This window comes from Chroicocephalus ridibundus, chromosome 9, assembly GCF_963924245.1.
Source record: "Chroicocephalus ridibundus chromosome 9, bChrRid1.1, whole genome shotgun sequence".
Taxonomy (NCBI): domain Eukaryota; kingdom Metazoa; phylum Chordata; class Aves; order Charadriiformes; family Laridae; genus Chroicocephalus; species Chroicocephalus ridibundus.
The window spans coordinates 33183941-33403895 of record NC_086292.1 but is presented as its reverse complement, the minus strand read 5'-3'; the positions used below and the strand labels follow the sequence as shown (position 1 = coordinate 33403895).

At 39.7% G+C, this 219955-nt stretch overlaps 2 protein-coding genes and 1 long non-coding RNA gene across 13 annotated transcripts; 1 reads left to right on the top strand and 2 right to left on the bottom strand.

The window, feature by feature from the left end:
- Positions 1 to 1691: 1691 nt before the first annotated feature.
- On the bottom strand, positions 1692 to 17059 carry LOC134520930 (threonine--tRNA ligase 1, cytoplasmic-like). The gene is made up of 19 exons (XM_063346824.1): positions 16718 to 17059; positions 16073 to 16165; positions 15090 to 15280; positions 14472 to 14595; positions 13217 to 13338; positions 12270 to 12387; positions 11581 to 11645; positions 10909 to 10987; positions 9532 to 9678; positions 8287 to 8385; positions 7787 to 7953; positions 7080 to 7242; positions 6054 to 6191; positions 5537 to 5614; positions 5350 to 5450; positions 4143 to 4247; positions 3269 to 3341; positions 2422 to 2536; positions 1692 to 2297 (listed from the first exon to the last, which is right to left on the bottom strand). The coding sequence occupies exons 1-19, from the start codon at positions 16961 to 16963 to the stop codon at positions 2149 to 2151; spliced, it is 2373 nt and encodes a 790-aa protein (XP_063202894.1). The 5' UTR covers positions 16964 to 17059; the 3' UTR covers positions 1692 to 2148.
- Positions 17060 to 17577: 518 nt separating this feature from the next.
- LOC134520931 (uncharacterized) lies at positions 17578 to 52228 on the bottom strand. The gene is made up of 6 exons (XR_010072583.1): positions 52158 to 52228; positions 49819 to 49924; positions 44139 to 44833; positions 33859 to 33974; positions 20365 to 20452; positions 17578 to 17820 (listed from the first exon to the last, which is right to left on the bottom strand). It is a non-coding gene; the product is annotated as an uncharacterized LOC134520931 (long non-coding RNA).
- Positions 52229 to 55109: 2881 nt separating this feature from the next.
- Positions 55110 to 219330, top strand: TJP1 (tight junction protein 1). 11 transcript variants are annotated; one of them, XM_063346816.1, is made up of 31 exons: positions 55110 to 55191; positions 55871 to 55932; positions 64918 to 65050; positions 172555 to 172611; positions 180482 to 180606; positions 180800 to 180902; positions 182350 to 182629; positions 183220 to 183323; positions 184092 to 184260; positions 184617 to 184761; positions 190956 to 191092; positions 193529 to 193634; positions 194497 to 194647; positions 195214 to 195322; positions 196369 to 196588; positions 197010 to 197194; positions 197329 to 197424; positions 197863 to 197945; positions 198997 to 199207; positions 199742 to 199842; positions 200865 to 201218; positions 201632 to 201883; positions 202677 to 203576; positions 203913 to 204007; positions 204526 to 204750; positions 209144 to 209194; positions 209966 to 210141; positions 210862 to 211297; positions 212834 to 213051; positions 214325 to 214468; positions 217720 to 219330. In XM_063346816.1, the coding sequence occupies exons 1-31, from the start codon at positions 55168 to 55170 to the stop codon at positions 217812 to 217814; spliced, it is 5547 nt and encodes a 1848-aa protein (XP_063202886.1). In that variant the 5' UTR covers positions 55110 to 55167; the 3' UTR covers positions 217815 to 219330. The 11 variants fall into 11 exon arrangements, with proteins under 11 accessions (XP_063202886.1, XP_063202885.1, XP_063202883.1 ...); XM_063346815.1 differs by lacking the exon at positions 55110 to 55191 and having other exon boundaries at positions 55610 to 55932; positions 214325 to 214408; XM_063346813.1 differs by lacking the exon at positions 55110 to 55191 and having other exon boundaries at positions 55611 to 55932; positions 214325 to 214429.
- The last annotated feature ends 625 nt before the right edge of the window (positions 219331 to 219955 follow it).

Below are 219955 nucleotides of genomic sequence, written 5' to 3'. Positions count from 1 at the left end.
GGCCAATGGGATGAGGTTTAATAAGGCCAAGTGCCGGGTCCTGCATTTTGGTCACAACAACCCCAAGCAACGCTTCAGGCTTGGGGCTGAGTGGCTGGAGAGCTGCCCGGCAGAAAAGGACCTGGGAATGTTAGTGGACAGCCGGCTTAACATGAGCCAGCAGTGTGCCCAGGTGGCCAAGAAGGCCAACGGCATCCTGGCTTGTATCAGGAATAGCGTGGCCAGCAGGAGTAGGGAAGTCATCGTGCCTCTGTACTCGGCACTGGTGAGGCCTCACCTCAAGTACTGTGTGCAGTTTTGGGCCCCTCACTACAGGAAAGACATTGAAGTGCTGGAGCGTGTCCAGAGGAGAGCCACCAAGCTGGTGAGGGGTCTGGAGAACAAGTCCTATGAGGTGAGGCTGAGGGAACTGGGCATGTTTAGTTTGGAGAAGAGGAGGCTGAGGGGAGACCTCATTGCCCTCTACAACTACCTGAAAGGAAACTGTAGAGAGGCAGGGGTTGGCCTCTTCTCCCAGGTGAATAATGACAGGACCAGAGGAAATGGTCTGAAGCTGCGGCAAGGGAGATTTAGATTAGATATTAGGAAGAATTACTTTACTGAAAGAGTGGTCAGGCACTGGAACAGCCTGCCCAGGGAGGTGGTGGAGTCACCATCCCTGGAGGTATTTAAGAAACGTGTAGACATGGCTCTTCAGGGCATGCTCTAGTGCCCAAGATTATTGGTTTGTGGTGGGGTGTTGGGTGTGGGGTTGTGGGTGTGGAGTTTAGTAGGTGGGTGCTTTTTTTTTTTTTTTTTGTTTTGGTGTGGTGTGTTGGGGTTTTTTTTTGTGTTTTTTTTTTGTTTGTTTGTTTTTGTTTGGTTTTTTTATGTGGTTGGACTCAATGATCTCAGAGGTCCCTTCCAACCACTAAGATTCTGTGATTCTCCCCCCCCTTCTTTTTTCCTTTTCTTTTAAAAGTGGGGGATATACACAAACCAAAACTAATACAAAACCAAAAACAGGGCTATTGAGCACAAGACTATGCAAGTCCCAGTCAGAAGTAAAACACTAGCTTTGAATTTTTATAACATTTATGCATGAAATCATACTTTCTGCTTCAGTGATATTTAAATCACAACAACTACAGCTGTATAGCTTAGATAATTGAGTAATATATTTAATGCTATTTAAGCCTTGTAACTAAAAAACTGCATATAAAAGTGAAAAAGTAGTTGTGATAAAAATTCATCTCTGCAAAAAAATCAGATTCAACTGCCTGCAACAGTAACTTTAAGATTATTTATAAGGCAAGTCAGATAAATATGGCCAGTTTAAATTCCAACATGCTGTGTTTTAAAATTAAAACTGTCATCCACACCTTTTCAGCATTCTCAGTATCCCAAGCAAATACAGCCATAAATTACACATGGGGAAGCCTCTTCAAAGGCTTGTTTGTTTTAGAAAAAAAGCCAAATCAACAGCAAACACAGGAAAAAAACCACAAACACTTTGCACACACAGGTACAGCGAGGAACTCAACTTCATTCTTGGCAATTAGCTTTACAGCAACCAATTATCACACCAGCTCAATCCGCGCCGCGTTTCACCCAGGTTTCCAACAAAGACACCAATGTATTTGTAGCCTGCCACAAATTCAGGCAGAATCAAGCTATTCTCCCTGACGCCCCTCCCCCCATCCCCCCCCCCCCCGCAAAAAAAATTAAAAAATTATATAATCTGGAGTTAGAACAAAACCTAACCCAAAACACTGCTGATGCACACACCCGCTGCCCAGCTCACGTCATCTGGGCAACTGTGACGTGACCGAGGCAGCCCAGCACACATCCCGGCCTCCTGATCCTTGGCTTCGGGCAGCCCTGATTTATTTCCACAGCAAAACCAACGTATTTTAGCAGAGGCATAAGACTCCTAAAATAAGCATTGTGTGACTGGCGCAGATTGGGATCCCATGGGATTGTCAAAGGAGTTGGCAGCTGCATCTGTCCTCTCATGCTATTCCTGGAGCACCAACGTTGCTACATTTGCTTATTTTGTATATCCATTAACTGAAAATCCTCTCAGATAAGCGTTACTGCTGTACACAAGGAAAGAAACACCATTTCACATGGGCAGCTAATATTATTATTTTTTTCCTAACAGCAGCATCAGAATTCTTCTTCTGCATTTGCAATATGTGAACTCTTAAATTTCTTGAGTTTTTCAATAGCAGAAGAGACTGAAATCTCCCCATGAACTTTGTTATCTCTTGTTCGCACGTTGACAGCATTATTTGCTTTCTCCTTTTCTCCAACCACTGCAAGATAGATCACAAACAATATTAAACTGACTACCTACATTACAAAATCAGAGTCTGGGCAAACTACATGCCCAACATTAAAACTTAGATGATATTCAGAAACGTAAGCTCGTGCAATTACCTAAGATGAAGTTATACTGGGCCAGCTGTGCATTTCTAATTTTCTTGTTTAATGTGCAACTTTGATCTAGATCCACATCTGACATAAATCCTGCTTCAAAAAATTCACTGCAAACCTACAAAAAACCCAAAACAAACCCACATAATATTACAGTATATATCCTACAACATAAATTTGTACATGCTGTAATCCCTGATTTCTTCCAATAATTAATTCACGTATGTGCATAATTTTGCTCTTGTGAATCGTTGTAAGGAAGTCAATGAAGCGATTTGAAGAAAACCACACACACACTTAAGGGTTCAGCAGGACTCCAGCTGGAAGACAACAGGAGGTAACCTCCGTATCAAATATTTGCTGCTCCCCTCAGACAGCTGCACTGCGGAGCGTCAAAAATGTTTCCTCAGTCTGAGAAAGGAGAAAGAGGAGAAGGAACGAACCCATTTAATGCATGCATTAAAAGAAAAGCAGGGGAGAGGGGTAAAAACAACCATGGTCAAATGAAATGTAGTCACGAGTATACATGTGCTGGGAAATGGGAAAAACCGTCTCTGCCCCTACTTTAGGCAGATAATCCTGTAACAAAGCATTAGCTAGCATGGCAAAACATTAGTCTGGCCTCCAGAATGTTTCTTCCTTTAATAATTACTGAAGTATGTACATAATACCAGAACCCAAAACACTTAAAAGTTACATATCCCTTTCTCAGGCTTATACAAATTTTAGACTAGATGGAAAAATTTACCTCTCCCCTCCAAATATGTCTCCAAAATTACTAAAGCATTCATTCTTTATTAGGAGCTATTAGAACTGCTTGCTACTCTAGAAAGGCAGGCCCTGCTCTCACCTGCCGGGCGTACTCTTCAGAAGCAGGTCCCACAGGCACAACCATGACCTGCCGTGGAGACAGCCAGAACGGCCTGGCAAGCAGGACAAGAAAAATAGGAGATAAGGTTCATTTTACATTTGCATTCATATCCACAGTCATGTTCCCCAATAATAATTTATTTAGTTTATAAAAAGTATTTACATTAGCTAAGGATGTTGGATAATATGTTATCTTCCTAAGTTCACATAAAAGAACAAATAGATTGATTCTAGTAAAATGCCATAAGCAGAACTTCGATCTTCTGTTCACTTCCTAGCTGATTTCACAATTTTAAACAGAGTTTTATTTTTTTGCATAATTTCCACTTTTATTTATAACTTGATAGTGAAACGTGGACAGTCAGACAGGTGACGGAAAGTAAGAATTAACTCTTCCTTAAATACATTAACGAAGAAATATCTTCAGAGCCTATTCAAGATGAAACAACACATCTTACAGGTTAAAAAAAAAATATTTCATGTATTAAGACTAATTCATGCCTGTATAAATAATTGCTTTATATGTCTAACATCTTCCCAGTACAACAGCATGATTTTTAAGAAGAGAGGAAAAGGAATAATGCAGCACATATACATTCAATTACAATTCTTATTTCTGCTTTATCGTGTAATTTTTCCGGCAATCTCATGAACTTGAATTTCTAATAATGAACTATTAACGTAAGCGTATCATACAACTCAGACCATAAAATCAGACTTTCTCTTCTTGTAATCTTACCTACTAATTCCGAGAAAATTCTAGGGATATTATTTTGCATTATAATACATGAGACATTAAGGAGGTATTTTCTACATTGTTACACATTTCTTAGAGCTGCATTTGTGTCACATACCATTTTCCTCCATAATTTTCTGCTAGAATAGCTATCATTCTCTCCACAGATCCCAAAATAGCTCTGTGAATAATCACTGGCCTTTTCTTATCATCGCCATCCTTACTGAAAAAGAATAAAGTTTAAAAAAAAATAATTCTCTTAGCTCACATACAGTTAATCCTACTAATACTTTTGATTCTACTTTTCATGAAAAGACAAAATGCAGTTATTTATAATTAGGCAAAATCTATCACTTTTAATAAACATGTACTTTCTTTAAGTCACCTGGGCTTTTAAAGGAATACTGACTAATCATAGTGACTTAAAATAATCATGCCTGTAGCTAGTGGCATAGGCACAAACTCCTAGAGTCTGAGAAGATACTGAACTGACTCAGCTCCATTTCTGTGTAGTTTAGTATTTGATGTTCTTCCTCATTCTTTCTTTTCCACGATGTCTTGCTTTTATTTTGCTGCACAGGATCTCACCTGCCCTTACTGTTCATTTCTTACCTTAAATTACAATCCTCTGTGTAAAAAACAAGCAAGTTGCTGTTCATAGTAGTATTATCACCTACCAAAGAGTTATGGTATCTACTGTAGAACATACAGCAGGACAAAAGAGAAAACCAGTAAGAAAAACCACCCAGAAAACATGTGTTCAAGTCAACAATATTAGTTCACTCAGTGGATCAATACCCCTCCCTCTTCCTAGCCTGAAGCCAAAGTGAGATTTTCATTAAAAACTGCTCGCATTTGGTTTATGTTCAAAGTTAACTAACTTTATCTGATAAAAAGAATGAGGTACTTATTACAAATATACTAGCTCCTTAAGAAATGTTTGAATTTGTATGCAATGTCTTCAAAGGAGACACAGTGACTGGGCTGGAAGTGAAAACTGACTTCGAGTTTTCTTTAGCATTATGTATGATCAGTTGTCTTCAGAACTGGCAGACAAGACAGATCATTACATTTTCCTGCAATCCGTATTATTTACAATTGAAGTGACCTCTCATTACAGTGAGGAAGTATCAAGTTCATGAGTCAGTTCTCTACTTACCAGGGACATCTTCCCTCCTAACGAGGCTGCTGATCGGGTAATCATTTGGTAAGCGAGCAACAGAGCATTAATACACCTCAGTTTAATGGGAGTTACAGATAATGAAAGTAATCTTTTTTTTAATTGTTTAAATTAAAAGAGGAAAATACTTATCTTAACCACTCACCCAACGTAAGTAAGATTAAACCGAATGGGTAGCTGGAAGTCAAGTTGAATAGTAGCACATTGATGGTACCTGCCAATAGCATCTTTGATTTTGATATCAATCTGTAAAGCAAAATAACAGTTATTAAATATAGTTTGCCTGTACTCTTGTCCATCCCAAAGCTGTATTAAAATCCCGATTCACTAACCTTAGGACCATAAAATGCTCCATCTCCTGGATTCAAATTCCATTGCACTCCGAAGTTATTCAAGCTGTTTTGAAGTTGCTAATCATAACAATGAGATAATAATTAAAAAAAAGGTATAGCAGGGCCTTTCATTACTCTTAAGTCAAAGCATTTGCCTTTGAAATACAAAGTAAGTCAACAGGCAGCATGACTCTTATTGTTCAAGCATTTAGTCATTTATGGTAAATAATCCTCAAATAAGAGTAGTTCCTTGTAAAAATGTTGTGATTAATCGGAAAGAGAGATTAATAAGAAAAATCAACTCAGTTCAAGATAAGGAGCTAAGTAAGAAACAGAAAGTTCTCATCTTATACAGAAAATTCACATTTAATGTGACATTTTTCAACAAGCATTTCCACTAAGGACCATGTTTAGCATCTGATTTAGGCAATTTCACTGTTAACATGGAAGAACTTAGTTAAATATCCACCTTTGCAAACACAAATATTAAAGGTTTGTTTGCTTTTAAATTAATTACCTTTTCTGCACGATCCCAGATCTCTAACTCTCCTAGATAATTTTCTGGTCTTGTAGAGAGATGTAGTTGAAAGGAAAAACCAAAGACGGCATACACTGACTTCAAGAAATCAAGACAGCCCTTAATTTCTTCTTCAATCTTAAACATAAACAAAAGATATTAATTAAAATTTACTTAGATAAAAATGTAATTGGATATACTGAATTCTTCATAATCAGAATATAAGAGTCTATTAGATTTTTAAAAAAATCAATCACATGAAAATGACATCCTACAAACCCAAGTCTAGGTAACGGGTGAAGAGAGAACTGCAGTGGTGAGGCTTCAAAGCATGGCAAGAAAAATAATATTCTTGTTAAGCCTGGGCTTCTGGAGCCAAATTGCATGAGTCAGACTCCACAAAATTACATGAATTTATTCACATGGCTCCACTAGAATCTATGGCATTACTGACAAAACAAAAGTATTTATTCAGCACTAATATGGAAAACAGAAGGTCGTCAACAGCTTTTTTTCGTTGCAGGGGGAGATGGGAGATACAAAAGATTTTACCTTTGGGGATTTGATGCCCAATGGATCTTTCTAAAGAGGAAAATCCTATACAGAAAATCTTATTACATAATTCACAATCAATAACATCCCTCAAATAACATTTTTTTCTTTTGATATAAGTATTTTTTAATTTCAAAGAAAAAAATAAATAACACAAATTATGTCACTGCTATTTGAGAAAATTGTAACAGAGAAGCTAAGTTCAATGGACTATTGACTTAAGCAATATTGCAGGAGGCTAAGAAATTGGGAATACCAGATGACTGAAAAGGAAGCACCTAAACCTATCCAAAGAACCCATCAAAAGCAGCATTATGCTACAAAGTAACACAACAGAAGAAGGTAAAGTTAAAATAGTTAGGGGATATTTTTCTTATTTAATGTTGGTTTGGACTGTGAGGGGAGGGGAAAGGGTTCTTTTTCTTTGGTTGACTGGTGGTGGGGTGGTTGTTGTTGTTTTTTTGTTTTTTTCACCTGTTCTATTGTGCAAAAGATGTGAGCATCATCTTGTTGAAAGCGCCTTACGCGAGTCAAGCCACTTAAAGTCCCAGAGAGTTCATTTCGGTGAAGAACTCCGAAATCTGCAAGTCTAAGAGGCATTTCCCTCCATGATCGTGGACGATGGGCAAACATCAAGCTAGAAGGAACAGGAAAGAACCCTCCTTTTACCCTTCTTATAGAAGATTTAAGACAACACAGAAACTAAAACAAGATCAGTAGAGACAGTAATCACATTTTTAAGTATTTATTCATTCAGATTGTCTGCATCCTAAAAGGTAGTCAAACAGAAGTGCAGCACTTGGGAACGTATTGCTAAATACCACCTAGAAAAAACACCATGAGACTAACGATCAAGACTGGTTCATCTGTACCTTCTTTTGGTACACCACATCTGATGTCTATCTCTACCCAACAGGATTTGTATTTACTAGTGATACAGGCTAGTTTAGCATGCACAAACCTTGTTTAGTGCAGACTTACTGAAAGATTCTCCTACAAGAACTGTATTTGGTCTGCTTTGGGACACTATCAGGGGAGCTCTCTAGACATGCTAGGTGCTTAGTAGTCTATTGTAAGCATACATGATAACGTGTAGTAATACTGCTTCCGCCCCTCCCCGCCCCAGCCCCACAAAGTATAAATATAGTAAAATAAGGAGGTTTTCATTTGAGAGTACAAACCAGTGTCCCGGACAATTCATCGGTTTAAGGGCAAAAGTTTCCTTCTCAATCTCAAAAGAGAACATATTTTCACTATAGTGCTGCCAGTGTCCTGAAGCCTCCCAGAGTTTACTGTTGAAGATGTTTGGGGATACAACTTCAGTAAAATTACGCCTGTGATATTCCTCCTACAAAAGAATTCAACATTTAAAAGGTAATAGAGCTTTTGACAAGCAAAAGCCTGATTCTTTTTAACGGTGTTCTTGTGATGGCAATTTAATGGCAGACCGAAGGACTACTGCACATGTAGGTTTTACAGGACAGGAACGGGCACATGTCAAAGCTTTACTCTGCCCTGGTTTCAAAAAGGTTAGATCTGTATAACCACAGTGAGAATCTGGTATATGTTTACATACATAGATGTTTCACTTTCTGAGGATAGCTCAGTGCTATGAATGGCCTATCACTGAAGATCAACAACCTATATTAAGTTGTTAGGAGCTACGTTAGTTTACACTCACTCGTATGAAATCCACAAGCGTGTTATAAAGAAAGGCACCTCTGGGGAGGAAAAAGCAGCTTCCAGGACTCAAGTCATGAAAGAAGAAGAGTTCTTGCTCCTAGGTAAATTAAAAAGAGAATGCTGTAACACCACTTCAGATATAACTGCAGAATGGCAGAAAAAGACTATTTCACATATGTTGAGACTTTGTTCACAAAAATGAATTATTATAGCAAGATGACTTCCAGAAGTCTACAAGTTGTCAACAACAGTAGCTAGTTTATCTATAATTCTTACTCTTAGAAGTTTGTAATAACGTTGTTTGATTGATACTAGATAATTTGTTTTTAAAAAAGCATAGGAGTAATCATCAAATACTCAACAAATATTCAAATCTTAATAAGTTAACAGAAATAAGCATGAACACTTCTGTAAAGATAATTTTTCTACTTCTTCCCTTTGTCTCCATTTTCTGTAAATTCCTCAGTGGTTCTTCCTCTTCTGAGTTACCCTCAGCTGTTCATCTTTGCTTATGAAGGCCCTTCACAGTTTCTTCTTTCACGTCTGCCAGTAAGTGAGAGGTTCGTGCCTCTTGGCTAACCAGCCATGACCTTCACTCACACATGAGTTTTTCAAATAAATGCCACCCTGCTTTCACCTGTACTGCCCATTATGCCTTTAAACATCCACAAAGCCACTTGTTATCCTCTCTCAAATACCCTCCCCGTAACTGCATCTTCTCTACAAAACTACAGCAAAGGTGACAACAATTGGGAGACTGCATGCCAACATGACCACCATCAGGTCACAGTCCTTGTCTGTGTCAATCTAATGTCTTCCAACTTACACTCAATTTAAGATTAAATCTGTTCATTTAAATCCAGTGGAGGAATGTATAACAATATTCAAAACAACAGCTGAAGTACTGCACGTAAATACACTTAACTATTACCTTATTTATCATAGAATGGTTTGGGGTTGGAAGGAACCTTAAAAGATCATCTAGTTCCAACCCCTTGCCATGGGGAGGGACACCTTCCACTAGAAAAGGTTGCTCCAAGCCTGTATTTATGCCTATAATAAAGAGTGATCAAATCATATTATTTATACAATTTTTGTAGAATTAAAATTTTAAAATGCAACTGACACCAAGAAATTCAGAGACCTGGGTCCCATTCAAACTGTCAAAAAATGGAAAAAAACAGCAAGACAGTGAATTTTATTACAGAAGCATAAAGGAGAAGTAGACTGTGAAACACTGTACCTTTCCAATTTTCCTATGGTCCCTGTTTCTGGCTTCTTCCTGGAATTTTTCCCATTCCTTCATCATTTTGTTATCAGGAAAGGATATTCCATATATTCTCTGCAGAGTTTCCATGTCAGATTTTCCTTCCCAATACGTAGAGGAATTCTGATGCAGAAAAACCCGTACTTTAAGATAATATTATATAATCTCAGGGAAAGGAGAAATAAATGCTAATGCATTCAAGTGTTATGATATTTTTTTCCTTGGGAAAAGAATTATATGCAGTCATCCAGCATTTGTTTGTAATACAAAGATACTTGCACTGCCTTTAATCAGCATATTAATACAGAACATGTAAGCGAAAGTGACTGGTCAAGCCATACTTTTATTCTACTTAGGTACGTTGTTTCAACTGTCATCATGGCACGTTTCATTATCTCGCATTGTATCTTCTAAAAAAGAAGATATACGTTCAAAATGATGCAGTAAGAAAACACGAAAGACAAAAACAAAACTAACTCGCTCTCACAGTTAAATCCCAGCTGTTTTGACAATCTAACACTTAATCCCTGAAGCTCAGAGTTCTATAAACTTCAGTTAGGAAGCCAGCAAAGGCAACTATGATGAATGTTCCACTGAGGTCAGACTAGTCAGGTTACCAAAATCAGCATCTGCGACTAACTTAAACTACATCATAACAAGAGGTATCTGCAAACTCCGTCTCTGGCTTTCCTGTAAGCAATGTCATTTTTAAACAGCAGCACTTGCAGATCTGCCAGTGTCCACTTTACCTCCTGTACCTGAAAGATACCTTCTTACAAGGACAAAATACTATTTTCTGACCCAATGAACATCTTGGACGTTCATTTACTGCGGAATAGAGCATGCACACACACCGCACACAGATGTGACAGCTAGTAGACAGATGTGACAGCTAGTACAGACTCACACTAATACTACAAAGTGCAATGCTCGTTGGAGATGCTAGCACAGGACTACCACATTAGCTCAGGCATCGCGCTTCTCTGCTTCTGTAATCGGTTCCACAGCTAATCTAGTCACTACTAGCTTATTTTTGCAGTACTCTTCATTATAGCCTAAGCATGCATGTTACTGCACTAACACTCTGATAAAAAAAGATGCTGTTTACTTTCACTGATGTACTATATTGGGATGGTCAAGAAGTGGTAAACCTTAGAAGCAAATGAATGATGAAAGGCTGTAGTTCTACTTGTACGATGGGAGCATGAAAGGAAATGATGGACTGTTTTCAGAGTAAGCAAAGAAACAATACAAAGGACACTAGCATAATCACTTCAGGAGAAATAAATACCTAAATAAATCAAGTGATCCATAGTTTAGTTAAGTTTTAATGTACAGCTAATTTAAATTTACCTTAAATATTTTAAGGGCTTTAATTTTTCCAGTGTGTCTCACATGTGGACCCCTGCACAGATCAATCAGTGGACCACATCTATACAGCAAAAGAAAAAAGTGTTTATTTCAAAACACTCCAACACTACCTGAAGCAGAATATTCACTCAGTAAATACTCAACACACTTGATCCATTATCAAGAGCATCATAATACACTCAGCAATTCATATAGTTCCATATATAATCTTTGTTAATGTTGTCCAGGAAATTTCAAACTATGCACATCAAACAGAAGAAAAATGTTTTTGCCATTTTTCAACTAACTAGTTTTATCCCTGGCAATTCAGTGAACAAGAACCTCACCCCAGTCAACTAAGAGTTAGCTTTACCCATTATCCAGCAATTCAGTGTCACGAGTGGGAACTTATATTAATCCGTTCACTGAAAGCAGGGGGAATGAGTGAAAAGTGGATTTGCCATTTGTCCACAAATTGAGACCTAATCTGTCCCAGCAGAGAAAGAAAAGATCTGATTTTACATAAATAGCAACATTAAATTGCAAACTTAAGTCCCAATCAGACAAGTATTCAGAAGTTAGAATAAAAAAAATTATTATTCTCCTCTCAATTTAAATGAAGTATACCTAATTATAGAAATACTTCATAATACTTTTTAGCTTGATTTTGTTTACCTGTATATTGTGGTAGTTGGTGTGTTCACCTTCTCGTTAAGGATTCGACACTTAAACTTGTTATACTATGTGGGGAAACATGAAAAGTCAGAACCATCAATAAAATGGCTAATAAAATTCTATTTTAAAAGTATATATCAATAGTGCAAACACATCAGTCACACAACTAAGAAGTCACATGAACACATATATCTACGCAGAAGTTCAACATCCTTTCAGACGAGTTATAAAACAAGAGGGGAAAGAGACAAAAATATCTTATTTTCCCTGAGGGTATGTTAAGCATAGTGATTACCACCTGAACACCTCAAAGTACTTTTGAAAGGCAATTAAAACACCGTACAGTGAGACTGTAATATTCACTGTATAAAACAGAGGACTAGAGGACAGAAGCTTTTTTTACTTGTCTCTGCAAGTGAGACGGATTGAACTTGTGCCTTTCGTATAATTTCTTTGTCATCTCATTGAGCTCGAGGTGGTTTTGTGTAATAAGAAATTGTTTTTATTATTGTCTGAAAACATCCTGAACGCTTGGAGAGGGTTATGGAAAGGGGGAAATAGGATGCTATTCTTTTTCTTTGTTTTCCTAGAAAGGTAGTGTTCTGATGAATGAGTCACGTGCATTATTTTATAAAAGTTACATTTTAAAAGACCATTGTACTAGAATCGCAGCTACTCCAACGATTTACCTTAAACATGTCTAACAGGATCTCCTTTTTGACTTCCAGCCTTTCAAAAGCCTGCTTCTCTTTTATGATATTTTTACAGCGGTTCTCTAGTAGTGGGAATTCCATACTAGATACACCTCTAAACAAACAGACACAGGCAAAGGAAATATAAATTAATTATTTTGATATTCACATTTAAGTGATCAGTTTCTAGTAGTCGAATCTGAAAAACATGGGATGTGTTCTCATGGTTTGTCACAGTATTTTCTTAGTTTCTCACAATTGGCTGTACTTTCAGACGCTAAACTCAGAAACACAAATGGTATCACCCTGGACAAACCCACTGCCATCACTCCTAGAACAGTCTTTGACATGTTTAAATGTCTGGAAGATCTGTAGCTTAAAGTATATACGATTTCAGAAAAAAGAAGAAAAAAAAGGCTCAACCCATCTAGCAAGAGCTAGTTTATCAGCTAACGCAGATTCGGTATTCTCCCTGACTGCAGAAAGATAAACAAGCCAAAAACCAGAATTGTAAAGCTGTGCACAAGGATTAGAAGAGCAAACACCTATATGAGTCACATGCATACGTGCCATTTCTACAAGTGACTATGGCACTTTGAAACCAAACTCCCATGATTCTTCAAGGAAACCATCTCCTTGTTATCTCCCAGGAATTTCAGAACTTCAGAAAGTTTTACCCAAACACTCCACATTTTTTCCACACTCAACAACTGCGAGTCTTAAGGAGCAGGTGTCTGAACACTGCTCTTGAATTTAAACATACACACACACTCAATGTGTATGTATACACAGACCTATACTATAAAGACAACTAACCCGTCAGTTTTAAACCATACTAGATACACGATTTTACTTTTAACATGCAGAAACTTGACTGAGCAAAAATAATTTTAGCACTGAGCTTCAATACAGAGTATCAAAGTTCTCAGACACTGAAATTTTACCTGTCTTCCATGTACATGTCATAATAAAATCCATTCTCAATTGGTGGTCCATAGCATAAGCAGCCCCCAAAATAACCTTCCATGGCCTCTCCAAGAATATGAGCACTTGAATGCCAATAAACCTGCAAATAAAGTCAGGTGAGCAAGTCATGGGGTCATTGGCATTGTGTAACTAAAAAGAAAAAACAAAACAGAGGTATATCTGCAGATGGGAAGTGCACTGAAGTCGATGTCGTTTAAAGTCTGTAAGAAGTATAACAATTTTATGTTCTCATTTTGAAATATGCCAAATGATTAATATTTGGCAGATGTAGCAACAAAGCCCCATCATATTTCAGTCTGAAAGATGATTATAATTCTGCACTACTCCATCACCTTAGTACTTATTGTACCTTGTTCATTTAGAACTTAGTTTCTGGTCAGTTAAGCATCTATGCAATACTAACCGTATCTAAAGCAACGTAGCCAATTAAGTTACCATTGATCACATATATTCCATTTATTAATAGGATTGTAAACCAAGTTACCCAAAATGCCAGAAGAGGGCAGTCAACAACCCGGTAGATCAATGCCAGTCTTATCTTCTACGTCCCTACTAATTCAGACCCCTTCATAGCCACTGCTACAAGGTAAAGCCTTTACAGGCTCCTGAAATGCCTCAAACAAGCTTAATCACGTAAATAATTTTTTGACAAAATGAAGTCTAATTCTAGTGCATAAACATAGGCTTAAGACTGAATCCCATAAAAAAAATATTGTGTGTGTCACTAAGTATATTCATAGTTTAATTAAGGAAGACACGCCTACTTAAGTTTCTCATAAACAATGCTGGTACAAGGAGGTGTAGATTTTATTTATGACTCAAATCTGATATTGGACAATTTTCAGAAAACTATAAGACAGCCTCACTGTTGCTTTCAGTGTCTGATCTTCAAACACAAGTCAAACCACAGAACACATGTCTTCGAAGACACCAAACTATTTAAAATTAGCATGCAAATCAAGACATTCTGTATGATCTTGTTTGATAAGTAACCTGTTTATGTAGAAAATAAGGGAAGAAGAGAACACTAAAATTTTATTCACCTATAGATTACAGGTACTTAGTATTTCTTTATCGAATTATGACAAGTACAGTACTCTAAAAATTTGGGGGATATTTTTTTTTCTCAATTCAAGATTTTAAAAGCATAATGCTGCAATTTAATGTCATTAGTTCCTTCAATCAATGAGAAACCAGTCAGTATTTACTCACAGCTTTTGCTTCTTCATTATCAAATGTAAGCAGCTCCAGAGTACAATCTCCCTCCAGTGGACGATCCAGGTCCCACAATTCACCATTCACTTTGGCTATAACTGCATTTGAAGCCAACACTTGACTAAAAAACACAAATGATGACAAGAGACCAAAATATTTAGGCTCAGATTTGCAGAAGTGCTTAGGTTTCTAAACCCTGTGAGACCCCACCCACATCTCATAGCACCTGAAGACCTTTAATTTTTGTTTCTCTGGTCTTCTTAAACACTATTCTACTTTTAAGGTCTTCAGTGGTTTTCAGTGCCTGGGATCTGGAGGAAAGACTGTTCCTAACAACACTTTCCACTGTTATCTGGTAGCTCACAAAACTTCAGATGTCTCTATTATTCCTAGCAGTCTCAGTGACTGTTATATTTTTTAATTGGAAGCAAGCATCGCTCAGAACACTAACTTCAGCCAGTTATTTCTTCTGCATCAAGCTGAAGTTTCGATGACGCTTTCCAAATACACCATCCACTGACCATGACATATACATTTTATGCAACAAGGTAAGAGACAAATGATAGTAACAGATCTACGACTGCAAAAGTACAGCTCCTTCAATCTGCAGGTTACCTAACTCCTACAGCTAATTGGTATGGAGTGGTTTTCCAAGATTCTCCTTCAGCCATCGTTCCATCTGTCAGGGTAATTTTGATAGGTTTGCTCTCGTTGGCCACCCTGTAAGCTAGCAAAGCATCATGTTCTTTTTTCAGTGCTTCATAAAGCTTCAGTCTGTCTTCTATGAAGCTTGGCTCACACTGAACCTGTAACAAATAAATTACATTATACACGTACATATTTGTGAAAGAAATAGAATAAAAGGATTTATAGTGTTTATGCACCCCTAGACGTTCCCACTGAGAACAGATTTCACTGTACTAGGATTCATACCGATATGCAGTAAAGCATTTGTAAATAATTATACACAGGATAATCCCATCCAACTTGCTGACTATTTCATAGTGGCTTTCCAATTTTCCAATGCACCTTCATCAATCCGGGCCTAAACAGCTTTGTGAGTTTGACCTCAGAAAGCAGCCTACATTCCTTCCCGAGCATTTGTATTTGGCTGACACCCCAGAGAAGTCTGGATCAGTCCAACAAGCCCTCACTCCTGCCAGTCCATTCAAAGCATCAGAGTCAAATAAGACAATTCGTGGGAAGTTTCCTTTAGTTCAGCATAAGGTGAATCATTAAGATATACTGAACTACAGCTACTGCTGACAACATCCTCTTCCAGTTATCAATGCATGCTATTTAACTATTTGTGAACTACCACTTTGTTTAGGAACCACAGTATTCTGACAAATATGTAACAAATCCTTTTGTTACATAAAAAGTAGACATCTAAGAATGCATAAGTAGCCCTACTAATTACATGCAAGATGCAGGTCTTAGATAATGCTTTTTTTCTATATGTATGCTATAGCAAGCCTTCTTCCCAAAATCTGGGATTGCAAGATACAGCAAAGTATTTCAGATTTCAGCGCCTTTTCTGAACGTATCCAAACAACACTCCTTCTTCTATTATTACGTGGCATAAAATAACCACTTACATCATTCCGATACTGGTTCACAGCCTCATTTCCTTTCTTCTTTTCCTCTTTATTTTGATTCACTGCGGCAGGTGGACTTACACTGAAGACTTTCTGAAAACAGTGATAATACGAAGTATATGCCTATGCCTTTAAGACTTTTCCCAGCAATCACTGAAACAAACCAAACCAGTGCAATGCTGGGCTTTAAAAGGCAATTACAATCAAGTAGGGTATGTCTTTAGTATAGAGGAAAGACTTCTCATGACACATCTAAATTGTGTCCTTCTGATGTTGAGCAGACACAGCGCAAACCTGCTCACCAAGCAAAACCTTCTCAACCCCATTTCCCCAATTTCAGTACTGCAGCCATCACCGGCAAGATCTCCACAGCGAGACCCTGGGAGACTGAAGCGGGCTAGCGAGCAATAGAAGCAACTTTCGGTGGCCTGACGAACAACTTATCCCACCCTCGGGACTACCGGGAGCGGCGCCGCCCGGTGCTCGGGCCACACGACGAGTGCGGAGAGACCGCGAGCGGCCCCCAACCCTGACAGCCCCGCCGGGGCCCGGCGCCTCGCCCCCGCCCGCCCCCGTCCCTACGGCCGAGAGAGGCCGGGCCCGCCCCACAGCCGGGATGGCGGCGGGGGTCTCCCCCGGCCCTACCTCCTCCTCCGCCGCCCCGGGGCCCGGCGGCCGCTGCTCCGCCCTGCCCAGCTCGGCCTCCAGGCTGCGGCGCAGGTGCAGCAGGCGGTAGCGCAGCTTCTCGTTCTCGGCCCTCAGCCGCTGCAGCTCGGGGCCGCAGGTGCCGGGGCAGCGCGGCTCCTTCAGCCGCCCCACCTCCGCCATCAGCCAGCGCAGCTCCTGCTCCTGCCGCCGCACCCGCGCCGCCGCCTCAGCGGCCGCCGCCATCTTCCCTCGCTGCCGCCCCGGCCCGCTCCGCCCGCCAGGACCGCCCCGCCGCGCCCCGGCCTGCCCTCCGCCGCCGAGGGACTCCCCCCCGGTGACGGCGGGGCGCCGGGGCACGGCCGGGTGGCCGGGGAGGCCCTTCCTCGGCCGGTAGCTGCGCGGAGCCCTCGCTGCCGCCGTGCTAATGCACGGTGAGCGGCGGGGGAGCGCCGGAACCCACAGCGCCTGTCTCGGGCTCACCTCAATTCACCTGAAAAACTTCTTTGAAAAGCTTTTTTTCTCAAATCCTCATAAACTGGGATTGCAGGGACGAATGCCATCACTAATTCTCGAAATCCCGATGAAGCCACTTTGTGGAGATCATGACAAGGACGAGTAAATTGTAATAGGGAGTGGAAAAACACATCAAGTTTGCTTTATGTTCCCAAGTATCCAATTTAGCATCTCTGGAGCTCCTTTGCTATTGAAAACACAGAAAAGCAACGCTTAAACAATACCATTAAAGTAAATACATGCTTTCAAAGACCTACATGTAATATCACCAGTGTCCTGGTCCTTCCAACGATTATCCAAATAGAAGGATAAAGACAGAGACCTTGTGAGAGCATGGAACGTATGGATGGCACCCACCTGAACGTCACCCCACGGCCCGTGGGTCAGCGCGGATGGCAGGTGGTCCACCCCACAGACCACCGAGCCCCAGCTCCAAGGTCTGGCCAGCCCCAACACTCAACCATGGCTGGTTTATCATCCTTTCTCTCTGATCACCATCCAATAAACACATCACCTGCCAGAGTTGCCTACAGCCACACTTTCTCCCAAAACCAGCCTGGATCCAGGTGTTCAATGGGAGTTGAGGTCTGCAGGTAAGAGAGCAACATGGGAAAGATGAATAAAAAATGGCAAAAGCAGTTGGGCAGAGGAACTGAACGCCAAAATACTGTCACATAAGCAATAGTTCACACAGCACTTGCCCTCCCACCCCTATAGCAGATCTCACCCCAGCCCAAGGCATCCTTCCCTGCCACTTCTGCAACTCCCGGTACAAGTCAGTCGCTTACCCCTCCACCTCTGCAGGCCCACGTAATCGGGGTCACCTGTTTTCATAGTTCCACACAGGGCAATAGGATTGCATGAACACTGTTTCAAAGAAGGCATTTTTGTTGCCCTTATCCAAGATCCATTGCACACACTGTAAAAGAAGTAGTTTTCACATCCTGGTGTCGCACCAAACAGTTGTGCATGTCGGGGAGCCAGAAGGGCCAGCTGCATCCTGCAGGACAGGGAGACCAACGCCATGGCAAGGCTGGCAGGACAGGGGCTGGCCAGCCAGGGCCCAGCCTCACAGCACAATCACAGAATAGTTTGGGTTGGAAGGGACCTTTAAAGGCCATTTAGTCCAACCCCCCCGCCATGAGCAGGGACATCTTCAACCACGTCACATCCCTCAGGCAAGCCTGGGGGTGTCAGTCAGGACCAAACAGGAGTCCAGATTGCCAGAAAAGTTCATGGTGATGAGGCAGGTCTGAGCTCAAGCCAGGAATGTAATCCACAGGTCAGGTCCCATGATAGGAACTGAGGCCAGACACAGTGGCTACCAGGCAGGTCCATGGTGATATGGCAAAGCCAAACCAGGAAGCCAGGTCACAGACCAGAGCAACAGGAGCCAGGGCCAAGCACAACTCTGATAAAGTTCAGGCAGAGACTGGCAGTGCTGAGCTGAATGGAACCCCTGGGCCCATTGTCAGGGGTGTGGGTGGAGGCCCCAGGTGAGGTCGGTCAGGGCCATTACGTAAGGCCAGTTAATCTGTGCTGTGTCCCCCTTCACTATTCTCATTATGAAACAATGTCACCGTCAAAAAGTGTGGGTCAGACTGTATCCTGATTTGACTACAAGGTGAAATAAACACTGCCAGAGCTTATTTCTAGCGGATGCTTCCCGTTTGACACCAATTCTTCTGAAACTGTCTGAACTAAAGAGCATCTTTGCACAAATTGCGGAACTTGGTATCAAGGTAAATAATTTGAAGAGGTTTGAGTTGCCAGGCAGTCAGGTCTCAGAGCTTGGAAAGACTGTACATCTATTGCACACTCAGAGAGTCTGCATTGTATCATTTACAGGTCATTGCAGTTAAATCCCTCAGTTCTCCATCACAAATCCTTTATTTCCACCAGGTGTTCCCATGTATCCTTTTGTCTCAAATACTTCTTTGCCATCTTCAGTTTCTCTAGTTTCCTCCCTTGCTTGTACATGACACCCACTTCTCTGTATTCAGTTTCTTAACACACACTTTCAAATTTTTGCCTTTACCCAATACTCAGATTTTGAAAGGTGTGGATTTTTATTAGAATTCTGGCAATTACCAAATCAGAATTTTAGCACTTTACTCTCCAGTTTACACAACTGTAAATAACTACAAGGTATGTGAGAAGGTAGAGAGTCAAGTTTTTTATTTGTCCACAGTTTGATAAATTTCCTATGATATCACCCATTTTTCTTTGTGGTTTTAAGATTTTATTACAACATACTTGAGATTAAAAGGATATAGTCTTTACCAATAAAAATAATGGGGACATTTCTGGCTCAAAACATTGTACTCTTTTAGGAAAAACCTGTAAATGATTCAGTGCATGGAGCCCAAAGACAGTCCTATACCATACAGTCACAAATGTCAAGCTGTCATTCCTGTCTGCCATTGCCCTGGATGACGGCTGTGTGTACAATTCACTGGCTGTGTTGACCTGGTCACGTTACACCAACCGTTCTTCGCATTTTCATTGCAGAGCACTGTTTTCTCCCCCATGAATGCCCAGAATTCTTTAACAGCTTTGTAGTTAATTCTTCTAGTCATTCTGCCCCAGCTAAACTTTTTAATGCCTTTTTTTTTTTCTTTTCAAAAAACTGGTTGTGTTATTTAAGGTATATTGAGAATATCCCTCAGCAAACGGATACCTATGTACATTTTTTATTTGCACCAATTCTTCCTTACTTTTCTGAAGAGATGCAACTTGCCAACACCTCTGTCTATCATTTATTAATAGCAAGGTCACTCTTCTTTGAAGATGGACCGTCATGGGCAGAACTGCCATGGACATGTGTAAAAATAGGACATACTCCATAGCTTCCTTTAAAAATTCATTTCATTATTAATCTGCCAGGTTACCTATTTTTTTTAAATTCTAAATTCACTACTGTGCAGAATTCATTGCTCCATTTAGGATACTGATGACAATCAGCATTATCAGCACAATAAAATAAGCACTGATTTAGTTTTGAGGTTAAACTCTGAGAAATGTATTCAGATTACGTCCTCTGTATCTCATCTTTGGGCACTGTCTTAAGAATCCAAAACCTGTAAGATTGGGCTTGCTCTAGCATTTACTGAAGTAATGGTAAAACTTACCATCAGAAGTTATAGTGGCGGAGAAGGCTGACTCATAAGATGCTGTCTAACACGTGGAGCGCCCAGCTTTATCAGGATCTTTTACCTGCTGAGATATTGCGGTATTAATATTGGAAAAACTTTTGAGAGAGAAACAACTTGGAGCAAAAAAAAGCATGAGGTTTCATTGACAATATGGAAAGAATGGGGGGATAGTATCCGTACTACCCCTATGGAGGTTCAAAAATCGAAGGGAATCTTAAGAATTTGGCTTATAAAGGAGCCCTTACTTTTAAAGGTTGCCTAGAAGATGTGCCAGGTCTTTCAGCAGGTTGGCTACTTTCTCTGCCTACTGCGCATTCCCTGTGTTTAGGTGGGCTACCTAATTGGAGAGCAGCAGATGCCCTTCACCACCCATCTTCCCCCGAGTGGGCCACCTTTCATGGGGTGCATGATGCAATGCACAGGTAGCTCTATCTGAGTAGATTCAAGACGATTACAGAAGCAGCATGGGAGTCTCACTGCTATGGTCAATAAGCCATAACATTCTAAACTGGGACCATTAATATGGCTTAAAATAACACATAATTCCACTCGTCCTTACTCCAGATAATGCATCACATAACGAGGCTTGTTATATCTACAACCAACCACAAGGTGACAGACAATGCTTCCAAACAATTCCGCGAAGCCTGGCTAGTTAATTGTTTGGCTAGTGATATACACAATAAAATTCCTAAATTATTATATGGTCAGTGGTCAACTTTAATGCTGACTGATGAATACTTGAAATTTCAGAAACAGAAACAGCCTGACAGGGGGATACGGTGGTTGCATCTCAAGATCATAAGGACTGAAAATATGATAAAACTTGTTTTCCTAAAAGCTTGTCAAAATATTTTTGTATGCACAATAGGTAAAGTACCCTTAAGAAAACTGCAGGTAAGGCCACCCAAGTGAGGCCATGGCTGCATTATCAGTCGGAAGTAATGGAAAGAGAAAAAATAGACTAAGAAACAGGAGGAGGAGGCAGGAACTACTCATAGCTTTTCTACACTGGGAATTTATGTTGACAGAAAGTACGAAAACAAGAGCCAAACGTCCACGTATTAAGCATCATTTGCGTAAGGGAGGTTATGTAACGTGTGATCCTCAATGAATGATTATCGGTGGCAGAACACCTCCACTGGGATTGCAGTAATCTCCTCTCTTAAACCTGGTTCAGCAAATGGACGCTTTATTAGGTTTTATTTTGCTTGGACGCAACTTAAAGATCTAAACATGCAGAAATGTCGTTCTTAACATTGACATATTTACCTTCACCAAAAAGATTTTATGCTGTAACCTCTTTTTTACCTTTTGCCTGCAGGATTACAAAATATTTACAGAAACATGCTTTCTAAATGTGTAATTCCATTGCACTGTAAAACTAATATTTTATAAAAGAATAAGAAGTGGAGGGCATTTATACTGTGGTTTGGGTCTGGCCTCTGAGGAATACAAAATTAAAGTGTACAGAAGACACTTTATTTTATGTCCTGTACCAGCTTGTACAGATTATTTCAGTTTGATCAGCTGTCTCCTTGAATGAATTATTTTTTGCAAAGGGATATCTTTGAAGATCAGTTACAGAATTAAAAAGTAACAGTAACTAAGCAATTCTCAGTCTCATCATTACGGTTCAGAAGCTGTTAACAGTTGTAAAGGGCTAATTAGTGTAATGTAATCCTCTTAGGAGGCTGCAGGCATTGAGCTAGATTTCTTTATAATTTGTATGTGGGCCTTCTTTATTCCATTAGAATTACAATAATTACAGACAGCAGTATGTATTTGCATTCTACCCATCCACATTATGTTTACTATGCATACTGACTACTGCACCATAAATGCAGAGGTAGAATTTTCTATTTTCTATTTAAATATCAAAATGTTTGGAAGAACAGCCAAATCTTGGTTTTACAACTGTGCAAAATCTACCAAAAGAGAAAATGAAAACGGGAATAAGTGGCTTTCTGAAATCCCAAGAAATCAGAGAGAGAAAATACTGGAAGAGCTGGATGTGAACAAAGTGCTGTCATATTTGGTTTACAAGAGAGTCTTTTCCTTGGAGGAATACAAAGACATTTGGTCCCAGGAGAGCTGCAAGAAGAGAACTGAATATTTTTTAGATAAACTCTCTTTAAAAGGCCCAAGTGCTTTCTCTGCTTTTTGTTCCATTTTGGAGGAGGTCTGTCCTAACTTGCTGACATGCTTTCTCCTTGGCAATGAAGGTAAGGTCACTGTCTGCTCTGAAATGCTTAAGTGTATATTGGTAATGTCTTGGAATCCTTTGACACTAATAGTTATTTGCTATAATTAGTGTTTACTTTCTCTCTTGCACTAAACAAGAGAGAGTATTTGCTGTCTTTATGGTTCTGTTATAAAAGAGAAAATAATGGGAAGGAAAATGTATTAAAAAAATATGTGTTATTGTTATACTTTGAACATTTAAAGTGGTAGCAAAATACTGTGTATTAAACATTGCTGCGACTAATGAAAACAAGTCAGGAATCGTAAAAATATTCCTAAGTACTGCTGATAATGCTTAGCTCAGAAATGTAACACTGATCTTTTACTTTCCTTCCCATTTCTAAAATATTTAAAATTAGATTGAGATGTTCTGTAGGCATAGTGCCCGAGTGATTGATCCCTTTCACATTTTTCTTGTAAGTCACATTATTTACTACACCCATCTGTAAACAACTGCATGGAAAAGGCTGCATTACTAAATATCAATGATAACGATTGCAATTAATCAAAATGTTATTTGGACATCAGGCACTATTCATACCTATTTAAGAAACAACGTTTTACTACATATTAGCAAAGATAATGGGAAAAATACGTGCAGAGTGTTTACAATTATATCCTAGTGACCTATTTTTATTTTTTGTGCCTGGTATATTCCAAATTCTAGTCTTTGAAGTCAGCTAGAGTTTTCTCAGCAATGACTGCAGGGTTGTGCTCAGAGGTTATATTCAGAATGTCCTTTTAGAATTTAATTAAAATAGTCATGTCGTTTACCAATCCGTTCAGTAACAGGTTTAAACACCTTAGTATTACAACTATTTATAAATACAAACCAGTAATTCTGAGTACTATCAGAATTGTAATAAATTAAATAAGAAAAATTGAAACCTAAAACCATTTTGACCTTTAAAATAGCTGTAGTCTGTGTGCTGTCTTGAAAACGTGATTACTTTTAAAATCGTCAGTTAGAGATCCAATTACTCGAGAAGGCAACAGATTTACTTATGAACAGATGCCCATTTAGTGTATCTTTTCAAGATCAATTTGCAGTACCGTTTTCTGGCAGTTACAAGAAAATCAAAGACAAATGTTGTTGTGGATTTTGATACACTCAGAATGTATTTAATGGACAACCACATTATGAAAAGGCTACTTAGGGCCTCTTTACACTATAATTTTTTTTAAAAAGCATACAAATATAAATACAATGGATTATAAATACATTCTAAAGCCAGGTCTTTCAGAACACACATTTTGAAATGAAGTTTTGGCTTCCTCTGAATTAACTGCGGAGACAGCACAGGGATATTTTTATACCACCTAAACATTTCATGTAGGGGCCTGTCACAGAACAGACTTAAATTTTCTGGTGGGTACAAGGTTTGGGGGGTAGTACTGGTATAAAGCGTGATGGCCTCGGCAGCTGGGTGTAAGTCAAGGACTCTGTCTCCCTGACAACATCATAGTAGATACTGAGAAAAAAGGAGAAAGCCAATGCTGCACATTTCCAGAAGAGTAAAGGATACTGTTGGAACAGTGTCCCCAATCCATTCTGTCTGTCTGTGCCTTGTGTAGGCAGAAAAATGCCTCGGGCTGCCTTAGCTCAGCCACTATTACACTCTTCCCTCCTTCCCCTCCCCCAGTAGCATACATCAAATGTGCAAAGCTAGTTTTAGAATTTCTTATTGCTAATAATAATCTACTGGATAGCAGGCAAAGAAAAACACATGCTATATATTCACATTAATTCATGCACATAATCTGTTTAAATTCATGCACGCATATGTTGCAGATTCAGTTAAATGGATTATGCATTATGGATTTTCATGCATAGTGAATTTTTATGATTGATTTTTGATAAACCCTGTTACAAGGTACACAGAAAGGTATGATGAAAAAGAGCATTGTTTATCATTTCCATTAAAATCATTTTCTCCTCCACCCTATAAAAGCTGATTGATAGGACAAAGGAATCAAAATGGAAGGAATACTGCCTAGATGAATGATGAGAAGTTGCTCTGCCTGTGCTATGAGGCTTCAACACCGCGGCTAACATAGCAGTTGTGTGCCATCCCCTCCACTGTACTTGGTAAAGAGACTCTTTATGGCAGACTGACTGAGCACACAGAATAGAATCAATCCCCATTATCGATCAACTGCATGTACAGTGGGGGCCAACTGCTGTTTTCTGGACCTGCCCATGTTGGCAGATATGGGTATTTGAATGTATTTCCATTGTCTTCATGCCCTACAGAAAGAACCATTTGACAGGTGCTGGAAATGTGGCATGGTTCCAAGAGGTCACTCCGCTTCCGGACTAATGTAGCTCACTGCAAAAACTGTAAACTCTGCTAGTGAAATGTGGCCAGTGAATGATGTACTGTCACTTGCACACAGTTGATTTAACAACACTTTAAACTCTTTCGTCCCATTATTTCAAAGAATTACACCCACAATAATTTAAGAGGTGTTATGGCAGTATTTATTCTTCAAGACTTCATTCTTCCACTCTTCTCCTATAAAATTCTCATTATAGTATAAAGCAAAGCTCCTGCTGACTCCACAGGAGAAACACTTGGTTGTTACTTGTCCATATGATACAGTAGGAAATCAATTCCTCATTGGCCAGTAAGGAGTTTGTATGGAATAAGAATTTCAGGTTTATTTCCAAAATTCCTATAAATTGTCTGACCTGTATCTCCCAAGACTATTGGAAATGTGAATAAGGAAACAACTTTATCTATAGAAGGTCAAAATATATTATGTTTACCTAAAATAGCCACTTACCCAAATGCAACATCACAGTTACATCAAACTGTAGGTGTTATTTTGAACTATGCATCAGCTATTAAAGAAATGTCTTTATTGTTATCCAGATCATATGCACAGACGTTTCCCAGGGTTATCAGAGCAAACAAAACTGAGGGCTGTATCAGGGATGGAGCTGCATGAAACCTGTCAGATGAGTGACCAAGAAGGAAGCCCTTCTGCTGAGGAGCAACTGAATCAATCATTCAACAAATACAGGTTAAAATTATCAGTGTCATGATGTCTTTAATGATCACAATATTTCCTGTGACTTAAGTTTCCACGTAAGTGAAGTACACCACTGATGCTTTCAAGAAATTTTTCATCTGCATCTGATTTTACTTGGCATTTGTAAACTATGATTGTATTTTGTATAATGAACATATTTTGATGCTGATGAAGGCTGGGGGTCCCCTCTGGTCTTGACTACACGTATTCAGTAGTGATGCAATGCACTGATGCTGCTGCTTATTTTCAGTGTTCAAGGACTAGGTACGTAAATAGAAGTACATTTTACTCATAAAATTTCTTGTATGTGAGAGACAACCTAAGTTAATATCACAGTTCCTGTTATTTTTATTTATTTTAAGAGGAATAGAAACCAAGGAAGACCGATGTAAGAACAGCATGTAACTTGATACATGCTGGGATACTGGGATTTAAGTCCTTGCTTCAGAGATTTGAACCTAAAAAGAGGACACAAACAAAACTTTGGAAAGTCCTAAAATGCTGCATTTTATGTAGATAGTATTCAGTTTAGGCATTTGCAGTTGTGTGTTTGGAATCATGTCCTTAATTCAATAGGGAATCCTGCTGAGAATGGACTAGAGCTCTCAATAGCTCATTAGCTGTTAAGAAACACTGAAGATAATTTACTTATGTCCAGCTAAGACAGAAACTTACATTCTGAGAAAAATGCTTGAAAAGTAGTTATAAGCTGTACTGCTGCTTTGATGTGTCAGTAGCATATAAACAGTAAATTACAAAGCCTTAATAGTTTTGTTATTTTTCTTAAGTTTCAGTTAGGGACTGGATTATACTAGCTTGTAGAAGTGTAGTAAAACTTAATGACTGTGAAGTCATTGAAAAAATTGTGGTCGTAAGAGGTTAAGTTCTTGAGTAGCAGTGAAACATGAAATGGCAGTAGAATATGAAAACACGTAACACAATAGAGTACAGGCCCAAATTGTAGAGTATGGGCTGATCTATACTCACAACTAATGAAATCCCAGTCAGATCTCCTTTCTCCATATACATTCACAAGAGTTCCAGGAGACTTGCGGTCATTCATAATCTGAATATGTGCTGTTTGGCTTTAAATACATTAATTCTGTAGCAATGGTCCTGTAACATCACAAGACAATTCACTTACAAAACCAAACCAACTAAGAAGTGCCTGCAGCTGAAGAACCACATTAGGGAGAAAAACATGAAAGCTTTCCTGAAGCCAGTCTGTGCTGGAAGTCCTTGATAGCTCTAAAAAAATCAACCAGGTATCATAAAACATGACAGTATCAATACTTGCAGAGTCAGGTACTTCCACTATAGGAACGCTAAATACATTCTACCTGATAAGAAGGCATATGGGGTATCAGTCCTGCATACACCCTGGAAGAAGAAAAAGAGGTGCTGGGGCAATACTCTCCCCTCAGTGTTATCAGTGTTCAGTGTGGAAGTGGATGTAGCCCCAGAAGTCACACAGCAAGAAGGGAATAGTCACCTCTATTGGAAAGAGAACCCCACGAGAAGACAAACTGGTGTGCAATAGCATGCAATTTATTTCACCACCAGTATCCTGGGAAAAAAATGTAGCTTGATACTAGGTTAAAAAAGCGCCAATCTTTCCACACCTTCTGTTGTATGCTGGCACTCATCTCTTCCACCCAAGAGAACAATATCATAGGTAACTGGCTTATGCTATTTTTTTCTTAAGTGCTACACTTGGTGTCAAACACCAGAAAGAAAATCTTACACAATCAACAGTGTTTCTGGAGAAGAGAGTCTCAAGTGCTTGTAACAACACATGAAAATGACAACCCCACTTTTGAAGAAAACAATATAGCTGGAAGCAAAGCAAATGTGCCACCCGCATGTATCTTGCATAAATTCACACATTACAAACCAGAGCTGCTGGGACCCTATCAACAAGAAAACCAATCAGAGACAGAAAGTACCATCCATAAATACACCTACAGAATGCATAAGGACAACTAGAAATACGTAGCAGTAGTTAGAAGAGATGACCATAAAGAGAAAATGGGAAATTGCTTCACTGCCCTTTCTCCAATATTTGTAAATATTCTCAATCATTTGTAGAGTATTTTTTCTATTGATAGAAAATTGTCAGACACAGACACTCTGAGGACAAGAATTTAATGTCTCTGAAGTAAATGACAAAATCCCAGATGATGTTAATGGGAGCATCATGGTGAGCTAGAGTACTTTGATAATACAGATAGATAAAAATAGACATTGCACAATTACATAGCAATTGTAAAGCTATGGTGGTTTTGCATTTATGTTTATACAAGTTATCAGAGTCTTATCACTGCAGAAAAGATGGTACATATTGTTACTTTACGTGTCTGGGAAGAGCAAAATCACCTCAGTTCTTAACACTAAGATGATCCTGTTAGTTAAGAGTCAACCAGCTGTAGTCATTACATAGTTCAGTTGGTAAAACACCGTGGGCAGAAAGAAAACAAAATTAAAGATGCGAAATGTGTGTGGATTCACACACAATTTTTCATTTAAGGGTGAAAGCCCTAATAAAGGATACTGTACTCTACTTTCACAATTTCCCCTCTTAAGACAGCTCCAGCATTTCTGAGGAATACAATAAAAATGTGATCTTTAACACAAGTGACACTGAGTAAGTTTGGGGGTTGCATATTGTGATTTGGTCTAGGACTTCCCAGGGCAAACAGCTTATCTGCAAACAAACTGCTAGCTACAAACGCCCTCGCAAAGATGCCAGACAGAGTACCATATCGCACGCCTTCTGCAAATCAGTGTTAAAGATATGTTCTTGGTCTGGTTTGGATCAGAAAATGTTGTGCCTGGTTCTGTTTATTGTCTTCTCCGTACCTCCTTCCCCAGAATACCCTCTCCAAATAGGACAATGTCTATTAGACAAGTGGATGGAGATATAGGTTGGGTCAGTAATTGCCTGAATATGACGCCAAATTAATTAGTACTTTATCTCTCAAGCATCACTGGACATTTGATGCTGGCCCTGTGAAAATCATGCAGATGACATAAAATAAAATAGTTAATTATTTCCCTCAGGCTTTCTGTTTTCTCCTCCAACAACAGTTTTTCTTCTCGAGAACTAAAATGCTGAAGCAGACAACTCTCAGTAGCATTACTAGTCCATGTATGTGTTACTTTCCCATGTGTTAAGAAAGATTGTGTCATGATGCCTATCAAATATATTATCAGAATAAGTAATATCCAAACTGTGAAAATCAGATACTGTTTTTGCAGTTGTTATAACACAAGCCATTTATTTTCACACTGCGAGCAACAAGACATTTTTGCACGCAGCTTTTCCATTTTCATGTAAATGGACTATGTTTGTGTGTATACACGCTTTATAGTGCATGTAATTAATTTGCATTTGAAGTCTGCTTTATGGATTTCCCACTTAGGTTTAAAATTTTGGATTTATATTGTAGCTCTATTGTAGAGTATATCTTGATAAATCTATTGGGTTTGTATTTTACAGCTCTTAAATAAATCAGTTTTCAACATTCAAAATTCAACATTTTGCACTGGGAAAAATAGCTTAAGTGTGGCAAAACTTCACTGCTAATTATAAGTCCTGTTGGAAAGGAGACAGTCACTGCTTTGCTTTAGATAATAAAAATATGCACAAATCGTCTAAACAGCATTTATTCAGAAAAAAGTGCAGAGCTAAGCCACAGCACCAGATTTTTACAATTTATTTGGACAGCCATATATTGGCATCTGACACCTCTAAATATCATTATTAATTTAGCAATTAGAACATGTATAGTATTTTGGCATGTGTTTTGTGTTCCTTCAGAAACTTGCTAAGAGCACAGGGAACACAATCCAAAAAAATTAAATTCATGTCTTAATCTCAGCACTGTTGAGGACAAAGACCCAATTATCTGATACGGCACTATAGTCTAGCAGTCACAAAAGAATTACGTGTATTTTTCTGTAAGATGGGAATCCGATGCTTATAAATATAAGTTTCTATTTAATTTCTTACTATTTCATCACATAAACATCAGATATACTGTATGTTAGGCTAAAAAGCTTATGGTCTGGCTAAGTAACTACAACATTTTGCTTTTGAATGATTAAAATAACTGATTTACAAAAAGTTAATTCATACTAAGACAGGATGATTGAAAAGGTGTTACATTATCAGGCTTATTGAATGAATATAATAAATCGTCCTTTTCTCATTTTCCATACCATTTGTAAAGTAATAGCTCAGAACCCCCTTAAACTTTTTGCTTTAGAGATAGAACTTACTTTTCTTTGCAATGACTATTCAGTGAAATAGTAATTGAAAAAAAAAATCTCAAACAAGCAATGCTGGATTTAAAACCACAAAGATGTATTTAGGCGTTATCTTCTGTCCTCCCCAGTCAAAATCACAGGATTCAACACGCGGTGTCTGAGAAGCTGGGTGTACAAGCCAGGATTGTAATAAGTAACTTTGTTATATTTAGATTTTCAAGGTTATCCAGTAAGTTACATATCTATTAAAAGCAGAAGGCTGCTTTCTGCACCATAATCATGATATACTCAAGCAGCAACTGTGCAGCAGTTGGCAGTTAATACTGAAAACTAAAGGTACCAGTTCAATTTGGCCACTAGATGGTACTATATCACACTCGTTAAAAAATTCCTTGGTTACCTATTTAAAATTATTGCTGTGAATAATTACAAAAATATCATGACATTTAGTAGTGATGATTTGTTTGCCCATTTTTCCTGGACATGATACACACACACACAAATATAGAGGATACATATAAGAGGTTTAGAAGCATTTATTTGTTTGATGTGCTAATATCACTTAATGAGTCAATGTTCCTCACCAACCAACGCAATCCTAACCATGATGTTTCAAAGGCATAGTGACAAATAGTGCATTTCCTTCATTGCATGTGGTAAATGAAATACTCTTTTGGAGTCTGTGCTTCCCAGATAGGAACAAAAGGCATCCAAACACAAGCCAGTGAAGAGGACAAGCCCAAATTCGGAGATAACGATAATTTTCACACTTCAGGGATTTGGAGATGATTCCTTGCTGACTTGGAAACATTCATACCCACTTTCCCATATGCAAACAACAAAATTAAGTGCACTGTAGTGGTAAATCAAGCTCATGAAGACCAAACCAAATAAAAACCAACAGCCATTTAAACATTCAGGTTTTATCTGGTTTACTACTGCTTCTGGTATACTCACTCACTTCCAACAGATTATACATGGTTCCTTTTTTTGCATGCGTATATGAGACCAAATCATATTTCCATAGACCTTCTACTCCTCTTTTACATAGTTTCCTCGCTAAACTCCTGTATTGGGTCCTATCTTATTGGGTCATGAGGTTGTATACTGATAAATTTGCTTTGCTCTAAAATACCTTTTCTATGCCCTCATGCATTCCTTTGGCAAAGACTATTAGCATCCTACCTCCTACTAGAAGTTAGACTTCTGAAGTTTATTTTTTCTTACATGTGAGACTTCATGTATCTGATCACGTGAAGGGGACATGTAACGTGGGCGTCAAATCACATGTCAGGCAAAGGCCATAGGGCTGGACCGCATATAGAAAAAATCCCTTTCAAGAGGACTTTAGTGAATGCAGAATCTTGGCAGAAAGTCCTCCACTGCTGGGAAATGCTAAATAATGCCCTCGCTTCCTGACCAGTGCGTCAGGCACAGATGAACCAGAAGTCATAGATGAGGCTGATGAGCTGTACCTGGTACGCAGGATCCCACTGCAAGAGGCAGAGCACAGTACACTACTGCAGGTCATTCTTACGCATGAAGCCTGAGCTAAGGGACCACACAGCTCTGTAACACGCCACAGACCCGTGCTGAATGCCACGTTCCCCAGCACCATAAGCATGCCCCCTGTCCCAAACTCTCAACCATGTGAGCCCAGTGATAATACAGAGAAGTCATCAGTGGAATGCTGCAGGGGGTCGATTCTTCTTAACAAATTCAAAAATTGTTTGGAAAAAGACCTTAGTCTTTTGTGAGATGGAAAAGTTTCCTGAGGATACACATGCACTCCATGTAGGAAGTGTGAGGGATGAATGCACAGAACTGTAGGTGGGCCTTAAGACTAAGTGACTGGGTAACAAAATGGCAGAGGAAATTTAGTGTAGATCAATGTGCAATGATGTACGTGGGCAAAACTGTTCTTGGCTTTATGAATAAAGTGACGAGCTCTGAGCTGTCTGTTAGCACTCAGAAGTGAAAGTTTGGGATTGTGACAGATAGATGGTTTCATAAAAATATCAACTCAGCGCATGGCAGCGGTCCAAAAATGCAAATGTTTGGAATTGTTAGAAAAGGAAAAAAACAAATCAGAAAATATAATTATGCCAGTCTATAATGCCACAGTTTGCTCACATACTGTGTACTGTTCTAGTGCTTGCATCTTGAAAATGTTTGGAAAAAGTTCAGAGAAAAGCAGTGATGATCAAACGCATGGGACGGAATGGTTTCCATAGGAAAAATAATTGAGCAGGCTGGAACTCTCTATTCTAGAAAATAAACAGCGTGTGAAAGGAGATAAAAAATGAAAAAAGAGAATTAAAGGATCAGATATGCAGTATGGGAAACCAGGCTGAAGCAGGGTACACTGAATATGACAGCACCCATTGCTTCTGAAAGGTGCCCAAGGAGCAGTTAGGTCCTGCCTAGTTGTGCTTTGTCCAGTGACACAACAGGGTAAGGAAACAGAAAATGGCTTCACAGTGAGTTGGATCCCCCTTGTCAAGCTTCTCCCTCTTCTTGGTGTGGCGAAAAGCACGGCCAGGCTGGCAACGGCAGTAGACATTGACAAGGAGGTCCCCAAAGTAGAGGGTCAGTTTTTGTTAGTAATTTAAGATGAATGAAATCAACCGACTACTGAGTAGGCAGTTCAGAGTAACCAAAGAATCCATCCAAAGACAGAAATGAGGGTCACTGTATCTTTAGAAGATATATCAGAATGCACCAGCTAGCACTTTACAGAAACCACACTTTTAAATCTTACTAAATACAATAAGTCCATGCTGTATCAGGCAGGATTGTCCTGTTGCTGGGATTCATTAACTTTTTAGTATTTAAACAAATGTGTAGGGCATCTGAAATATACACATTTCTAATAAGATGCACTGAACTATGAACAGGAAATACCATGACTGAAATCCAGACATGACAGTCTTCAAACATAATTGTAATTTCTTACCTGTAATCATCTTTACACTACTGATGTAGTAACTCTCCTGTAGAAATGTAAAGCAGCATTCCAGTCAACGCCCAGTGCTGCCAATGCCATGCAGTGTTTTTTAAAAGCAGGATTCATTGTACCCCATAGTTTGTACAGAACAATTCTGTATGTGCAAATTCATTCCCTTTATTCTGAAAGTAGGCTCACATGCTTAAATGATACTACTCTCCTTTCTTGCCCCTCCCAAACTCCTATGTTTTGCCTGGGGAAAGAAGTTGGGAGGATAGGTGTTCCTGTAAAATAGCAACTAGAAAGGAAAAAGCAGACCCTGGTGCCCTCGTTTATTCTACCTCACATTTCCCTACTTCCAAGCATTATTTAGAGAAATAGTCCTCAAAAGAGCTTCTAAGGAAGTGCTTGGTAACCACAGAGCTCCTTCATGAATGGCCATGTTTTTCTCCACATCTGAATGATTCGGAGTGGCATTGGAAATAGAAAACAAATCCTGCTCTCCTGATGAAATTTATGTGGGAAGAATTTATAAGAGGAAATTGTCATGGATTATGCACCTCCTCATAAAGGGTATTCTGCAAGAGAGAATGTATTGAGCCAATGCAATCAAGGTTCAAGAAAAGCAGAAACAGACATTTCTTGCCAGCAATTACTGAGACAAAACCTTGACTGGCTCCCTCCAAACATCTGCTACTTGGCATGCACAAGCCATTGCCAGTATTACTGCTGTGAGGGTGCCATCCCTAATTTTGCACGTATTTTTAGTGTAAACGTGTTTTGTAAATTGTGAGCTAATACAGCAGGTAACATGCATATGGAGAAGGTTTTATTCACATTATGTCTGATCCCAAATGTTTACTGAGGTTCAAGAGGATTAGATTTTGATGAACCAAGGGACTGCACTGCTGTGCTTCTTTACCACCTGATATTTTTATGACATGCATCAACAATAAAAATTAGCATTGACATACCTAACAATTGTTACCAGTTAGCTTGTGGCTTTTGGCATCACAGCAGTCATGTCAAGGTCAATTCATCCAGTAGCATTGGCTTATTTGACAGGAAGCTGCTCCTCTCAGTTTGGAACCTGGAACAGATAAGCCATGGCTATAGTTAGCAGTAGAAAGAAGTATAAAAGAGGAATGAAGGATGAGAAGAGGAAAGCAAATAAATATGTCAGAACAAGTGTCCTTCACAAGTCATTTTGGAGACTTCCGTTTTAGAAATACCATAAAAAGTACTTTCCAGTCTGTTACTGGACTTCCTTGCAACTGTTGGTACATTAGCAGTTATCAGATACTGTAGTTAATTGATTGTAAGTGTAGTACATCATAATAAAGACAAGACTGTTTCTTTAGCAGCCTGCTCAGCTCAGGGGAATAACCTGCCTTTTTATCTATATAAATTGTCACTTCTGTAAACTGCTACCTTTGCTACACAAAATGTAAAATATGTCAAGTTCTAAGATATTACAGATAACTACAAGGCACTTCTGACTAAAGTAGCAGTTGCTTATGTAAGCTAACTACACTTATACAGAATTTAATTTTTTTTTTCCATAAAAGATACCAACTGTGGTAACCATTACCATAGCAATGCATTATGCATGCTTCCTGTCACAGTATCTTCTGTCTCAAAATATCCAGAATCCAGTTATCTGTTCTTCCTGGATTCTGCTTGCAACAAAACCAGAAAAAGGATGAAGGTAGCTTTTGGCCTTGAAAAGATTTTTTCTGATCTTTGAATTTCCCTAATTTCTGGTTTCTACGGCTAGTGCAGCCTCAGACTAGTCTTATTTTTAGCTATTCTTGGCTAGGAATGCCTAAAAGGTTGTTCTTTGCATTAGAAAGAGTCAGAGTACAGCAGTAATCCCACTAAATACCATCCTCGAGGAGCTGTGATGGGGCTACCATATGCACATTAAGCCATCTCTTCGCTATCCAGAGAGCCTTTTTGCATTACACATGCTTCCCAGGTACACTTTGCATTGTTAGAGTAGCCCAAATACAGACAAGGGGATCAGCTCTTAGAGCTGCCTGTCCCTCCAGACAGACAGCCAATATTCTCCTCTTAAGCGGATTTTTTCCTTCTATAGTCTCCTCTTACAGAAGTGTGTGGTTTTTAGTAAAGATTAATAAAATGGAAGTGTCAGTTTTGAGAAGGGGTATGTGTGAGAGGAGATGGGCTTAGTATGCATACCCACTGTTGCTGAGCTGATCAGTTACTTGGAATATGCATATATTCTTGCCATAACTTAATTTACATTTAAACTAGTCCTTGAGCAAGAGAGCATAACAAAATGACAGCATCTTAGTAAAAACTTCTCACAGAAGCATTCTGTCTTAAGACCTGGCTGTACTTTGAAAGACTACCTCTCTGTAAATTTACATACTCTTTGCTACAGCTCCACCCCAACAGCACTGAATCATAAAACTGCCATAAAAATATTTCTTCTAAGAGTGCTGTTGGCATATGCTCTGCTTGCACACTGAGGAAAAAGATTATTAAGCTATACGTAATAACAGAATTTAGACCTTTCACTACTTCCATAAAGACATGCTTAGATTGTAACCACTTCTAGGTTGGAATACACATTTATTAGTCTCACCTGGGAACTCCATGCACTGATGACATTCAAATAACACGACTAACAATATTATAAAGAAATAGATAATTTATGGGGGAAAAAAAATTATTGCTGTTGCTTTTGTTATCATTCACAATGTATATCGTACAGTGTTTTGGCAACTTTTGTGTTGATATTGCATGACTAGTCATGTGAATCTCACGACAAAGGTTTTAGAGTTCTTGCAGTGAAAGTGTATGTATGTGTTTACTGTGCAAGCTAATGATTTCTCAAGAGGCATTGAAGCGGCATTTCAATCAATCAAATTACATTTTTTTTCACATCTTTTAAGACTGAGCAATAAATAAGAAATTATACTATCCACAAATCTGGGAATAAAGCAAAGCATTAAACTTAGCATACCTTTTATAACAATATATTGACCCTGATGCCCATTCTTCACTACACTTTTAAATCTAAGTGGAATGTTGAACACACATATACAAAATTACAGTACAGGCACTGCAATCTTCAGGACGTTTTACAAAGCCAGAAGAAAACCGACAAATGCAGACACAGGATTATGAATTGATTTTAGAAGGTATCAAATAATTTGTAACCACTGTCCAACCTCCAGATGCATTTAATGATTTTTGAGAAAGCTATACATTAGTCTACATTGGCAATGCAATACTTGTACAGAAATAGCCCAAATAAATTTTCATGAATAGATCAAAGAGATTATTATCTTCTACTTACACATTTTTCTTTATGATGCATATGTCACAGCCATATAAATAGTCTTGAATGCTTAGATTCAAGACAGTTTCTTTTCACAGTAAGTCTGCCTCATAGCTTAAGTTTCAATGGTAAATATGGATGAAGATTTTCACCTCCTGTTTAATGTCATTTATTGATACAAGTTAGGATTTGGGAAAAAAAGTCCTAGGGTAAGAACATTGAAGTTTTGGAGTTTTATTAAAAAGTTTAGCATCAAACATACTGCTTGTATTTTAAAAGTCTTACTTTACTCGAGTCATAACCATGGTGGTTTTATTCATTTGGTTTGTCTGTTCATTTATGGACACAGTTATAACTGAGATAAATGGAATTGCCTGCAAGTTTATCTTTATTTCTAAATTTATAGTTACCATGGGAGTGAAAAAAAAATAAAATAAGCACTTGCCAGTAATATAGAAAGCTCAGTAAGAACTGATGATTGGTGGTCTATAGCAGCCAAAAGAGCAAACAAAATATTAGGGTGCAGAAAGAATCAATTGGAAAATTCTCCTCTGTAATACCGTTCACTGTTCTTTTACTCTATCAAGGGACCATTTGATTTATACTAAAGAGTCGGAAAAGGCAAAAGGTAAGTAACGGAGGATATGAATTCAACTTTTAGAGAAGCTATATCAAGAATCCCTTTTTACTTTGTGTCCTGAGACAAGAAAAAATGGAGTTTGAAAGAATAGAGAAGAACAGAGCAACTAACTATTATTTTTAATTCTTTTATAAAAATAAGTAATCTGCAGAATTTATTGCCACCAGACATGATCAAAATCATTAATTTAATGGGATTCAGAACTGGATTTTATTTTTGCACGTATAACATACTTCTATAATCTCACTAACGGCAACTTTAATTTCCCTGCCATATTGTAAACCCACGCCTAACAGAAGAGTGTTTAGAAGAAACATCTCCTAGAAAGAGTTTACTTTTACTAAAAGCCAAAGATAAGTAAGTCGGCTGTGGCGACACAGGTTGTGCACCCTATAGTCGGTAGGGCTGGTGCAGGAAAATAAAATCTATCCTACTCTGCGTTGCTTTACAAGAAGACTAAAAACCCCCAAAAAAGTAGATAAAAAATGATAGCATATGAATGACTACAGCCTACACCATATTTGTCAAAATAACCCTAGAGCATCACCTGAAGAATTTCAGAATGCAGTGAATCCTCGTCTACTGGTTCTACCTTCTATCAAGATTGATGCTCCACTGTGCCAACTAGTCCCATGGCTTTAGTAAGACACAATCAATCAGCTATTTCAGGAACAGTTTGGTCCTTTGTGTGCACTGCTTCCTATCCCTTCTTTGCTTCTCAAGGCTACTTTCCCAACTCTAAATAAAAGGAGTAAAATAAAAATACTGATTGGAAGTTTCAGTATGCTTCTTAAATTCATAATGTCCCTAGAAACCATTAATGTGATTTTGCATAGAAAATAAAAATTTGACTTTTTACCACACTATATTTAAAAATAATATAGGTTTAAATTAGTTATTTAATGTTAAAAATTAAACAATTTTTGTCCTAGCGTTACTGAATAATATTTTTTTTGGTGTGATTTAAATACCACAGAATATCTTAAATATGTTTTCTGATAGATCTGGGGCAGCAAATCCCTTCTGGACATTTATCTCTGAAATTACATTGAGAGGAATAAACAGCTGTCGGGAATATAAATGCTAACTCATCAGAATGCTGACTCAGTGCTGTAGAAATCAAAATATGTTCGTATACTGCAGAGGTAACGTGTCATACACCAACTAGTCATATTTTATCTTGGACAACCATAAAACCAGTTGAACTAAAAAGCCAGAACAAAACTAGGGAGTAGGAATCAAATTATAAATAGGGAAAATTTTAAAGTCCTTGTAAAGACCTGCCCTATGACCGAAAAAATAGTAACCATCAAAGTCAGGATTTGTTAACCTGTCACCTTCCGTGGTAACAAACCTACTCTTTAACAAGGATTATCTCTTGAACCATCATGTGATTAAAGGCCCACTTCTGCTTTCCTTGCAATTAATAGAATTTATTAATTTTGTGGAAGCAGGATTTAGCAATGAATGAACTGGACAATCGTTCTGCAATGCCGTATTTACGCTAATTGTCCCATTAGAGACATTGGTCCAATTTTGTCTCTAAATATGAGTTGAATGCTAGTGACTTTTTGTACTAAGATTTCTTAAGGGTAGAAATTTGTGGCAGGAGAAAATAATTGTATTTTACTAAAGTATCTGATGTTCTGCCAAGAGATGTGAGATGTTTTTTTCAAGCAAGTTTTGTCCTGGTAATAAATTCTCTTAGGAAAATAACTGCTATCTAGGCATTATTTCAGGACTTTGTATCCAGACCAAATTTATCTTTGATACCTTGGGTCAACTATTTTGACTTCAGTTGAAGCTCTCTGTACTCTGTGGCGAAGATTTTGGCTCAGTCTGGAGTTTTGTCCAAGCAAGTAATGACCTGGACTAATAGCTTACTGTATGTCTTCTAGTGGAACAAATCACCTTACATTTAGTGCATTTCTTGATTAATATTCCAAAATTGTATATATGTGTGAATGTATGTGTATATATTCCTAAACCCATTTCTACAGTTGCTGATTTTCCCTTTCATATTTCTTTACTGATCTGCATCTAACTTTTTTGCCAGACACATCCCTTACAGAATGCAACCTATATCTTATAAAAGGACAAGCGCGTAGTCCTCTGGATGTATGCTCTGCCATACATCCTGCAGCAACGTTGCAAAGGAAGAATTTGCTTTTCGAAAGTATGACCCTGGGCATTACTCAGCAATGATGGCTGTCAAAGGGAAAAAGCAAAAGACAACAAGAAAATTTCTTTTGAAATATGACATTAAAGCTAAAGATTCTTTCCACTGAAAAAAAGCCCACCCCTCTGTCAAAAGAGAATCTAAAAGCAGAAAATCTTAAACACTTCATACAATGAAATCTTTCTAAAGATAAATGATTCTCAAAGAAATCAAAATATTCATAAAGGCACAGTAAAGCATAGAAGCATAGACTTCCATTTTTAATTTTGTCACCTCAAGCTTAATTTCTTTATTCATTTCAACTCTTCAAGCGATCAGGATTTCTCAAGCCCGAATCATTCCAGGCAGCAGAATTTCTCTGCTGGGCTCCCTGATCCCATGGCATCTTTGTCATGACTAAGTTATCACGCAGTTTCACAAGGGAGCCCCAGGTTCTGCAAAATCCAATCTAGAGGCACTGTTTTATTGCCTCAGGTAAAGTAGTCCTGTTTCGTAAACTGAGTGAAATTTGCCCCGTACTGGCATGTTAGGCCTTCTGGTTCCAAATCATCCAGCTGTTACTAATTTGTTATGTAGCTAGTATCTCTTTGTGCTGTATGGTCTATGAGCAGCCAACCTTTCTGCATATTTTTATACATCAACATGCTTAATAACCTATAACATTATAAAATACTGATGCAGATACTGTAGAACAAGGCTGCAACTTGAACCTACTTAAGGCTTACCATAGCTTATTGCTTTTGGTTTGAGAAATTATTTAGTTGAGCATATTTCTGTATTTAGTCCTTGGACATATTTTGTTAAAAATCTGTGAAGGAACTTCCAGTTACTTTAAAATAATTACCATAATTTAAACTTTTTGACTTGTGCTCAGTATCTTTTGCCTCTTAATTTAAAAAAAAAGCAACAAAGCTGTACCTCCCTCCACATTTTTTTTTCTTTTTCCTTGCAATAATCTTACATGAGAAGAATAAAAGGAACTTTTTCTTATTATACTCCTCAACACAATATCTGTGATCTTGCCTCCTAAACTTTCTGGCTTATGAAAGATTTGGTGGTTTGGAAAGATGGTTATCTATCTCACCCAGACTTTCACATCTGGCACCAAGATCAGCACAGAGAGAAAGAATCTGAAGCAATTTAACCTCTTGCTCTAATTCCAAATTCTGTTGAACAGCCTTTCTTCAGCTGTTCTGCCTCCCAATTAGCTTAGGATTTCTTATGTCATGGTAGTTCTAATCCTTCTAGTTAGGGACATGTTATCCAGTGGCAGCCACAGGACAAGATTTTCACCTTAGCCGCATACATTCTTTCTGCAGAATTCAGGGAAAATGATGGGGTTATATGTTTATTTTCTATTAGCAACTCCAGTTTCATCGATGTTGTAACTTTAGATGGGATAGAGGATTACTTCTGAAATGGGATTTTTACCTTGAGTAGTTCTGCCAAATAAAACTTCATTTATCCAGACTTGGCCCATAGCTTCCGATTCTGTGGTTTAGCTTTCTTGTTTGTGTTAACAGTAAGCTTTGGATTTGCTACCGATCTCAGTGGGACTTTGAAAGGCTCCTCTTCTCAGAGCTCTGACTGGATTATGCAATTCTCTTCCATCTTTCCTCCTGACTTTGTCCTGCTCCTTTAATTTACCTCTTGCAGTCATGAAACTATAGGGGGTTCATAAATTTTCCAGGTTTTCTAAACCTTCTGTTGTGAACATTCTGTCCTGAATTTCACATTCTCTATATCAAGTTTATTTTCTATCCCTTTGGCAATCTAGTCTCTCCTGGGACCATATACCTTGGGGAATTCTGCCCTGCACAAGAGCAGTTAATGCCGGTGTCCAGTCTCAGCTTCTGGCACTTCTGTTTGAGACTCTGGAGTGTGCAGTAATGAAGCCTGATTAAGTATGGTTGGAGCTATGTGATAATTCTGTATGATAAAAATAAAGATTAAGCATCATTATTTGGGATCAGCTGCTCAAACAAATCTGGCACCTTAGATCTTTCCTTCTTTAAAAGTGACTTGTCTTTAAATCTAGTGAGTCTCTTAAATAGAAAATGGGGTTGATTTTCACCTAAGGTCTGACACTAAATTTTTTGTGATAGCTCTCTTTATATTCATTTTAAATCAATGTAAACTCTCTGAGTAATAGGAATTTTAAGAGTGCCAGTGCCGCAGGATAATAAAAACCTGGCACAGAGACACTGCTGTCATGGAGAAATGTTAGGTTGTTGCATTAACTAATAACAATAGATGAATTCATCAGTTTGGTTGCTTTTCTTTGCTGCCAGCCTGGTAGACTGTGATTTAGTTCTCTATTGCTGGGCAAGTTGAGGGTTTTATTTTTGTCTTATTTGCTTATATGTCTATTTTTCTTTTGCCAATACAATACACATTCTATTCTTAGCTGTCCATAGACATCTCCCTGTAAGTGTTACACTTGTGATAAAGAACAGTGTCAGAACAGCCACAGTTTCCCCTGGGAGGCATTTGCTCATTCTTTTTATCTGGATCACTTAAAATCTTCAAAGACCAGCTGTACCTGGGTATTAATGCTCTTTCAGAACCATATGTTTCCCTTCTGCATAAAACCCATGTAAGGGGGACACTTACATAAAAATCTTGCTGCAAATTATTTCCACGTGCTCCTTCTGTAAGGGATAAAGAATAAGGAACAAGCAGGAACACATGATTTTAATCAACCCAAGCAAGACATAAGAAATCCTATAGGAAATTTAAATATGGGTAGATCTTTCCCTTGCCTTCCTCCAACCCTCCCCCAAAGTAATGGTAAATACTGCCTGAAAATAACCCATCTACTCAGCTAAGTAGAAATATAGGCAGCTCTTTTAGAACTAGGCGCATTTGGGTTTTGCTTGATGTGTTCCTCAGTTACAGAATATATATGTTATATATTATGCTATCTGTTGCTACACAAACCAGACAGACACATGATGGTTACATGATAAAGGAAGATTAGATTACATACACACTTATCCCACTCTGACGCATTTTGAAACTTATTCTACATACGAGTTTTGCCTATTGGCTTCCTCTACACAAGCAAACATGCCATTGTTATTAGTAGAGAAATAGAAAAATAAAGGCAATATGCAGCAGGCAGGCACAAGAGGATAATTTAAATTCAGTTTCGAAGTTGTCTGATTTCCTGGGTTTGTTCATCCCTTTAACGTTGTTCTCCTGTTCTTTATGTGAATTTCCTTTCAACTTTACCAACAGTTATTACTGAAACATAGTAAGAGGATGTATTCCTTCTACAAACAAATGTGAAAAAAGGAACAATATCTTTATAAACCACCTGTAAACCTTGTTCATATAAACAGAGCTCAATTTTGTGTGTTTCCATTAATTATTCATAAGATTACAGAAAACTGGCATGTGCAATTTCTCTGGGTTGACAAGGGTATATAAAACCACAGTAACTAGCAGTGTCTGTCAATACAATGAAGTTATAGAATGAAGGAATAATATCTGGGGAGGTGTGAGTTTGCTTCTTCCAGTGGTTGGCTATATGTCAAGTGCATGGCACAATTTATGAGTAACTTCAGCGCTGCTGCTAAACAAACGGAAGACAGCATTATCATTCTGTGTAGGTGATAGAAAATAAACTTCGTTTTTTCCAGAGCACTTCCAACAGACTGCAAAGAAAAATTTAGCTTATGATATTGGAGACGGAGGCATCAAAAAAGGAAGCACATCAAAAGCTAGCAACAAACTCTCTGAAAATGTCTCAGGGTGTTTCAGTGTTGAGCCTGCAGAATAAGCTAAGAGGAAATCTACAGGGCTTTTACATGGCTCGTTTCCTTACTAGCCTTTCTATTTAATGTTAGCCAGAAAGCATGTGAAGAACAAGAACGTATCTTCAAGGTGTCTTGATAAAAAATAGCAGAAAATACTCTCTTCTTGTTCCATCTGGTGAAGGCCAATTGAGTTCAAAGGGCAAATAGCTAGTTGCTAGAATAAAGCATGCTAATGAGACTCAGAGAAACACAAAACTGTGACAAAAGGTGCAAAGAGTACGTGCTGTAGGTTAGAAGAAGTGGAATAATTTTAAAATAATGTTATATACCAGAGCAGCAATGTTTGTCATTGGTACACATTAGGTGTGTTAACAGATAAATGTTATTTGTACAGTAGTATGACAATGCATTTGTAAGGAGAAAAGTAGTGTCTCTCAAACTAGCGTTCTTTGTACTGTAAAAGACCTATGGCAAAGAAAATGCAAATTAAATCTTAAGATTTTATGAAGGTTAAGATAACTCTTGTAGCCAACTCCCCCAGAAATTCATCAGTCTCAAGGCTGGTGTTATTCACCATTATACTCCTTCAGAGAGGCTCGTATAAATTTGAAGATGACAGAAATGGGAATGTGATTCTGTGCATTATATTTAATTTAATCATATTCACTCAGATTCTTAGCTATGTCCTTGAATTTGGTTGTATTTGTAATATAGTTCACCAGAGAGAAGCTGAGCTTCTGGAGCATCAGATTTGTCAGGAGATGTCAGATGCCTGCATCAAGTAGGACGAAGAGTAACTGAGAAATGACATTGGTACTATCCTGATTTTAAATCCACCAAAAGAATTAAATTCCTTGCAGCCTTGCAGCATCAGAATGCTTATATAGAACTTTTCTTCCTTGATACTGGAGAATTCTATCCTGCTGCTATGCTGGATGATTTTTCTTAGTGTGCTTTCCACCCATTAGCAATTGCTGGGACCTAAGCCGTGTAAGTCAGTTGAAAGTTTTATACTGGTAGACTAGCACTATGTTATCAAAATTTACAGAAGTCAGTGGGAACTGAAGGTATTTAGTACATTACATGATTGGATAAAAGGTGCAACACAATGCTAAGACACAGATGCTTTCAGAAGCTGCACTAAAAAATACCATTTAAAAGTAAGACAGATTACTTAGAGATACGTTCACAGGAAAATACAGGAAGCCAAGAGCAGAGACTATTTCTGTTCTGTTCGCAATGTAGATACCACAGTAATAACATTTCATAAATGCCCAAGACAGATGGTATGTATGTTCTTTGCATAATACGATAACCAGAAACTTATCTATTGAAAGGAGTGAATCCACTACAGTGTGACCCACCTTAATCTTTGGCTTTAGGTTCACAGGAAACCTTCCCTCGAAACAGCTGCAGAGCTTCTGATTTATTGCTGCTGTCACAATGATGTGCACAGATCACCAGTCTGAATATGTTTTGCAGTGACTACTTGTAAGTGTTGGTATTTTTCCTTTGCTCCTACAAACACTATGTCTTCTGTCTTCTACAGAGATCCAAGCATTTTCTTTTAGTGTCAGTGTACTCTGGTACACATTCAAACTGTCAGCACTGCAAAAGGGTATCTCCAGCAACCGTGAGGTCACTCCGAATGAGTGGAACATCATCACTTTTGTCTACATGAGCAGATACGAGGCTTGAGTTCATTATTCCATTTGAAAATTCACTGGTATTTATTTGTTCTGGTGTTTGGTCACTGCTTCATTCATTCTATTTGTTTGTCATTAGAGTCCAGGCAAGGTTTTAGAGGAGAAATATCACACTAGATTTGCGAGACATCAGCTGATTTTCTTCAGAGAAATGCTCTGAGTTTCTGTGGCATTTGTATCTGTCACTTGGGAGTGAGACTAACAAATATGTGCTCTAGCTGCTTGGACAGTTTGCTTGCCGTGGGTTTGAGAGTGCCCTTATTCATTATCCATTAAGCAATGGTCTTTTTTGTGTGTTCTGGTTTTCAAATCTCAGTAGTGGTGCAGATGGTTCTGAGGAAGAGTTTGCACTACTGCAATGAAATGAACAGATTTGCAGAGATGTTTAGGGTGCCAGGAGAGATCTCTATTTATGGCTCTTTTAGTTAATCTTCAAAATTTGTCCTTCGTACATTATTGGGGAATTTTCACAGAATCAAAAAGTAGGGTTCCTTAACTAAAACTAAAATAATAAAAGCCAGAGCTTTATTTTCATTTTTGTTGCATCCTCTCTTCCTGCTCCAAAGATTGGAGAGCCAATGAACAGCTCCCAAAAAAACACAGTGCTAAGAACCAGACAGTTTCGTAACTGCTTGGGTGCTCTTGACATGCAGATGGTAGGTAAATTGCTTGGTTGGCAAGAGAGCAAGTGAGCTCTCAAACCTGCTAGTGTGTAATAAGAAAAAAAGGTTGTAGGTTATACTGAGAAGAGTAATTACATGGTAACTGTTAAGGTGGTGTATGCTGGCATTGTAGCAGTGCAGATCACAGCATGACAGATCTCAGGACAGATACTATCCAGGTCAGTTCCAGGAAAACACTCATTAGAAATATTGCGTCCAACACTCACCAAAATGCATGGACTAAACTCCGCTACCAGCCCCTCACAAGGTATAAAATGATGACTTCAGTGGGGCCTTCTAATTTTATGCCAGCTGAGTAAACCTGGCCCTAACAGGGTCTTGCTTTTTCTTTGGATGCTACAAGCAAAAATGTTAAATAATAAGAGGCAAACAAAGGACAAAGACAGACAGTGCATTAAAATATAACTTAATTTCATATCTTTTGATAATTCATTTTTGGAACATGTTAGGAAGTAGAAATATTTCAGTATTAGAGAGTACTAATGTGATGAGCAATTTTAAGTTAGATGAATAAAATACATACATGCATACCTACTTGTTATTTTACATACTTCTGTTATTTTAATGTCTAAGAACAACCAAGAGAAGATGAACAGATCAGAAAAATGTAATATAAACTGCCATAACAGAAAAAGGTGATTTAAGCCTATTTACCTCACCAGATAAAACCTCAGTAGTGCATTATTTACTTTACCTTATTCTTTTGCTTAAAGACAACCAACCAACCAAAACACACCACACTCCACAACCCAAAACCAAAACGTTGTGCTCTGTGTTAAGGGAAGAATAGTAAGTTGTTTAATTCTTCCCTTTTTCCCTTTTGCTATTCATGTGTTTTCTCCAGGATGTAAGGCCTTATGCAATTTGATAGTGTAACATCAGGAATGCCATAATGGCAGTTTTATTTTTATACTGGGGCAATTAAAAAAAAATTGGTCTACTCGCAGCAAATGCGGAGCCAGATCATCTACGCCAAAAGTGGCAATAACTGCAGTGTATCAGAGAAGCTAGAATTGATTGTGTCTTCTCTGAAGTAGAGGACAGAAAATTGCTTATTTGTTATAAAAATCTGGTTTGTAGCAAGATCGTTGATCTGCACATGAATTTTTATTGTTTATAAATAACTTACTGGAGTCTGGAAAAGTCTTGACACCAGTTAGTAAAAAAACAGAGGACTGTAAATCGTTTATGTAGTCAATGAAGTAAAAAAATACAAGTTCGATATTAAAAAATACCTGTATCTGGACTTAACAGATCTGTTCTTTATTTTGTATTAGAAGCTCTTGAAGGAAACTAAAGAGAAAAAATGTTTTATATGCTTAATTCCCACATTCATGAAAGAATGTGATCCAGTTGTTTATTATGTTAATGACATATTTCAATTTTTTATCACATTGTTTTATTAAAAAAATTTTATATTCATTTTGACCAATATTTTCAAAGTAGAACAAGAATTTGGGATAGCCAGTCAGACATATAATATATTGCCTGAACTTAGTCTCTCAGAAATTTAAACATTTTTTGAACTTTGTCTCAAGAACTCCTTTAAGCTGATTTTATTTCTCTCTTTATTTTTATTTTTTAATATATATACACCCATTCCCCCCCACTCTCTTAATGGGCGGGCTTTATCTCCCTGGAATGTTACAAATGCTACCTCTGCTGTTTCCTTAAAATTAAAAGTTCAGTGACTAAAAGACTAGATCTTGCAGACTCTTAACAGCATGAATAGCTTTTGCTCTTGAAAATAGTCATATTGGATTTTTGAAAATTCTGTAGATGCAAACTGTAACCCACTACCGTATTTTGGATCTAACCAAACGTCTCCAGTAGGATAGGATACCATGTCACTAGGGTATGGCACGAGCTACTTACTAATGAAAACAAAAGCAACGTCGTAGGAACCAATCCTTCAACTTGATTCTCTCACCAGGTGTAGTCACAGATACTCATAAAAATAGTTCCTTACAGCATCAAAGCTTTTGTTATTAGGTTTAGCTATCGTTTTTGGTTAGCTTTTTGTTTTTTAATTCCTACCTGCTAGGCTCACTGCGTGCATCTTAAGTTTTATGATCTATCAAGATGTTACAACAGACGGGTCTATAATAACAGTATAAACACTCGGGAAACAGATCTGCAACCTGCACCAAAATTTCATGTAGGTTTCCCTACATTGGAATTACAGGAACATTTGGTATATATTAATATTGATAAATATTGAGCACTTACAGGGTTAAAACTATAAATTCAAATTTGATTCCTTCATCCACATTGTAGAAGTCTTGTTTATAATTATTTTATCATTTATACTCTTAGTTTTCATTTTATCTTTTATTCAGACAGGACAATGAAATGAGCAGCTCGTAGTCCTTTAGTGTTTTACTGTTTGTATTTAGTTCCACTTCTCTCTGTCCCAGACAAAGCGTAATACTTGACTATTACTAACCCTTTGGGTTGAATTGCTTGATTAAATTTTTGTCAAAAAAACCCAGAAAAAAACCTGATTAAAATCAGGCTTAGTGCTATTTTTAAAAAATTGAATAATTAGCATAAACAATATCCCTGTAATGAGCTCCACTAACGTTTTTGTGTTCTTTTCATAGTAGATTACTGTATACTTGCCTCTAATTATAGTAAATCCTATTACATTAATTTGCATTGTACTGGTAATCTGATTAAAACAGTATAGCGTTAAAAGTCATATACATTGTAATGAGAACAGCTTTCTTCCTGAAAGTGAAAAATGTGTTTCATATTTATAGTTAATGTGCAAATATACAACTAGAGATATGAAACAGATTTCAACTAGGATTCTGAACTATTTCAATACATTCATGAAACATCCAGCTAGCCTTCAGGCTTTATATCTCATGGATATGGAAACACTCCTATCAGGGTTTAATCAAAAATATTAATGAAGCTAAATACAGTTCTGAATTATTACTAATTTATAAAATGAGGCACGCATACAATTTTTGGCAGGATAAGCTCTTTAAAGTTTAGGAATACTCTCTCCCATTTCAGTCTATTTATCCTGATGTGTACAGCTACCATGCACAGAACTCACTGTTCAACTAAAAAAAAAATGTAAAGGAAATGTAAGGAAGTATTCTTTCTAGACAATTGAGTACAGTCTTACAAATCGGTCCTCATTCCCAATTTTTCACAGTGGTTCTGTAAAACATCTACCATAACAGTTCAGATATACATATTTTTTTCTCAGCCTCCAATACTCTAAATTTTTGTTTTTCAGAATTCCACACCCTCACTTCAGGGAACCATCATTATCCCTTGCTTTTCACGATCTTCCCTTCTCTTTTAAATATTGTGTGCTTGGAGGCTTCCCCATCAGACATAACATCTAAAAATGAAAGCTATTAGCAACTCTAGATCCAGAATGATAACAAGGTCTGGTCACACCTCACCTCAGAGTTACGTACTCTCACAGTTCTAACAATACGCAGTTAGCAAGACTAATTAATTACATCTTTGTGTGGTGAGATTGAGATGTGTTGCAGATGGCAATCTATTTCTTAGAATCTTTTCTGGGAAGTGATGTTACTTACGCTTCTTTTTCTTTTGCATCTCACACTGAAATTGTATGCTTGGTGATTTCTTCCCTCCAGTAGTTTTCTACATGAATAAGCTGTATCAGAGAGCACTAATGGCATTCATGCATATGCTTATTTTTTTCTACATTAAGCTTATTTTATCCTGTGAGAGGGTCACGCTTGTCAGGCATAATGTGATATTTGGATAATTTTGACTTAAGGTGCTTTTTCTTTTTTTTCTTTTTTTTTCTTAAGAGTAAAATCTTAGAATTACAAGTTTGCAAGAAATGGGTAAATGTAGAAGTACTGGATAGTGGCAATACAGGCCCACTTTGTTCTAGCCTGAATTCTTCACTTTAATAGTATTCTTGTTTTTGCAGTAACCTAAAATTTGACAGTAATAGTATAAAGCAGCTCCACATCAAACCTGGTAGAACAGCACTAACACTATTTGTACAAGAAGCCATTACTAAATAGCTCTAACTGTAGTGAAACAGGGATATTACCTTGCTTGCAAGTTTCTTGTAAGTAATTCAATTGCTTAATCAAGCAAACCCTTTCTTCTGGATAATCCATAGTCAAATAAAAGTTCTGTGAAGATCTTCTTTCGAGAAAACACGGTGAACATTCTTTCCTTCCAAAGCAAAATTATTTACTTCTTTGTATTTTGGCAGCTCAAATGAATGACTAGGATAAACTGTTTCAGAAAATGCAAGTTAGTTCTAAACGATTGTGTCAGTTAATTACCGTACCCACTTAGACCCATAGTTTTCTGCCACCAGTCAAGCTAGCCCGTCATGAAAACACTTCAAAGAAACACAAAAACTTTCCCTTTTGTAGATGGTCAATTGCACAGTAAAATGCGATGGGAAGATTCCTCCGAGTGTTTTTGGTTTTTTATGATGGTACTGTATGTATCTTTATAGATCTTCACATAACTTCGAATTTATGGAAGAAAGAGTAACAGACCAGAAAAGGGCTCTGCATTATACACAATAAATACATTATTATGGGTATAGAAAAGTCCTAGCAGATCAGAAAAAAATCACAGAATCCTGTAATGTCACTGCATAGATAGGAAACGCATGCACACTTTTTTCTTACTTTTGAGGAGGGAGAAAATAACCCCTGGAGTCACTGCATCTGACATACTTGCAGATTCTAAGGAACTCTTTTGCCTTTGACAGGTATGATCCCTTTCTTTTTCCTTCTGGAAAGAAAATGGGAGATGTATGAAGCTTACACATGACAGATTGAAACGGCGAGAAAGTCTGTTTCAGTAGCTTTCTTGCCTGAAGGATCTGCATTAACGCTCTTAGTTAACATAAATCTTTATTAATATAATTAATATAATAAAATAAATTATATTTTATGTTATATTAGGATACATAATATACAATTATATCATTATATCATTAATAATGATATAATTATATCATTAATAATTATATATACTTAAATAATAATTGACTAAATATACAAATTAATAGAATAAAATGTTACTAACAACTACTGCAGCAAAAGAACCCTCTTTAGTAAACAGGAAGATTTAGATTAAATTAGAGTAGAGATGGAGATCAGTCATCTAATGGCTAATTTTAATGTCAGTGCTGTATTGTATCAGTCTCTGGAATGTTGCCACTTTACCAGCTGAACTGTGTAACAAAAAGCTCTCAAATCATATTGAATACTGCAGAAGTATAGAATATGACATGTGTATCAAGAGTTTTTTTTTTTAATCGGTCATTGGAGTAAGTCAGCAAGGGGAACGGGTATATCCCAGGAATAAAAAAACGTTAATTCTTCAGCATACAAAGTAGCACAGTATTGAGAATTATATGGAATGGACAATGTAACGTTATGAAAAGTCTCTGTTAAATGCAGAGTAAAGCTAAAATTAAGACTACTCTAAAATGCAAATAAAATACGCTATTTAATATGCCACAAAAAAGCAACAAGTTTATTTAATAATTGCTTTAGTTCTAATACAATTTTGACAACCTGAAACTGAATGCAATCGAAGGCTTAAAATGTGTCATTAAGGCCTAATCTACCCTCAAAAGTTGTTGACGTGGCCATTACAGTACTAATAAAGATGCCATTTATTCTGGTAAGATTATTTTTTTTCTTTTTGCCAGATGCTGTAGCTTATACAAGTTTGCTTAACAAAATAAGCCACATCAGCAAAAAAGAGTATTTTTGCTTGTTCACCAACATAGCTATGCCAGTTAGAGGTGTGGTTTCTTTTTCCTCACATTATTGCAGAAAACCTACATTATGTGGAGTAACTTAAGCATAGTGAAGACTTTTAAAAGTGCATTTCTGTAACATCTCCAGAGTCTTTTGAGTCAGACCTAAATTTCCCCTCCTCCTGTGAGCTCAGTAAAGACTGAGTGACGCAGGTGAGAATTTGAAAAGGATGGCACCTAGTGACAACTGGCACTACAGGGACGTGTGACGGGTTAATGATAAAGGAAAGCAAGACAAGGTCTGGCAATCCCTGTTCTAGTGACAGGCTTACTGAAATCAAATCTAAAATCAGCAGAAGCAAACAACGCTGTAAAATCTTGCTTTGCACTACCTGGAATCTCATATATATTCCAACAATATGAAGACTGAAAAAATGAGAGGCATAACTTTAAAAAATAGCTTTATGCCACAATTAGACTCCCTTATTCTTAGCTGTTGATGGGAGCTCCCAGCGTCCAACTGCCTCAGTGGCACTAACTTGGAGGCAAGCAGTCTCCCGCTGCTGACAACAACCTGCTCTCCACCTAAAACCACCCAGGCACTGGCCAAGATTAGATCACACAGTGGCCTTAACCTTCACCTCCTCAGGGTCCATCCACCTTGTCATCTAGATACATCCCTGTCCTAGTAGAAACATGCTACCACGAGTGGAGTTTGTGCCAACCACACATCCATTCAAGTGCAGCAGTCACACATAATACCACAACTTTAACTGCCCGAAAGAGCAGTCTGTGTTCTTCTGAGCCAAGCAGCACATTGGAAAGTCATTGTGGGGACAGGCTTCAGAAGAGGTAGGGGCATACGGGACTGTAAGCAACAGATAGATTATAGAGCTTGTTCTGAGGTAAAGTCTGCAGTTAAGTTACCTAAACTGATAAAATTAAGAAATTAGTACGGTTCCGATTGGTTTTGTACTGAAAAAAATGAGGAAACAACTATACTAAGCTGCAGTAATCTAACAGAAATTAAATTGTTTTTAAAATGCACGCCAGGTTCAAAAGAATGTAAGCAGCTTTCAGCTTTCTGTAGTGAAGGAGTGTATCTTGTCAGACAGAATGAGTTCGCATTGAGAATAGCAAATACGATGAGACTGCCTCTCTTGCAGGGATATCTACTGTATAAATTTTGGACGTTGCTCAGCTAATGGGTCCACACAGGCCTCAGAGCTAACAGTGGGATGTCCGGATGCTTACCCTAATCTGGAAGCTGATGACTGACTCCTGTTAAAGATAGGCTGTTCATCTGAAAGGCAAGGCAGACAGGATCTTTTTACTCTTTCAGCTGTGTAAAACATAGGTGCTTAATGTAGGATGTTCTGAAAGGCAATATATAAAGGAGCAACATTAAGAAGGAACAGGTATGAGAGAAACAGAAATAATGCTAATTAAAAGTGGAGGATAAAATTTCTTCATTGACATCCATTTTTTGCCTCTGCACATCAAGAAGCATGAAGATGATATATAAAAACATACAAAACAAGTTAATTTGTTAGCACCAGATTGGTAGAGTATCGTCATTGATAACTATAGAGCTAAATCTGAAATAACTGTAAATATTTTGCAAATTTAAATAGGTTTAGGAATTCCTATTGAATTAAGAATAAGAATCAACTTACAGACTTTTAGAGAAGTTCAATAAAGATTTGAATATACAGCCAGGTTGCACTGTAAATGTTTATGCAAGGTATTGCTGGCACATTTCTTAACTCTTTTGTATATAGATACTTCAAATAAATTTATGTCTCAAGCCTGCTACTCTAAAAACGAAAAGCAGTATTTTGTGACTCTAATACAGAACCCTTTTACAAGGTAAAGAATTTTGAAATCTTACCTGCTTCTTCCAGGTTTGTCAGCTTTCAAATAAACTTTGCTTCCCTTGTATCCTTAGATTGTCTAATTCTACCACTACAACCAGGTTAAGACTAGATTTTTCTTTCAAGAATTTCTATATAATGTATTTTTCTGACAGGTGTACCATTCAAACTGAAATGTGACACTCATACAGTCTCATCATTCTTTTAGTCAGCTTTTCCTACCATTTCAAGGTGTAAATGGTTTTCTTAATAGCATTGCAGAAGCGTCAATGAATATTTCAATTACAACATAGCTAGCATTCTACTAATGATGGTGAGAACAAAATCCAGCCCACACTTACTCTCTTATAACTTGTGTGGGCAACAAGCATTTTTTCAGTCAGCTAATGATGACTAGATACACAGAAGGAGAAAGCAATGTATTTACAGTTTTTGTTTTTAAGGCAAAGTAAGATCTCTACCGATTTTCAAACTGATTTGATGTCCTGTCTATAGAAGATACAGACTTTCCAGTTAGTATGCTACTAGCATTGTTTAAGTCTAGAAATTAATTCCTCCTCCTTAACTTTCCTAATGATTTCAAGTTAACTTTCCCTCATTGCTTTTAATGCTTGATCTCTCCAAAGACAAAGAACCCATTAACAGTATCTTGAGAGCTGTAGATGTGCAGGCTCATACTGGGCGTTGAGTTGGCATTTGAATTTTTTAATCGTTTGTGACACAGACTTTCAGGACATTTGTATACATCTCAGATTTCTTGGCAGAAAATGCAAAGCCATCCATCTCATTAACTACAGTAATACAACTATTATGTTTCTAATTAGAATCTGTTGTGCTTATACGTAATATATTTATCTTCTCTCCTTCCTGCCTGATGAACAGGCCTAGGTAGAAGGTAGCCTACTACAGTCTTGACGTACACATTACACACAAAACAAGAAGAAAAATAATCACTGAAATGCTCATCTCTGAGCCATAAAGCGACAATGCTGTTCACAGTATTTTTCCTAGCTGACAGTGCCACCTTAGAACAACTCTGGGGAAGTATTACAGTTCATATTATTTATGTTATAGCATCTTAACGAAAAGTTGTCACTTCAGCATGGATTTGTTTGTATCTGCATTCTGCAAAATATCTACATACTTAAACAGGGTACCTCTAGCCAAAGTATTTCCCACCACTGTTGTCAGCTAAGCGCTTCCCTTCACACTTAAGGATGCTTGCACTGGCGAGGGTCTCTGGTCATTTTGTACCATGTGTTTTAGAATTAATTCCAAATGCACTTGTCAAACGCCACGGTCTTCTGCCCCTCTTAGTGCGGAGCTTGAGGAGGAAAGCACAAAACAGATTAAAGTTGTAAGGATAATCATGTCACACCTAAGGCCACTACACAGTTACATGTTCAGCTATTTTTGCTGAAGTATCCAGAAGGTGGACACCCCTCTAAAAACATTTAATCACCTTCTGATTTTTGGACACACTTTAGTTGCTTTCCTCATGTGGAAAAAAAAAAAAAAAGGGTGTTGGTGGTGTTGGTGTTTGTTTTCTCTTCCCTTTGGCCTCACCAGGCTTTTTGGAGGTGACACAGCCACTTTAGGACCCCCCCAGTCCCCAGGGAGGCTGGGCTGGAAGTGCTGCTCCTGTCAGCGCTGTCCTGCCGGCCCCGCACCTCACCTCACCTCACCCTCCTGCTCACCTTCACCTTCCTCCTCACCTCACCCTCCTGCTCACCTTCACCTTCCTCCTCACCTCACCCTCCTGCTCACCTTCACCTCCTCCCTCACCTCACCCTCCTGCTCACCTTCACCTTCCTCCTCACCCTCCTGCTCACCTTCACCTCCTCCCTCACCTCACCCTCCTGCTCACCTTCATCTTCACCTCACCCTCCTGCTCACCTTCACCTTCCTCCTCACCCTCCTGCTCACCTTCACCTTCTCCCTCACCTCACCCTCCTGCTCACCTTCACCCTCCTCACCTTCACCTCACCATTACTCTCACCTTCATCCTCCTCCTCACCTTCAGCTCACCCTCATCTTCACCTCACCCTCCTGCTCACCTTCATCCTCCCCTTGCCATTACTCTCACCTTCATTCCTCATCTTCATCCTCGCTGTTACTCTCACCTCACCCTCCTCCTCGCCTTTGCCCTCACCGCCTCGGCAGGGCCGCCCCGGCAGGTGGCGAGGCATTTGCCTCCGCGGCTCGGCTGCCACAACCCTCGTCGTTAGCCGAGGCGGGGGCAGGCGATTAAAATAACATGGGGCTATTCTAGGCGCTAATGGGATTAGACGCGAGGCCAGCGAGGCGGCGGGGAGCGGGCAGCGCTGCGCGGCCGGGCTGTGGCATGGCGCCCCTCTGATGGCGGGAGGGTAGAGCAGCAGCCACGCCGCATGGGCGGGGGCGGGATACCCCAGGTAAGCGGGGAAGGGAGCGCCCCGGGAGCGGGCAGCGATGGCGGGGAAGGCCGGCTTGCGTGGGGGGGCAGGGAGGGAGCGGCCCCGCCGGCGGCCCGCCCTGTGGGGCGAGGGGGAGACCGAGGCCCCACCGAGGGCCTAGCGAGGGGAGGCAGCGGCGGCCGGCCCAGGTGAGGAGGAGGAGGAGGCAAAATGGGGGGCGAGCGGCCTGGTCAGGGGCAGGTGCGGGGCGGAGGGTGAGCTCCGCAGCGGCGGCAGGTCGGGGGGCTGAGAGAAAGGGAGTGCGCCAACGGGAGGAGGAGGAGGAGGGAGAGGAGCGTGGGCCCGGGGGAGGGCAGAGCGCGGCGGGAGGCGGAGGAGAGCGTCAGCTGGAGCGGGGAGAGCGGGAGCGCGGCGGGAGGCGGAGGAGGCGAGCGTCAGCTGGGGGCAGAGATAGCGGGAGTGCGGCAGGAGGAGGAGGAGAGCGTGAGCCGGGGGGGCAGAGAGAGAGGGAGCGCGGCAGGAGGAGGAGGAGGAGGGGAAGAAGCGCGACGCAGGGACGGCAGATGCCTGGAAATAAAAATTTGATGATTGCATGCAGCGGCTGGAGAGACTCTGTCGGTGGCGGCGGCGGGGACGAGGCAGGGACAGGGGGGGCGACGGCAAAATGAAGTATCAGAAATACCTGACTGTCTTGCAGATGGCCATAGGGGTGACCGCCTCCAACAGGGGCAGTCTGATGCCCTTAAAGAGGAAGCTGTGGTGAGTAGGCACAAACCGGGCCGCCGGCACTGCGGGCCGGGCCGCGGCGGGACGGGCGGGGCGGCGGGGGGCTCCCCTCCGACATGACGGCCGGGCCGGAGCGGGGCGCGGAGCGGTCCGGCGAGCGGCTCCGGAGCGAAAAGTTCCCGGCGCATCCAGCGGCAGCCGCGCGGGGGGCGGCGGTGCGGCGGGGCCGGGGGAGCTGTCCGTCCGCGCCGGGCCCGCGGCGGCGGGGGGAGCGCGGCGGCGGCGGCAGCCCCGGCCCGGCGGCGCGGGAGCGGCTCGGCCAGGGGGCTGGCGGCGGCCCCAGGGTCGTCCCCGGCTGCGGCGCTGTGCCCTCCCGCCGCCGGCTGTGCGGGAGGCCGGGCCGGCATCGCCCGGCCGCGGGTCCGGCTGGCAGGTGGATTCCGAAAGGGGAAAAGGCAAATACAAGTCCAGCGGGTTAGCGAGCCACGCAGCACTGCTCGCAAACGGGCATTTTTATTTAAAGCCTGCTTTTCCCCCGACTTACTCCTACACTGGTTTGGGTTTTTTTGGGGGCTCGCCGATTGTGTGCTGAACTGATTTTTCTGGATGAATCAACACTACGTTATGAAAAATGTATTAAAGTATAATGGTGTAATGTGGGTGAGTAGGGCACCGCCAGGCATATGGCACTGCAATTCCCAGTCACTCCCGGACTTGTAGGAGCCCCCTGTTCGCTCAGTTGGAGCAGTGGGATGTGTGTCATCATCAGGACAAAATTATAAGGAGAAAATCTCTGAACATGTGAAGTCAGAGTTTACTGGGAGGAAACCAGCAAGAATGAATTTGGACATTGAGAGCGGCTTGTCTAGAAAAGATATTGAGGTGGTAACGGTCATAGGGTTTTCTTTCACTGTACTTACATGTTCCTAGCAAAGGAAAGTAAAGAGTCACAGGAGGCATGACAGGTCATTTTATTTAAAACTAGGTAGCTCACAAATAGAAATACTTTCATGTCAGCAGTTGTAACAAAAATGGGCCTTAAATGAATTGTAGAATGTGGTTTTTTTTACTTCCCCCCTCCTTGTCAGCTAGCACAGACAGTGTCAAGGAAATGCATCACTTGAAGAAACATAATGTGGAACTAGTAAGCTTTCTGTCATTAATTCCAAATCTTGCTATTCATTGCAGATAGGAACACAGTTTGGCAAATCTGTTTGTCCTAACTGTAATGTACAAAATCAAATGTAGTCTTAGACAAAAATATGTTGTCATACAGATAAGTTTTATTACATCTTTTGTTATAGTGTAGTCAGTGGTTTGGTTTTGATTATGTAAGTTACATAAAGTGTACCGTACCTTTGTTATTCTCCTCAAATGCCACTCCTGTCAGTGTGCAGCAGTGTATGTATTGGTGTGTTACTTCTTTTGAGAAGTTTAATTACGGGTAATATAATGATAACAATTGTTCTATTTCGTATTTCCTGTGTCTCCTTGGAAATGTTTTCTTTGCTGGCATGTTCAAGTGAAGCTATCTATATTTGCATACTTTAAAAGTAAGTCTGAAAGGACCCGATTCAACTCCTGCTTTATGTCTTCAGTTGGAGTTAAATCAGCTCTATATTGCCTAGTTTCATGGTGAAATTATGTCCTTTTTGAGGTATAGCAAAACAATATAGTGGATCCCCACTAGTACATGCTGTAAGCGTTGCATTTCATAACATTTGTAACTTGACATCATGTTGCTGCAATGCAATGCTGTGTGAAGATTTAGTTGACTGAAAATGTTAAGGAAAAATAAGGTAATTTTAATTTTAGGGAGATGTAAACATTGAGCATTTGAAAGCATGTCTCTGGGATATTCTTATTAATAGGCAACATGATATAATGTATTCACGTTTCCTTTGAGAACTTTAATAGCGTTAGGCATTATCTGTATGGATAGAATTTATGCTTATGAATAAAATACTATTTTCTGATGCATTGAGAGAAATGCTTAAGGATACTTTGTCATGTTATTTTTTTTCTTACTTGTGCATAGTCTGTATCAAATAATGCGTTAGGAAACTCTGAAGAGAAGAGTATGTTGCTGTTACTAAAATCAAAGCAATATTAGTGTATATTTCCAACACGTAAAACAAAAGTGTGTTCCAGTGCTACGTCACTTGAAATCTCCAAAATACCTAAAGAAAATGTATAAATCAAGTCAGTTGATAATCAGAGGATGCTTTTTCATCTCTTTTTATTTACTTATTTTTAAAAACTTAAAACATTCTGTTTAACCGGTCAGATTCATAAACTCTTTGATGTGTTAATACATATTGTAAGTGGAAGCAAAGACATAATTTAATAAAAAAGGGTTAAAATGCTCATCTTTTTGTTGATGGAGATAATCCACCTGAATCCTACTGAAAGAAAATGAAAAAGTAACAGCAATGTTTTATTTCTTTATAGAGCATCTGTCACTCCAGTTCTCTCCTGCTTCCTCCCCCCCGCTAAAATGTCAGTCCTATTCTGTGATGCACGAAAGCAGGGCTACAAATGAAAACAAAAAAAAGGTGGACAGCGATGTCTCATGATGGGTTAAGAATTGTTACAAACTAGCTGAGAATAAAATGGACAACTGGACAAACAGAAGGAAGCCGTGCCACAAGCTTGCAGTGGGAAGTAGTGGAGCCAGAAACTTGATGGTGTTTAATGTGGAGCTTGATCATTTTACGATGAGGTTTACTTGGGGCAGTAGAGTGGTGGACTCGGTGATGGAGGAAGTTGCTGGAGTCCCAAACTGCTGATTCAGAGCCTTTCCTGTGTTTGTGCAGCGTTGTAATCTAATACGTAGGAACCTAAATGAGATGAGTAGGATGTTTTTAATCATCTTGCTGGGGGGGACGGACAGTATTTGGATACTAAACCCATCATCCTAATGCTGCTAGTACAGGTAGAGTGCAGCAGGGACTAACGTTTGCTAAGGTGCTCAAGAAAAACTAACTACTGACCTGGGAGCACCTTAAAACAGTAAATTGACATAAATATTTACTGAAATCCCAGTATGTGCAACCAGGATGCTTTTACAATAGGGAAATGCCAAATCACATTTTTAAGGGGAAGTACACAAGCAGACCATAATTTTTTGTCATGCTGAATATTATGTTTGTCTGCTGCAAGGAGAAGGAGCAGGCAAACAAAACAAAGGAACTCCTGGCAACTCTAATAATTCTTCTCACTAATATTCCCTTCTGTTTCTTTCTTTCGTTTGTCTCTACTTTGCAAAGCTTCCTCTGCTTGGGCTTACTCCCCCTGTGCTCCCCTTGGTGCAAGGGAGTGCAGAGTCATGAAGTAAGACAAAGAGCTCGGTTAGTGATAGATTTTCATTGTGAAGAACGTTATGGAAATGGCTGGGGCTATTCCATATTTACATTTCCTGCATCTTTTAAGAATGGTTGGTAGTTGTCTGAGGCAATCTAGGTTACAGGAAAGAATGCAGTTGCAATGCGCTACAGAATTTGAGTTTTGACAGGATCCAATTCCCCTGTTCAGTGCTATTGTTGAAAGAATGTGTGGTACAGAAGCCTGGATGTTAAATGACAGCTGGTTCTTGTAAGGTATTGCACAGGCACATTTGTTTTCAAGCACAGGAGTGAATTTATTTGAAATCAGTGAGGAGTAACCAGCATGTCTGGAATTAAGCACCAATCTAAAAGCTTTGTTGACTTGGAGACTTTGTATTCAGGCTGGCGCTTGGATGTAGAAGTCCAGGCTTATAATGAAGGATGCCTGTTTTATCATTAGGACCATCCCTAGGGAGAAAAGTGCCAAAGTGCCATTGTTTGTTTATGCTCTAAGTAGAGTCATATTTAGAATAATCAAATAATGGGAAATGTCAGTTCAGTATAGGAGAAAGCAAGCATCACAGATGGAACCTCTTGGGTGTCTCTACAGAACTATGTGGAAAAATACAGATAACCAGAATGGATGTTTTCAATTTTTGATTACTGGTTCCTGTTAAAATTTGTTTGAAATGGGGATAATAATTTCAGTTTAGCCCATTGTAAAGATTTATTCATTTTGCAAATTTATTAATACTACTTTTTTTTTTTTTTTCTGATGAAAGCAGGGTACTGTGCTTGGAACTGAAGGTATTTGCAGAGGTGCACAAGAATTTACCATAGCAGCTGACTGCTCATTGTTTCAAATTTGCCTTTTTTTTTTCCAAACAAATATTAACATTGAGCAATTATAACTGCTAGGTCTCCCAGTCTGATCGGTGGAAGTATGTTCCAGCTCTTCCACCCTTGTGTTTGAGCCAGAAGGCAGACTAATCACATTCAGCTGAGTCCAGCTGATGTCCTTGCTTTCTCTACTGTTGAGGAAGTCTATCTTCTAGTGGGAGGACATGTAATTAGGGAAATTCTATACATCTCTCAACTGACATCTGTGTAACTACTAGGGGTAGAAGTTTCTCAGAAGTTTGGCTTGCATGGTGTGAAACCATTTATGATAATAATTTGCTAGAAGTGCCTAACTGCTTTTTTATCAGATAGGCAGACAACTTGCAGTGTATGGAAAGTGTAATAATTATGTCACCATTATAAGTCTTGTTGAGGCTCTATAGTTGTCAAAAATTTGTCCTTTCTGCATAAATTCTAGCATTAATACTACACTAAGAAAACAAAAATATGTGTCATCTCAAGAGTTGTTTTTTAAATATTCTGATGTTGTCTCTTATAAAACTGTTCAGAACTAATCACTAAACAAGAAGAGACTTTTTTAAGTTCTTTAAAGATATTCTGATCTGTCTAGAAAATAACATGACATTAATTTAGTCATTTCAGACTAAATTTAACTATGTGTTAGGTAGCAAAAAACATGCTAGGTACTACTGAAGGTTGTTATGAACAGTAATTGTGTGTAAGTAGAATATAAATACAGTTTTTATTAATAAAAACTGTTACATTTTATACATTCCATCTAATTATGCTATGATGTTTATTAAGTCATTAGCCCTTGATGTGATGCTGCACCTTGAAGTCACTGTTGCATAGTATTTTGTTAGGCTAGCACGTTTGTCAGTGGAATACAGATGCTGAAAGTTTAAGTTAGTTTTTGCTGATTTTTACAAACTAGAAAAATAATTTAGAGTCACGGTTATGTAATGTGATATATGATCAAGAACCACTCAAGGTCAATGAAACTGTTATAAGAATAGTGGATAATAAATAAGGGCCTCAGGCTCCAGGTAGGGTTTATGAAATGGTTCAATTTTCCTTCGCTAAAATTTCCAAAAGTTAATGAAGTGGGGTGCCTTAATTAAGGATTCCCATGATGAGCTCCATTAGAAAGGTGTTATGTTTTCGGAATATTGAACACATTCTTTGAAGGAAACAGCACATTTCAGACAAGGCATCTGGAATTGTTCGCTCCCTTCAAAGATCTTGATGCTGTATTCTACTTTTTAAAGCTCTAGACTGCCTTGAACATACCATACTTAGGCTTTGGTTCAGGAGTACTTGCCTTGAAGTAGTTGATGAGCTGCAGACATTTTAAAAAGGCTCTTACAAATCTTTCTGCTTTAACCTTTGTTAATTCCTCTGTACCCCTCATATGTGTACTACAGCCAATGACTTGGCAATCCACTTACTAATTTTCTGTAATTAAGCAGTACAAATAAAAGATGAAAGGAGATAATCAGAGGTAGCAAATTTAATGAATAATTAATTTTTTTAAACTTAAAGTTCAGATGCTATAGAAACATGGAATATTGCATTATAGTTTCAGTATTTGTTTAAAAAGAATAAACTCTTTTTCTCCGATTACAATGAACAGTTTGAGAGCACAAAGCAAGATTCAAAAGTGAGAAGGATTTTAAGAAGCTGTTTTTCAGACTTTTGAATAATTTAGTTTCAAGTCAAAGACAAACACTTTGGGCCTTGTCTCCTGAATTCGCACTCGGTGAAGCTGACACTCGTGTTTATCTTGTGACTTTATAGTCTTAACTTTTAAGCTGTATTCCTTGTGGAAATTTCTAGTACTTGAAAGAATTCCTGTTGCAGTACTGCACGAGTGTTACTGGCAGTGGATGCTCGAGAGTTTCATTGCTGCAGCCAGCATTCTGAGAAGATGGGGTGAAATAAATCCTGGTCTGTCTCAGGTCTGTGATTGCTTCTCTTTGCTAAAACAGTATCAGAGGCACTGAGGCAGCTGATATTTCATTTCATTGCACTTGTCCCAAAGTTTCCTTATCAACTGTAGAGTCAAACCCCCATAATTCTGTAAATACGGATATCTTGCCTCACATCCTTCTTTTGGTGCACAATAAAGTGCAAAGCTTCCAGGTTCCCAGTAATGATATTGACTGGATTTTTCTTTGGTTGGTTAAATAATACTTTACTTTCCTGTAAAGACACCTAGAAGTTAATGATTTTATAAAGCATTGAAGAGAATCTTTCATTGGTGATATTTCTTCCCATAAAATTATATTTTAAAAGTTAAATGTGATTTTAAAAACATTTTTCTGAATCTCGGAAGCTAACCAAGTAATAGCCTAAGTTATTCTGCAGCAGAATGAAATAATGGATGGATTCCAGAGGCAGCAAGTTCATTTTTTTCAAGTGTCTTTAAGGAGTGGAGCTCCCAAGTGCAAGGGCCTTCAAAACATATCATTAGTTTAGTTCTTTGTTAAAACTATGTAGCTTTGATTAGCTCTTTATTTTTACTTGGTTTTCTTTCACATAAGGTTTTTCTTATTTTATTTTTGATAAAGGCTTCTCAGTGTCAGAAAGCATTAAAAGACATGCAACTTAAAGAAATGCACGTTTATAGGTAAGACTGTAGAATAAGTGGTTTGAAATATAGTTCAAAATTAAGAAAAGCCCAGTGCAGCTTACAGCTGTTTTTAAAAAAAAAAAAAAAAAAAAAAATCTATTAAGTACCAACCACTTAATTTGCTGGAGTTTCACGTGAAGATTTGTTGACCCAAGTGATAAGTAGTGAAATAGGCAGCCCTCAAAGATTTTTCTGGAGGGAGAATAAATACAAACCTCTAACTGTACTGAGACAATGGACCTCTCTGTGGACTTGGAGTATGTACGGTTGCGTACATTTGGATTAACTTCATCAGAGCTGTTTGGAGAGCTTGATAACAGAAGATAAATTTGTACAATAGAAATGTACTATCACCCTAAATGTAGATGATCTTTAAGGTCCCTTCCAACCTGATCCATTCTGTGATTCTGATTCTGTGAGACTGAGGAATTGTCTGTCTTTGGAAATTTGTGATGGTGATCCTTTAAGACATTTTAGCAGGGAATCTGTGGCATTTTTGCGGTTTCAGTTCTCTGAACACGCATCTTACTGTAGTAGCCAGGCGTGTTTCTCAGAATTTAGTCCATGTACAATTATACCAAAAAACCTGGTGCAGTTTCAGCAGGAAGTTTGTAATGTAACTAAAATGTCTGAATATTATAGTTATGTTTTCAGTTAGAAATTTTTATTTATCGTTGCAGTTAAAAGTTGGGAGTGAATTAACCCAAAGGGAAAAAACCATCTGAAATGGATAACTGTATTATCAAACTGCTTACATGCGTAAAAACCAAAAAACTCGGGCACCTGAAAACAAAATATTGATTTTGTAATCACAGTAATTCAACCAAAAAAAATGAAGAGCTTTATCTTTGTAAATTGAATAAGAGATTTAAAAAGATCTATTCTCATTTTCAAGTTTGGTTATTGCAACTTTTTCTTCTCGCTAGCTTCCTTTGAACACGCATTTGCACCTTTTATCCTGGCCATGAAGCTGTGTAGACCCAGGAGTCTCACAAATCAAACACGTGTGCTCAGCCTGTGGTTATTGTATTTTGTACTTTGAATTTTGTATTTCAAGTGTTAACGTGGCCCACTCTATGCAATGTCCTTTTTTTGGTGATGCATATGTACAAGGCATCTCTACCTTCCTTTCTTTTTTGTAGAAACATTTATGTACATACCAAAGCTGTTTATTCTAAGTAAAAACATGTACTTAAATATTTTTTGTGAGAGGAATCTCAACAGTTACAAAGAAAAACATTGAATTGCTGTCTAAAGTCTCGGGAAATGCAAAAAAGATACATATTACTTCTCATTTAAGCTAGTTTTTGAAGTCTCTTATGGCTGCAGTTGAGAAATTATATGAAACAAGTATAAATCTGCACACTAAGAATTTTACAGTTTTAGGTGATTCTTGGTGAGCGTATTTGCTGGAGCGCGGTTTTCGTTTTTCCACTGTGGTGTCAGTCGGACTAGAGACTGTTTTGCATTTAGCATATTGACCTCACAAACCTTAATACATTTGGTTAATTGTTAACCCCAGTCATTTCTACTTGTTAGCAACTTCCAGCAGAAGTTGAAATATGGATTGCTTACTCAAAATGTTTTAGTTATAGACTCCCCTTAGGACTATGTGTAGACTGCAATGTGATGAAAGACCTTTTAAAGTGTAGTTCCTTAATATATTACCCCTATAACTTTTAACAGATCCTATTCACTTCATTATTTTTCATCATTTTTCATTGCTAGAATAGCTGAAGTACCATTAGCGCTCAAACTGGAAAAGGTCAAAAGCCAAATACTGCCAGGCTCCTACTGATTTAACTGACAGTCATCAACATGTATCACAGGACCCAGCTTTTCACTCAATTAATAGAGAAAAATACTCCTTTTAATTTTTTAGAAGTTAAATATATTTTTCTGTAATCTTTTTTTTTTTTTTTCCTGGTACTTCTCACTTTTATACAAAAATGATGACTACGATATGTTTTTGAATAAATCCGCAAGCAAGTGGTGGACTTGATGGGAGCTAGATTTCCGTGTACTTTTGTGGTCTTATTTTGGCACTTACTGATTCGAAACTAAAGCTTGGAATGGCATTCCTTCTTTGTGTGGCATGACAATGTTTTTTCCTTTGTAGTTTTTTTTTTTTACTTAAGCAAATGTATTCAATAAAAACATATATTCTTTGTCTAATATGTGGCTCTCTTTATTTGGCAGGGTAACTCCATCTTCTGAAAATCCCAATGGTGCTACCTGTAGTGTAAGTCAGGGAAAGCCCTCTTTAAGAAGAATAAAAGGGAGAATACACAGAAGCAAAAGTCTTGATAGCATTGATTTCTGTGAATTCACTGTAAGTACCATCTCTTTTACATTTATCCTATATGAAGTTACAAGAATCTTGCTAATAAAGCGGTTGTCCCTCTTGCATTGTCAGAATTACAAAAGGTATTGTACTTAATGATGTTGTAATTGCAGTTCTGCACTGCCAAATGTTAAGAACAGTGATATTGCTTGTATAATTAGTGATTCATAACTATGTTTTTGTTCTTCAGCAACCATTAGATATAAATTTTGATGTCAGATTTTAATGTTGTCGCCTGTGTAAGATGAAGACATTAACTGGAAACTGAGTAAATATGGAAAATTAAATATGTTTTCAAGTTTTCTGTTTTTTATATTCAGATTTTGGAAGTTGTGTTTAAACTAAAATAGATTGTTTTTTTACAAAATCCACAAAATTATTTTAGTTGTATATGGCTATAGTACAGTACTAGAAAGTGAAATAAATGTTCCTGAAAGATGTGTGTGCTTGTAGCACTTCAAGGGCTAGTATCACAGATGATATCTTACTCCGGTTAAGCAGTACTGGTATATACTTATGTTCTCCTCTTTGGTTAGGGTGTAGATATTTTTGTCTTACAGTTTTGGAAAATTCAATGTGATCACGTTTTCAAAGAATTTGTGTGAGTGATGCTTTTAGTTTTCTATGCAGCTTTTAATTCAGGAGGAATTGTTTACATTCAAATAACGGAAGAAAAGAAATTGTTAATATGAAAGAGTATGGGGCATGGAGGTAGATTTCCTGCTATTTATACTGTTTACAAAACATTAGCATTAATCCTAAACACAATATCTTTTCAAAAATTCTTTAATGAAAAACCATGAAAAGCTACACCTGTCAACTAACTGGGGGGAAACTGGCCAAAACAAATCATGTTTGATTTGTTAATAAATGAATACCATATAGTTTTGAAATACTAAAATAGTATGTTATTTTAGTAACATCAAAGAATATGTTAAATTATAAACCTGTTATTAAATATGAGGATGAAAGAGGTAGATAGGAAATATGTGCTGTCTTTAAAATGTACAAATGAATGGTGACGTGGAGATACTGCCTGGCACTACATGGTACTGTAAACAATATAACTAAAACGCTCAGATGCAATTTGGGGCAACATCTTTATGTAAAGCAAAACAATGGTTTGACTATGTTGCATCATTCGGTGTGATGTTTTTTGCAGATGATGGCAGTGGCATAATTGATATTTTTTTCTTCAGGACTGTTTTGTTTGTAGTTATGAAGTCTTGTGGTGCTGTCTTTAGGAGAAAGAGCTTGGTGTTTGGTGTTTAGGGAAGTAATGAAATTGGTAGCAAGGATTTGAGGTTCAGCGTGTAGTATGGTGTCCAGATGCCTGCAGCAGCCAGGTCCCATCATGGGGAACCACGCGAGCAGTCCGAGACGGTGCTCAGCTCTTCCATCAGTAACTCACACTGCCCAGTTCAAAGCTGGACTTGGAGTGTCCGTGCAAACTGGTGCCGCAGCAGTGATATCGGTGTCATCATTACCTTACTGAAGGTTAAAAATTCCCTTAGGGAACAAGATTACTGAAACAATAATTTTAGCTTGTGCTATATGGGTCTTCATCTGTGTGGTCCTATTAAGGAGTTTTATCTAAATCTATCTCTACTCTTGGGGCCTTCAAAGAAAAAGAGATTATAGCCAACGGTAAAAAGACTATCTTGCGTACTGTAGAACCTTTGCAAAGAGATTTGAGGCAGATAATAATGGGGCATGTCTGAATTTGTAGCATACAAATGTGTTAGAGTATGTACAGGCATAAATTCATACATTAATAGCTAAGTGTTGATAATTAGGATCAGGAAAGGAAGCTCACTTTTTATTCTGAGGTCTCATCTTAAAGGATGATACAAGTTTAAATAGCTAAGCGCAAAAATCTGTTATAATACAGACTTTCTTGCTTCTACATAATTTGTAATCACACTGAAATATTTCTTGCTATTGTATAATGGTATGTGTACTGTTTTAAAATTGTGATTAAAAATACATCTAAAGAAATAATTGAGGAAAGGAAATTAGCATACCTAAATCTTTCCAGAGTGCTCCCCGAATTGAATGTTTTTCAAGTTAAGCATCTTTTTTCTAGTAAGAAAGCTCAGGCGCTGGCAGGTAGAATAAAACTGAAAACAAAAGATTTAGCAGAAATGAGAAATTCTACACAATGAGGGGAAAGATCTTTTTAAAACTTTCTCTTTACAACGGTTTTATGCTGTGGTATATCCATTTTAGGCACAACAAAGATGAAAAGTTTCATATTTAAATACGTGGATAACTGATGTGCTGACAGACTCCAAGTAATTTGAGCATCCACTGGACTGTTGGTTTTCTTCATCATGTAATGAGATTGAGATCCATTAATAATTCTGAATGTTACTGATTTCACCTTAAACTAAGTAATGCTTATGTGCATTGCCAATGTAAACATTTTGTTCCCTGTCAGTAAGCAAATTCTTACTGAGGACAAATCTGACCAGCAGAAAGACGTAAAGAATAAGTTGTGCTTTCTTTTCTCCAAGTGTGAAGAAATGTGTCCCCAGTGGGAAAGTTCTGGATTTCCATGCCATTTGCACATACAAAAAAAAAATCAATACACAAAAATACTGTATTTACTACTGCACTGTGACTTCAGCTATGGCAGGGGATAAGTTGCGGGAACCAGGTTAAGCTGGGAAGCGTATTAAAACCCAGGCCTGTTCTTCGCGAGGGAGGGGATGAAGCGAGGAGCCTATTGCACGTGGAAAACTTCAGCAGAGGCCAAAGAGTGACCTGGAGGGATTACCACCGCTGCCTTCAGGGGGTTGTCTGAGACGAGGTGATGCTGCCAAATTTCTTGTGTACCACAGTTAATAAAATCTGAAGTTTGTGATATTAACGGCTTTTAGTTACGCCTGTGGCTCTTGATATGGATGATATACCTAAGAATGTTAGAGAGGTCTTTGTCTAAGAAACCCTCATTATTGGGTGGTTTGCTGCTGCAGTGGCTTAGTGCGAGGGCTGTCCAAGCGCAGAGCTCCTGGTTGATGCAGTGCATGGGCTGGTGTTACCACCCCGCAGCTGACTCACACTGTGGTATCTTTAGCATCCTTTTAGGAGGTTCAAACTCTCCGTGATTACAAGTGGTGGGAGGCTGCAGGATTCCTGACAAAATCTGGGTTTTATTTCTTACTAATACCTCCGCTGCTTAAGTGGGTGATACTGGGGCTTGTAATAGTGATGCCTCTCGTTACCATTCTGCTAAGACAGCAGGCGAGAAGATAAAGCAGTGAAAGAATGTTAAGCCGCAGGGTGATAGTACAGCAGCTGCCTTAAAACATGCATCCGTCTTCAACTTCTTGCATCCTTTTCCTTTTCTTTATCCTCTCCATGTATTAGTGCTACCACTTAGTCAGATTAGGACCTTTCCCACAAACTAAATAAAGCCTCCTTTATTGCCCTTTAGTTCTTTAAGGAGTATCATCATGCTATGCTTCCCCAGATATTAGCCCCAGCTTTAGTGGTATGTACTAAAAAAAAAAAAAAATTATATATTTTTTTGAATATTGGTAAATGGTTATCTGCAACCCAGAAATGTTGCCGAACTCCTACTCCACATTGCAAAAAAACTTGGGAGAAAAGAGAAAGAATATGATTATCAGCTGTTGGAGAAAGATGTGGAATACATACTACCTTGTAGAATTGAGTTTGTCATACTAATGTTCATTAAATCCATATTTTAATGTTTATTACACTGAAACGAACTCTGGCTTTGCACAAGCTACCCTGCATAGCAGTAGCACTTCTGAGTCCAATTCATCGACAGGGATTTTGTTGTACGAGGCATTGTGCAAACACAAAGTGTTTGCTCTCAAGGATCTTGCAATCTATTTATATCAATAGGTAAGATGTGACTAACCTTTGATTCTCTAGCTGCATATGGCTCTCAAGCTGTTCAAGCACTGCACCAGTGCTAGGGCTTCTGAAGGTCACGGTGGGATTCAGGTGCATTTGGGACTGTCCTACGTGATAGAGCACTGGGGCTGCTGGGGAGTCGTCGTCCTCATTGGTGTATAAACTGTCTTGGGAGTCTGTATGACAGCCCCAAGGAGTGTGAATGGATCTTGTGGTTGCTGACTGTATGACAGATTTTGTATGTGGCTCATGGCATTGCACTGACCACCCCTACAATGCGTAGATACAGAGAAATTCTTTCCCTAGAAGACCGTGCTGATGTTTTGTGCCTGTCTTATGAACTGTAATGGAGAAAAAATGCCTAAGAGATCTTCTTTTTCATTTTTAGTCTTGTAATTCTTTGGTTGGACTTGAGAAATTACTAAAATCAGCATCTTGAAAACATTACGTCTTCATTCTTTAAATGTATTGCTTTCCTGCTAAAATCAGCCCTTGTGGACGAAGGAGGTCTCCTTGGAAGTCGGAGCACTGCAGTTATTTACAGTGTGAACGAGTCCAGCTCTGCATATTTTGTGGAGGCAGGTGGTGCTAGCCTGCTCTCAGTAAAGATGCACACAGCAAGTTCTCCGTTAACCTACAGCCATAGTGAAACAGATAATCTCCAGCATTACTTCCACTTGCATCAGAGTGCGATGCCAAGGAATCATTTTGCACAATGTTATAAATGTTACAGAAATGCTGAGTCTCTTTTTTCCTTTTTTTTTTTTCCCCCTCACTTTTCCATTCTTTTCTAGTCTTAAGCTTTTTCAGATGCATTGTTTTTTCTCTTCTTTCGGCCGTGTACTGCCCATGAAGTGAATTTGGCCGGATCGCTGCTTTGGAGGGCAGTGGATGTCAGCGTGCAAAGTGGTAAGGTAACACAGTAGGGTCGGAGGCTACCCAAAAGAGGAGAAAAGGGAGACAACTAAGTACAAAGGGCTGTCTGAATAAAGCACTGTGGAATGTAGGGCAAAATGGAAGAGGCAACCAAAGAAGAGATCATCAGAAAGTGAGAATTAGCTAACGCGCGATTGCCTTGTTTTAGGTAGGGGATGCACGTGTTCGCCTATAACATTAATTTTTAGTTCACTGTTGTAAGTATCATGCCATCGAAGGGGTATGATAGCTCGTATGCTTTCTTGCAGAGGAGATGTAGAAACTGCGTTTCTCTCTGCGCCTGCCTGCTCTCATTAGCAGGACGGAGTGATTGACCTGGCGCGCTCTGTGTGGGGACGTGTGTGTGCCCGGCGTGACGCTTGGTGTGCGAGGAGCTGCACGGCACCAGCTGTGGGTTGGCCTCCCTACCTTATTTCGCTGTGGCTGTTGTTACTAGGAATTTCACCTGCTTTGTGATGTGTAATGAAGTTTCGAGGCTGTTCAGAGGCTTTAGTGATTAACTTTAGTGGATGTTTGTGGCCACATCCTTATCTCACTTCCCCAGTCTTGCTGGTAGAGTTTTAAACCTACCATACGGCAGGCTGAGGAATCTATTCGTTGTTTGAAATGTCTTTACCAGTAGGTTGGGTAGCTGTTGCTGTGATTAGCCCCACTCCCCCCAGTGAAAAAATCAAGTGATCAAAACAGGATACTGTACTATGCTGCTTAACTAGTTCCTAGAGCACATTGCTGAGCCAGGCAGTCTATAGTCTGTACTGAAGAGCATGGGTTAATTGCAGTTTCTATTTTATTTAATCTAACCCAAACTCGACTTCCCTTTGAATCATCTTATAAATGGCTTCTGAGGTGGTAGATGTTATTCTGTAGTTTGATTTTTTTTATTTTATTTTATTTTTAAGTAAAATTGTCCTAGTCTTATGCTTCCGTTTGTCTTGATTTTTCCTGCTGAGTAATTTAATTTGAATATGTATCTGTAAAACCAGTAAAATGATAAATGAATAATAACACAAATTATATGTATTGGAGTAATTTCTTAGGATGGAGAGATAAGAACAATGACATTCTTTAAAAAGTCCTGCAGGTATTTTGATCGTCTCTCTAGACGTGGAAGGAAGAATTCATTAGCACAGCTGGAGTCTTGTGGATGCCCTTAATTTGTTACTGTTCAGAGATGTGTGGTGGTTATGCAGCTGTTTCCGAGAATTAAATCTGCTGTAGTAGCTTAGACTTGCTTCACGATATTGTTGTTGTACAGTGACTCATTTATCATAACAATAATTTTATTTATTAATGGATATGTGAACACAGCACTGACCTTATACAGTAGAGCCAGTTTTGGCCAGTTTGTTTTACCTAAGAGAGTTTAAATGATAAAAAAAAAAAATAATTAGTTTTATTTAACCAATTAACACGTTTTACAGTTAATGAAATTAAAGTACTTTATTTATCTTTTGTATTCTATTTGTTGAGTACCTAGAAAACAATGCAGAAAAAATCCGTATTAATGGTTTTAATGAGTATATTTTCAGCATTGTTTATTATGTCATCTTGCTTTTTATTTAAAAACAAATCCAAAGTTTTATGTAAGAACTGTTCTAAATGTCGAGGCAAATTATTAAGTGTCAAGCATAATACTAGGTGAAGGTTATGCAGCCTTAAGAGTAACCTAAGGATGTTCACCATAAACGAACAAGTAATTTAATTTGCTAAATTCTGAATTGTGATTGACCTTGATTTGCGTTTCTGAATTGATTCAGACTGTGATTGACTTATGTTTCTGAATAAATTCAGCACTCCAGTTTAAATCTACCAAGGATCTTAACTCCGTAATAGTCATTATACTAGCGACTGGGTTTACATTTAATTAGAAATATATTTTTGAGTGAGTACGTTTTTTAGGTTATTTTTATTTCTTCTCAGAATGGCATTATGAATTGGGGCAGATGGAGCTGTACTGAAATACTCTTTGGCATTTAGTGGAGTAATACCTGGTTGATTACTTCAGTGCCATCGTACTTGGCGTGTGATTGTGACTTGTCAGGTCTCTCATTTCTTAAGAAAATGTTGAAAGATATGTAGGCCATTGTGTGGTTTGTCTTTAAATTATGTAATATCGTGTCCCTTTTGTGTGGTTGTATAGGATGCTAGGGTTATATACAGTCTCAATATTACAGTGCATGTGCAGTTGCCTTCCAGTCATCTGAAGCCCCAAGCTTCAGGGTGAAGGTCCAATTGTTTGTCCTTCAGCTGGCCCAGGGATCCAGCAGGGCAGAGGAGGAATTGAGAATGACCGCTGTCTCTCTTCTTGTGGTACCTCTGGGAGCTCCCTTGAGTGTCTAAATTTCTGAACCAGACTCTGTATGCATCCACATGATGATCAACATTGTATTAAAGTAATTTGATGGGATGACTCAGGGAAAAGAAAAACATTCATATAAGTATAAGCTTCTTTAGGTAAATACTAATCTATTTTTTAAATTTTTATTTTAAATCAAGATTTATCGTTATAGATTAGATACCTTAACATTTTGTTAGGCATTAAATATTTATGTAATAAATAATTGTTTCTGTCTGAAACATTTTTATGTAAGTGAATCTAAACTGGTTTTGAGTCTGAGTACATTTACCTTCCATGCCAGAAATTCTTGCCTGATTTATTTCTAGAGTAGAAGTTAAGATTATATTGCTCAATCTATTTTCCTGTTATTGATAGATCTTATTTGTTTGACCTTTCTCCACTGTTGTGCTCGAAGAGAGGCAGACTGGTTATATATGAGGAAGCAAAAACTGCAAGAATTTCTGTTGCAGGCTCTCAGCCTTGTGCTTAAAAATAGCAAATAACAGGAGCGTCAGCGTGAATGGCTTTTCAAATATAGCACTAGAATGTATATGGTGAGAATTCTAGTAGCATATCTGTTTTAATATTTCTATTAGGTGGTTGGTTTGGGGGGAGGGGGGGTTGGGTTTTTTTGTCTTTTGCAAAATTTTTAGCCTTTCCATAACTATTTCCCCTTGGAAACTAGAATTTGTGAATGATTAATTCTAAAGGTCTTTAAAATTTGTGTTTTATTATTAAACAAAATGTGCTGGTTTTGTTTGCAAAAGATGCGTGGGGTTTTCTGTCATGAAATACATGTGTAAACGTGGGCACCACCGGCAAGTCTGCGAAGATATAATAATTTCATGGAAATAATAATGATCCTATAATGCAAGCGCAGTCAGCCTCAGCCTGCAGTCTTTGGTTGGGCAGAAATTTTTCTTGCTACTTTTTCCATTGGAAAAATGGAAATGTTTCCTCTGACCTTCAGGCACTTACCTTCTGCTGCTGTCTCAGAAACAGGATGCCTTGTTCCGTGCCCAGCAATACTGCAGGAACCCTTCTGGTTGAGGATGACACTATTAGTATTCCCCACACACTTACTTGTTTGTGCACCGAAATGAACAGAAGAATGTTTTCTTTCTGAAATACGGGAATTGATCTACATGAAAAATCAGATTATCTTCATAACTTATGTGCGAAGACAATCACCACAGTTAAAATTAAGGTCTTCAGGCTTTCAAGAGTTTTTAAGCAATGAGCCTGTCACTAAGTGGGATTCTCTTAAGGTGCCCATCTGTTGGTATTCTCGCCAAGCAGCGTGCCGGTCAGACAGGCCAGCTTGCTATGGAGGTACTTTGGCATTTTCCAGAGGAACAGGTAGAGATTTATTTGTAAATGATGCGGACAGAATGTCTGCAAATGTTGCAGTCATACTCAGTTTTGTTTTGACGCACTTAGTCTTAGGAGAAGCTGAGGGGCAAGCTGGGCAAGATCTTGAAATACATTTGGCCTCATTAGAAGGTCTTCAAAATTATTTTTTTCTTAAATTACGATAGAAGAAATATTAATTAAAGTATTCCGTAATCATGACTTAGGTACTCCAATTGCCACCAGAACGCTCCCAAAGTGAGTGTTTCCCAGCACTGGGATGTATTTCTTTCTTTACAATTTGAAGAAGGTCTTTTTAGTTACACAGAGATGATAAGACAGTGTGAGTTCCCAAACAGCTGCAGAATACGTCTTTTTGAACTCAACCGTGCTCAAGGTTATCTGCCACTATCCAGATGCCGTTGCGCATATCTGTCTATATAAATTATATAAAAATATACATGTATTTTATCTATATATACACACACATGCATGCACATTGCATTTAATATACAAAATTTTACTAGTTAAGGTCACTTTTTGTCAGCATGTTCTCTACATAAATTTCAGAGTTTTGTTGACAAAAGTCTTCCTGTCAAATGCCAGTCTCTCTTCCCGTCTCTGCCAGTAGCAAGCATCTCCAAGAGCAGGGCCTGACCCTAAACAACCAGTCCTTCAACAACAGTTGTAAAATGTCATTGCCACCCTGCCAAGGTCTGCTTTAACCAACCTTTTTTCTTTGCTCTCTAGAAGTCCTGGTGGGTGTCTCAGCTTTGTGTTGTTTATCGCTCAAGTTAAATATTGCTTTTTTTTTTTTTTAAACATTCTTCACCATTCCGAATAATTCTCCATCTAGCCCTTTCCCCATCTTTGTTATCCGAACGGCTGAGGAGTGTGGCCAGGCAGGCAACAAGAGGAATTTGCCTTTAGCAGATGGTTTATTTTAGGAGGATGAACCAATACTAATGTAGAAGAATTGACAGGATACTCTCAGCAATCAAAAAAGGTTTTGAAATATGGGCTGTAGCATAAGGTTTTGCTGCAGTCACTGGAAAAATATTAAAAAGAAAGAAAATGTTGCTAAAATAATGGAAATAGAATTCTACGCATTGAAAGTTGAAAGTGAAGTGCATTCCACCCAACACCTAAGCCTTCAACCTAAATGCAGAATAAAATAAAAAAGATTGATTGTAAGCACCTTGGAATTCAGACAGCATGAATTTGCAAAAATGTGGTAGCAAACTTCTAGGAGAATGTTGGTGTTTTTTAGTCCATAGAAATTTTTTATTTTTGAAGTCTGGGGCTGTGAATGGAAAACAAATTGTTCATAAGCTGTGCTTAGACTGACAAAAGGGTTAGAATGCATTAATGGGAGAGGGCAGTTAGCGTGGGCTGGCTCGTAGTTCCTGCAGCAGCAAAGACACTTTTAGTTTGCAGAGATTCTGGTTTCTTTTGGCACAGATGTCCTCTTTGTCCTCTGGCACAGTTTTCCTTGATTTTTCAAAGAAATATTGGATGTTTGTTGCCCGTCTATATCTAAGAAGAGCAGCTTGCTTCTCCCACTGGTATAATATGCCGTTGCTTATTGCTCTGCAGTATTCCGTGAGGGAGCATGCAGGACTGGATAACCTCTAAAGAGCAGCTGCCTTTGGATATTTGGCACTGTTATTAGCAATATACTATTGGGATCACAGGCTCCTGTAATAAATTTAGCAATCTTGGCTGCTCTATCGTTATACTTATCTAGCACCCCTCAGAGCTAGAGAATTTGAAAAGTACATATCCTATTCTCACTGTGGTGAATGCCACTGCACGAATAGGAAGCAAATAATAAGTGTTTGTATTTTTATGAAGATTTGACATTTAACTTTCAATATCTACGGATTTCCTCCAGCTGTATACTGTGCTGTCTTTCATTGCCCTTGAGGACAGCCCAGGGGAAGGGGGCTGAAAGGTTGCTAATGACAAAGAAGGGGAAAAATCAGTGAGGAAAATATAAGTTCTTGGAGTTGCCCAAATGTTCAGAAACCAGAGTGTGCTTTCTGAACCTGCTCTGAAGGTAAGTTAGGAATAGGCAATACTCAAGTCTGAGCGATAACCTTCTCAGTGAGGTTTCCTGCTGTTCTTCAGGTAAAGGGAAAATAATAGTCATGTAGTCTAGTGTAACATGGAGATCACACAGCATAACCTAACTACAAATACAGTTAATTTTCTCCCCCTTTTAGGAAGCCAGTGTATCTTATTCTTTGACCTGACTGATGAAAGTACAAAAAGATGATTGTGAATTCACATACATCAACATTGGATGCTGCCTGAAGTGCCCAGGCAGCACTTCAGCTGCACTTTATTAGGCGTATTTTTTACATGTGGACAGTAAAAACTTTCACTACTTTGTGAAATTGTGATTCATTTATTCTAACGAGATAGATAGCTGTTCATTCCCAAATGAACAGCTGCATGAAAGCTTTTCACAATTTATAACTTGATATACAGTCTGTATTCTTAAACATGTGATGCCTGTGAAATTTGGCTGACCAAATTAACCAAGTTCAACTTGATTATCTGCCAGCGTTTGCATAACCAGAGAAATACACGGCTTTTCCTTTCTCTACGTAGAAGGTGTAGGGGTGGCCTAAATCAGACTCTTTCATATTGTACCACCTTACTAAAAGATGGATGCAGTGTTTCCTCTGCGCTCACTGGCAACGGTTTGGGGAGTATAACAATATAGCTTTGGATACCTTGATGTTTACTACCGAATCAAGAACTCTCAAAGCAGCAGCGATCCAGGAATGCAAGCACCCAGAGCTGACCTGCCTTCGTTTCTCCACTTCGTGGCAATTCTTCTCTATGTTCATAGGCAAACTAGAATGAGTTCAGACACGTGCCCAGAAATGTGATGCATTAATCCAAAAGTTTTGCAGCTGGCACTTTGTAATCTCATATTTGCATTATTAATCTCCTCTGAAGTGTCTGTTTCATGCGTTCAGATCTGCTGCAGTGCATTCTGTGAGGGAATCTTGGGGCTTTAAGATGGGTGCACAAAGAAACACAATTTTGGATGGAAAACAGACAATTTTTTAGAACGAGTGCAAAACCAGGAAGATAACAGATGAGTCAGGAGGATTTGTTGGACTTGATCCCAAACACCTAAAATTCCCTGACAGGAGCTTCATTTTTTTTCTTCTACCACTGCAAACTTTTCTATTTAAGATAGTGCTTAGAATGGTGCCTTCGCTCTGTGGAGTGCTTACAAAAGTGGTAACGCACAATGTGCAGTTATACATCTTCTACTGATGCATGCTGTCTTGTGGAGATATACCGGTATGCGCAGCAATTGCAAGCCTGAGTTACCAGTGAAGCATTACAGGTAGCTCCCTGCCAGCAGAAGTCTTATAAACTTTCTGATTCTGCTGATAATCTGTGATATTTCCATATGGAGATTGTGTTCTTTTCAGGCCATACCTTTAAAAAGGATCTTTGATAAGTTGATGGGACTAAGACACTACACAGGTTTGGGACGAGGCATTGGGTATCTTTGACTAGACCATACTTCATGACTTCCAAAAAGACCAGCTGAAGATCTGCAGTTATATTTTGTCCCTTAAGGATTTTCCTTACTCGGGGGTTGCAGTGGCTTTTACATTAGCGTTCACGCAGCTTGTCTTCTGTTTCCTGTTTTCATCTTCGGCTTTTGTGGTTCTTATTATTTATATTACAGTAGTCCTTAGACCAGCCTACTAGCATCAGAGTCCCGCTGTACCAGGTGTTCTACAAACAAAGATGATGATTCAGTTCTCTAAGCATCAAATATGTTAAAATGTGTTAAAAAACCACTAGTGCAGATATATAAATTAAAATTAATAAAGTACATTATTATTGCCATAGTGATAGTTTGGGTTCCCCTAATTTTATCTGAAGCAAAGCACTGCATGTAACTCTTTTATGTGTTTGCTCTTCTACCTCTTCACTTTCATGCAAACATCCTAAAATATTAAATATTCAGCAAATTGAGCTGGATTTGTCCTGAAATCGCTTTTTGGGAGTGCCTGTAGTTACTCTGGTATTAAAAGATGGGCACCCATACTGCCTCTTCTGTGTCTGCTCTAATTAAAAGTGGAAGTAGGTGCTCAGTATCCTGTCAGTGGGGAAAATCCCAAGTATAAGACCAGAATGAGGAGAATAAATGTGGGATTGAACAAAACAAACATGCTGTAGGGGAACACATGGGAGGAAACTCAGCCAGTGCATTTTCACCCAAAGGATGTAGTCTGGAATGTGTATTCAAAGGCTGTATGTTCCTAGAAATATCATCAAGGAAACACCTTGAGTGAAATGAAGTACGTTTGAGAGGAAGAGAGCAGAGAGTAATAGCTCTTTTAAAAAATATTTGCTTTTTGAAAAAAAAAAAAAGAAAAAAATCCTGAGAATATTAGTTGTCATCATTTTGTTTATGGTTCATAATATGACAGTTGTCCTCACTTTGTTTATGGCTTATAATTAGGGGAGAGAGCATTCTATTTTAAGATCATTGCGGGAATCCTGAGTCTCAGACAAGCACTGTGTTCGCTTGTAATGGTGCAGAGAAAGCAAACAAATTTCAGCAAAACATCTGAGAATAGAAGTGGCCGCCTCTTTAACGACAAGATGACCAAGAGAAGAATGAGACCCATTAATTGTTTTTATGCTCCCTAACTCATGAATGAGCCTGATCCCGGTGGTGCTTTAGGATGAGACCTAACTAAAGGTGGTAATTGCGTCTAAACGTTACCTGTGGAGATGCTCAAGCTTAATAAGAGTTGTCATTTTAGCAACTGTTGTTATTAGGTAGACTTTTGCACTGGGAGGGGGGGTGTCACGGGATTCATTCTTGTACCAGAAAGGTTTCTGGGGCCTTTTTGATTGAAGAGGTGCTAAGCAACACAGAGAAAAATCCCAGCTGGTGGGCAGTAATTACCTTGCTGCTTACCAGTAGAAGCCTGAAGTAGTACAGAAATTCCAGAGCCTACAGTCTAGTCAGGATTTCTCTGTGTGTGCCACCATTCCTGCAGATGTATTAGATTATTTCTAATTGTACTGAGAAGGAAGAACAATCTTTGCCTTATAGCATATGTGAAAATGATAAAAATGAATGCAGGGATGTATACCTAATTGAAGGGGCTTTTAACCAAACGGAATGGAATCTAAAAACTAACAAAACCTTCCCTTTTGTTCACACAATGCGTTTTCGTAGTCATTTTGGAAAAACACCAGTAGGGTGCATAGTTGGGCTGCACAGTGGTATGGTGTTGCCATTTACCGTAGTTTCAGTCCAACCGATTTGATGTATGTCGTGAGGGGTTTTTTAAGTTGTTCTTCCTGGGGAAGATTTTCATTGATCCCCTCCCCCGTAACTGTGGAAAAAGCTTTACAACTTGGTTACAGTATATACCAAAAACTCAGATGAGAAAGGACAAAAAAATTGTCAGACCTGAAAAAACGTGAAAGAAACCCAAGCCCCCAAACCCTATGCCTTTTTAAGTCACTTATGACTCACAGTTTTGACGGACTTAATTTGGCAGCACTTGTGGTATATTTTGGGTATATTTGTGGAAGCCCACAATAGTGGGGTTTGTCATCCTTTGTATTCAATAATTCAACACAGATTTTAGTCTTTTAAATCATTGGTGTTCTTTTGAGATCTTTTCAGGAGTGAGAGTTAGCTTTGAATTACTTGAAAAGTATTATTAAATAGATTATGTAAAGAACGTGTGATCGCCTTTGGAGGTTTTCTATCCTTTAATCAGGGGCAGAACGCCTGGGAGCGGGGCCAGAAGCAAGGAGTTGGCAGGGACTGTGCATCCTATAGAAGAGGGAAGGGAATTTGGAGTGGAAACCTGAGCACAGACAAGGGAATGGAGGAGAACAAGCCAAAAGCAGGGTGTGCAGCTCTGAGGAGAAGGGGCAGAAGCAGTGGGAAGTCGGGCGTGCTGACAGCAGCCACTTGACCAAACCAGGCTGTACCGTCTCTTCCACAGCTGGAGCCAACCTGCCTGCGGTCTCCAAGTTGCAGTCCCCTGCCCTTGTCCTGTCCTTGGGGACAGCACTCTGCGGAGCGCTCTCCCCACATCGTCATCTTCCTTCTGCCCCCTCGACGGCCCGTCCCTTGGGACAGGGTGGTGGGCACGCAGCCCTGCGCGGCTGTCGCCCTCGCAGAGCCTGTCACAAGCCCCTGACAGACCCTCCGGGCCCTTTGCCTGACCTAAGGGGGCTGGAAGAAATTGAGGGTTTCAGCCTTGTTTTTGAGTGGAGGAGTGGAGAAGGCCTAGGGGCCTTCCAGTACCTGAGGGGGGCCCACAGGAAAGCTGGGGAGGGGCTGTTTGCAAGGACATGTAGTGACAGGACGAGGGGCAGTGGTTTTAAACTAGAGCAGGGTGGGTTTAGATTAGACATTAGGAAGAAGTTCTTTACACTGAGGGTGGTGAGACACTGGCCCAGGTTGCCCAGGGAGGTGGTGGAGGCCCCATCCCTGGAGACATTCAAGGCCAGGCTGGATGAGGCTCTGAGCAGCCTGATCTAGTTGAAGGTGTCCCTGCTCACTGCAGGAGGGTTGGCCTAGATGGCCTTTACAGGTCTTTTACAACCCAACGCATTCTATGATTCTATCTAATCTAGCTGCTAGGACGAGTCAGCAGAAATAACTAAATATGTGCGAGATTTTAAGTGTTTGGTATGAGGGTGAATGAGCTGCAAAGCTTGTCAGGGTGCGAGCACCTGAACACTGGTAAAACGTGTTTTTATTAAATTAGAGTAAGTTACAGAAATTAAAGGTTTGACAAGGATTTTAGAGAAATTATTCTGACGCTCTGACTGATAGACAACCATCTAAGCCTACTTTCTACTCTTTGATTAAACTAATTAAAATGCATTTGAATATAAGGTAAATTAATCTTTAAAGAAGATATTAAAGTGTTATACACTAAAATTGTCTTGTGTCGAAGATGCTTTATGAAATCAGATTATGTCAAATAAAAAACTCCTAACAGTCATTTTTCAGAATATCAGAGCTCAGATAGTATAGATAGCTCAAGATCTAAAAAGTAGTGTTGAAAGGATATTAAAGAGAAGGTATTATTTAACTCCTGTAGAGCACTTCTAAGAGTTGTGTAGGTTTTCTCCAAAAATGCGGCACTGAAATTTTGTTTGGCTGTTGGCAGAGCAGTACCAGAAGTAATATAGCTGCAGTCATTTCAAGTGCAGAACATGATCTGTCCTGGGCCAGTCTCTTGATACGAAGGTAAAGACTTTAAATACAATGCACAATTTTCTTCTTTTTGAAACATTTTTTTAATTTACTCTGTAAATATGCTAGACTAATTTTCAGTAAGCAATTACTTCATGACCCATAGGAACAGTTTCTGCCACTTGCTCACTCACACTTTGCCTAGCTATGTTTTTCAGTTTATACAATTAATCAAATGAACTTACAAAGCAAGTAAATAATATTATGTTGAAATTAATCCTGCTTGACTTCGCTTTTTGACCTTTTTTGGGTGTCTGAGTATTTTTTCTTCAAAAGACACGTAAGAAAATCCTGTAACTGCTTTTGAAGAGCTATCGCAATCTTACTGTCCTGCTGAGAACCACCAATATCCCGGTCCGTGAGGGACCACATCAAGTAGGTTACAGAGCATCTCCCATCCGTTGTTGCTTTCACAACCGCCCACTGAAGGCAGTTGAGAGATACCTGGTGATACTAGAGTAGTGGTCCATAGTGATTTATACACTAGACTATCCTTTCTTGTGTCTTTTTCCTTCCTTTATTTTTTTTTAACCATTCCACATTTTCAGACCAATCTTGTTGCACTTCTAGTGACAAGAGAAACTTCAGAACGTTTGACAATTCCCTCACTGTGAGGCTTTGACAACTGGAATTAAGCATCTAAATTAAGCTAGCCATCTTTTTCACATTTGTGTATAGGCTAAATCTAATTGTGATGTAAATGATATTGCTGTGTCAGTTGGAATGCAAGGAAGAAATGAACTTCTAAGCAGGAAAAGCAGCTAGAAGAATTGATGAGGCAAACTGTACCTTATCTGATATCACTTTGCAGACTTATCTGCCTGTGTAAGACAGGTTAACATTAAATAAGGTATGCAGACCTCACAAATACAGCTTAATGCTGAATCCTATAAAAATTTTTTTTAAGAGAATGCTTTTACCACAAGTGAATGCCTATGTGTATGATAGGAAATATATTGTATCACAAATAATCTCCTCAGTAGGATCTGAGAAATGAATAGAATTTGTTAGCATATGGTCAAGCGTTTTGATAAAAAAGTAGGAATATTTCCATGGGGAAGCCTACTGGAATTTTCTTAGTAAGGAGCACTTTTCTTCTCTCATAGTGCTGCATTTTCTCCCATTCTCCAAATATTATCTTGTGCTAATTAGCCTCCTACCTGCTTTTTCCCAATGCCAATTCTCACTGTCTCACACCACGTTCAGTGCTTGAATCCCCTTCCTTCTGTCTTGTGCTGGCTGGAATCCATCTCTCTGCATGCTAAATATGTTAATTAATTTTCTCATACACTGGACTGATATATAAACTTGTTTTATCTAATCACACATATTGGTTGTAGTTTCTTACAGAATACATGTACCTTCATATATGTTCTGTAGTAACATGGGAAAATTAACTTGAGGCCGTATCTCCAAATATATACTTCTCCATCATCCCTAGAAACCGAAAGTATCAGTCAACTAGAGATGCATCATGAAGCAGGCCATCTCTGGTGGCATCTCTGCTTCCCCTGGCCATTTTCAATGCAGTCACGATTTTCTCTTTGAAAATGGAGGAATGTGCGGGGAAGGGAAAGCTATGAGGGTAGCGAGCAATGTGATGATATTGTCAGTTAGAACTGCTCTACTACAAAGTATGTTGCAGGACAGAAGAGAAGAAAGAATTTGTACAGAATATTACATTGCATTTGGGATTACAATGCCTACGTAAGGGATCATTAGCAAATGACCACTTTTGTCCCTAAGGAAAGATGCAATCTCTGCTAACTATAAAATACTCTAATTATATAGTCTGAATATCAGTGAGGGCAGAAAATGATAACATACTGCTTACATTAGCACAACTTCTTGTCTGTGGGAATGGCTAGAACCAGATGCTGGAGATGTTTCAGGTAAGCATAGGTATAAAAAGCTTTCCCCTAAATAACTCCACGTTGCTTTTATTTCAAAAGAAATTATCTTAGCCCTTAAGCCAAAGTTTTAATATCCTTTTCAAAATTGTTGACAATGTTTGTGTATTCTTGGGATGCAAATATCTCATCTCTGTTGTCTAAGAAGAGAAGAGAATTCATTTCTGCCCTGAAAACTTCCTCAGACAATGAGTTCCATAGTTTAACCAAATTTTTAAAATGTTGTTAAAATTTTGTTAAAACGTTGTTAAAAAAATGTTGTTCAATGTTAAAAATGATATCTTTAGTTGTTTTTCAGAAGTTCAGATATTAATTTATTAAACTTTTTTTCTGTTAATCTGAGACAAAAATCTAATCTTGGTACCCATCGTGAGAACGTACCAGTTTGTCCAGTTGCAGTCTTTTCTCCTTCGTAAAAGAGATTTTTGTATGCAATCTTGTGTCTTTTCTCTGGTTCTGCAGTTCCCTTTTTAGAGGGAATGACACATAAACACAGAATTCAGGTGAAGGCCCATTACTGATTCCTTGAGGAAATAGTTTATAGTGTTTTTGGTGTCATTCTCCATCCAGTTCCCTATGTATCTTAACGTTGTGTTACCTTATTTTGGCACAATGATCAGATGTTTCTGGTGAGCTTTCTACAGTTAAATCAGTGGTCGCAAAATGTATTTGGTTTGATACAATTAATTAGAACTCTCCTAATTTGTTTTTAATTTTTTGGGGTTGTTTGCATTATTTGGTATTTTTGAGCATTGTTTTATTTGTCTTTATGTTGCCTGTTCAGCTTGATCGTTTAGGATTTCTGAAACTCTTCGTGGCATTTTTGCTTCTGACTTGTTGGTTGTTTTATGTCATCTGCATATATTTTTTAATTTACTACTCATTACTGTTCCTAGGAGATTTAGTCAGAAGTATGGAGCAATTCATTGCCATAGTGAAAATCAACCATTTCTTTTTATTCTTCCCTTTATAGCCAGGTTTTGACCCAATATGATACTTTGGGCCATAATGTGCATTACACATTATGAGTAAGTATTTAGGAAGAAATCTAAAACATTCCTATGCTCCCTCAGCACAAGAAGATACTTCTGTGAAAAGCACAGATTTTACAAGTTTCCCTTATCTTGGCTAGCTTTGAGACTTTTTTTTTTATGTTTTAAAGGATTCCATTGTATATTCATTCCATATGCCAAGGAACAATATGGTGCAATAGTTTTTATTTTGTTAGCACCCAGCAAGCCTGTAACCTTGTGAAAGCACTTTACAAACATGGGAGCATCCAGAACCGAAGTGAGGCATCTTGCTCAGTAAGGACCTTTCACCATCTCATTGGCGAAGTCTCATTTCAGCTGCTCTACCACTTACCTCCTTGCTTCAACAGAAAGGAAACTGCAAATAATATAAATGCAGAGTGAAATTAAAAAAAAAAACCCAACATTAATTTAATGGAAATCCTTTAGTTCAATTTTGTCGATGCCTCCTCCTAATCTTGCTTTGCTATTTTTGTCTTTGTATTGCCATATAGCGTTCAGACCCCATTAGTGCTATCTTGCTTCACTTTTAATAGCTTTTCTTTAAATCCATTAATACTCTAAATGGGATTACTCTTTCTGATGTCCAAGAATCAGAAGGGAATCCTCGGAAGTGGAATTGTTACAATTTAAAAATCAGAGTATTGCTGCCACTAATACAAAATTTGGATCTTGGCGTCTCTGCTCTGTTCAAAGATCTGGCACAGGGGTTAGAGAGCAGAAAATTAAGCTGTTACACATCCTCCCTTTTTTGTCCTTGTCCTTTGGAACGTGCTTTTGTGGAGGTGTGTTCTCAGGCCTTTGCAGGAGAGAATGCAGTAGGGTAACTGTATGGGTCATTAGATTTCCACAGATTTCTGAGGGTGTACCCCATCTGCGGGCACAGCTCAGGACTTAAGGTGCAGAGCACAACCATTCGGTTTGGTGGGAGGAAAGTGGTATGGCCACAGTTAAGGTTCTCTTACCCTGAGTAGGTTCCCAGGGTTGCTGGTGCTTTCAAGTAGATCTAGCTGGAAACCTCTATTTATTCTGAATACAATCGTAGAAGTAATAAGACGATGGTCAGTTACTGTGTTAAATGGTTGGGTTACAGGGAATGCTTGAAACGCCCTACATTTTTAAAGATTTTAAGTTTTAATTGGGCCAGTTGGCTTTCCTTTCGCCAGGTTTTTGCAATGTGACAAGCAGCAGATAGTAGGACTGGGAAAGGCCAGTGAATTTAGACAGACAAAGCTGCTGACTTGCAGTTACTGTTTACCAGCAGGAAGGGGTTTATCTCATTACTTTTCCCTTGAGATCTAAGCCTGGCCCACGCACGTACCAGAATATTTAAATATGCATAGAAACTATTTTCAGACCCTTTCAAATCAAGTTTTCTTTCACCTCAGCTGGCTTCATGTCTGTGTCTTTGCCTCTGTCGGGTTCCTGTGTTGAACGTGTAATTCTTTCATTAGTGCTTCTTTAAGGCAAACTACAAAATCTGCTGACCCATAGAATTTTGTCCCTTGTATGAGTACATTTTCTTTAAATGTCAAATTATGTTCCAGGTACATCATTTTCAGTATCACTTCAAGGCTTAAATTCAGGTTGTATGCTGGAATGCATCAGAATGTTGTATAGCATGAGTCATGAAGAAAACTGCAGACTATCTTTGAAAAAATGATTTATGCTGTGCCTCTTATTCGGAACTGTAGGTCTGAGAATGTTTTAAACAATGTTGAATTGTCTAAAATGGTTAATGAAAGAAAACCAGGGGCCTAGAACTAGAAGATAAGAGTAATTTCTGTGACAAATAATTCGGAGGAACTTCTGAATATTCTCTGGAATTTTTTTAACCTTTGTCTTCTATCTCTGTACAATCTTAAGATTCCTGGAAACACTCAAATAGACGTGCTCGGCTTTTGAACCAAATCTGCTGCCTCTAGATTGAGAGTTGTGCAACTGACTGGTGAAATTCATTTGCCTAATTCTTTCTTATAAAGGGTGGAAGGTGCGATAATATTTCAGTTTGGAACAGAAGCGTGCTCTGGATTAAGCGCGTAGGTACCTCATTCTTCAATCACAGCTAAATACCTTCTTCTTTGGAATTTGCTGTTTCAGCAAAGTGTTTTCTTTCCTCACATTGAATTCTGTTTGATGTTGAGGAGCATAAAGATCTCTGTGATATTTTGCGGAGAAGACAGATTGTGTAACATCATGTGGTGACAGGAATATAATAGTCACATAACGAGCCTTTCTACACTGACACATATTACCAAAATTGTTAACATTAAAGTTTAAATATTTGGGTTTGTTATTCGTGTTTATACAATACTCCACTGCAGGGGTACCTTCCTGGTACATTTCGAGAACTGAAAGGAAGGGCAGCTTTAAAAATAGTAGGATGGGTGCGCAGCTGGGTTGGATGGTGACCAAGCATCTCAGAAGGCCTTCAGTGAGTCACAGTCACAGCTCTCTCAGCACTCCCATCCCCGAGCGGCCGCTCTCCAGCACAGCCACCCCGCCGACCCTGTGGTGTATCAGAGCTGACTTCAGCTGCCTCAGAACTATATGTAGCTCCAGAGCCACATGTTGGTCCCTCTGGCATAGATTGTTCAAGTTCGTTATGTCCTATGGTTGTTGGGTATGCTGTACGGTTTGTTATCCCACTACGTTATGGAGGTATTACAAGGCAAGAAGCATATCCCTGTGGTAGTCCCTGTGGAAGAATACATACATGAATGTATGTATGAAATGCAGATACTTCATATTTTTTCTGAAAACCTCTTCATGTGTCACTTCGATTCTACAACAAAATTTGTTTTCTGAAGTTCAACTTCAGTTCTTAATAGGCATTGAGCTTTTAGTGATGGATGCTGATTAACGTGACTGACTTTCTGTGCAATTTGTCTCCAAACCAATTTTTTAAAATTGGAATCTATTTTTTGTGCCTCTGCTATGTTTGAGGTATTAGACGTTTACTGCTTCTATTTTATATCCTGTCACACCTTTCTGTCACTGTAACAGAAAAATCAGTGTGAAAGCATGAATCTCATTCCTTGTTTCTCCATTTAGTTCTTTGATTACATCATAGATTTTAGCACATACAGGAGACACAAGCACTGATTACTTTTCTGACTGTGAATGTCTTTTTGCCTACTGCCATCACAATTGCCTCATTTGCACTTTTTTAGTTGACGCTGATTCTTACTGACCTTAATCCCTCTTCTGAAGAGAAATGCCTGTCGAACCTTGTAATACTGTCAAAAAGCATGAAGTTCAGAGAATCGTAGCCTAGTGATGGAAAAGTCCTGTTGGGTCATCCCGTCCATCTCTTGCCAGCACAAGATTCTCCACAGGGCTGTGCTCTCTAATGCCCTGCCTCCTCGAGAATGGCAGGTAGTTCTTCAGCTGGAAACCCAGAGATTGATCCATTGTACATATAGGTGTCCCGTTGCAACATTTCTCCTCTGTATTTGCTCAAACTTTGACCTGAAGACCATTCGGGTAATAACTGATTGTCGATCCAGGCCACCTACATGTGCATGCGAGTGTGGTGTATCATAGCCAAAAGGCAGGAGCGAAAACTGGCAAAATAACAACATATTACAGATGTCTGAAGGACACGTGACTGAGCAGACTAGTGTCCTGTTCCGCACTGGCAGGCAATTCTTGCCAAGAAGCTGAGTATCAGTGGCTGTGTTTATTAGTTTAACAGTGTGGCAGCTGTTTTCTCAAGTATCTCAACATTATATTGGGTAAAATTTTGAGCTTAGCAAAGCAGTGTATTTCTTTCAGGTTGCCTGACCTATAGAGTAGTATGTAAAAGCTGTACATCTTGCAGTAAAAAGTCATTTGTGATGCTGGAGGATCTTAAATAAGTCATTTTAGATGGATATGACTGAAAAGCTATCTTCCTGACAGTAGCACTCTATGTATACATCTCAGAGGCTGTTTTTTTAGAATAAATGTAATACATCATAGCTATTAAAAGTTGAGAGATTCTCAGGAGGAATCCTGTTTTTTTACATGGTCCTGGGGCGTAAGGCTTCTCATCTGCTACAGACCATATTGAGCAGAGGCTGGGTTTCAGAGCTTTTAATTTTGGAGGCTTTTATATGTATATTTGTAGTGGTCTTATTTGAACTAATAAAGTGTTTCTCAAGGAACAGCCCATAACTCTGATACAGGGTTTGGAGTTCGGTGTGTTCTTAGGGGCTGTAAGGAACAGTCCATCAGACCTCTCTGGCAGATTTCTGCTCTTAGAAATATCCTTAGTTATACGCTTAGTTTGTAAACTGTTATGATGTGACTGTATACTAGGCAGTCATGTTGCAAGCTGTAAGGACAGTGGCTGCCTTAAATTACCATGCATATAATTAATCCTTAAAATAACTGTCTCTTCCGAGGTAGGGGAGAGCTATAAAGAGGATCTCAGAAGCATCTTCTGAGAAGACAATGTCTCCCTCACATTGTATCATCAAACTAATCTTTTGATGAGAACTACCTCTTAGTTCCTTCAGGAGTGAAGTCTTTGAGTTGCTGAACACTGATGAGCATAGCTTGTAAAGAGATTCTAAAAAGGTGATTCACACTGAAGACAAATTTTTAACTCTTTGCAAGGAAATGCTGGAATAGATACAACTATTGAAAATAGCTCTTTTCGCACATAAGTGGTGAAATCTATGTATGCAGTCCTCTCGTGAATTCTTGGATGCATTGTGCTATCTGAAGTATCAGTTCTACGATTATATCAATATGACAGGTTCTACTCACAAAATCCTTAATGGAATTGATATTTGAAATCAAAATATAAAATTCCATATGGGGAAAAGCATCATGTCATGCAGACCTAAGAGCAGAATTGAGACTAAGAGGTGGTCTTGCAAATATAAACTGCGATATCATAAGAAGTATGGAAAAATATGTGCATGCAGAAATCTGGGTTTTCTTAAAATACTAACTGTATCTGTGTCATTCTCATCAGCAGAAAACAAAAGATCAAATGAAAAAATATGCTTTAGTTCGAGCCATCATCAAAAAGAAAAATTTTCTTTTTTCTCCCAGATAGGATTTGAATTTACTGTCCATGTGAAAAATGGTAAAAGTGGATAGGGTTTTGAAAACTCAAGTCCTTAGTTTATTATGTACTCTTAAAACTTGGAGAACAAAGTAGTTATTTGAAACTAAAATGTCATGTAATTTATGAAGTTAATGGAAGGTAAAACTTCTGACATTCCTTAAATTTTAATCCCTCTGTAGTGCATGTGATTTCATGTGATCTCTCACCCTCTGAGAAACTGCTTCATTATCTTGCATAACAGTTTGGCAGATCTCCATCTTTGCCCTGCTGAATAAAGGAATAGTGTTTCTACAGAAACAAGTTTGAGAATTTACAAGATGGAGAAGGAGCTCCAGGTTTAAAATCCACTTCTTAAATAACGAGTTGTTAGGAGCCAAGCTTTTTTACTGTTGTCATCTTGCTATTTAATGTTATAATAGAGTTACTTTTGTAGGAGCTGAATTTTACAAAAAAAAAATTTGCAAAATATTTAGAAGCTGTTTTCATTCCTAAAATAAGAAGCTGGTACTGTTTTCCTCTGTCTTTAGAATCAGCACTTTCATTGTTGGTTTAATTATATTTTGTAGCTTTCAATTGGTAATTTCATTCTGGTCTCTTTTCTAACTTGTGCCAGTATAAACAAGATCAGACGCAGATACCTGGTATCATGACAGTTTTACTCTGTTGTAGAGTTATTGGTTTCTTTTTTACCTGAAGAAAGATCCTGTTCATATTTTATTACCTAACCTCTGCTTCTACAGGGCTTTTATTTTCCTGCACGCAGTTAAATTTAGGACATTTTTTAGTGAAAAAAATTATATTTACGACATACAAAAAATCAGGACCTATGAATTTCAGTTCAAAATTTGTCTTTTGCTTACAAAGAATTCCCAGAGAGTGGCGAACTTCTGTAGTTTCCCTTTGTAGGGGAGAAGGGCTGCAAGAGCTGACTCTATGTGTCCCTGCTATGCGAGTGGTGTGAGCTCAAGTGTCCAGGATGACAAGGACCTGCACAGGCTCAGCGCCCACAGAGCACACGTAGAAGGTTGCACTGGGCTGGTCTGGGACTGAGAGGTCTGAAAACACGTTGGGAAAAAATTCTGTGCAAGGGCCCGAAGCTCCCAATGGCATTGGAAATTTAGAAAGACCCTGTGAAAAATTGCAAGGAAAGACACAATTTCTGTTGAGTTGCTATTGGGATATGCAGGTAGCGCTCTGTACTTTGTTTACTGCTCATTTTTTCTTCTACAGCGACAGATTTGGCGAAATACAGTTCAGAAGTTCAGTGAACGTCCCGTTATTGAGAATTGTAATTCTTAAATGCCAGATTTTAAAGGAAACCTGTCCAGTTTATGCAGCAACTGCAAACCTGTGCTGCGACTCCTGTTACTGTTGGGATTGAACCTGGTAAAAAGAAGCTGCATATTCTTTAGGTCTGAAAAAAACAAGGCACTTGGCTAAAGATTGCTGTGTAGGGGTGCATGCTCCTATTCATGTATGTGTGTGCGCATGCGTGGCAACTAGAGGTCACATGGATTGGCACAAAATGCCAATTTGAAAATATTTATTTTACTAGTAAACAAATCAATAGCAATCACTAAAAGTTTCATTAGATTAATAATTTACACTTATGTAATACCATTGATTTAGTTATTGTGGATGCACTTGAAATCGTTTCAGCTGCATTTACATACTTTAAATTTAATTTAATGAATTAATGGATTAATTTAATTCCTCAGAGTGTTATTCAAGTTGATTTAAATGTGTCTCCACTAAATTGGATATGAAAGTAGTTTAATTTAGAACACTACAGCCAAATAATTCACATGTAGAGCGGTAGCTGATGCTTCCCTATCCATTGTCTTTGAAGTGGTGTAGTATCAATTCCAGTTACAGTAGTTTTTCAAACTTAGTGCATGAGCAAAGGAGTGGACAGCTTCTTTCATTCCACAGACATCCTACCAAAACCATTATAAAGTAGGTTTAAAAAAATTAATCAGAGGCATTCCTACTCTGATTCCCTGTGTTCTGGTGTAGAAATTCTGGCCAGGATGTGAGTGCTGCTCTGATGGCAGCAATTGTTCACTAAGGAGTCAATCCATTCATCCGAAGTAACTGTATTCACTATTGATCCAGTAAGTTTAGCCACCTGCATAGGCTGCTTTTTTATTTGTGAAGTAGTCAACACACAGAACATTCTTCAGTTATTGCTGCATTAGCTGCTGAGTTGGAAATTTCATCTGTCTCTTGGGAATGGAAATTTAAATCTTGAGAGAAATTAGGAGATTTGTAACACTCGATTCCTTTGTTCTGCTAGACTGCCGCAGTGAGTGAGTAGTTCCTACTACGAAACAGAGTCAACGTAAAAGCCAGTGAACTTTAGCACAAGCAAGTAGGGAGGAGGTTTGTCTCTGTCATGGGAAATGGAGAAACAAGTATGAATGTAGTGTATTTTTTGCTCTAGAGAAGAGATGAGCACATACAGCACTGTTGATGAACTGGTGGTGTCCTTAGGATACCAAGGAAATTTCTGTTAAGTAACAGTATCTAAACCTGCCAACATCCAAGTGAAGTACTGGTAGTAAGACTGGTCTTTTAAAACCAAGATAATTTGCCATTGGCAAAAAGTAAAGTTTATAGATATGACAGAATGAGCCCCGGTGCAAAAACATGCCATTGGGACCCACAAAGGCTGTAAACCCTTCATGATACATGCCAGCTCCATTTAGATTTTCTTTTTAAAAAAAGAGGGGACGAGTGGATACAGCAGAGTGATGTAATATTTGATTTACGCTTTATGTAAAACAAGAGATTTTGTGATGGACTTGTTTAAGGGCGTATACTGCCCCCTTAAAACAAATAGTTCTGACTGCAGTCATTTAAAAGATAAGCCAAATTTGTCCTCCGAGAAAAGGTACACGGCTGTAAATAGTGAAACTAAAATTTGACTTATGCATGTGTTACGTGTTAGTACAACTATAGAACTACCAAATGGAAATTTAAAAAGTTTACAAAATTTTGTGTGTTTATTTTATTTTGTGTCTGTTGAGTCCAAGTGTATTTTTTTCCCAAGTAAAATCACTAGGGAACAAGGTGCAGATAGTTTAGATGAGTTTGGGGTGAGGTATAAAGTGTGTTAAGCTAGTCAGGGAAGTAAACATACTCTACTATTGTTTATTTTCAGCAGTGAAGTATACCCCTGGAAAAGATTCTTTTACATTCGTGAGAGCAGTTAGGCCAGTGCTTAGTGAGCTTTTCTACTTCTGTTTCTACTTTTGATCGCCCCAGTTCTTGTATTTATCACAAACTTACATGGATTGAAAAATTAAAATTCTTGCCAAAAGGCAAGATGCCAGCCTTAAAAGTAGCTTCTGTTGGATCTGTCAGTTGATAACTGAATAACGCGTGATTTTTTTCTAGGTCGTTTGAACACATGAGGCAAAGATCTTGCTGATCGTGCGGCTGATATCTTTTGTCCTATAACATTTTATCAACTTCCTTCTTAATTTGACTGAGGTTGGGTGAAACATTCAGGAAGTACAAGGCATGAGATGTGTATATGGCATACTGAGGGAGGTGGTTTTTAAAAAAACAACAAGATAATCAAAGGCTAAGAAAATGTTTTTTGAACTGGGGCAGTGTGGAGAAACAGCCTCTAAAATTAGATAGGTAATAAAATAATGCTCACAGCAATAACACTGCAGCATTGGTAAGTGATTAAATAGACTGAAAAACTGAAAGACCCACTTTTGAAAAAGCAGCGCTGATCATAACCGCATGGAGAAAAGACAAGGACTAACTTGGAAGAAAGCACAGGAGAAAAAAGTGATTTTCCTCTGTCGCACATCTGACTTTAGCAGAGCAGTGCGAAGTATCTCTTGAAAGCATGCTAGAAAGTACTTCCTTGCAGCAAGCCTTTATCCATCTTAAATATACAAAACCCGATAGAAATGCCATTTAAAAGCAATTATTTAGAAGGCCGTCCTTAAGTAGAACCATTATGCAAAGCAAGAAATACCACAGATTCCTGGCATTCCCATTCTGTTAGTTCTGCACTTGGTCTCTCCAAGCTCTGCTCAGGAGCCAGAGGACCTGGAGAGGGCTGTGTTTCAATCCGCCATGTACTTGCAAGACTTTCCATATCAAGAAAGCTGCATGTAAAAAAAAAAATTCCCCACCAGGAATGGCTCTCAGGATGGTGAAATTGTTATTGCCAGCCTGCCAAAACAAATCCTGATAAGGAAAAGTAAACAAATCCAGCGAAAGTAGAAAGGTGACTTTTTTGCTTTCCTTTTATTATTCCCAGAGGGAAGGGTGGAGTCACAGGGAATAATAGTACATGTTTCCTTTAACATTTAGAGACAAGGTGATTCCACTAGCAGAGTAAATAGCCTGTGTTCCATTAATGTCTTGCAGTTTGTATTTCAGAAGGGGAAACTTCATTGAATTTTAAATCAGTGAGCCTCTTTACGGTCTTTTTATAAGAGAATAAATAGCAGGGAGTTCGGTTACGGAAATTATTTTATAATCTTTAGATTCTGATTGAAATTTTTAATTTTGTTTGACATTTAAAGGCAAATTAGAAAAATGATGTGACTTAATAAATCACAGTGATGATCTCTGGACACCTTTGTAGAAATAAATGAGGCTTACCAGACATCTTTGTAATATAAAGGACCTGTCCATTTGTTTATACAGCTGACATCTAAAACCAGCTTCCAGGATTAGCAGTTTCACATAACAGTGCCAATTTTGTATTTTGGTTTTCATTATAATTGTCTGTAGATAGTTTAATACCACCATGCCTACGGGGTTATGCAAAATTCCCTCTGGATGTCAGTGAGATTCTGTGGATATTGCGGATCCAGGTATTTCAATCTTTAGTGTAAAAATCAATTTCAAAGATAATGAAAATGCAAAGGGCCATATTAAAGTTCCATAAATTTTGGTAGAACTCGAGGAGTCTTACGAGGGAGTTTGTTCAGTATCTGTAAGAATGACCTGGCAATATAGTCGCAATTCCACAGGAAGGGGGAAAAACCTGTTGTGCTAATAATGGTCATTCTCTTTCAGTCTGCTCAAAACACGTCTGTAAATTAGAGGAGGTCGAGCAAAATGTTTTAGTTATGTCTCTGCCTTTTTTTCTTTTTCTCATTATTTTAGTCTGTTGAGTTGAAGCCCTATCTCAGTTTGCAGGCGCCTCCCCACTGCTCTGTATTCTCACAAAAGAACAGAGGTTTTTAGAGATGTATTTGCTACTCCCACAATGATGGTCTAGCGTGAAGTATTCTGCTTTCCAGTCTTATATAGAAAGTATAATGTACATTGCTGTTATATAAATATATGGTTATTTCAGAGGAGATTTCAAAGCACCGTGTCAGAGCAGTCCTACCACGCACTGCAGCGACCTGAAAGAAAAATTAGCTAGTGTCTGCAGCGTTCTTTCAAAGCATTTTCCCCTGTGATTTATCTTTCAATCGATTGCTCCTCTTGTGGAATTATTCTCTAGTTTTAAATGACGAAGAATAAGAAATAATACCACTCTGTTCATATATAGTGGCTTATTTGCTGACTGTCACAACATTTGGAGCCTTGCCAGTTGTTTTGCCACTGGAGGAAAAAGTTATGATCTAGACGTTCTGAAGCGTACTTTCTGAAAGTGACTTCATTACCTACCAGTCAGTCATCTTTATCTTGAATAAAGATATCTACAGATGGTGAGTATCTAATCTTCTCCTTCAGCCCAACTATCAGTAGCTCAAGAAAAACTACATCAAAATAAAAAAAATACAGAAATTGAGAAAGCAGGCTCTCTTGCTGTTTGTATGAAACCAATTTGTTTTGTCTGCAGTAAAGTCTCTCTTCAGAGACTGAAAATTAGCTTCATAGTCGGGAAAACCACTGCTGAAACTGAGTGGTACGGTGCCATTAGCAATTTCCAACTTAGTGGTGTTTGTGTTGTTTGCAGCCGTGGCACTGAGACCTCAGCTGGTGATAGCGCCTAATTGTGCTAAGAGCTCTAATTGTATGTGTATAAAGTAAGAGGCAGTTCCTGCCCTGACGAGTTTACGCAGTTCAATATAGAAGATGGACAAAGCAACGGAAGGAACCATGCAAACAGTTGTCCTTCGGGGCGGGGGGGGGCGGGAAGAGAGAAAAAGCTGAAAGAGTAAACCAGCTCTTTTATTTTGAGAGGGTCAGTACACAAAAACAGATTTTCCTAGTTTTTTCTTTTAGGCAGTTTGAAGTAGAACGTCTCTGGCCTTCACACACACCTTAGATTTAATTCCTGGTGATTTATGTGTGTCCTACGGAATATTTATCAATATATATTAAAAAAAGCACTGTCCAGTGTGGACAGTGTCTGGATTGAGCTTTCCTGGAACGTTAGAAAAATCCTCCAGATGGCAGAATAACTGCTTCAGTGTACATACAGTAGATGGGGGTGTAGTTTTATCCCTCCCTACAAAACATTCCTGGTTTTGAATTGGTATCTGATAGAGTAACTGGGTTTTTTTGAAAGCAATTTTGATCAGAGCCTGTGGGAAATGACACAGTTAAGGAATATTTGCTTGTGCTGACTGAGTACCTTACCTTTGTTCTGTTCCTAAATAACTAAAAGTCAGAATCAAACTTATTTATATGTGGAGTGGCTTAAAAGATTTCATTAACAGTACAAAGAAGGTAGATACACTTGGAGGATGTGGGATGTTTCCAGGTCGTGTTTCACATTCCATTTATTGCTGCCCAGCGCAGCAATAGTGGTAGGAAAGCTTCAAAATTAAACAGAATGTGTAGCAAATTCTGTTTCGGTACTCATCTTTTACTTAGTGCACTGTAGTTGCCAAAGAAAATTAACTCTCCCCTCCCTTCAGGAATCTCCCTTGCTTAATGTTTCTTCAGTAAATTTGTGTGGAATCATAGATTTGATACCGAATTTGTCATGTATACCATCTTCATATGTTTTGACTCTTGTGCCGGGCGTCTGTCTCAGCTTCTTCAAGACACATCTCTGGAGAATTCATAATCTCTTTATATTTTCAGGATTTCTCATTCATTATCCAGTAATATAAACTTGAATTTCAATAGAGAAGGTCATATCATGCAATACTTAAATATATTTCAAATTCCTTCTGATTCGATTTTGCTGCTGGAGGCAGCAGGAAAAAAAAGATAATTCTGTAACTCTCCTTATGGTCCTTACAGATCATCAGAATATAAGATGCAGGTAAATGATAGTCCATCCCCCACAGAATGAGGGTATTGATGCCATTTTGGCATCCTCACTTCGGCGTCTTCATTTGTGGAGAGGCAGCAGATAGACGGATGCATCCCTCCACTATTGCTTCTGAGTCCTGCATGATGGTAAACAATTTCTAAAGCAGCGTTTCAATAAATAAAACATGAAATGCTCTTGAAAGATGCTTGTCCAGAGTTCTCCCTTGTTTAAAGTACAGGATTTGCTTTGAGAGATGTTTTGCCACGTGTGGATGCACAGCAGGTTGGCTGAAGGCGAGCAGACGTGGCAGTGATAAGGGACAGCTGGGTCCTGCTGGCTCAGCACACCGGAGGCTGCCACTGAAATGCTGATGCTGCATCGCGACCGCAGTTCCCAGGTGATCACTCCATCGCCTGTGACATTAGAAATCAGCAGAAAGTTGGCTGAGAAATCATTCATGCAAACGGGGAGAGAGAGAGAAAGCAAAAGAGAAACCACAGCTGACTCCCTGAGGAAGTGGCAAATCAGGAAGTTTCTCCAAAACAGAAGTTTTGGACAGTGCATTCCATTCCTCAGATAAAGTTAGAGGTAAGTTCAGATTCAGGTGTATACATTCTGTCAGTCGCTATGCCCTGACATCAAGAAATATGAAAAAATACACAATAAATTTTATTTAAATTCACATAACCTGTATAAATGTATAGGTCTTTTTTCATATGAGCTCTCATTTTCTCTATCCATGTTTATCTTTTTGCTGATTCCAGGGGGATCAGCAAAATGAGGGGAAGGAACACAAGCTTCCACGTGGTTTATAGGCATTATTTATCATCTCAGTATGCAAAATCCTTCCGTGGTTTTTTTCATTGGTAGAAAGAAAAATTTGGAACACCTGGGCAACTCAAGTCCTTATATAATTATTTCTTTTTTGCTTTACCATGGGTTTTATAGTTTGTCAAGTAAAAGTTGAAATAAGTGCAGAAAAGAAGAAATGTTCCTAAATATTTTTTCGGTTAATGGCATATTGCATTTAGTTAGAGCACCAAAGGAATTCCACAGGGCTTTTGTTTGTTCAGAATTCTAAGCATAGAGTTAGGCCCTCGGACCTCATGCTTGTAAATAGTTTGCAAACCAACAGTAAATATGATTGAAAAGCATTAATTCCTGCAGTAATTTCAAAAAGACATGTATGGTTGCTTAAAATATCAACAAAAATGTTGTTAAAATGAGAAATCACATTCTGAGACAAACACTTTTCTTTGTTATATATCTTAACCAAAATAGGCAAAGTGTGTATAAACTCAAGTTTGCCCTTAGCATTTTTTTTGTTTAATCTAAATTAGATGCCTTGCCTGCCGAAGCTCTGCTTTAACAATTCAAGATGAAAAGCTGTAAAGTGCAGTTCTCTTTTGAAAGAGTAAGAGTTTGCCAAAGGAAGGCTGTTAATGTGTGCTGCTTGCTACAGAGAGGTGCTACGACAGGGGGCGAAAATCACTATGTACACTGATTGGCAAAGTAGTTAAAAAGGTATTGTCTTTTATTACACTGTCTTAAATTTAAAATGTAAAAGGCAGCCATTTCAGTTATTATTATATGGTTTTTAACTTGGCTTTAGTCATCACCATGAGCACAGAAGACAGATGCGGAGATGGCTGCAGGATTTTAGCAAAGGATAAAAGTCAGGTCAGAATAGGAAGGGAGTGAGTTAAACTGTGTTTGGGTAAGTTGGATATATTCAAGTTGGCAGTTCCCGATGGAATTCATCCTAGACTACTTACAGAAGTAGCTGAAGCAATCTCTGAAGCATTAGCAATTATCTTTGAAAGCCCATGGGGGATGAGGAGGAGAGGTTCCAGCGGTCTGGAGAGGCACATAATACAGCATGTCTCTTTAAGCAGGAGATAAAGAAGAGCTAAGGAATCATAGACAAAGGAGCTTCACTAGTATCAGCAAGATAGTAGACCAAATTGTTTAACAGCCGGTTTATAGCATCTTGAGGATAGTAAGGTGGTAAAAACATTGACTGTACAAATTTGTCAAGGCAAGTGCCTTTTTTTTCAATAGTTAAGTAGTCTGGTAGAGGAGAGAAAGTCAAAGTGGTGTTATATATCTGACTTCAGCAAGGCTTTGAACACAACTCCATATAACATTCTGATTAGCAATCTAACGAGGTAAACATAGAAATCCACTGTAAAACTGTTCAAAACGACATGCTCAGTATACTGCTGTGAGAGGTTTGCTGTCAGAAAGGGCAGTGGGTTCAGCAGTCGTTCATCCTTCCATCCTTGTAAGGACAGTTTCCATGCATAGCTCCTTCGAGGGTGGGGAGACTGTGCTTATACAACATCTGGATAATAATGGCCCGAAACTGCTTCTTCATCCTTTGAGGGGCAGGTTGGAGTTTGGAATGATGTTGATTAATTGAAGAAATGATCGGAGATCAATAAGACATAACTCGGTGAATTCAAAAGCAGATGAATAAGGAATTAGATGCAAAACCTACTATGGGGAGTAACTGGTTGGCAGCAATAATGCCATGGATGAATGGGCAATTGTGGAGGGCTGCAAACGGAGTATGTCAACACTGTGATGCTGTTTCAAAAAAAAGCAAACATTGTTCTGAAATATATTCATAGGATTGGCAATTTCAGATGTATTAGTGAGACCTCCTCTGAGGTCAGGAGTAATTTCTTCACTTTTTGGCTCTGCCCTTAGGAAGAAAACAGAAGAGAGCGGCAAATATGGTATGTTTAGAAAAATTTGCCAAACGGGGTTTGCTAAACCTACAAAAGGGAAGAGTAGAATAAACATCAGTTTTCAAACAGGTAAAAAGCCGTTGGTACATAAACAGCAACCATTGTTCCCCAGGACCACTGGCTGTAGGATCAGAGATATAAAGTGCTTTGTTTGCAGCAAAAGTCACAGACGCAGGTCAGCTCAAAATCCGTCATTTTGTCTTAAATCCCATTCCTGTCACGTTTAAGTGAAGTCGTGAGCTATGTTTGTGTTGAGGTACGTGTACGCAGGCTGTGTTTTGGAGATTTTTGAAAACAAGTCTGCAAAACACCTGTAGGACGTCTAGTTATCTTGACTCACTGGGAGAGAAAGGACTAAATAATACAGAACATTTTAATGAGATAAGGGCTGGATTTTGCTCTCCAGCCTTACCTGGTTGTTGCTGTAGAGTCTTATCAGATCGTTTGCAGTGATCTGGTAAGGGTTGTGTGGGCCCAGCAAAGACGGTGATGGGGAACAGCACCTCCAGAACAATTCCTGTGACTCACAGCTCACTCCGAACGACTCCTGGGGAAAAAGGCATGGATCTTGGCCGGGGTGAATTGTCCTTCAGGCTGTCAGTCAAGCCCTACTGGGCTAGATGATCTCTTGACATCTCTTACAGCCTCTAATTCTGTGATTCTCTGATTATTTAAATGTCATTTTCTGTGGTCAGACTTACAGGCTAAACCAGCAAGTTCTATTTAGGCTTTTCGCTTTATGGTTCATTGACCAGAAGAACTGTTCTGGTCTGTTGGTTTACTGTGGGTGATAAACATGTAGCTAGTCAGTACTTGGTAGAGAAAAAGAATATTTCTTTAGCATGCGGGTTAATATAATTTTTCATCTCTGTGTTCATATGTTTCCCTAAAACAGAAAATATATTTTTAAACTTGGAGAAGTTTAGAATATAAATAAAATTATGTTTAAATATCAATACAGTTGATAAAAGTATGTGAAATATGAATCTGTATGGTAAGCTAATTAAATGCCTTACATATGTGTTTTCCGTATTATTAAAAAAACCCAAATGATGCATCTTAAGGCAAATTGTGACCGTATCCAATAATTTTTAATGGTTGCCTTGCAATAATATCTAAAATCAGTGTTTTACTGAAAACGCTTAGCAGGCTGGTGCATACAGAAAGGTGTCACTTATGAGCTGGACTCTATAATCATCCTGAATGTTCGCCTTCTCTCGTGCTAGTTGGGTACTAGAAGGACTAGTTACTCAGCTGGTGTATCCCTACATCAAACCAGATGATTTAGACTCTTAGAGAATCTTAATGTGACCTACAGTAGGTGCCTTGAGTCCCTGCAGTGAGCTTTTGGTAACAGCTAAACACGTTTTAATTCCTCAGGACTGATCTCCATGGGTTAGCTGCATTCCTGTATGCTCAGAACGTAAGCAGATGTATAGATAAGATGTATAGGGCAAACTGGTTGCTGGTTTTTTGAATATAATGGACTGAAATACGTGAGTTGAACTCCTTCATGTGAATGATGCGTGTATCATGAACTCCCTGCCAAGTTATATTATAGAAATAATTCCTTGCTACCGTAGCGGCAGTCAGGCATTTCAAGCAAGGAGTAGAAATCTTCTCCTAAAAGTGACATTAAAGCATTTTTTTTCACCTATTGTTTTACTTTTACATAAGTAAACAAGATGATAGGATGTTTGCGTTCAAACTTCCAGCCTAGAATACTTGGAGGAGAGGGAGAACTTCGCTGGAGGTCACAGGTTGAGAAGTTGGGTGATGCTTTTAGTGAATGACTGCATTAGAGTACATGGAAATACTGCGTCTCTCTGGGATAGTGTGCTTTCCTCAGTCATGTACTATTTAAAGTAAAAGGGCTTTTAGTTTAGTGTGGGCAGAGCAATTAGGATTCCCCCAGGGAGAGGGACATAATTATTTTGGAAAATAAGAAGCATCATCAAGAGGTTTCTTAATATGCTCATCTAGTTTTCTCAGTGTTGAGATAATTTTCCAGTTTTTGTTGTGTATTCTTTAATACCAAGTATTTCTGGTTCATATCTTAAGTTGTCTTCTAAGGGGCCAAAAATCCTACAGAAATGGAGACCATGTCTTACAAGATAATATTAAAAGCATTGATAATAGTAGCAAAGAAGCTATGTAGCTAGTAGAATATAATGATAGAAATATCTTAATTTACGTATGTTGGGGTGTGGGGAATCTCTTTCCTTTTCACTGACTTCTTAAGGTTTGGCTCAAAGATGAGTTCCAGCAGTGGGAGAAATTGGTTGTTAGTGAATTGTTAAGGTGTTTATTTTGTTTTTGATGAAAAAAAGATCGTGATAAGCAAAATCATTTCCTGGAAAAAGGTGGAATATAAAAAAAGTGGAAGTTCAGTGGACTTTCTCAAATGATGTACTTGAAGTGCTGGTGTAGAAGACAGTTGTGTGGTAGGTAGTTGTTTCTGGAGTATTACAATTTTCTCAGTTTAAATAGTAATGGTGAAATGGTGCCAGAGGATAGAGAGTCTTGGAAAGTGCGGTAGGCAGGATCCCCACACTCAGGCCAGCCTGAGGTTTGATGTATGTCCTCATGAGGGACGCCCAGCCCATTGGTGAGGGGAGCACCTGGACCTCCATGGCCTTGCCGTCTCCGCAGGCTGCTCCGCCGCTGGTTCCGCTGTGGTCGATACGAACCAGGGCGGATCCACAGTGTGGCACGTCAGTAGTCTGTCACGGGTGGTCCTGGCCTCTGTCCTCTTGCCCTGCAGTGGTTCCACCAGCTCCATGAGCCAGCCTTGCTGTGACTTCCATCGGCACTTTGAAATACAGGCTCTGTGGCATCTGTGCCAGAGAACAGAGCAATTTTGTGGAAATTCTTGAGCAAATCCTCTGCAGCTGACTCTAGTGAACGGTAACTGCATTGTGGATTGCTCTAGGAAGCAGCCGATCAGCCCGTGTCACTGTCTGTGGTTGCAGAGGGAGCTGCCACATCAGCTGAGGAACCAACTGTTTCCTGGGCTGGAGTCGGCTGGTCCTTGTGCTGGTGTAGTGACTGTGACCGTGCCACCCCCAGGCACTGTGCAGCTACTTCTGTGCTGTAAGCAAACGTGAACGGGAGTGTCCTGGAGGGAGAGAAGGGGGTACATTCAAGATTTCCTACTGCATTTGAGGTCCCAGAAGGGGGTTTGCAGTAATAAGACACAAGCTTCAGAAGAGACTAAAACGACATGTGTGTTGTTAATAAAATCTGCATAGCTACTGCTGTTGATTGCACTGAGAAACCTGAGAGAGAACTAATCCAAGTACCGGGACATCCCTGCGGTAGGGACTCACTTAAATAAATCTGCCTAATTCTAGTTCATTTCACCTGGGCAGATGTGTCTGATTACTCTGGCCCTGGCTGTGCTTTCCCTCCTGCCTTTGTATTTCTTTTCTGTCGTGAGACTGCAGCTCGGCCCGTCTTTGCCTATGGTAGCAGGAAATTTGGAATACATCCCTTTGCAAAAATCAATTAAGCCAGCTCCTGTTCTCTGCAGTGGCTGCGTAACTTGAGAGAATTGCCGTATCTACTAGCTGGGAATAGCTGGGAGGGGGCTCAGTGTGCTTAGGGGGGGTCCCCATAACCCAAAGGAAGGAGCTAGTGGCCAAGCCGGGAAAGAACGTGACTGTCTAGAAATGAAGAAGGAGGTTATATTCTGTAGAAGGAGCCTGGAAGATGACAGAGCCAAATGTCTGGAATGCTGAAGTGGAGAGAAAAATCAAGTAGGCACCTTTCTAGTGACCACAAGCCCCCAGCTGTCAGAAGCATGCTGCCAGCTCCCCCACGCCTTCCCCATGGTGACAGATGTCCTACTTTTGCAATTCAAAAATCTGGTCATGCTAACTTATGAATTATACAAGGAGAAAAAAAAAAAACAACACAAAAATCACTTCACCCATCACTGAAAAGAAGCTACCTCTAGGCTGCAACATTGTCACTGTTTAATGGTGCGGGACAACTCTATAGAGCACTTATGACTTCAGGAAAATGTTAAAGCATAAGATGGCTATTCATTTTTTAAAAATGACCAGGCTGCTAACGCTCTAACGTTGCATGCATGGAAGCACAGACACGTATGCGCTGCTTTTCCATGGTCACGCGTTTTCAAGGCATTTTATCCTTTATCTGATTGAAAACAGTACCTTAGTGCCCTATCCTATCTTGACTTGGGGGAAAAACTGCCTGACTAGATCATTACTGTGTGCATTTCTGATAACACTTGCATCTTCTTCCCTCTGACCTTTTATACAAACAGATAGCCAAGCTATTCCGGGGTAGTTTAAAGGAAACAGTGAACTTCTTTTCCAACAGCTCCGAATGCAAAAATATATCTGCTTTGATTTATGAAAATTTAAAATCTTTTGGGCATAGGGGATCAAACTTTGTGTTTACTTAGTAGCATTTTTTTGCATTATTTATGTCTTCAACTGCAAACAATAGCAGCAGCATTTATACTTGGGAAATAACTTGTGCAGTTAAACGTGGCCCGAGTTAGTTGTCTGCAGAATAAACTTTCTGCACTCTGAAGGAGGTAAAAATGCTGTAACAAAAGAAGTTCTGAAAAAATATTTGAACAGAGAAAAGTACACAGGAGTGGCAGACCAATCCTGGAAAATAGTGCAGTACTATTTTCTAGCAATATGCCAAAAAATTGGCAAACATTCACGTATTGTGGCTTGAACTTGGGTGGGAATGATATTTTAATATAACTGTCTTTTCCACTTACATACAAGTAGCAAATACTCAATGTTATGAAATGAGGAGATGAACCTAACCCTCCCAGTTCATTGAATGAAGTGAAAAGACCTCCTTTACTTGTTTTCGTTCTGGGTAACAAATATCAATTCACTTGCTTGGAAATAGTTAATCCATCCATCATTTTTGTCTGTCATGCACAAACATTTTTATAGTTAGTTCAAGTATCCCAGTGCAAAAGTAGCAGAAAATTTGGACGGGCTCCTCTCCTTCTCTCCTCCTCCTCGTCTCCATCATGGCATAATCCCGCAGTTACACCTCCATGTCCCACACAGTTCCACAGACGTGTGGCTTTCTGGACCGTAAAAATCTGAAGGCTTTGCTGTAAGCCTACATTTTCAGAAACGCTTGATTGCTACACTCGCTTTCCATTTTCCATGTAAGTACTACAAAATTCATACTTTGCCCCTTTCTCCAAATTCCGTGGAGGTTAAATGCCATATAAGGTTTCCTGCAACCCCAGTAGTAATTTCTTTGCACAGGGCCTGGTGGGAGAAGGAACAGTTTGCAGATGACATTTACAGGATGAGATGGTGGCACATGTTTAGGACTAAATGGACTTGTCAGACACTAATTGATTCACATGTCAGCCTCTTGCTACGCGTGTAAGGTGGATACGGAGCGTTACAGCTTGCAGCTTGTCTAGCACAAAGTTGGTTTCCAGGGTTTGGATATTCTCGAAAATCGTCTCTCTGCGTTTAATGTACTGTAATAGGCTAAGAGACCAGCAAAATACTTGGGTTTAGAGGTTTCAGTTTTGATACGCATTTAAAGATGAATAGCATTAGAAATCTTGGTCGTTGCTTCTCTCAAAGTAAAGGTGCTGGCGTAAAGCAATGGAATGTATAGCTGTAAGTGCTGTCGTTGCAAACTGTCTTTTGGAGTTTCTGGTAGAGGTTTGATTAGGACAGCCACGGTTGAGACTCTTTTCCGGGTAGATGCTGTACTTGAATGACCTTCGAGGAGAAAAAAACATCCTGTCTTGAAATGTTCTAAATGTATGAACAGAAAACGCATACTTTTCACTCTAATTCCTTCAATGAACTTAATATAAAAATAACCTGCCATTGCCGTAGGGTTAACGGTGCAGAGAATTTTCGCTGGAGTTGGGCTGACTTGGGCAATTCTCTTTCATCCTCTCTCTCCCAGGCCATGTGGTGTTTCTTGTAGCAGAGCGGGCTCAGGCTGTGTTTAGAAATGCAGAGCTGTGTGGATGCACGTGTGCATGTGAAAGCAGGAATGTTTACTTTCCAACTAATTGAAATGCATGAGAAAACAAATGTGCGTTTTTGTAGTATATGGTTGCATCTGCTATGGCAAGTTGGTCCTTAGTACCTAAATAACAAACATGCTGCTTGGGAAAATGAGAAGTATAACTCTACACGTCTTGAGCCCCTGTCGTTGTTCCAAACCATACCGACTATCCCTCAAAGCTCCCCCCAAAGCGCTCCCAGCTTCTTCGGTTATTGCTGCGGTGCCATACAGTAACTGAGAAGTCAGCCAGAAGCTGTTCAAACCACCTTCAAATCCAGCCTCTTGTATATATTACAGTTGGCAGATTTAAAAAAAAAAAAAATTAGGTTCTGCTATATTATCATTTACATATCTGCAAAATGCTTTCTCAGTGCTTTGGCATGTATGGCATGAAGAAAGATGAGCTGTTGCACTTTTTCTTTCCTGAACATTTCTTTATGCAGGGTTCTCCTGCTATAGGATTACAAGCTGGCAGAATAATGCCTGACAGGAATTGATAAAGAATTGCAACATGAATCCCTGCAGGGCACATTGGGGCAAGTTTGTTATAGGAACAGTCTTCCTCTGTTTACACGAACAAAAGCCGGGTTTGACAGTTCCACTGATCAGCAGCTTTGGAGTGTGTGAACTCACTGTTATTCTGCGCGGCTTTTTCTACACTTTTCTCTATGGTAGCGACAGTCTCGCTTTTTACGCTGTTCTCTTTCAGAGTGCTCTCACTGCTATGCAGTACTTTCCAGTGCAAAGCTCATAGAGTGTCATTGATCAAATTAAACATTGATCAAATTTGCCTTGTACATTTATTTATAAATGAGAGCAAGTGAAGAACATGAATATTGAGGGAGAAGGGTGTGGTGATTTTTAGCTTGTCCAAGTGAGATTTGTTTCCACAATTATTAGGTAACAATCCACTTGAAATGAAGTTGTGCTCTGACGGAAAGCAGGTTACACCCGCGTTGGTGCTGGTACAGATACCGTTCCGTTGGTAACTTCGGTTTGGGCTACATTTCAACCCTGCTGTCATCATCGTCCTTGTGTAGGAAAAGTGATCTGTTTCAGTCATATAGCTCCTTCAGGTGGATGAATCTGTACGTGCTATTATGTGTTGAAAGAATGCATTTTATTCTCCAGTGACTGTAGTCCAGGATTCTGCAGAGACCCAGGGTAGCACCTCTGTTTAAAAATGGCATTGCACTTAACTGTGCTCATCGTGTTCGAGAGAGTCAATGCGCAGATGAGAGGAGAGTCATTCATTTTTAGAAATTCTGCTGGGCCCACCAGCTCGGTCCTGTCCTGCACCCCAGCACACAGGAGCGCAGCATCTCCCCACCTCAGTCCGCGCTGCCAGATGCTGAATTCATACGACTCATTCCAGCCCAGGGTAGGTGGAAGTGTTTTCTCTCCGGGAGTTAAATGGTGAGCATACGAATTAATTTGTGATTATTGCTGTGCACTCTTGACGGTATGGTGACTCATGACACAAGAATATAGCAATGGAAGATTTCATAATGATTTTACACTGGTTTAATTTCGCTGACATCAGTGGAGTAATTTTTGATTTATGCCAACACGAACATACTTTGACTGAGGCCCGGTGAGAAGGTGGACCAAGGTGTGAATTTTACATTGCCAGTGGCATCATCAGAAAGATTCTGGTTCTTTACCCATTTTGCAGAATTACTCAAGTCTTCCTGACTTCCCTAAACTCAGAGTTAGAAATGCTTTTTGATACGTGATATCTCAAGTGACTGTGTAGATAAGAATGTAGAGAGGAGCAGGGGGGTTTCTTTGATACTTTGGTTTTAAAAACATCTGAAAGATTCTTTAAACGTGCAGGTACTGCTTCGTCGCATATTTCATGTTGGTCATTTTGCAGTTGTGCTGTAGTACTGGACCTACAGAAATACAGTAGCAATTGTAGGTGATTTTTCTTCCCTTTTCCTTTCTGTTCTTTTCTGTTCCTTTTCATTCCTTTCTCCTCAGTTTAGGGTGTGACTGTCCAGAAAATTATCCTCTCTGACAGATGGAAAACAGAATTCCATCACAAGAAAAAACTGCTGGGCTGCTGTAGCTCTCCCTGATTTCTGTTCTAAAAATAACAATTTTCCTAACTGTATGCTGGGAAAATTTGCATCAAAATTAATGGGAAGTGCAACAGCATTTTCTGTGGTAGCACGGTCAAACTTTAAGTCCAAATTAAAAAGGACTTTAATGTATCATTCAGCTTCTTGTTATTTTCTTTTCCTGCTACACCCACTTCCGCCACTTGGAATTATGATTAAACAAAGAAGTAGCAGAATCAGTTGTGGCCAGAGATTCTTGTGTGCCCCTTCTTTTGCCTTGACTTCCTCTAATTTGTTGCTGGCAGTCTCTGTGAGAACAATTGTAATAGAAGTGGCTTCAGGTTACCATTCCTTAGAAGAATTTCTCCTGCTTCTACTCTTTGTTGCAGGAGCAAAATAGTGAAGTAAGGCCAGCCTCTGTGCTCCAAGTGCTGTGATTTTGAGCAGCTCGACTGTGCTGGGAGGGAGAAAGAAGGGCAGCTGGGGAATTGCCAGTTTAGTTCACAAGATTCAAGTCCCAAGCTTCATTCTCCTGAAGATGGGTGACCAGTGGGTCCAAGTGAGTGCTTAGACTCCATTTCTGCACAACATTTCGTTTCATGTCCTTTATACAGTCATCTACCACATGCACATCATTTTTCATAAGAAAGCTATAAATTCACTTCTTCAGCAGGTCCTTGTGTAAGAAGAGTTTTAGTCTTTGCCTAGTACCTGTTGTAAAGCTGGTTTGGCTAGGTAGTAGAGTGATAAACGATACTGTAATTTCCAGGTGATTTCCACAGGGCTGGGAAGTACATGTCAGATAACCCTTCATCTGGTGTTGTCCTGCCTCTGGATCTGCAGGCACAATCCAACCCAAAGTATTTTTCAGGCTCGGAAGCAGTTTCCTACAAAGGCCAGGAAATTGCGCACCCCAGGAGAGCTGTGTGCTCAAAAGGGAGAAATGCGCTTTGTATAATGGTAGAGGGTGCAAACAGCAGACGCTGTTATAAAACAGTAGTCCCTAGACAAAGTTTTCATTAACAACCACGAGTTAATGTCTTCTGAAGGTTTACTTCACTTCAGTGGGGGAAAAACAGCTTTGGTCTTTGTTGAAAAGACATTTAAATGTAGTATCATAGCATGGTCACTGATTAAACCTCCAAGGGCGAAGTGGCAAGAAGGCTAAAAACTAGAAACCTGGTTCATGGTCGTTGTGAGACCGATACGCATTCGTTACATCTGCAGGTAAGCAAGCGCTTCAGTATGGAACTAGCCTTTTTGTGTACAGAAACAGAGGTATTTGCAAACGCTAGTTTAATAATCTCTTTCGAAAATGTGATTAAAAGGCGAAGAGGAAATCGTGGCCCTTTATGAACCGTCTGCTTTGACAGTTTCATATCTCTAAAGTCTTTCTCCTTTTCTGCTGAGCTAATTAGGATTTCATATAACCTAGTGTCATCATTTAACTTATAGGATATTCATTCTCTTTAGAGAATTATGCTATTGAAGCGTGTTCTAATCAGCCGGTATTAGTCCTATTGTGTTGAGTATTAGCAGTAGAATGTGTGTGGGGTTTGGGGCGTGTGAAAAGGAGTCAGACTTTAAATGCCAAACCAGACCAAGAGCTATTCTTCTGGTACGCGCAGCCAGGGATTTATCAACACTGCTGGGTTTTCAGACTGTGCATATGACTCTCTTATATTAACTATAAATAGAAAAGACACGCAAGCGCTGGTGTAACCTTAGTACGTTTTCAACACGTATTTAAATGATCTGGCATTTGCTTAGGGACTTCAAATTCCTCATTATATATGCAAAGAAAATGAGCAAATAGTTTAGTAAGCCACACAAATTATACAATTCAGTTCAAAATCAGGTTTTAAGGTGTTTACTAAATTGCTTATAAAGCATAGGAGTTCTGACAAGTCTATGACAAATACTGCAGGGACGTAGCTTTTAAAAAGTTCAGAGAATATTCTTTAATTTATGACTTCTAAAAATTGCTAATATATACTTCATTTAGCATTGCTTAGTGCAGATAAACATGTTCATGTGTGCGGGTTATCATGGACCTGGTTAAAGCTGCATTAGTTAGAACTCAAGTTTATATTACTTTCAAAACCTATCCATTTCGGCGGAAATATTTCATTCATTTTTTTGCCTAAAATGTATGCTTTGGAATGGCTGAGTAAGACTTTGGGGATTTGTTTACTTATTTGGTTTGAGGGCTTTGTACATTCTTTTGTTTGAACAATACTTAAGCTGAATCATAAACTGAAATATCACCTGTAAAAATTCCAAATGAGAGCGCAGTGAGAGCAGTTGGCTTTGACCTGCCTGATCTGTGAGCATGTGGAATCTGACTTCCGAGTGTTTGCAGCAGAGTTGTTTTCTTTATTTTGCTGAGCTCGTTATTGTGCACCTAGGAAAGGATGTCCTTTATACGCATGTACCCTAATTAACTTTGCAGTGAGCTGGCTGGCCAAGGTCGAGGTTAAGGTGGGAAGCTCTTACAAGTGTGTAGGATCATTCATCCAGACTTCAGAGCAAATAGAAGAGAGAATTCTTTCCTGCAGCCTGGCTGTAGTTGTGACACATGCAGTTGAATTAATTTTCAGTTAAGATAATGATATTTATAAGGTAAGATATTGCAATGAAATCCCTAATATGTAGTGGAATTGAGAGAGAGACTGTACTTTGGTTCTGAATATCTGCAAGAGGCAGTAGGATTTGATGCTGCTGTTATTTACACGGGTGTTACTACTGCGCAGGGCTCCACGGATACAGAACGATGAGATGGTTTCTGCTCAGCTCTACAAGTTAAGTAAGAGAGGAGAGGCGAGTGGTGGTGCAGAAGGGGCATCGTGGGGAAACGAGGAGACAGCATTCGTCAGTGTGAGAGGAATGCTCTCGACACAGCTTGTCTAATGCCTGCCAAGGCTTTGGAGGCAAAGGAGAAGTTAAGAAGAGTTTTATTGCAGGGAGCTCTTTGCAAGAATGAAGAAGGTACAGAGGTGCAGATGTGAAGACTTAATGAGCCTTAATAGAGGCTGACATTTTTGCCAAATCAGAGAGGAGAGCTGCTATTTCAGTGTTTGAAGAGATTGATTGATAGTTAGATGGAGGAGGTGTTCATGTAAGGGAAGAATGTGAAGACCATGAAGATCAGGGCAAACTTTTTACTATTCCTTTACTTAAAGCATATAGCATGACAGTCTCTAGCTGTCAATCATCTGTACAGGTTTTCTTGCTATTTTTAAATACCTAGGAAAAATAAAAATGCTATTTTTTTTTTTAAATGCTTTATAGTATGTTTAATTGAACAGGAAAAAATCCTCAATAAGTAGAAAAAACAAATGCTGTCAGTTCAGGATTCAGTTAAACCTGGCGTTTATAAAGCATTCTCATTTACAAAGACTACTTTGAGTAGTTTGTAATAGCAGAGCTATTCAGATCATAGCATAGATGAAAGAGGTTGTTCCACTAGGAGTATCAAATTTAACCTAGTCACCTCTGGTTTGGCTTTTGAAATAAGACAAGAGAATCAATGATTGCTGCTGTTAAAAGTCTGAGGCGGCGTTTGTCTTACTAACAGTCTAGATATTAACAATTTTGAAGTCTTTTCATACCAACGGACTATTAAGATGAAACAGTAGCTTTAAATTAAGTACCATCATTCCCTCAATTTATCCTGGAGGAGAGAAGTAATTAGGCATGTTTATCTGAGAGAAATGAAAGATCAAATTACAGGGAATGCCCCTAAACTGACCCTGTGACTAAATTGAGTTTAATGGAGACTTCATCTTTTTCAGCATTTTAGCTCCTGTTCTTTTCAAGCATGTTCTCTCTTGCTGTTTAAACTGAAAAATGCCAAACCATGAACTAAATTTGTGTATTTCCCTGTTAGCAAAGTCAATGATCCCATGCTTCAGAAATCATACATCCTCTTTTTCTCCTGTAAAGGCTGATACAATATTGTAGCAAAGATTTTGAACCCTTAAGCAGCAACCTTTTTTTGTTAGTAGGGTGATATTTCTCTGACTTTTCAGTTTCAGCTACGTCCTTATTCTTTTCCAGCTTACTCCAGGTGAAAGGAACACTTTGCTCTGACAGCCAAATTCATGAAACTGCAAAAAAGAGGATTTCAGGACTGTAATGAATTAATTCCCAAATAGCAGAGTGTCAATATAGTTGTCTTTCTAGCTTATTGCTACATTTTGCCTTGCCGCAGGCGATGCATTGAATTGAAGAACGTTGAAGGCATCGTGTGTAGGCTTTGCGGGCACCTTCGGACAGACTTTAGGATCTGTATCAGCTCCTACCGATATGATTCAGGGGCAGCTCTGCTGCAGTTAGTGCTAACGAGGCCAATGAGAAAGAAAGCAGAAGAAATTCTAAGCCCTTGGAAGTCATTAATACTGAAAAAACCTTGTAAAATGATTTTTTTAAAAAGAGGGTTCCTGATTTCTCTACTGGCTATTTTTATACCCGTTGTTAAGTTTACTAAGTAACTAATTTCATTGATCTTTCAGAATAAAATTCACAAAGCCATTTAAAGAAACTGCTATGATAGCTTTTCCACATTTCCCTGATGAATATTTCACACTTTCATTAGATTTCTTCTGCTTCTATTTCTAGTTAGGGCATGCAACTCATTCCATATTTAAAGACCGTTCAGTAGCATAGCTTCAAGCCAAGCAGTGCCCCTGTTTGAGCGAAATAGCTTTGCTGAAAGCTAACTCTGTCTTTGCTGTGTGGTACCAGGCTCTACAGAAAGAGCATCTAAATGTGAGGAAATATAACCTAGGTGAAGGCATTGAGAGTAAAAAAAAAACAAAAAAACCCCAACAAATAACTTTTTATTTCTGATTTTGTCACCAGCTGTGCAACTTGTCCAAATGGTTTGATGTCTAATATTTTTTTGTTTTCCTTCCTATTTAGATGGTAGGCTGTTTAGGGAAAGCTTGGTTCTTACCGTGTTATTAGATGTTTCAGTTGTATAAATGTAAATAGCTTTGTTGTTCCAAGTGTCACATGAGGGATAGGTGAGTTTGGGTAGCTGCAGTGATGGCCCTCCCTTTTGATGGCAGATTAAGATGATAATTGTAAAATGTGTTGTGTTTTATATGCTGTATGCCGTAACATACACACGCCTGCATGGGACAAAATGGACTTGCTTTTTCATTTATATGAGGAAAAGCACGAGGGAGGAGGATCTGAATATGAATCCGTAGAAGGAAAAATGCTGTTTTGGTTACATGTTAGTGTCCCCTGCGGAGCTTCTCTCTTTGCTGTTCCCCAGGCAGACCCTGAAAACTGGCATTCCCCTTTTCTCTCCGACTGAGGGGTTTTATGCTTCTTATATGTGCTTCCCAGCTGGCAAAACAAGAGACTGTAGGATCCTCCAAGTTAATAGTCTTCTGGATATGTACAAAATATTCCTGTCTGGGGGTCCTGATGTGGCTTCCTGCTTGTTCTTCCAGCAATTCACATTAAATGATCTTGGTCTAGAATTAATGCCTAGCTGTCCTGGTTAAGCAGACTTCAGTTATGTTATATGTCCATATTCTGACATAAATACACAGTCACATCTCACCTATCACAGTTATCTTACATTACCGATGAGTTAATCCATCACGTACACTAAGCAGGTTTCTTTGTAGCACCACAAGAGAATTTAAGGAATTGTAGCTTTATGCAACTTCTTTGTAAATTCTTGTATTCTTTCCCATTGGACTGTGGGGCTGCTGCAAGTCAAGAATAATATTGTACAGGGGCCTGTGTTGTCTTTCCTCTGATGCCTGCTCGGGTAAGCTCTGCAGCGACTCGTCAGGTGTCTGTGCAAGTGTACAGATACGTATGGAGCTATTTTAGCATATTCATGGGAAATGCTAATGACCAGTGAGAATTCAGTCCAACCCCGTGGAATCAAGAAAGTGCTTGATTACTAAAGAGAAAGTTCCAACTTACGTAAACTTACTTTATGCGGTGTGACTGCAAGTCTCACACGTTGCTTTTGTGTTAAATCATGATGTTTGGAATTAAACAGTCCGAGAGGGAGAGAACAGTTTCAGCATATAAGGAACTGTTATCTCACTGCACTTCATACTCTTCCACTTCATGTGCTTTCCAGTTTCTTTAGAGGATTTTGTCATTGACTTTAATTGATATATTTTCACAAACACTGTAATTTAACATCATAATTAATGCTTTTCAAGTGCTTGGAAAATATAAACTTGTATCAGTGTAAAATTGGTATTAAGGACAACGAAATTGGCATTATGTGGTGATGAATATTTATTGTAGAAATGCTCTCTTGGTAGCAATTGAACATAAGAGGGAAGATAATGTGGAACTGAAGAGAGCTGAAGAGCTCTGGTCCTTATCAGAAGGTAGGTTTTGCAGGCAGTGCTGTAGTTTGCGATGCCTTTACTCTCGTAGACAAAACTCTCGCTCACCTGCAGTCCCTGGAGAACGTCAAGGCCAACCCTTGTAACCATATTGGCAGCCTGCGCCTCTCATGGCAAGTTTCTGAGGTTCGCAGTGAAAAGTAATGCTGAGTTCCTTCAATGCTGATATTAAAAATGTATTTAGCCTAGAGATATCAAGTGGAAATTGAAGATGCAAAAAACCAAGTACGGCTTGACATCGGACAGACTTAGTTCAAGGTAAAACTGTAACTTGACGTCTGTGCAGGAAGGTGTTGTGACAGGCTATTTTGAACTTGCTCCTAGAGTCTTGGATCCTCCAGACACTTATCATATTTATTACTCAGTAACAAAAGTCACAGATTTGGGTTTAACATAGATAATTGTGCAAAAAATATGTCATTATATATGATTAGGCAAAAATAGAATTATCAAAAATAATACAAAAATCCATAATACACAGAACTTGACTGTCTGTCCTTAGAATGAGATGTTCACGGTGCATAGAAAAACCTTGGAAAGAGCAGGCTTTTGGGGAAGGGGAGGTGAAATCAGCTGTTACGAAGTGCCGAGGAAGTGCTTGATGTATGTTTGATATCAGCAGACCATGGTTGTTCCCCTCTGCAGGTATTCTCATGAAGATGCTTACCTCTTTTCTGTTCCTGCAGAAGAGTAAACAAACGCAGAGAACCAAAACTCTGGGACAGGTTAAGGACATGTCTTAAGAACTGTTTGAAAACAAACCCTCTTCATCAGAAAGCTTTCTGAGTTGTCACAAAAAATGGCTGTGCAGAAGAGTTAACTGTTTCTTAAACAGTCATTTATTTTGGTGACATTTCCTGCTTTTTTAGCATGAAAAGGCAGCTAAAACACAGAAAGCAGTGAGCTTTATTTATGTATTTGTAAGCCTTTTTATGTGTCTGGAGAATGCATAATCAGTAAGACACAGTTACATTATGACCACAGAACAATTTGTATTCACAAATTAAATAGCAAGCGTGAAAATCACGGAAATCAAGAGGAAAAAGAGTAAAAATTACAAACTAGATGCTTATTTGTGCATCGGTAGTGAAGGAGAGTCATATGTGGTGCCAGAACACATATTGCATCCTGTGGCTGCCGCTTTCCAGATTTGCTAAGCCACGGTGTGGTGGCATGGAGCCAAATATGTCAGTTTTTCACCACCTCGGTGTTTCTCAATCAGTAGGGAATCCCCAGTTTATTTACCAAGAAAGATCTCACCTTCCTTTTCAATTAATGCCAAAGGGGCGGGATCGGAACCAAACAGAGTACGATGTTCTGCAGCGTCGTGTGTTCTCAAGGCTTTCAGTGTATACGTACATGTTAACTGATTTAATGTTTCTGTGAATTCTACCCAGAATGAATGTTGCATTTTGTGGCAATAATTACATAATGCCATAAAAATCCATCATTTAAACCCTAAGCTGTCAACTCCACGATTTTCCATACAAATTCAGAAGTTAGTTTGTTATGTGGCGTACAAAGCCGGTTTTGTTCTAGACACAGTATGTCCTCTTAGCTGGAGAGGATGGTCTGCCAAGAAATGAAATAAAGAGAAGGATACATGTGGTGCTGAGGAGGTGAGTGGGAGCCCTGTAAAATGTGTATCTTTGTTACGCTTAAGATTTTTTTTGACACAACTAAAAATAACTCTTCACTTTCAGCATAGGGCAGGAACAGAGCATGTGTTTCGTTATTGCCAGCCCAGATTCTGCGGCGAGCTGGGATTTATGCACATCAAACCATACAGAGATGTCTGTCCGGCATTCCTCAAAGCCAGGCAAAAAAAAATAAAGTGTTTTGTCTGGGAGTCAGGCTGTGGCATTTCGGCAGAAGGTGGAGAATCGGATCCATGCCAGGGTGATGTGCAGACCGGGGTGATGTCCACCCGGCTCCATGAAGCGCTGCACCGTGCCCCGAGCAGCCCCGGTCTCCCCTGGGGACCACAAGGCCAGCTGCTAATTAGAACACAAATCCTCTTTAACAGTGACTTACACCGTCCCTGGGAGTTCGAGTCCATAATTTAACGACAGTCTATCTACATGTTGTTTGCACACAGTTGAGAAGTTAGTTTATTATGCGGCATAAAAACATAGCTTTGTTTTGGAAAGTATATGTCCTTTTAGCTAGAGAGGATGGTCTGCCAGGAACAGGAAACCAGGGAAAACTGGTGAAGTTTGCCAGGGAAAACTGGAAAGTGGTGATAGAATATTACCTCCTCTCCAAACCCGTTTAATATGCTCTGTCACTACCGAGTCACGATAATGATTTTGAGCCAATTTAGAAACAGCTTTCTTCTAAATCTCTGCGGCAGGCTGGAACCAGAAGGAAGTAAACGTTTTCAAGAGGAATTCCCATGAATATGGCCATTTGTATATATGGTTTTAAAAAGGTGACTTCAGCAAGTAAATTTCTAGAACCATATTAGAACAAAAGTTACATGGATGGAAACTTTTTGATGGGAATAAAAGTTAAAATCTGATTAGGGAATGGATTCCTTAATCTGCCTGAATGTAATTTACTTCACTGCTGTAGACACCTCGGATTAAGGCCAAGCTGCAAATGGAATTGGTGTTGATAAGTCTCGTCACCATCAATAGCATCATCTCCAGTCGGAGAGTGATGGTTAGAGCACTAATATAAACAGTAAAACTGATCACAGCACAACTTTGGATCCCATCCTGCTTTTACTGAATTCTAGGGCAACACTCCTGTTGGCTTCAGTAGCGGCAGGAACAGGTCCAACTGAATTATCTGACAAGGAGATTTTCCCTTAACTCTGTACTGGCTGAGCTCTGTCGGCAAATTTTTAAAAACTCTGGTACGTAATCCAGAAATCTTCACAGTCAAACAATGCTGAGTTAGGCACTGTCTGCTGGCGATACCAGTTTATTAGGAAGAGGATATTCGCTCCTTCAGCTCTATCACGAAAAATTATGCATGTTTCATGCAAGGTTTTGTCCTCAATTTTCACTTTCCCTAATAGTCTTTGAAATTTATAACCTTAAGACCATGCCTGATGTTCAATTACTCTGTTATCTATTAAAATATTAGAGACGTTAAATTCATTCTTTTTTACAGTGCTTGGAAGGGATTTTTAAATTACAGCAACTATGCGTTGCCGTTAGCAGAGTTTCAGGCAAAAATACCATGGTTTTGCCTTTTTGATATCAAGACTAGGAATGCGGGATGTTTTATGTGTCGTTGGAGCTCGTAACAACATAAAAACGTCTGCAATGATACTTCCTAGAATTCTAATGTGTATATCTTGAAAATACTTCGTACCACTCTCTCTTATTTGCGGTAAGATTTACTTGTTTGGGTGTCGTGGGCTACTCTGTGGAGAATGCTGTACGTTAGTTAGCACGTGCCAGGAAATTCATGGCCCCGTGCAAGAATGTGGGAGGCAAGTGAGCTGCGCTGCTTCCAGCCGATACGAAATACCGTGTGTGTAGTGGCTGCGTGCTGTGCCGTCCTGGCTGGTGCTATGGAGAGGTATTTAAGGGTGTGGGTCACAAGTTTATGGCTCTTGCTCCCTGGCCTGGCAAAGGACCTGCGCACAAAGTTAGGCAGAAATTATTTCTGGCTTTAGTTAGAACAGATTGCATGCGGGGACCTATTTTGGCTAGAAAGCAAATAAACTCAATGTTGACTTTCCAAAGTATGTGTGCTCCCATTTGAGGTTGGATTTTATTTTTAAATGTAAAGGTAGCAATGTCAGACTTTTGATGAGGAACTTTATTTCGTCTATGCAGTACAAAATTGATTCCACATTATCTGTATACAGATAAAGTAATTTTTCTGTGATACCAGTTAAAATATTGATTCTCATTCTGTGTCTCATTATTTCTTAGCACTGGATTATATCCTTTCCATCAGAAACACATGAAACCTGGGGTGGGTTCTTGAGTAGAATTATTCTGTCCTTCAGTTTTATTTCCGTTCGTGTGTATGTGTGTATAAGTTTTTACTTCAGTTTGTCTCAGTTTTGGAAAAGAGCTGAAACAGATTTTTTTTTTTTTTTAATTGACCCTAGAAGAGTGTATAAAACCAAAATATTCTCAAAAATCTGACAGCTGAAATAAAGCTTCTCCTTGAGCAGCAGAAGTACTGATCTGTGATCTTCTGTGAGTTCAGCCCTACCCTTCTTTCTGCCTTATCTTTCCCGTTAAAGACAGGAGCCTCCGAATTATTTGCTGTTCACAGCCACCTTCTCCTCAGTGCTCTTCAGGGTTCCTGCCTGCTGTCGGTTGGGTGGAGAGAGCGGGTAGACAAGATGATAAAACAAGTTTGTTTTCTTAGGAAACCTAGAAAACCATGATGAACAGACACTTTCTTATTTTGAACAAGACGACTGATGAATATAATCAGCATCGTCAGTCCCATTTGGCACTAGCTATTGTTTAAATATCGTCAACAAAGCGTGTTGGAGACGAGCTTGTAAGAGGAAGCAGCGCAGTCATGTTGTCATCATTTCACTGGAGGCTGTTAATAGTCAGGAGATACGTTTGTCAGATCTTGCTTTTACTTCGTCTGGAAAGATCACTTTGGCATGATAATCAACTAACATCCTGTATTTCCAGCGTCCTTCCCGGTTACAATTCTGCTCTCTTTGTCATTAAAATACGTGAATGACTTTTTAGTTTGTTAGAAAGATTTCTGTACAGATTTTCCTTCGTAAACCGAGCGTTGGCAGTAGCAGTCAAAAGTGTATTTTAAGATGAAATAAAAAAAGGTTAAGCGTACTTTGATGACAAATAGCCCTTCAGTACTGTTTGTCTTTTTTTACTTACATTAATTTTCTTCCTACAACTTGCTGCTACTAAGCACAAGATTGTTTTAATATTAAAAATACAATTTTTAAATGAATGCAAAGGATGTGATGTAAACTATTAATAGGTTTAAGGAATTATAAAACCAAAACTCCACTTTGAGCTGTTTATCAGAATTATGATATGTTTGTGGTACTGTCGATATCTGGTATCTATTTTGCTCAAGCTAAAAAAAACTCACAGTGTGAGCTTTTTGCTAGAGGGTCTTTCTTAAATATTACTGTTACCATGGATAATGCAAGTTGACAGGATCTATAGTTGAGGCGCAAGTCGTATGGAGTCTGCGTTCAAGGGTAGTATTTTGGCAGGCAGAGGACAGGTTGGAAACACTTCAGCGGAATGATAACGTTTTGCTGCTTTCCGACACGGGTTGGTGCCAGGCGTGTACACAAACCCTCGATACCTCCCAACGAGGCGGGTGTCTTTGAAGTACGGTGTGAAAAAATGATCATCGTAAAGGCAAACTGTATTCAAAATGCCATCAGATACTGGAGCAAAGACTTCTCCAGAAGCGTCCTTTGAGGAATGTGTGTGTGTGTGTGTCTGCGTGTGCGCAGAGGAAGGTTCTGCATGGCGAAGGTGACTGATGGCAGTGCTCAATTTCAAGACCATACACAAATGCTTTCTAGGCTCTGTGAACTGTTCTTGATGTCTGATAGAGCGGAATAACGTTCACACATGGTTTAACTACATTTCCAGTCTGGCAAATCTATGTTAGAAATATTTTTGTTGCTCTGCGTCTGAACATTGTTCTGCAACTGTTTGTGAACTTTCATATGGGTGGGACGCTGAGCTGTAGCCAAGGACACCTGGTTTTCCCTTTTTTTAATCATGGAATTAGCTCTAGCGTAAGGAATTAAAAACTGGCCTATCAGGGAAAATGCGGTGGGGAGGTTTGTGTATTGTATTGCCAACAGTAAGAGCTGGAAGCTCTTTGCTGCGAGCGGGGATTTGGTCCGCAGGGGCTGCACCATTGGTCTCTTCAGAGCAGGGTCAGCCAGAGCCACTGGTACCAAATGCCCGAGGCCAGGCTCAAGTCCTTTAGATACAAATGAAGCGAGCTCTCCGTTCCTGATTTCCAAACTGCCTTTCCTAAAACAGCACAGGCTTCTCCACCCTGCTTTTCATCCCTGGAGTTCGGTTCATTACTTAAATTTGCCCTTTGTTCTGCTTAAGTAATCTTTGAGATGACGGCAACACAAGGCAAGCCAAGTCCTAAAATTAGTGTAGGTAACTGGGTAGAGAAGTTCAGAACAGGGGAGCATAACGCAAGAAGGTGACTATCAAGTGTAACAAGGAATGGAAAAGGGAAAACAAATAGGAATATATTGATTTAAGGGAGAAAGTTGCCAAGAGGAAAGCCAAAACTGAGGGTGAAGCATCCTGCCAAATTTTTCCTGCTGGTGAAGCCAGCCCCCCAGACAATGTGGAGCCAGTAATTATTCAGCTGCTAAATGGGGGGTAAATGTTTAGAAGGCTGAAGGAGAGAGCTCTGCCTTCAAAATAATTTGGAAGCAATGTTGCAAATAGTGTACCTGTGAGTAAAAAATGTATCCTAGAGCATAATAGCAACATACCTGGAAAACTGGGACTTCAGTGAGGATGGGCTTGGAGCAGAAGTGGATTTCTTAGCTAGTTTACACAAGTGGAAAATATCCCAATGTGTAATAGTGGCACAGGACCACGGTTTGCAAGGAGTATTTTATTCTCCTGCTGTTCCTATCGGTGACATGGGCCCATGGGGAGGGGTGGTAGATACGGGCACAGCTTTGTGGGCTGGGGTTTCTTGGGGGATGTTGCAGAGCTGGTACTGATGTTACAGGTTTTTTAAACTGCTTTTCTTTATTTTCTTGACCCAATGAGAAACTGGTAGAGTTTCTCACGTCTGACTAATTTTAAGAACTACATTAGACAGTGTACTATGCCTGCGCTTAAATAAAACATCAGCTAAATCTTTGTGCAGTCTAATTGGGGAGAGGTTGGGGAAAGACTGCTGATTACTCTTTAATATCCTAATAAAACCTTTTGGCATAACTGTGGCTTCTAGTTTCACTCAATTAAGTGAACAAGTCCTGAGCATGCACAAAGACCTGTGTTAAACTTGCAGATAGACCTGAGGAGAAATTAAAGGCAATGAAATGAGACTAGCTACTGCCAACAAGGAATTAAAACTGAAATATAATAAAACCCACAACCTGTCAGACTGTTTGGTGTTTTTTTTTTTTTAAATTAGGTGTTTTAAATGGATTAATATCTGCTCCTTTTATTTTTCTTCCCCTCCTGCCTCTCCTTGCAGTATTTTGGCTGGGTATTTTGTACGGATCACGTGCCAGGCGCTTCTGTGCCTTCTGCACTTGCTGAAATTCTCCATCTCCTGTGGAGCAGGGAAGGGTGTTGGTGCTGGATGGCTGGAGGTGGTGGTGGTGGTGATGGTGAGGAGCTGGCAGGAGCAGGCAGGGGCTGGCGGTGTGCCTCGGGGAGGAGAGGGCTCTTGTCCCTGACCAGGGCCTTCCGCTGGTGGAAGGTCCCATGCCAGGACCTGGCTTGGCGGGCGCTCACGGAGGGGACATCCCACAGTGGGTTGTCCCTCTGATATGACCAGTGTCTCTGCAGATGCTGACCGCCCACAGGGACTTGTTGATGCTCACCGTTGCCTGGGATCTGTAGAAATTCTGTGTTCAATTTTCCATCATTTCAAGAACATCAAGTCTCTCAGCTCCTGCCTTCCCATACCTCCAGTAGCTCTTGGGATTTGGTGCCCCACTTCTGCATTTCTTCAGCTGATGTTACTGATTGCTCACTTCTGTTTCCTTCTGCAGCGGAGTGGGTATGCTCACACACCAGGGCACAATGGGTGGCCCTTCAGATGTTGAAGTGCCCGCAAAGAAAAAAAAAATTATCCATTAATGAGGGGGAACGATTAATTTTTTCTATGCTATTTCTGTACCTCGGTGCTTGCAAGGTTTGTAATTTCTGATCTGCGGTCTCTCCCATCTGTGAGTTTATTGTCTGGGAGTAGCAGGTGACAAATAGAAAGTTTACAGCTTGAGAATACCCGGGCAAGTTTTCTTTATTATTAAAGTTTAATAACTTTAAGTGGATGTGGAGTTTTACATAGCCCTGGCCTAGCGAGGCTGGGGAAGGGCGAGGTGATGCCTAGAAGACCGTATGTCACCATCTTGGGTTTCATGATTGTTCCTAGGGTAAAGAGCGCATCAGAGACAATTTTACTGTTCCTGAGTAAATGAGATGCCGTTCTGTGTTCAGAAGGCAGTCTCTTTAGCTTTTCCAGAGGAGATATTAAGTACTGTGATGGTGGTATGGTAAAGTAAGCAGCAGAAACAATGACGTGTGAGAACAATGTTTCCCTTAACATCTAACCTAATCAGTCAGCCAAATTTCCAGTTGTATAACTAAATTTCAAGCATTCAGTTTACAGGGAGACTTGGGAAAGTAGGGGAAGGCCCAGAGAAATGCTGATAAGAGGTTGTTACGAGTGCTTGTGTGACTAGTAACTACAAAGTGATCTCTTCAGTAGCGAGGAGCGCAGTCCCTTCCAGAAGAACAAAAATGATCCGGTAGGAATTTTGTCATTGCAGATATCTGGACGAATTTTGTGTGCTGAAGGGGAGATTAGCACAGCAGCCTACAGATCCTCAAGACATTTCCCAGGGGAAAAGGATTAACAAGGACAACACTGACATCTGATAGCTTTTGACTGTTGGATGTTGATAAACATTAATCATTGAAGAAGCTTCCATGAAAAATTTAAGTTTTACTTTTATATAAAACTTAAAAGATTAAAATCTTTGAATAGTTTTATAAGTTGTGTAATGCTTTATTATTCATATAGCATATAACAATAGCATATAATTCATGTAGCATATAACATATAATGAATCCTAAATGATTTGTTATAGTGTGAAATTTTTGGTGTTTGTCTCATGCAAATGTTTTCCTTCTTAGGGAACTTGTGAAAAACATAGAAGTGGAAATAGAGAGGGTGTAGTGAGTACTCTGTAAAGGGGAGAAGGCTACCGAGAAAATCTTTCCTTACAGACAATACTGCATTGCTGCAATTCATTAAATGCCAAAGTGCAGGGGAACCGGGATTCTTCCCAGCTGTGAATTTAGCCACCTAGCAGGAAGTTACTGTCTCTTTATATTAAAACTTGCATCAGCAATAACAAATATAATGGTAAGTGCTAATTAGTTTTGAGCATCGTGTCCTTTTTTTCTTGAATTTTTGAGGTGTGGTTTGGAGCGAGGAAAGGGAGCGTAGGGCACCCCGTCAGTCTGATGATGAACAGGTCTTCAGAATATTTCCCCTGAATGTTCAGAGCGACGATTTGTTGCTCGGGGTTTGCTGGGGACGGAACCACCACTGTCACTGTTGCACTGCAGGAACTTTCCCAAGCTTCTCTTTCTCCTGCTCCTCCAATAAAAAGGGCTTCTGGTGACAAGCATCACTGGGGAAACCGGCTCCAGTGCTCAGAGCAAACAAGTCACTGGGTGAGGACATGGAGCCTCGTGGTAACGTTGCTTCATCTCTTTGGTACACACCTCTGCTACAGCTCAGTGCTGCATACTCACAGGGAACCAGCTGGCCTTGGTTGGTGCTGTAATAATTCCCTTGCTGCCACGGTCAAAATTACAGTGTCTGAAGAATTCCTTCCAGATACTCATCAAAATGTGAGCGTATTCTCACCACTAGCAGCAAATCTGAGTCACGCCCTCAATGTGGCCAAGAAAGGGTTAGTCAACAGTCTGAAGCCAGAAAGTACACGCTGACGTCTGGAGTGGCCTGAGAAAAAGGTAGAACAGCAGCAGGAGGATGAGAAGTGCCGTTCAGCATCTTGGTGGAAGGACGTGGCTCGTAGGACGGAGGACTAGGAGGCTGTGGGATTGCCCCTGGATGGTCTGAGCCCGCTGTTCTTCATTCATGGCAAGGTGGCAGCCACAGGGACGTGTCAGTGTGGAGAGCTGGGGGCAGCTGCAGCGAATACAGACCAGGACTGGTGAACTGGGGCTGTATTTGCCATGTAAGATGCTGTATGGATAGAAAAGTCAAAAGGGGAAGAGGCGAGGTGGAGTCTGTGGAAACCTGGCAGTGTCAACATGTCTCCGTGCTGAAAGCACTGCGGGGTGGGAACTTGTTTACCCACAGATCCATTAAGACTCATTCACATGGAAGCGCCGTGGAGCCCTGGTACTGCCATTGGGGAGAAGCAGTGCCCTTTCCAGGATTTCTTTCCGTTCTCGAGGCAAACTGCTTTGCTAGTCTTTCCTCAGCCCACCTACTGCACCGCCATCCTTTGCCTGATCCACTCACTTCCCCACTTCTCTCTGACCTATTTTTGCTGTTATGAGAATTCACTTGATTAATCATTTGGGGAGAAAATGAGAATAATGTCTTGATCTTGAGCTCCTGCTCACATATCTAAATTAGTAAGTCATGGATAAATAGATGTTGAGTACTTCAATTAGGCATTCTTCCCTTTCCTACCACCTTCTGTTTCTCTTCAGGTTTTAATCTCTGTGGGTTAGAAAATGCCAGCAGACTATGGGGATTGCCAGAAACTAATAATAATTAAAATTCCTTGCTATAAAAAGCAGTGTACGCTGTTTGAGCTGAAAGCATTAGAACACTTTCCAAGAATTCCAGCATATTAAATTCTGCTGTGACATTTGACTTATAGCATGGTAATTTTTATTTTTTTTCTGCTTCAGCACAGTATAATGACAGTAAGTCCCAGTTTTGTAAATAAGTTCCCACACAAATTCTTCATGACATCGCGTGTGGGAGTTCACATAATCAAAAAGGAATGTTCCCCTCTTCTTCACGTTTCTTTACAAACCTGTCTCTGTCATTTAAACCAACGTCAGATTTTCTTTAAAGACAGGTGTCTACCTGCCCGAGCTACTAGATCTGTGCTTGGTTACCTATACTGATGTTCAGAAGTGCTGTATTCTGAATTAACCCCATTGATAAGCAGATTAAAATAAATAAATAAATAATGAAACCTTTTGTAATATTCAACAACATAATCCAGTTGCTGTAGTCAATTGGACTGGCTAATTCAGGGTGCTTTGGTGGCAACTGCAACCTCAGAACTGGTTTAACTAGTTACATAGGGATTCCCCAGCCGGCGTGTTGACGTAAAAGCATCAGCGCAGCGGCGGCAGCCTTCATCCCCGGGCTCCGGCTGAGGCTCAGGCCGCAGAGCGGGAGCGGAGAGAGCAGGACTTCAGCTCAGCGCTGTTCTCTCCAGCCTCTGCTCCCTCGGATCCTGAAAAACTCCGTAGAGGTCCTTGCCAATGTAGTTAATTTAAGTTGTGCTGATCTGTTTCTGAACGATGCTGGAGACTAAACTTCAGGGGCAAAACGGGTGACGTGTTGGCACTAAACCTATGCTGTAGCTATGAATTTATTTTTATGTGCCCAGGGCTCTATAAGCAAAAGCTGCATCACTGAGCTAATGTAAGCGCAACTCTTTTTAGTTTATTGCTCACATACAGGACAAGAAATCTATCCCTTTTTAGTGATACGTGTTTGGTTAATGAGCACTTCTTTTATATTTGTAAAAAATTGTTAATACTATGATATTAGCGTCACAAAAGGAGAGCTGTATTGGAAGGAAGACATTCCATCTGTAAGGTGGTTCCATTCCGAAACCACCCGCCTCCTTCCCAGAGCCCGGGCTCTGGCCAGGCTGGAACTGCTGGGCACTGGCAACCGGCGCGATTCCAGAATGGGATTGAGTATTCAGATGCCCGGCTGCTGCTCGTGCACCAAGGCTCAGCGGAGGTGTGTCAGACTTGTTAAAGGGAACGTATTGCCAATTTGGATTTGAATTATAATTTGATGATCATTTACTGTCCAAGCGGTGTCAGACACCCGTGGAGTTTTGGTGTTGTAGCTGTTCTGTCTGTTCCACCTCCGCTCTGAAGCAGTTTTGTTACGGTCCCTCAGAAACATGTTTCAGTAAGTTCCTTCTGAGATGGGAGCACAGCATTGCTGCTGCTGAGGTTGGCTGGGCTGGGCAGGCAGCCGGAGCTGGAAGGAGCCGGGGGCACGGCGGGTGTCTCTCTGCATGCCCAGGGACAGCTGGAACGTGAGCACCTGAGTTTCCTTCTTAGGAGTCTGCAGAAAAAAAAATAATTATGAAGCTTTGCACTGAAATGAAGTCTGTTTAGAAGCAAACAGAAAACGTTTAAAGAAAATAGGTATTCATGTGTCCTGAATGCTTAGTTGTGGTACCAGTGGGAACTTTTCTTTTTCTTTTTTGTTTTTTTTTTTGTTGTGGAGAATTCTGCATAAGAATTGAGTACTTCAAGGTTAAAAGCCAGTGGGATCTCGTTCTTCACCCCCATATTCTCTTAGCATCAAAAACCACAGAATTTTCTGTGTTCCTGATATTTTCCAACCCATGTCTCCTGTTACTATTGTTTTAAAAAGTTATTTTATTACATCTTGTCATAAGAAAAGACAAAACTAATATATATATATATCTAGTTAACCCAATGGAAGGAGAGAGAGAATGGAAAACAAAGACAGAAGGGTCATTCTTAGCAATTAGACACCTCTTTCTCCAGTAACAAAGTAATTGCCAATTATACAGGTGAATTCAGATCAATGGTCACAGTATTTTCAGAGCCTTGACCACACTACAAAATAACCTGTTATTTTCTGTGGGCATGTCCTTTGTCATTCTCTTGCCTTTTAGATGATCATATGTAATGGAAGTTCTGACATCTTCATGTGCTAGCTAATACATCAGTATTTATTCTGCTTTTCTACTTGTTCTGGGTGGCTATATGCTCTATATAAAATTAAAACAAGGAGAAATGCTAATGTTTCTTCTGTGTTGTCTGCTCAGCTTTGAATACCGCACAAGCACGCTATAAGGTGCTGTGACATATCAGTTACTTATAAATGACTTATGTGGTTCTGGTGTTACAGTAGGAGCCATGTGGAAAATGCTGTGACCATCTGCGGAGTGGAAATCTGGAATACCATGTACAGCATCCATTCCTTCCCCATGGCACTGAAATCAGCCTGAAGCACAGCCCTGTTTGGCTACAAAATGATTGAGGCTCATGGTACAAATAGGTTTTAAGAGTGTCGCCTCTGTGTGTCTGAAGGATCTGTACAGTCCTCCTGTCTGCTGCAGCGACACGGAGAATTCCAGAGGGCTCGCCAGAGTCTGGGAGAGAATTCCTGTGATGTGCTTGATGTTAGGAGGCCTGTGTTTTTCCCACTCCAGCTCCCATTGTAGGAGGTCCGCTGAGGACATGAGGAAGTATGCTTGTAGCATTCTGCTAATTTACAGAAGGAACTGCCGTAACCCAAGGCACGGACAATGTTCAGGCAATGCAGATGTGACTTAAAGTCACTTTTGCCTTCCCCTGGGCTGCACCTTCCAGAAGAAACGAAGTGCAGTATCTGCCCAAGGAGATACGGAAATAAAAACTTAATTTTAGTTATTCAGGGTCACCTGGTGAACAGGGGACTGGAATGGAAGGAGAGCTTTGAAATTCTTTGACTCTACTCCCGCAGTCAGTGAACAAACTCCACCGATTCTTCAATGTGCACCTTGTTAGTACATTGCATAAATTACCAGCTGCTGCCTCATACCTTTATTTCCAGATGTCCACCCCTTTAAAAGACAACTGAAAATGAGGTAAATAGCACCCTGATAGTTTTCTCCTTTCAGATGGCTGCGGTTGTTCCCATGCTGCTGCAGGCTGGGAGAGACGCAGATGTGGGGCAGAGCTGTCACTCCATGGCTCCGAACTCGTTTCCATCAGGATCTTGCGGTGTGTAAGGAATGACAGGAGCCATTCCTCTGAAAAAGCACAGGGACCTCTGATTTAGAATAGAATTTATTTTCAAATGGAGGCCTCCCCCAAATATCTTTGTTTTGCTCTGGGATTACTGCCAAAAAAAAGTTTTTGTGACATTTTGTAAGTGTACCTGCATCCTTAGATAACGTTATTTTTGTTGTTGCTCAAAACTGTTGACAAAAAGAGACAGAAAGAAAGGTATGAACTCTATCAAAGTAAGTGCAGGCAGTTACCTAGCAAGACAAAAGGAAAATGGTGAAAGAAGAGCTGGATTTGAAACGCAGCAAAAAGTACTGTCTCGCAAAATTCATTCCAGCGTGTGCGTTTGCTACAGTGGAGAAATGTGATTGAAATGCTCATCTTCAGGTTGAGGTGAAGAGATGTTTATGGGCATGGCAAAGAGTTAGGAAGTGATGCGGTGGGTTAAAAGCAGCCGAGAGCTGGAGGTCGCTGAAGCAGCACGAATGAGGGAGCGACTCCTGGCCGGCGATCGGGAGGAACATCAGGCAGAAGGTGGCTGAAGGTAGATGGTGCAGAGGAGGACATTCGTGTCTAAAATCAAAGTTGCAAAGTGAAGGATGTCAATGGAGTGTTATCAAGACGTTTCAAATTGTGTTTGGAGATAGAAAATTGTGAATGTAGCAAAGACTGCCTCCCGTAATAAATAAAATGTATATAACACGACCATCACAAGATCTTGAAGTGGTTTACAAAGGCACTTATATATTTTATTTTTACTTTATAGATGATCAAACTGAGCAAATTAAGCGACTTGAGCAGGTACGCAAAAAGTCAGTGGCAAAGACAAACTACTGATGAAGAGCCATTGCGTACAGCAGCCGAAATGTAAAGATGCTAAAATATGCTCTTTTGTGGAAGGTAGCTCTTCATCTCACCGCTGACATTTCTGCGTACCAAACCACAAAAATGCTCCACTGCCATATTATCATCCGTGTGTTACCCAAGTTCAAAGCATCAACAAAACTATTTCTAAGCCTTGGAAACTGATGTCAAATGTTTATCAAGAGACCTCGCAATTTCTCTTTGCATTTTGTCTGCATTTCACAGCATATTATAAGTGGCATGTCAGTAAAAAATAGATTCAGTCTTGCCAGCAACAGAAAGCGAAGGAAGCGGCAGTAGTTGGCTCCCAGCAATGTTCTCTTGGGAACAAGTCTGAACTGAGGCAGCTTTAGGGCTCTTTAGTTAAATTAGAGTTTTTCTTCAGTCCTCTACATGGTGGAGTTGTTCTTTTAAGGACACCACCATTTTGCAAACATCTAAAAAAGATTAAATACCCTCTTAGGAAACAGGGGTCTCATTGCACTGCCTAGGTTATAGTAGATACCAGTTCACGATACACAGAGAAAACACCTCTCGGTGCCGTAGGAAAGAGAGCAGAACCATACCATAAAATGCCAGAGGAAAACTGTCTCTAGCCGATAAGTTTTTTATCTTTAAGGCACAAAAATCTTGGGGGACGTAGCAAAGAGCCACAGATATCTTACAAGGAACAAAGGACAGTTGTGGCCATCCCCATCATTGGGGTCCCGAGGCAGAGCTGGAATTCCACCGTGCATCTGGCTCCTCGCTGCTGCCCACTGTTTCACAGCACTGCAGGGGGCTGTGTTCTAGAGACCGTTGACCTGATTATTTCAGTTGTTTGAGGCTTTTTCCAGAAAACTCGTCTTGTGCCCCTATTTTGTTGTAAGTTTTCTGCCACTTTTATTACTGTACTGGATTCAATTTGATCTGTGGATTAAGTTTACACAGATGAAAGTAGACCTGGATACATTCCAGTCCCTAAAACAACCGTTTCCCATCTTCCAGCCCCTCATTTTAGCATCACCTTTTTGCTGATTCTCCCGTATTCCCTAGTTATTATATCTCTGAGATGTGCGGCGGCTTCTTTGTAGTCATTGTCATGACACCAAAATGGCTCAACAGTCCTCCCTCCACGTGGCTGTTGACAACTGGAAAATGGTGCCGATTGCCCTGGATGAACTAAATAAGAGGTCGTAGAAATTATGAAGTTGAGCATTGTGATTTATTGCCTGAGTAGCGCTCAGTCCCCCAGTGCTTGGTGCTGCAGCCTCAAACACCGTGCACTGGAGAGATCAAGAGATCTCTGAGCAAGAGGAGGATGTGGCCTTGTTTGGAAAGGCTCCAGTGTGGAGTGGCCACAGCAAAAGGAAGCAAAAGTGGTTTAATCACGGGATAATCATGCCACAGTGACTCACTGGTCGGGGCGGGGGGGATTGCTGCGCTCGCGTATCCAGAACCCAGCAGCAGCGTTAAGCATGGACAGGCTTTGGCAAGAAACTGAGAAGTGCACAAGAGTTTGTGCAAACAGCCGGTCCTTTTTTTCTATAACTATCAAAAGAGTGTCTCCTTGGACGCCTGATCATAAGGATGGCAGCACTTGCACTGTTTTGCTCAAAGCTGTAAGCAACCTTCAGTAATGTGGATAGTCAGAAAATATGCCAGACATGCAGTGGCCCTTAAGGAAGATTACTCACTGGAGCCATTTATACCAGCTTATATTTGCAAGGAACAAAAAAAGGATATTTTGGTCCAGCATTACAGATCTTAAATCCATAAAAGCTGAAAGTGTTTATGTTTGAACTGTATTGAATGGTGCTTAAAGGATATAAAGGATATAAAATAAACAATTTGCTGAAAAATCTATGTATAGATAAGGTGGAAGTAAAAACAAAGGCGTCTTGATTGATCATTTTCTAGATTTCTCTTTCAGTTCCTGACTCCAGCAGTCATTTTACTAAGTTTTGTATGTAAATTGTTTTGTTTTCACATTAGCTTTTAAGGACAGGAGAAATTCTCCTGTAGGTGTGCGCAGAGCTGACCTGCTTTCTGTAACTCTTCCAGTATCTCTTCAAGAAAGGAATAAGAAAAAATATGTAAAAGCACAGTGTTTGCCAAATGGCAGTAATGTCTCCTGTCAGACAGTAGAAAGGGGGGAAATAGGTATAATAAAGCTCACTGCTATTACTTAAGAAGCTTGAAAAAGTGACCTCCACTGGAGGTGGAAAATACTTTAGGAACCTATTTAGGGAGGTTGAAAATGTGCAGAACATAAAATTAATACTCCGTTGTAAAAACAAGCTAATGCAGAGGTGCAAACCCTGAGAAATTCTAATTTCACTCAGAAGAAGCAGTAATCATAGGACTGTGGAATAATTCAGGTTAGAAAGGAGCAGCCTCCTCTGAGGGCAGTGCCGGCTCCGAGGCCAGGCCAGGTTGCTCCAGGCTGGAGCCAGTCTCTTCTTGAAAACCTCCAAGGGTAGAAGGAGAAAATGGAGGTGATAATATGAAGAAATTTAAAAAATCGGTTTGTACTTTGCAGTGTAATGTCGCTTCAAAAAAGCCTGGACTGTCTGCGCTGTATCTGTAAAACCTTCATCCTGGGGAACAAAGTGACAACAGGACAACCTGTCCAGTCCCCATACTTCGCCAGTACATAGTAAGCTATAATTATCCGCCTTGCTGAAGTAGCAAGCACTTTAAGACACTCAATCAGGAGAGAAAAAAAAAAAGGAATGAAAGTATTAAAGGTTGAATGTGCAAATTGCATGAGTTTTTAAGAATGGCTACCAATATCTGGCTCAGTTTTGGAAAAGGACTGTTGAAAAGCAGTATGCTTCATGCAATGTATTTTACACTTTTTTTTCTTCGGATACGTAACATAGCAAAAATGAAGAGCCTAGTAAAGGACCTCCATATAAGGAAACCCAAAAACTTGAAAAGAGAAATGAAAAAGACTGGCTTTGAGGCCATTTACAGAGCTGGAGGGGCGTGAGGCTGGTGCAGTCCGGAATTTAACATCTGTATCCTGCTGCTGCTAAAACATGGGTGTAGTCACAGTTGTTTGCCCTTTCGTTGCAAAGTGGAGGTTAATAAACATCCCTAACAATAGGAGCAGGTATGATTTAATCACAGCTGTTACCACAGGCAGGACTGTGCCAGTTATGTTTGCATTGCATTTATATTTACAGAAACAAGTTTGTTCAGAAGAAAATTATCTGTCTGTGAATCTGTGCTTACATCAACGTATGTCTATTAAATACTTCTCCCATATAGCAGAAAATGGAAATGGAAAGATAACATCACAAATTAAATATTTTTTTTTAAATACTGAAATAAATATTAAAAATAGAAAAAAAAATTGGTCAGTTTCTGGAGTATCTTGTCATTAAATATGTTTTCATAGTCAGTACTGACTTGCCCAGAGAAGAGAAAGGGCAGAGGACGGTTTCCACAATAACGATGAGATTGCTTATGAAGGTTACTACAATATTTGTCTTGCCCATTCCATGCTTTGCTGTGCAGTCAGAAACAGATTTCTGTGTTTTCAAGAGCTGTTCAAGCATAATTAGAGGCTCAAAATGAGTTGAAATCTCAGCTGGCAGCCTAGCAATTTGTTTTCATGTGGCAAGTCATCCAAGATTTATAGATGCATAGCTCTCTGATGGAGTAAGGGGATAGCCTCAGCCCGAGTACTCCGTTGTACCTCTGTTTTTATGCAAGATATTGTGCACTCCGAGTCCAGCTGCGTGCTGTCTCTGCCCTGTCATGGGGCAGGATCTTTGTGGCTGTTGAGCTTTGTCTCTCAGAGGCAAAGACCGCAATAAAATGGTAATAATTGTAATAATGTCATGTAATGGTGTGTTTGTTTCATGTGCAGTGCATCGCAGCAACAGGGTCATTTCTAAGACTACGAGCTGTGCGGGGCGTCAGGCTCCCCCGGCGCGGGAGGAGGGTTTGGGTGGCAGGAGCCCTGACGACGGAGCGTGGCTCCGGGCAGGAAGGAGCCCCTGCTGCCCGCATCCCCATCCCAGCTCTCTCCGGAGGGCTGCGGCAGGGTCCTCAGTGGGGCTGGGAGCTGCCCTCCCCGCGTGGCCCCGGCCATGGGCCAGCACCAGCACTGTCACCGTCTCCCTTCCAGGGGGTGGGACTGGGCGTCTGAGGGGGCTACACACCCTGCAGAAACAAAGATGTTACTCCCAAACAACTTCAGATGCACGACTTTTTAAAGCATCTCTGTTTCCTTGTATTCAAAGAGCCTTTTAATAAAGCGTGCGTATGTTGGCTGAATTAATTTCAGTTTCAAATACAAGAGCTGCCTCTTTAAAACCAGAGAACATGCTGGTGCTGTAGAATACTGTTTTTAATATTGTCTAATGAATACTGGTAAAATAGATCGTACCCAGGTGTACTCCCCACGGAGTCGGTTCCTTCCTCTGCCCCTGACTGCGCCGTCGTACTGTATTGGTGGGGCACTGGCCATCATCACTGTCAACACATGACACACATTTTGGAAGGGGAGCTGGAGGAGGGTCATGTAAGCTCTGTATTTGCCTTTTCAGTGCAAGCAGGAAGACAGAAAATAATTGTTTTAATTAAAAATCAATAAGGTGTTTATCTGCATATATAAGACATACATTTGGGAGACCTCGGTCAACTTATCCCTGAGACCACTGGAGTTATTTTTGCAGTGGCGTGGGAAAGGTTATGATGTAGATGTCCTTCAGTTACACAATCTAATCTGTTCACTTAGAAACAAAATAGTAATTTTGAAGTTAAATAGTGAAATTTTAATTTAAGAAGTTGTAATTCAAATAACAACGTTGACGTGCTCCCCATCCAGCCGGAGTCACGACATGAAATCCCATTTTGATAAGATCTCGTTCCTGGCGCTGCAGCATTCTCGTGTCCTAACCCAATGGCACGTTCCGAAGACGTGTTCCCCGTACTGGCTCCCTGCCTCTCCAGCGGGCCGTACAAGACAGGGCCTGCGCTGCCGCAGGGAGGGAGCCATCCCTGCTCACGCCCCTGTCTCTGGGCCGTTCCTGACCACGCATGGGTAGAGCTGACCCTGCTGGCAAACATTGTGCAAAGCTCAGAATTTATTTGTTGTTTTTAATATAACGAGGGCAACGACTGCAGTATTATCCCATGCCTTTGCAGGTGTAATAAACTTTGTACATGATTTGTAATCCTTGCTGAATATGCTTATGTAGGTAGAGATTATTTCACTGATTTTCCCGAATGATCTAAGGATTCAGCGATTACCCCTCTAATTTATTTCCGTGCCAAGAATAACGCGTGGGTTAACTGCTGGTGATGCAGCTCTGGCCGGGGAACAGAGCGAGGAGGTTTTGTGCGAGTTATGGCAACTATTCTGGTGTTCACGGGGAAAAAGTCCTCCGCCTCCCCTTCTCCCCTCTTCCCTGTAAATCTCTGTCAGCCCCCCTTGCTGCCTCCCGATTACAGGGCTTTAAAAGAGAAACAATTATCTTCATAATCAATTTGTCAGGGCCATTAAGGCCTATTAATGCAGCCAGGGCCCTGACACAGTTACAGAAACAGAAAGAAGTAGGCTGGAAAGAAAAATTAGTCCATACCGGAAGTCAAGTATATAAAAAAATTGTTTCTTCTAGTAAAATGGTTTTGGATGCTTTCTGTGGTGACTTAAGGGCTAGGCTTGCCCTGGGTTTCGCATGGTCTCGGCATATATTGTTCAGAAAGCAGAGAGATGCCCAGTTGTGAAAATAGAATACGGCTACCCTTATAGAAGCATTTAGAAGTAGTATGAAATCTATTTGTCCAGCAGCACATGCCCAAAAGGCAGCCGCGCGTGTATTTGATGTTCTGAGAAATGTCAGCATGACACATAGCCAGGAAATAGTCATAGAGCTTATTTCAACCTCTGTATTTGTAATGGAGTCTTCCGGAGCCTAAAAAAAAAGTGTGTTGAGGGCTGCCCCTTCTAACGAGAAGCTTTTGAAAAGTATGGGAAATTAAGTTGAAATAAAGTATCTGTGGAAGACCACCATCAAAAACACTTGTTACATTTATCATAAGAAACTGTGTAAATCACTTCAGTATCAAGCATCTTGTGGTCAATTACAATATTTACTCATCTTAAAACCATAGAAGAAGTAAGAGCGTTATAGGACTCATGAAAGTTCTCACACTTGGCAAAATTGGCTCCTCCGGTTTTGAAAACGCTTTCAGAAAGACTTGCTAGTTAGGGAGCAAGATTTATGGGGAGAAGCCGTTATCTCTTATTAGAGCAAAGCATAGCGTTGGAAAGAATGGCCAAACTTTCAGGCAGAGGGACGGAGGGACTGAAACCAGCCGCAGTGACTGGGCTTGGCGGGGAAGCTTGCGTTAATGCTTGTCCTTGCTTTACCTGCTCTGAAAACACGAAGCATTTCAGTCCCTAGGGTCTCGCTTTAGCACTTTTCACACATATTAAAATGTCACACATTTAAAAAAAGAGATGGCAGTTACAGTTTTTCAGCTTGCATGCTGGATTGAACTGACAGATGTGTAAAGAAAAGATTTAGCTAATGAAATTGATATAATGTGCACTTTTCTGGGAAGCCTGCGCTACATAAAACGTAGAAACGTAAGCCGTGAGAAACACTGGTCCAAGTGTGGTACATACAGCCTCTGCCCTGTTAGCTCTGCACTGCGAAGAATTTCGCTTGGTATCTTTCTGTACACCTTTAGCTAGATTAAAGCATCTTTCTGATGAGAGCCTCTTGGCATCACTGGAATTAATATAGGTTATGGCACGTGGTCCTGCACAAGGAGGAAGGTCTCTCTGGTAATGCAGCAGAGCCAGGAAGATTTCTCACTGCATGTTTCTCAGATTTAAGGCTGGAGCTTAAGATACACCCTTAGTCACATATGTTTATCTTCCCAAGAGCTGATGTTTTCTGAGTAAGCAAATGCACGCCCAGTTTCAACCAGCAGCACTCAGCTAGGATCAGAATCGAGCCCCCCTTCCCGGAGACAGATGCCACCTCTGAGCTTCTCTGAAGAACTTCTGGTGTGGCAAATTTTGTTAATCAGCTTACGGATCTGTTTGCAGGATAAATGCCTAGAGAGCTGGAGAAAATCTAATCAACTGAGAGAAATAAGTGAAGTTTGGACTCTGTATCAGTATAAGCAGTGTGATGACTCATAAAAAAATTTCTCATTTAGTACTTCACATCTTTTTGAACAAGCTCTTGTTGACTGTGCTGAAATGTCCAGTATCACTCTGTGGCCAAAACTTGATTTTGTAAATCTTGAAGTAAAATCGTATTTAGTTATTTCTAAAAAATATCTTACTGAAAATGTATTACAGGTTGCAGTTTCTGGGACCAAGTGTAAAAAGCGTGGCTGTTTTCTGAGGGCTTTTGAGTGAGTTGGTGATAACAGGTTTCACTGAGTTTATATCCAGCCAATGCTATATAAATCTCCAAACTAAAACAATGCGCATCTAAGGATTTCTTGCATATGCACGGTTGCATATCTTACAGGACCACTTGGAAACTGTAATGCCGTTATCCAAGGAGTGAAGCAAGCGATCTCTGCTCAGATGAGTTGCTGACCTCTGTAAGGCAGAGGATGCCTTTTGTCCCCAAGTTTGGAAATCTGCAACTTCAGAGATCTACGTGCTTGAAGTGTAGGTAAATGATATGTAAGGGTAGATGCATAACCATGTCATCTTTGCTAATAAACCCAGCTTAAAAAGTGCCCTTCTTTGGCCACTTATTCCTGCTTCTGTGCTACAGGATAATTTTTTATCCAGTATCCGTTCAGTTTTCCCCATACAGAGTTAGCCTGGTGCAGCTATGGAGGTGGTGACACAGTGCAAGAGCAGAAACGAGCGGTCAAGTAACATCAGAAGAATGCGGGGCTTCCACCACGTTAGTGTATATTGCCCACTTTTTTCATGTGCTGCGACATACAAAGCCCAAAAGCCAACCCGTGACATGTTTTTTTGTTTCCTGACAACAACAGGTCAGGAAATAACGCAATGTCCTCCCACACTAAGCACGTTCTGTTCTATCATCCTCTCTTGTATGTTGCCATCTAGAAACTGTTACATAAAATGGAAACTTTTAAACTGATTTTAAAACCTTGTCAGGAGTTTTATTTGTATAATTAAAAAGATTAATATTAACCACACTGTAACAGTTACAGATGAAATATTCCACCAGGGCATACTGCAAAACCACGTGTTGTCTCTGGGAGCTAAATTTTACTATTGGTTGCAGACACAGATAAAATAGAGTCTGTAATATCACGGATAACCAGATGTCTCCTTAGTTGCTAAAGACTAAAAGCGACTGAAAAGCACTCTTAACTTTAAGATGAGAAGTATGTCATGCCAAATAAATTTGTCTTGAATAAGATCTGTTGAGGGTGGAGGCTGAATTATTGAAACATGAAGTTAAAACTTAGAAAACTACGTTCTACTGCAGTATTTTGTGGAAAAATAATATTTGATACGTTTTTGTCTCAGTCTTAATGTACTTTTGAACGGTAACCGTTTTGAAAGGGAGCCCCAACAAAACCACTGCAGACCAGTGATGACACCACTGTGCAATATAATGATCCCATAACAGATAGTTAAGAAAGCTGCAGGGGGTACAAATAAGACAAGTTGAGTTTTCTTCCACTGACACAAACAGCGATGTTCTAAAAGTGCTTTTCTTTTAACTGTTTTTAATATCTGAAGGTAGAAACAAAAGCAGATGCGAAGGTGGAAAGGGTTCATAACGCTATGGGCGTGACCATCAGGAGCTTAATCCCCTTACTTACCTCCCCTAAACCTTACTGAAGGCACTCTTATAGAGCAGGTGCCACTAGGACAGAGCTACCAACTAAGGTAAAGATTACACTGGAATTACGGGGTGTAATCTGGTGTTCCTACTTTTAAGCACATCGTTAGTCCCTTCACTTGATGGACTTGTGCTTGCGAATTTTAAAAGAACGGATGGAGTCTCGTACCAGTTGTAATAAGAATGGCTGGAGGATAAAAAGTCAAAAGTCTAAAAGTCAAAAGCTGAGTGGCAATAAAAATGGATTAGAGTTTATAAATTTCAGTAATTTCGGTTTCGACATTTTTGCAATTACGCAATAAAGTCTCTCTTATATGAAGAATTAAGAAGCAAATGAGCTCACACTTTTGCGCCGTTATCTGTAAACTTTGTTATCAGTATAACAACTTCCAGTACATGTTTTTGTGTTGACTGTAACAATTTTCAGTACGTATTTTCATGTTCTCTATTCATGCCCTTCTCATGAACAAAAATGAGTCACGATAATTTCCTGTGGTATTTGTTGCAACTGCGATATTTGTGCTCAAGAAACCGGAGAAGTGATCTGAGGTTCCAAACCAATCTGGGTTGGAAAATCGCACCTCTGCAACCCCCTTTCCTCCCCAGCCTCCTTCGTCCTTATACGTGGGGGTCGCTCTTTGGGGTTCAGAGAACAGTTCTGTCGCTCTATCTTGTGCAAGCGTCCCTGGAAAAATTCTGGGTTTGAATATGAAGTTGTTTGCCAGCAAGGTGATTAAATCAGACAGTTTTATTAGGCTGGAAACCTGCCTTTCCAAAATACTTACAGTTTGTAAGTAATGAAGATCTTTACCCTGATGTGCATCCCGTCATCACTTTTACTTATCCGGGTTACCTGTGCAGTTGATCTTTGGTACATGTTGCTTGTTGTCTGGGCAAGCATTTTTAAGAGTGAACTGCTAGTCATGCTCTCTGAAAGCAAAATAAGGAAAATAAGAATTCTAGATCAGTGGAGCACGTGTGGTACTTGTCTGTGGTGTAGCTGTTTCTGACCTGGAACCCCATCAGCAGTGAATGCACGCCTGCTTACATCTTACAGCTGTCTTTGATTATTTTTAGTGTCCCCTCTCTACCAAATAAACCTGGAGACAGTAGAATAATTCAGAATATCTGATGTTTTGACATCCAGCGGCTATTTATAGTGAAGCATTTTGTAAAATCAGCCCCGATCAGCTGCAGTGCATTTAAATATACAGTCCCGTTGACAAAACGTCTGTCTGAGATGGGAAGTAGAAGAGTTTTACATAACATTTCTGTAATAAATTAGTTCTGCTGTCATGAACCAAGATTTAAACTCACGGATAGCATTTTCCTCAACATTGGTCTCAGATTTTGTCCCTACGCATAATTATACAGATGACAAAGATTCTCTAAGACCTGGTCCAAACCAAGGAGATGAGAGTTTCTTTTTGTAAGGATATCCCAAAATAATAACCAAAGAGACTACTCTTCAGCCCTGCAGTGGTAAATTCTTTAAGTATTTTAAGGCTGAAAATAATCTTGCTTTGCCACTGCAACCTACTTTTAATTCTATTTGTACACTTGCCATTTGCTTAAAAATTGAAGTGATATTCTGTCTGCACAGAAAAACCTGGCACTGTGTTAAACCTAATACTTTTCTTTTAAGGTGTTAAACAAGAAATAACAAGGAGTTAAGAACCGCAGGAGTTTAACACGGGCTGACTGGCAAAACAGGTTGGGTTTATTCCCATTATACACATCCAGGGCATATCCAGCCTCTGGTGCGCACTTGAGGCGTGTGCTTTAACCTGTTAATGAGAGGTACGGCACAGATGTTTGGGATTTTGTCTTCGTGGAGGGGTTCCAATACGTGAGAGGCAATGGGCTGTTGGAAGGCTCTGTTCACTGTCTGTTGAGCAATTGTGTGCAGCCTTTTCGGCAGAGGCATCTGCGACGGTACCCAGCCTTTGAAAGAGGAAGTGGAGATAGGAAGCAACCTTTAACTGCGTGGAAGTAGGAGGAAGATAAGAATCATTACTAGACATCATTACTGCATTAATTTTTTCCCTAGGGACTTGATTCAGCAAGACACTGAAATTCTGTGCAATTTTAAGGACATGAATTTCCCACAGCTTTCTTTAGACCACTTTCTTATTTCTTGAGGTAGAAACAGATACTTCTCTTGTGGTTTACATGGTGAAGTCTGATTTTCTCTTCCCGTTTTTTCTTCGTTCCTGAATACTGAAGTCAGGTGGCAATTAAAAATACAGAACGTATGATATCGACTAAACTGCTTGCCATCATTGATAATACATGGGCATATTTATAGCTAAGTATCCCAAGACTACCTCATAGGGCAGCAAAACCATCCGATACCTCTGAAAGATCTTAGATGAATTGTTCTCTTCCTGAGCCACGCACACCACAAAAGCCACAGGAAGTTGTCTCTGTAGTGGCTGCGGTTCTGCAGTTTCCTCCTTCCCTGTCTTTAAGTGGTCAAAACATTTCTTAAAAAGTTGAATCGACAGAGAGTAGAGAACAGACTTCCTGTTCTTGCCGTGTAACAGAGAGACAGGCCTCCAGTTAGAAAGAAGGATTCATCCATCGGATTGTCCTTCCGTGTCCTTTCAATCAATTTAGGGTTATGGTTTGAACTATACTGATTAAATAGTAGTTTTATTTTTAGGTTCCCTACCAAGAAGATATAATAGTACTTTTTTTAGACACCTCCCAGGAGCAGTTATGTAAAGGATGAGTAAAGCACTTGCTTTTCTTCAGCTGTTGACTTTCAAGACAATTTTCTCTCTAAAGACGAGGAAGCCGTCCTGTTTGTAGGACCTCAAAGGGCAGTAGCGGGAATATGATCTAAAATTCGGATCCTTCAGCTAACAGATGGGCCTGGGTATATATATCTGTATCCGACTGAATGTACTACATATGTAGGGCGTATATGTGCATAAACACTGACGTGTATCTATCCCTCGCTATATATCGATATGTGGATATATATACATAGACATTTACTCTTTCCTTAAAGCCTTTTTAAAGGGAATACAGGAATACAGTGGGATCCCAACAGTCTTAAAAAAATAAAAGTTGCTCATTTCAGAGATGAATTTTATTTAATTTTTTATTAAGAAATAAGTAATAAGTAATATTTTATTAAGAATTAAAGCAAAAAAGTTAAATAGGAATATCATTCAATGTTTCTTTCAATTAATATAATTATTTTAGTTTGATTCGACCAACATTTGATGTGGCATTTTCAGTACTGTTGATGGTAACTTTGCTCGTAAGCAATTTATTAATGAAGAGATGGAAAAGTCCTCCTGAAGGAAAAATTTGAAAGGACAGGAATGTGGTCCTGCTATTGCTTTGTTTAAAAACAAGCAAAAATATTCATTAAAATAATTTCTATCTACCAGCAAGTATATGCATTTTACCAATGCTAGTATAATAAGATGGTATTTCTAGTTCCTTTAATTCATATCAAGAGTACAGACGGAGTTTTAAACAGCTGTTGGAAGGAAGGAGAAGGGAGATGGGGAGGGAGGGAAGGAAAGGAAGGAACAAAGGAAAAAACAGGAAAAAAGGAGAAAGATTGAGAGGAAAGACAGAAAGAAAACAAACAAACAAGCAAACTAATCCCATTACTCTCTGTGGGCCAAAAGAGTTACATACGTCCTCTCCCAGACTGGCGAGACATCGTCTGTGATCATTTCATATCCGCTGCCAGATGTTTCCAACTCCTAGACAGAAGTCCTTCCTTGTTAAATGGTCTCCGTCCTTGTCAAATTCAGTGTATGGATTGATGGCATTTTCTCATCCAGTGTAAGATGATACAAAAATGGCGCCTCCATCTTTGCTGGAACTTTCTTTGCTTAATGTTTTTCTTTCACCCTTTTATTTGTTCCCCATCTTTCTCCCAACACCCAAATAACTACTTTTCTGTCCCATGGTGCTTCTCCCATATTGTAGGGATCCAACTGGACACCTCTATGTTTGCATGCCTGCGGTCCTCTTTCATTCCCCTGCTATATGTACGCTTCATCTTGTTTTATGGTCTTTAATCTTCCCAGCCTGTCCTCCTCCCCAGCCTGCAGGCATTGCCCACCCTCCCCAGAACTGTTCTTATTCCAGGGGGGCAGACGAAAAGGAGGGATTATTTCTCCCTACTCTTTATCAGGTCACCCTCCCCTGAGTTTCTTTTCGTGCGTCTCAGCACCTTGAAATCTTCCCCCTCCTTCCCGTTGTGATCTCAGCCTTTTCCTTCCTGCCGCTGCTGGTCAATACTCGTAGATTCTGGCAATGAAGCCTGCGGGCATAAAAAAAAGTCACATTCCGCCTTCTGCATGTGTAGATAGATTAAAAAAACAATATCTGAGGCTTAGTTACGTATAGCAATTAACAAATAAGAAACCTGCAGTAGTGTTTTCATGGCGGGGGCCAGCTTCGGCCGAAGGCCATGCTGCAACATAGGAGATCTCCACTGGGGACGAGCCCCCCCTCCGAGCTGAGCACAGCCGCTGTGGGAACAGGGGGACAATGCCTCGGCATTCCGTACTCTGGGAGAGTCTGGAGCCAGGGAGTCGGGGATGGTGCCGAGGAAAGCTAGAGGTTCCTGGAGCTCTGAGGCTGCCCGAGGATGTTCTAGGGATCGGTGTGGCACCGTGTGTGTCGAGGGAAAAGGTCCCCTGGGTCACTCTGCCTTTTCCACGCCACGGCCGAGGAGTTGGCCCTTCCCCCTGATTTCGGACTGCTGCCTTGGGAATTTGCTTCAGCTATTTCCTGGAATACGAATTTGTTTATTTTCAAAGGAGAACAAACATAAAGCTCATACAGTAGCTTTGGGAAGGGTGTTTCTTTGTAGAGGAGTGATTTGGATCATTGAATTATTGTCTCTTTTAAAAGAAGTTAGGTACTGCTGAAGATGGCTGGGAGCATGAAAGCAGCTGGTGGCACATAAAAAGTACAACTGCAAGAATGTTGCGGCCCTGATACCATGCCTTTTACTGTCATCTATGCCTCATGAAATGTTTGCAAAGCGCGTGCAAAATACTCCGATTTTGGTCTGGGATATCTTCTTTCACTGGAAGCTGGTGTATCCGATTACACTGTGGAACTTTTGCTCTAGTCCAATATTTAAAGAGTAAATTAATCAACATAGTGAACCGCAGACCATAGTGATGTGGCCGAGACACAGAGCGTGCCATCTTTTCCCTGAGGTGCGAAGCGCTTTGGCGGGCAATTCTTTTGGAAATGGTTCCATTGACTCGTGACTTGGTCCCACAAATCCTGGGGGTACGCGACCAGCTGTCGGTGCCACACGCCGCCCCGTCGCAGTAAGGCCGGAGGCAGCTCCCACTGTCTTTGCAGACCCAGCCCCGTCCTGCGCCTCAAATACTTGAAAAAGTTTATTTTTCGAAGCCGCAGGGAGCCGTTCGCCGTGCTGTAGGAAATGCTAAGGCTCTGCGGTCACCACCTCACACCAACCCCACGTCTCCCGGCTCGTTTCCTTTTTGTGCCTTTATTGCTTTTATCTCCAGAACAAAATGTACCATTAGGAACTCGCGCACCCATGTCCCGCCCCCTTCAAACAACAGACGAGCGCGGCGGCGGGTTTGAGCCTCGACCGAGGGGCACCCCGGGCCCGCCGTCCCCGGCCGAGGGACACCGGCCCGGCCGCCCGCCCGCCCGGCCCGGCCCGGCTGCGCCGCCCCCTGCGCCGCCATAGGCCGCGCTGGGCCGGCAGCCGCCCGGCCCCGCCGCCCCGACCATGGCGCGGGGGGAGCCCCGCGGCGGCCCGGGCCCTCGGCGGCCCCCTCGCCGCGCGTTGGCCGGTGTGGGGCGGCGGGGCCGGGGGCCGCCCCTCCGCCGCCGCCGTCGTGGGGGCCGCGGGCCGGGCGGCGGGCCGCGGGGGGGCGGTGGCGGGGCGCTCCCCCCGCCGGCGGGATGGGCCGCGCCGGCGGTCGGACATGTCGGTGGCCGGGCGGGGGGACGGGCAGGCGGCGGGCGGGCGGCGCGGCCGCTGAGGGGACGGGCGCGCGGACCGAGAGCAGCACGGCCACTCCCGGCGGCGGCACCGGCACCCCCCGCCCCGGGCGGGCCCGGCGGGAGAGCGGCCGGGCTGTTATCAAACTTGAGCCTCCGTTCCCCGGCCCCTTTCGCCCGCCCTCCGCCCCCGTCCCGTCCCCGCCCCGCCGCCCTCCTCTCCCTCCTCCCCCCGCGCCCTGCGATGTTTATTCGGGCGGCGGCGGCGTGAGGCGCGGGCGGCGGCGGGGAGTTTCTCTCCCCCGGCCTGAGTAGTCGCAGGCGCGCACACACACGCTACTCCGGGGGAGAGAAGGAAACAAAATGTCTGCCAGGGCTGCGGCGGCTTCCACCAAGGTAAGGCTGGGCCCGGGGGCGGCGGTACTCCCTCCCCGCTCCCATCCCCACCGTCCCCCTGCCGCACTTCTGGTGGCGCCGGGGAGCCCCTGCCCCGCTGAGCTCCGCCGGCCACAGCTTCCCTCGCCCGCCGCGGGGGGGGCCGCTCGGCCTGAGGGGGGTGGTCGAGGTGGGCTGGGGCCTCCTAGCCGCCTTCCCCGGCGAGCCCTCCCCGCCGGCCGCGCCATCGAGCGCGCAGGTGGCCCGCAGCCCCCGGGGGCCGCTGCCCCGCCGTCCGCCCGCCTGCCTACCTGCCTACCTACCTACCTGTTGGACGTTGCGGCGGGACGGGTCGGCGGCGAGCCCCGGCCCTGCCCCGAGCCGGGCCCTGCCGCAGCGGGGGCCCCCCGGGAGCCGGTGTCGGGCGGAGCGCGCTGGGGCAGGCCGTGCCCCTTTGTTCCCGGCCGGGGAGTCGGATCGCAACGAGGAAAGGTTCGACCGGGAAAGTCCTGCACGGCAGGATTTTTCTACGGGCGCTGAATCAGCCGGGGGTGACTGGTCGCTAAACAGCTCCGGGGCGGCGGTAATCCCTCAGCGAGCGCGGCCGGCCCCGCCGGTGCGGGGGCGCAGGTGCGGGGTGCGCGCCCTGACCCCGCCGTGGGCAGCGCCGGGCCGCCCCCGGGGGAAGGGGTGGGGTGAGGGACGCTCAACAGGTTGTTTTCCCTCCGTGCGAAATTAAAGGTTCGCTTTGAAACGAGCTGGGATTTAAATTTCCAACTAATTTCTAGCTGCCGGTCCCCAGTAGGTGCCCCGGCCTCAGCGTGGCGAGTTGCCGTCGTGTTGGGCTCGGCGGCGTTTGCTCTCCAGTGAAACTCCGCGGTTTCGGTCTGATGTCACTTGCTGGTATGCGCTTACTCAGGAGTGATATTCTGCAGGCAGAAGCAAAATACACACCTTATTGCGCTGCTACCGACAAACTTCAGGCTGCTTGAGATACTAAGTTACTAGTAAATTTACTGTTTGTAAAATGTTAGTTGTGGCGACTTCATCAACTCCCAGGTCTTAATTTTACTTCCAAGCAGCTTCCAGAGTGCGATTTTAAAAAACATAAAGGCCGATGCTGACCTACTGAGTGTCCCAGTGCCCAAACCACGACACTGGGTTCCGTGCCCCTTTCTAAGAATGCTTTCAGAGATCTTTAATTACATTTTAACATACACACACACACCTTTCACCAGCAAATGCATACGATTGGAGCGGTAATTTATTTTGGGGAATATTTCAAACTGGTGGTATCAGCTAGCTAAGAGAGACAGATAAAGCATACTTTTTTTTTTTTCACCTGTTAAATGCATTTATGTTAACAACAAACAGGACTTGAAGATAAATGTCATCTTTGCTCCTAAGAAGAATAGCCTTGTGTTAGAATTCTGCCATGCAAGGAATTGTGAGAAATTGCATCAGCTTAAATTTTGCGGATTTTCTCTTGTATAAAATTGGGGTGCAAGGTTCCTACTTGCAATTCAAAATACTCTCTTAAAATACAGCTGTTTTGTGAGGCTGTGCGAAAATATTGCCTTCCACGTGTGTGCATGCGCTGTCTTAAAGGGGAAAAAAAAAAAGATTTATTTTTTTGAAATACAGAAGTATTGCCTATTTTGACTGTGTACAGACTGGTGTAAAATTGGGAGTTGTATCTTACCATAGCAGTTACTTGAAACTTCTTGATGATGGTCGTATCAAATTGGCCCTTTGAGCATGTATACATGTATACAATACCAGCTGAACTAATTATACTGAAAGGCATGTTAATTTAAGAATGTTGCAAAATACAGTCTCTGTTGGGTTTAACTCTTCACTGGTATACTTTCAGATTTTCTAAAAATCATGTATTTGAAATAGCGTATCTCTTTCTCAGGAACAAAATAATAATTTAGAAGTCCTGTAACTTTTTCAGTGTAAATTTTTACAGTCTGTAATAGCCTTTTATCAAAGTTATTTCTTTTTTGATCTTGATCACAGAAGTGTCTCTAGAGCCTGGAATCTTACGCATACAGTTCGTATGAATTTCCTTGTCAGAACAGAAGTGCTTTCAGTAGATGGGTAGCATTATTTCTACTTCAGCCATTAGTTCCTGGGCTACTGTTCATATGGTTTTAATAGTTGTAGAGGAGGGGATTATAAATATTTTAGAAATACTAGAATATTGGAGGACTTCTGTGTTCAAGTTTCGGATCTTGTTTCCTTCAGTCACCCCTTCAGATGTGGTATCTGGTTTCTCATTTTTGGGGTTGCAATGCATTAAAAAAACCGCTGTGAATGGTTTTCTTGTCATAATTACTTAACAAATTTTTTAGCCTTGTAGGCCTTGCGTCCACGTCCACCTTTATCTCGGCACAGTTGACCAGAAGAGAACTAAAAAAAAAATAATAATATTTTGATGAGCTGAATAATTCTTATTTGAACATGTGGGAATCTTGGCTGGTATGATTGATTGTGTTATGCCCTATTATCAACAGTCTTTTATGCTGCCTTCCACTGCCCTTCAGTTTTGGTTATTTAACTTTTTCCCTGCTATGCTGTAAAAGAATGTGGTTTTTTTTATTATGGTTTTAAATGCTTGCTGTAGCTGTTGGTAGTATACAATAGAAAACGGTGAGAGAAGTGACATCTTGCTTGCAGTCTAATCTAGTGGTGGCTGTGATTGCAGAATGTAGGGGGCCTAATCTCTTCTGATGTCTTTTTGAACAATACTAATGGATGCTGTGGGAAGGACTGTCTCTGGGTATTAGTAATGAGATGTAAAGCTTTCCACCTTTAAGCTGAAGGTTCAAATGTAGGCCACATTGGTTTAAAAAAAAAAAAAAATGCTTTTAAGTAGTAAGTGTGGGGGACAGGACTTCTTGAATCCTTGAGCCTTTTTGAATGTTGAACCTGAGTTCTTGAGACTTCCTTCTAGTTTTACATACGTGCGCAAAGAGTATTTCCCAGTCTTTCACCTCAGTCCTGTAATTAATTGGATTTTGGTTGTTCTAACTGTCTGTCTAGCTCCGGGCACATATCCGTTATCTACCACCTCAATCAGAAGCTGAGAATTTGATCACATTAACAGTTCATAACTCGCTGATTGCAGGGACTCTTTGGTTTCCTCTGCTAGAGGGAATGACCTGTAGTTTTCATAAATGTGGGTTAGTGTTCTGCCCCAAATCCTACTTGGAGACACCAATGTATTTGTTTCCTGTAGAGGATATATGTGTGAACTTATAAAGTGGTGTTTGGTTTTTTTTTTTTTTTTTAATGTGCTGTAATCTAAGAGATAGCTAAGTTTGGAACAGTATTTTGTTGTTCCTATTCAAGTCTATATGAATGCTATATCAATTCTTTGATTGTTGATGAGATTCTTCAGCTATAACAACAAAGGAGAAATAAATATGTAGAAAATGCACATGGGGAAGTAACACCAAGTATGGAAATAAGCTGGGGATTTCATTTAACCTCAGAACCTTCTACTTCGTTCAAGAAAAGATCCTGTAAAATGACTGCATTTAAACAAAACATTAAAATAATTATTTCCTTTGTAACTTACATTTTGGGTTTGGATTTTCTTATGTTCTTTGACTGTTGGAGTTAGGACTATAGGCAACTTCAGCTACCATGTGATCGTTTAGGTGCATTTTTCAGTATGAATTATGTTGTAATGATGTGAAAAGAGCCATGAGCTCCACACTCTGTAGATCATTATGAAGTATGTTCTTGAGTTTGCTTCTGGGTCAACATGCAGCACAAAGATTACTGTAATGTAAACAGAGTTTGCAATCTGACTGTGTCTGGGAACTGGTTCCACCTTTATAGAGTGGAAAATTGGTAGGACCTTATCAGTGACCAGCTAGCTAATCTTTGTTTCAAGGAAAACATCTAGAAATAGGTTATTGTACTTCATAGGTATTTTAAGGTGCACATTGTGCTACTACTTGCTTATTACAAGACTACGTATTGGGCGTGTGCCTATGCAAAAAAAGGTTCAAAACATGGTATTTTGAATTGGTGCTTGAAGTCAAGAGTGGTCATTAAGCTGGAGTATATGTCTGCGTTGACACTACAGTCTACCGTCCTGGTCAGAGCTTTCTGGTGTAAGCGACTCGTGAAAATACTTGGTAATAAGACCTCAGCAAAGATACTGAGTTGAAAACAGAAGTGTAACTAGTGAACTATTCAAGCTGTGAATTGTGCTAAATACTTCGGTTTGGTGAGTAGAAATGCTGTGCAAAAATATTGTCTATCTTGGGTCAAAGCACTCATCCAAGAACTTTGATAGAGAGCGGGTGATGTTCTGACTGAGAATCCAGCTGTTCACCCCTTTTGTCACAATAAGCTTGCAGTGGGGAAACAGGATCCTCTTTCCTGTTTTCTTCTCTTGTCCTCTGTAACGAGAGGATGCTGATGTCTTGTGTATATTGGAGGCGGGGGGGAAATGAGATTGCAGTCGCAACTCTGGGGAGAGTAAGGCCATATGCGTGTCTATGTTAAAATTAATAGTCCCAGTGTTTGGTTTATTAACACGGTGTCAGACTGTAAGTGTCTCCTTGAGTTAAGGGATAGTATTTGAAGCAAATGTTTATTATTAAGTTTATAGGATATCTGAAGTTTTGTAATCTGTACAGCAAACTACCTTCTGGTTAAGAAAGACATCGGTCATTTATATCCCCCGAATTTTTCCAGGTTATAGTATAAATGCAACAAAAATGAATATCAAACCATGCTCAGTGTTTTCTCAGGCAAATACATTGCTAATGACTTCTTCACTGAATGTACTGATTAAGCAAACAGCCGTAGGCAAGTCTTAAAATGAATTCTGTGATTCTGTGCAGTGTATTTATGCTGAGTCCAAAAAGTCTTGAAATGAAAACATTGTCTTGTCTTATAATTATGCTATTTTAGGGACAGGTTATTTAAATATGTGCTCTACTCTCATAAATAATAGGGATGCCCTTGTTTCAAGGGGCTGTGGCATGCTTTGGTGAAGGATCTGAGAAAATGGAGGAGGGTGTTCATCTGAATGCTGTAAGGTCCAGTTGTGATCCCTTGGATCCTGCGGAGGCCACAGGTGTGGTGGCTTCTCCAGGGACAATGGCGTCTGCTTGGTTATCCGTGGGATTTTCCTGCCGTGGCATATCTTTAAGTAACTCCTTAAGGCAGAAGCCCCGTGGGCTGTTTGAGCCACATAGATGGGCTGCTGCAGGGTTGGAGAATGTCCCAAGCGTGTGTAGGACTGGGCATTTCACTCATGGTTGCTATTCGTAACTTTGCAGGATCTTCAGGAGCTCTATAGAGTTGGTTCCTGCCTTTGCACATCAGGATTTATTTAGACACTTGGAAAAAAATAATTATCTTGTGGGTGCTAAAAATTTAAATATTGGCTTTATGTTAAAATAGTATTTTTTTTTCCTCAAGGGTATTTGGTGATCTTTAATAGGATTCTTTTTTCCTAATCCATTATAAACAGATGTTCTACCCTTTTGTGGTGGGGGAGGGCAGCCTAAATTCAGTAAGATGAGAGCAGCAGGGAGTGTTGCGTTGGGGAAGCTCGTGTTCTTATGAGAAGTGGGCAAGCATACTATGACCCTTTTTGGCCTACATAACTCATCATAAGGTGTTTTGTTAGTTTTCCATAGCAGAGGAAGCAATAACAGAACTTGGTACTGCTCTGACAGTGTTTTTGTCTCCCCGCCCCCACACAGGCAAAGTACTTATATACTAAAAATAGAAATGGAGCAAAAGAGGCACTTTCTTTAATTTGTGGTTCCAAGCCTTTTCCCAGTAAGTACTGCACCGAAGAGCAGTCTGCTGTCTTCCTCACCGCTACCTTTTACATCTGAGTTCTTTCTTAGGAGCTTAATTACAGAATATTCCCCCCACCCCTCCTGAACCAGGCAGTAATTAGTTTTCAACTCATAATCCTTTGGGATTGTATAGGCTGTTCCTTGCCCAGTTTGAATGGGGTCCAGTAACAGTGTCTTCCCCTCTGCCCCACTGGGTCAGCAATCATTTTAACAGATGGCCCCCATTTATGTATCCGGCTTTAATTTTTTCTTGTAGGTATTAAATGGCCCTGTTTCAGCTGTTTACACTCGAGGTTGGTGACTGTTATGATGTATCCATATGGGAAATAGAATAAGGAAGATAGTCTAAAAGACACTCTCTACCTTGTTAATGCACTTCAGAGCATATGGTCAAGCGTTTGGACATAGCTCTTTAAGAGGAGTTTGTGTGGCTGAAGAAACATCCCTGGTCCTTTCCTACAAACCTTGTTGATTACCTTTCTTGAGACCATGGCCACTACAGCAGTGTTGCTATTGCTGCAGCATTAATAACTTGGTTATATTCATTCTGAAGTTGGATAGTACAAAAATTATGAAGTAACTTGTGGCTGAAGAGGCACTGTTCAGTTTTTTAAGTGGACTTAAATAAAAGGCAGTAATAACCTTAAATTATAACTAGAAGCAGTAACTTAATGAAACAGGACAGATTGTGAAATGTGAACAACGATGTTGGGTTTTGTATTACTTAAATTATGAGCGGTGGTGACATGAGTTTGCAAAAGGACTGACTTTGCACACATTGTTACAAAATGATTTTTAAAAAGAAATTTAAAAGTCTTAAAAAAAAAAAAAAGCAAAGGGGGGAATAGTTACACAGTTGCTTTCAGCTTCATTGAAAATATAATAGGCTTAAACTATACCATCCAAAGATTTGTTGTTTCTAATAGAAACTAACAATTGGAATTACTGTAACTGTAGAACTCCAGGAAAAATAACTTTAAAAGGTGCAGTGCTACTTGACAAATAATTAGTCAGTTGTAACTAATATGGGATCTGGATAGTACCTGGTGCTAAGTATGCCAAGTATTGTTTATCTGAACAAATTCCAAGGCTCATAATAAATCTGTAATTCATGTTCATGTTAGATGGCTGGCTTCCCCAGAATGAAATCTGGAAGAAGGCCAGATCACGTTAACCCTCTCAGCACAGGATGCTTGTTTCAAAACTGTATCTCACTTGACCCATTTTTGTTCCTATATGTTATTTGGAAAAAACACTCTTTTGGCCATGGATGCCTCCACATGAAGTAATTTCAAGCATAGGTTAGGTGAAAAAGGTACAGACTCTTTCTGTAAATCTGGACTCCCTGAAATAGTATTTCCAGTGGGTATTAAGATCTTGAAGCCAAGCTTGAAGGCATGGCTTTCTGACAAAAGAACTTGTGTTTCCTTCAAAATTGGAATTAACTTGTGGAAAGTGATGGTCTGTCGCATACAGGATAAACCCCTCTGTTAATAACCCAGCTATGTAGGAATGGAGATTCCTGGAGGGTAATCTCGTATGAGAGAACTAAACAGACTTGTATTTTATTTGGGTTTTGTCCGCTACGGATAATATAGACTGGATTAATGCTCCTAAAACAGGGAGCCTTTAGCTAGGGAATACGAGAAAGGTCTACAGGTTTATAAAAAGCATATTACTGGCTTCAACCAAGAATATCTTCCATCTGTATCGGATACAGTGCTGTGGAAGCATTCTGTAGTATGCCAGCTTATTTTTTACAATCTCGTTCACATAGTTTATTGTAGTTTGTTTATTGTTGGTAGGTAGATGGTAAATGCCCCCTAGAGCTGCCCAGGAAGCTGCTGAGTTTCAAATTAGGGGATCTGTCAGTAAAATTGTTTGAACACCCTGTCTGTATGCAACTCTGAATATCTATTGATGTTCATCTTGCAGCTGCCAACCCCTGTATTCTACACTTCTTAGGGGCAGTAGTACCAGTTATACTGAAAAATAAGTCTCACTTATCTGTAAGATGGTAAGTAGGCTATGAAATGGCATCATCTTGGGGGCAGTTAGGAAGCTTCTTGACGTAGCTTTGTCAGAATGTTAAGTTTTTGTTTATGTTGCACTCAGCAGCAGATCTGCAGATCTTATGTAAAGTTGTCATCGTCGTCTGTCCATTCCCCCCAGCCCCAGTTCTCCTGATACTATGTCTCTTGGCAGAATATTGTCTTTGCCACTCAATATTTCTTAGACATCTCTGAAACTGAAAATGTCTGCATCAGTGTATTCTCCTTCATGGAGGTGCCAAGAGTGCATCAAATGAAGTTGGAGGATTTTATAAGCAAGCAGGATTCAGGAATTAATAAACAGCAGACATGTTCCAGGCTACTGCTGGAAGCTGGACTAGCTAGGTCTGTGCAGTACTTAGAGTTGTTTGAATTCGGTCATCTTTTGAATGAAAGGTTGGCATCTGGTCTCTCAAATGAGCTTTTACCAAGGGAAGGCACCAAATGTGTCTTTGGTTATTATTTGGTTTTAGTTGTATTTGCCTACCTTTCCTGGATTTTTGTGCAAGCTTCTGTTGGCTAAGCCAAAAGTGAGAACTATGATGCGAGGAAAGGAACTGCAGAAGGAAAACAGTTAGGGAGGAAAATACTAGGTGATATTCGAGGGAGAAGAGAATGAAAGGAAAGAGGGAGCCAAAGGCAAGCTGACAGTTCCTAATCCTGAGTCAGCGACCTATTCTTCCTCTTCTTTCTTGCTTCTGCCCTCCCCAGCAAAGAAACAAAAACCTTAGCACAAAAGCTGAGGTGTCTGGACTCTCCAAGTAATTGTTCAGAAGCCTTGTGTTGTATGACTAAGCCTTACTCACAGAATTGTCTCGTCAAGACTAACTGCATAGTTGTATTTAAAGATTACTATTAAAAAAAATGAAGATTATAGTATCAGACCTAATCTCTGAAAGAGACATAATAAAAATGTAGATGTTTTGCCCAGATCGCAGGAGTATTGTTTCTTGTAGCTGTCATGTGAGCTCATTTGCTTATTTCTGCTTTCTGTAAGAGAGAGCTGAAGGCACTGGGGAGAGGAAAAGAAAATCGTAAGAGCTCTTTTAAATGCTAAAGCAAATAAAGACTGTTTGAAGGACAGTAGGATTCTATACAGAAATTCTAGATAATAAGACCTTCCATCGCAAGCTGGAAGTATTTCAAAACCTGTAAGAATGCAAACTATAGATGAGAAATAATCGGAAGCTGTGAACAAAACACGCTGAAATGTATCTACTGCTTTATCCTTTCTTGTACTGCATTTGGAAATAATGGAAACCATCTCACATGCTAATTTGGGCATTCCTCTTCAGTTAATAATATTTAGCAGAACATACTCCCAGATAACTGGGAAAGGGCAGAATCTTCAGTATGAGGATAATTTGCCAAGCTGCATCCTCTTAAATGCCTATCTAGACTTTTTGTAAGTCTTGTGTAGATAGCCAACAAAGCAAGCATCGTCTGAAAGTCTTTGATCTTACTGGCTTAACTGTTTATGCAGATAGGACCTGAATAGGTGGCATAGAAGAGCTTGCCTTTCTGAGAATAGTGTGCTGTTTTTGGGGAGGGGAGATGCTGACCTAAATGCTCCCAGTTGTGCAAAGAGTGATAGTTCGAATTAGTTTGAAAGATAGTAACAGTTCCCGTGAAGTGGAAAGCTGTTCTTATAAATGACATGTTCTGGCATAAGGAAAGTCCCTCTCTTCTGCAGCTAAAATGGTCTATTTTAGGAAAGGGTTAGTTGAGAATTACTCGTTTTCACAATATGCCTTTCTCTACCAGCTGCGAGGCAACACCACGCCAGCAGTCTAAAGGTGCAACTCTCCCGCCCCCCAAACACTTGGTGCTTACTGGTAGTGTTTTTAATGTTAAGAATGTGCTTTTTCTTTGTCCATATTTGTCAGATTCCTCAAATGTCCTGGGGTTTCTGCCCTCCTGATGCTGGGGAGGAGCTGGGGTGTGGGGACTGTTGCATGCTGAGAAGAGTTTCAAATCAGATTGAAAATTAATCTCAGTTCCCCCCCACCCCACAAAAGAATAACAGTTAGGGAATGGCTGTCTATCCAACGCAAACTGCAGTTCCCCTTGGGAGAGGGGAGTCAGAGTTCCAAGAAACATCTTTCCGATAGTGTGCTATTCCCAGGAACCCGTCCCGTTCTTTTATCACGTGGGGTTTTTTTCTGGTTAAATTTTCCATCTGAAATACCAGAATATTTAATCAATACAGGCCTTGTTGCAAAGGAAATTTTGTCACTTTGGTCTGATTTCATAGCTGCTTGTCCTGCCTATTAAGAGGAATTTTGGGATTCGAAGTTGGAATATAAATGAAGTACATGTTTGAATTTTTAGTTTTGAAGAACTCTCTTTGCCTTTGAGGGAAGTCAGAGATGATTCATTTGAAATAAACCAATGCTAACTTAAAAGGTATTCTTACTTGTTGTGTTTATCTGCAATCAGTGAATGCCTCTCTATCTTGGGAAGACGTGTAAAGCACAATAAGAAGCCAGTGGTTGAGAGTTGCCGAGATCATTGCTCCTTCAGAATGACCAGTCGTGGTGCTTTTTTTTTTTTTCAGCATTATGAGGATACCTCTTAAATCAGTTGGATTATTGATAATGCTTGGACTGTAAACTTTGGCTGTAAACTTAGTTTGGTTGACAACAATGTGAGATTTGTCCTGTACTATGGGATTGTGCTACATCTTAGTTTAAAATGCAAACAGGCAGGAGATGCCTTTTAAACTTGAATGTGATATTTCTGCAGCGTGCATTTTGCTAGCCTTGAACTTCTGATTCCATTGACTAGCTCCCTTTTAAAAAAAAAAAAAACCACAACAAACATGCCTTAAGCAGTTACTGATAATAAAAATACTTTAAACAAAAGTAAGTAGTCAGAGAAATGTTGTATGGGCTTTTTCCCCTCCTCTAGAATTGAATTAAAATTGAGAATTTTTAGGGCGTTCTTTGTATTTGTCCTTGTTTTGAGTCCCTTCTGTGGGAATGAAGAATGCTTGAAGTCACCTAGAGTGAAGAGTAGTCGAAATAGATGTGGTGGTGGTGGAGGAAGCAGACCAGGGCGAGGTGGGCTTGCTGGTGAACTGCAGGTCCAGGGACCCATTCCCTGCGCCGCACGCTGCCTGCAGGACCGCGGCGAAGCACCGGAGTCGAATAGCGCGCTGAAATAGTTTGAATTTATTACAATACTGAGTTTTTAATCTTCTGAGACTTGAGGGGTCCTCCAATTTTTATTTTCTATTTCTAGAAAAATCTTTGAATAACGTCAGTGACTGGCCTTACTTTGCTATGGGTAAACTGCTTGGGATGTTTATAGCTGGCAGTAATCATTCCTCTTCTCTTACAGTTTTTTTAAATGGAACTGAACGCTTGGTGTCAAACTAGGTGTTGCTTGTTCTACCTTGTAACTTTCAGACCAGGACCTTTTAATTTACTCAGTAGTTTCAATCTTTCTGTATTTAAAAATTAGTTCTGTATTTAAAAATTAGTTTTATAGAAAATAAATTTAAACAATTTGGAACACTTGTAAGAGAAATAAATAATAGAGAGAAATAGAGAAATAAAAAAACCCTCAAAGATATGTACACTTAATAAAATACTGTAGACAGTTACAAAATTTAGAAAGTAGTTTTCTCTCTCAGAAAAGCAGACTTGTCCATGTTTTAATGTTGAATTATTTTTTTTATTTGCAAGTTAGTCCGTATTACCTGGATATACTTACAGTGTAGATGTTAGTGTGTAGCTGACCAAAACATAATACGTAAAATCTGTCGTTACTGTCCTAGCCCTTCAAGCAATGTAATTATGTTGCTTCCAAGCGATAAGCCAAGGCAATTTACAGATTACTGGAATGCCTGAAAACACTGACCTTTCAGGTCACTCTGAGCACTCCTATTATGCAGAGATTGCTGTGGCACTGCTGTAATGTGCTGGCCTGTCACATGCTGACTAACTTGCAGAAAGCTTTGATGCAGCTGTTTTAAAAATGCTTTTGCTGACTGATAGGCACTTAGGCTACTGACTGCGAACAAAGCTGGCGCTCAGTCCCTGCTTTTAGCCCCCCTTTTCTATAACAACGCTTCTCCCCTGCTGACTGCACACACAGCTCTTATCTGGGCCCAGTTGTTGACTTGTCTCCATTTAAATTGTATTCGTGTTAATTTTCACTTCAAAAATAGTCGTGTGTGTGTGAGGGGATTGGGTTTGCGCGGTTTATTTGGAGTTGCTGCAAACAAGCAGCCTTGAGAGGCTGCTGTGGGGGCTTGAAAGAGGGGGTGGATTAGGGGGAGAAAGAGTGTGTGAGACTGGGCAAAGCAGGGGAGGGAAGGGATTAAAAAACAATGGGCCTTTCTTGATGATGACCAATATAGTGCAAAGTAGTTTCCTGAAATGTAGCGTATGTCCTATGGAAGTTTGAGATCTAATGTCTTGTCTTGAGTTGGTACAAAGAATAGGAAGAATCATAGAGTCACAGAATGGTTTGGGTTAAAAGAAGCTGATAAGTAAATGTTTCTTTTGGTGCTTAATGGGCATCCTACACGGTAACTATAATGCCAGTACCTTCTTCAGTTTTAGAAGCAGGACTAGAACATGAATAAAAATTAAACCGACCTGATTTTTTGTTTAATCTCTCTACTTTTATTAATAGTTGTTAGATCAGGTAGTGCCTGACTTACAAGGATCATAGGAAGAGGAAAGATAAGTCCAAAAACGTAAATTCCTTAATTTTTCTTGCCTAACTAGAATGTTACAAGGATAAACTGTTTTTTGTTTTCCAAAGACACTTACAGAGAATCCATATTCTCACCGAAAATAAGGCGCTGGATGTTTGTGGGAAGTGGGCATCTAATCCAAGTAAGCCTATACAATAAGAAGCGTAATAGCCCATTACCTGTGAAGGGCAAAGTTTACCAATTCACATTCATTCCCCAGAATCAAAGGTCAAATTGTATTTATATATTCTATAACTTATAATAGTTTGGTTACTTGTACCTCGGATTTTAAGCCTGTCTGAGGTCAATGTGTTTGGATCAAAACCTGAGCATCACTATTTTATTCTGCTGAGAGGTAGGAAACAAAGTAGTAACACTTGATTGCTATTGCATATGTATCATGTATGAAGGCGTACATACTTCTAAGACTGAGCTTCTGTTGTGCACCATGGCATCGTTGTCCCCGTGTTTTGGGGGGGGTGTGTGACTATAGGTATTCACCTGTGTTTACTGCATTTCCAGTAACTGCAAAATATGCACAACCTGTGCCTAAAACCTCTTGAAGCAGTAGTGCATATTCAGGGATAAGTAGCTGGTGTCTTTAAAATTGCCTTTACTGTTTTGGCTGAATAGTATACAGTGACAGTACACTAAAATAGAAATGTGAAGTTTTAAAATAATCTGTTTGTCCTGTTATAGCAATGCAGTGAAGAAAACAGAATGAGTAGTGTATTTACAGCAGGAAACTAACTGAACAGTGTAATTCCATAGTGAGTATTTTCCTACTCTTCTGGGTAAAAAAAGTCTGTACTCTTTGTAATGATAGGTAGGGCAAGAAAGTTTGTTCTTTGTATATATTCAAATTATTTTTTTTTTGTGGTTGCACCCTTAAATTCCACAGAGGAAAAATGTTTTCCATGGCTCAGTTCAATGTTTGTTAATCTGGATCAACTTAAATGGCGCAGGGAGCCAAAAAGATGCATTACTACACCTGTTGAGAACATTACAGTATCTCTTAGAGGATTAAATTTCAAAAGGAATGACTTCTGAAGGTGAACCCACAAAAAATAGTGGAAAAGATGCAATGAAATCAATACATTGATACCAAGAAGTACAAATTTAGATATTGTCACTGCACTTAATTTTCTTTTATAAATTATTAGAACTTGCATGATTATGAAGGTACAGATATTAAATCATCAAGCTTAGTCAGTTTTCTTTTGCTGTTCAATTCTGGTTTTACTGCAAAAAGACTGTAGTGCAACTGTCTTTGCTAGAAGTACTTTTTCATTTCTCATCTCTTCTTTCTGACCAACTTTTTCACTGTTTTTTATTCTCACCTACTTACTCTTCAGAAATTTTTTCTAAAGAATACTCTGGAATAAATGGTTTCTCTGCAAACTGTGGCCTTCTGATAGTATTTTCCATTGAACTGACTCATCAAACAGATTTGACCGGTGTACTGAAGCTAAACTCTTGAGGTTTCTTACTCACTTAGGAAGATGTTCCTTTTTTTCTTTTTTTTTTTTTTTAAAAAAAAAAAAGGGGCTAGCTGATTCTGCAGGTTCGTAGGCGATTCACTTGCTTCCTTCTCTCCCCACCATCCCCAGCATCTGGTTCTTGTTGATGTGTAACTTGATAGGTTTTTTTGGGGCAACAGATGAATGAACTGTAGCTGTAACCTAGGATAAACAGGTCATTGGCCAAAATTATACAGGCATTTCAGCTGTTAACCAAGAGCTTATCCAGTTTCTTCTCCAGCTGGTTGGATAAACAGCTAGAATGTCATTCATCCTTTTTCATTTCAAAAAATGTGCTGAGTAAATGAAAAAGACATCTGCCCATTAAGCACAGATGGGAAATACTTGCTAAGAGGTGGGCTTGATGGGTATCATGTCTGAGTAGTTATGTATAGACTTTTATTTTTAGTCTTTGATTTCAGAGTTCCTATTCTGAAATACTCTACGTGCTTGTCATCATCCTCGCCATAGCTTGGCTAGCAATCAAGGATTATTCTTTATGAAATGATAATTACCTAGGGAGAAAGAGCAGCTTCTCATAAGTCTGTCTCTTAAGCGTGTAGCATCTCTGCTTGCGTTACTTACTGCATAGTTGGTTCTTATTTAAAATCAGAGTGGAAACCATGACATCCACTATTATTTTATGGACATGTCGTTATGGGATTCTTCACTTCATGTGTCTTACCTGTGCTATTCAGCCTGCTAAGAGAAAGCTTTCAGTGTTACTTACAGTGCTGATATGCCTAGATTTTCCTTGTCAGACATTCTTGATGGGTGTCAAACTGCTGCCTGTATTTACTGGGTTTTATTTGTAGCTTTCTTTAATCCCTCAGTAATATGGGGTTGGTGTTTTTTCTGGTGAGTGCTTGTAGGCTGTGCAAACTTTATTCTTCCTCTTCTCAATTTTGAAAATAAATCTACAAAGGTAACTAATATTCATAATTAAATAAGCCTTACTTTTGGTCATGTTGGGTGCTTTTTCTTGGACTGATATAAATGACTTGTATTAAATGTTCTTTTTACTTGTGCTGGAGTAGACCAATTTGAGGAGAGGGGAGAGAAGGACCCCCTTAAACGTGTTATGGAACAAATGCAACGCAAGAGCACTAAAAAGCAAAAATGCTTTGTAATTCAGTCAGCTGTAACATTCTATCAGACTTGTTTAGGCTGATTTCCAAGTGCAAACTTCAGATACTACAATTGTGTGTGTTTTGATGCTTATCACTTGCTTACACGAGAAGCTCAGATTTCATTTTGGAAAAAGAGTGTACCCAGCTCTAGTAGCAGTAGGAAAGAAAATAATCTTGAAAATGTGGTTGTACTGTATCCTAAAACTAAAGAAAACAAAGTGAATCTAAAATACTGGTTTTGAAAATTATTTTGAAGTAATACTGATGTTAGTGTTTAATTATACTGATGCAATGATGAGTGCTATGTAGGTATATGGGACTGTAGATTATTTGAAATAATGATATTAAGCTACCCTGTACCTAATGCTTTGCAAGTATATGCGTCAATAATCTGTACTATTGGTATGATAATGTATGTGTTGTTTTTGATCGTTTGAAAGTAAATATAGCTTGGGAGCACTGACCCCTGAGCTGACAGTGCACTGTTGAGAGAAAATGGAACCAGTATGATGGTATGTACATGCAAGCTGATAGTTGGTACGTGCTCATGTAACCTTAATGAGTTCAGTTATGATGTATTTGTGAGGATTGGGCGGCTAAAGTATGTCCTTAGCTTGCTGTGTAGTTGCAAGATGTAAGGCAGAGGTGGAATGGGAAAAGAGCTTTTAAGTACATTTTTTTTCTTTATTGTCTTATATTAATTTAAAGTCCTTTAAATCCTAGAACTACACTGCTGATTTATTGAGGGCCCAGAAAAGACCATGTGTTGTCACAAAAATGACCTTCTGGGCCCTTGACTTGCAGATACCAATAGCGCACCTGATGTATGGGCTGGTCATGGCGAGGAACACCCAAGGGCAAGAGTGTGGTACCAAAACCAAAAATGGAGTGAAGTTCTCGTCTTGGAAGACCTTAAGTTTAGCTGTGAAATTAAATGGTATTATGTTTTGATGTGCGGCTTCCCCCTCAAGGGGCTGGCTTGGATAGGGCAAGAGTGTGGTAACACTTCTGCTGTTGATTACTTCGTGTTTTGCGTTTTGGTTTTTGTTTTGTTTTTTTTTTTTTGTGGAACAGATTGGAGCTAATATGCAGCAATGTGAGCGAATATATGCACAGGGGAAAAATGCAGCCAAGCGGGACTTCTGTTAGCTTTCTTCTTTACTTCTTTTGAACTTTGTCACTCTTCAGGTGGATTTGTTCTCTTTTGTCAACTAAAGCTTTAACTTGCTTTGGAATGTGAAGCTTAAAGAGACAAGGTAACAGATGGGAAAGACTTAAACTTCTACACTAGTTATTTCCCCTGGTCTGTAATCTTTTGTTATTTTCTTAGAATATGTTACATTCAGGATGTAGAAGTTCAATGGAGCTGGTTTCTGTACCGCAAGGAGTGCTGGAGTAATAAAGGGGTGAGGTAAAGGTTGTATAAACTTGAGTGAACTTTCAGTTTGCAAACTGGAATGTCAGGTTATAGTTTTGACTCTTGTAGTTTTTAAGTTAAAAGTACAGTCAGAACAACTTTCAAAAAGGGAGAAGTTTGCCCTTGTTTAAGGGCTTTGGGTTTGCAAAGTCTGTTCTTTAAATATGGTTCCAGGTAGTTAGAAGATGCAGTTCTGATGGAAGCACGATGCATATTTTAAAATAGCCCTGATCATTTCTGCCCACATAGTTTTCTCGCCTGTTTGGGAACGTGCATTCCAGAGTGATGATGAATGGACATGATGCAGTTTTGGTCAAGAATATAGTCCTGTATCCTTGACATATTTGAATTTGTGGGAAGAGAAGTTTAGTGTCATGTGGTTAAAGCTGCTGGTGAGGCAGTTTGTTCCGCTTAAATGAGTTTATTTTTAATTGCTGATGTAAATACAAAAGTAGCTTTGTGACCATTTTTAAGGCTAAACTTTGGCTTTCTGGGTGTGGCTTTTTTCCCTTTGATGGAACTGTGCTTTTAGTTATTCTTTGGCTTTTTTTTGGTCACCTTAAATGCTCAATTGGGGAAGTAGAAGGTGAAGTTTAAACTGCAGAAGAAAGGCGTTGAAGCTATTTGATCTGAAAGATTGTCATTTTTGGTCATTCCTTCCTTAAAAAGCTTTCTAAATTTGCATGCCAAGTAAAATTTGATGTTAGTTCACCTACAATGGTCAGAATAATTGAAAGTCTACCAAACGGCCCTTCATGAGAAAAGGGCATTTTATTGGTTTTGAGGTGTGCTGTTTTGCTCTGTGTGCGTTGAAGGCACCATGCTGCTAGGGAGTTCTGATCTGCTCAACAGCTAATGCTCTTGAGCATGTCGGTTAATTCCCTTGTCCCTGCCCCTGCTTTGATGTGCAAACAGGAAAGAAAAAAAACCCCTAGCTGTATGTCCGTAGGGTGGGTTGGGAAAAGGCATGATGGTTATGTAAATCTGAATACCTACAGAGTTTAATTTGAAGCCAGTGTAAAGCCTCTTGTCCAGTAATTACTCTGTCATTTTGTACTGGTGACTGTAGCCAATGCCTCTTCTGCCCTGGCTTGGGAGGGGAAGGTGACTGGGTGTTGTCTCCTGACTCAGTGAGAGAGATGTGGCTAGGGTAGGTCTTCAGCCTGGGGTTTGTGGGGATTTGTAGTTATTTGGGGCAGGGATAGGGATGCATCTACAGAAGACAGAATCCAACCCCCCAAAAAAGCAGAACATGCTGCTTTTGAAAAAAGGCCTGCTTTTCTTGGCTTAAGGTTAATATATGGTGATTTGCATCCAAGTTTTCTTAAGAGGTCTGGAAACTGGCACAGGTTGTGAGCCCCTGGTATGGTGAAATTTCGGCAGGGGTGGGATTGCGGCAGCAGGCAAGCCAAGAGGAGGAGGGCTGTAATCAGGGCAGCTGGTGGTGCCGGGCAGTGTCCCAGGCCTGCTTTTATTGTCTCTTGGCTCCCCAATGGAGCTGGTTTCATTGCTGCTTTTTCAGAGGATGAGGAGTTACGATGGGAGTAAAAAGATGTTTCTGGCTTGTTTTGGGTGGCAGGGGCATCTCTGCTGCTGCTGCGACTCCTTTTAAGGGAAGGGAAAGGAAAGCGTGGCAGTGTCTTGCTGGTTCTTCCTCGCTTGCTGATTCTTCTGGAGCTGCTGTTATTTTTTTCTTGTGCTTGTTGCTGGCCATGGCTCCCGAAGAGAAGGAAGCAGATCACTCAAAAAAAGGAAAAGGATAGTAAGTTGGAAGGTAGAAAAATATGCACGCATTTTCCATAAAACATGTTTATAAGTTTTACTTTGGTAACAATGAATCTTCTTTTGCCTTCTGAAAAGAAACATCCATATCTTTCAAATATCTAATAGTATAGCCAGGGTTAAGCTTTAAAAAAAGAAATATCCTGCTCTGACTGGCTGTGAATAAGCAATTGTTTGTTACCCACTAAAGCAGTGAGGGTTATGAAAGTGATTGCGTGTATACTGTTACATGGGTGACGTTTTCTACATTTGTGGTCAATGAATAACTCACCAGAAGAGACTTCAGTTTTTATTTTCTTAGCTTCTCTTCTTGCCTGCTGCTTTTCCACTTCAGGAAAGGCCTCCCTAATGCCAGACTGATTCCTTCATTCAGTTCAGAGTAGCTTTGCAAATAAAGGAGATGCTCTGCCCTGAGGATGAGAGTAGCCTTAAGCTTGGGCTTTTGCTGCTCCTTAACCCTTTGTATTGTCAAGCAGTAGCCTGAAGGTGCTTTTTTAACGATTATACATGTTCTAATGGGAGAGCTTGCTTAAAGTCCTCTGGCTGCTAAGTCTCTGCAACACTGTTGGGCACCTGCTGACTTGGTTCACACAGTTACCGAAATAACCCATCCTTTGTCTTAGACCACATTCACCCCTTTCCACCACGCTTTTGAAACTGAACTTTCACAATTACTTCATCTCTTCATATTAGTGGATAATTTTAATCAATTTATATTACATAGGCACTAAACAAAAGGCTGTAAAGGACTGATGAAAATGAAGCGGTTGAATTAGCTGTAGGGATGTGCTCCTTGGGATGTGGGAGTTCATCTGTAGGTCTGCGGGCTACCAAATGCCACGTAACGGCTTGGTAGGATGGGGATAGTCCTTTTTGCTGAGAAATTTCTATTTCCCATACTTGTCTGATAAGAAAGTTTGGGAGTTTTCTCCTTGCTGGTAGCTGAATAAGCCTTTCAGACGCACTGGCATTAATCACTAGTGCAGTGTGTGTTACCTTCTCCCCCCATCCGAATCTCTTGCCCGCCTGTGACCAGCAGGGTATTGCAATGCTGCTCTCATTCCCATTCCTTCTCTCCCATTGACTTCTGGTACTTTTTTTTTTTTCCTTCCTCTCTCAACTTACAAGCACTGCACTTTAAAAACAAAACAAAAACCTGTGGTGTTCCTGTCACACGCTTTTTTTTTTTTAACCAAACCATTTGTTACTGTTGACTCCAAAGTTACTAACAACTTTCTAACCAAAAAAGTTACTCTATCAAAAAGCAGCAATATTTAATGTTATTCACCATCTCCACCTCTTTAAACTCCAGCATTTCTGTATCCTTGGTTTCTAACTTACTTCCTTTGAATGTGTGAAGTGAATGGGAGTGTAGAGTTGGAACGTGTTCTGCAGATGCTCTAGTAGCCGTGTGACTGCTAAAATTGAATCTTCTTAACTGACAGTTACCCGAATTGTGGGAGGGGAGAAATGCCGTCTGCGCATGTGTGGTTGTTCATGGTAGGGAGGGACACTTCACCCAGAAATTTCTTACTAAGAGTGGTTGGTTGAGATTCAGAGGAAGACATTTTGTACCTGTAAAAAGAAAAAAAAAATAAAATAAATCTTACTACACAAAGCGACATTTTTTCATGCTGAGATTCAGGGGGCGAAATATCAGGAAAAAAACCCCACGGAATTCTGCAACTACAAAAGTAGTTTTCAACTGCTTCTACCAGGCAAAAGGCAATGTGTGTTTACTTGGAGTTCCTGCATTTCAAATCTTCATTTCAGAAGAATTTGGTAAACTAACCATAAAATGTATTGGTTTGTTGTGACTGCGTGGGCTTTAAAAAAAACAAAAGCAAACAAACAAAACCAAACATTTTAAGGAGAAATTAACCTATATGCATTGTTGTTTCATTGTCAAGCTGGAAGATGGCAAGGCCATAATTCTGCATCTAAGGAGAAATTAACCTACGTGCATTGTTGTTTCATTGTCAAGCTGGAAGATGGCAAGGCCATAATTCTGCATCTGTAACTTGAACTGTCATGCAAGGCTCTTAAACATGCATTTGGTCTGATTGATATATGAAAGCTTTGAGTCATATCTTGGGGAAAAACAACCCTGCTCTGTCTTCATGGGATACTGTTGCCTATCCTGAGGCTCTCCTTTGACAGATCTTCAGAGTATAACAACGTAAAATTGACATGGTGCAGTGCTTGGTAACTAGGTTTTGATTTTCTGGATTAGAAACAAGGTAAGAGGCATTCTGGCTTAAAGTGAGGTGCTTGAATGCCTTGATTGCTGCTCTGATGTCGAACTTGGTCTAACTTCATGTTGGTCATTTTTTGGTGTCCATATTTTATATTTGTTTGCAGTTTGGCTTTGTATTTTTTTAATTAAAAAGCAGTGGTCAGGTACATAAGCCTGATCTAGGTTTCTTATATAAAATTAATATGGTATGATTTTGTTTTCTGTGGTACTGATACTGTGCTCTTCTCCTACCCCAAGGGAAAAATAAACTGGAAGAACTCCAACTAATGCTCTTAACTGAGTGATAAAACAGTAACACTGAGCTGTGTATAAGAGCAGGGATGGAGGCTGTCTGCAGTTGGCTGATTGGATTTGGTTTCAGGAATGTGCTGGAAATGTGACTTAGAATCATGGAGTAATTAAAGTTGGAAGGCACTCTAGAGATCAGCTAGTCCAACCCTCTGCTCAGGGCAGTTCTCACTAAATCTGGTTTATAGAGTAATTGCAGCACAGCGAGGTCAGAAGGGAGCCCTGGAGATCATCTTGTCCAGCCCTGTGCTCAAAGCAGGGTTAGCTACAGCAGGTTGCCCAGGATCTTGTCAAGTTGAGTCTTGAACATCTCCAGGGATGGAGATTCCACAGCCTCCCAGGGCAGCCTGCACCACTGTTTGACCACCCCTGTGGTTTTCAAACCAACCAAGCAAGCAGGTAACATCTGATTGGAATGTCCTGTTCCAAGTTGTGTCGGTTGCTGTGAAATTGTGGTCACAGCTGTGTACACTTAATGAGCTTCACTTGTATACTTCAACAGAGCTTATTTTACTTTGATGTGAGGCTGTAGTTCGAGCTTTTACATTAACAGGGCTGGCTTACAAACTGTGCCACAGGCAGCTGCTGTCCATGGAGTTGAGATGCGCTGCTGGGGAACTGATACAGGTAGAAAAGACCACATACACAAGTGTAACATTTGCACAAGCGTAATAAGAGGGAGGGCGTGTTTTTGATGGGGGAAGCTAGTAGAAGGGAGTGTGTACATGTGCTAAAAGAAGTGCTTTTCAAGTTGCATCCTGAGATATAAATAATTAAAATATCACATGGAGTTTCTTGAAGATCCTGGTTTTGACATGATTTGGGAAAACATCAGATCTGAGCTAAGGTTAGCCTTTAAATTAGGAGAAGATAAAAACTTTCAATTACATATGAAAAACTATACTCTAATTTTGGAACACTTATGCCCTCATAAAACTGACCCAGGTCAGTATGGTAGAGAAATTACTTAAACAAAATAAAACCAAAGGCAAAGTGCAAGCTGTTTGTGCTTTCCTTTTGGCACCATCATTTGCAGGGGGAGAAACATGGCTCACCATTCTGCTTTTTAGCCTTTCTGTCCTGTTGTGACTTTTGGTTCTGTCTTGCTAGCATACTGGCCTGGAGTAGCGATCTGTGAAACGCTGTTTGCCAGTGCTTTGGAGTTTATGATCCTACGTGATTTCACTGCCAGCTGGAAAGCAAAGTGGAAAGAAGCAAAACAGACAAGGATCCCAAATCCTGAAGCACAGTTTTCCCACGCCTTAGAGATGGTGAAGCTAGTAAGCTTTGCTTAGCTGCTGGCTGATACTGTTACCAGGGTGTTTGAGTGGTACTCTTCATCTAAAGTAACTTGACCTAAGATCATTTGAGATGTGTCTGCATTTGGGTCTTATGTTCTGGTTTGTTTTGCCTTCTTATTCCTGAGTGCCAGCCTTCGGCCATTCAGGGATAATGATATTTGCTAGGCCTGTATCAAAAACACTTCTATAAATACTCAGATTTAACTGGAACTGTAATCCAGTATTTAATTATTTCACTAAAATGCAATATTCCCCCAAATTTCTGCATACTGTTCTTGTTTAGGGCTTCTTTGGAAGGAGGGTCTATTCTTTTTTGTGTTGAGCAGCAGCAACACAACAAAAGTACATTATGACCCTGAGAGATCAGAGAGCTGTCTGTGATGTGTGAGGCTTGGACTTGAGAGGCCATTCTGGAAAAGTGAGTCGTGCTAAAAAAGAAGTTGGGTATTACATGGGATGAGTTAAATACTGAGCTTTTTTTTTTTTTTAGTTTTGAGAGAATAGTGCCCATAGCAAAAATGTCTGAGCAAAACTGTCTTGCACAAAAATTCATCAGGAAAGCTAGCAGAAGGGACACTCTTAGATATGTGCGGTACCTACGTGTTCAAAATACAGCAAGTAATCTTAGGAATTTTAGAGCAGGAAGCAGTGGAAATTGTATTTAGTAAAGTAGTATCCAGTGGAAGGGCATGTGATTGTGGAAGCACAGGGAGAACTGAGTGGAATGGCGAAACAGCCTAGTTATTATTAAAAATATAAATTAAGTTTAGTTCTAGTTTTTCTTCTCAAGGTTGCTGATCATGATGTAAAGATGACTTCTGTTGTCCAGGCAGTCAGTACGTACTGTTGTAGTAGAGACTGATCTAAGTAAAACTAAGTTTATTTTCTTAACATGTGGTGTTGAGAGTTCTGTTGTGTTGCTGTATGTTGTCTTTTTTCTTTCTTTTTTTTTTTAACTTGGATTGTACATTGTCGTCTGAAGACCAGCTTTAATAATACTGTATTTCTTAATACAGACTTTTCATGAGGTGGCCTGTTGAATACAGACAAGTGTTTGGCAGGAGTGGAACTCTTGACTAGAGCTTGGGACTCATGCAATGTGTGAAACGGGGCGGGGGGGGTGGAAATTGCACTGCGCACTGCTTTACTTTCAGGTGTTGAGTACATCTGCTGGAGAGAATAAGGTTAGTATTTCTGTTTCCAAAATAGATAGTCGATGTCACTTCCATGGGTGTACAGTCAGACAGAAGGTGAGACTGAAGATTGGCTTCTCTGCTTCAGTGATGAATGAGATACTTATTGTTTTTTTTTATACAGATCTCCCAAGAGAATGCTGTAGTGGGTGTTTGCTCCTCCACTTAGTGTTGCTGTGTAAAAGAGATAATCAACGAGCATCAGGTGCATGTTGTTTTTCTCTGCAGCAGTCCCTCAGCTGCTCTGTCTGATCTCTTGAGTCTTTTGACAAGAATACGTTCAGGGAAACAGTCTTTCCTCCTTGCAAAGAGTGATGATCAAGTGAAAAACAAGGATATAGGCTGCCTGCATGGTCTCACATGGAGACACCACAGTTGTGAGTGCAAGCAGCCAGCTTTGGCAGTGCGCGGTTTGCTGCCTTATCCTGTCTCAGAGTACCCTCCGCTCTGGCTGTGCCCGCTCTAGCGGTTACCTTCAATATTGGAAATAGCTTGTGTGGCTCTAAGATACCCTGTAGAGTAGATGTGGCACATTGCTTATGGTGTATAAAGACTGTGTAAGATAAAGCTCTCGTTTCGATTGGTAAAATCAGTCTGATAATAGGATTCTGCCCTCACTGCACTAATTGCAGCGGAACAACTCTTAAAAAATCGATTTCCCCCCTCCCCCCCCCAGTCAGCTGAGGGCTTTTGCGATAAGGCAATTGGAGGGAACGTGTTGGAATTTAAGGTGGCTGTAGTGTAACTAGGCAAGGACAAAGGTGAGTGTCTGTAGGAAGTCTTCCCGGTCAGTGCTGGAAGCAACACGCTGCTGCAGTTGAAAGATGCTGGGTGCAGGGAAACGACCTCTGCATCCCCTGCCTGGGCTGCCTGAGGGAGATTCAGTTTTCCTTTCTGAACTTCCTCAGGAAGCTGCTTGTTTTGGACATTGACTTCTTTTTTTTGTTTTTTTTTTTTTTAAGTGAATGATGAATACCACCCCCTTGATAGCCAACAGACCTGCAGAAATTTTTGTAACAGTTGCAAGTGCTAATTGTTACGATAAGCACTTTTAATTCTTGTTCCCACAAGTGCAATCAAAATGTATTGATTCTTCATTTAACCTTTAAAGCTTTGAAGCTCGATAGCATCCCACTGCTGAAGTGGACTTTCCCAAGAATAATTGAGAATTAGTCTTGGAAGCCAAATAGAAATGCAGCAAGATGATGGATGAGGGGTGTGAATGTCAGGTGTGTCTTTCTGAGAAGACTGACTCTAAATATTAGCTTTTTTTCTTCTTTTGATACAGCCCCTTACAAGTTCCTCTTTCTCTGCTCTTTTTTTTTTTTTTCATGCCTTGAATAAGAAAACTATTCCTCAAGGTTGTTAGGATTTTATCAGGACAATTAGGAATGTTTTTAGATGTCAGCATTTTATCGGAAGTAAGGTGTACACAAAAGTTACAATGTGAGGCTGCGAGCTTGGAGCAAAGATAGTGTTCTTCAGATGGTTGAGGGTGTGATCCGGGCATTCAGTTTCTTGTCGTTTGCTTGCTGTGGTTGAAAGGGTGAGAGCAGGGACTTGGATCTGTCAGGGATAGCTTTTCTCTCTATTGTGTTTTGCGGAGAACAGAAACAATATGCCCCCTGAGGTAGCAGAAGTAGTTGCTTTACTTTATTGTCTGCAGGACAGCTGTCAATGCTGATCTGCAAAACCAGGTTTGTAAAGATGCTGGAAGTCCTTTATTGCTTCCCATGGTAGGTTACTCTTGCGTTGGCCAGAGGAAAATCTGAAAATCTGACTGTTCTAAGGTAGATACCTAAATATGATTTCCTCTGAAATTGTAATCATCTCATTGTCCTTAGTGGGAGATGTGTGGAAACCTAACACTGTTTGTTTATAGGAAATTACTGTTGAATTTTATTAAGAAATAAGGTGGTTGAAAACTCCTTTGACCACATGTGTCAAAACTTGATCATAATTGAGCAAACAACTGCTTAAAATCTAACTTGTTGTTCTTGACACGCTTCTTATGAAAATCAGTTCAGTTAAACCAAGAAAGATAATTCCTCTAGTAAGTCACCTTACACTTGCACAGAAACACTGGGAAACTATTCTGGCTTTGATTTCAAGACTAAATAGGAGCTTTGGCCTTAGTCTGAGTGCTTCTTCTAGGTGTAGAAGTCTAAAGGAGTAAGCTTTACCCTGCAAGAAACTTTCGCCTTGGGAACCTTGCATTATTTTAGGTATGAAATACTAATTTCTGTGGCTGTTGTTTGAGTCTTTCCAAATGTGACCTTGAACTGCCTTCGCAAGCCCCTGAGTGGCTCCGGTGCTGCTGCTGATCTCGGCTCTTCCAGCTGCAGAGGAGGTAAAACTGAGCAATGCAAACCTGATGGCATTGCGCAGGCTGGCAGCCAGCAAGGCTTGTTTCTTCCTTCACGGTGCTTGAAGGGAAAATCTTGACGCATAAGTACAGAGTTAATCCTTTGGGGAAATTCAATCTTGCATATGCACGCATGTGCCCGGGTGCATTTGTGAAGGTAAAAGACTTGTATAAGAAAAGGCATGTTTTTAAAAAAGAAAAAACCTTGGCCTTTGAGAAGCGGGAAAGAAATGTGATGAGAAGGGGAACAAAAAATGTTTGTTGTTGTTTGAAGGACCCTTGTGGCCCACAAAGGGAGCTTTCTGGAAAGGTGTTTACTTTCATGTTTATATCTCAGGGCAATTTCAAAGATTAAACAGTTGAACAAGATTTGATACTTCCAAGATTCTGAGCAAATTATAAGTTGCATTGCTTCCATACTGATGAATTGCATCTCCATGTATGACCTTATCCTTTAAATAATAATAAAAAACACCCCAAGCAGCAAACACATCCACTTGCTGTATATAGAGCTGGGAATGCTACTAATTATCTGCTGTATAAGGGTGTTTACCATTAGTTTAAGGAAACTCTTGATTTTAATAAAGCATAAGCATAAAGTGAATCTTTTTTCCAGCACTGAAGTCACAATACCATCAGTCTCTTTATTATTTTTATCCTTAATACATGTAGAGAACCATAGCTAACATAGACATAGTTTGTCCCTTTGCCTTTCAAAGATACTTAATGGTCTCTGTAACATTAGGTTCTCAAATATTCCTCGTTTCTGAGGTGTTAGGCTGTATGTATTCCTCAGTACCTGCTGAGTCCCCTTGATTTACCCTAAATCAGCGGTGGGTAACATTGGGGTGCCAAGCTTGGCACCAGCAGTCAGCAGGGCTGGCACCGTCACTGCAGACCTATGCCGTCTGCCCCCACTCCTTAATTACAAGCAGTGTTTGACGTTTCTAGACACTTGGGAATTAAGTCCTTGCAAGATTCCTGAAATTCAAATGTTGCATGAAAAACAGAGCACTTTGTGGTCAAAGAGCGGCATCACAGCAGGGACCTCAGCTGATGGCAGCACCAGCTAGTTCTTCTGCCTCGGCTGTCAGTGCTTAGTAGGGTGAGTACCTTCACAGGTCTTCAGCAGACTTCTCGGTCTGCTGTGAGTGAATCCAGCTCTTCAGATGAGAAACGAACTCACGTAAGCAGTGTTTGCCCAAGCCAACAGCTCACCTCGGGCTGCCTTTGAACTGTTTTCGCTGTTCTTGATTGGACTGTTTGCGCATGCAGAAAGAATGAAAATAACATATTACTTGGTTTGCTATCTAACTAATGGATGTTTGATGTTTCCAAGTCTTGTGAATTTGAAATGAACGTGTTAGTAAAATCTAGGGGAGGTGATGGCAATAGATGAGTAGAGGAGATGGTGTCAGCAAGAAAATGGAGGAGAACAAGCAAAGAAAGTGGAAAGGCTGAGCTTCTACAGAAAGGAAAAAGACATTAAAAATGGCAGCTCTAGTCAGTAGATTGAGCGGTGAGCACCCTGTCCAGCTTTGGGGAGGCTGGTGAGTTATGTGGGTGCTTTTCTGGGGGTTTGTCTTGTTTTTCTGTGAGGTACTAAGTCTTCTCACAGTTTGCAGGAGCATGGTTGATAGGTCATTTCCATTTTTCTTAGTCATTGCTTAGCTGTTTTTGTTATCCCGTTCCAACCCTGGGATTGCCAGTTCTCCCAGATCCAGTGGGAGCGGTGCTTAGCTGGTTAAACTGGGTTTTATCAGTCTTTGCCATATCCAGAACCAGTTGGTGTGTTTGTACCAACTGTGAGTCACAAGCCCTCGGTGCGGTGGAAAGCTGGTGCCTCGTTAGCTTAGTGGCTTCCCCCGAGCTGTGCGGCGGTGTCCCCGACCCCCACCCCCCCCCCCGGCACAGCTCTACCTGGGACAAACACAATAATAAGCCAGTCTGGTTAACTTCTTTGGTAACTGCAGATAGAAATGAGGCAGCCTATTCCAATTAAAATGTGAATTGCGACTCTTGCTATCCTTTACTGGATTCCTCTTGCACCTTTTTCTGAACAGGAGCTACTTAAAGCTTTTTCTTTTAGAAATTTACTTGCAGAGATAATTCTTCACTTGTTGATGAGATGCTTAGCCTGAGAAGCTCTTGCCAAAACTAAGACAGAATGAGAGCGTTTAGAAATAGGGAAGAAAATCAGTATTCATTAACCGTTTAGCAAACAAAATGTTCTGGTTTGTTTCAAAGGTGGCTTTGTGTGTGTAAATTGTTACTGGTTTAATATATATTTGGCCTGCTTCTAAAAGGCTGGAGAGAAGTAATCTAATTTCTGGGGTAGAGTTGAATCAATTTGTAATGCAAAGGAGTAACATTTGGTAGTGAATGGAGGGAGAGAAAAGCTGTTTGAATGAAATATATCCCAATTAAGTTGCACCAACACTTTCAAGAGAAGTGAACCCTGAAAGGGAAACGAGCAGTAATGTAGCACGTCTGAACTGATGCAATTAGAGCATGGAGAGGGGAAAAGACCCACAGCTTTCTGGAGTCATGAGAAGAACTCACTTTTTAAACCTAGTTGCAAATTCTTGATGTGATGAAACTGGATAGAGTTTTCAGGGGTATTGATTGTGAGAGTAAACGCTCCTGCTGCTGCTCCTTGTTATAATACAGGACTGGATTGACAGGTAGGAGTACTTCTTGTAGTGGCTGAATTACTGTAACTGAAACACATCAGGAGTAAAGGAGATTTTCAGAAAAAGAACACTCCCATATTGCAGAGGTGTTCCAGTTCTGATTGTGTTCTGTAGTTAGTGGAGTTAGGGTATGGAGCAAAACGCTGGGCACTCCCTCTGGAAAGGTGGAAAATGCGGCAGCGGGTTAGCAGGAGGCTGCGTGCTGTTCGCTGTGTGTTTCCTGCTGCCTTCCTGACTGTTTTCAATTGGCTCTCCTGGTTTATCCTCCCTCACGCCATCTTCCCTTTCCAAATGTTTTCTCGTGGTGGCACAGTAAGTAGTGCAAGTTTCTGCTCTTTTAAGCAGAAATGCAGGTATGTAAATATTGTCATAATGTTACTATTTAATCTAACTCCCTCAGAGAGGACCTGGTTTATTTCTGCACTGCTACTGTTCACCAAAGACATTCGCCTGCACTAAACTGTGGTATCTGTTAAATGTGACCTGTATGCATAATACAGTAGCACAGGTACTGTAATCTATAGCTCTGTGTCATGAATTAGTGGTAATCTGAATAGAGTTTAGAACAAGCAAAAGGAGAACATTCACAAAAGTATGAAGTATATAGGTTAGAATATGATCACAGTGGAAAAACTGAAAGTGGGCTTTGGACAGGCTTCAATTACTGTACACTTAATGAGCAATCGAGAGACCCTACATCACAAATGCTTCTTGCCTTTAAAGTTCTTTATAACTTCAAGTTCTGAAATACATAGTGATTAGAAATCTATTTTGCCTGTTCTTCCCCCTGCCCCCCTTCCCTGGAAGCACGGGAAGTTCAGAAGTGACATAAAGACAGGAAATGTGTAACAAATGCGCCAGCCCTACTTCTCGGTGGCTATTCAATATGAATATTAATGTCATTTTTGAGTGTAAGTTTCTATTTGTGGCATTGTACAGTCGTTTGGTACGGCTATTGACAGTGAAGTCTGATCTGTGGGTTTTTCTCTCCTTAGAGCACAACAATGGAAGAAACAGCTATATGGGAACAACACACAGTGACTCTTCACAGGGTAAGTCCGTACAATTGGTTGTGTGTGCCTAACGCAGGATACTGGTAGCTTTTGAAAACAATAGGAAAAAGCCAGATGTCAGGAAGTAAAAGGAAAGGAAACTGTCATATTCCTTTGTTTAAATTTAGAAGTGTTGTAAAAGCTCCATTTGATAGTAGCTCTGTTTGTTTGTTGGGTTTCAGAGATAAGCCTGCCTACAAATGACCATGCCAGAAACAAAGCTTTAAATTACTTCTGTATGTAGCTGCAAGTAGTTAGAATTCTGTCTAAGTGTTCACTACAATTGTCCTGTAACCATACTTAAATGTTTTAGAACTTTATTTGCAGGGGTGTGAAACAATGTAGTTAAGTATAAATAAGTGTTCAAAACTGCCTTATTTGCTTGCCACTTTCTTAAATTAGTGGCTGAAAATAGTGATTATGGGTGGTCAAAACATGCATCTTACACAAAGCAGCATGTTCTAGGGATTGGTGAATAAAATGACAGCTTTTATGTTTAGACTGACTCTTACTTGAGTTACTCTTAAATTATTTCTGATGTAGCTATTGTGAAGCTGTGCAAGAGAGGCAATAAGGAATGAGCTGCTCAGGAAAAGTCAGAAGAAGGTGGGATGCCATTTCTGGCAGCAGCTTAGTATTAAAGCGGACATGGAATCATGGCCCAAATAACTATATGTATGTGTACAAATAAATCAACTGGTCTGATAAAATGTTAATTCTGTCCAAACCTATTATCTCTTGGCTCTAATGAGTTTAATGTTGTTGATTGGAAATAACCAGTTTAGTACCTGCCCTCTTGAAAGCAGTTACGCTCAGTCTGACCAGAAGGCTGTCTAACAAAGTACCCTGCCTCTAGCTGCAACCGCGTGTTGAAAGACAAGTACAAGTAAAGCCAAAAATGTATAGTGATACTTATCTAGGCTACTCCTCAAGCTTCCAACAATTTTTAGGTCAAGTTCTTGAGCAACAAGCATTACTTCTATATGTAATTGCCCTTTATGTTTCCTTCTTGAAGCTGTCCAGTCATCCCTGGAACCTGTGTAAATCAAACACTTTTTTACTCATATTACTCATTAAATCAGTACTGTCCTATATTCAAAAACAAGCAAAAAATGCTATAGCCATACAAGGTTGGCTGGTAGACTTGGTCATAGCTTAGTTTCTGTTGAAGGGGATATTTTTCTGGTTAAGTAGAGCAGTAACTTCATTGAAACCTGGAGATGACAGGTTCAGTCAGTGCGCAAAGGAATAAGGAGATGCTGCAATATGGGGTAGCCTTGAACAGATTCCAAAATGATACGTAGGAACTAGAAATCATGTCTTGGGTTGCTCTTGCAGCATAGTCATATCCTTGTATAGGATAGAAGTGAAAGTGTGATTTGATTATAATTTTGATTATGATATTTTATGTGCCAAACTCCTGCCAGCTGTACTGGTGTAACTGTTTTGTTAGCTGAGTAAATATCTCTCATTTAGATGTTGAAGGCTGATGGCATGTACTGTTAATAACTTTGGCATTAATTTAGCCAATTAAGAACAAACAAACAATGTTTTCGATCTGCCAGATAACAAAAGCAAAACTCTTATGCTAAAGTTAAGCAAACTGGTGCTTAGAATTTGTCCTCAGCATTGGAAAGAGGATGTAGGAGAGCAACTATATATTTGCTTGTGGGGCTTTTGGTTTTACTTTTTATTTGTGACATTCTTGTAGTGTTACATTATCAAGTAAAAGAGGTTACTTTGGTTTATTCGGAAGGAGTGAAATGCATCCAGATCTTAGTTATCCTCAAAGATATCTAGAAGTTAACAGAATTGGAATAGACTCGAAATGCCACTCTGAGTGGTTGCGGAATATTTTCTGTGTGAGTTTATCTGCCTCGCTTGGCTGAGCTACAGAACTGCTAGAGACCATCTACTGTCAGCCACACAAAAAACTTGAAGAACGGAACTTGCTTTCTCTAGTGAGGCACACTCAAAAGTCGCTTTGATTTGTGGCTTAGCTGAAGGCAATAAGCTGGCTGTGAACGATGGAATTAATGACATCTAACAGGCGCTGAATTTCTGCAGGGTAGGTGCAAGTCAGGCGTCACGTTGCTCTGGCTTCCTGTTTTATTGGTACGCCTGCAAAGCTCCTGGGATTCACCAAACTTTTTGGTACATTCTGTCAGTGTTTGCCTTCAGAAAGGAGGCTAGACAAGTCATTGGAAGAATGTTTGGAAGGAGTTAGTTTGTCTGAAACCTTAGTAAGTCCCCCTGGGAGAGGCAGAGATGTCCGGAGTTGGTGTCAGTCTAGATCAGCTCTTGTCTGTTGCTGAATGGCAAGCAGATCTGTTGTCTCTCCAAGTGCCCTAAAGAAACTACATAACCGTGGTTTCTTTTTCCATTTTAATTGGGTTTTTTAATGGTATTTCATCAAAACTAGGACTGCTAACATCTATTATAATGAGCAGCCTTTAAAAACAGGGGGGAAATGCAAGCAGTTCGTTAGGTGGCGTGTGTGTTAGCAAAGCTACATAGAATGTTCTTGACTACATTTATTCCTGTCTTGAGACTAATTTTTGTCCTGTTGGTAATTCCAGCACTGACAATTTTACTTTGTTTTAAGCCTGTGCTCTTCTCTACTACCATTCCATTGCTGTTGTGTATGGCAGAGTAGGATTCCTTTGACTCTTCTTGGGCCTCATAAAGGTAGCCAAATCTGTAAAACAAAACCCAGTTTTTCTAGTAATAATCGAATTTTAGGAAAGTAGATATCATTTGTGTGCAATTTCTTTCTGAAGAAAAAAAAGACGACGACACGTTAGCAGGTACTACATAAAGTATTCTGTGTGTGTAGTCTACTAGATTAGCTTTTTAACATGTTGATGTGGGGGGTATTAAACATTTTTAAAATGTTTCTGCATTGTTATAGGGGGCAATTACTGATTTATAAACCAATTCATGGCAGTTCAGAAGTGTTGTTACATACCTTGAAAAACTACGCATTTTGTTTTTTGAACATGTTTTGACCCTGTAATGGCCCTTTAAAAAGGGGATAGTATGGTATACAAGCTTTGGAAGGTGAGCCTTACAAAAGAGAAGGTAGTGTTTTAGGGAGTTCCTGTTGAAGAATGCGGCTTTGCTCACTTCTTTTGAAGAGTTTCTTTCTATGACCTTAATTTTCCAGAGATGCCATTACAAATTAGGGACAGAGTATACTTAATCCCAGTAGTTGCAGTGTACATGTGTCAGTTCAGGCACTTTGATATGGTTCAAACATCAGATTTTTTTTTTGTTCAATCCATCTGCTTCAGGTGTTCTAGAGAATCTAGAACAGAGCATATGAGCAGTCTGACTGTGCTGTGATTTAACGCAGTATTTGGTAAATTCCAGTACTATTGTCAAAAGACTTACTCAGAAGCTTTTGTGGGGGAGAAGAAGCTTGAACTTCTACCCAGGAGTTTTTGTTCCCTTTCTTTACTACCCTTCCAACTTCCTGAGCTGCTACCTTAGCTCTAAGAGGTTGAGCCAGTCTCAACTTCAGTTAAAGCTTATTGGGTAGCTATGGTTTATCTTTTATTAAGAGATCTTCTGTTTTTATATACTTAACTGTAAAGGGGTTTAAGGAGGAAGTGTGCACTTTGTGTATTATGTGTGTTTCTTTATACTGGGAACTCAGTTCTGTGTTTCTGTGTTGGATGTGCCTCCTTTCCCCAAAGAACAGAAACCAGGTATGTAACATACCTTTTTGCTTCTCCCATGCTGCCTTACTGTGGGACAGCAAAATAGTACAGTTTTTTTTTCTTGTGTTGTCACTACACCAGACAGGTGAATTCGATGTGGCAATTTTTTGTTTGTTTTTTTAATGCAGTTTTGGTTAAGATGCATGTTTATATCTTGTATAATCTGTAGTGATTAACATCTTGCTATTTTCAGACATGTCTAGGAGCTAGGCTCAGTTTTCTGAGGATAGTTCAGTTTATTGTTTATCTCAAGAGGATGTTAGGCAGCAGGATAAAATGAAAAGTAGTAGGGTGAGGTTTACTAGAAGGTTTCTTATTTGAGCTCTTAAATTTTCAAAAAGGTTTGGGGTTTGATTTGAATTCTCTAGTGTGGAGTATTTCTTAGGATTTTGATTTATGTTATTGGAAAGACTTTATCAGAATTGTGATCTCTTTCGAGTGCTGTCTGTATATGAGACTGTGTTTCAGGGCTTCTTGAAAAGAAAATTAAAGTATGAAAGTAGTTGTCTTAATATTGGTGATTTGGTTTGCAAATCTACTCTGAAAAAAAAATAGAACAGCGAGCAGCAAAATAAGGTTTACAGTGAGTTTCTGCATCTCTGCTGGCCTTAACCTGATGATTGTATTTCTATTCATGAGTGGATAACTCTGAGAATTTTTTTTGTTTATAGTGTAAGGAAAGATAGAGAATATTTAAATGAAGTTTGACATAAATGTCTCTGTTATTATCTCTCTTCTCCCTTTCCTTCCCCACCCAAATATAGTGCAAACTGAATTCTGTTTGTTAGAGTAATGGAAAAGTGAAAGATGAAGCAGTGTCATGAGAAAGGGGAAATATTACTGTTTTGAAATGTTTTTTTTTTTTGTTGCGTGTTTTCATAGGCTATTATATATTCTCTTTGTTGACTAATTAAAAAAAGAAAACTGAAAGAAAATCTCAGCTCTGCTCATAGGTAGTCATGATGAACCTTTAGACTGTCCTGCACAGCACAGGGTTTCGCTTAATTCTTGAATCCCAGCCATAATTTCTGGTTGATCTGTCTGGAGTGCCTCTTGAAAAGATGTCCAGTGTTTCTTTAATGAATTAAAGTCATTGTCATGGCAGTCAGGTGAAGTCCCTGGTGGCTGGAAAAAGGGAAACATTGCACCCATTTTTAAAAAGGGTAGAAAGGAGCACCCTGGAAACTACTGACCTGTCAGCCTCACCTCTGTGCCTGGGAAGATGGTGGAACAGATCCTCCTAGGAGCTATGTTAAGGCACGTGGAGGACAGGGAGGTGATTTGAGACAGCCAGGGTGTCTTCACCAAGGGAAAGTCCCGCATGACCAACTTAGTGGACTTCTATGATGGAGTGACTACATCAGTGGACAAGGGAAGAGCTACAGATGTTGTCTCTCTGGACTTCTGTAAGGCCTTTGGCATGGTCCCCCACAACATCCTTCTCTGTAAATTAGCGAGAGATGGATTTGATGGGTGGACTGTTGGGTGGTTGCATCCAGAGGGCAGTGGTCAATGACTCAACGTCCAGATCACAGAATCACAGAATGGTAGGGCTTGGAAAAGAACTTTGGAGATCATCTAGTCCAGTCCCCTGTCAAAGCAGGTTCACCTAGAGCAGTTTGGACAGGAATGCATACAGGCAGGTTTTGAGTATCTCCAGAGAAGGAGACTCCACCACCTTTCTGGGCAGCCTGTTCCAGTGCTCTGGCACCCTCAAAGTAAATAAGTTTTTCCTCATGTTGGGATGGAATTGCCTGTATTCCAGTTTGTGCCCATTGCCTCTTGTCCTGTTGGTTGGTGTGACTGAAATGAGTCTGGCCCCATCCTCTTGACATCTGCTCTTCAGATATTTATAAGATGGGGATCAATGACAAGTGGTATCCTTCAGAGGACCTTATTGGGACCAGTACTGTTTATTATCTTCATCAGTGACATAGACAGTGGGATTGGGTGCACCCTCAGCAAGTTTGTGGACAGCACCAAGCTGGGCGGAGTGGTTGACGTGCATGAAGGATAGGATGCCATCCAGAGGGTCCTGGACAGGCTTGAGAGGTGCGCCCATGCAAACCTCATGAAGCTCAACAAGGTCAAGTGTTAGGTTCTGCACGTGGGTCGGAGCAATCCCAAGCACAACTACAGCTGGACAGAGAATGGCTTCTGAGCAGCCCTGAAAAGAAGGACTTAGGGGTGCTGGTGGATGAAAAGCTCAACATGAGCCAGCAATGTGCTCTAGCAGCCCAGAAAGCCAACTGCATCCTGGGCTGCATCAAAAGAAGCATGGCCAGCAGGTTGAGGGAGGTGATTCTGCCCCTCTACTCTGCTCTAATGAGACCCCACCTGAAGGGAGTACTGTGTCTGGCTCTGGGGCCCTCAGCATAGGAAAGACCTGTTGGAGTGGATCCAGAGGAGGCCACAAATATGATCCAAGGGCTGGAGCACCTCTGCTATGAGGACAGGCTGAGAGAGCTGGGGTTGTTCAGCCTGGAGAAGAGAAGGCTCCGGGGAGACCTTATAGCAACCTTCCATTAATCAAAGGAGGCCTACAGGAAAAATGGGGATAAACATTTTATTAGGGCCTGTTGTGATAGGACAAGGGGTAATGTCTTTAAATTGAAAGAGGGGAGGTTTAGACTAGATATTAGGAAGAAATTTTTTATGATGAGGGTGATGAAGCACGGGCCAGGTTGCCCAGAAAGGTGGCAGATGCCCCATCCCTGGAAACATTCCAGGTCAGGTTAGATGGGGCTCTGAGCAACCTGATCTAGTTGAAGAGGGGTTGGCCTTTAGAAGTCCCTTCTGGCCGAAACTATTCTGTGATTCTATGAAAATGAATGTAAAGGAAGCAGTAAGGCCTACCCCTCCTCATTTCCCCACACTTGTTAGGCTGATTTATTTTCTTCATACCTGGCAACAGTAATTGCTAACTACTGAAATCAATTTCTGAACAGTAAGTCTCCAAATCTTTGTTTTAATATTGTATGGTCCTATTGACTGCTTACAGGCTAAAGCTGGCCTACCTTTATGACCTCTCTTTTGGGGGGGAAACAGGTTTTTCTGAGCGGTAATTACTGTCCGAAAAGCTGAATGTTGTGTTCTTACAGCTAGATGCAGACTGCCATCTTGCTTCTGCTGTCACTGTACGGTTATGAAACTCACTGCTAAAGCTGGGTCATGTTTGTCGAAAAGTCTGAAAAAGAAAGGGCTAAGTCTAGCAGCATGGAGTGTATGCTTTGTGAAAGGGAGAGGAGGATTTGACTGAAACCTCGTCATTTCCATCCAGTGACTGTATTTTGCATAGTCGAGATTATGCATTTTCCAAGTCAATTCATTTTGTAAAATAAATTCTTTAGCAAAATACAGCATTTAAACGGTAATATTCTTCTGACACTGTTTTCTGGGTGGTGATGGAAGAGATAGATAGTTCACAAATCAGTTATATTTAGAAAGTTTATTTCCCACCCTCACTGCTTCCAGGCAGAAATGTAAGCAGCATTGTTGTATCTTGAAATATCTAACAGAAATAACTTTTCAGAGGCACTGACCTTGTTGTAGTGGCAGGTCACCCTAGAGGGAAAAGATTGAAGCAAATTACTTTTGTTAAGATGCAGATGATTTGCAAGTGCTGACAAGGTTTTGATGTATTTAATGGTACAAGTGATCTTGGTATTATTCCTAAGAATGGAGCCTGCAGTCATACCACTGCGTGCTGAGGTCCTGTCGGTTCCTGAGCAAAGCGAGGTCAAGCTGGGTAAATACCGTAACGGGAAACCTCAGTTTTGCAGGAAGTGATATGGGTTTGGATCAGTATCTCAACGCAGTGGCATTCTATGTTGTGCTTACTGAAGGTGGAGGCCTTACTGATGACCCCCTGAGGGCCAGGCCATAAAAATACAAAAGGGAACTCTAATATTTTGCTCTTTGGAGAGATGGGTAGTTAGTCTAAACTCTCTGCCTTATAAAAGTGTTTTTTAATTTATTTTTAATCTCTCTCCTGTTCTTGGATTGCATAGCATTGTGTGGTTCATTGATACTTCTTTCTTCCAAAAAGTTGTGTTCATCCCATAGGACTTTCTGTGTTTGACACCGGAATGTTAATTGTGACCATGTAAATATCAGAAAGTAAAAATATTTCCCTTGTCACATTATAGGCCCCTGGATTTGGATTTGGTATTGCAATATCTGGAGGAAGAGATAATCCTCACTTTCAGAGTGGTGAAACGTCAATAGTTATTTCTGATGTGCTGAAAGGAGGCCCAGCAGAAGGACTGCTACAGTAAGTGCCAAACTACACCTGGATTCTGATGGGGGGGGCATTTGTCTTCGTCAGTGGTAGCTTTACCTCGGAATTGTTTTGCTCTCAGATACCTGTTTGTAATACAGGTAGTTTGTTCAGGGGCACCCATTCCCCAGTATTTTCCCCTTGGCATAAAGTATTTATATTGTGCATTGTGATGTTTTTCATTTAGAGAAAATGACCGTGTTGCAATGGTTAATGGAGTTTCAATGGATAATGTCGAGCATGCATTTGCTGTTCAGCAGCTGAGGAAAAGTGGGAAGAATGCCAAAATTGTAAGTGAATGTCTTGAAGATTTAAGGCTACTTAAATTCCACAGTTATAGAGCAAAAGTGAAATGGTGTAATGTCTGCTGTGAAATACATGCATGATGCAAGGTACTTGAATAATATCTGTGTGATGCCTCAGGTTTAAGTGATGATCATGCCATATTTATCATAGGGTCACTCAAAATTTTTTTAAAATGTGAATGATGATGTTTGGGTAGTGTGGCACAGGATACTTCAGACTCCTTTTCTGTAAAGTTCTTCTCAGTTTGCCAAAAGCTCCGTTCTCAGCTTTGTTTAACATTTCTTTGCTTTCTTGAGTGCACTTCTATCAAGTTTTTCAAAGGCTAAAGGACTTTACCCACTGTTCAGGCACTAACATAGTTCTTTTTATGCTCAGTAAACAGTTTGCCAAAATAAAGTATAATTAGCTTAATTCCTATAATTTTGTAGGCTTATTCGAAGTGGTTGGCTTTTGAACTTTGCAAAACAGAACAGGTCATCACTAAAGGGTAGTAATCCAGCTTTCGGCAGAAGTTTGAGATTTATGTTACAAAAAATAGAACAAGAATGCACAATGTTTAACAGTTTCTTAATTTGGGAAAAGAGACTTTTAGGGCTTGTAGAAAAGCTTTTGTGCTGACAGATTTCTAGTGCTCGTGTGCTTTAACACAGCTGCAAAAAATTGTGTCTTGTCTTGCATTTGTAGATTTAGCAATTCTTTAAAGGATACACAAAACACAATATGTGGCGAGCTGCACAGGGCTCTTAGTATCTTAAATCTTGATGTGTATATTTATGTAGAGAAAAGCAATTAATGAAAACTTTGCAGTATAACTTGGTTCAGTTCTGTAACATATGGCAAATAAACCCCTAAACAGGGTTGGGTCTTTCTCTGGAAACAACTGTCTACATTAGTACAAACCAACTTTGAACTTACAGCGGGAATGTTCCCCTTCCTCTGTGGCTAGCATAAACATTGCTTTGGAAGATTGGGAGGTTTCAAAGTTAAGGAGAGTTACTGTCAATAATACACTGAGTACATGGTAGATTACATGTTAGCAAAAGAAGTTTTTAGTAGTGCCAGTAACTGTTTTGTGGGCTTAAGCAAAGAGAGAGGGCATTCAAATACACAGCTCTGAAGGCAGAATGTCACATTAGGCTAAAATGGCTGTTGTTCTTACCCTTTTGCCGCTTTTACAGAAGCAAGAAAGGACTAAAACAACTGTGAAAACGAATATACCCCTCCCCTCAAAACCAGGTTTCTAGTGATCTGTATTTATGAGTCTTCTGTATTAATTGGGTAGAATTTTATAATGAGGAAACAAGAATTCAAAGCATTCACAAACACATCTGTATGTTTTCTTTTGAGTCTTGGGATTAGCTTGGCTTCTGATATTTAGTAACACCGTTAGCATTACACAGACAGAGGCTCATACCTAGTGTTTGGTTGTAGACTATCCGAAGGATGAAGAAAATTCAGATTCCAGTGGCTCGACCAGAACCTGAACCAGTGTCTGAAAATGAGGACGATAGCTATGATGAAGAGATACGTGATCCAAGAAGCAGCCGTGGTGGTCCAAGTGCCAGCAGAAGGCATGAGAAGAGCTGGGTGAGAGATCGAAGTGCTAGCAGAGAGAGAAGCTTATCACCGAGATCAGACAGAAGGTCGGTTACTTCCAGTCAGCCTGCAAAACCTACCAAAGTAACACTGGTGAAATCAAGGAAGAATGAAGGTAACTTGTATGTAATTCTCTTGCTATGACTTCTGCTGGTTTTTAAAGGCCAACTGCTTCAGTCAATGTTGTGTTAAGTGCCTTGTGGACTGTATGAACAGTGCTGTTAACAGCTTCTTTGCCCACTTTACTGGTAGCTAGCTGCAAACTTAAAAACTACTGTTGTATTTCTGGTGGTATTTTTCATATTCTGAAATACATCTGCTTAATTAAGGGTAAATATTATATAGCGTAAATAAATCCCAACTGTGCCTCTGACATCTTGGTAGTCAGTGGCTACATAACTTCCATATACTTCAGTTGAGTCTTCAGTGTCTGTCTTGTTTGAAAGAGGGGAAAATTGTAGGTAGCATGTAAATTAAGCTATTGAACAACAGTTATGATTACAGGCAGAGTTAGAAAAGAGATTGATATAATAGTAAATGCATAGTGTAATTCCAGTGCAGCCCTTCATGTGCCGAGTTCTGTCCTCTGTTTCCAGTGTAAATGTTGTGTAAAGCAGTGTTGAAAATCTTCAGATACCTCCCTCCTTTTTATTTCCTGTAGCTTCATCAGTTTTCTTTTTTTTCTTTTATTGCTTTTATATAAAGAGTATGGTCTACGGTTGGCAAGCCACATATTTGTGAAAGAAATATCACAGGATAGCCTGGCAGCAAGAGATGGCAATATTCAGGAAGGAGATGTTGTACTGAAGGTACAGTAAATGGCAGGGGTGGTTGTTCAAAGGGAAAACTCATTGAATAACTGTTCTTAGGACTAGCTATCTCTTAATAGCATAATCATTGTTAATAGAAGATGTGTCTTTTTTTTTTTTTATTAAATTATTGCAAATAATGGTGAACTTGAGTATAAATCAACCTCTCTAACGCAAGGAAAATTATAAAGCCTTTTTTTTTTTTTCTTTTTGTATTATTCCCCAGGCCTTATTCAGACAAATGGTGCCTACTGTAAATGCATAATAGAAAACATTTGGGATGGTATGAGACTTTGGCCTTATGTGCTTAGTTATACAATATAATGCTGTGGAATTGTGCTGTTGAGCAACATGAGAACTTGCCTTCAGGATACACTTTGATTTTTCTAGAAATCTATATACCCAGGGATTTTTAACTCATGCTAATAATTTTTCTTTCAAGGTACTGCTATAAATGTGTTGGTGCAGGAAAACATACCATTTCTTACTCTGCTGAGTGTAGCAATGCTGGTTCAAAAAACATAACTAATATTTTAAATGTTTTGTATTTGTGGTAGAGGCTTTGTCTTTGAAAGATGAAAATAATTTTCTACATTATATTATAGTTTGTATGAGCCCAATAGTATTCCATTGTATTGTGGTAATTTGATAAATATATCTAGCTATTTCTAAATATCATCAGAGAGAAAAACACTGTCTTTACCAGAGATTCACGGTTTTTATTTTTTTCAGTAAGTTTATATCTGCTCTTTTCTTACTCTGTTCCAGATAAATGGCACAGTGACGGAAAATATGTCCTTAGCAGACGCAAAAACACTAATAGAAAGGTCAAAAGGCAAGTTGAAGATGGTTGTTCAGCGAGATGAACGAGCTACGCTGTTGAATGTCCCTGATCTTTCTGACAGTATTCATTCTGCTAATGCTTCGGAAAGAGACGGTGAGTATAAATAAACTTGATTTCCAAAGGGAGACAAGAATTCCCCACGTTGTGAAGACGCTGAAATACCTAAGTGGGATAAGAGGGTGGGGAAAAGAGTTAGGAGTAAGATTTATGGGTAAATTCTTGTTTGGATGTGATTGAAATCCACAACTTCAAAAGCAGTGGAGAAAAAGATACAGTTCCTGTTCTTGCAGTTGTTCCTTCAGGAATATTAAGTTTAGTTGTTTTGAAATAATAAACATAGATTTAACATCTTCATAAAAATTTTCTGCAGAAGCTTATTTCCATTTGAGCAGGTCACGCCACCATTTTAATTACAATCATTTCATGAAAAAACAACTTTTATTTAACAGACATTTCAGAAATTCAGTCGCTGGCATCAGATCATTCCAACCGATCACATGACAGGCCCCGCCGCAGTCGTTCACGATCTCCTGACCAGAGGTCAGAGCCTTCAGACCATTCCAGACATTCTCCACAGCAGCCCAGCAACGGCAGGTGATGGCAGCATTGTATTATTTTTAAATCAACTCTTTAATGTGATGTATACGCTGTAGGAGTGCTTGGATTTATGCAGTGTAACGAATGTGATGCAGAGCTGTCGTAGCAGTAATATGGCATTCTTTCTCTTGAGAGATGCAGTGATAACGATCCAAATTATCTTAGACTGCAGGAGAAATTGAACCTGTTATCCCTTTTTTAAACTTAATCTTAGAGCATGATTGTATGAATAATATAAGTTTGATAGCGATATAAGTTATTGAAGCATATGCAATTATATTTTGGTTTTAGAAAGCAGTTAGCTGCAAGGATTTTTGAGATGACTAGTAGCAGAATTCCTATTGAATGTAAACTTGCTGAAATCTTGCTTTATTTAGGGATAAGCTTTTTATTTTCCTCACTAGCCTTCTTAGTTATTTTATGTTTCTGAATACATTTAATTCCTGCAAAATAAGGTGTATTGCACAGCAAATTTAGCTTTCGGACTGTATTTTTTAATATTTGAACTTGGTAATGGGACATTAATGGTAATGCTGAAGTAGGTAAGTCTAATTTTATATGAGTTCAGAGAGAAGTAATCTACTGTATGGTTTGGAATTTTTTCTTCTGCTGTGTCATGAGTAACATCTCTCTTGTGTTGCATTTCCACAGTTTGTTGGAAATGGACATTTTAATTTATTGAAACAGAATTTCAATGTTGAATTTTTAGATTCTACTAAATAGTTGTAAGAGAAAAGTTTATTTTGAGTGCTCATACATGACGGAGCAAAAATTAGAATTGATCTGATGCAAATTCCAAATTCAGAGCCTGTATTTGAAGATTTTTAGATGCTGTCAAAAATTCTGAAAAACATATTGCAGCTGGCTTTTCCATAAAGCTAAGAGATGCCTGATTGATGGTTATGAACACTTTCTTTGCCCAGGGGAAAATAACACGCATACCCTCAAGGTTTTTAGAATCTTTTAAGGGTTAATAAAACTGCAAGACAGATCTTACCTGCCGGGTTGGGGTTATGGATTACAGATGTTTTTGCTTCTCTTACGTGTATGTTGTTTGGAGGGACCACAAAACATGAAAGTTTTTTTTTTCAAGTAGGAACCCCATATTAGTGGGAGAAACTCAAAAGCAGGATCCTTAATGCAGGGATTTGATTATGAAGGTTGTGAGGTCTCTTGTCAGATTTAAAACCTTTATTTCTTGATGTGCATTTCTAATGCAGTGTGAAAAGGGCTTGTGAAGGGAGGAAAAAAAAAAAATCCATCAAAACTGCAACTGTGCCTGACTCACCCTAGTGTTAGTGCTTTCCTGCCCTATTTCAGTGGTTTAGGTAGATGGTCACTTCCTCCCTGTGGACTGCACTGTCAGAAGAATCAAATCCTTCCTGAGAAGGAACTTTGAAGTTATCTCAGCTCTGAGTGCATCCGCTATATCTGCTTTATGAACAAGAGCTACCTTGGCATGGATTGACTTCCTGCTGGACATGTCCCTTTCAAGATCAGAACATCTGGCCCTGAGCCACATGAAGAAAAACACGTTAAAAGCAACTTCTCTTTGGAGCGGTTATTTGTGCAAGCTCAAATGTGCTGTAAGATCAAATTAGTTGCAACTGCTTCATTTTTTAAAAATTGGTGAAAAAATGGGGTGAAAAAAAGCTTGAGAACAACAAACCGAGGAAGAAAAGATGCAAAAAGTCCTCAAACTGAGCTTAAGGAGGACATTAAAAATATATTGAAGATTAATGAGTCACTACTTAGACCCTGTTCTGCCAAGTGTTTGTATGTTCATGAGGAGAGAAATTCCGGGGGAACCCTCTTAGTCCTTTCATACAAGTTGAACTACAGCCTGACACTTGTAGGTGTCAGTGCTTCAGTGGCGCTTTGGGGGTCTGGCAGGGTCTTCAGGGTTGTCCATCTTTCAGTATTCCATACTGGTACTTAACACCAGTGTGCCTGCGGTTTTCCCGGATATAGAATTTCCGTAACAATTGCTATTTGAATGTTCTATCCAAGCATTAAATAGCACTTGTAGTTTTCTTTAGTCCAGAGGAATTTCACAGATGTCTCTTGAACAGTCTTTCTAAATCTTTCAGATTTTAGAACATGTTCTTTTTATGTTCCAGATTCTAGAACATGTTCTTAATGTACTAATAAAAAGGACTAATTATGCCTGTATGGGTTTTTTCGCTTGTGAAGGATTGCAAATTATCCACAGGCAGTCTTGAAAAGAATCCAGATAATGAATCTTACAAATCTCCAGATACAGATAAATACTCACAGCCCTGGAGACTTGGAAAATCTATAGCCAGCTGATACTGAATTAGGTACTAAGTGAAATATAAGAGATAAATATATCCTGGGTTTGAGGAGGAGTTCTCTGAGCAGGTCATGTTTTAAAGTTTTAAGTGTAGTTTTAAAAGATGCATATAATTTTAAAGATACACAGAATGACAACTGTTTAGACAGGAAAAATGCATCTTAAATATAGAATGTCAGCTAACAGGCAACTTTGTATAATCTGTTAAGAGCTGTACTTAAAAAGCTAGAGTGAGCAAAAGAGGTCTCTGCACCCTAAGTTGGAGGGTATCACATATGCTCTTTCTTCCTTATGTGGTCTTAACTGCTGGCAGTGACAAGTTGTTGAGCTAGATGAGGTTTTGGTGTGAGCCATCCTGACAAGTGGCATTTACAGCCGGGCGCTGGCAAGGGCTGCCAGGTGGCGTCGGGGGGCTGCCCCTCTCCCCTTGGGAGCTCTCCCTCCTACACTGCCTTCCTCACCTGGGCACTGGAATAGCAACCAGGGGTCCTGAGATGCCCTAACCCTTCAGCCTCAGCAAGACAGATGTGGTAGCTTGAAGAAAGCTTGTTTGTGTGACAGCCCATAGAAGGTCCTTCTATGACCTGTAGAGGTCATAATTATTTCTGGAAGGATATGGTTGACTTCTGTAATGCAGTTGCCAATTTATGTATAGTGAGAGATGTGTTCTGTTCATTTGCAAAACAAGTTGAAAAACTGGAATATAGGACCAAAATCAACCACAGTTTGAATGTAGTTAGGAAGATGCCTCTTGACTTTTACTGTCTTCTCATGCTAAACAGTTTGAGATTTGCTAAAAACACATTTGGAAAGAGTCTGCGTGTTCGTATTTTTCAAAACTCTGTGCAAACAAACATGCTGACAGTCTTGTTTTGTTCTGAAGTAATAGCCACAGTTGATGGCACTAGTGTGTAGCTGACTGCATTTTGTCACTGAAGGTTATTTAAAAATGCTTCTGTTAGGCATACTTTAAAAAAAAGGGGGAGGGGGGGAGGAAGTGAGGTACAGGGGGCCCTGACACAGCCCAGATGTTAAACAATAGTGTGTCTGCACACAGTGACAACGCGTCTGTCTCTTGGGAAGTACAGCTGTCTCAGCTTTTAACAAGTTTCCATCACCTAGAACCAGTGACAGCATCAAGTTGTTTCCTGTATCATCTCGCAATATGAAATACTCAGTTGTAAGAACTATTTCAGTTGTACTAGACAACTTAGGCAAAATCAAGAAAAATTCTACTCTCCAGATGTTCTCATTTTTCCTTTTTGTTCTGTTACAGTTGTGTTTCTAATAGTTTTTTCCCGTTGAAACTTCGTTATCTTAAAATAGAGTAGAACTAACCTTTCACAGGCATTTTAGTTGGCAGGGTGTTTGCCTACATGGCATAGCAGTAGCCCACTCTACAGCACACTGCTTCACGTACTTACCTGCCTCTGTTTTGTGCTGTGCTCTTGGTGTCTGTATTTTAGGTAGTGTTCTTGAGAGCTGTTTTCTTCCATATTTATGCTCTTTTTGGATAAATGCAGGTATAAAAGCAGCGTAAAATTACAGTGGGTTTAGACTATGCGGAGAAGAAATGTAAAATGAACTTTGTCCTTGTGTAGTTATTGCAGTATTTGTGGCCTTATTTTTAAAGCAAAACAGAGAGACTGCTGTTTTGGAATAATGCTTCTGTTAAGCATTAGGAGATGCTTGGAAACAGGTAGACTGGGCTCATGGGGAAATTTTTTGTAATATCTCATTAACTAGTGCTCATTACCCAAAAATCTTTGGCCGGGGAGGGGAATTAGTTGTAGCTTACACTACTAGAGGCCTCTCTTTTTTCTTTATAAGACATTTAGTATACATTTAAACAGCTAAATATATGTGTCTGTTTTCAACAAGCCAGGAATTATTTTCAAGGGAATGAGGCGTCCGGTCATATTTTAGTCTAGTGCTGGAAGTGAAATATATAAGCTTTTAGCTTATGCACCTAATTTTAAATACAAATGAAAATATGCTGGAAATCTGAAAGAGGAATAAGAAAACTTTTACTGGTGAAGTTTGGGAACAAAGTAGAAGGATAAATGCTTAGTTTTCATTTTGCTTGACGTAATGGTTTTGGCATCGTTTTAATCAACTCTGGAAGCCCCCCCAAAGGGGGTTATCTGAATAAAAAAGGCATAAATAAGGATTTAAAAAAATTAGGCTGTACTTGTTTTTACCAATGACTTATAACAAGATGGTTGTTTACAATGTAAGGGTGCCTGTGTCTTCCCGGATTGTTTTAGTATTTTTCTGTATTCTGCTGGTTTTTAGCTGCCCTCAGGCACACAGTTTTAAAACTGGCAGAAGAAAGTACTGAAAAGTCTTAGTATGTCTTGGCTGAATAGCTAAGCTTTGTTTCTGATGTTTCAAACTTCACGTTGCTTCAGGAAAGCATATTCTGCTTGGTGTTTAGATGTTTGCTAATTCTTTTACTTTCTCACGCATCTTGGATGAGTAAATTTGCTGGGATCTGTTTTCCTAAGTCATACTTCCAGCTCTTGAAGTATCAGTTCTGATGAAAATAAACAGCCTTTATTCTTCGTAATGGATTTTTTCGAATACATTTGTACTTTATGGAAAGTGGTACTCATTATTGCATAGTAGCACCATCTAGCTGTTGGTACTGAAAAACTTTTCTTTCCCCCCTAATACAGACCTCTCTTTTATGAGAGGAGACGGACTCGCACCTGCTGACCAAGCCACTGTTATCTCTGAGGAAGTACCCTTTCCCCTCCTTGGCAATTAAGTCTGATATTATATAAAAAGCTGTGATTTGTTTGTGTCTGTCTTTTCTCAAATACTTTTTATACTTGCGTATTTGCTAGCTCTCAGGAATTGAATAGATATTTTCAGAATAGATATTTTTAGCATGTACGTGCTCTGGAATTAAGACTGTCTCTTTGATATGTTGATCCACTTCTGTTTTTCCAGCTGATTACTAATGTTCATCTGCTCCAACCCTATTAAATTATTTACTATTCAACAGATAGCAGCGTAACGGTTAACATTTCAACACACAGTGTGTGTTCTGTTCAGTTCTGCTATGGTGCAGATAACTACAAAAATACCTGATCTTTTGAGCTAAAGGAATGCAAATTATGTTACTTTGAGCTTTAGTTGCTCTCACCATTTAAAGAACAAGAGAGTGTTTTTCTTTTTAACTGGTCATATATATGCCTTTGTTTTACACTGTAAGCATGTATAGAAAATGCATAAGAAGCAGCGAGTTATTCTTTTTACTGAAACACATGGATGACTGAGTGTATGAGAAGCACTTCTGTCTTGTAATAGCTGTGGATTGAAGGCCTCATCCTCTCTGAAGACTGAGAAGTCAGGGGCATGTTTGTGTTCTACCTTTTATCTCTGCAAAGCCCTACCAAGAGGCACTCAAAGGAGCAGATAAATCAGCTTGATGGCAGCAAAGCCTGAGAATTAAGTCTAAAAATCCATGATTTCTACAGGGAGGGGTGAGGGGAAAAAAAAAAAACCATCGTAACTGCTCTTCTCCCCTTCTTCCCTTTCCTTCTCAATTTCTTGTACAGCTTTCAATATATATGTATGACTTCAGTGCTTGAAGCAGAGAGCAGTCTCTTTCACCATGTCCTTCTTTCTAAATAGCCATATCCAGAGAAGTCCTTGATTAATGTGAAGTTAGGGACAAAATGCTTGGAATTAGAAATAATAAGTATTAATAATGTGATAGTCTAAGAATAAAACCTTGTTAAATAGCGATCAGTAATTTCTTACCCACCAAACCTGAACTTTGAATGAAAGGATTTATTCTTTAGTTTTAGCAGACCAAGGTCATAGAAGTAATTCTATATGCAGAGTGGAATCTTTTTTTCTAATATAGTCTCCGAAGCAGAGAAGATGAGAGAATAACTAAACCAGGAGCTGTCTCTACACCTGTAAAGAATACAGATGAGATTTCTAAAACTATGGAAGAGGTTGCAGTCGAAAGAACTGAAAAACAAACTCCTCCACTCCCAGGTAAAAACACTAAAATATATTAATTATGCTTCTTGTTGAGAATGGGTGACCAGTAAAGACTTCATGCCATTGCATATTTCTGGAATGATTTCTAAAGTCTTAAAACAGACCATGTCCTGATTATTTCTGTTTCTGAATACGAACAATCTTGTGTAACCATAACCCCATTTATTTCTTCAAGTTTCATTCCTGAAAACGTAAGCTGTGGGGTCTGCCCATTATATAGGGGTCAAACTTCAGTGTTCAGAGCTGTGTTTATAGGTGCTGGTCGTAAAGAGTTTTGTCCTGATCCTCAAGCAAGGTTAAAATCTGTCATTTCTTTTCTGAGAATCAAGCGGTAGACTGGTTCTTACGGGTTACTATGGCAGACTATATTTAAACAAGGATGTAGTTAAGCCTGTTCAGAACTACTGTTCCCAAGGCACAACTCAAAACACTCTGAAATGCTTTGTAGCTGTAGCACTTACTGACTACAGTCATGGGCCAAGAAGGCTTTTTAACAAGTGCAGAACAACTAATAAAAGCAGAAAAAAATCTCATTCCTTTTTTTCCGAAAGGGAAGGATAAACTAAATGGCAGCAGATTAAAGGCCAGTTGGTGTAAAAAAGGAAAAACATAAGACAGGACACTGTTTGAACAGGCTGACCTGTAAAATTTTTGTTTACAGAATGAGGCCCTTTAGTGAAATTGTAAGTGGAGAAAGAGGAGCTGTGCAGATGGTTTAGAGGGGGCTGCCCCTGAAAGGCTGGGTAGCATGAGAAAAAGCACATTCAAGCTTGAAAATATTTGAAGACTTAAGAAATGAGCAGTGACACTTCTGCACGTAGTATTCAGTAGCTCAGTGACAAATTGGAAGAGTTATGATGTTGATAGATTCTGAAAGATCTTGAAAATGAGAACAGCAGTTTTTCTGATGCAGCGGCCATTACTTAAAAGATTGTCACAGGAGGTGACCTTTTGCAGTGGTGTTATGAAAAGATGCAAATGAAGTAAGTTTATATTTGCCAACATAAAAAAAGGAAGTGGTAGTGAGATTAGAAGAATGAATTCTATATTTTTAGAAGATATTGAAGATTAATAATTAGCATAATAGAAAGCCAGACAGGATAGGAGATCCTTGAGATGGTTCTTAATCCAAAGTAATGTACTAATAATTGGTTTGAGGGACTGGGAAGCAAGTAATAAGTACTGCGGGGATTTTGTTGGTTAGTGGGGAGGAAGAAATGTTCTGTTCTTGGGTGAATGGGAAGAGGCACATGGAAATATTTAGTTTGGATGGGGGGACATAAAGACAATATTTAAATTTGTGTCTGTGGATGAAATTAACTTGCCATAATATACAGTCTGAGACAAAAAGGTATAATAAAGGGCATAATCCTTTAACAGCGTCACAGAAAGCTCTAGGGAAATGAGGATCTTATAAAGATTGTAACGAAAATGTGGTTAGAAAAGCGGTTGGCAGATTCTGTGACAGTTTGCTACTTAAACTGAGAGGAAGACGACTGTCATGGTTGATTGTGTCAAAGGAGAGTATTTGTGCAGGGGGATCATCAGGGGCTTAGGCTAGGACAGGGTCATTAAAGACTTAAAGGAAAATGCTATGTTACTGTATGGTAAGGATGAAAGTCACATTAGAAAAAGTATTATTACCAAATTGTTGTTTGACATTCCCAATTTCAAACTAATCCGTTCAGTGATTTGAAAGGAAGACGGCGCAGTTGTTAGGAAGATCAGGGATATTAGACCAGTTCGAATCAAGCCTAGTTTGAATTCAACTTTTTTCAAGTGTGTAGGGATAAGCTTTAAACACAAAATTCTTCTAACATGACCAGCCATGTAGCAGAGAAGAGCTCCTGTTAGAGGTCGTTACTGAGGGAAGACTGCAGTGGCAGTTCCCTCCCAGTGACCCTGGAGAATCGATGCAGTAGAGCCATAGTAAATGCTTATTTTTAAGAATCACCAACTGGACCAAAGTAAGCATTGAGATCTGCTGACCTCAAAGCATGCAGCAGCTGTTCCGAGCATGTGGTATTTTCATTTCAAAAATTGAATTCCTGAAGGAAGAGAGCCAATGGAAAACAAACAAGTTATGTCAGACAAATCAAGGTGAGAAACAGCAGGGCTGAAGGTAGTCTGGTGAGCGTGAAGCCTTCTAGTTCTTGTAGTTTCACAGTGTTCAGAGTATTTAATGAAACACAAAGGAAGTTTTGTGATTTTTACTGAAGTAATAATTATGCTAGTAATCATGCTGCTTTGAATGGTACAGTGGGAGTGTCTTCTGTTGTTGTAAGTTTCTAATATTTCACTTTTAAGTGGGTTTAAGTAAGGTGGAAGAAGGCTACTGAAGATGTCATTAAGCTCTTATTTAAGTTAAGCTTTGTTTTCTTATCTTTAAATGACCAAGTGGGCATTTGAAATATTTTGATATTTTAATAGAACCAAAGCCAGTGTATGCACAAGGAGGTCAGCCAGATGTGGATTTACCAGTCAGTCCATCTGATGGTCCTTTACCCAATTCAACCCATGAAGATGGAATGCTTCGGTAATGTAACTCTAAACTCTATTCAAATCTGCCTGGTCCTTGAGCAAACCAAGCTTTTATCCAAGGTTGGATAAAGGTTGGATATCCAAGGTTGGATAACCTGTATAAATGGCCTGATGTAAAGTCCAATACGCTGTCATGATACTACTGTTCAGAAATATTAGGATGAAGACTTTAGGCTTATTCCTGAGCCTTGTTGGTACTTACATTGTGTAATGTACCATTTTAAAGTCTATTAATTTTCTATGGAAATGAGCAATTACAATGATCAACTGGTGAAAAGAATTTGCGGTGTTTCTCACTCCCTGGGCACCCCCACCCCTCCTGCCCTGTCCCCATCTCCAGAGAGGAGAGATGCTGTAGCATATTCTTTTCCTTTCATAATAATTGGAGAGTAATGTATAAAGGTCAGTGCAGAAATGTGCAAATTCATGACATGGAAATGAGTCAACTTAAACTGGGATCTCCTTTATGGACATCGGTGTACATGAGAATAGATTCTAGCTTAGTTTTGTGTCAAATTCATCTTAATCTCTTTAGAGCCAAAATAGATCTATATGCTAGCACAGGCCTTTAAAAGAAGGAATGTTTTTGGGAGTGTTAAAAGTGTCTTGCTTAAATCACTGTGTGAGCATAAGACAAACAAACCCCACTAAACAAGTAAATACAGGTGGGGTTTTTGAAGTGCTGCTAATGATTGTAGTGTAATGCTGTGGTTGATAAGCAGCTAATGATATGCATAGCATAATATCATCTAATTGAAATGGTAGGCAAATTAGTTCTTTGCATGTGTTCAGTCTCAAGTTTAGCAGGATAGTTTATGCTGTTACGCCTCTAAGTGGAATATTTTCTAAATCTCTAGGCCAAGCATGAAACTGGTAAAATTCAGAAAAGGAGATAGTGTGGGCTTGCGACTAGCAGGTGGCAATGATGTTGGCATATTTGTAGCTGGTGTTCTGGAAGACAGCCCTGCGGCGAAAGAAGGATTAGAGGAAGGGGACCAGATTCTCAGGGTATGTCAAAAACAAAAACAGTACAAATGTTTTCTTGTACCAAAGTGGGTTTTCTTCCTGTAGAATTGAATATATTGCCTTTGTAGTTCATACAGGGTTTTTTCTCTATGTACTTGTTAGCATACATATATTACTTAGCATACATGTATTACTTAATAGCAGCAAAATCTGTTACTGTACCGTTGTAGGAACGTTAGGAAGTTTTTCATCCAATTTCTTAAACTTGTTCAGTTGATAAAGTTAGAGGTTTTTTTAACTGTTGGGTGACTAAATTGTCAGAGGGCTCTTTATATTACTGATGTTTATAGGTGATCCATAATATCGATCTAAACAATGTAAAATGAGCAGCTGCCTGTTATTCTGGAAGCTATGCTTTTATCAAGAAATAAAGTGGGATTATTTAGAGGTGCAAGAGATATCTTGAGATAAATGCACTTGGTGTGTATATATGCAACCGAGTAAAAAAAATGACTTAGCAATAAGTTGATTTAGATTTCCTGTTGTATAGTTAAATCTCTGTTATAATGCCGTATGCTAAATCAAACTGATTACTTCGTTGGTACCAGGTAAATAATGTAGACTTCACAAATATCATCAGAGAAGAAGCTGTCCTTTTTTTGCTTGATCTTCCTAAAGGCGAAGAAGTAACCATTTTGGCACAGAAGAAAAAAGACGGTAAATATTTGTGTATCATGAGCAATGTAGTAGACTGCTCAGAACAACATAAAAAGTAAAGCTAATGAATGACTTCTGGCTTGCAGGAAATTGGCACCTTATGAAGACTATTAAGTTCTTTTGGCTTTGAGATAGGTTACTACTACAAATGGACTTGAGATTGATATTGTAACAGTACATCCCCCCCCCCAAACAAACAAACAAAACCCCCAAACCAAAACAACCTAAAAAAAAAGCCATACAAAACCCTACCCAAAAATAACACCTAGCATCTGACAAAAGTATTTGCATTAAACCTTGGGGGGCAGTAGGAGAGTATGTTGTAGCTGTGCCGTTGAAAATGAGTTACTGCACTGAGGCCAAGAGAGTTCGGGTTGTTCAGCCTGGAGAAGAGAAGGCTCTGGGGAGACCTTAGAGCCCCTTCCAGTCCCTAAAGGGGGCCTACAGGAAAGATGGGGAGGGACTCTTTATCAGGGAGTGGAGTGGTAGGACAAGGGGTAATGGCTTTAAACTAAAGAGGGAAGACTTAGACTAGATACTAGGAAGAAATTTTTTAAGCTGGGGGTGGTGAGACAGTGGGCCAGATTGCCCGGAGAAGCTGTGGATGTCCCATCCCTGGAAACATTCCAGGTCAGGTGGGATGGGGCTTTGAGTGACCTGATCCAGTTGAGATGTCCCTGCCCACAGCAGGGGGGTTGGAACTAGATGGCCTTTAAAGGTCGCTTCCAACCCAAACCATTCTGTGTGCATGTACACAAACTTCTTTCCTGGTCAGATTCATTCCTTCCAGGGGAACTGAATTAAGCTTGTGATACCACCAAATTTTTGACCATGAAAGTTGAATTTATGTTGGTAGAGTTTGCTATTAATAGTTATGCTGCTTAAAATAGAGCAACTCTAAGACATTAAGGCTTCTTGAGGTAGTACTGTATAGTTAAATCAAGGAGAATTAAGGTGGGCACTGCTTTGAGTAATTCTTGTGAGCGTTAGGACATCACTTGAACTTACATAACTTTATATTTCGGGGTTTCTTTTTCTTTTTTCAGTTTATCGTCGCATTGTTGAGTCTGATGTAGGCGATTCTTTCTATATCAGAACTCATTTTGAATATGAAAAGGAATCTCCTTATGGACTAAGTTTCAACAAAGGGGAAGTGTTTCGGGTGGTGGACACTCTGTACAATGGCAAACTGGGTTCATGGTTGGCAATTCGAATTGGCAAGAATCATAAGGAAGTTGAGAGAGGTATCATCCCTAACAAAAACAGGTATGATCTTAAAATACTTAAATCGTTGTTTAAAAACTACAATTTGAAATTCTGCATCTATGTAATGAATGATTGCATTTGTCTCCAGGACGCTAGTTTATAGAATTGGTTCAGTCAGAAAAAGTGACAGTGTGTTAAAACAAATTGAAGTTAAATATCTGATCTATGGATTTGCTTTTGACTCTGGTATAGTCCACAAAGAACCTTAAAACTTTATTTTCAATGCAAGAGACAAGCCTATATAAAGCTTTTGTAATGTGATATCAGCCTCAGTAGTTCACTCTTGTACTTTCTCATACAGAAACAACGAAAGCTTGATTCGGCAGGGGGTGGTGTTTTTTGGAAGTATAAGCTTGCTAGTCAAGCATTACTTCAGAAGCTGACTTCCTTGATAACTGTTTGAGATTTGTTGTCATCTTAGAGCTGAGCAACTAGCTAGCGTACAGTACACGCTTCCAAAGACAGCAGGAGGAGATCGAGCGGACTTTTGGAGGTTCCGAGGTTTGCGTAGCTCAAAAAGAAATCTCCGAAAAAGCAGAGAAGATCTTTCTGCCCAACCTGTTCAGACAAAGTTTCCTGCCTATGAAAGAGTTGTTCTTCGGGAAGGTATGCCTTTGTTCTTACTGTTGCAGGTTAACAGGTTCATGTGGTTTGCTTTGTGTTAGCCTGTGTATTTAAGAGTATTTTGCATTTGTTTTAAGCAATCAATATATTTTGACCTTTTTTCCCTTCAATTCTAGCTGGGTTTCTCAGACCTGTAACCATTTTTGGTCCAATAGCTGATGTTGCACGGGAGAAACTTGCTAGAGAAGAACCAGATATCTTTCAAATTGCAAGTAAGTGTGAGATCAGGATTTTCTGCAGTTAGGAATTAGTCAGCTTTCTTTTGCTAGATTGTGTGTACATTATTGCTTTAGCTGTTAATGTGTTTAATAGGATGCTGAGAATGTAAAGGAAGAGACTAAACGTAATCTCTTTTCGCTATTTGGTTGCTGATAATTCTCTGAAGATAAAAGTAATATTAGTTCTGTTTATAGCCTTCTCAAATTTCATTTTAATCCAGTACCTTATCCTGTTTCTAAGTGCTTTTGTAAAGACGTAGTGATTTTTATGGACAAATTGGTGGGTAGGTTTTTGTGTATTATTTGGAAGTAGGAGGAGTGTCTTCAATCTGAGTGGACAGTTTGAGCTATGAAATGGTTTGTTTTATCTTCATGAGGGAATGTAGAATATGTCATAAACTTACAACAGATTTTTACTGTGTCCTCTACCAGAAAGTGAACCAAGAGATGCTGGTACTGACCAACGTAGTTCTGGCATTATTCGTCTTCACACTATAAAACAGATCATCGATAGAGTAAGTCTTTTATTGTCACTGTACTTCTAACACAAGAAGAGTAAAACTGGTATCATCAAGTAGCGTTGGGTGTTTTAAATGTAGAAGAATAACTAGTGACTGTGTTTGCTTTAAAAATGACTTTTTCATTTTTCTATTGGTTAATTTAAAAAAAAAAAAAAAAGAAAGAAAAAAAGAGAAAAACAGAACACCACCCCTTTCCTCTTCCATGTAACTGCAGCCTAGAAGTAGGTCTAGGCTTTGTTCCAGGGAGTGCTGTGCTTTCTTCTTTAAGGCTGTTCTAAGCTGTTTCCTCTTTCACTTAAAGCCATGGTGTGACATTACAGCTAGAAACTGTTACTTTATTTAGAGAGTCGTTAAGTTTTCCAACACCCCAATTTACAAATTAATAACTTGATGTCATTTTTTTGTGCAAGTTCTAGGGGAAAGGGTCCTTCAGTCTCACTTCCTTAATATCTTTAAAACTGCTGACATTAGTTCATGGTGTGAGGCTCTACTCCTCACCTTATTTCATTACTTAAAAACAAACTGCAAGTCTTTCAGATGTCCTGGGGGGGGGGAAAGCAGCGAAGTGGGGATGCTGTGTGCTTGAGATGAATCTTGCACTGGATGAAAGTTGTCCAAGTTCTTGCATTCAGAGTGATTTATTTTGTTGTTGTTTTAAAGGAAGATGGAGGTGGGTAATGGGACTAGGTCTTGTGTTTCTATCTTTCCTTTTTTCCTATTAGCAAAATACTAGTAGGAAACTCTTTAGTTAAGTGCTTGCTTGCTTCACGGAGATTTTTTTTTTTAAATAGGGAGTTAAATATTAAAAAGCTTGTAGTTACACAGTCAGTCCTACAGTTCAAAATGTATATGCCTATGTAGCCTGGTATTGGAATTGGTTTGGTTACTATTATTCAAATAGGAGAAGAATTTAAATCAATACTTGGAAACAATGAGCTATGTAAAGTTAATACAAAACAAATTTGTGGAGGATGTTTTAAAAAAAAAATAATCTAGTACATAAGTCAATCACTTTTCTTCCTTTCTGTCATTTTTATCACAACAGGACAAACATGCTTTATTAGATGTCACTCCTAATGCAGTGGACCGTCTGAATTATGCCCAGTGGTATCCTATTGTAGTGTTCCTAAATCCTGATTCTAAGCAGGGTGTAAAGACTATGAGAATGAGGTTGTGCCCAGAATCACGAAAAAGTGCCAGAAAGCTGTATGAAAGAGCTCACAAGCTACGTAAAAATAATCACCATCTCTTTACAAGTAAGTAATTGGATATACTGGATTAGTATTTCCGAGAGGGAGGGTGAGGTGAGATGAGAGTAACGTTTTCCTCCAGGCTTTTCTGCAAATGGACCAGGTCAGGCAGTTGTTGACTTGTTCAGGCTCCCCTGTTCAATAACCAATAGTTCATTGATGTGTGTGTCATTTGCACGTAACTGCAAAGACGTAAAGCAATCTGAAACATCGAAATGACACTTCTAGTAGATCTGGTGGTTTTGCAGGATCATCAGCCAAAATCAAACATGTGAATAAATAGGAAGATGATGTAACTTTTTCTTTAGTCTGGCTGAACTGAAGCCTCACTTTATACTAAGCTACTGTTAAGTCAGTATTTCCTATGGGATAAAATGTCCCAAACCACATCAGGCCTTAAGGTTGCTTTGAATGCTAATAGTTACATTACTATTTAAATCTCATGGTTTTAATCTGCCAGTTTGTATTGTTTTTATTACTGGTGGTGCAGATCACAGTTCTGCAGAAATCATAAGTCAAACTAACCTGCTGTACTTCTAGCTACCATTAACTTGAATTCAATGAATGAAGGATGGTATGGAGCTCTAAAGGAAGCAATTCAGCAACAACAGAACCAACTAGTGTGGGTTTCGGAAGGAAAGGTAAGAAATATGTTTGGGGAGAAATGACAGAACTATATTTATGTGAGATTTTTTGTTCCTTCATTCTTCCTGGTGTTACAGATATGGGCAGATACTTGTGGAATGAAGTTTCTTTTCCTTTTTTCCTCCTCATTTTAACCATCATTTGAAGATCGAAAGCAGTAATGCCTCATGGCTATGTAAACTGCTCAGAATGGGTTTGTTGCTATATTAGTGCAGTTATTCCGTTAATGAGGGCTGTACAGTTGTCTTTTTGCATGTAGCCGTGTAGTAAGTGAGAGCATTTGCCCATTGCCACTGTTAACTGGGGGATATATTAATTGCTTTGAAGACTTTGTGGAGATCAGATGTTTTGTCATTAATAACTTCTGGGTGTTCTGCTGCATTCGTACTAGGGGCTGGGATTGCCTGGTGAAAAATTGTTTTTTCATTAGTATAAAAGCAAGTGGCATATTTATGTTCTTTCTGACTTTTCTGAGAACTGTGTTCTCTCAGCTGTGAGAACGCAGATACAAAGTCACAAGTTAGTATTCTCTCTGCTCCCTGCTAAAACTCGCACTGCCTTCTCAAGCTGCATGTCACACTATGCACACTAGATCCATCCTCTTGAAGAACTAATACCAAGCGAAGTGCCAGCTACAAGCAAGCAAATGGTGAATCAACTATTGCTACATGTTTCTTAATATTTAGATCATCTATTTCTGTTCAGATTGAGCTCCTTTCACCTCCTTATCTACCTTCAAGTTAATGATTCCAATATCATAATATCACTTTAAAGTGCAGCTTTGTTGCTTTCCAAACAGTTTGATTTCCGTGGACAGTATGCACTGTCCTCTCCCTTACGCTGACAGTCATCTGACCCCTTAGTGAAATGATTCAAAGAGCGAGACTGCAGAAAATGCATTCCACTTGTTCGGTTCTTCATTATTCACAAAGAAATTGCCTAGCTTTACACTGCCTGAAAAAGGGAATTCTTTAAAGGGTATTACAATAAATGCCTACTCTGATTTTGTTTGACGCAGGCAGATGGTGCTACAAGTGATGACCTTGATTTACACGATGACCGCCTTTCTTACCTCTCGGCTCCTGGTAGTGAATATTCAATGTACAGCACAGACAGTAGACACACATCCGATTATGAAGACACAGATACAGAAGGGGGTGCTTATACCGATCAGGAACTGGATGAAACTCTGAATGATGAGGTTGGGACTCCTCCTGAATCTGCTATTACACGTTCTTCTGAACCCGTTAGAGAGGATTCCTCTGGAATGCATCATGAAACTCAAACCTATCCTACTTATGCATCTCAGGCTCAGCCACAGCCAAATCTCAGAATAGATTCTTCAGGATTTAAAACAACTACTTCTCAGCCGGTAAGACAGTAATTTTATACATTGACCACTGTACATTTACTTCAGGTTGCAAGTTCTCTTGAACAAGAAATCTGTGTTTATAGTCTGCTTACCAGTATTGTGAGTGCATACAAGAATCTGTCGACAGCAACAATAATATGTTAAAATGAATTAGAGAATCAGCTTGCCCTAGCTGTTTTAGTGACTCATTCTGACAGGAGGGGGATTGGAGTACCGTTCTACTTTGATTAAATGTTTTGCTTTTTTAATCTTCAACATGAATTTCTGGAAGTGTTAGTGCATGATACTTTCAGTACATTTCATTCTACATCTAGCTGCATTGGTCAAAGCGTCATTTAAATTATTTTAATATAAATCAAAGTCATACAGTGATTCAATAGCGGTATATTTAAAATATTTTAAACACTTCACAGAAAGCAGAAGCCTCACCTGCAGTCCCTTACCTTTCCCCGTCGCCTGAATCAAACCCTGCAACCTCATCAACCTCTGCAGTAAATGCTAATGTAAACCTAAGTAATGTCAGACTGGAGGAGCCTACTGCTGCTCCTTACAACTCTTACCAACCACAAGCGGGCCCCTTAAGAACATCAAGTACTGAGGGAGCTCATATAGTCCTAAGAGATCAAGAGCCATCATCCTTATCGCCGCATATAGATCCAGCAAAGGTACCTGTGCCACATTTTGCGCTGATTTCCTGCTATACATCAAGCTAGCACATGAGCTTTTTGTTTTGCCCTTATTTGGACAATTCCTTCTGATTATTTTTTTTCCTATAAGAGATCATGCAGGTTACAAAAACACAGTGCATCTGAATCGCTAAGCATCATCTAATGTTTTGTGTGCATGGCTTCAAACTATATACTTTTCACTTCTCAAAAAAATGACATTTTTAAAAAAAGGCTGCATTCTGTATTTTGATTTTACTTTACGTGTGACTTTTTTTAGCTTGTCGATGTTCTGCTGTTTATTAATGAGGCCTTAAGAAAAATCTGTTATTTCCCTAAAATGACACTAGATCTCTACATACTCTAAATCATGCTGAATCCTTGATCATGAAGATGAATCCAGTTTTTGGGTGACGCTATATACTTCCTCAGCAATGCTAGAACTAACTTAAATACGTAAATCCTTTTACTTCCACTCTTCCCATCCCCTGCAAAAAAGTGTGTTTGCCCCTCGCCCCCAACACCAAACCCCAAAGCTGAGAGACTATTACCTTTGTCTTTCCTTTTTAATCTGCTTACATAGTTTTGCTTAAAAATAGTACTGGAAGGGATCTCTTGAATCACCAAGTTCAGCTTCCTGTGATTGCACACAACTGCATCAAATTATTCTGCTTTTAAACAAAACTAAAGCCAATATTTATTAAAACTTAGGTTTGTTTTAAAATGTTACATTTCAAGTGCAGCTGCAGTTACTCTTTATTTTAACTGCAAAGTATACCTCTCTCTTTAACAGGTATACCGAAAGGATCCATATATTAATGAAGAAGTGTCCAGGCAAAGCTACGTGTTAAAACAGCCAGCAATTAATCACCCAGTACAGAGACAGGAAAGAGACCCAAATCTGATATATGAATCCCAGGCTCAATATGCAGAAAAACAACCAAGTAGGGACTATGAACAGTCAACGTACAGGTATGATTCTACAAACTATGTAGATCAGTTTTCTCGTGGTTATGACCCTCGTCTACATTATGATGAGCGCGTGCCTCCCTATGAGGAGCACTGGGCATATTATGATGAAAAACAGCCCTATAACCAAACAAGAACAGCTTATGAAAACCAGCCTCCCAGGGATCTTGATTCCAGACAAAATATAGAAGAGAGCACAGAACGCAGCTATTACCCAGCACAACCTCGTTTTGAGGAACCCCCTCCAATGAGCTATGATGGCAGACCTCGCTATGAGCATGCACCCAAAAACTTCAGCTTACCACAAGTGCGATATGAAGATCAGCATACTGTTGGATATGACACGCATGGTAGATACAAACAAGAAGCTCAGCCATACCAGTCAGCCATATCTCGATCTCCTGAACCGAAGCAGTACTTTGATCCGCATATAAGGGGCTATGAACAAGGTCCTCCTCAAGCTTATAGTGCTAAAACTGGACAATATGAGCCTTCTCATGGCACTTCAGGTGTTTCTCTTCCTCCTCCCCCTTCATCACAAACCAAACCGGAAGTTTTGCCTTCTAACAGTAAACCACTGCCTACGCCGCCATCTCTAGCAGAGGAAGAAGAAGATCCAGCCATGAAACCACAGTCTGTGCGGAGTAGGGTTAAGATATTTGAAAGGAGAAGATCACCATCTTTGGAAAAAATGAAGGACCCAAGTGATACATCAGCGGTCAAGGTAAGTCATTGAAGTTTTTTAATTCCCGCTTTTAGCTAATGAGACTACATTGCAAGAAGTAAAATATTGTCTTGGAAAGAAAGCTTTGCTGCTTGTGGAGTAGCCTCTTGGCAACCTAACTGCAGTATGCTTTAAAAGCAGAAACTGAAAACTTTTGTGAAAACACTGGGGGGGATCTTGCCATGCTGAAAACTACTCCAGTTCATCTTTCACTAGTATTTCATTCTGGTTTTCCTTTTGGGGGAGGAGGAGCAATCTTGATTTTCTTACTTATAAAATGCTGTATCTTTCTAAATGTTAGAATCTAAGAGAATATGCTGTGCTTTTTCTTTACAGCCTCCAGAACTAGCACCTAAGCCTACGCTCACAACTGTGAGTGGTCCAAAACCAACTTCTCAAAGCCAGTATGAACACGACAAAACAACTTACAGGTAGATGCACAACTGATTAATTAAATCTAGTTTTCAATATGAGATCAGAATATTCAGAAAACACATCTTCATGGCTCAAATTAGAAACTGAGGAGTGGAGAGTCGGAATGTGTCAATGTGATTTCTATGTCAATAGTAAGGCAAGGCAAAAAGTCAGTTCTCATGAACATGGTTGCTGGGAAATGGGGGAAGGACACAATATTGTTGTTTCAGCATTTCGAGGGAAGAAACTTAGCCAATATCTCCATCTTACTTTTTTCTATGTTTCATTGAGAGAATTAGAAAGAAAAACAAAAGGGAAAAGGTAAGGTAAAAGGGAAATAAGGATTTTCTTTCTTTACACTATGTCATGCCTATCTAACTTCCATGCAATATAGGTTAAAAAGGCAAGGTGTGCAATTGTAAGAATTACATTTTGCTTGCTTTCTTACTAGCTAGGTTATAAAATAGAATTTTAATTCAGGTGCTTATGCTTGTTCAACTGTGCAAGGCAAATGTATATTATTGTTCTTGGTTAGGGCCCCAGAACCACAGAGACCTCAAGTGAAGCCACCTGACGATATTGTGCGTTCAAACCATTATGATCCTGAAGAAGATGAAGAATATTACCGAAAGCAGCTCTCGTACTTTGATCGCAGGAGTTTTGAAAATAAGCCATCTGCACAGGTTCCTGCCAGCCATCATTCTGAGCCCACTAAGCCAATACATTCGCAGAATCAGATGAATTTCACTAATTATTCTAAGTAAGTTTGTGAGACTTCTTTTTTTAATTTGAAAAAGGAGGGGGAGGCATATAGGACTAACACAGAAATTCTGCCTCCGTCAATGAAATTCCAGGGGTTCAGGATATCTAATTGAAATTATTTTGTATTCACAAAGTCAATTTCTCTGTTTAGATGTAGCTTTAGTTTGAAAATACGTAACAGCATAATGTTTTATTTTAGTAAATAATTTTTGTAGGTTTTGGGATGTTCAACATGTTGCTTCTTTTGCTTACCGCTTACTAACAGAATATACCAAAGTATTTCCTTAGTCTAACTAATACTGAGTGCTTAAACATCTTTCCAAGCAAAGCTGTTGGTTTATTCCATTTCTGCATGCATTTATTCTGCAGACAGGCTTGTACACATTACCCGTGTTTGACGTTAGGAAACTGAGCCTTTAGGGAGTATTGCTGAGGCCAGAATTTAATCTGTTGATGGAAACATCTGTTTCCTGTATTGTTCTGCTTCCTTGCTTTGGAACATTTTGATACAGAAATTGTGTGAAAGCTCATACACAGATTTAGCTCAGGTAAAGAAGTGCCTATCTTGGAGGATACTTATGCAAACTTTGTCAGTACTTTCCACAGTTCCCTAGACTTCCAAAATTTGTTTTGATTCAAACCATAGCAATGTTACTGTGAAAAGCTATCTTGGCTAGCTGCAACGTAGGCTGAAAAATAGGCATTTTTTGAAGGCTTTGGTTGCGTTCCTGCTTGAAATCTGGATTATGCAGGTCAAGCCGAAAATCTGGCAACCTTAATGTAAATGAGATCTTTAGAGTGAAATAACAAACTCGCTTGCTGAAGTTCTATAGCGTTAAGTGTATGTGCAAGCTGTCTTTCATGTCCTTGATACGCTGTTCCAGTGCTTCTCTTAAAGGATTTGAGCTAGGACTGGGGAGTCCTGTTCTTATTTGTTTAATATTGCCTATCATCTCTGATGGCTTCCTCTGTGAACTGAGAATATTGGAATCTTTCGAAAAGCTTCATAGGTTTGAAAGGATTCACCTCTTTTTTTTCTTTTTTGTTTCTTTTTTTTCTCCCCCAATCAAGTAGTCTACGTGTAGTAACTATTTCATATTTTACTTTCTTATATGCTAAGGAAGGAATGCATAAAGTAGTTTGTAACCGAGTTCTGATTCTCAGTCAAGGATGTTCTTTATCCTTCCTTTTGACTTGCCCTGTGTCTTCTGATGGAAAGATGGGATCGTACCTGTCCTGTTCTCTGGGCATTATAGGAAGAGACCTAAAAAAAAAAAAAAGTCTTGCCTCGCCTCAATGTATTGCAGTAGCTTTCAGCATTATGTTCCCACATACAAAAACCGATGTTACCCATAGATCTCCATTTTGATCTGTAGACATGGATGGTGGTGCCATCATAAATGCAAGTAATGCTTTGGGAGAAATGTTGTAAGCTTTCAACAAGTAATTGTGAAGATGGTAAAATTCTTCAGCTGGAGAGTGTTGAAAGCTATTGTTGTACATTTGTTATCCTCTCCCGTGTTGTCACGTACAATGAAAAACACGAGACACACACGTAACTATTGAATTTCTGCTGCGGAAGAGCTAATAGTTGAGAGAGATTGTTCCATACTTCTACCTACCCTGCTGTCTGCCATTGAGCAGTCTTTGGCTGCTCAGTTCTGGTTTGGTTTTGAGTTCGTGTATAACTTGAGGGCTTGTACATCTTGCTGCCACAGAGGAGTAAGATAATAGTACTGTTTTTAAGGCTGATAGTTTTGTATGTCAGGGGACAAAAATGCGTTGTGTTTTTTCTTTATGAAAGAATGTAACCCTTAACAGGAAGGGACAGGCATGGGAAAGAAAATTTACCCAGGGTAGTCCAGTGCAAATAGACAAAGACTAAAATATTAATGGAAGTAAGTGGAAAGAGATAAACAAGAACACTGCTCGGTTAGACAGTATTGCCTCCAGAAGCATACTGCAGTGTCCTTGCCTGCAAACACAAACCAATTGCAGTCTTGAGAAAGCATTCATATTTAGGATTTTCCTTTAGCGAGCTTCCAGTTCGTACCCTGTTACTTGCTAGTTATTAATCTTTTTTTTTCCAGTGAATTTATATGGTAATTACTATTCTGTGAATAAACTTTTCTAAAAATAAGTAGGACTAAATTTGGATGATACAGGAACTGTTGATTATGTAATCTCTTGCCTCTGCATAATCCATGTAATGTATTCTGGGTACAGAGCACAGATTTTATTTATTCATGGGCAATAGCTACAACTTTTTCAGTTTTAAATATTAATGTACATTAAATTATGTAAAGTTCTCTGACACTGAGGAAGTATTGTAAAAGTATGTATCTTTCCCATTATGTGTGTACAAATTCGTTTAATCTTTTAATTTGTTGGGGGTTTATTTGCATCATTTAGGAAATTAATGCCATTACTAAAGCCGCTTTGTGTGCATAGTGCCATATTTGCATGTTACAGTTGTCAGTAACTGTAGAATAAGGGATAGTTTATCTTGATGTGAGAATAGTAGAACTTGTGAATGGATGTGTTTCAGGGGATCTGGCTGGAGCAAGTCGTGAGGCTACTGCCCTTGTGGCTGGGTGATGGATCTGTTCCTGCTTGCTTCAGTGTGGTTACCTGCATTAACTTGACGTGCTGCAGAAGGATGTAGCTTACCTAAACTTGATATTGAATAGGGTTCGGAGTATCCACATGATTAGTTACGGCCTGGTCTGAGGAGGCAGTAAGGAACAGTGTCCTGTCTTAACTTCTTAAACTGCTCCAGCTGGGCTCTTACTGGGGAGCAGCACTGCAGTTTGATAAGTTTGCTGTTGTGCACCGAGGCTTATAACCTATTGTCCACTGCTTTGTTCTAGTGGTTCATTTGTGCTTCATTTCAAATTTAAAGTAGTGCTTATTGTAACAAAAATGAAGTGGGAAACAGCTTAGAAAACAGCACATCAATAATTCGAGGAGCTTCATGTATACGCTAACAAGTTGTAAGCAAGCATTTTGTTGTGGACCACTTTCATTGCATAGAGGTTCTGAACAATGTGGTTGGGATTGTGGCTGACAGAAGAATGGGCTTCGTGTTACACAAAACTTTGTTCTGGTTGTGTTTGTATTGTCACAGCTCTCTCTTCTGCTCTCTCCATCAAAATGTACCACCCTTCCCCATTTTTTTTTTTTTTTTTTTAGTTCTTTAAAAAGCTGGCAAGCAGTTCTTATCAGGTGTGGAGCGTGGTGGGTTTTTGTGTGGAGCGTGGTGGGTTTTTGTGTGGAGCGTGGTGGGTTTTTGCAGTGCTGCCCTCCCCTGGCTCCTGGCCCCTCGGGGAAGCAGGGGTTTCGGGTGGGCAGCTCTCAGAGAGAGCACCTACTGCCCACCTGGAGTAAAGGCAACAGTGGGTGAGCGTGCAGTAATGACTGCTGGTTTTGCATGAATTGCTTTATGTAAAATCAGTGGGAATGGAAGTTAATACAGCAGATCTAAAATGATTTTATTTTTTTTTTTTGCAACACTGATATTAAAGATACTTTCATCCAGGTGCTGTTTAGCTCACTGAGGATCACATTCATGTGGTCATCAAGCAGGCTTTGGAAAGTTGATCAGCCCTTTTCTTAGTTTCATAACATACTCCTCTGAAGCAGTAAGACTGTTGGTGCCTGCAGTTGTTCTCTGGTACATTTTTATGAGTGTTCAGAAAGTGAAGGGATGCAGGAAAGCTGTCATAAAATGTATTTTCTTGCAACATATAAGCAAGATAAATGTTAAAAATCAAGGGAAAGTTATCAGTATACTTACAGTTTTCTGTCTCTCAGTGCAATTGTTCTAAGACATCCTTTTAGGAATTGTTGACCATAATCGGAAGTGTTTTATGGTGTGGGCTGTGCTATCAGATGAGCTGATAGCACTATAGAAACACTTGCTATGAATGTACCCTCAGTACGTGATCTGCAAGACAAAACCATCATCATGGTATGTTAAGACTGAAGAAATTAATGTAAATTGGACCATAAGTAAGAGACTGTTAGAATATGGGATTTATGGTTTGTTCACTTTTTTCACTATATTGAATAACTTTGTTTATACAGGTCATACCAAATGGCTTAATGTAATCTTGTTCATACGTTCGATATCTGTTATTTTGAGATCTTGACCACCTCCTAATTCACTGACAAAATCTCACATTAAATATAGTAGTTGATTGTTGTACGTATGCATATGGTAAAGGCCTTAACAAAACATCACCATTAAAAGTAATGTCTCTTTGTTTCAACAACCTTGTCAAAAGAGAACTGCTAGGACTAACATAGAAAGTGTGAAGAAATAATATGCTCAAGATAGAATGACTGTTTTCTTTCATTCTTCTATTGCTGTTTGCTTTGCCATCACCTAGATTTCTTGGCTCTTACACTAGCTATGACTACTTGAAAAGGAACATCAAGTGGTAAGACTGTTGTTGATGTGAGGATGTTTTCAGGTGTCCTCTCACTGTTACATTTCATCACAGGCATTATGTGCACTTAAAATTTTAAACACGCAAATTCTGAAAGTGCAATATTATAGTCCAAAATTACAGATATTTGTGAAATCGATCATTTCCTGAAATCAACATTTGGAGAAATACTTCTAGTATAACAAAAATGTTTTGAAAATAAGATTTTAAAGTTATCTACACTATGCACATAAAGCTAGTGAAGCTTAAGCTGATTACATTTCTAATGAAGATGGCATTGTTCAAATGCTAGGTGTATTTAGAAAAGTTGTACTAGAATCTATTGTCCTATTGGCTAATCATGCTTTTCAAAAACAACCTACCCAGCCCCCCAGAAAAGTGGATTTATATTTTTATTTTGAAGACCTGCTAAATTAGAGAACACTTCTTCATTGAAATTACCCCAAATGAAAGCGAAAAATGAAGATCTTGTAGGCAATTACGCAAATACACCTGAAATGTCATCTGCCTTTTGTTTGCCATGGTTTGTGTTACTAATCTTCTCCTAAAGATTCAATGTTGTCTTAATCTCTTGTGCTTATCAATAAATGTTCTTATACTTGAGACAGGATATTAAAGAAAATTGTGTTTTAGTGTTTGTAGGAAGAGATGGAAATCAGATGATCGTAGAAGAAAAAAAAAAAAGGCAGTGAATGCAGGAACTCAGAGCCCTGAGGAAACTGAACAGTCAAATGTGGGTTTTTTTTCCTTTTATTTCAACAGGGGAAAACCAGCCGATACGGAATCAATGGATAGGCCTGTTGGTGAAAAACGCTATGAGCCAATCCCTGCCGTTACCACTCCTTCTCCCGCTCCTTCGGTCCAGTACACGCAACCTCAGTCTATAAACAGTCCAGCCCTGTCTCTCCCCGCACACCACAAGCCTGCACTTTCCGAAGGTGAGCAGCTGGGAAGCTAACACAAATTGCACCCCTCGGGTGCTTCTGTGGTTGCTTCAGCCTGTCTGCACTGGTAACTATGGTGTTCTCCAACTGAAACTTGGAATAATTAGTAATGAAAATAGCTTTTTACTATAGTGAGATTGAGTTTTGTGAAATGATTTGGTGATCCTGTCTGGAACCACAGCTTCCAGATGTTAATAGCCACTGTAGCTGTCTCTTGCATATTTAGTGGTCTTAGCAAAGATGAAGTACAATTTCTAGTACTTAAAAAATGTACCTCTCTGTGCTTTGGACCAGAATTCTTTAGGCGTGAGTAATAGTTGTAGCCTTCTGAAAACAGAAGAAAAAGCTGGTTTCACTTTCACAAGGAGAGGATTGCTCAGTCCAACTGAATTTTCCAGTTTGTGCAAGTGCATGGTAGTATTCAATACTGTTTCTTTTTTTTTTCTTTTTTGTCATGGTATAAATCAGCCTAACTTTTTATTGAAGGGTCACACCATTGTATCTAACGTATCTGTTTAAGGAAACATTAGATAACTTGCCTGAACATCCAAAATTTAATAGAAGGATAGATGATCTAAGAGAGATAAGCTGAACCTATATATATTTTATATAGTAGATTAAGAATTCACTATGATGTATTCTTATGCCATAGTGAATGTGGCTAGAATTTCTGATGGTTACTGATGAGTTCTGGTATTTTTGTTTGCGTTGCAGTTAACTCTGTGTCTGACCCTCCTCCACCTCAGAATAAGCCAGCAATTTTCCGATCCTCTAGAGAGGACACTGTGCAGTCCACTTTTTATCCTCAGAAAAGCTTTCCCGACAAAGGCCCCGTCAATGGAACTGAACAGATTCAGAAAACAGTCACTCCTTCTTACAACCGCTTTACAACAAAACCTTACACTAGTGCTGCACGGCCCTTTGAGCGCAAGTTTGAAAGTCCTAAATTCAACCACAATCTCTTGCCAAATGAAGCTCAACATAAACCAGAGTTGCCATCAAAATCTCCAAATTCTCCTCAACCAATTTTGAAAGCACACAGCTCATCGCAGCCTCCTGAGTTTGATAGTGGAATGGATACCTTTGCTGTCGACAAGCCTAAATATCAACCAAATAATGTTAATGCTGTGCCTAAAGCCATTCCTGTAAGGTAAGCTGTTGCTGCATATTTTTTTTTTTCCATTAGTACACCTTATAGGAGTTTGTCTCTGAAACCTGTGAAAAATACAGCTCTTCCCACCCCATACTTCCAATTTCTGTTGATGTTACAGTTGAAAGGTTGATACTATGATTCTAAAATTCTGCCAAAGGGCCTTGAAGAGCATTTGGATAGATATTTAAAGTGTGTCCTATGTTCCTGTATCCTTGCATACTGCTATTAGAAAGTGTCCTAGCTTTTATTTCCCATTTCTCATACTATAATTATAAATCTGGTAGGTAGTAATCATTTGTCGTATCAGTTTGTTTCTAGAAGATGGAATTAATTTCTAAGGGTAGCTGTTGCATGAAATTGTATTCATTCTGTGTGCTTAGAGAGACACCTCATGGTACATGTGCGTAAGGGATATTTTAAAAATACTTGTAGAAAGCGTAAGTCACTTGAGCAGTTTCATATTGGTTCTCCTTACTCTGAGACAAAACAACAACTGCTTAAAAGCAGCTTGTGCTTGCCTAAGATGCTTTAACTATAAGAATTATGTCAAGAGCAAGAGATAGTATTACAATCTTAAGCTATTTGCTGACTTGTTAAATTCTTTTCACAAATATTTGTGGAAGAGTGGTTTATCGTCCTTTGATTTGAAAATAATAATGCATGAACCAGACTGGAAATCTTGCTTGATGTTTCAGTAACTCAGAAACATAATAGAAGAATGAATCCCATTTATTAAGCACCTGAGAAATATTTTGATGCTGTGTAGTTTTGTAGAATGCTAGAAATTTTGATATTACTGGTTCTTTGAGTGAAATTCTTTAGAAATTGATCTCAAATCTACTCCAGCTAGCCATTTGATTACGATACATATTTTTCTTTAGTTATATCCTGGTAACCTGGAAAAAAAACATGTGGTGTGGGTTTTTTGTTGCTTGTTTGTTTGGGGTTTTTTTGTTTGGGTTTAGTGGGGTTTTGTTTTGTGTTTTGGGGGTTTTTTTGGTGTTTTGGTTTTTTTTTTTTTTACAGGCTTTGTTTTCAATGTATATCTGAGTAGGAGGGTTCAGCGTGGCTTGAAAAACAATTATTACTCCTTCTGGTACTAAAGCCTTGATGGAGTTTTGGGAAGACAAACTTTCAGATGTTATTACATTTGGTTTTACTAAGGCAAAGTGTGTAGGTGGCGCAGACTACTTCTGTATAATCCCAGAAGCAGGCATTTGAAAACACAGGATTCAAGTGGTCCAAATTCTTGCTTTGACTCCTTTGTGAACACTTCCAGAGTTTGTGGGCTTTGGCGGGAGGGGTTGTGAAAATGTTCACTACTTATGGCAGATCTTCAACTACTTTCATCTTGGTTGTCCTGCACAATCGAGGGTGGGACATGTTTGATGTTTTCCTAAAATCAGTGCTAGCCTACTGTAGGCTGTGCTCTGTTAAAGAGTTAAGAGGAGTGCATACCGCTGACTTTCAGGAAGAAAATATTGATAAAATTGCTAGACTTTTTCTTTACATTCTTTACAACTTTACATTCAGCCCTTCAGCACTCGAGGATGAGGAGGAAGAAGATGGACACACTGTTGTAGCCACAGCAAGAGGTGTATTTAACAGCAATGGTGGTGTATTGAGCTCCATAGAGACTGGAGTTAGTATTATTATACCACAAGGAGCCATTCCAGAGGGAATAGAGCAAGAAATATATTTCAAAGTCTGCAGAGACAACAGTATACTTCCACCTTTGGACAAAGAGAAAGGTAAGAGCTGGCACTGTCCGCTGGTCTGTTATTTAACTCTTTTCTAACAACAGCAAAATAGAATATGAAAATACCGTAATATACTTGAATATATAACATATATTGAAGTATGAAGATAACAGTCTAGATCTCACAAGAAGTGTAAGGGAAGCAATGTTCTGCTTAATACTGAAAGTTGCAAGCAAGATGAAGCGATTTAAAACTTATGTAGTGCACTAAAGGAAGGTTCTAAATTCTTTTTTTAAGAATCTTTGAAACTGTAGCTTTCCTCACAAAGTGCAGGGATTTATTCTAGGCGTTCTTACTAGAAATACTTCTTCCTGTCAAACGTGTTAGGCCCAAAAGAATTATCAAGCACATGATTTAAACTAATTTGGCTTAAATTAAATATTTGGAATTTACTTCAAAACTTGAAAATACTCAGGATTTTTTTTTCAATTTGTCTTAAGAAAACAGCTTTATGGTTTAAAAAATATTCTAACTTTTATATAAATAAAAGTATATTCCTGACTGACTTATATTAATAAGGGTTGAGTAGCGTATCTTAGTTGAACAATTTTTTCATAGTAAGTCTCTTTCATACATACATATATGTCTAGCATACATACGTTTTCTGACCTGCCAGGTTCCTAATTTCCTCGAGTTAAGAAACTAAAAGGGTTAATTTAGTAAATTTGCAGTTTAAGCTTTGCTTGCAATCTGCAGTTACTTTGAATCTTTATAAACCAAACATAGGATGTTCCCCAACTGAATAATCTTATGTTAACATTTGGAGTTTTAAACTAAAAATAGACCTATGTGTTTGTACGATCTCTCTTCTGACTGTTAGGATAAGGCTCGTAGGCTCCTGAGCTGCTGCAGGCTTTATTTAGCCCAGTGTGCCATAAAGCCCTGCAGGCAGACAGAACGTCGCACCTGCAGCGGCAAGAGAAGCATGAACAAGGCTGCTCACGGGCTGGGGGATTTGTTTGTTTTGGTGCACCTGCTTAGAAATTTGGGGGGGACGGGGGGTGGGAACAATCCCAACATGATGTAATCATCAGAATTGTTTATACTTTTTCATTTCGAGATTGTGGTTCCATTGCAAAGTCAGCTGAATGACTGAAAGAGGCTGAGAAACAGTCTTACTAAGTGCTATTCTTTACTGACAGGTCAAAATGTTCCCATTTTTCTCTAAAGTGAAGTTGCTGAGTAGCTCTGCAGTGTAGTTATGCAATACTTCTGAGCCTTTCAGGAAGAATCACTAACAGGTTTTTCTTTCTCTTAACTGTAGGTGAAACACTTCTTAGCCCCTTGGTAATGTGTGGGCCTCATGGACTAAAATTCCTGAAGCCAGTGGAGCTGCGCCTGCCACATTGTGCGTCTATGACCCCTGATGGTTGGTCTTTTGCTCTAAAATCCTCCGACTCCTCGTCGGGTATGCTGTCCTCCCTCTGTCCTTTTGGGGCTTTTGGGTGCTATCGTATAATTTAAGTTAATTTGGCTAAAGGTGATGCTGTGTAATATAAAGAACTCAATCATTGTATTTGTGTCAAACTCTCCCATTTCACTTTCATTACAAATGTCTTTCTTACATTTATTCATGGTGCAAATTCATAGCTAAAACCATGATAGCAGAAAGAGTAATATCTCTAGTCTATTAAATATTATCGTATTTTTCTATTCTGTCTTCTTTCTTGAGGACTGCTGCAGCTGAATACACTTGAAATGATAGTCGCACTAAAACCGAGAGGAAATGATTATGTACCTCTGATTGGCCTTTGTAACATAACTGGTGTTTGTCTGTTGCTTAATTAACCATATAGGACTCTGGCAAATCTTAACAATCTGCATGCTCATAAATCATGATTTAACGCTTGTTAACTGTTTCCATGTGTGCAAGTTGATGCTAACAATTGGGTCACTTAAGAAAACTATAGTGTTCAGTAAAAGCATTTACAATTCATTCTAATGTAGCTGGATTTTCCACAAGACTTTTCTTGCTCGCTTCTGCCTATTTCTCCTCTACCGCCTTTTACCCAGAAGTTTCTGGTTGATAGTAAAAGTTGCAACTAGGTTGCAATTTCATTTACCTGCTCATTTTTACCTCACTGTGGCTTTCTGGGACGAGGGGCAGAATGTATTGGCTGAAATTCAGTGAGGAGCCTAATTGAGAATTCTGGGCAAGTTTCAAGGAATTTCATGAAACAGCTGTGAGGTTACAGAGATCTAAAAAAGGAATGTTTGCACATCTGGGAAAAAGTCTTAAGGCTTTATTCAGCTACCTTCAAAACTTATGGTGGAAGGTTCAAACCATTAATGTGTACGTATGATCTAAATAGTGACTGCACGATGTACTTCTGTATCCAGCATTTAAGCCACCGTGTATGCATATCTTCCGTCACTAATGTATCTATCACTGTCAACACCAAAGCACTGATGCTTTGAAAGATTAAAGCATCAATCCCCTTGATGGGGACTCAATAACCTAGAGGTATTAATGGCAATAATTTTTAGTTGTTTTTTAATAAGCTATTATATGCATGTGTTGCATGCATCTATTTAACAATGTGTGATTACATGGCAGTGTTAAAACACGGACTCATAAATGGTAGGGTCCCAAAAGATATGACAACTATGTACAAAAATGCCACAACACCTCCTTTGTAACTAATAGCACCTGTTCATGAACTTACTTGAAGGGAAGGGAGAGGACTCAAACGATCTAAACAGCTACGGAGACGTTTTTCTCCCTTTCCAAAGTGGGCTGTGTGTGTGCGCGCATGTGTGGGTGAGAGCCAGAGCGTGTATATTTAACCCCTACCACTTTCTGTACTGTAAATATAACACCACATTCTGTTAATCTGAAATGGGATGTATATCATAACATTGCTCTTTTGAGACAAACTTTAAAATTAGGCAATTCTGTCTTATGATATGTAAGTAGACCATACTGTGTCTTAAATAAATAATTGTTTTCTCTCTTTCTAAATTAGTTGGTTATGGGACTCTGATTTTTGAGGTGGCTTTATAATAACAGTTGATACAATTCTGGGTTTCTTCTCTCTTCAGTCGTCTGCTCTACCTCATCTTTTCTCAATGTATCCATGTTCTGTCCTACAAGTGACATTCATTTGCACTTACTAACATCCTTTCTGCCACATTTAAGCCTCATCTATCGATATTTTACTATTAAACCCCTTCAAAAACTTGAACAATTCTGGTATTAGAACTGACTGGGGAAAAAAGTTGCCTTTTATGGCCACACCTACTAGAATGTATTAGTAAAAAATGCTGAAGGATCGCTTTTTTTTTTTCAAAGCAGCTGTATGTAAGTATGGTAAAAACATCCTTAACAGCTAGAGGTTGCACTGGCTACAGTCTAACACTTACTATGTATTTAGGAGGAAAAGTTGGAAAAAGTCTGCCACTGTCTCATGTGCAAAACTAGGACCTGGTTGTCCTTCAGTCTTGTCTTACCTTTCTCCTAAAAAGATTTGGTCATGTGAGTTTTGAACGGAATTCCCTGCATCTATAAAATGAAAAATCCTCCAGCATTATGGGCTTCAGGACTGAAATAAGTAGTCTCAGCTGGTTGCAGTAAACTTGTTTGCATTCTCTAACCATGCCCAGGCCACTTCTATTCTTTGTCCCTACGTCAGATGTTGCCATCACTCAGTGCATTGTGTACTTCATTTTGTTTTCATGGGGTCGAGGGAATTGTGTGGAATTCACATCAGTCTCATGTAGTACGGAGGTCTCAGGTGTCTGCAGTCTGTGCGAGTGGGTTCCCTAATGTGCTGCACGTTTCTCCAGGCAGATCTGCTTTGGCCAAGCTGTTTGATATCATCTATCTGTAAGGCTTAAGAGAACTTCAGTGCATTTTTCACTGTTGTACAGTGGGATGATGACACTTTATGTATAGTGGCAGCGTTTAGCAGTGGGTTTAGGTGGGTAAATGAGGAATACTTTCTCCTGTTGAAAAAGAGAATTACCTGTGCAGGTGGAATGTAACCTTTGTCTGGTGAGATGGCAGCTGATGACTTCCCCTTGTAAGAGTGTTACACAGGACCTTTGACCATGAGTAGATAAGGTCTGTTGTAAAGATTTCTAAGTATGTGCCAGTTAACTAGAATTCCTTTCAGAACGTCAGTGTTTCAGGCTTTTAAACGAGTATACTGGATGTAGCTGCAAAATGACTACAATCCTGTCCGCAGTAATTTTCATAATAGAAAATAAAACCACCAGTGTGTCGTAGTGCTTAGTTACAACATAACTTCTGATTTGACTCATCTGTGTTCAGAATTGTTCCAAGAAACTTCAAAGACATCCTACCCAGATTAGCTTTCAAAACACTTTTTCTGGCAATTTAGGAAATAGCCAGTGAATAGCTATTCACTGTTAACGCTTCTCAAATGGGAAGCGCTATGTTGGTGCCGTAGAGTAGAATAACTTATATTTAGCAATTCATGAGTGGCACAGCATCTGTTTGGAATAACTGATCTATCCTACATTATGTGAAAATAAAGGGTTATTTTTTTATTAATAACATGCAAACTGCAGGTTTTTAAAAAACAAACAGGTGTTAATTCAGAACTTAAAAGTTCCTGTCCAAAAGCTTGGTTGTTTCAAGATGTACACTGTTTGACAGCGGATACTAAACACCAGCATTGTGTTTTCCTCCCACAGGTGACCCCAAAACCTGGCAGAACAAGTCTCTTCCCGGGGATCCAAACTATCTTGTTGGAGCAAACTGTGTCTCAGTCCTAATTGACCACTTCTAAACAATAAGTTAGCTGACTGAGTAAATAATGTGAAACTGAGATGGACCTTACATATAAACTGAACCACTCTATCAAGTATTAACTGTTCTATAAGTGATAATGGATCTTAGCGTTTAAGCATCTTGCTTTAACTAACAGTGGTTTAGCAAGTACACTCTTTGAACCATGGTCACAATACATGCACAAGCAGGGAGTGTACGTGGGAACAAGGTAGGGTTTGCAGGTTCTGTATGCTTTGGTTTGTTGGTTGTTCTTTTGTGGGGTTTTGGTTTTTTTCCTTTTTTTTTTTTTTTTTTTAAAGGACACTACCAGTATTTCTTTGTTTAAAATCTGAGAGTACCAACGGAATTACATTCAGAGGAACTGAATTCGGTTCATACTCCACTGGCGAAAACACAGAATTTGGCCTGCATTTTTACGACCGTGTGTGTTTGTAACTCACAAGACTCCAGTTCGGTCTCTGGTTTTTCAATGACTTTTGGGGTACCTGTTCAATGAAATGGCAATTGACTTGGGCTAGCACAGTTTTAGATGCTTTCCTCTGCCAAGAGGCTAATGCAAACACATCAACTTCCTGTATGTGGAAACACTGTCATGAGAGCAGGGGGGAGGGGGAAAAGCATGTGGGATGACTATGGTTCAGTTGCCTCTGTGGATTTGTAAATTAACCACATTATTACAGACCTATTAACCAGCAGGGATGCCTTACCCTCATGTTTTTAATAGTCTTAGCTCTCATAGTTCTCTGTATTAAGTTTGTATGGCTTTTGTGCTTACCTAGATAATATATCATGAGAGACTGGGGAAAGAGGAAAAAAAAAACCACAAAACAAACAAACAAAAAAAAAAACCCTTGTGAGTTTGGTTTAGCGAAGGAGTATTGTTTGTGTTCATCAGCCAGAAAAGAACCAGAAGAAAATGATGGTATGTTTTCTGCTATGCATTTGAAAATTTATAGATGTTATAGACTGCTTGTATATAATGCGTGCATACCACTTTTGTTCTTGGTTTGTAAATTAACTTTTATAAGCTTTACCTTTTTATATATATAAATATATATAAAAACAAACAAAGTTTCTTAAGGATATCTTTGTATTCTCATACCTTTTGAGCCTTGAACTTTGACATCTGCAGCAATAAAGCAGCATTTCTACAATATACGAACAAGGACATTTTTTAAAAATGCACAAAGTTGTTACCTTTTTAAGTGCTGCATTTAAAGAATATAACTCGGAATTCTCTACTTTGATTAAATTCTTGAAAAGTATCCCTACTGTAATTTGTCATAAGGATGCTGTACTACGTGCCCTGAAATGTATTTTTTTACTAATAGACAATTTATTACGGCACAATGGCACTACTACTGTTTAGATAATATACCACTGCATTCTGTTAATGAGTTATTAGCTATTCAGGTGTGGCTGATTTTTTTTCTCTGCAGTTATTAAAATTACACGTTTCTAAATATACAGAATAAAACTGTTTTTAAAATAATAAAGGAGATTGTAGTACCTTATTGTTTCTGAAATGCATTTATGTGAATATGACAAAATCAATTTTTGATTTTTTTCCTGTGTAAGTAGACAGCTGGATTCTGCCGTATGTTCATGCACGAAGCAGAGCTCTTCTGTGGAGTCAGTTGGAATTGTCCACAGCAGGGCTTTTGAAAAGATGAACTCCAGTGTGGATCCATTGGAAATACTCTTTACAAGTAGGAGTGGTAGGCTTGTCCCTTGAATGAATCACTATGTTGGTGCTAGTTTACTTATTATACCCACCCTTCCAAAGGCTTGGGTAGTGTTCTACCATGTGGATTAACACATGGTATAGTTATACAGTTTTAAAGATCTTCCTCCAGAATCCCATTACCAGGCCTTTACGGAGTACTCGGTGGCTAACTAGTAAGCTACTATTATTCTATAAGAGAAAATAAATTCTAGAAGCTATTTTTAAATAATGCTGGGAAACAGTGCATAACCCTGATGCTTCCCCTCTGTCCTGTTACTGACTAACTGGTCAGTTTCTGAGACATGACTTGCCCTAGAAGATGCATTCACTACCATAAATAACTACTGCTCCTCATGGCTTATCTCAACTGTAAGACAAAAAAAAATTTCAATGGCAAAAAGCCCTGTTCATGT

Coding starts and splice junctions, on each gene's coding strand:
- LOC134520930 (XM_063346824.1), bottom strand. CDS start 16,963: ATGGCGGCGGCCGCTGAGGCGGCGGCGCGGGTGCGGCGGCAGGAGCAG. Junction 12,388..13,216: donor GACATGTACATGGAAGACAG/GTAAAATTTCAG, acceptor CTGTTTGTTTAG/AGGTGTATCTAGTATGGAAT. Junction 5,615..6,053: donor TCTGGGATCGTGCAGAAAAG/GTAATTAATTTA, acceptor TGTTATGATTAG/CAACTTCAAAACAGCTTGAA.
- TJP1 (XM_063346812.1), top strand. CDS start 55,766: ATGCAGCGGCTGGAGAGACTCTGTCGGTGGCGGCGGCGGGGACGAGGC. Junction 184,762..190,955: donor CAGCAGCCCAGCAACGGCAG/GTGATGGCAGCA, acceptor TTTCTAATATAG/TCTCCGAAGCAGAGAAGATG. Junction 197,946..198,996: donor TAAAACAGATCATCGATAGA/GTAAGTCTTTTA, acceptor TTATCACAACAG/GACAAACATGCTTTATTAGA.